The sequence below is a fragment of the Pelophylax lessonae genome (assembly GCF_965119305.1).
Source record: "Pelophylax lessonae genome assembly, chromosome: 3".
Classification (NCBI taxonomy): Eukaryota; Metazoa; Chordata; class Amphibia; order Anura; family Ranidae; genus Pelophylax; species Pelophylax lessonae.
Window position 1 is genome coordinate 464,051,011 of NC_138770.1, and position 288,358 is coordinate 464,339,368.

Sequence of the window (288,358 nt, forward strand, 5' to 3'; positions counted from 1 at the left end):
CAAGGAGGGCAGTGGTGAAGACTGGATGGAAGATGATGTGGAGGACGATGAGGTCCTCGACCCCACATGGAATGAAGGTCATGCAGGTGACCCGAGTGGTTTGGAGGAAGAGGCGGTGGTCGCACAGAGCCACCAGCACAGCAGAAGAGGGAGCAGGGTGCAAATGCGGAGCAGCCGTGCCCTAGACACTACGCCTGCTACTGCCCAATGCAGCAAGGGACCGAGCACACCAAAGCCAGCTCAAAGGAGTTCCCTAGCGTGCCAGTTCTTTAGACAATGTGATGATGACAGGACACGAGTGTTTTGCACGCTGTGCAATCAGAGCCTAAAGCAAGGCATAAACCTTCTCAACCTGAGTACAACCTGCATGACCAGGCATCTAAGTGCAAAGCACGAGCTGCAGTAGAGTAGACACCTCAAAAACCAAGAAAGGTCTCTGGCTCCTCCTGCTTCCTCTTCTGCTGCTGGGGCTGGGGATGACCCAGCGGTCATGGTGCATGTGGGCACTAATGACAAAGTAAAAGGTAGGTGGAGGATCCTAAAGAACGATTTCAGGGACTTCGGTAATAGATTGAGGAAAAGGACCTCCGAGGTGGTTTTCTCTGAAATACTGCCTGTACCTCGAGCCACACAAGAGAGGCTGAAGGAGATTAGGTAACTTAACAAGTGGCTGAGGAACTGGTGTAGGAAGGAGGGGTTTGAGTTCCTGGAGAACTGGGCTGACTTCTCAGTCAGTTACCGGCTCTTTAGTAAGGATGGGCTGCACCTTAATGGGGATGGTACAGCTCTTTTGGGGAGAAAGATGGCCACCAAGTTGGAGGGGCTTTTAAACTAGGAGACGGGGGGAGGGCTCAGAAGTAGAATCAGTCAGGAGGGAGCAAAGAACTGAAGGCAGTTGTAGGGTCAGCAGCGACAGTAGGTCCACAACATCAATTGTCAGGTCTGTGCGGGAGAACCTCAGACCAAACAGGAATAAACATAACCGCCAATCACGTTTAACTTCTGTAAAACTAAGAGGGGTATATGCTAATGCCAGGAGCCTAGCTAATAAAATGGATGAATTGGAAATGTTAGTACATGAGGATGACATAGACCTTGTGGGAATAACAGAGACTTGGTTCGACCCCTCACATGACTGGCTGGCCAATATCCAAGGGTATTCGGTGTACCGGAAGGACAGGGTAGGAAAAAGAGGGGGAGGGGTATGTCTCTATGTCAAGAACAATATGAAGGTGATAGAAAGGAGTGGCATTACGGATGGGATGAGCATGGATTTAGAATCTGTGTGGGTTGAACTCCATAGGGAAGGAGAAAAGGGAAAAGTAGTTGTGGGGGTTTGCTATAGGCCACCTAACCAAGGGGAGGAGGTAGAGCTGGAATTTTTAGCACTAATGGGTAAAGTGGCAAGATTGGGATCAGTCATCATATTGGGGGACTTCAATTATCCCGACATTGACTGGGATGAAGGGATTACACACTCACAGAAGGCCCGTCTATTCACAGAAACCTTACAGGACAACTACATGTCACAGTTGGTGGATTCCCCTACCAGAGAAAATGCAGTCCTGGATCTATTGATCACTAATGACCCTGACCTAATCTCGGAGGTAGGAGTCCAGGACAACCTGGGCTCTAGCGATCACAGGATGATCACATTTAGTATAAATAACAATATAACAAGGCAAGTGGGGAACATAAGAACCCTAAATTTCAGAAGGGCAAACTTTCCAAAATTGTACTCATTGATGGAAAGGGTAAACTGGGACCAAACCCTGGGATCATTGACCACAGAGGAAAAATGGGAATGCTTTAGGAACATATTAAGCAAATGCATCCTGCAGTGCATTCCTATGGGAAATACATTTAGAAGAAACAAAGCCAAACCTGGCTGGCTAAACCGTAGCGTTAAAAAACTTATTAGGGGAAAAAAATTGGCCTTCAGGAAATATAAATCAGAGGGCACAGTATCGGCTTTCGAGCAATACAAGGAGGCAAATAAGAAAAGCAAACAAGAAATCAGGATGGCTAAAATCAACTTTGAGAGACAAATAGCTGAGGATAGTAAAAAAAACCCAAAGAAATTCTTTAAATGTATCAACAGCAAAAAAACTAAGGCAGAGCATATTGCACACTGCACACATAATTAACGATGATGGGAGGATGGTTACAGAGGACACTGAAAAAGCAACCGTTGCTGACAGTATTAGGACAGGAGATGTACCAGGGGATTGGAGGAAGGCTAACGTGATTCCGATATTCAAAAAGGGCCAGAGGCATATCCCGGGAAATTATAGGCCTGTCAGTTTGACATCAATAATATGTAAACTTCTGGAGGGGATGATAAGGGACTATATCGTAGAGTTTGCTAAAGACAACATCATCAGCAGTAATCAGCACGGGTTTACAAATGGGCATTCTTGTCAAACCAATCTCTTAGCATTCTACGAGGAGGTGAGCTGTGAGCTAGATAGGGGCAGACCAGGGGATGTGGTGTACTTGGAATTCGCTAAGGCATTTGATACAGTTCCCCACAAGTGCTAAATTTATAAAATAAGGTCTGCAGGTATCGACAGCAGGGTTTGCTCTTGGATACGGAACTGGCTAAAAGGTCGTGTCCAAAGGGTGGTAATAAACAGCGCATACTCAGACTGGTCTGAGGTAGTAAGCGGGGCGCCCCAGGGCTCAGTCCTGGGACCAATCTTGCTCAATTTATTCATAAACAGCATTGAGGACGGGATCAGTAGTTCGTTATCAGTTTTTGCAGATGACACAAAATTGGCCAGGGCAATAACTGCACAGCATGAAGCAGATATCCTACAGAATGACCTGGACAAAATAACGGAGTGGGCAACGACATGGCAAATGAGGTTTAACGTGGAGAAGTGTAAGGTTTTGCACTTGGGGACTAAAAACATAAAAACACAATACACGTTAGGAGGGGAACCCTTGGGGCAATCAAAAATGGAGAAAGATCTGGGAGTCTTGGTTGATGATAGATTAGGCAACAGCATGCAATGTCAAGCGGCAGCTGCCAAAGCCAGCAGATTATTAGCATGCATAAAGAAAGGGATGTATTCCAGAGATAAGACTATAATCCTTCCACTTTATAAAACTCTGATCCGACCGCATCTGGAGTATTCTGTCCAGTTCTGGTCACCAGTCCTCAGGAGGGATGTGTTGGAGCTGGAGAGAGTCCAGAGAAGGGCAACTAAACTGATTAGGGGGTTGGAGGACCTTAACTATGAAGAGCGGCTGCAATCGCTCGATTTATTCTACCTGGAGAAGAGACGTCTGAGGGGGGACATGATAGCAATTTATAAATATCTTAATGGGGATCTCAGATTAGAAAAAAAGCTGTTCATTCAAAGGAATTGCATGAGGACTCGAGGACATACAATGCGATTAGAGGAGAAGCGTTTTAACCTCAGGCAATGAGGAGGATTCTTTACGGTTAGGACTACAAGTTTGTGGAATTGTCTAGCACAAGAGGTGGTTTCTGCGGGTAGTATGGTGGCTTTCAAAAGACTCTTAGCAGGGCCGGCCTTAAGTGTTCAGGCGCCCTGTGCGAGCTAATCTTGTGGCGCCCCCCCCCCCCACCGCGCGCGTGACCCCCCTCCCGCACATTTTCTTGCACTTTTTTGCACTTTATTTGACTTTTTTTATGATCACTAATAACTTAGCCCCCCTTACATTAGAGACACCTCACAGAGCCCCCCATACATCAAATACCCCCTTACATTAGAGGACCCCCCCCCAGAGCCCTCCCCTTACATCAGAGACTCCCCCCACAGAGCCCCCCTTACATCAGAGACCCCCCCACACAGAGCCCCCCTTACATCAGAGACCCCCACACAGAGCTCCCCTTACATCAGAGACCCCCCCACACAGAGCCCCCCTTACATCAGAGACCCCCACACTGAACCTCCAGGCCGCAGTTGCTGCTTACCTCCCGATGTGCAGCCTGATCATCTGCGAGCTGTGATGGCCGCACGGCGCCCCTGTTGCCCATGGCACCCTGTGCGGCCGCACAGCTCGCACACCCCAAAGGCCGGCCCTGACTCTTAGACTTACATCTCAAGGATCATGACCTTAAGGGCTATGTGAGATGATTACAGCCACACACACCTACACAGGTTGAACTGGATGGACTATTGTCTTTATTTAACCTCACCTACTATGTAACTATGTAACTATGTAATATGCTGCTGCAGTCTCGGCCTCTTCATCCACCTCTGTAGTGACAGTGGCACCTGCCACCCCGCAAACAGAGGATCTGCCAGCAACACCACTACCTGGGTCACCAACAACCATCTCCACAATGTCCCGTGGAAGCGTTCAGCTTTCTATCTCCCAAACACTGGAACAGAAGAGGAAGTACCCCCCTACCCACCCACAATCCCTGGCTGTGAATGCCAGCATTTCAAAATTCCTGGCCTTTGAAATGCTGTCATTCCGTCTGGTGGAGACGCAGAGTTTTAAAAGCCTTATGGCGGTGGCTGTCCCACAGTACATCGTGCCCAGCCGCCACTACTTTTCCAGGCAAGTCATCCCTTTTCTGCACAACCAAGTGGGTGACAAAATCAGGTGTGCACTGCGCAACACCATCTGTGGCAAGGTCCACCTAACTATGGATACCTGGACCAGTAAGCACGGTCAGGGATGTTATATCTCCCTAACAACACACTGGGTAAATGCAGTGGCGGCTGGGCCTGAGATGGATAGCAGTTTGGCGCATGTCCTTCCACCACCGAGGATTGCAGGGAGCTTCGGTTTGCCTCCTGTTCCTAACTCCTCCTACTCCGCTTCCTCATCCTCTACTGCCTCCTCATCTGGTCAGCGTAACACCTTCACCACCAACTTCAGCACAGCCAGGGATAATCGACAGCAGGCAGTTTTAAAACTTGCCTGTTTGGGGGAAAAACCCCACACCGCGCAGGAGTTGTGGAGGAGCATTGAATAGCAGACCGATGAGTGGTTCCTGCCAGTGAGCCTCAAGCCCGGCCAGGTGGTGTGCGATAACGGGCGAAATCTCATAGCAGCTCTGGGCCTAGCCGGTTTGACACACATCCCTTGCCTGCCGCATGTGCTGAATTTGGTGGTGCAGACGTTCATTAGAAATTACCCCAATATGTCAGAGCTGCTGCAGAAAGTGTGGGCCATCTGTGCGCACTTTCAGCGTTCTCACCCTGCTGCTGCTTGCCTGTCAGCGCTGCAGCGTAACCGGTCTTCACCTCCTCATATGTGACGTGCCCACAAGGTGTAACTCCACCTTGCACATGCTGGCCAGACTGTGCGAGCAGCAGCAGACCATAGTGGAGTTTCAGCTGCAGCACGCACGCGTGAGTCGCTCTGCGGAACAGCACCACTTCACCACCAATAAATGGACCTCCATGCGAGATCTGTGTGCCTTGATACGCTGTTTCGAGTACTCCACCACGACAGCTTTTCGTTGTCTCTGGGCAGCCTGGCACACATGAACGATTACATGCTGCAGTGTCTCCGCAACGACTGCCAATTTTCCCACATTGTAACGTTGGCAACCTCTTCCTCCTCCTCTGCCTTGGCCTTCCACTGTTCCCCCGCTGTCAGGTGGAAATGCCACCAGCAGCGGCTCTACCAGCGTGCGCTTGTACTCGCGTGGCCACCCAGTAATCAGCACGAGTTAGAATGTGGGCAACTCGGCGGTCGTTGTGGAGACACTGCAGCATGTAATCGCTCATGTGTGCCAGGCTGCCCAGAGGCAACGAAAGGCTGTCCTCTGTGGTAGGTGTATCGTCTGTGTCCTCTGTATCCCCCCAGCCATGCACCAGTGATGGCCATGAGCTGGCCTGGGTGCCACCCTGCTGTGAACATGGTTCCATCTCCTCCTCCATCTCCTCCTCCTCATCCTCCAGAACTGTGCCCCTGCTGGACAATTGTGTACCTGGCGTTTGTGTGTGCAGGAACCCACCCTCGGAGCCACTTGCGAATAACTGCCCTGAAAGCCTTGGAAATGTTACCTCTTCAACCTCCTCCTCCTCATCCTGTGCCACATCCTCTTCCATCATTGCCCGAATCGTTTTTTGAAGGAGGCATAGAAGTGGGATAGTTAAGCTGACAACGGCGTCATTGGCACTGGCCATGTTGGTGGAGTACTCAAAACAGCGCAACAAGGCACACAGGTCTTGCATGGAGGCCCAGTTATTGGTGGTGAAGTGGTGCTGTTCCGCAGAGCGACTCACGCGTGCGTGCTGCAGCTGAAACTCCACTATGGCCTGCTGCTGCTCGCACAGTCTTTCCAGCATGTGCAAGGTGGAGTTCCACCTTGTGGGCACGTCACATATGAGGCAGTGAGCGGGAAGGCCGAAGTTTCGCTGCAGCGCTGACAGGCGAGCAGCAGCAGGGTGAGAATGCCGAAAGTGCGCACAGACGGCCTGCACATTGTGCAGCAGCTCTGACATATCGGGGTAATTTTTAAGGAACCTCTGCACCACCAAGTTCAGCACATGCGCAGGGCAAGGGATGTGCGTCAAACCGGCTAGGCCCAGAGCTGCTATAAGATTTCGCCCGTTATCGCACACCACCAGGCCGGGCTTGAGGCTCGCTGGCAGCAACCACTCATTTGTCTGCTGTTCCATGCTCCTCCACAACTCCTGCGCTGTGTGTGGTTTTTCCCCCAAACAGGCAAGTTTTAAAACTGCCTGCTGTTGTTTACCCCTGGCTGTGCTGAAGTTGGTGGTGAAGGTGTTACGCTGACTGGATGAGGAGGCGATAGAGGATGAGGAAGCGCAGTAGGAGGAGTTAGGAACAGGAGGCAAACTGAAGCGCCCTGCAATCTTCGGTGGTGGAAGGACATGCGCCAAATTGCTATCCACCTCAGGCCCATCCGCCACTGCATTTATCCAGTGTGCTGTTAGGGAGATATAACGCCCCTGACCGTGCTTACTGGTCCACGTATCAGTAGTTAGGTGGATCTTGGCACAGATGGCGTTGCGCAGTGCACACCTGATTTTTTCCTCCACTTGGTTGTGCAGGGAAGGGATGGCTTGCCTGGAAAAGTAGTGGCGGCTGGGCACGATGTACTGTCGGACAGCCACCGACATAAGGCTTTTAAAACTGTGCGTCTCCACCAGACGGAATGACAGCATTTCAAAGGCCAAGAATTTTGAAATGCTGGCATTCAGGGCCAGGGATCGCAGGTGGGTAGGGGGGTACTTCCTCTTCCTCTGAAGTGTTTGGGAGATGGAAAGCTGAAAGCTTCCACGGACATTGTGGAGATGGTTGGTGACCCAGGTGGTGGTGTTGCTGACAGATCGTCTGTTTGCGGGGTGGCAGGTGCCAGTATCACTACAGAGGTGGATGAAGAGGCCGAGACTGCAGCAGAAGAGGAAGCAGGAGGAGCCAGAGACCTTTCTTGCTTTTGAAGGTGTCTACTCCACTGTAGCTCGTGCTTTGCACTTAGATGCCTGATTATGCAGGTTGTGCTCAGGTTGAGAAGGTTTATGCCTCGCTTCAGGCTCTGATTGCACAGGGTGCAAACCACTCTTGTCCTGTCATCGGCACATTTTCTGAAGAACTTCCACGCTAGAGAACTCCTTTGAGCTGGCTTTGGTGCGCTCGGCCCCTTGCTGCGTTGGGCAGTAGCAGGCGTAGTGTCTAGGGCACGGCCGCTCCGCTTCTGCACCCTGCTCCCTCTTCTGCTGGGCTGGTGGCTCTGTGCGACCACCGCCTCTTCCTCCAAACTACTCAGGTCACCTGCATGACCTTCATTCCATGTGGGGTCGAGGACCTCATCGTCCTCCACATCATCTTCCACCCAGTCTTCACCCCTGCCCTCCTTGTCGGTCTCCACAATTCTGAGTGCCACAGCAGTTGGCACCTGCGTTTCATCATCATCGGAGACGTGCTGCGATGGTCCTTCCATGTACTCATCTTGAGAAATAAGTGGTTGGGCATCGCTGCACTCAATCTCTTTCACTTCTGGGGCAGGGCTAGGTGGATGGCCCTGGGAAACCCTGCTGACAGAGTCATCAAAAAGAAGAAGAGACTGCTGCATGACTTGGGGCTCAGACTGCGTGCCTGATTTGCAAGGGGGTGAGGTGAAAGACGGTTGGACATCGGCTGCAGGTGCTAACTCTGACCTTTCTGCAGTAGACTGGGTGGGAGACAATGTGAAGGAACTGGAGGCGCTGTCAGCAGCAAACCAATCTACTATCGCCTCTACTTGTTCTGGCCTCAACACTTGTAGAGGCGCATGATGCCCTACCAAATACTGCTGCAGGTTCTGTGGCCTACTCACACTTGAGGAATGTTTCACTTGTGCGTGTAGCTGGCACAGATCGACCACGTCCTCTCCTTGCAACAGGAGCTCTACCAGCAGCACCACGACCCAGGCCACGGCCCCTATTTGACAGTCTCCTCATATATCTGTAATTTATGATCTTGCCCTAGAAAGGTGTTTATTTAATAGCGGAACAAAACAACAACAGTATCGCACGGGTGTATCTCACAGTCAAATATGCAAACTATGCCGCAATTTAATTTTTTTCACCCCAAAATGGTGTATATTGAATAGCGGAATAGAAAATTTTTTTTAAAACGGTGTATCTCACACATACAAACACAGACTAGGCCCCGATTACAATTTTTTGTACCCTAAAGGGAGGATGAGGATGAGGTAGAGGAGTAGGAGGAGTTCGGAACAGGAGGCAAACTGAAGCGCCCTGCAATCCTCGGCGGTGGAAGGAGATGCGCCAAACAAATTTAAAAGGTGTATCTCACACGTACCGATACAGACTATGCCGTAATTTAATTTTTTTACACTCCAAAAGGGTGTATATTAAATAGCAGAATAGAAAAAAAAGTATAAAATGGTGTATCTCATAGTACAAACACAGACTAGGCCTCGATTACAATTTTTTGTACCCTAAAGGGAGGATGAGGAAGAGGAGTAGGAGGAGTTCGGAACAGGAGGCAAACTGAAGCACCCTGCAATCCTCGGCGGTGGAAGGAGATGCGCCAAACAAATTTAAAAGGTGTATCTCCCACGTACCGATACAGACTCTGCCGTAATTTAATTTTTTACACTCCAAAAGGGTGTATATTGAATAGTGGAATAAGAAAAATTTTATAAAACAGTGTATCTCACACGTACAAACACAGACTAGGCCCGATTACAATTTTTTGTACCCTAAAGGCAGGATGAGGATGAGGAGCAGGAGGAGTTCAGAACAGGAGGCAAACTGAAGCACCCTGCAATCCTCGGCGGTGTAAGATGCGCCCAAAAAATTGGAAAGGTGTATCTCACACGTACCGATACAGACTATGCCGCAATTTAATTCTTTTTACCCCAAAGGGTGTAGATTGAATAGCGGAATAGAAAATATGATATCAAAAGGTGTATCTCACACGTACAGACCCAGACAAGGCCCCGATTACAATTTTTTGTACCCTAAAGGCAGGATGAGGAGTAGGAGAAGTTCGGAACAGGAGGCAAACTGAAGCACCCTGCAATCCTCGGCGGTGGAAGATGCGCCCCAAAAATTTGGAAGGTGTATCTCACACGTACCGATATAGACTATGCCGCAATTTAATTCTTTTTTACCCCAAAGGGTGTAGATTGAATAACAGAATAGAAAATGTGATATCAAAAGGTGTATCTATCTCACACGTACAGACCCAGACTAGGCCCCGATTACAATTTTTTGTACCCTAATGGCAGGATGAGGAGTAGGAGGAGTTCGGAACAGGAGGCAAACTGAAGCACCCTGCAATCCTCGGCGGTGGAAGATGTGCCCCAAAAATTTGGAAGGTGTATCTCACACGTATCGATACAGACTATGCCGCAATTTAATTCTTTTTACCCCAAAGGGTGTAGATTGAATAGCGGAATAGAAAATATGATATCAAAAGGTGTATCTATCTCACATGTACAGACCCAGACTAGGCCCCGATTACAATTTTTTGTACCCTAAAGGCAGGATGAGGAGTAGGAGGAGTTCGGAACAGGAGGCAAACTGAAGCACCCTGCAATCCTCGGCGGTGGAAGATGCGCCCCAAAAATTTGGAAGGTGTATCTCACACGTACCGATACAGACTATGCCACAATTTAATTCTTTTTACCCCAAAGGGTGTAGATTGAATAGCGGAATAGAAAATATGATATAAAATTGGTGATTTTTCAATAGCACATGTGAACACAGCAGTGTCTTATGTTTTATGTCACAGTCAGTTCTGCAGCAGGCTATGAAGGGAAAAAAAAAGAAAATTCCCCTTTAAGTTTGTAATTGTTAAATAGATTAGTACAGACTATGCCACAATTTAATTTTTTTTAACAAAAAAGGGTGTATATTGAATAGTGGAATAGAAAAAAGTGTATAAAATTGAAAATCACTCAATAGCACATGTGAACACAGCAGTGTCTTATGTCACGGTCAGCTCAGAGTCAGCAGCATCAGGCTATGAAGGGGGAAAAAAAAAATTCCCCTTTAACTTGTAGTAAAATATAGCTGATGAACGCTGCACACAACTGACTGATAAAAATTGATTTTTTTTCTCCCTCCTCCTCCTCCTCCTCCTCCTCAGTGGGCTCAAGTGAGGGCAAAAAGATTGTTCACTGCACCACCCCCCACACAGCAAAATCGATGTAGACTGTCCCTGCCTAATCTCTCCAGCCTGTCCCTAAAATGCTCAAAAAGATTGTTCACTGCACCACCCCCCACACAGCAAAATCGATGTAGACTGTCCCTGCCTAATCTCTCCAGCCTGTCCCTAAAATGCTCAAAAAGATCGTTCACTGCACCACCCCCCACACAGCAAAATCGATGTAGACTGTCCCTGCCTAATCTCTGCAGCCTGTCCCTAAAATGCTCAAATTACTTTCCCTGCCTACACTCCGACCTGTCTCTGCATTCTTTTCGGACACAATTTTTCACTGTCTGTCCCTAATCAGCAGCCAGCACATATGATGTGTGCTCTCTCCCTAATACTACAGCAGAATGACGCACCGCGCTGTGACTCGAACTTATAAAGACATGGGTCACATGCTTCAGATGGCCAATCACAGCTACTAATACATTAGTAGGCATGGCTGGGATGGCTTAAGGCACACCAGTTAAACGCTTGTTGATTGGCTGTTGAAAGCCCGCCATTAAAAGCGCGCCATTACATACAAAACAGGACATAAAATGACCGAACACGGATTTTAAACCCGAACATACAGTAAAGTTTTCGGGTCCGTGTTCGGGTAACAAAAATCCAATTATTCGGTACGAACCCAAATAATACAGTCCGTGTTCGCTCAACACTGATAATTAATACATATGACAAGATGATCTAAAAGTGGAATGCAGCTGCTACATTCTTTATATTTCTGATAGACTTTAAATGTGCTAAAATGCACTTTTATTGCAAAATGTGCAGTCCAGACATACAGTATGTACACCTTATCATTTACTAGTATTCATAAAGGTTCACAAATATTGATAGGAAGAGTGATCTATTGTTTCCTTAAATGATAATTAAGTCATAAATCCAAAGCACATTTTGAAATCTTACTTTATTGGGTTATTTTTAAATAATTAATCAGTTAATCAATAAACGTGTCAGCAAAAGAAGAAGTGGCGGTAGATTGTGTAACATATAAATATAACTCTCATACCTACTAGTACATAGACTTCTTCACAATGGGGACTTTAGATCAAATACTTATTATTGGACTTCTGTTTCAGTCAGGTAATTCAAACCTACAAAAACCTTTGGATCAAAATGTATCTGTAATATAAATATTTAGTAGCTTTTCTTTTTTGTTTATATTGTGTAGTGTTCTTCAACAACTGATCTCCTAATATCGCACAGTGTTGCGATTTATGATAGGGTTGCACTGTTATATATAACAACTCTACAAAAATGTTTAATTTATTTTAATTAATTTCCTTTTAATTTTAGCTGTTGAAATGGAATTTTAGTAATCTTTTCTCCTCAGTAAACTTGAATAGGAGTAAAAGATTAATCAGTCAACACTTATACATTTGCAATGCTTCTCATTTAAGTCTATGGGCTCTTTCACACGGCCGCTCCGCTTGTCCGCAAATCATCCTATTTTTTTGCGGATGATTTGCGGACATAATGTAAGTAAATGGCATTGCGGATGTCAGCGGAATTCCATCCGCTGACATCCAATTTTCTTCCTTTCAGTTCTGTTCCGTTTTTTGGAACAGAACAGAACCCTATTTTTCCTCCGTGTGAAAAACGGAAAGGAAGGAAAATCGGATGTCAGCGGTGTCATCCACTTACATCCGCAATGTCCATAGACTTACATTATGTCCGCATATCATCCGCAAACGGATGGGATGATATGCGGACACACGTAGCGGATGACACAAGTGTCATGCGCTCTGTGAAAAAAAAAAAAAAAAAGTCCCGCAGCGGATAAGATCAGCTGAGCGGCCGTGTGATAGAGCCCTATCACTTTGGAATAATCTTAAAGTGGTATATTTAAATAAAACACACTTCCCTTAGAGCAGCTGCTGTACCTCACTCAACATAGTATGCCATAAAGAGTATGAGTTCTCTACCTACAAGAGATGAAGCATTTGTAGGGGCATATAACAGCCCTGGTTAGGAACCTCTGTTGTAGAGCAAGGTCCTTTATCGATGAGGAGTTGGGTGTAGCTGCTTAACCACTTCTGGACCGGAAGATTTTCCCCTTTAATGACCAGGCCATATTTTGCGATTCGCCACTGCGTTACTTTAACGGACAATTGCGCGGTCGTGCTTCCCTGTACTTAAATAAAATGGATGTCCTTTTTTTCCCACAAATAGAGCTTTCTTTAGTGGTATTTGATCACCTGTGCGATTTTGTTTATTCTTTGCGCTATAAACAAAAAAAGAGCGACAATTCAGAAAAAAAAAAACAATATTTTTCACATTCTGTTATATCTCTCTCAAAACAATTAAAAATTTACAATTTTTTAACATTTTAGGACAATTTGTTTTCTGCTACATATTTTTGGTAAAACTAAAACCACAATAAGCGTATTTTGATTGGATTTACGAGTAATGGCGACAATCTAAGATTTTTAGTGGGACTGCGACATTGCGGCAGACAGATCGGACCCCTAACTGATATTTTTGACACTTTTGGGGTGACCAGTGACATTACTACAGTAATCAGTGCTAAAAATATGCACTGTTACTGTAATAAAGACACTGGCAGGGTTAACATTGTGGGTGATCAACGGGTTAAATGTGAGCCTAGGGGAGTGATTCTAACTGGGGAGGGGCGTGGCTTCTGAAATGACCATAGAGATCTGTGATCCTATATAGAAGTATCACAGGGGCTCTATGATCATTCCAGGGAGAAGAACGGTCAGCTGTTTACAACAGTCGACCGTCCTTCTCTCTCAGCAGGGAACGATCGCTTGTGTCAGGCGGCAGTCGGGATGCCTGACCCATGCATCGGCTTCCCCGCTGCTGACTGGGGGCGGGATTGCGCTTGCCCCCTAGCTCCCTGCTCGCGACCGACGTAGCCTTACGTCGGTTCACCTGGGGGAGCCACACTGCCACAGCAAATGCATGGCGGTGTGGTCGGCAGCCAGTTACAGTGGTAATAAACCACCATCCTTTTTTTTTTAAACCTGTTAGGTAAAGTTATATACTGTATGAATCACATACTAGCACATTATGTGAAACATACCTAAAATTAAGCCCTCCAGCGACACACTCTCTCTGCTGACAGGGCTTCCATCTTCATTCATCTTCCTTTTGGGTTTGCGCCCTCCAGGCCGTCTAATTGGCCATGCCGCGATTACGTCACTCCCGTGCATGCATGCAGGATCCGCTATTCACAGCACAGGACTCTGAGAGAACTGCCCGGGTGGCCATTTCATTCAGAGCACATGTGCCAGTGACATCACTGGCCCATTCACAAGTAAATATCTCCTGCACTTTTAGAAGATATTTACTGTACCTATAGATAAAACTTATTATAGGCTTACCTATAGGTAGATGTCAACCATGGGAGTTTACTCCCAGTTTAAATATGTATACTTTCTCTTAGAGGTGGTAAGCAGGCATTCTAAATTCGGATATATAAGCAAGAGATCAAAAAGTGGGGTTTTTATATTCACATTCATTGTATATTCACATTCAAAAGCACAACAATATTAAGCGGGCAGTTGAAAAAAGGTGTCACAATACAGGAATACATGCCTTGGTGCTTCGACAACATCATTAATTATGCTCCAATTTTCACTTTGTTTGAAGCAAAATGTAATTTTTTGACACGTGCCCATTTACGTTTCAAAGTTCACATTTACAAATCTAGGGAATTTACAGTTAAAAAGAAGATTGCACATGGTTAGGTCATCTGAACTGCAAAAAAAATTTACAGATCTGTGTATTTCCTTTTAGGAGGGACCAGTTCTACAACAGAAAGTTCATCTATACAAGGTACCATATCATATCATATACCATATCATATCATTTCCTAATGAAATTTGATCAGTCTTTATTCTTTTAGGTTTATGGTGCTGAAAATATTTCTTAGTTTTTGGTGTCTATAAAAAGAGAAGTACTAATTCCTTCTAAATTGATATGGTCTAGCCAGCGTGGTGTTTTTTCAGCCCTGCACCCGTGAATAAGTTTCAGTCACAGAATTTAATGACCTATCCTTGTCTTTTGCTGATTAACAAAGTGCAGGCCAAAATTAGGATGGGCAGTGTTAAAATATATAATACATTTCTGCTTATCTCAGACTTGATGTCAGAAATATCTTAATTCATTTGTTCTTTAAAAATGTGGATCACTAGCAACCCTTTTTAAAAAAAAAAAATATTGTGTCATTATTGATGTATTTAGTAGCAGGAATTGTAAAACTTTTGTTTAACCCATAACTCTTTTTTATTTATTTAGTTCTTAACTGTTCCACATTTCAAGGGAGTTTTACTTTTTTAGAAGCAAGTCCTTCAACCCCCTCAGTTGTCTCTTTTTTTGGTGTGATGTATAGGCTAGTGCTTCTAAACCTTTTTTATGTCATGACTAGAGTTGAGCGGACACCTGGATGTCCGTGTTCGGCCGAACTTGAAAAAAAAGTCCGAGTTCGGGTCCGTGTCCCGGACTTTTTCCGAACTTTACCCGGACACCGAACCCCATTGAAGTCAGGAGGCAGGAGACAGGAGGCAAACTATAGCGCCCTGCAATCCTCGGCGGTGTAAGATGCGCCCCAAAAATTGGAAAGGTGTATCTCACACGTACCAATACAGACTATCCCGCAATTTAATTATTTTTACCCCAAGGGTGTAGATTGAATAGCGGAATAGAAAATATGATATAAAATTGGTGATTTCAATAGCACATGTGAACACAGCAGTGTCTTATGTCAGTCAGCTCTGCTGCAGGCTATGAAGGGAAAAAAAAGAAAATTCCCCTTTAAGTATTGTAATTTTTAAATAGATTAGTACAGACTATGCCACAATTTAATTTTTTTTAACCCAAAAGGGTGTATATTGAATAGTGGAATAGAAAAAAAGTGTATAAAATTGAAAATCACTCAATAGCACATGTAAACACAGCAGTGTCTTATGTCAGTCAGCTCTGCTGCAGGCTATGAAGGGAAAAAAAAAAGAAAATTCCCCTTTAAGTTTGTAATTTTTAAATAGATTAGTACGGATTTTGCCACAATTTAATTTTTTTTACCCCAAAAGGGTGTATATTGAATAGTGGAATAGAAAAATGTGTATAAAATTGAAAATCACTCAATAGCACATGTGAACACAGCAGTGTCTTATCACAGTCAGCACTGAAGCAAAAACGCTGCACACAACTGACTGATAAAAATAGATTTTTTTTCTCCCTCCTCCTCAGCGGGCTTAACTGAGGGCAAAAAGATTGTGTTCACTGCACCACCCCCCACACAGCAAAATCAATGTAGAACACTGACCCTGCCTATTCTCCAGCCTGTCCCTAATATGATTGATAAGATCGTTCACTGGCACTGCACAACCCCCCACACAGCAAAATCAATGTAGAACACTGACCCTGTCTATTCTCCAGCCTCGCCCTAAAATGCTCTAATAACTCTCCCTGCCTGCACTCCGACCTGACCCTGCATTCTTTTCGGACAAAAGTTTTCACAGAATCACTGTCTTTCCCTAATCAGCAGCCAGCACGTATGATGTGTGCTCTGTCCCTAAACTACAGCAGAATGACGCAGCGCGCTGGGGCTCTCGAACTTATAAAAACATGGCCACATGCTTCAGATGGCCAATCACAGCTACTAATACATTAGTAGGCATGGCTGGGATGGCTTAAGGCACACCAGTTAAACGCTTGTTGATTGGCTTTTGAAAGCCCGCCATTAAAAGCGCGCCATTACATACAAAACAGGAAATAAAATGACCAAACACGGATTTTAAACCCGAACATACAGTAACATTTTCGGGTCCGTGTTCGGGTAACAAAAATCCAATTATTCGTTACGAACATGAATAATACAGTCTGTGTTCGCTCAACACTAGTCATGACTCTTTTATGCGAAATCTTCAGGAACCCCAGTTTTAAATGTAATAAATATAAACGTTACTTGTCAATAGGAAACCTGAGCCTGGGACAAGGCAAACAACCGCCTTGTTAAAATTAACATCACATCAGAAGCCCCCCCAACACATCAGAGTTTCCCTATCACATTTGATCCCCTTCACATCAGAGCACCCCAGTTTGCCACCCAAGACACCCTATCACATCAGAGGCCCAACTATATACATCAGAGCGCCCCCCCATATATGAGAGGCCCCATCTCATTAGAGCTCCCCCATCACCACAGAGTCCCCCCATCACAGAGTCCTCTCATCACATCAGAGCCCCCCATCAAAGAGCCCCCTATAATGGGGCCCCATTACAGGGTCCCCTCATCACCTAGCTCCCCCAAATCACAGTGTCTCATATCACAGAACAACCCAAATCACACAGCCCCCACTCTCACAGGCAGAGGAAGGCAGGTGGGGCAGATCTGGAGGAGGCAGACTTCTGTGCTTCTGATGCTGGAGTGCTGGGGGTGATGCTGCATGCTGCCTACCTTTGATCAGCGTCATGTGTTGCCATGGTGTGGGTAGGCTAGCTGCCAACACCATATGAAGAAATGATGCTGTGAATCCTATCCTAGAGTGTTATCAGTTGCTATGGTGCTGGGGGCCAGCTCATCCACACCATGGCACCCCATGACACTCATCAAGGGCAAACTGGGTACTGGTCTGGTAAACCCAAACAGTACCCCAGTTGAGAAACACTGGTATATCTTTATAAATAAATGCACTAAACCATTAATCAAAAGTGTATACTATACTAAACTTTCTACAAACATCTAAATGATTGCATTTGCTATTTTAAAATTTGTTAAAAATCTGTGGTGAAAAAAGTACTTGTGTGTTTAACCAATCATTTTTTCTGAATTCCATTTTTATGATTTGAATAACAGGGGGTGTCATCTCAGAAAGTTTACAGGTTAACTATGTGAACAAATGACTCCTTATTTCTCTCAACTGTATAAAAATATGGTGTGTTTAAAGTGATCCTAAATTTAACATGCTGAGTTGTTTCAAATGGACCAAAACAAGACTGCTCAATTGTCATTCAAAGTGCGACAGCAATGAAAGCTGAAAATTGGCCTGACCAGGAAGGTGAAAGAGTAAAAGTGTCAGATATTGAAGTGGTAAATAGCACTTTTGTTTGTTTTTTCCTTTTTTTTTAAACTTTACTGGTTTTCAAAATAGTTTTTCAAATACAAATTCAATTCCCCCTCATAATCCCCCCCTCTCCCTCCTCCCTTCATCTATTACTCATCTATCTCTTTCTCCTTATTGTGCGTTCTCCCCTTCACCTTCATTTACTAACTCTCTTCCCCCCTTATTCCACTAAAGTTTCTGCATATTTGCTAGTACTTTTAAATTCTGTCTATTTTTCCCATTTATTTGAGAAACTCTGTCTGATCTTCTTCTCTGTTGTCTAAATATTCCATATTAAATACATATTAAATTCTTTTAAACCAATCCCTAAGCATGGGACTTTTCGGTTCTAGCAATTTTTTGGGGGAAGCCCTCCTACATAGTGGATATTTCTGTGGTTGACATTTTTGTGCTTTTACAGGTGTTATAGACCATCTTGATAGACATTTATATTTAATTTCAAAGGTGTTTATGTCTGCCACAAAATCGTGAAAAGCTCCCAGTATTTTTTTCATTTGTTGTTCTTTTAATTGTGTTCCTATCTCTTTTTCCCATGTTTCTATGAATTGAGGCATTCTCAGGCCCACCATTTCAGTAGACCTTTTGTATATCTGAAATATACAATGCTTTATTTTTGTTTGTGGGTTACATAATTTTTCCACTAGATTCAAATCCCTCTCGGATCTAATGAGTTGTGGCAAAGACCCCACAAAGTACTTTAACTGAAAATACTTCTATTCATTCAGGCACATATCATATCCCCTTTGGATTTTAGTTTGTGATATGGCCTTATCTTTGTAATATCCTTTTAACTGTGTATTTTTTTATCCATTTACTAAATTACTAAACTTTTGCCTCATTACCGGGTGCAAAATAATTTGTGCCCTCTAGTGGTATCAGTGGTGAGTTATATTCCCATTTAGCTTGTCTATGAATCTTATCCCTACGTCTCTAGTTATTTCATGTGTGTATTCCTATATTTTGGTGGAACCCAGAAATTATTTTTTAACTGTGTTCCGCTTAATGTGATTTAAATCTTAACCCATCTTTTATCTGAGTTTTAGTCCATTCTATCACCTGTGAAATTATAACTGCAGTGTAATATCTTTTAATGTCTGATGCTGCTAATCCCCCGTGTGATTTATCTTTACTGAGTACCATATACTATATTCTTGGCTTCTTTCCCTGCCAAAGGAACTTTAATATCATTGTTTTTACTATTTTAAAATATGTTTGTGGAATAGCTATTGGTAGCATTTGAAATTTATATAAGATTTTAGGTAGTATTACCATCTTTACCATGTTTATTCGGCTTAGCCATGAGAGTGGCCATATTGATATTTTTCTGCTTATATCTCATTTAGCAAAGGGATATAATTAGCCTGATATAGGCTCCCTAAAGAAAGTGTTAGTTATATCCCTAGGTATTTTAATTCTGAATTCCCCCATGTAAATGGGAATTCATTCTGCAAAGCTAGTTCTTCTTTCTTACTTAACTCAATATTAAAGATTTCTGACTTTATAGGAAAAATCTTAAAGTTTGAGAGTTCACTTTTTTTTTTAGCTCTTTTATTACATTTGGAAGGGTTTTTCTGGGATTAGCTATATAAAACAGAACGTCATCGACATATGCTGCTACCTCATCTCCAACCTTTACTCCCCCAATGTCTGCACTGTTCCGTATGGTAGCTAAAAATGGTTCCAATGACAGGACAAACAAAAGGGGCAAAAGCGGGCACCCCTTTCTCGTCCCGTTATACATTCAGAAAAGGGGTGAAAAATCCCCATTGACCTTTACCGATGCTGTCAGATTCCTATAAAGTGCTCTTATACATTGGCCCCTCCTAAGGCCAATACCCAGGTCCTCTAGTGTTTCCAGCATAAATCGCCATTTCACCCTGTCAAATGCTTTTTCGGCATCAATTGACAGCAGTAGATCTGGAGTTTTAATACCTATTGATTTGTGTAATGTTCTTATCCCATTATCTTTCCCCTCCCTGCCAGGGATAAATCCAGTTTGGTTTGCATGGATCAATTCGGGCATCAGCTATTTTAATCTCGTTGCTAGGACTTTTGCATACAGTTTTGTATTGAATTTAATAACGCTATTGGCCTGTAGCTAGAGCACAGAGTTGTAACCTTTCCTTCTTTTGGTATTACTGTTACAAATGCTTGTAGTACATTTCCTTCTCCTATCCCATTCATATATGAACATAATTTTGGGACTAGTATTTCCTTAAACTTTTTATAGTAGTGGGTCATAACCCATCGGGTCCTTGGGTCTTCCCTATCGGTGTGTCTTTCAGTGCTGCCATTATCTCCTCCTGTGAATTTGGTTCCTCTAAGACTTGCAGTTTTTCTTTTCATATTTTAGGTAATTTTGCTTCCTTTATGTATTTTTGTATCTTTATTTTTCTTTTTTATTCTGCCTCTTGTGACCCCTTTTACCTCACTACGTAAAGAGCTCCATAGTAGCTAGGAAATACTTTATCTATTTCTGTTATTAAACGTACCGTTTCCCCTCTATTTTTTCTTTTTTTTTCTATATAGTTGATCGACTTTTTAATCTTTAATATTCTTGCTAGATGCTCCCTGGCTTATTTCCCCATTTATATCTTTCTTTAGCAACTCTATTGAAGACCTGTCTTGTCTCTTCTTTCGTTAATTCTTTTAATTTGTCCCTTTTTAATACTAGAGCATATTGTATCTCAACCTCTGCTCTTTTTTTATGTTTTTGTTCCAACTCAGGTATTTCTACTATTAATCTATTCATTTTAGTAGTTCTTTATTTTTTTTTCCTAGAGCTTATCGAGATCAATATTCCCCTAATATATGCCTTATGGGCCTCCCATATTGTGGCGTCTGATATGTCTGGGGTTTATTTATGCAAGAAATATTCCCTGACCGCACTTACTGGTCCAAGTATCCATAGTTAGGTGGACCTTGCCACAGATGGCGTTGCGCACTGCACTCCTTATTTTGTCACCCACTTGGTTGTGCATGGAAGGGATGGCTTGCCTGGAAAAGTAGTGGCGGCTGGGCACGACGTACCGTGGGACAGCCACCGCCATAAGGCTTTTAAAACTCTGCATCTCCACCAGACGGAATGACAGCATTTCAAAGGCCAGGAATTTGGAAATGCTGGCATTCAGGGCCAGGGATCGCGGGTGGGTAGGGGGGTACTTCCTCTTCCGCTCCAGTGTTTGGGAGATAGAAAGCTGAACGCTTCCACGGGACATTGTGGAGATGGTTGGTGACCTAGGTGGTGGTGTTGCTGGCTGATCCTCTGTTTGCGGGGTGGCAGGTGCCGGTCTCACTACTCCTTTGAGCTGGCTTTGGTGTGCTCGGTCCCTTGCTGCGTTGGGCAGTAGCAGGCATAGTGTCTAGGGCATGGCCACTCCGCTTTTGCACCCTGCTCCCTCTTCTGCTGTGCTGGTGGCTCTGTGCGACCACCGCCTCTTCCCCCAAAATACTCAGGTCACCTGCATGATGTTCATTCCATGTAGGGTCGAGGACCTCATCATCCTCCACATCATCTTCCACCCAGTCTTCACCCCTGCCCTCCTTGTCGGTCTCCACAATTCGGAATGCCGCAGCAGTTGGCACCTGTGTTTCGTCATCATCTGAGAAGTGTTGCGATGGTCCTCCCATGTACTCATCTTGAGACATAAGTGGCTGGGCATCAGTGCACTCAATCTCTTCCACTTCTGGGGCAGGACTAGGTGGATGGCCCTGGGAAACCATGCTAACAGAGTCATCAAAAAGAAGAGACTGCTGCATGACTTGGCTCTCAGACTGCTCGGCTGATTTGCAAGGGGGTGAGATGAAAGATTGATGGACATTGGGTGCAGATGCCAACTCTGACCTTTCAGCAGTAGACTGGGTGGGAGACAATGTGAAGGAACTGGAGGCACTGTCAGCAACCCAATCTACTATCGCCTGTACTTGTTCTGGCCTCAACATTTCTAGAGGCGCATTAGGCCCTGCCAAATACTGCTGCAGGATCTGTCGCCTACTCACACCTCAGGAAGGTGATTCACTTGTGCGTGCAGCTGGCACAGATCGACCATGTCCTCTCCTTGCAACAGGAGCTCCACCAGCAGCACCTCGACCCAGGCCACGTCCCTTATTTGACCTTCTCCTCATATTTCTCTAATTTAGGATCTTCCCCTAAATGGGTGTTTATTGAATAGCGGAATAGAACAAGAAAAGTATCCAAAGGGTGTATCTCACAGTAAAATATGCAGACTAGGCCGCAATTTAATTTTTTCCCCCCTAAATGGGTGTTTATTGAATAGCGGAATAGAACAACAGTATCCAACGGGTCTATCTCACACGTACAGATACAGACTAGGCCCCAATTTAATTTTTTTTCCCTAAATGGGTATTTTTTGAATAGCGGATTAGAACAACAGTGTCCAACGGGTGCATCTCACACGTACAGATACAGATTAGGCCGCAAATTTAATTTTTTCCCCTAAATGGGTGTTTATTGAATAGCGGAATACAACAACAGTATCCAAAGGGTGTATCTGACAGTAAAGTATGAATGAAAAAATTTTATTTTTCCCTTTAATTGGTGATTTTTGAAGAGCAGATTAGAACACAGCAGTGTCTAAAGGCTTTATCTCACAGTAACATATAAAAAGGAAAAAAAATATTTTCCCTTTAAATTGGTGATTTTTGAATAGCAGATTAGAACACAGCAGTGTCTAACTGCTTTATCTCACAGTAACATATAAAGGAAAAACTGAAAAAAAAAAATGGTGATTTTTGAATAGCAGATTAGAACAGCACTGTGTGTAAAGGCTGTATGTCACAGTAAGATATGAATGAAAAGCTGAAAAATAATTATTTTTCGCTTAAATTGGTGATTTTTGAATGGCAGATTAGAACACAGCAGTGTCTAACGACTTTATCTCACAGTAACATATAAAGGAAAAACTGAAATAAAAAATTTCCCTTTTAAATTGGTGATTTTTGAATAGCAGATTAGAACAGCAGTGTCTAAACGCTGTATGTCACAGTAAAATATGAAGGAAAAAAATTATTATTTTTTTTAAATCCAGATTAAGCAGACACATATGCACTGAGCTTGCATTAAATGTCCGCTGCACGCCGCCCACCTAACAAACTGATAAAAGTTTTTTTTTTTGCTCCCTCCTCCTCACTGGGCTCAGGTCAGGGCAAAAAGATCGTGCACTGCACCCCCATACAATAAAATTGGTGTAGATCTGATCAAAGAAGATTCTTCTGTTCCTGTGTCCTATTCTTTCCCTGAAAGCAATCTCTCCAGCCTGTCCTTACAATAATCTCCTATCTCTCCCTCAAATCAGCAGCAGGAACCTGTCCCTACAGTAGTTAGAGCAGAGTGACGTGCGGCGCTACGTGACTCCAGCTTATATAGAGGCTGGATCACATGCTGCACTGGCCAATCACAGCCATGCCATTAGTAGGCATGGCTGTGATGGCTTCTAAGGGCACACTAGTTAAACGCTTGTTGATTGGCTGCCCTGCAGCTGTTGAAACCGCGCCATTAAAGCCGCACCAACACAACCGAACAACGGACTGTATCCCGAATATATAGTAAAATGTTCGGGTCCTTGTCCAGGTACCGAAAACCCAAAAGTCCGGTACGATCCCGAACAATACTTAGAGCACAGATTTCTAGAAACAGTTGTTATCATAATATAATCCAACCTTGAATACATCCCGCTCACAGGGGAATGGAAGAAATAATCTCTCTCCCCAGTATGTTGGATCCTCCAAGCATCCATTAATTGACATTGAACAAGTTTTTTTCACCATCCTAAGTTGGTGAACTACTGTATACTGTGCTCGGGATGTGCTATCCAAGAATGGATCCATGCAGAAATGAATGTCTCCTGCCAGAATCAATTTGCCTTTTTTAAACTGTTTCAACTTCTCCAGAAATCCTTTCAGATAACCTTTTTAGTTCTTATTTGGACAGTAAACATTTGCCAGTGTGCATTCCATTTCCTGCAGTTGTCCTTTCAGAAAAATTTACCATCCTTCTGGATCGGCCAACCTATCCTCCAGGGAGAACCTTTCTGCTTTTGGCATACCAATTGCAACTCCCTTTGCTTTCTTAGTTGGTGAGTCCCCATAGTACCATACCGGATAGTATATTGTATATAGGTTCACATTTGTGTCTTCTGCTATATGTGTCTCCTGTAGGAATATTATACTAACAAAATATTGTTTAAATCTTTCTAGTACCTTATGTCTTTTGGTTGGCGTGTTTAATCCTCTTACATTATATTAGAAGAAATTTAGGGTCTTCATGTTGTCTCTCCCTTTCCTCCCTCCTTCTGTATTTTATCTCTTTTCCCCTCTCCCCTCTCCCGTTCTAAGACAGTTGCGGATGTTGGGAAAGCTTCTAGGGACCAAATTCAAAGGCTCAAACCCAGGATTAGAAGGGAGACAAGATCATCAAACGGTTTTAGAAGTTTTGCACAATATTTTCTTCTCATTTGCTTTGCCCCCCTTATCCCAATTCCTACCCCATTCCCCCCCTTACCCCTATTTCCCCACCCCATCCCTCCCTCCCCCCTTCACTAATGCTGTTGTTCCTGTGCATTTAAATTTTAGACCTTATCTTGGTCTTGAGTTGACCATTGTACCAGTCTACTCCTCTTCTTTGGGGGGTTGCTCTACCTGACGCCCTTCTGAGCCCTCCCCCCTTCGTACTTAGGGCGAGGGCTCCGAACTCGTCAGGTGCCCAGGGTTTCCTCCCCACATACTTGTTGACCTTTTTCTCTTCCCCAGTCTCTCCCCACCAGCACAGATTCACTTCTCCTTCAAAGTCCCCAGTATGTTCTTATTCTATTTTCTATTCAGAGTCACACTTGTTTTGGGGATCAATTGCATTGATCTTCTTCTATTTGCAATCTTTCTTTTTTTCATGCCATCTGGGAACATCTGGTATAGGCAGTTCAAGTTTTTCACAAAATGCTTGTATTTCTTCTGGAAATCTCAGTGTTACTGAGCGTCCATTTTTTCGGCCTATCCAAGCATGCAGGGTAGCCCCAATTATACTTGTTTTTGTACATATACTCCAGAAGGGGTTTCAGAAGCCTCTTTCTCCTTAATGTTTCATTTCATAGGTTTGCCAAGACCTGAAGATTTGTCTTTGCAAATTTTAGGGGTGTTGTGTCTTTCAAGCTTCTCCATATTTGTGCCTTTTCTTCGAAATTATGGAACCGGACTATTATGTCCCTTGATGTTTTGGCTAGTATTCCTTGCGGTATTCTCTCGATCCTTAATAGGTCTGATGGTGTTCTGCCTAATAAGGGATTTAATATTTTCTGGATAATTTCTGTTAAGTCTTCTCACTGCCTTGTTTCTGGTAGGCCTCTGCTTCTCAGATTTTTCCTTCTATTACGGTTCTCCGGATCTTCTAATTTGTATGGCATATTCTTTTGTAATCTTTTTGCCAATATCTGACCCAGGTCTCCATGTAACTTAGCCATTTAGTTTTTTATGGAGTTTTCTGGTTTAGCAAACATGTCTACCACTTCTGACTTTGTGGGCAATTTAGTGTTTAAACTTTGTTCTTCCGTGCCTCTGCCTTCGATATCACTTTTGATCTCTAGGTCTATTCTCGACTGGCTAAGGATACTTGTACCTGCCGATGTCTTGCTTTGTCCTGCCTTATCATCATAACCAGTCACCTGTCTTGCCTGGGCTCCCAGCTGTTTCTCCATTGTCAACCTGTCACTGCTCCCCACATGAGACATTTTTTTATTGTCCCCAGACTTGCGCTTATTTTAGGCGATTTTACAGCTCCACTTCCTTTACTTGTTTTTCTCCTCATTATTAATTTTTCCTTTTTACCTTCCTTTTATTTTTTTCATATCGTATGCTTTTTGGTCTGACCTGTGCCCTTTGAATGGGTTGCCCACAGTATTATTAGTCCTTGGGCTCTTTATGTCCTCTTCTGCAGCCAACACACCTTTCACTCTTTGTCTGATGTCTCTTGCTTTCATTTAATTACCTCTTGTAATTATTCCTTTATACAGGGCTAACAGGTCACTATAGTTCAATATTTGAGAATAGTCAAACAAGCAAAAAGGAAAAAATAGGACGAGGTGACTCACCACTTCTTGCAGGTGGATAACAGGTGACGTTTACTTTTGGCTGGCTATTACCACCTTTAGATCTACTTTGGTAGAGGTGTATCTTTAATTTTCCCCACTTGACTACTGCTTTGCTGGGCCACATTGGGGCCAGCTCTCCGTGCTCAGCCCCCTCCTGTTTGGTGTTCCGCCTAGCCAACCAATCCCCCACCACCAGTCTTACGGGTCCTCTTGACCTAGCTCCGCCGCTCTCCTCCTAGCTCCCCCGAGCATGCCGGACCAAGCCAGAAGTCTCCTCCTCCAAGTCGCTCCCGTGGGGATGTCTCATGTGTTCCCGCGGACCAACAGGAGCTTGCTACTCCACAGGTTCATCCGGTCAATCTCAGGCTGTGTGCTCGGGACCTCTACGCCTCCTCTGCACCTACGCCTCAGTAAGGCTTACGGTGCTGGGGTGTGAGAGGGATGGGATTGCTTCCTTCACTCCATGATCTGGGTCTTTTTTTTCTTTTACCTTTTTTGTTTAAAAAAAGGTGTATGGGCCACCCCCGTGCAAGTCATTCATGGTCATTGTTGATGGGGGAATCCCTCCCACAAAACCATTGTGTTCTCCCAGCAGGGGGACACGGTGAGCCTTCGCTGCCAGGAGAGCACAGTTATTACTGCTAGTGGCCATAATAGCCACTAGCAATAATCACATGTAAAATCTCACAGGCTGGTTGTGTCCAAATTGATTGATTGTACCACCATTGTACCACCGCTGCGTCACCAATTTTGAGTCACAGACAGTAAACTTCTAGATCCGGTGTTCTCCTGCTACAACCTTCATATCACAACAGTCCCTCCCGGGGTTCAAAATTGTATCGCTTAATACCCGAGGACTAAACCATCCTGCCAAAAGGGCCTCCTTGTGAAAAGAAGCCGCCAATTTACAAGCTGACATGCTATGTGTCCAAGAGATCCATTTCCATGCCCAACAGTCCCCTCAATGCTCTCATAAGGATTACCCAAATGTTTTTCTTGCATCCGCTCCCTGTAAGTAGGGAGTTCTTACTGCTCTCAAGAACACACTGGCTTTCTCACTCAAAAACATCACACTGGACCCATATGGCAGATATATCATACTCACCTGTGATAATAATGCCCAGCCTTACACCTTCACGTCAACGTATTCGCCCTGAACTCTCACCAACTCCGTTTCCTCCGCAAAACTCTCTGCAAAGTTTCCAAGATCCAACACGGTTCCCTTGTAATATGTGTAAACTTCAACACACTAGTAGACCCATAGCTGGACTCATCGAACCCACCCAAAAGGCCGGTGCCCACGCTGGGTCCTCTACAACATGCAGAAGACCTGTTTGATGTCTGGCAATGCCAGCATGGGGAGGAGAGAGACTTTACCTAGTTCTCTCCTAGACATTCCACCTATACTCGTATTAATTTGTTTCTGGTTGATAAGCTGTTGCTCCAGCAGATGTCCTCCTCCATTGCTGGCATCACATGGTCAGATCATGCTTCCATTTCCATATTTGTGCAGTGGAGGGATGCCTGCTCACCTGTATGCATATGGCGTTGCAACTCAAAAGTCATTTATGAACCTCCTCCAACACAGCTACTAACTCCACATCTCAGGGATTACTTTTACATTAATGCTTCCCCTTCTGGAGATCCTTTCTTAGTGTGGAATGCACACAAGGTGTATATGAGAGAAATTATCCACCAATGCTGTGCTCGATATAAAAGGCGCCACTCCCAAACGCTTGAATAATTTACTCTCAGAGATTCACAATCTAGAGGCACTGAATAAGGCTCACCCAGACTCCAAATGCTCCTCCATCCTCTCTAAACTGTTTAGACCTCAGAAGATTCTTATCTGAGCAGTTTGACAAGTCAGTGAAAGCCCTGAAGGTTAAGCACTATGCCAGTGGTAATAGAGCTGGTAGATTGTTGGCCCACAGACAAAGCCCAAAGAATTAAAACCAAAATCTCACACCTTATTAATCCTTGCAGGAACCACAAAATAATGAATCCCCAAGACATTGACCACTCTTTCATTGAGTACTTCAGCTCCCTTTACAATCTCAAAGATGAGCATTACATTCCTCAACCTACACTTCAAGGTATTGACAGCTTTCTAGCTCGGCTACGGTTCTATCCCTATCAAAGGATCACCTTTCGATACTTAAATGTTCCGTTTTCTGAAAACAAAATCATCAAAACAATAGATTCACTGCCACAAGGGAAATCCCCAGGCCCTGATGGACTCACAAACAATCATTACAAGCTGTTCAAAAACCAATTAGCACGCCACATGCTCAAAACATTCTGGCTAGCAGCTACACAGACTTCCCTACCTGGTAACTATACCTAAGCCTGGCAAGGAACCGACATCCCCTGCAAACTTTAGGCCCAAATCCTTACTCAATTCAGAAGTTAAAATATATGCAAAATAACTAGCTAGTCGCTTATTTGACATCCTCCCAGAAAAAATAAAACTTGATCAGATGAGATTAACTAAGGGAAGGCAGGCATCCAATGACACCATAAGGATCATTAACCTCCTACACCTCGCTCGGTCCGGTCGAGCGCCTTCTCTGCTACTCTCTTTGGATGCGGAGAAGGCATTCAACAGAATCCACTGGGGCTATATGGAAAAAGTGCTGGCAAAATGTGGCTTTCAAGGCCCTATTTTCACAGCTTTCCTTGCCCTCTATTCCTGCCCCCTCAGCTCAGGTGTATACCTCTAACCTTCTATCGAAACCCCTTCAATATTACAAATAGAACACGTCAGAGTTGCCCCCTCTCTCCCTTCATATTTAATCTACTCATTGAACCATTGGCTGAAGCTGTACGCTCAAACCCCCAGATCCAAGGTTTCCAAATAGGTCAGTCTACCCACACAATCAGCCTCTTTGCTGATGACATTATCCTTCTTCTCACTCATCCAGCCACATCCCTACCCCAAACTCACTAACTGCTTACGCAATTCAGCGCAATCTCCTACTACAAGGTGAATTGCTCAAAGTCTCTAATTTTAGATCTTAACATCCCTAAGGCGCATAAAATGTCCCTACAAGCCTTATTCTCATACACGTGGAGTTCTCAGGGTGTTCCGTACTTGGATATTACCCTCACTGCACACACGTCACAATTAGCATCCCAGAACTTTGATTTCCTTTGTAAAAAATGGTCCCAGCAACTTTCTCAGTTATCTAAATTTGAATTGTCTTGGTCTGGCCGTCTGGGATCTTTTAGGATGCTCTTCCTCCCCCAGATGCTCTACTTATTTAGAACACTAGCTGTCCCCTTCTCATCTAAGCAGTTACTTATACTAAACAAGATGTTCAAAAAATGTATTTAGCAATGTAAAAGGGCAAGGTGCTCTCTATCTCTCCTGATTAAGCATAGAAACGCAGGAGGAATGGGCCTGGTAGACGTGAAAGACTACTATTTAGCATAGCGTTTGGACCGGATCAAACATTGGAAAAATCGGGCTAAAAATGGCAGGCACACAGGACTTTCATGGTACTATTGGAACAGTAGACACAATAGATAATAATTCATCATTTATTAAATATAAATTTTAAAATGTGCACATCTTGACAACAACATACATTATCTCATAAATGAGTACATCCCTCAAATTTTTGTAAATATTTTATTATATCTTTTCATGTGACAACACTGAAGAAATTACACTTTGCTACAATGTAAAGTAGTGAGTGTACAGCTTGTATAACAGTGTAAATTTGCTCCCCTTTCAAAATAACTCAACACAGCCATTAATGTCTAAACCACTGGCAACAAAAGTGAGTACACCCCTAAGTGAAAATGTCCAAATTGGGCTTAATTAGCCATTTTCCCTCCCTGGTGTCATGTGACTGGGTAGTGCTACAAGGTCTCACGTGTGAATGGGGAGCAAGTGTGTTAAATTTGGTGTTATCGCTCTCACTCTCTCATACTGGTCACTGGGAGTTCAACATGGCACCTCATGGCAAAGAACTCTGAGGATCTGAAAAAAAAAAACTCTTCCTTTACACAAAGATGTCCTAGGCTATAATAAGATTGCCAAGACCCTGAAACTGAGCTGAAGCACGGTGGCAAAGACCATACAGCGGTTTAACAGGACAAGTTCCACTCAGAACAGGCCTTGCCATGGTCAACCACAGAAGTTAAATGCACATGCTCAGCGTCGTATCCGGAGGTTGTCTTTGGGAAATAGACATATGAGTGCTGCCAGCATTACAGTTGAAGGGATGGGGGGTTAGTCTGTCAGTGCTCAGACCAAATGCCACACACTGCATCAAATTGGTCTGCATGGCTGTCATCCCAGAAGGAAGCCTCTTCTAAAGACGATGCACAAGAAAGCCTGCAAACAGTTTGCTGAAGACAAGCAGACTAAGGACATGGATTACTGGAACCATGCCCCGTGGTCTGACAAAACCAAGATAAACTGTCTTGCCTACAGTCAAGCATGGTAATGGGAGTGTCATAGTCTGGGACTGCATGAGTGCTGCTGGCACTGGGGAGCTACAGTTCATTGAGGGAACCATGAATGCCAACACATACTGTGACATACTGAAGCAGAGCATGATCCCCTCCCTTCGGAGACTGGGACGCAGGGCAGTATTCCAACATGATAACTAGAGATGGCCTTGCAGTTCACCCGGCGGTCGGTTCGCGGCGAACTTTGCTCGTTCGCAGTTTGCCGATCTTGCGGACATATGGCATTGTTCGCGGCGGCCATATTAGTTTACATTGGGGAGAACTTTGACCCATGACACATCCATGAGGTGGAACAGGACAGCCAATTGAGACATTTCAGCACATGGACATACCCCCTACCTTATAAATAGACCTGAGCTGGTTGCCATTTTACATTCTGCTTTTTGTCAGTGTAGGGAGAGGTTTGCTGTGTGCAGCAGTGACAGATTGTCAGTGTCACACAGATCCCTCTGTTATATGTCCACAAAAGTCCTTTCAAGGACTGGTATTTGGTATAGGTGTACTATCTATATTGTCTCTTTTGTCAGTGTAGGGAGAGGTTTGCTGTGGGGAGCAGGGACAGATTGTCAGTGACACAGATCGCTCTGTTATAGGTCCACAAAAGTCCTTGTAAGGACTGGTATTTGGTATAGGTGTACTATCTATATTGTCTCTTTTGTCAGTGTAGGGATAGGTTTGCTGTGGGGAGCAGGAACAGATTGTCAGTGACACAGATCGCTCTGTTATAGGTAAAAAAGTTCTTTCAAGGACTGGTATTTGGTATAGGTGAACTATTCTTTTGAGTGCACTATATAGGGGTGTAATACACTTATAATATACTTTCTAATATAGAAAGCATATTATAGTGGATTTGTATTGTGCACTGTGCAGCATTGTGACTGGTGTGGTGAGCGTTTCTGCAGCGATACTACAACTACAAAGAGTGACAAAAGCACTTTTAAAAAAGTGGTGTGATAGACCAGTGGCCCCCCTAAAGGACAGATTGAAGCAGGGTGCTATCTAACAATATACTTTTATAATAGTGTAACTTGGGTACAGCAAAAAAGTTGCCTCTTTTGCTGCGTTAACTCTGCTACACACAGTGCCAAACTTACTGGCCAATTTTTTGTATAACTGGTGTGATAAACCAGTGCCCCCCCCCCATACCACAGATTGAAGCGGGTGTTATCTAACCGTATACTTTCATTACAGTGTATTTGTGTCCTGCAAAAATATTGCCTCTTTTGCTACGTTAACTCTGCTACACAGTGCCAAACTTACTAGCCAACTTTTTGTATAACTGGTGTGATAAACCAGTGGCCCCCCAAAACCACAGATTGAAGCAGGGTGTTATATACCTTCTTCCACATATACTGCGCTTCTCTAGAGACTTTTGTCACAGGGTAATTAAAAAAATGACAGGCAGAGGAAGAGGCAGGCCCTTACGCAGGGGTGGAAGGGGTAGGGCAGGAGCAGTAGTTTCCGAAGGTGCATTCGATTACGTCAAAGGACGCACCAGACTTGGTTGAGTGGCTCACTCAGCCTTCCTCTTCTGCACCCTCCTCATCCTCTCTATCTGCGCCCTCTTCACTCTCTGATGTGTGCACCCCAAAGACACCAACACCACCACCATATACCCTCCGCTTGAGTCACTGGAATTATTTTCCGAACCATCACAAGACATTCCTGGCATCGGATCAGGAAGAGGAGGTAGCAACAGCCGCCACCCAGCAGTCTGACGACAGTACCCAGACCAGCCAAAGGAGGTTGGTCCCCGCTGTTGCTGCCTACTCCGAGATCTCGAATGTTAGTGGTGGGAGAAGCTGGCAGAACTTACATTGCACAGGAGGGACAAAGCAGCAGACTGCTAATGTATCAGGAGCGAGCCATCAACCATGTACAGTCACATCTGGCGCTCATAGGATGCTGGCACATGGCTCCACAGTGTGGGCTTTTTTTAATGTGTCCACTGCTGACAATAGTGTTGCCATCTGCAGCCTTTGCAGTCAACGCATAAGTCGCGGTAAGCCCAACACTAACCTAGGGACAACCGCCTTAAGAAGGCACCTGGACTACCATCACCGAGCCCAGTGGGAGCAACGCCAACAGAACCCACAAAGCCACACTCCAGGCTCTCACCATCCAGCCTCCTCTCCTTCTCCTCTCTCCTCACACTTGTCCTCCACTCCACCTTCCATCACGTTGTTCTGGAAAAAGGCAGGCTTCCGTGGGCCAAATTTTGGAGCGTAAAAAAAATGATGACGCGGGATAACCCTCTTGCCCAACGGTTGATTGCTAGCTTGTCAGAACTGATAGCCCGCCAACTACTGCTATATCAACTGGTGGACTCCGAGGCCTTTCAGAAATTTGTTCCTGTTGGAACACCACAATGGAAGGTCCCAGGAAGGAAATATTTCTCGCAGAAGGGCATTCCAGAGCTATTTGGCCATGTTCAGCGGCAAGTGAATGTATCTCTGGCACACAGTGTCAGTGCCAAGATACATCTGACCACAGACACGTGGTTTAGCAAACACGGGCAGGGAAGGTATCTAACTTTTACTGCCCACTGGGTGAACCTTCTGATGGCTGTCAAGCATGTAACCCCTGGCACCCATGTAGATTTGGTTTTACCACCACGGATGGCATACAGGCCTGCCTCTTCTTCTCCTCCTCCTACTCCATCCTCCCTCTCCTCCTCGGCTGACTCCTCCTTTTCCGCTGCTACAGTCTGTTCCGCTGCGCCGCCCAAGATCCCCAGAACCTATCCCACATGCCAGGTGAGACGTTGCCATGCTGTGCTGCGTCTGTTGTGCCTGGAAGCCAAGAGCCACACTGGTCCTGCACTCCTTTCAGCTTTGCGGTAAAGTGGTGTGCTACAACGGTGCCAATCTGCTGAGCGCGCTGAAACAGGGCATAATAACACACTTGCCATGCATGGCACACGTCCTGAACTTGGTCGTGCAGCGATTCGTTGCCAAATACCCTGGGGTCCAGGACGTCTTGCGGCAGGCCAGAAAAATCTCGGGCCATTTCAGAAGATCTTAAACAGCCATGGCTCGCTTTGCTGACATTCAGCGGCGACACAACCTTCCCGTCAGACATCTTATTTGTGACTGCCCGACGCGATGGAACTCAATCTTGTATATGCTTGATAGGCTACTCCAGCAGAAACATGCAGTTAACGACTACCTGTACGAACTCTGCGGCAGGACAGGTTCTGGGGACCTTGGGTTTCTTTCACAGCGCCAGTGGCTGCTCCTGCACGACTTCTGCGGACATTTGATGAGATCACCAAACTGGTCAGTCGCGGCCAGGGCGCCATCAGTGACATCGTACCTTACGCCTTCTTTCTGGAGCGTGCATTGCGTCGTGTCATTGATCAAGCCTTCGAGGAGCAGGAGCAGGAAGATGAGGAAGTCGCAATGTTGGATGAATTCCCAGGGGGTGCTACTCCATCTGAGACAAGTCAACAACAGGAGTCTGATGAGGAGGAGCAAGAAGAGCATGCTTTAAACCTTTCTGGGTTCCCTGGTGTTGTCCGTGGATGGGGGGAGGAGAACGAGGAGGACATTATCCTGGATGACGAGCAGGAACCAGGCCACTACACCGCTTCCAGTTTAGTGCAAATGGGGGCCTTCATGCTCCAGTGTTTTAAGGGGGACCCCCTTATAAAAAGCATAAAGGGCAAGGGCAAGGACCTGTACTGGGTGGCAACGTACTTAGACCTCCGGTACAAACAAAAAATGTTACCACCATCACAGAGGGCGGTCAGAATGAAGCACTTTGCTTCGAGAAATGCTGCATTCTGCTTTTGCGTGGGCAAATTTCCACTCACAGAGAAACAGTTGCGGGTACCAAGCTAACAGCGCCTGCAAGAAGAAGGCATTTTGAAGATGTGTTGGTCACTTCTGATATGAGATCATTCTTTCAGCCGACCCATCGACAGCTGTACTCCGGATCCAGCATCAGGGAATGCCTACACGGGCAGTTGTCTGACTACATTGGGTTAACGGCCGATGTGGACGCTCTGAGGAGCGATGAACCCCTGGACTACTGGGTGGGCAGGCTTGACCTCTGGCCAGAGCTTGCACAATTTGCAATGGAACCATTGGCTTGCCCCCCATCCAGTGTCCTGTCCGAAAGGATGTTCAGTGCAGCAGGGGGGATCGTGACCGATAAGCCCACTCACCTAGCTCATGACAGTGTTGACTACCTCACATTTAAAAATATGAATGAGGCATGGATCTCAGAGGAATTCAACAAATGTGACCAGTAGACCATGTTTGATTAAAATTCCTCCTGCCAGGCCACAAATATCCGCCAGACCGCCATCCACCCACAGAAATTCCTGGTCCTTGGCTTCGCTAAATACAGCGGCATAAAAGGCATTTTATGACCATTCAATGCCTAATTTTTGGGGCTGACAATTATTTATCCTGTCAATGCATAATGTACCTCCAGCCACAGAATACAACGTTCTTAGCTGTCAGGTGAACGCTTGTGGGCTAATTTTTGGGGCCTGAAATGGCCGGACGACACTTACTTCTGTATCCTGTGAATGCCTAATGTACCTTCAGCCACAGAATACAACGTTCTTAGCTGTCAGATGAGCGCATGTGGGGTAATTTTTGGGGCCTGTAATGGCCGGACAACACTTATTTCTGTATCTTGTGAATGCCTAATGTACCTTCAGCCACAGAATACAATGTTCTTTGCTGTCAGGTAAACGCATTTGAGCTAATTTTCTGGGGCCTGGAATGGGCGAAACTTACTTCTGTATCCTGTGAATGCCTAATGTACCTTCAGCCACAGAATACAACGTTCTTTCCTGTCAGTTAAACTCATGTGGGCTAATTTGTGGGGCCTGGAATGGGTGACACTTACTTATGTATCCTGTGAATGCCTAATGTACCTTCAGCCACAGAATTCAACATTCTTTGCTGTCAGGTAAACGCATGTGGGCTAATTTTTGGGGCCTGGAATGGGCGACACTTACTTCTGGATCCTGTGAATGCCTAATGTACCTCCAGCCACAGAAAACCAAGTTCTTTGCTGTCAGGTGAACGCCTGTTGGCTAATTTTTGGGGCCTGTACTGGCCGACACTTACTTCTTTATCCTGTGAATGCCTAATTTTTCAGACTGGAATTGAAAATCAATGTGTCTGTAAACCTTCCGCCAAATTGTGGAACGGACCCATTTTACAGACGTGTGAATGGACCCTATATGCATTTGACATGTATTTACCGGCTGCTGTCAGTTCTGGCTGATTTAGAAAAAAAATAAAATAATAATAAAAGAAAAAATTATTTTTATGGAAACTTTTCAAATAGCAATACTTCTGTTATGACAGTGTCCATGTTGTGGGACTATTTGTGCACATCTAGTAAGTATTTTGTGGCTGCAAATTTGACCTGCAGGTTTTTAAAGTTCGCCTGCCATTAAAGTCAATGGGGCCTGCCGCAAACTTTTGAAAGTTTGCGGATAACGTTCGTGAACCGCCCCGGCCGATGTTCGTCCATCACTAATGATAACGACCCAAACAAGATAACCACTGCCTTGCTAAAGAAGCTGAGGGTAAAGGTGATGGACTGGCCAAGCATGTCTGCAGACCTAAACCCTATTGAGCATCTGTGGGGCATCCTCAAACAGAAGGTGGAGGAGCACCAGGTCTCCAACATCCACCAGCTTCGTGATGTCCTCATGGAGGAGCAGAAGAGGACTCCAGTGAAGCTCTGGTGAACTGCATGACCAAGAGGGTTAACACAGTGCTGGAAAATAATGGTGGCCACACAAAATATTGACACTTTGGGCCCAATTCGGACATTTTGACTTAGGGGTGTATTTACTTTTGTTGCCAGTGGTTTAGACATTGATGGCTGTGTGTTGAGTTATTTTAATGAGACAGCAAATTTACACTGTTATACAAGCTGTACACTCACTACTTTACATTGTAGCAAAGTGTAATTTCTTAAGTGTTGTCACATGAAAAGATATGATACAATATTTACAAAAATGTGAGGGGTGTACTCATTTTTGTGAGATACTGTACCTTAATAAAAGGAACAACAGACAAATTCCATCACAGAAGCCATCACAGCCATGCCTACTAATGGCATGGCTGTGACAGCCATGCCTACTAATGGCATGGCTGTGAATGGCCAGTGCAGCATGTGACCCAGAGTCTATATAAGCTGGAGTCACATAGCGCCACGCGTCACTCTGCTATAACTATACTAGGGAGAGGTTCCTGCTGCTTTTGCTGAGGGAGAGATAGGAGATTACTGTAGGGTCAGGCTGGAGATTGCTTTGAGGGAAAGCATAGATAGGAACAATCTTCTTTAACCAGACAGCGATCTACAATGATTTGATTGTGTGGGGGTGCAGTGCACAATCTTTTTGCCGGAGGGAGAGATAGGAGATTACTGTAGGATCAGGCTGGAGATTGCTTTGAAGGAAAGCATAGATAGGAACAATCTTCTATAATCAGACAGCGATCTACATTGATTGTATTGTGTGGGGGTGCAGTGCACGATCTTTATACCCTGACCTGAGCCCAGTGAGGAGGAGAAAGGAGAAAAAAAAAAACTTTTATCAGTCTGTTAGGTGGGCGGCGTGTGGTGCTGCACATTTAATGCAAGCTCAGTGCATATGTGTCTGCTTAATCTGCATTTAAAAAAGAAAAATAATTTTTTCCTTCATATTTAACTTTGACATACAGTCTTTAGACAGACACTGCTTTTCTAACCTGCTCTTCAAAAAGCACCAATGCAAGGGGAAATTCATTATTTTTCAGTATTTAGGGAAAAAAAAATATTTTCAGTTTTTCATTCAAATGGGGTTTTTTTTAAATTCAATAGCGGAATAGAACAACAACAGTATCCAACCTGTTAGGCGTGCGGTGTGTAGCAGCCATTTACTGCAAGCTGAGTGCATATGTGTCTGCTTAATCTGCATTTAAAAAAGAAAAAACTTTTTTTCCTTCATATTTTACTGTGACTTACAGTGTTTAGACAGACAACGCATTTCAAATCTGCTATTCAACAACCACCAATTAAGGGGACAATTATCAGATTTTCATTCATACGTTACAGTGCGATACACCCATTGCATACTGTTGTATTCCGCTTTGCAATAAAAACCCATTTAGGGGCAAAAAAAGTTAATTGCGGCCCTGTCTACATATGTTATAGTGACATACACCCATGCATACTGTTGTATTGCGCATTGCAATAAAAAAAACCATTTAGGGGCAAAAAAAGTTAATTGCAGCCCTTTCTGCATATGTTACAGTGACATACACCCATTGCATACTATTGTATTGCGCATTGCAATAAAAAAAAAAAACATTTAGGGGCAAAAAAAGTTAATTGCGGCCTTGTCTACATATGTTACAGTGACATACACCCATGCATACTGTTGTATTGCGCATTGCAATAAAAAAACCCATTTAGGGGCAAAAAAAGTTAATTGCAGCCCTTTCTGCATATGTTACAGTGACATACACCCATTGCATACTGTTGTATTGCGCATTGCAATAAAAAAAAAACATTTAGGGGCAAAAAAAGTTAATTGCGGCCCTGTCTACATATGTTACAGTGACATACACCCATGCATACTGTTGTATTGCGCATTGCAATAAAAAAAAACCATTTAGGGGCAAAAAAAGTTAATTGCAGCCCTGTCTGCATATGTTACAGTGACATACACCCATTGCATACTGTTGTATTGCACTTTGCAATTAAAACCCATTTCGGGGAAGATCCAAAATTCGATAAATATGAGGAGAAGGTCAAATAAGGGACGTGGCCTGGGTCGTGGTGTTGCTGGTGGAGCTCCTGTTGCAAGGAGAGGACGTGGTCGATCTGTGCCAGCTACACGCACAGGTGAAACACCTTACTTAGCTGCGAGTAGGCGACAGAACCTGCAACAGTATTTGGCAGGGCCTAATGTCCCTCTACAAATGTTGAGGCCAGAACAAGTACAGGCGATAGTAGATTGGGTTGCTGACAGTGCCTCCAGTTCCTTCACATTGTCTCCCACCCAGTCTTCTGCTGAAAGGTCAGAGTTGGCACCTGCAGCCGATGTCCATCAAACTTTCACCTCACCCCCTTGCAAATCAGCCAAGCAGTCTGAGCCCCAAGTCATGCAGCAGTCTCTTCTTTTTGATGACTCTGTTAGCATGGTTTCCCAGGGCCATCCACCTAGCCCTGCCCCAGAAGTGGAAGAGATTGAGTGCACCGATGCCCAACCACTTATGTCTCCAGATAAGTACATGGGAGGACCATCACAGCACGTCTCGGATGATGATGGAACGCAGGTGCCAACTGCTGCGGAATTCCAAATTGTGGAGACCGACAAGGAGGGCAGGGGTGAAGACTGGGTGGAAGACGATGTGGAGGACGATGAGGTCCTCGACCCCACTTGGAATTAACGTCATGCAGGTGACCTGAGTGGTTTGGAGGAAGAGGTGGTGGTCGCACAGAGCCACCAGCACAGCAGAAGAGGGAGCAGGGTGCAAAAGCGGAGCGGCCATGTCCTAGAACCTACGCCTGCTACTACCCAACGCAGCAAGGAACCGAGCACACCAAAGCCAGCTCACAGGAGTTCCCTAGCGTAGCAGTTCTTCAGACAATGTGATGATGACAGGTCACGAGTGGTTTGCACGCTGTGCAATCAGAGCCTGAAGCGAGGCATAAACCTTCTCAACCTGAGCACAACCTGCATGACCAGGCATCTAAGTGCAAAGCACGAGCTGCAGTGAAGTGCACACCTCAAAAACCAAGAAAGGTCTCTGGCTCCTCCTGCTTCCTCTTCTGCTGCTGCAGTCTCGTCCTCTTCATCCACCTCTGTACAATGTACCGTGTAAGCATTCAGCTTTCTATCTCCAATACACTGGAGCGGAAGAGGAAGTACCCCCTACCCACCCACGATCCCTGGCCTTGAATGCCAGCATTTCAAAATTCCTGGCCTTTTAAATGCTGTCATTCAGGCTGGTGGAGACGCAGAGTTTTAAAAGCCTTATGGCGGTGGCTGTCCCACAGTATGTCGTGCCCAGCCGCCACTACTTTTCCAGGCAAGCCATCCCTTCCCTGCACAACCAAGTGGGTGACAAAATCAGGTGTGCACTGCGCAACGCCATCTGTGGCAATGTCCACCTAACTACAGATACGTGGACCAGTAAGCACTGTCAGGGACGTTATATCTCCCTAACAGCAAACTGGGTAAATGCAGTAGCGGCTGGGCCTGAGGCGGATAGCAGTTTGGCGCATGTCCTTCCACCACCGAGGATTGCAGGGAGCTTCAGTTTGCCTCCTGTTCCTAACTCCTCCTACTCCGCTGCCTCATCCTCTACCGCCTCCTCTTCCGGTCAGCGTAACACCTTAACCACCAACTTCAGCACAGCCAGGGGTAAATGACAGCAGGCAGTTTTAAAACTTGCCTGTTTGGGGGAAAAAACCACACACTGCGCAGGAGTTGTGGAGGGGCATTGAACAGCAGACCGATGAGTGGTTGCTGCCAGTGATCCTCAAGCCCGGCCTGGTGGTGTGCAATAACGGGCGAATTCTCATAGCAGCTCTGGGCCTAGCCGGTTTGACACACATCCCTTGCCTGGCGCATGTGCTGAATTTGGTGGTGCAGAGGTTCTTTAGAAATTACCCCAATATGTAAGAGGTGCTGCAGAAAGTTTGGGCCGTATGTGCGCACTTTCCGCGTTTTCACCCTGCTGCTGCTCACCTGTCAGTGCTGCAGCGTAACTTCGGCCTTCCCGCTCACCGCCTCATATGTGACATGCCCACAAGGTGGAACTCCACCTTGCACATGCTGGCCAGACTGTGCGAGCAGCAGCAGGCCATAGTGGAGTTTCAGCTGCAGCACGCATGCGTGAGTTGCTCTGCGGAACAGCACCACTTCACCACCAATAACTGGGCCACCATGCGTGACCTGTGTGCCTTGTTGCGCTGTTTCGAGTACTCCACCAACATGGCCAGTGCCGATGACGCCGTTCTCAGCTTAACTATGCCACTTCTATGCCTTCTTGAAAAAACACTTTGGGCGATGATGGAATAGGATGTGGCACAGGATGAGGATGAGGAGGAGGAGGAGGATGAAGAGGTACCATTTCCAAGGCTTTCAGGGCAGTCATTCACAAGTGGCTCCGAGGGTGGGTTCCTGCACCCACAAACACCAGGGACACAATTGTCCAGCAGGGGCACAGTTCTGGAGAATGACGAGGATGAGGAGGAGGAGATGGAGGAGGATATGGAACCATGTTCACAGCAGGGTGGCACCCAGGCCAGCTCATGGCCATCACTGGTACGTGGCCGGGGGGATACGAAGGACACAGAGGATACACCTCCCACAGAGAGAACAGCTTTTCGTTGCCTCTGGGCAGCCTGGCACATAAGAGCGATTACATGCTGCAGTGTCTCCACAACGACCGCCGAGTTTCCCACATAGTAACTTGTAAAAATTAATGTGAAGGCACCTGGTTCTTAGAGGTTTGACAGTGCTATAACCTGCTGCCCTTTTAATTGTAAGGTACAATAACTGAGTTGGATAAAATTAGTAAAAAGTCGCTGGTGTACCTGGATGTTATTTTTTTTTTTTCCAACAAGTTTATTGAAGAGTAATGAGGTTAACAACATGTAATTATACTTTTCACATTGTATGTAGAAATAACAATCATATCTGATCCAATAACAGTACCTGGATGTTATTATTGGTAAAGTGCAATTCTATTGTGCAAATTGTAATATATAAATGCATAAAATACTAGCTCTTTTATCTAGTGTGATAAACAATGTATAAAATAGGTAAAAAGCAAACAGGCAGTTATCATATACAAAATCACTTAAAATGGTGAGGTGCTAGTAGTGACACAAAAGTGTGCTGTGCAATACACAAATAAATATGTTGTGATAAAAAAAAATATATATATATATATGTATATAGGTACAAAATAAACAACCGGTAATCAAATACAAAATCACTGAAGATTATAAGGTGCTAGTGACACAATGTGTGCTGTGCAAAGCAAGATTATAATTAAAGTGCTGAAGAGTGCAGTAACTTGCCAATCAAGTGCTTGATAATAGCTTATTATAAAAATTCAGGTATAATACATATAAATACAAGATTGGTGAAAAAATAAGTTAATTTTTGGCAAAAATTATATTAATATTCAGATAAGTGCTTATAAGGTGCTCCAATGGTGGACTATGATCCAAACGGTTCATGCAGAATAGTGGATAGTATTGCTTGGATATCAGGTGCTCCAGTGAATAAGGATGGTAATCGTTGCCTCTTACCAGATACAAGTAGGTCACACAGACTCCAAAAGCCTGTGATCCTTTTTCCCTTAGGTGGATCAGACCAGAGGCACACCTCCTCTCCACTTAGATATTTATATGGTTTTCAACAAAGTATTATGCTCCTTCTCCTCACTCCTCCATTAATTTACCTCATGTACTGTAGGTGTATATTAAACCCATATGCAGGGAGACAGATAAGAAGCCAAAAATAGTGTAATACTGTAACTTTATTTATAGGATCAATCTTAAAAAATGGCTGCTTACTATTAGTTGTGCCCACCTGGCACAGGGCAATACGCATTGGTTGCTATGGGTAGCAGGATTGGGCTGACAGGATCTGCAGTCTCCTTCCTGGTTTACCCCTGTAGTGTGCAGCGGTCCGGCGTGCGTCCCAGCATGCGTTCCATTGCAATCGGAGGTGACTCTTCCTCTCAACCACCGGGTTTAGCAGAGACCACAATGCAGTTCACTTATGCTAGCGTCATCAGGCGGTCTCTGTTACCCGGTTTAGCGGCTAAATAATATATATCGATCGTACATATGTATATGGGATTATTTTCCAGTAAAGCCGGTTTGTACAACTTCACTAATAAATAACTTCTGGGTTCCAACTTCCCATAACAACCAATGTGATTGTTGGCAAATTCTTAAAATAGATGGTTATTTATTAATGGTTGTTATGGGAAGTTGGAACCCAGAAGTTATTTATTAGTGAAGTTGTACAAAGCAGTTTTAATGGAAAATAATCCCATATACATATGTACGATCGATATATATTATTTAGGCGCTAAACCGGGTAACAGAGACCGCCTGATGACGCTAGCATAAGTGAACTGCATTGTGGTCTCTGCTAAACCCGGAAGTTGAGAGGAAGAGTCACCTCCGATTGCAATGGAACGCATGCTGGGACGCACGCCGGACCGCTGCACGCTACAGGGGTAAACCAGGAAGGAGACTGCAGATCCTGTCAGCCCAATCCTGCTACCCATAGCAACCAATGCGTATTGCCCTGTGCCAGGTGGGCACAACTAATAGTAAGCAGCCATTTTTTATGATTGATCCTATAAATAAAGTTACAGTATTACACTATTTTTGGCTTCTTATCTGTCTCCCTGCATATGGGCTTAATATACACCTACAGTACGTGAGGTAAATTAATGGAGGAGTGAGGAGAAGGAGCATAATACTTTGTTGAAAACCATATAAATATCCAAGTGGAGAGGAGGTGTGCCTCTGGTCTGATCCACCTAAGGGAAAAAGGATCACAGGCTTTTGGAGTCTGTGTGACCTACTTGTATCTGGTAAGAGGCAACGATTACCATCCTTATTCACTGGAGCACCTGATATCCAAGCAATACTATCCACTATTCTGCATGAACCGTTTGGATCATAGTCCACCATTGTTGTACAAAGCAGTTTTAATGGAAAATAATCCCCTATACATATGTACGATATATATATATATATATATATATATATATATATATATATACACAGAATCATTTTTTAAATAACTAGCAACATATAATCTTATATTTATATTTTTATCATAGCGATCAACAATGCACAGTTTAAAATAGGTTTTTTATTATAATATCTTTTTTTAAGAAATGGAATCAAAATTAAAATACATTTTAAATAGTGTCTTTTTACTCCCTGGTTCTAAAATATTGGCCCAGCTAAGTTCAAAGAGATGGCATATAATAAATAAAGAAACAATATTGCTGTGAGCCAATAGAATCAGAGAGAGCGATATATTTAGCCGCTATACCGGGTAACAGAGACCGCCTGATGACGCTAGCATAAGCAAAATGCATTGTGGTCTCTGCTAAACCCGGAAGTTGAGAGGAAGAGTCACCTCCGATTGCATTGGAACGCATGCTGGGATGCACGCCGGACTGCTGCACGCTACAGGGGTAAACCAGGAAGGAGACTTTCAGGAGACTGCAGATCCTGTCCCTCCGATCCTGCTACCCATTGCAACCAATGCGTATTGCCCTGTGCCAGGTGGGCACAACTAATAGTAAGCAGCCATTTTTTATGATTGATCCTATTTATAAATAAATTTACAGTATTATAGTTACACTATTTTCGGCTTCTTATCTGTCTCCCTGCATATGGGCTTAATATACACCTATGTGAGGTAAATTAATGGAAGAGTGCGGAGAAGGAGCATAATACTTTGGTGAAAACCATATAAATATCCAAGTGGAGAGGAAGTGTGCCTCTGGTCTGATCCACCTAAGGGAAAAAGGATCACAGGCTTTTGGGGTCTGTGTGACCTACTTGTATCTGGTAAGAGGCAACGATTACCATTCTTATTCACTGGAGCACCTGATATCCAAGCAATACTATCCACTATTCTGCATGAACTGTTTGGATCATAAACCACCATTGGAGCACCTTATAAGCACTTATCTGAATATTAATATAATTTTTGCCAAAAATTAACTTATTTTTTCACCAATCTTGTATTTATATGTATTATACCTGAATTTTTATAATAAGCTATTATCAAGCACTTGATTGGCAAGTTACTGCACTCTTCAGCACTTTAATTATAATCTTGCTTTGCACAGCACACATTGTGTCACTAGCACCTTATAATCTTCAGTGATTTTGTATTTGATTATCGGTTGTTTATTTTGTACCTACTGTATATATATATATATTTTTTATCACAACATATTTGTGTATTGCACAGCACACTTTTGTGTCACTACTAGCACTTCACCATTTTAAGTGATTTTGTATATGATAACTGGCTGTTTGCTTTTTACCTATTTTATACATTGTTTATCGCACTAGATAAAAGAGCTAGTATTTTATGCATTTACATTTAAATATTACAATTTGCACAATAGAATTGCACTTTACCAATAATAACAACATCCAGGTACACCAGCGCCTTTTTACTAATTTTATCCAACATAGTAACTTGTGCTGATTACTGGGTGGCCACCCTGCTTGATCCCCATTACAAGGACAACGTACCGTCCTTAATTCCCTTACTGGAGCGTGATCGGAAGATGCGTGAGTACAAGCGCACTCTGGTAAATGCGCTGCTGGTGGCATTCCCACCTGACAGTGGGGGCACAGTTGAAGCACAAGGCCAAGGCAGGGGAGGAGGGAGAGGTCGTCAACGCTGCCAGGGCACAGCCAGCACCTCAGAAGGCAGGGTTAGCATGGCCGAAATGTGGAAAAGCTTTATCAGCTCGCCACAACAAGCAGCAGCACCAGCAGCTGATATGGAACATCTTAGCAGGAGGCAGCATTTCACTAACATGGTGGAGCAGTATGTGTGCACACGCCTAGACGTACTGAATGACGGGTCTGCCCCCTTCAACTTCTGGGTCTCCAAGTTGGGCACATGGCCTGAGCTTGCCCTTTACGCCTTGGAGGTGCTGGCCTGCCCTGCAGCCAGTGTATTATCTGAACGTGTATTTAGCATGGCTGGAGGCGTTATCACAGACAAGCGCAGCTGCCTGTCCAGAGGCAATGTGGACAAGCTCACGTTCATTAAAATGAACCAGGCATGGATCCCACAGGACTTGTCCGTACCTTTTGCAGAATAGACATGTATACCAGCCTTACCCAGCCATTGCTGAATTTGATCTTTCTTACTCTTCTGGGGTGTACCCGAATTTAATTTTTTTTTTATTTAAAACCAAAACCAGTGTTGGCTACCTCGTCCTCCTCCACCACTGCTGCCGCCACTTCCACCTACACCACCGCCACCTCAACCTTCTACTCCATATGGGCCTCGTCCTCCTCCTACATCATTCAAGATTATTATTTATTTTTATGTTTTTTATGTTATTTTAAGTTATTTCCCTATCCATATTTGTTTGCAGAGCACTTGCCATGCTCTTAAGATGAGTTTGCCATTTGCAGCCCTCTAGCCCTTTCCATGTTTGTTTTAGAGGCATTTTAGTGCTCAAAAGTTCGGGTCTCCATTGACTTCAATGGGGTTCGGGAATCGGGGCAAAGTTCGGGTTAAGTCCGGCTCATGAACCAGGACTTTTTTTTCAAGTTCAGTCGAACCCGCCGAACTCGGACATCCAGGTGTTCGCTCAACTCTAAAAGCTACCTAAACTACTTTTACACTTCTAGCTCTCCACCCCTCCCGAAAGCAAGGGAATCTCGCTTATCTATATTTCTCTACAGGAGAAGATGACCTTGTCTAAATCAAAATCCTTCCAAAAATAGGAAGATAACTTGGGCTCCACCTTTTCTACCTTGCAGTGGAGTACTGCCTTTAGAGCAATTTTTAAAGCCACACATTGTGTGCAACACTGGGAGCTGACTCAAAAAATTCTCCTACAATGGTATTTTTCATCATTACTTCTAGCCCAGATCTCTTCTGCACATTCTCCCCTTTGTTGGAAAGGATGTGGCCAAATAGGAAACCTTATTCACATGCTTTGGTCTCGTAGGAACATCGTGAGCTTTTGGATAAAATTATTTCAAATAATATCTGAGATTACAGGCATAATAATATCTCCCACACCACACTTGCCGATCCTGGGTCTGGGCATTGATACTGTGCCTTGCCATATGTGCACTGTTGTAACACACATACTTGTCACTACTAGACTCATGATTGCCAAACACTGGAAATCTTAGGATGCCCCTAACCCATGAGAAGTAGTGGCAACTACTAAGCTTCACCATTCCTTTGAACATACCTTAGCTGCATGTAGGCAAACACATGCATGTGTATTTAAACTTTGGGGTGCACACCCTAATGCAATAGGCTACGCACACCTATGGGTGGTGTAGGTGGAAGCGGCGGTGGAGGAGGACAAGGTAGCCAACACTGCTTTTTTTCAGTCATTTTAAATGAGGGTACACCCCAAAAGAGTGAGAAAGAGCAAAAATAGAACAATGGCTGGGTAAGGTCGGTATCCATCTCTATTCTGCACAAGGTACGGAAAAGTCCTGTGGGATCCATGCCTGGTTCATTTTAATGAACGTGAGCTTGTCCACATTGTCTCTGGACAGGCGGCTGCGCTTGTCTGTGATAACGCCCCCAGCCGTGCTAAATATACGTTCAGAAAATACACTGGCTGCAGGGCACGCCAGCACCTCCAAGGTGTAAAGGGAAAGCTCAGGCCATGTGCCCAATTTGGAGACCCAGAAGTTGAAGGGGGCAGACCCGTCATTCACTACATGTAGGCGTGTGCACACATACTGCTCCACCATGTTGGTGAAATGCTGCCTCCTGCTAAGACGTCCCATATGAGCTGCTGGTGCTGCTGTTTGTTGTGGCGTGCTGACAAAGCTTTTCCACATTTCGGCCATGCTAACCCTGCCTTCTGAGGTGCTGGCGGTGCCCTGGTTGCGTTGGCGACCTCTTCCTCCTCCTCCTCCTCTGCCTTGTGCTTCCACTGTGGCCCCGCTGTCAGGTGGGAATGCCAGCAGCATCGCGTCTACCAGCATGCGCTTGTACTCGCACATCTTGCGATCGCACTCCAGTGAGTGAATTAAGGACAGTACGTTGTCCTTGTAACGGGGATCCAGCAGCGTGGCCACCCAGTAATCAGCACAAGTTAGAATGTGGGCAACTCGGCGGTCGTTGTGGAGACACTGCAGCATGTAATGTGTGCCAGGCTGCCCAGAGGCAACGAAAGGCTGTCCTCTGTGGGAGGTGTATCGTCTGTGTACTCTGTATCCCCCCAGCCACGCACCAGTGATGGCCATGAGCTGGCCTGGGTACCACCCTGCTGTGAACATGGTTCCATCTCCTCCTCCATCTCCTCCTCCAGAACTGTGCCCCTGCTGGACAATTGTGTCCCTGGCGTTTGTGGGTGCAGGAACCCACCCTCGGAGCCCCTTGCGAATGACTGCCCTGAAAGCCTTGGAAATGTTACCTCTTCATCCTCCTCCTCCTCATCCTGTGCCCCATCCTCTTCCATCATCGCCCGAATCGTTTTTTGAAGGAGGCATAGAAGTGGTATAGTTAAGCTGACAACAGCGTCATCGGCACTGGCCATGTTGGTGGAGTACTCAAAACAGCGCAACAAGGCACACAGGTCTCGCATGGAGGCCCAGTTATTGGTGGTGAAGTGGTGCTGTTCCGCAGAGCGACTCACGCGTGCGTGCTGCAGCTGAAATTCCACTATGGCCTGCTGCTGCTCGCACAGTCTTTCCAGCATGTGCAAGGTGGAGTTCCACCTTGTGGGCACGTCACATATGAGGCGGTGAGCGGGAAGGCTGAAGTTACGCTGCAGCGCTGACAGGCGAGCAGCAGCAGGGTGAGAACGCCGAAAGTGCGCACAGACGGCCCGCACTTTCTGCAGCAGCTCTGACGTATCGGGGTAATTTTTAAGGAACCTCTGCACCACCAAATTCAGCACATGCGCAGGGCAAGGGATGTGCGTCAAACCGGCTAGGCCCAGAGCTGCTTTGAGATTTCGCCTGTTATCGCACACCACCAGGCCGGGCTTGAGGCTCGCTGGAAGCAACCACTCATTTGTCTGCTGTTCCATGCTCCTCCACAACTCCTGCGCGGTGTGTGGTTTTTCCCCCAAACAGGCAGTGTGTGGTTTTTCCCCCAAACAGGCAAGTTTTAAAACTGCCTGCTGTCGTTTACCCCTGGCCGTGCTGAAGTTGGTGGTGAAGGTGTTACGCTGACCGGATGAGGAGGCGGTAGAGGCTGAGGAAGCGGAGTAGGAGGAGTTAGGAACAGGAGGCAAACTGAAGCACCCTGCAATCCTCGGTGGTGGAAGGACATGCGCCAAATTGCTATCCGCCTCAGGCCCATCCGCCACTGCATTTACCCAGTGTGCCGTTAGGGAGATATAACGCCCCTGACCGTGCTTACTGGTCCACGTATCGGTAGTTAGGTGGACCTTGGCACAGATGGCGTTGCGCAGTGCACATCTGATTTTTTCCCCCACTTGGTTGTGCAGGGAAGGGATGGCTTGCCTGGAAAAGTAGTGGCGGCTGGGCACGACGTACTGTGGGACAGCCACCGACATAAGGCTTTTAAAACTGTGCGTCTCCACCAGACGGAATGACAGCATTTCAAAGGCCAAGAATTTTGAAATGCTGGCATTCAGAGCCAGGGATCGCGGGTGGGTAGGGGGTACTTCCTCTTCCTCTGAAGTGTTTGGGAGATGGAAAGCTGAACGCTTCCACGGGATATTGTGGAGATGGTTGGTGACCCAGATGGTGGTGTTGCTGACAGATCGTCTGTTTGCGGGGTGGCAGGTGCCGGTATCACTACAGATGTGGATGAAGGTAGGCAGGTGGTGCAGTGCACACGATACAGAGGGCTTGGATAGCCCAGGACCTTGGGTCCATATAACTGGAATATATGTTTGTATAAGTCCTTGTTTCCTGCCTGGAATACTTTTTCAGTCTGAGGAGAGGTCAACGCGGTTGTCATATTTGACCCGTATCCTGAGGATATACCTCTTACCAAGTGCACAGAGGAAGGTGCTTGGCTCCCGGATTATAATTATTGCAATATAAATACTAGATTTATTGTATCTGGGAGTGAAGGTGCATATAAGGATGAATAAATCAGGAAGAGGACATCCACCTGCTGAGGGGTGACTCTACCCCAAGAGGCTACAGTGGAACTATCCCCAGAAGCCTTGACTTTGATGACTCAGTCGGGACCCAGTATATCGGACTCGGTGCAAGAAAAATATATCTTTGAGGTCTATTTTATATTTTGTATGGTTAATATGGAAGCAATACCTTCCGAACGGCATATGTATCGCTGCAGCCCTGTCGCTTAACACAGGTCACTGCTAAGAAGGAAACATTGGTCTGTTATGGTCTCTCAGGCCCTGAGGAAGCCTTGAGCGAAACGCGTCGGCTTGCTGGGGACCTACCGTGACCGAATCCAGCTTGAGACCCATCTTCCACCTTATACAGGCTTTGTTTTTTGGCTTAAATCCCTTTACGGGATATGTTTCTATACCAACAGTGACATTATAGGTTTTGATTTTATTTGTATGTTAGTTTGTTGCAATCATACATGCATGGTAGCCCATGCGTGTTTTTTATTCTTTATATATCAATAAAATGTATTTTTGGTTTTATAATCAGTTTTGTCTCTGATCCTTCTACTCCCACTGGCCCGCAAAGCCCCGCCTTTTCTATCCCAATGTTTTTTTCATTAGTCCTTAACAGGGGTAAGGGCCTATATTGCACGGCAATTTTGTGTATAGATGTGGATGGAGAGGCCGAGACTGCAGCAGAAGAGGAAGCAGGAGGAGCCAGAGACCTTTCTTGGTTTTGAAGGTGTCTACTCCACTGCAGCTCGTGCTTTGCACTTAGATGCCTGATCATGCAGGTTGTGCTCAGGTTGAGAAGGTTTATGCCTCGCTTCAGGCTCTGATTGCACAGGGTGCAAACCACTCGTGTCCTGTCATCAGCACATTTTCTGAAGAACTTCCACGCTAGAGAACTCCTTTGAGCTCGCTTTGGTGCGCTCGTTCCCTTGCTGCATTGGGCAGTAGCAGGCGTAGTGTCTAGGGCATGGCCGCTCCGCTTCTGCACCCTGCTCCCTCTTCTGCTGTGCTGGTGGCTCTGTGCGACCACCGCCTCTTCCTCCAAACTACTCAGGTCACCTGCATGACCTTCATTCCATGTGGGGTCGAGGACCTCATCATCCTCCACATCATCTTCCACCCAGTCTTCACCCCTGCCCCCCTTGTCGGTCTCCACAATTCTGAATGCCGCAGCAGTTGGCACCTGCGTTTCGTCATCATCGGAGACGTGCTGCAATGGTCCTTCCATGTACTCATCTTGAGAAATAAGTGGTTGGGCATCGCTGCACTCAATCTCTTCCACTTCTGGGGCAGGGCTAGGTGGATGGCCCTGGGAAACCCTGCTGACAGAGTCATCAAAAAGAAGAAGAGACTGCTGCATGACTTGGGGCTCAGACTGCTTGCCTGATTTGCAAGGGGGTGAGGTGAAAGACGGTTGGACATTGGCTGCAGGTGCCAACTCTGACCTTTCTGCAGTAGACTGGGTGGGAGACAATGTGAAGGAACTGGAGGCACTGTCAGCAACCCAATCTACTATCGCCTGTACTTCTTCTGGCCTCATCACTTCTAGAGGCGCATGATGCCCTACCAAATACCGCTGCAGGTTCTGTCGCCTACTCACACTTGAGGAAGGTGTTTCACTTGTGCGTGTAGCTGGCACAGATCGACCACGTCCTCTCCTTGCAACAGGAGCTCTACCAGCAGCACCACGACCGAGGCCAAGGCCCCTATTTGACGGTCTCCTCATATTTCTGTAATTTATGATCTTGCCCTAGAAAGGTGTTTATTGAATAGCGGAACAAAACAACAACAGTATCGCACGGGTGTATCTCACAGTCAAATATGCAAACTATGCCGCAATTTAAATTTTTTTACCCCAAAAGGGTGTATATTGAATAGCGGAATAGAAAATAGGATAAAAATCTCACACGTACAAACACAGACTAGGCCCCGATTACAATTTTTTGTACCCTAAAGGCAGGATGAGGAAGAGGAGTAGGAGGAGTTCGGAACAGGAGGCAAACTGAAGCGCCCTGCAATCCTTGGCGGTGGAAGGAGATGCGCCAAATAAATTTAAAAGGTGTATCTCACACGTACCAATACAGACTATGCCGTAATTTAATTTTTTACACTCCAAAAGGGTGTATATTGAATAGCGGAATAGGAAAAATTTTACAAAACGGTGGTGTATCTCACACGTACAAACACAGACTAGGCCCCGATTACAATTTTTTGTACCCTAAAGGCAGGATGAGGAAGAGGAGTAGGAGGAGTTTGGAACAGGAGGCAAACTGAAGCGCCCTGCAATCCTCGGCGGTGGAAGGAGATGCGCCAAACAAATTTAAAAAGGTGTATCTCACATGTACCGATACAGACTATGCCGTAATTTAATTTTTTACACTCAAACAGGGTGTATATTGAATAGGAACATTTTTATAAAAACGGTGTATCTCACACGTACAAACACAGACTAGGCCCCGATTACAATTTTTTGTACCCTAAAGGCAGGATGAGGAAGAGGAGTAGGAGGAGTTCGGAACAGGAGGCCAACTGAAGCGCCCTGCAATCCTCAGCGGTGGAAGGAGATGCGCCAAACAAATTTAAAAAGGTGTATCTCACATGTACCGATACAGACTATGCCGTAATTAAATTTTTTACAATCAAAGAGGGTGTATATTGAATAGCGGAATAGGAAAAATTTTACAAAACGGTGGTGTATCTCACACGTACAAACACAGACTAGGCCCCGATTACAATTTTTTGTACCCTAAAGGCAGGATGAGGAGTAGGAGGAGGTCCGAACAGGATTCAAAATGAAGCACCCTGCAATCCTCGGCGGTATAAGATGCGCCCCAAATATTGGAAAGGTGTATCTCACGCGTACCGATACAGACTATCCCGCAATTTAATTGTTTTTACCCCAAGGGTGTAGATTGAATAGCGGAATAGAAAATATGATATCAAAAGGTGTATGTATCTCACACGTACAGACCAGACTAGGCCCCGATTACTATTTTTTGTACCCCCAAAGGCAGGATGAGGAGTAGGAGGAGTTCGGAACAGGCAGGAGGCAGACTGAAGCACATTGCAATCCTCGGCGGTATGAGATGTGCCCCAAAAATTGGAAAGGTGTATCTCACACGTACCGATACAGACTATCCCGCAATTTAATTGTTTTTACCCCAAAGGTGTAGATTGAATAGCGGAATAGAAAATATGATATCAAAAGGTGTATGTATCTCACATGTACAGACCCAGACTAGGCCCAAATTACTATTTTTTGTACCCCCAAAGGCAGGATGAGGAGTAGGAGGAGTTCAGAACAGGCAGGAGGCACACTGAAACACCCTGCAATCCTCGGCGGTATGAAATGCGCCCCAAAAATTGGAAAGGTGTATCTCACACGTACCGATACAGACTATCCCGCAATTTAATTGTTTTTACCCCAAAGGTGTAGATTGAATAGCGGAATAGAAAATATGATATATAATATCCCTCAGCGGGCAAAAAGATTGTGTTCACACCACCCCACACACAGCAAAATCGATTGTAGAACACTGACCTTGCCTATCTCCAGCCTGGCCCTAAAATGATTGATAAGATCGGTCACTGCCGGCACTGCAAACCCCCCCACACAGAAAAATCGATTGTAGAACACTGACCCTGCCTATCTCCAGCCTCGCCCTAAAATGCCCTAATATCTCGCCCTGCCTGCACTCCGACCTGTCCCTGAATTCTTTTCGGACACAATATAATTTTTGACTGTCTGTCCCTAATCAGCAGCCAGCACGTATGATGTGTGCTCTGTCCCTGTACTACAGCAGAATGACGCAGCGGCGCTCGGTCTCGAACTTATAAAGACTTGGTCACATGCTTCAGATGGCCAATCACAGCTACTAATACATTTGTAGGCATGGCTGGGATTGCTTAAGGCACACCAGTTAAACGCTTGTTGATTGGCTGTTGAAAGCCCGGCATTAAAAGTGCGCCAATACATACAAACCCAGAAATAAAATGACCAAACACGGATTTTAAACCCGAACATACAGTAAAGTTTTCGGGTCCGTGTTCGGGTAACAAAAATCCAATTATTCGGTACGAACACGAATAATACAGTCCGTGTTCGCTCAACACTACTTTTTAACATTAACATTTAGTTTGACTTAAATAAAGCAGCATCAACTCAATTAATTTTATTACAAACTGACAAAAAAAATTATTTTTAGGTAGATTTGGCTGCGACGCCTGATTTTTATCCAGCATGGGCCTGCATTGAACAGTGGAGGTAGCAGCAACAACAGGTTTAAAAGCTACATGAAACTTTTCACAGTCAGTCTTTCACTGGTGCATGTGTACAAAGTCTAATGAGAATATCAAATCAACAGTCAGAGTCCAAAATGAATATTAGGAAGAGGTATAGGTGGCGCTGCCTATAAAATATGTGCAATACTTATGAAAAAAATCAGAAACAAGGGAAAAAAGTTATATAAGGGATAAATGAAATATCAAAATGTGTATGTGTGGTCCTATTGCACAAACTCCATTTGAAAACAATGATAAATTGCAAAGATGAAAAATGCTTATATACTATTATAGTGGTTAACACATTTATAAATTACACACTCTGTAATAATAAATACAGTGCTACAGAAAAGTGCTCTCCGTGCAGAAATGTGCAAAAAGTGCAATTTTCAAATAAGTTCATAAAACAATCGAATGAGTAAGAAATTCATAGAAAATGGTAAAGTGATATGGTGCAAAAAATATATTCTCCAAAAACAGGAGATGAATCCACTCATGCTCCCCCCTCAGCTCCACACTCAACAGAAGACTGAACCCCTGCAGGGGTCAGATGCACCAACAAATAGTATAATACAAATAGTATAATACAGGATCCTGTATCTTCTCCTCCATCTCACTGGGTCTGTTCAATGGGAATTCTCCTCACAATCATAATAACAAGCTGTTATGGTTGTTCCTGAGCGCAAAGTGAGTTAGAAGCGCTGCTTTGTGGTAGTGCTACTAGCCGTTGATGACCGTACCTCTTCTCTATAGATCAGAGGAAATGACCACAAGCTTCAAATCACAGATAATATTCAAAGGTAGGTAATTTGGCAAATCCAATCCAAATCCATTGACTCAAGACAGTCAATGACTCCATGCAATGGCTTGATTTATGGCACCATTGCTTGCCATTTCCTTTGCTGGCTTGTTGAACCAAGTCTTTAGATGTAATATCACACAGATGCAGAGTGCTGGGCTCAAATAGCCCACTGTTCGAGGCCAGCACTCTGCATCTATGGGATAATACTGTAAATAATACTGGTATCATGAATACCGGTTCTTTCAGATACTCCCGAACCAGCTAGGGACTTTGTGACTATAGCCCTTTTCACTTGGAACCCACTGGCTGGTACTGCTGGTGGGTACTGCTGTGGGTACTGCTGGCTCCTCTGAGACACCAAGGGAGTGCGGCGCTAGACAAAGCATGCACCTGCAGTAGAGAGCAGAGCCACTGCTTCTTGTATCTCTCCTGCGCCCTGTCACAGGTAGAATACATTTGGTATCACTCTGCCTGTAACAGAAGCCGACGCTATACAGGAAGCATTGACTCTGCTTCCTCTAGTGCCGGCTCTGTTATGTACACTAATGCTTGGGGATGGCGGGTCGGGAGCCCGCAATCTGGGCTTACCCACCCGCCATCCTAGAGCAGGATGTAGCCGTGATCCTGTTGGGGGGCACATGGGGGGGCACAGCATAATGTTGGGGGGCCATGGCCCCCTCTGCCCCCCCTAGTGATGCCACTGGTACCCACCAGCAGTACCAGCCAGCAGCAGTACCCACCAGCAGTACCAGCCTGAAGTACCCAACAGCAGTACCAGCTAGCAGTAACAGCCAGCAGTACCCACCAGCAGTACCCACCAGCAGTACCAGCCCTGGAGGACAGCCAGCAGCAGCCACCAGCTATACCCGCTTAGGGGACAGCAGCAGCCAGCGATACCTGCAGGAATCCTGAGGAAGAAGTAAAGATTGAGGTCAGTTGAGGTGCAGGTAAACTGCAGTGCATACATGTGAAAGCAACCTTGGGCTCCATTCACACAATCGGTCCAATTGGGTCCACCTGACTGGGCTATTACTGTGTAAACTGGCACCAATACTAGGGGCTATTACTGCATAAACTGGCACCAATACTAGGGGCTATTACTGAGTAAACTGGCACCAATACTAGGGGTTTTACTGTGGAAACTGGCACCAATAGTAGGGGCTATTACTGCATAAACTGGCACCAATACTAGGGGTTTTACTGTGGAAACTGGCACCAATACTAGGGGCTATTACTGCATAAACTGGCACCAATACTGGGGGCTTTTACTTCATAAACTGACGCCAATACTAGGGGCTATTACTGCATAAACTGGCACCAATATGAGGGGTTATTACTGCGTAAACTGTTTGCTGAAATTGCTTTAAACTATAAAGAAAAGCTTTTGAGAGTTTATCTTTTTCTCAGGTCTGAAGCAATACCTGAAGAAGAAAGGAAAACCCTTGAAACCTTGTCTTTTAAGTATTAGGTTAGCACAATAAAAAGGTATCATCGCATACGGCATTGCTCTCGTATTTTGCAACCATATTTATATATACTTTTTTTTTCAGTGGTATGATATGGTGGTGAAAAAATATGAGTGCCACCCCCAGTTTTGACTGTGGTATCTTATGTGCCCCCCCCCCCATACATTTTTCCTAGAGTCACCACTGATGAAAACTGCTGGCTGGTACTGCTGGTGGGTACTGCTGTCTGGTACTCCTAGCTGGTACTGCTGGTGAGTACTGCTGGTGGAAACTGCTGGTGGGTACTGCTGGTGGGTACTGCTGGCTGGTACTGCTGGTGAGTACTGCTGGCTGGTACTGCTGGCGAGTACTGCTGGCTAGTACTGCTGGCTTGTACTGCTGGCTTGTACTGCTGGTGGGTACTGCTGACTGGTACTGCTGGTAAGTACTCCTGGCTGGTACTGCTGGTGGGTACTGCTGGCTGGTACTGCTGGCGGGTACTGCTGGTGAGTACTGCTGGCTGGTACTGCTGGCTGGTATTGCTATCTGGTACTGCTGGTAGGGACTGCTGGCTGGTACTGCTGGCCGGTACTTCTGGCTAGTACTGCTGGCTGGTACTGCTGGTGGGCACTGCTGGCTCCTCTGAGACACCAACGGAATGCAGCGCTAGCTAAAACATGCTGTTGCAGTAGAGAGCCAATGCATTTTGGGGATCTAAGACCTCTCACTTCTTCAAAGCTACAAAGCAGACATACATAAATATGAATATCCTATATTGGTTCATAGAAAAAGCTAGAATGTATCAAATTCTAATAAAAAAAATATATAAGAAATTACAATATTTTATAGTATTATATCATTTAAATACAAATTTAATAGAAACATTCATAAAAGCGGATATAAACGTGTAAATATTCTGAGAAAACAAATTTCAGTTTTAAGCAACAGTAATGATAATAAAAAATTAGCTAATGTTGTAAATTTAACACTGGGCCGTGTGTTTCTAGTTGCTATTTTGAGAATTTTTCTACAATTATGTGAATTGTCTCCAGTGACATGGAAAATACAGTATAAAAAAGGAAACAAATTGGAAGGGATGTTTAATTGTTTTTTACATTTTACAGGGGTTTTCCCAGTTTGCAAACAAATCCATTCATTTATAAGCAAGTAATTTGTCAAGCAAGTTCATTGTTCAGTGTTCACACTGCTCACATTCATATGAACGTCTCTGTTTGTGTTCATGCCCATTTATGTTTAAATTAATTTAAAGTAAACAAAACCATTCATTTGAGGGAGTGTTTGCAGAGAGAGGGTGCAGGTTGAGAGATGTGGGGTGTACGGTGATAGAACAAGGGGTTGTGCAGGATGACAGGAAGAAGGGGGTAAAGGGTGACATCTAGGCAGTATGGAAGGAGCTGGATATGCTTTTCAAATGTTGAGTGAAGTACAGTGTGATAGAAAGAGAGATGAACATGAGGCACTGTAAGGCCTAGCAAGCACATCTCAGTGATCAGCACAGCTCGGCAAGACAAAACAAAACTCTGGCTAATGCAATATCCTCAATGAGAAAGTGAAAGTGTACTGTGAAAACAAAAGCTTTCTTGCTCCCTAAGTGGCTCAAGCTCTCTGCCGGGGGAAGCAAGAGCTGATTTTACACAGATCCTCCCTGTGAGTGAAAGGAAGAAGAGAAGCTGGCTGTAGCACTCAGCTACACAATGTTCCATCTGACTAAGCAGGGCTTTAAGCATGTTTCTAGGCAGTACTGTAGCCTCTTCCTAGTCATTTTGTGTTGGTGAAACTCTAGTTGATGTGTAGGCCAGTATATGTTCAGGTTTGGGAACAGCAAAGCTGACCATACACTGGTCCAGATTTGGCAGGTTCTACAGGGACCAGCCAAATTTTTATCAGTGTGTGGCAGTCCTTGCTGAAAAATTTGATAATTTGATCAACTTTTGCTGAACAGTCAAGATTGGAAACTTTTGTTGGCAGGTCCTACTGTCAAAATACAATGTCCAGTGGCAGCCACTATATCTGTACAGTTTATACAACACTTTATTTTTTAATACGCGTGTATACGATATAAGCAGGGATATTACCCTACCAGTGCCGTATAGTAAAAACTATGGTATTCCCAGAAGTAACCTATGGCTGTGAAAGTTGGACCATAAGGAAGGCTGAATGTTGAAGAATTTATGCTTTTAAATGATGGTGTTGGATAAGACTCTTGAAAGTCCCTTGAATGGCAAGAAGATCAAACCAGTCAATTCTGAAGGAAATCGACTCTGAATATTCACTGGAAGGACAGATCCTGAAGCTGAAACTCAAATACTTTGGCCACCTAATGCAAAGTGTGGACTTACATAGTTACATATAGTTACATAGTAGGTGAGGTTGAATAAAGACAATAGTCCATCCAGTTTAACCTGTGTAGGTGTGTGTGGCTGTAATAATCTCACATACCCCTGAATGTTCTGTTCCTTGAGATGTACGTCTAATTGTCTTTTGAAAGCCACCATACTACCCGCAGAAACCACATCTTGTGGTATAGAATTCCACAATCTTGTTGCCCTAACAGTAAAGAACTCCCCACGTTGCCTGAGGTTAAAAAGCTTCTCCTCTAATCGCATTGTGTGCACCCGAGTCCTCATGCAATCCCTTCGACTGAACAGCTTTTTTTCTAAGCTGAGATCCCCATTGAGATATTTAAAAATTGCTATCATGTCCCCCTCAGGCGTTTCTTCTCCAGGGAGAATAAATCAAGCGATTGGAGACGCTCTTCATAATCAATGTCATCCAGTCCCCTAATTAGTTTAGTTGCCCTTCTCTGTACTCTCTCCAGCTCCAACACATCCCTTCTGAGGACTGGCGACCAGAACTGGACAGAATACTCCAGATGCGGTCGGACCAGAGTTTTATAAAGTGGAAGGATTATAGTCTTATCTCTGTAAAACATCCCTTTCTTTATGCATGCTAATATTCTGCTAGCCTTGGTAGCCGCCGCTTGACATTGCAAGCTGTTGCCTAGTCTATCATCAACCAAGACTCCCAGATCCTTCTCCATTTTTGATTCCCCCAAGGGTTCCCCTCCTAACGTGTATTGTGCTTTAATGTTTCTAGTCCCCAAGTGCAAAACCTTACACTTCTCCACGTTAAACCTCATTTGCCAAGCCCTTGCCCACTCCGTTATTTTGTCCAGGTCATTCTGTAGGATATCTGCTTCATGCTGTGCTGTTATTGCCCTGCCTAATTTTGTGTCATCAGCAAAAACTGATATCGAACTACTGATCCCGTCCTCAATGCTGTTTATGAATAAATTGAACAAGGTTGGTCCTAGGACTGAGCCTTGGGGGACCCCGCTTACTACCTCAGACCAGTCTGAGTATGCGCTGTTTATTACCACCCTTTGGATACGCCCTTTTAGCCAGTTCCGTATCCAAGAGCAAACCCTGCTGTCGATACCTGCAGACCTTATTTTATAAATTAAGCACTTGTGGGGAACTGTATCAAACGCCTTAGCGAAATCTAGGTACACCACATCCACTGGTCTGCCCCTATCTAGCTCACAGCTCACCTCCTCGTAGAATGTTAAGAGATTGGTTTGACAAGAACGCCCATTTGTAAACCCATGCTGGTTACTACTGATGATGCTGTTGTCTTTAGCAAACTCTACGATATAGTCCCTTATCATCCCCTCCAGAAGTTTACATACTACTGATGTCAGACTGACTGGCCTATAATTTCCCGGTATATGTCTCTGACCCTTTTTGAATATCGGAATCACGTTTGCTTTCCTCCACTCCCCTGGTACATCTCCTGTCCTAATACTGTCCGCAAAGATCAGGAACAGTGGTCTGGATATAACCTTACTGAGTTCCTTGAGTACTCTCGGATGTACGCCATCCGGGCCTGGTGATTTGTTTGTGTTAAGTTTGTCCAGCCTTTCCCTGATTTCACCCTCTGTTAGCCATAGTGGCAAGTCCTGTGTATTACTACTAACCATACCGTCATGGTCAGTGTACCCCCCCGTTTCCTGTGTAAATACTGACGAGAAAAAAGCATTCAGCACGGTTGCTTTTTCAGTGTCCTCTGTAACCATCCTCCCATCATCGTTAATTATGTGTGCAATATGCTCTGCCCCAGTTTTTTTGCTGTTGAGATACTTAAAGAATTTCTTTGGGTTTTTTTTACTATCCTCCGCTATTTGTCTCTCAAAGTCTATTTTAGCCATCTTGATTTCGTGTTTACACTTCTTATTTGCCTCCTTGTATTGGTCGAAAGCCGATACTGTGCCCTCTGATTTATATTTCCTGAAGGCCAATTTTTTTTCCCCTAATAAGTTTTTTAACTCTACGGTTTAGCCAGCCAGGTTTGGCTTTGTCTCTTCTAAATTTATTTCCCATAGGAATGCACTGCAAGATGCCTTTGCTTAATATGTTCCTAAAGCATTCCCATTTTTCCTCTGTGGTCAGGGATCCCAGAGTCTAGTCCCAGTTTACCCTTTCCATCAATGAGTACAATTTTGGAAAGTCTGCCCTTCTGAAGTTAAGGGTTCTTATGTTCCCCACTTGCCTTGCTATATTGTTATTTACGCTAAATGTGATCATCCTGTGATCGCTAGAGCCCAGGTTGTCCTGGACTCCTACCTCCAAGATTAGGTCTGGGTCATTAGTGATCAATAGATCCAGGACTGCATTTTCTCTAGTAGGAGAATCCACCAACTGAGACATGTAGTTATCCTGTAAGGTTTCCATGAATAGACGGGCCTTCTGTGTGTGTGTAGTCCCCTCTTCCCAGTCAATGTCGGAATAATTGAAGTCCCCCAATATGATGACTGATCCTAGCTTTGCCACTTTACCCAAAAGTGCTAAAAATTCCAGCTCTACCTCCTCCCCTTGTTTAGGTGGCCTATAGCAAACCCCCACAATTACTTTTCCCTTTTCTCCTTCCCTATGGAGTTCAACCCATACGGATTCTAACTCCATACTCATCCCTTCCGTAATGTCACTCCTCTCAATCACCTTTACATTGTTCTTGACGTAGAGACATACCCCTCCCCCTCTTTTTCCTACCCTGTCCTTCCGGTACACCGAATACCCTTGGATATTGGCCAGCCAGTCATGTGAGGGGTCGAACCAAGTCTCCGCTATTCCCACAAGGTCTATGTCCTCCTCATGTACTAACATTTCCAACTCATCCATTTTATTAGCTAGGCTCCTGGCATTAGCATATACCCCTCTTAGTTTTACGGAAGTTAAACGTGATTGGTGGTTATGTTTATTCCTGTTTGGTCTGCGGTTCTCCCGCACAGACCTGCCAATTGACGTTGTGGACCTACTGTCGCTGCTGACCCTACAGCTGCCTTCAGTCCTTTGCTCCCTCCTGACTGATTCTACTTCTGAGCCCTCCCCCCGTCTCCTAGTTTAAAAGCCCCTCCAACTTGGGGGCCATCTTTCCTCCCCAAAAGAGCTGTACCGTCCCCATTAAGGTGCAGCCCATCCTTACTAAAGAGCCAGTAGCCGACTGAGAAGTCAGCCCAGTTCTCCAGGAACCCAAACCCCTCCTTCCTACTCCAGTTCCTCAGCCACTTGTTAAGTTCCCTAATCTCCTTCTGCCTCTCCTGTGTGGCTCGAGGTACAGGCAGTATTTCAGAGAAAACCACCTTGGAGGTCCTTTTCCTCAATCTATTACCTAAGTCCCTGAAATCGTTCTTTAGGATCCTCCACCTACCTTTTACTTTGTCATTAGTGCCCACATGCACCATGACCGCTGGGTCATCCCCAGCCCCGCACAATAATCTGTCTGCCAGATCTGCGATGTGCCGAACGCGGGCGCCCGGTAAACAACATACTGTTCGGTTCACGAGATCTTTTTTACAGATTGCCCTCTCTATTCTCTTGATAATTGAGTCCCCAACTACCACAACCTTTCTAACCTTTCCTGAGTTACGGCCCCCCTTCTTCCTGGAGCCGTCCCTCCCCTGGCAGCTGGGGGAGGGCGCATGCTCCAGCACTGCCACCCCTGAGTTGATATCCCCCTCAACCTGCAACTCGGCAAATATGTTAGGGTGTACCAACTCAGGACTGGCCTCCCTGACACTCCTCCCACTAACATTCCTAACAGTCACCCAGCTGCGTACCTCTGCTGCTTGCGTCTCCTCTATTCCTCCCTCCTCTATGCTGGCCCCTGCCAGCGCCTGATGGGTAATGTCCAAGCTCCTTTCCAGGTTGTAGATGCCACGCAGTCTTACCACTGTGTTCTCTAGATCCACAATGTGGGCTTCCAGAGCAACAAGTCGCTCACATCTTGCACAGCAGTATTCGCCCTCGATTGGTTCATCAAGAAACTCATACATGGCGCAAGAAGTGCACTGAGTGGCATCCCCAATCCTGTCGGACATTATTACCCACTACTCTATGGGGATAATGTTAACGACCTGCTCTTCCTTACCTACACTACCACTTACTCCCCTGGTACAAAACCTGGGGTACTCACCAGTCGCTAATATACTAACCAGTCACTAAGATACAACAGACGCAAAGATACTCACCAGTCGCAAGATACTCACTAGTCGCAAGATACTCACCAATCGCAAGATACTCCCAGTCACAAGATACTCACCAGTCGCAAGATACTCCCAGTCCCAAGATACTCACCAGTCGCAAGATATTCACCAGTCGCAAGATACTCACCAGTCGCAGAGATACTCACCAGTCGCAAGATACTCACCAGTCGCAAGATACTCACCAGTCGCAGATACTCACCAATCGCAGATACTCACCAGTCGCAGATACTCACCAGATACTCACCAGTCGCAAAGATACTCACCAGTCGCAAGATGCTCACCAGTCGCAAAGATACTCACCCGTCCAAAGATCTTCACCAGTAGGTCAGTCACAGAACACTGTCAGTAAGTCGCAGAGCACAGTCAGACAGTCGCAGAGCAGTCAGTCACAGCGCAGTCAGTTGTCAGTTGGTCGCAGAGCGGTCAGTCGGTCACAGAGCGGTCAGTTGGTCACAGAGCGTCAGTCGGTCGCAGAGCGGTCAGTCGATCACAGAGCGTCAGTCGGTCGCAGAGCGGTCAGTCGGTCGCAGAGCGGTCAGTCGGTCGCAGAGCAGTCAGTCGGTCGCAGAGCGGTCAGTCGGTCGCAGAGCAGTCGCAGAGTAGTTTTAAGCAGATAGCAGCCCCTTAGCAACCTGTATTGCTAGTAGTGTTGTGCTTTTAGTCCCCCCACCAGCCCCACCCCCCTACCAGCTGTTACCTTACATCCCCAGTCAGGTCCTGTCAGGTCCTTGTCCTTGCCGTCGCCGCTGCTATTGGTTCCCGAGCCCAGTCACACAGCTCTCTCTTCCCTGCCTTGCTTGCAGCTGCTGCTGCTGCCTCCCACACTGGGGACGGTCCCCTCCTCCTCTTCTCCTCCTCCCGGGAACACTCTCCTCAGTATCGTGCGGTGTCCGTCTGCCACCGCCGCTACCACCACTCTCTGCCCTCTCTGTCCCGGTCCCTGGGGTCCTCTGCACCTGCGCCCGGCTTCCGGTATCCTACACACGTCCCTGCTGCTGTCACTCCCTCCTTATTATTGGAAAAGATCCTGATGCTGGGTAACATGGAAGGAAAAAGGAGAAGAGGACAACAAGATTCATAGATAGTATCATCGACACAATGAACATGAAGTTAAGCAAGCTCCAGGAGGCAGTGGAGAATAGAAAAGGCTGGTGTGCTATGGTCACTAAGAGTCGGACACAGCTAAACTAAAACAATACAATATAAGGAGGGATGTGTACATACATTATGAACAATCTTATTATGTGTTAACAGCTTTAAAACCTAGTAGCTCTGTATACCTTGGTATATACCTTGGTATATACAATATGTACATGCAAGCAACCATTTTTGCTTGCTGTATATGCAGGTTCTGCTTCCTGCTTTTCAGTGCCACAAAATAGTTATTATTTACTTCTCCTTCTCACAATGCTTTTTTTTAAATTTCCTGCACATGATTGTGCATTAAACTGAACAAAAATTAGCTTAATTTACTAAGATAAGGGAACACGCATTTTATTGAGTTAACATTATCTACTCGTTTAGTAAATCATCCCCTGTGTCAACAGACCCAAAAAAATCAATGCACTTCATATTCGGCTGATATTTTATCTTGAAATGTAAGTAGAGAGATTATTTTTACAAAGCTACTAAAATACTGTACTGTATGTACGAGGAAACATGTAAATGTGAAAATTCTATAAATAATGACTTTAGGGTACACAGTAAGTACACTTATTTAGTATAGTAAATGTATAGTACACTTCAATAAATGTCCTAACCTAAAATATTTTGTATTGTTTAGAAATTAACCCTATCCGACTGGTGGGTGGCTTGGACAGATGTGCCGGACGTGTAGAAATATATAATGGAACAGAATGGGGAACAGTATGTGATGACATATGGAACATCAGTAATGCCCATGTTGTGTGTCGACAGCTGAAATGCGGGTCTGGTGTTGCTGCGCTAAGTTTTGCTTATTTTGGACCTGGTAATGGGAGTATTCTTCTTGATGATGTGCGGTGTATTGGAACGGAACAATATCTTTACCAATGCAATCATCTTGGATGGGGCTCCCATAACTGTGGACACAATGAAGATGCAAGTGTCATCTGCTCAGGTATGATTGTTGCTATTTTAACAGAACATATACAGGTTTTAGTACACAGCAAAATACATGCTTTAAAGTGTAATTCATTTTTTTAAATTACTGAGATATAGGTTACAAGCTGCACTGTAAAATTCATGCTCCCCTTACACTTGAATACACATCATAATTTGATGATTCATGACATTGGTCTTTCCCTGCTTTTTCCCTATATTCTGCTATTTCCATATATTCCCTATATTTCCCTTATATTCTTTCTACACTTTATATTTAAATGTCAGATTTAAAAACAAACCTGTTAACAAACATGATTGGCAAAAATGACCCTCTAAGTATGTATTTCATAAATCTGCACAAACAGGCCATTTTTTCTTGTACCTCTGCAAAGGCCCTACAGGAAATAAGAGAACAAGATCTTTTCAATTTAAGGTGTACAATTACATTTCCTTATCTAAAAACACACAGAAAGTGTAAGAGTTTGAATAAATGTTAAAAATTGTTATCACAGAAATATGGGAGCTGCTAACTTAATTTAAATGTAGTCTTCCTAATTCTAGTCTAACTTCCTAAAAAGCTTTTTGACATAAGAAATTCATGCAGTCATTCATTTTCTGCATTGACTTGCTGTGGGGTATATTTATAAATGATTTGATTGTCATTTCACTCTATTTTCACTTTTTTGATGAACATTCACCCCTGTGCCAGGCCAAATAAGCTGGAATTTGGACTCCACCAATAAAAATTACTTTCCTTGACTAATAGCAACATCATGTTTACTGTACCATTCACCCAATGCAAGAAAAAGCTGAATGTTACTTTCCCTAAACCTGTTTTTTTTTTTTTTTACTAAAAACAGATTGAGCTGTTGAATTATTTCATTTTCCACTGAAAGTGCACCGATTGTTCATCTATTTAGAGCTATTTTGACACATTTTGTAAAGTAATCAAAGCCAAAGTTAAAAATATATTTCAATAACATGCTAAAGTAAACACATTCATGACACGCATTGTTACATTATTTTTAATTGCTACACTCACTATGCTGTTTTCCGACATGTGCATGGCGAAAAAAATGTGTTTTGTTTAGATTCGTTAATCTAGTTATTTAGTTTAGTTAAATTCGGTTGATTTATTTAATTCGTATTCGGAATTTTGTTTGGGACTTTTATTAATTTTCTTTGAATTCACTGTTTTTTTTTCGATTCAAAACGTTTGAATGAATACATTTTGAATCTGTCGAATCAAAAACTTTAGATTTTTTTTATTATTCAAATGTGGCAAAGTGAACAAACAAAAAAAAAAAAATCTTCATCAAATGATTACAATGACTGTTTAAATCATTTTTGGCTTAACAAAAACAGCATTATGTAAAATGGTACTCTAATAACACACACAGTCTTTGATTTCAGAAATATGTTTACAGTTGGAATTCAACTGGAATTCGATTTAGAATTTGATTCAAACTTCAATTCAAATTTCATTCCCTTAATCAGAGCATTTTGGTAATTCGGGTATTTGGATATATTTGACTCTCCGAATAACGAAAAATTTGTCTGAAAATTTATTTGGAACGAAAAGAACTGCACATGCCTAGTTGTTTTTTTTTTTTCAGAAAAAAAAAATGGCTAGAAGTATTCTAGTGTTCATTTAATGCATGCCAATGTCAGGTCTATTGCATCCACTACCATGGACAATATTGCCTGTTAGTTGCCATAGAGTATCAACACAGATGAGGAAAGTGACAGCAAGAGACATATGAAATAAAGTACAAGTCAGGCTTACTTGCCCCAGGCAGTAAAAGCTTATTTTACTATATAAACCTTTTGTATATGCATCGTGGTAAAAATGTTTGCCCACTCGGAGAGAAATGCCACAGTTAGTTTAGTTTGGAAGGCAATTTTGAATTCAGGCAGAGCTCTTTTCTTTAGCAGTATCAATAAGGTATAAGCTCATGTGGCCAGACAATTATAAGCGCTTACAGTATAAGGGTCATTGAGCTAGCTGGTTTAGTTATGATTGAAGTTCCAAGTTAAAATAAATAATCTCATTTCCATAAAATCATAAGCAATCTAAGGCCATAGTACACCAGTGTGATATATGACAAAATACGTTTTATTCAAAGTATAAGCATTATTTTAATTTTAGTATCAGCATTATTCTTGCCCTGGCTGATCCACACATTTCACTGACTAACAATAATTTTTTGTTTATCCTTTCAGATTCTCAGAACGCCCTTTTAAATGGCACTACAGGTAATACTATTTTATTATTTCTTCAATAAAAAAAAAAAACCTGTCATTAATAAAGGCAGGACTGTGGTTGTTGCAGATGAGAAGAAGACAAGGCAGAACTTTTACTTCATACATTTATGGGGCCATTGTCAGTTAATTAGCAGGAAAAAATCAGCTATAATGTTTTCTTTAACCAGTTGATGACCTTGAGTGCATTCGTTTTATTCTAAATACCTCATCTACATACTTTGATACACTCTGATAGTCATTGTGGCAAACGAGCCTGACTCTGTGTCACAGGAGCCACTGCAGTGGTTCCTCTGTATTTGATGCCTACAAACAGTGTTTTCCCTAAAATGTGGCATGGGCAGTTATATGGGCATGGTGTTAATGGGACATACCTACAGTAGATAGCATTAAAGAGGATCGTGGAGGAAAAGCTACTCATGAGCACAAAAATACAAGTATGTAGAGCTATGTACTTTTGAGGCTGGCTGTACATACCATCTGCATCTCCCTGGGTGTGGAAAAATGTGGGCAGTTTTATGCTAGAGGTACTTTCTGTCTGCAAATGTCTATGTGCATGTACCCTAGAGCTGAACTCCAAGGAAAAGGGATTTACCTTTGCAGTGGGTCCCACTCCCACTGTAATAGTTAACTGTTTGTTTGGCCTAGGGTGATGATATGTAAGGTGATATACTTACCTTATTCCTTATCCCAGATCCTCCTCATTCTGTGACTGGACTCCTGAGAGCTCCAGTTGCAGCTCTTTGATCTTATCATGTACAATGCAAGATCAGCAATTGTATCCTGCACTGTTTAGGAGGACATTGGGGGCCTATCCACATTCCAAATGGTCAAACAATGGAGGAGAAAAACGTTCTGCTGAGAGATTAAAAAATAAGGCACGTATATCACCTTATTCATCATTCCTTGACAAAATGAGCAGTTAACCCTAAATGCAGTCTAAACAAGTCCTAATTTCAGTTACTACGTGATGGACAAGCTTACTAAATGTGTGTCTCCCGTGCATCCCTTCCTAGTCATTGTGCCCACAGTGGGAAAATGTCATCAATATAGTCAGTCTTGTCAATCCAGGAAGCATTAGACAGAATAGCTATGCCCCCTTGCAACATTTTTCATCCCACTGTAGGTACAGTCTACATGAGGGTGACACACCATCACAGGAAGCTGCATTAAGTGATTTCACTGGCAGGAACAAAAGGTTTTGGTGACACTTTGCAGGGGGACTAAGAGAAAACTGTAAACACTGATACACATATTTTACTAGGAGGCCATAGTTCTACTTTAAGAATTTTTTTGTGCTTTAATATCAGTGGGGTTGAATGTTTTTTATGCCCATACTTCGCTGCTGTCTAGCTTTTTTTTTTTTTGTGCTTAGAAAATTTGGTAAAGCACTGGTATGTACAGTCAGGTCCATAAATATTGGGACATCGACATAATACTACTCTTTTTGGCTCTATACACCACCACAATGGATTTGAAATGAAACAAACAAGATGTGCTTTAACTGCAGACTTTCAGCTTTAATTTAAATTTTTACATCCAAATCAGGTGAACGGTGTAGGAATTACGACAGTTTGTATATGTGAAATAATGTAAGTGAAGGCGCCTGGTTTTGTTTTTTGGAGTTAGATTAATACCTGCTGCCCCTTTAATTTTTGTGTGCAACACAAAATAAAACTGACAAAATAAACTAGAGGAGGCGCTGGTATTTATGGGTATGTTCTTGTATGGTAGATATGTGTTCCTAGATCCACTGTGTGCTTAAACTGTGTGGTATTAGTGTGGGAGAATATAAGTGACAACAAAGCTCATATGTTGCACTGTGGCCCAGACCTTGGGCAACCCACAATAATTCAATCAAAAAATAGTGGTGTTTATCCCTTAACAAAATTCTGTGCACTGGGTGACTGGGTATGTGATTTATATGGCTCAAGGCTGGCCAATGTATAGCTCTAATACTGTAGTAATTAAATTGCAATCACCAAACTATGAATGAAATCTATCTTAGCACTGTTAATGTGATTAATTAGTGCAAAATTAATTATAATAAAAGGTATCTCTACTCCGTGATATCGCAATGTGATGTGCAAAGAAAAAGTGACTAAGATTAGTGCCCAAAAAATCAATTTAAACATATATTGTGCAAAGTAGTGATTAATAGTCCATGTATTCTTGTTATACATAAAGCATAAAGCATATAAAAAAATAAATATTTCTCCAATTTCAGTGTCCCACCTCATCCTTGATTGTGATAATGTGGTAAACAATCCTGCTTACCAGATCGCATCAGGTCGCAAAGACCTATGGAGCCTTTGATCCGTGTTTAGGATGGATCAATCCTCCACCTGTCTTCTCCACACGAAACTCTCCTCAGGCTATCAGACTTTAGGGACCAGATAATGCCTCTGAGAAAAATTCCTTTCCCACACTTCTCCTTATCTCCCGATCCTATGGTGGTGGTCTCAGGCAGGTGTATGGATATAGAGATAATGGGAAGCCAGAATATAGTGTAATAACGTTTTTATTAAAGTAAAAAAAATCAAAAAGATAAAAGAATGGCCGCTTACATTTAAGTGTGCCCACCTGGCACACAGTGAAGGTGCTCTTTGCTAGTCAGGGTAGATGGTTCCTGAAGACGATCATTATCAAAATGCATTGTGGTCTACACACCCGGAAATACTGAGAACCAGCGACGTCACTTCTGTATATCGCTTGGAACGCACACCGACCGCTGCCACGTTACAAGGGCTGCACAGTTCTTATACTGATTAATGCAGAGGGATACAATATCCAAAGGAACATCTACCCTGACTAGCAAAGAGCGCCTCCAGGTGGGCAAACTTAAATGTAAGCGGCCATTCTTTTATCTTTTAGATTTTTTTACTTTAACAAAAACGTTATTACACTATATTCTGGCTTCCCATTATCTCTATATCCATACACCTGCCTGAGACAACCCCCATAGGATCGGGAGATAAGGAGAAGTGTGGGAAAGGAATTTTTCCCAGAGGCATTATCCAGTCCCTAAAGTCTGATAGCCTGAGGAGAGTTTCATGTGGAGGAGACAGGTGGAGGATTGATCCATCCTAAACACGGATCAAAGGCTCCATAGGTCTTTGCGACCTGGTGCGATCTATTAAGCAGGATTGTTTACCACATTATCACAATCAAGCACGAGGTGGAACACTGGAATTGGAGAAATATTTTTTATATGCTTTATGTATAACAAGAATACATGGACTATCAATCACTACTTTGCACAATATATTGTTTACATTTTTTGGGCACTAATCTTAGTCACTTTTTCTTTGCACATCACATTGCGATATCACTGAGTAGAGATACCTTTTATTATAATTTATTTTGCACTAATTAATCACATTACCAGTGATAATATAGATTTCATTCATAGTTTGGGTATGTGATTTATATGGCTCAAGGCTGGCCAATGTATAGCTCTAATACTGTAGTAATCAAATTGCAATCACCAGTCACCCAGTGCACAGAGTTTTGTTATGGGATACTCACCACTATTTTTTGATTGAATTATTGTGGGTTGCCCAAGGTCTGGGCCACAGTGCAACATATGAGCTTTGTTGTCACTTATATTCTCCCACACTAATACTACACAGTTTAAGCACACAGTGGTACTAGGAACACATATCTACCATACAAGAACATACCCATAAATGCCAGCGCCTCCTCTAGTTTATTTTAGGTCAGTTTGTATATGTGCCTCCCACTTTTTAAGGGACCAAAAGTAGTGGAACAATTGGCTGCTCAGCTGTTTCATGGCCAGGTGTGTGTTATCCCCTCATTAGCTCATTTACAAGGAGCAGATAAAAGGTCCAGAGTTCATTTCAAGTGTGCTGTTTGCATTTAGAATCTGTTGCTGTCAACTCTAAATATGAGATCCAAATAGCTGTCCCTATCAGGGAAGCAAGCCATCATTAGGCTGAAAAAACAAAATAAACCCATCAGAAAGATAGCAAAAACATTAGGTGTGGCCAAATCAACTGTTTGGAACATCCTTAAAAAGAAAGAATGCACCGGTGAGCTCAGCATCATCAAAAGACCCGGAAGACCACGCTAAACAACTGTGGTGGATGACCGAAGAATTCTTTCCCTGGTGAAGAAAACACCCTTCACAACAGTTGGCCAGATCAAGAACACTCTCCAGGAGGTAGGTGTATGTGTGTCAAAGTCAACATTCAAGAGAAGACTTCACCAAAGTGAATACAGAGGGTTCCCTACATGATGTGAACCATTGGTGAGCCTCAAAAACAGGAAGGCCAGATTAGAGTTTGCCAAACAACATCAAACAACATCTAAAAAAGCCTTCACAGTTCTGGAACAACATCCTATGGACAGATGAGACCAAGATCAACTTGTACCAGAGTGATGGGAAGAGAAGAGTATGGAGAAGGAAAGGAACTGCTCATGATCCAAAGCATACCACCTCATCAGTGAAGCATGGTGGTGGTAGTGTCATGGTGTGGACATGTATGGCTGCCAATGGAACTGGTTCTCTTGTATTTATTGATGATGTGACTGCTGACAAAAGCAGCAGGATGAATTCTGAAGTGTTTCAGGCAATAATATCTGCTCATATTCAGCCAAATGCTTCTGAACTCATTGGACGGTGCTTCACAGTGCAGATGGACAATGACCCAAAGCATACTGCAAAAGCAACCAAAGAGTTTATTAAGGGAAAGAAGTGAAATGTTATGCAATGGCCAAGTCAATCACCTGACCTGAATCCGATTGAGCATTTCACTTGCTGAAGCAAAAACTGAAGGGAAACTGCCCCAAGAACAAGCAGGAACTGAAGACAGTTGCAGTAGAGGCCTGGCAGACACCAGGGATGAAACCCAGCATCTGGTGATGTCTATCCATTCCAGACTTCAGGCTTTAATTGACTGCAAAGGATTTGCGACCAAGTATTAAAAAGTGAAAGTTTGATTTAGGATTGTTAATCTGTCCTTTTGGTCCCTTAAAAAAGTAAATCATTACTTTTGGTCCCTTAAAAAGTGGGAGGCACATATACAAACTGTTGTAATTCCTATATACAGTCATATTGCTGCGCTGATTTCATAAAACATAAATAATAACAAAAAAGGTGAAAAGCAGCCAACATAAATCTTGAATTAAGAGTAGATCAGATAAATAACAATGTGGCGCTAATCTGAACACTATTGTCATGAAGTGTCCATAAATATAGAGGAAAAACACAGTCCATAGGTGTCCAATCCAAACAAGGGTGTAGAGTCAAAAGCCCAGAGAACCACCACCAGAAAACAGTTCACACTGTCTCTTACCAGACGTAAATGACCCTCATTACCAAGGTCATAAACAGCATGTAAATCAAGGTACAGGTACGGTCCTCCTCTCCCCTCTCTTGTAATGGCACACGATTTTCTTTCCAATCATATATGGGCTCAAAAGATATAAAGCAAAACACTCCTCATAGTGTATACTGTTTGCATCATTTATTCAGCGCATATGATTAAAAATAACTTACAAAGTTGCAGGAAGAGTATGGCGTTGTGTGTATCGTCTCAAATGCAACTAGTGTATACACCAAAATTTGTTTCCATATCAGACTTAACCAATACTCAGAATGGAAGGTTACACCAGCAGAAGAAGCTAATCAAACCCTGGTGCAAGCACATGAAAATATCAGCCAAACTCCCTGTGAAGATGTCAACCAGACACAAACTGAGACTTCACCAATGCAAAATTAGCATTCAAAAAATTTACTAAAATTATTACCTCAGCAAATTAAAAGGTCAAAGTGTGCTTATGTTGTATAAAGCAGAAGTGGATCAACCAAGGCACCCTGTTCCATCACTAAACTTAAGTTTATAATTTGTCAAGCTGACAAATTAATCGCAGGACACAGGGTTGCACCCTCCTGTAAATAGCTCCAATGCACAGGGCTAGAGGTAAATCACTACAGTATTAAAAAAGGGAGACAGTCAAGATGGTGTAAATGCCAGGTGGACTAGTTTGCAAATAATGAACAGACCAATTTAAAAAAAAACACCTTAAAAATACAAATTAAAAGTCGGTGCATCAAAAATGCACAAGCTGTCTAACATAAAGCATCTCCAGAACAGGAGAAAATGCACATACAGCTTCAAGCATTAAACTGCTAGACTCCTCCATATGCATTTCAGTCAAAAAAAACATAATCAGGGACTGGAGTATTGATGCTATCACATTCAATAAATACAGAATATTAAAAAGTGGCTCTACAGTACCCTTTACTTTTCATAAATGCTAACCAGCATGTGACACAAATTATATATTAGTACAATTTAAATAATCATAAATGCAACAAAAAGTCCACTTAGATCCACTTTTATATGTCTACTTTTCCAGTGTCCAACAATATTTATTACATTTTCTAATTCCTCCAACAACGTGCCTGATTATTTTAAACCTCCCGCATAAATGGAGAAATGCCCACTCACCAGACCAGATTGAACCCCTATTGCTAGGCTAATCCGTAAGCACTTGAGTAGACTCCAACAGATGAATTTCCTCCTTCACTTATTTCAAGGGTCCAGTGTAAAAAGATGGCCCCTGATTCCTTCTCTCTTTTTGTCCTCATTAGGCCACTATTTACAGATATCCACCAAGAAAACCAAAAATACTCATATAGTATAGTATTTAATAAAATGTTTATGAAAAACAAAGTTAGATTGCACTTACCTTTACTGTGCCTTTAAATGACATCAATACAATCACCAGGTATTTGACCAGGAATAGCCGACGCCTCTCTGCTCCCACTAGAGGTGGCCTGCATTCTGAAAACAGGAAGTTACATCCCCAGATGTGACGCAATTGAGGCCCGATTTGACTACCAGGAAACCCCCTCCCACTTGTTTCATCAGAAATTAAGTCTTCATGAAGAAGACTGGTCACCATTTTGATGGAGCCTTTTTAAACCCAAAGCCAGGAATTTTTATTGATTTATAGTTAAAAATCTTTGCTTGATTGTGTTGGTGTCTCCATTGAACACATTATTTACATGTAAGCAACATATGCAATTGGTAAAATTATAAAATACTGACTATTGCATATGAAGAGCCTCCCCTCTACCTTCTGACTGCATATCTCTCTCTTACAATAAACCTAGCATTAATAGCATCTACTTCTGAATGTGACAGCCTGTTTACTCATTTCAATGCATCATACTTCCAACAGATGAATGTGTTTAAGCCTATTTGTCATATAAATGTAATATATGTTCAGCCTCTCTTGCTCTGGGGACTCCCTGTTGTGTTACACAATTTGAGCACTTTTGAAAATATTTTAAAACTTCTTTAAATACGGTAAATCAGTTCATGAATTATTTGCAAACGAGTCTAATCTAATATTTGCACCATCTTGAGTTTTTCCCTGTTACGATTCCATAGATATTACTGCTGCATCACTGAATTTGAGCTACTCATCAAAGGGAGTTTGAGGGGAAGCATTTTAGGGCATTTTTTCAAAATAAATGAGTGCATTAATTATTTGCAAACTACTCTATCTGGTATTTGCACCATCCTGTGTTTCTTCCTTTCCTGATACTGTGGACATTACTGCTGCACACTGCATTGGAACTACTTACCGGAGGGAGTGTGGTCCTATATTTTTTTCCCGGCAACTTGGGGCTGTGTTTTTGCCCAGTGTTCATGACAAAGTTATGTTGGTGCAGAAAAGGTTGAGGATCTGACTGTGCTCCCTATCAGGGGTCCCTCGATCACAAAACTGGCTGCAGAGAACTTTTAATAATTTTGCAGTTCAAACTATTTTCACGTCTATTTTAGCATTTTAGTATTCAGCTGCTCTCCTCAAGTCCTGCTTTGTAGATAGGAATAATGTGACCCTGTTATAAACAAAAATCAGAAACAGAAATACGTGCAAATGAAGAGACTGAAGACTTTCCTCTCATTAATCCACTGCCTAAACTTCACTTTATTCAAGAGAAATCCTCTTCTCAAGTCCATTGGATAACTGTTATTTCAAAGAGTTTTGATGGTCCTCCACAGTGCTCATTGGTACCTCTTAATGACTTGCACTTTTGCAGCCATTTTTATGACAAGGTCACTCTATGTTAAAATGCATACATACATACATACAAGGTATAGGAGACAATAACAAAAAAAAAAATAATAATAAAATAAACAACTATTTGTGTGATTGTTTGTAAGAATGCTACATCACCACAAAAGAAGTCCCTTCTGTTAAAAAAAAAGTGTTTGCTGTTATCCATTTTTTTAAAGGTCGCTTTTCTGTAGTGAGTATTATTGATATTGTCACGTATGGTACGTTAGAGCAGTTGGCACTTCTGAACTTCTAAAACGCCAGTGAGGATTCTTTGCTTACCTTCTTCTTGAAAGGCCGGGCTATTGATGTCTGCTAAAAATATTTCAGAGGATCAGCACACTTATGATGTTAGTTAAGAGACTTGTATACTGTGGGGGCTTTTGCTAAAAAAAAAAATTGTACAGAATATATAAAAATTATACAAAAATGCAAACCCACAAGACAGATTAAAGACAAGGTAATCTTTAAAATGTTGCATATTCAAATTTTTTAAGTTTGTTTCATGTACAGTATATCTGTGTCTACTTATTGAGATTCAGTAACAAATACGTATTTTGTTTACAGAACGTCCCGAATACCCAGATTTTACAACAGGTATTTTGTTGGATTGTGTTACTAGGTGTCTATCTCTCATCCTGTTTGATTAAATAATGATGACAATACATTTTAATAGGATATGTACCATAAAATCTACATTTTTTACCTATTGAAGAAGAAAATGTTTTATCTTTGTCTGTTAACTTTTTAGCTATAAAATACATGATCAGATATGTATTTAATTTACAGCAAATTCACAGCACCCACATTGGACAACGCGTATGTATTAATATTTGCATTTATTTTTTATTATTTGAAATTGATTAAATACAATGCCTATAGTTTTTTTTTTCCAAACAAATATTTTTTTTTTTTTTTTATATATCACAGAGCATTACACCAGTTGTGGAGGTCACATCATGCAGTTTTATGGGGTTATAACCAGTCCAAATTTCCCCAGTGATTATCCACCTAATAGTTTCTGCGTATGGGAAATTGAGACAGCAAGAGGGTATCGTGTGGAATTGACTTTTACACATTTTCAGTAAGTTCATAATATACTGTGAAATATGGAGAATGCTATTGCTAACCTCCTTCTAAAAATGCTGATTTCCTGTCTGTCCCTGCCTTTCTAATGCCCCATACACACGTGCAGATTATCTGCAGACTTACCAAAACCATATAATATGAGGTCAAACCTAAACACTTTCAATTTGTATGCAATCCGGCAGGCCCTTGCACTACATAGAAAAGGTAAGTCTGCAGATAATCTGCACGTGTGTATGGGGCATTAGTCACAGACCTGAAACATATATGCAGATTAGAAAAATATTGAAGTTAAAAATATATTTGAAATAAAATAAAAAAAATTGAAGGCATACTCAAGTCAGTGATTCAAAAGCAAACAAAAACCAATGGATCAGCACGACAGCCTGGCAACTAACATTTTCAGAATGAAAAGTCAGTAATGGTAGTCTACATATTAATTACCTATACCACAGTACTGTCTGAAAATCAAACCAAATATATTCAAAATGTTGTTTAGTGCAATAAATGTGTGAAAATATAAACAAACAGCCCCTTAGTATTTCAAAAGTCCATCAAAAACTTTATAAAATACTTCTTTGTGCAGATGAAAGTGCTCTTATGCTCCACAAGGTGCTCAGTGCCAATGCTGTGCTTCTACACACTAACCAGACCAAATAAACTGTATATATGTTAAGCACAGAAGTTATTGCAGGATTGGGGAACAACGCTCCCGAGTACTGAGTACCACAAGATTCAGCCCCCTGCCTCAGCTCACCTCTCACAATGGTCAATACACCCCTCCTGGATACTGGTGTGCCTGTTCTTGGGCTTGCCTTTCACCTCTTCCCAGCCCAGTCTGGTAGAAGATGATCCTGTTCTGGCTAGTAGAAAAACTTTTGCACAAGTTCTCTCCAGGCTGGTATCCCAAAAGATTGTGTTCAAGACTGGTGATTCAATTAGCTACACACCCCTACACAGTCTACATATTGTTTCAAGGCAGACCTACTTTCAGAGATGCATTTATTATTCAAGTTGATGAACTATTTTTTTATTTTTATATTTTGAAAAACATAACTTAAAAATGTATTTATACACAATTTGAATAAAATAAATAAATACCAAAGCCATCATAGTAGGCATAAGATAGACACACAGATAATCTAACTGATAAATTCGATTTTTGTTACAGATTGTTACAGATTTGTTGCACTGTGCAGACAATGATTATGCCTGTTAGGGATGAGCTTTGGGTGTGGGTTAACCAAATGTTCAAATCAAATTCAAGCTGTCTGCACTTTGCCAAATGGGCAAACTAAATGGTTAGATTTGCCTCATTCACCCATTCAAACATCCAACTGTTGGAGCAGGAAGGTGGCATTTCTACTGCCATCAAAGACAGCTTCCGGCTGCCTGCTGGTTTGTTTCAACTTGTAAACAAGTTGACGGGTATCCTGAGTGACATCATTGACTAAATAGGGTTAGAATCCTAGTTGGTTAATGACCTCAGCTAGCATCTCAGGCTGGTTTGTTAAAATTCAGCAGGCAGCTGTGAAACAGTCTTTTGTGCTGAAAGAGGATTTTTGTGGTGCAGGTCAAAGTGTTTTGTGTTCTCTAATTATTGACAATGGATCTCCATCACTTGATGACTTGATGATTAACTTTGGATCAGTGTTAATTTTGTCGAATAAAACGTTTTCGTCGACTAAATTAACACGATTTTAGTCGACTAAAATACGACTAAAACTAAAACAATTCAGATGACTAAAATACGACGAAAACTAAAATGGCATTTTAGTCAAAAGACTATAACTAAAACTAAATCGAAATTTGCTGCCAAAATTAACACTGGTGCATGCTCAAAGCTTAATACCATAAATAATAACATATTCGATTTTTCATTCCAGGACCAGCAGTAGTATATAATGAGTTTGGAAATTGTAGAGAAATGCTTAAATAATGCGTTACAAATTACAACTGAAAGACACCCATTAGATTATAGATGACTAAAATGTAGGACGTTTTAGCAGCAAATTTCAATTTAGTTTTAGTCTTAGTCTTAGGACTAAAATGGCATTTTAGTTTTAGTCCCATTTTAGTCTTCTGCAAGTGTTTTAGTTTTAGTCGTATTTAGTCGACTAAAATTCCAGTACATTTTAGTCGACTAAAACGTCCTACATTTTAGTCGAATAAAATGTACTGGAATTTTAGTCGACTAAATACGACTAAAACTAAAACACTTGCAGAAGACTAAAATGGGACTAAAACTAAAATGCCATTTTAGTCCTAAGACTAAGACTAAAACTAAATTGAAATTTGCTGCCAAAATTAACATGGCTTTGGATTGACATTGTGGGATATATTTTTCAAAAGATGTTTTCTAAGGTGTGGGTGTTGTTATTTCCTATTTTCCTTTTTTTAGTTACATAGTCTGGTTGAAAAAAGAAACAAGTCCATCCAGTTCAACCAATAGAAGGGAAAAAGAAAAAACATTTATACAATCCTAGTTACACAATCCTTTACCCACAATTGATCCAGAGGAAATAAAAAAAACCCCAGTAAAACATGATCCAATATTATCCAGCAGAGGAAATAAATGCCTTCCTTATCCCTCAAGATGTAATTGAATATTCCCTGAATCAACTTTATCTATGCAGGGGCGTAACTACAGGGGTTGCAGGGGTTGCAATTGCAACCAGGCCCTATGCTCCAGGGGGCCTGTGCAGCTACCCTGTACACCTGGATAGGAGGGGCGGCGGGGGCAGCATGTAGAGAAATCACTGTCCTCCTTTTTCCTCCTGTAGCTGCAGGAGGAAAATGGAGAAGATTTGTTCCTCTGTATGCTGTCCCCGCCACTCCTCCTATCCAGTTCACTTGTGTTCTGCTGTCTCTGTGTGCCCCTGTGTGCTCCCCTGGTCCCCCTCCCTACTGTGTTCCTCCCTCCCCCTCACTTTGCTCCCATCCCTCTCCTGCTGGCTGCTGCAGGGGATGTGTCCCAATAGAAAACCAGGAAAGGGGTCAGAAATATGTAATTTACCAGCTCCTTCCTTTTCTGAATGGACAGAGTCATAATCAGTGACACTGTAAAAAATAAAATAAAATAATAAAAAATAATACAATTAAAATGCCAAAAAAATAAAAACTGACCCCAGTGGGTGAACTTCCAGGATCACAAAGATCACACTTGTGACTGGGCCCTGGAATTTCACCACCGTGGGAGGCCCCAAGATGGCAGGAAGGGGGGCCACTGCAGAACTTGTGAAAGGGTCACGCTGTAGGACCATAATAAAGGGCCCCAAGATCAGTGGGAAGAGCCCCAGGCTTGAAGGGAAGGGCCCCGGCCTGGGGTCCAGGGGGCCCTTCATGGTTTCTTGCACTGGGGCCCTGAAGGTTCTAGTTATGCCTCTGTATCTATGGATATTAGTATCCAGTTACATTATGTGTATCTAGGAAAGAATCTGGGCCTTTTTTGTAAAACAATCTAATGAGCTAGCCTATTCCACATTTTCACAGCTCTTACTGGGAAGAAGCCTTTCCGTATTTGGAGATTAAACCTATTTTACCTTGCCCTCTATGATGACCTTAAAGTGAATAACTCAACACCAAGTTCACTATATGGACCACTTATGCATTTACTCATGTTGATCATATCCCCCCTAATATCCTCTTCTCAAGAGAGAATAAATTCAGTTCCTCTAATATTTCCTCATAGCTGAGCTCCTTCCTGCCTCTTATCAGTTTGGTTGCCCTTCTCTGCACTTTCTCCAGTTCCCCGATATCCTTTTTGTGAACTGGTGCTCAAAACTGAACTACATATTCCAGATGAGGCATAACTATTTATTTGTACAAATAAATTAGTAACAATTAATAAAACAAAGGATTTTGTTTGCTTTGGAAACCACAGCTTGGCATTGCATGCTATGATAAAGCCTGTGATCTACCAGAACATGCAGATCTTTCTCCACTATTGACTTTCCCAGCTGTTCTCCCCCTACTATGTAAGAGGCATGCATGTTTTTACCCCCAAGTGCTAAACTTTACATTTATCAACATTAAACCTAATTTGCCACATAGTTGCCCAATTAAAAAGTGCATTGAGGTCAGCTTGTAAAACATCCTAAGACTAAGGATGGTATTTCACTGCAAAGCTTGGTGTCATCTGCAAATACTGAAATAGTACTTTAAATCCCAGACTCTATATCATTTATAAATATATTAAAAAGTAAGGGTCTCAACACTGAAAGTGATACTAAAGCTTTGTTTTTATTTTTTAATAACAAACATGTTATACTTATCTGTTCTGTGCAGTGGTTTTGCACAAAGCAGCTCCGATCCTATTCTTTTCTGGTGCTACTGGCTCCTCCCCCTTGATCAGTGCCCTGGGGGCATCGCTGCATGCTCGCTCCCGAGCTGCTGGTCTATGCGTCCATAAGACATGTGGAGCTGCGATTGGGCCCCCCCCAGCTCAGTTCAGCCAAGGCTATTGTAAATATTGCTGGATCGGTGGGAGCCCAGGCAAGGATTAAGGTGTACTTTTAATAAACAGAGAAAAGCCGTGATCCTCAGGATCACGACTGATCTCTGGTGTGTAACGGTTTAGATAGTTGAGATGAGGAGCAGAGAACACGTTCTTCTCTTCTCATCACAGTACATGACCGTTCTGTCACAAACGGCCAGTTTAGAAAAGTGAGATCTGAAGATCTCACAGCCGTTTCTCTGAAATATCTCCATTTCAGATTCTCCAGCTCAGAGGTGGAGGATCAGGGGGAGAAGCTGTGTGATTAGAGGAAGAAGACTTCTTTCTTCCTATATATCAGCACCAGTGGGTTCAAAATGAATATTAAAAAAAATATATATATGTATATATTGTATGTACTGGTATATATATATATATATATATATATATATACACACATACACTGTATGCACTGGTATATATATATATATATATATATATATATATATATATATATATATATATATATATACACACACATACTGTATGCACTGGTGTGTGTATATATATACTGTATGTACTGGTATATATATATATATATATATATATATATATATATATACACAGTGGGTACGGAAAGTATTCATACCCCCTTAAATTTTTCACTCTTTGTTATATTGCAGCCATTTGCTAAAATCATTTAAGTTCATTCTTCTTCCTCATGAATGTACACACAGCTCCCCATATTGACGGAAAAAAACAGAATTGTTGACATTGTTGCAGATTTATTAAAAAAGAAAAACTGAAATATCACATGGTCCTAAGTATTCAGACACTTTGCTGTGACACTAATATATTTAACTCAGGTGCTTTCCATTTCTTCTGATCATCCTTGAGATGGTTCTACACCTTCATTTGAGTCCAGCTGTGTTTGATTATACTGATTGGACTTGATTAGGAAAGCCACACACCTGTCTATATAAGACCTTCCAGATCACAATGCATGTCAGAGCAAATGAGAATCATGAGGTCAAAGGAACTGCCTGAAGAGCTCAGAGACAGAATTGTGGCAAGGCACAGATCTGGCCAAGGTTACAAAAAGATTTCTGCTGCACTTAAGGTTCCTAAGAGCACAGTGGCCTCCATAATCCTCAAATGGAAGACGTTTGGGACGACCAGAACCCTTCCTAGAGCTGGCCGTCCGGCCAAACTGAGCTATCGGGGCAGAAGAGCCTTGGTGAGAGAGGTAAAGAAGAACCCAAAGATCACTGTGGCTGAGCTCCAGAGATGCAGTCAGGAGATGGGAGAAAGTTGTAGAAAGTCAACCATCACTGCAGCCCTCCACCAGTCGGGGCTTTATGGCAGAGTGGCCCGGCGGAAGCCTCTCCTCAGTGTAAGACACATGAAAGCCCGCATGGAGTTTGCTAAAAAACACCTGAAGGACTCCAAGATGGTGAGAAATAAGATTCTCTGGTCTGATGAGACCAAAATAGAACTTTTTGGCCTTAATTCTAAGTGGTATGTGTGGAGAAAACCAGGCACTGCTCATCACCTGTCCAATACAGTCCCAACAGTGAAGCATGGTGGTGGCAGCATCATGCTGTGGGGGTGTTTTTCAGCTGCAGGGACAGGACGACTGGTTGCAATCGAGGGAAAGATGAATGCGGCCAAGTACAGGGATATCCTGGACAAAAACCTTCTCTAGAGTGCTCTGGACCTCAGACTGGGCCGAAGGTTTACCTTCCAACAAGACAATGACCCTAAGCACACAGCTAAAATAACGAAGGAGTGGCTTCACAACAACTCCGTGACTATTCTTGAATGGCCCAGCCAGAGCCCTGACTTAAACCCAATTGAGCATCTCTGGAGAGACCTAAAAATGGCTGTCCACCAACGTTTACCATCCAACCTGAAAGAACTGGAGAGGATCTGCAAGGAGGAATGGCAGAGGATCCCCAAATCCAGGTGTGAAAGACTTGTTGCATCTTTCCCAAAAAGACTCCTGGCTGTATTAGATCAAAAGGGGGCTTCTACTAAATACTGAGCAAAGGGTCTGAATACTTAGGACCATGTGATATTTCAGTTTTTCTTTTTTAATAAATCTGCAACAATGTCAACAATTCTGTGTTTTTCTGTCAGTATGGGGTGCTATGTGTATATTCATGAGGAAGAAGAATGAACTTAAATGATTTTAGCAAATGGCTGCAATATAACAAAGAGTGAAAAATTTAAGGGGGTCTAAATACTTTCCGTACCCACTGTATATATATATATACTGTATGTACTGGTATGTGTATGTCAGACCGAATACATAATAAACAAGCAAAAAATTGGGGGAGCAAACCCTGAACATGTATATCTAAAGCTTTAGATATACATGTTCAGGGTTTGCTCCCCCAATTTTTTGCTTGTTTTTATTATATATATATATATACACTGTATGTATATATACTGTGCATGTGTGTGTGTATAGATATGTTTTCATGTGTCAGAACATGTCATTACGAGTTCTTTTAAACTTTGATTTCACTTTTTAAACTTAGCGGCGCTGTAATCTCACAATATCTCGTGAAATTACAAGCAGTCCACCCAGTTATACACAGATCTCGGCAGTTCTCAGAGAAAAAACTTCTCCCCTGATCACCCTGTGAGAAGTGAAGTTCTCTGCCTTCTAAACTGGGTGCCAGAGGAGATATTTTTTCTGTGAGAACTGCCGAGAAGTGAACTGAGAGAAAACTTCTCAATTTACTAAATGTACACCTAAGGGGGCTAGAGGGGTGGGAGCGGCACGTATAGAATGCATACATAGACTGCATGAAGGTAAAAAGCCCTCAGGCTTTAGAACCACCTGAACCTTGGAGTACACCAATAATATCCAAGTATGAATCATTACTCTCTGAATACAGTCATTTAGCCAGTTTTCTATCCATTTACAAACATTTTTTTCAAGCCTGTAGACTTTACCTTACACATTAGCCATGTGTGGGGAACTGTGTCAAACGCTTTTGCAAAAAGTATACCAAATCCACAGCCACTTATTTTTCTAAGGTTTGCTTACCTCGTCAAAAAAAAAAAAGAAATCAGATTTGTTTGACAGCTTCTGTCTTTCATAAATCCATGATGTCTATTGCTTAAAATATTTTCTTCTAGCGAGAACTTATCTATGTGGTCTTATATTAAAATCTCAAGTATCTTCCTGACTATAGAAGTTAAACTAACAGGTCTGTAGTTACTTGGTAAAGATTTTTTTCTTAAAAAACGTACCACATTGGCCTTACACCAACCCAGTGGTACTATGCCAGCCATTAAAGGATCCCTAAAAATTAGAAACAATGGCTTTAAAATTGCAGAGCTAAATTCTTTTTGAACCCATGGATGTATGTCATCTGGTCCAGGTGTTTTATTCAACTTTATGCTGTCTAAATATTTCTGGACCATATCAATTTTGAGCCATAATGGTTCATTTGGTGCTATGTCAATATCATCCCCATAATGGACTTGAGTTTCCCCATGCTCCTTTGTGTACACAAAGCTGAAGAAGGTATTTAACCACTTGCTGCCCGCCAGCTGCAGATTAACTGCGGCAGGCTGGCTTGGCTGCGTGAAACAACATAGTCGCACAAGTGGTGCTAGGGGGCAAGTGTGCGCCACCGGCGGCACGCTCCCGCCCCCACTAGGCAGCAAGGATGTCAAATCGACGGGACCAGCGGTTGCGATTGCCGCCGGACACCCGCGATCGCTTCCTGCTGAGAGAGAAGGACGGTCAGCCTCTGTAAAAACAGCTGACCCTTTTTTTTCTCTTAAACGATCACAGAGCGCCTGTGATCCTTCTATATAGGATCACAAGTCTCTGTGGTCATTTCACAAGCCCATCCATCATAAAGTTAGAAAACACTCCCCTAGGCTCACATAACCCTTTAATCACCTCTGTGTTAACCCCTTCCCTGCCAATGTCATTATTACAGTAACAGTGCATATTTTTAGCACTGATTACTGTAGTAATGTCACTGGTCCCCCCAAAAGTGTCAAAAAGGTCTGTTAGGGGTCTGATCTGTCCACCACAATGTCGAAGTCCCGCTAAAAATCGCAGACCACTACCATGATTAGTAAAAAATAAATAAATTAATAAATAAAAATGACATACATCTTTCCCCTAGTTTATAGTCACGATAACTTTTGCACAAACCAATCAAAATATGCTTATTGCGATTTTTGTTTTACAAAAAGTATGTAGCAGAATACAAATTGGCCTAAAAAGATAAAAAAATTTAGATTTTTTTCTTTTTTTTGTTTTTTGGGAATGTTATATAGCAGAATGTGAAAAATATTGTGGTTTTTTTTTTTTTTCAGAATTTGGGCTATTTTTTTGTTTATAACGCAAAAAATAAAAAATCGCAGAGGTCAGCAAATACCACTAAAAGAAAGCTCTATTTGTGGGGAAAAAAAGGACATCAATTTTATTTCAGTACAGTGTCGCACGACCGTGCAATTTTCCATTAAATTAACGCAGTGCCAAATCACAAAAAATGGCCTGGTCATTAGGGGGGCAAATCCTTCTAGTCCAGAACTGGTTATTACATTTGCCTTCTCTTTGTCCCCAGTCGCCCACTCTAGATTATTTTGTAAAGAGACTACCTGCTCAGACCTGACCTTTTTACTATTAATATATTTGAAGAATGTTTTGGAGTTTGTCCTACTTTCTTTTGCAATCTGCCGTTCATTTTGAATTTTTGTGGCCTTGATTTCCTTTCTACATTCTGTATTCTTTTATATTCTTTGTAACATTTAAATGAAAATAGTGTTCCTTTCCTTTTTATATATTTTTTAAAGCACTTTATTTTCTTATTATTTATAGCTTTTAACATTTTGGATGTGAGCCATATAGGTTTTATTTTTAGCTTTTTAAACTTCTTGCCCATGGGAATATATTTTGCAGTGTGTACACATGCAGTCTTTTTTTTTTTTTAAGAATTCCCCTTTCTGTTTGTGTCCATCGATGCCAATATTCCCTCCCAGTCTAAGTCTTGGAGAGCAGACCTTATCCTCTGAAAATTTGCTCTCTTAAAGTTAAGCGTTTTCATCTTTCAAGTGTGTGCTTGTTGCTTACTGCTTACATTAACCACTTAAGCCCCGGAGGATTTGGCTGCTAAAGGACCAGGGTTTTTTTTGCGATTTTTTACTGCGTGACTTTAACGGACAATTGCGCGGTCGTGCGACGCTGTACCTAAACGAATTTGACGTCCTTTTTTCCCACAAACAGAGCTTTCTTTTGGTGGTATTTGATCACCTGTGCGATTTTTTGATCACGCGCTATAAACAAAAAAAGAGCGTAAATTTTGCAAAAATAACAATATTTTTCATATTTTTTTTATATGAAATTCCCCAAAAAAAAATGTAAAAATCAAAATTTTTTAACATTTTTCGGCCAATTTGTTTTATGCTACCTATGTTTGGTAAAAAAAAAATCGCAAAAAGCGTATTTTTATTGGTTTGCGCAAAAGTTATCGCGTTTACTAACAAAGGGAAAGATTTTTGTCATTTTTGGTGTTTTTTTTTTAACGCGTAATGGCGGCGATCTGCGATTTTTTTTCTGTACTGCGACATTGCGGCGGACAGATCGGACCCTTGACTGACATTTTTGACACTTTTGGGGGTACCAGTGACATTACTACAGTAATCAGTGCTATACATATGCACTGTTACTGCAAAAATGACACTGGCAGGGAAGGGGTTAACTTTATTGGACAGGCAGGGGTTAAGTGTGTCCTAGGGGCGTGATTCTAACTGTGCAGGGACATTCCTATTGGTGTAAAAGCAAAGATCAACCGTTCTACATAGTAGAACGGACAGATCTTCACTTTTACACAGGGAGAACTGACAGGCAGCTTGTTTACACAAGCCGCTCTGTCTTTCTCCCTTCACAGGAGCGATCGTAGTGTGACTGGCGGACATCGAGTCCGCCGGTCACACGCACTGACTTGTCTGTGAACGAGCCGCGGCGGGCGCGCGCCTCAGCGGGCACGCGCCCGCCCGCAATAGGCTCGCAAGTCAGTGACAGGCGAGTGACGTACCGATACGTCACTCTGCCTGGCCGGGGCTGACCGCCGCAGTACATAGTCGTGCGGCGGTCGGCAACCGGTTAAATGAAACCATGTTATGGTAACTGCTACCGAGATGTTCTTTCGTATGAACATTAGTAATCAGCTTAGCATGGTTTGAGATTACCAGGCCCAGCAGAGCATCATTTCTACTTGAGGCCTCTATGAACTGTACCATACAATTGTCTGAAATTGTTAAAATCGCTCATTATTGATGGGGACAAGGGCCTCTTCTTGACAACCCTGGGCGGTGGTTGTGGGGGTCTGCGAGCAGGGGACTTATCGGAATCTGGATGCCCCCTGTAACAAGGGGGCCCCCAGATTCCAGCCCCCCCTCTATGTGAATGAGTATGGGACACATTGTACCCCTACCCATTCACCCAAAAAAGGCAGTGTAATGTAAATAATGACAAGAGATGGTTTTAAGAAATCCTTTATTAAAAGTCTTCCTCCGATCTTCTCCCTCCGGTCTTCTCCCTCAGGTCTTCTTTCCTCAAATCTTCTCCCTCTTGTCTTCTCAGCTGCCAACCTGGTCCTCTACCGACGATGTCTTCCGTGATAATGCTGGCTCCGCTCTTTGCGGCTTCTTATATAGCCATGGGGTGTGGCCACCCGCTGATATCACCCAGATACCCAGCCCCCTTGTGTTGTATGTACCTGGTGGGGTCCCCACACCATTTTTTCCCCATTTTGGCGTGGAGTTCCCTCTCAAGATCCTCAGAGCGCAAGTCACACCACAATTTGGATCATCATGATCGGACTTGGATGCGACTTCCATTCAAATCAATGGGCTCCCATAGGGAACCATTGATTTTCACATAAAAAAAAGAAAATGTATGACACGGCTTAACGCTGTATAAGCAAAGTTAAGCAACGTTTAGCAGCCTTCAGCAGCGTCAGACGTTTTTACAGCTGTAACGCCGATTCTCAGAGCGCACTGGCCCTGGGTTTTTTTTGCAGCTTGAAAACGCCTATGCCACTTACAGCTTAAAAATGTCTGTGTGTGCGTGAGGCCATAAAAATAACATGGAGGGGCATTTTTAAGCTGCAAAACGTCTGACGCTCCTGAAAGCAGCTACAAAAACGCCCTGTGTGCATGAGGCCTTAACGTGCATTATATTTGGCAGTCCATTGAAATAAAAGTGCAAAATGTTCTAAACATTGTACTTGTCACAAAATATTTGCTGCAACGCACTATTGGGAACACATTGACACAAGGAGAGAAAGATGTAAATCAGCCCTGAGTGTTTGAAAAAGTGGTGTTTCATAAAAAAAATGCTCATAAGAAAAGAGAATTCTCTCTATCTCTTAAAACCCTCTAATCAATAACTTTGAGGGCCAGTTTCTATATATGCTTTGCACATGACTGGTCTGGCGGTGATCACAGACATTGTGAGTACTGCAACAATGATTAGCGACACTGTGAGTGGGTTGCAGTGATTAGGGACATTTGAGTGGTGTGGTGCTGATCAGGGACACTAGGACTGGTGTAGTGGTGGACACCGTAGCTGAGGTGATGGTGATCACGCATATAGTAACTGGTGTGGAGGGGATCACGGACGCCATAACTGGTGTGGCAGTGATTAGGGATGCTGTAATCAGTGTGGCGGTGATCAAGGACACTGACTGGTGACAGTGAGTAAAAAAAAAAAATCTAATTTAACCACTTAAATACAGGGCAATTACACCCCCTTCCTGCACAGGCCAATTTTCAGCTTTTAGCGCTGTTGCAATTTGAATGACAATTGCGCGGTCATGCAACACTGTACCTAAACCAAATTTATGTCCTTTTTTATGCCACAAATAGAGCTTTCTTATGGTGATATTTGACCACCACTAGTTTTTTTTTTTTTTGCTACACAAATAAAAAGAGACCGAAAAGTTTGAAAAAAAAAAAGTTTGTGGTTTATGTTATACAATTTTGTAAATAGATACGCTTTTTTCCTGCACTGATGAGCACTGATGAGGCCGCACTGACAGGCACTGATGAGGAGACACTGATGGGGTGGCACTGATATGTGGCACTGATATGCATGCAGCACTGATGGGTAGCACTGATATGCAGCATTGGTGGGCACTGATAGGTGGCACTGATGGACACTGATAGGCGGCACTGGTGGGCAATAATGGGCACTGGTGGATGGCACTGATATATGGCAACCATGGGCAGCACTGATGGGGAGGGCACTGGCGGGCTCCCTGAGCGCTGATTGCCATCCCTGGTGGCCATGGTTGGCATCCCTGGTGGTCATGGTTGGGCATCCCTGGTGGCCATGGGTGGGCATCCCTGGTGGCATCCCCCCCACCTTCCCGCCGTCAATTCCCTATAGGGCAGGCGGGAAGTGGTTAAAAAAATATATTTTTTACATTTAAAAAAAAATATTTTTTAAATACTGTCATCCCATTACAGTGACAATGTACTACTTTGAGGGGTGATTGCTTTTACAGACAGGATTTCTGTAAAAGCAATATTTTTCACTCTTCCTGTAACCATTGAGAAACAACAACAAAGAAAGTGTTGTGAAACTTTTAGACAGGACAATTCGGTTTGTTGCAGGCTGGCTGGTAGATTGAGCTTCCATGTGCTCCTTGCTGTTAAGGCCAGTTATAGGTTGGGGCTATTGTCATTTGTTTGAACCATTGAGCTACTATTCAGATACTGGGATAGCTGCGATTGGCTACAACTATCACATAGTACATAACAGATGTGAATGGCCCTGTACTATGTGATCTCTCTGACCGATCACAGATCACAGACTGTAGTAAACAATCATGTCAGGAATTGACATATTGTTTAATACTTTCCGTGTGATCGCTGATTGGCTACAGCAATCACATAACACCAGGGTCACCAACAGTGGCCCGATACAGCGATCAGTGTTCAGCTGTATCTGGTGGACACAGCAGGCACAGATCCCATTGCTGTATCCCTCTGGCCATGTATATACTGTAACCAGGAGGGAAGCAGTTAATATTTTGTCACCCAATATGGCTGGTAACTAGGCAAGCACCAAATAGATTAACAAGGGTATAACGCAATTTAGCATAAAAAGTGATTAACAGTAAGAACTAGGTATAAGATGACATTTGACATCCAGATCAGAATAAACAGTAGCAAAGCCACCTCAAGTGCAGCAGTGAGTAGTAGTATAGTTTACCCACTTGCTGACTGCTCTATATCAGTTTTACTGCTTCAGGGCAGCAGCTGGGCGTCGGATCACGTATACATATGTGATCCTGTGCTCCTGCCTGCAGAGGAGGCATTCACACAGCCAGCGGGCCATTTCTGCTGTGATTGTTCACAGCAGAAGCCGATCTGCGGGTGCCGGGCACACAATGTCCACTGGCATCCGCAGATCACCAGGCAGAGAATGGAGCTCTGCCTATGTAAACAAGGCAGAGTTCTGTTCTGACAGGGGGAAGGGATGGATTCTGTGATTCTGCTAAGCAGGTACTGAAACCCATCTCTTTCCCTAGTAAAAGCAGCACACATAGTTAACGCAAACATTGGCTAGGCACAAAGTTAACCCATTCATCACTCTAGATGTTTTAACCCCTTTCCAGCCAGTGTCATTGGTACAGTGCAATGTACATTTTTAGCTCTGATCACTTTATTAGTGTCAAAAGTGACCACCTAAAGAAAGCTCTGACATACATTTTATTTGGGTACAGCGTTGCATGACTACACAATTGTCAGTTAAAGTGCCGCAGTGCTGTATCGCAAAAAGTTGCCATAAAGGGGAATAAATCTTCTGGAGGTCAAGCGGTTAATCTATCGAGTGCTGGAACTATACTGCCAGAGCAAATTTATGATGCTAGTCCTAGACCGACTTGGCATGCACTGTCCAAAAGAAAAGGAGGATGGTAGTGGAGGGGGAAGGGGAACAAAGGAGACTTGCAGAAAATTATTACAGCAAGGGTAGTCCTTTGAGATGCTCTTATGCTGGCAAACATTGGGCCCTTTAAGAGCCTTGGTGCACTTAACAACAGTCCCAGTTAACCTGCATGAAATATAGGTGCAGCATACAGTAGGTACGGTATAATCACAGCACAGGTGAAAGGTAGATGTGGTTGAGATGCGCTAAAGGTGTGAGGTTGTTGTAAGGTTTGTATAGCCGCAGTCTAAGTTTGGAATAAATGCAGTATAGAGTGCAGTATGGGTGCGGTATGGATTGGGTACACTTAGTGTCTTGCTCTCAGTGGCTTAGCCCCTCCTACCAGTATCAGGAATGGGAGAATAGCCCTCTCACTAGCCCCTGGGATACTGGGATGACCCCTCACTCTCTCCCTGAAAGCCTCCAGTGATCAGGGGAAGGAAGCAGAAGGGGGAGTATATGCTCCAGTCTCCATGCAGCAGCAGTGCAGGTGCTGAGATGTGGGTGTCCTCACTCCCAGTATCGGGTTCAGGTCTCCACTGGTATGGTCTTAGGCTAATAGGCCAATATCCAGACAGAGGTGCTCTCTACCTTCAGTGGTGCTAGGAAGAAGAACTTTCCTGGGAAATTTTATAGAAAATCATCTTGTTATTTCTTCCTACCACACAGTACCTATTGGGATCTGTAGTGTAACCATTATAGTGTAACCATTAAATGGCTGCTGTTTCAAACTACAACTCCCAGGATCCTCAGTGCTCTGCATAGATGTCTATTGGCTTGCTTGGCATTAGCTCTCACCCTGCTGGTCAGAGGAGGATAATGCAGCATACATTGATGTAGCCGGGAGCGCAATACGACAACCAGCCTGTGCCTATTCACCCCCAGTGCTTGACTCGGATCAGATTGCATCATACTCCTTAGCCAGTGATCAGAGCATCATGGGAATTGTAGTCCTCTGCGCAGCAGTCACTGTACTGCTGAATCATAGGCAGACTACATCTCCCAGCAATCCACCCTCTCCAGGGGAAAATTGTGGGATAGACTATAAAAGGAGTCTCCCAGCTGGCCCACGTCTCTTCTTCACAGAACGTATCTTGTGAACACCGGCCTCGCCGCTCTGCTGTGAGATTGCGGCCTATTACGGTGCCAGAGGCAACCGCTGTTCCTGCCCAGACAGACCCACTGTGTAACACCGCGCTGAAGATACCCTGCAACTTCCACCTGTGAGTGTGAGATAGAGCAACAGGGGACATCCCAGTCTGCTGAGTGTTCAATTCAACCTGGTTTTGGGGTGTTTTCCCAGGATTTGGCTGATTGACGCTCTTATACACCCTTTTGCTGTCTAGTTAATAAAAATACTGTTAAATTCAGTTTGCATTATGTCTGTGTTTTAGTTAAAAGGGGTATACACCATGTTAGAACCTAGAGTGTACAATGGGTTGGGAAGTTCCCAGGGTCAGAGCAGCACAGGAGGACAAGAAACATCTAGCGGCCCCCACAGGGGTGGCGCTACATTCATATCACAGTAAAAGGAGAGAGGCAAAGAAAGAGCAACGTTTCCTTCTCCATGTTGTTATAGCCAAGCACCTGGCTACACAAGTCTTTAGGTTTAGTTTGCTATGGTAGTCTTTTAATTGCTTCCCATACAGGTTAATTGTACACACTATATATACACTTTCCTTGTACCTGGAGGCATCATTCTAACACAGATGCCTTACACTGGCCTTTACACTGTACATTATCCCATTAAACTGGAGGGGAACCCATGAACTGAACACAGTCCAGAGACAAAAAAATATTTAATTTACTGCTGGTTTAAAACCAATGTATCATTTGAAGACTGAGGGAGTCAATCACTTGGAACTTTATTGATGTTGTCAGTTTAGCGTTTATTAGTGACATGCTGCACTGCTGCTATTTGTGGTCTGTATTCTCATTTAGCTTACCTTGTAAAAAGTTACTGTATCATGTTTTCCCTGTTTCTACTTTATTTTTCATTTTGTTTAGCATTGATTATTCATTTTGTTTAGCATTGATTATTCATTTTGTTTAGCATTGAATATTACATCATCTCATTATTACATATAGATTAAAAATATGTACACAGGCAAACAGCAGTGTTAGCGATTTTCTGGCTTCAGTATTATCTGTAAGATTTGAATAAAGGTAAGATTTTCAAAGCTCTAAGCAGCTAATTTCCTTATCTATAATTGTAAAAATGGTAGAGCCAGCAGCAATTCAGGTGCATCGACACCACGGATTGATTTTTGCATTACTTAACCAGAGGACACACCACTTCAACAGGCTGTCATTTTAACAACATTAGATGTTGCATATGGATTATACACTGCTCAAAAAAATTAAAGGAACACTTTGAAAACACGTAAGATCTCAATGGGAAAAATATCATGCAGAATATCTATACTGATATGAACTGGGTAATGTATTAGGAAGGAAAAGATGCCACATCCTTGATAGAAATGAAAATGATCAACCTACAAAGCACTAAATTTAAAAAGACACTCCGAAAATCAAAGTGGAAAAATAGAGCAGCAGGCTAGTCCATTTTGCTTAAATTTCATTGCAGCAAATGGTACTCAGCAGTTTGTATGGCCCCCACCTGCTTGTATACATGCCTGATGTTGGGGCATGCTCCTAATGCAATGATGGATAGTTTCCTCTCGCCACATGAGGCCAGGTATTGTCGTGCACCAGGAGGAACCCAGGACCCACTGCACCAGCATAGGGTCTGACAACAGGTCTGATGATTTCATCCCGATACCTAATGGCAGTCAGGGTGCCATTGTCTAGCCTGTGGAGGTCTGTGCGTCCCTCCATGGATATGCCTCCCCAGACCATCACTGACCCACCACCAAACCAGTCATGCTGAATGATGTTATAGGCAGCATAATGTTCTTCACAGCTTCTCCAGACTCTTTCACGTCTGTCCCATGTGTTTAGAGTGAACCTGCTCTCATCTGTGAAAAGCATAGGGCACCAGTGGCGACCTGCCAATTCTAGCGTTCAATGCCAAATGCCAGTCGAGCTCCACGATGCCAGACAGTGAGCACAGGGCCCACTAGAGAATGTTGGGCCCTCAGGCCACCCTCATGAAGTCTGTTTTTGATTGTTTGGTCAGAGACATTCACACCAGTGGCCTGCTGGAGGTCATTTTGTAGGGCTCTGGCAGTGCTCATCCTGTTCCTCCATGCACAAAGGAGCAGATACCAGTCCTGCTGATGGGTTAAGAACCTTCTACAGCCCTGTCCAGCTCTCCTAGAATAACTGCCTATCTCCTGGAATCTCCTCCATGCTGGGAGACACAGTAAACCTTCTGACAATGGCACGTGTTGATGTGCCACCCTGAAGGAGTTTGACTGCCTCTGCAACCTCTATTGGCTCATGCTACCAGTAGGGAAACTGACCTTAGCCAAATGCAAAACTAGTAAAAAACAGTCAGAAAAGATGAGTAGGGAAAACAAATGTCAGTGGCCTCCACCTTTAAAACCATTCCTGTTTTGGAGGTTGTCTCATAGTTGCTCATCTAGTGCACCTGTTGTTAATTTAATTAACACCAAAGCAGCTGAAACTGATTAACAACCCCCTCTGCTGCTTAACTGACCAGATCATTATCTCAGGCGTTTTAATGACCTGATGCTATACTCTGATCAAAAAGTGTTCCTCTAATTTTTTTTGAGCAGTGTATATGCTGCAATGACAAAGGGTATGAGGGCCCTAAAAGGACTTGAAAACCTTGGCAAATGCCTAGTTTACTCCTCCCCCTCATGCCAGCACTGATGGTAAAGGGCGAGTGTGTGGATATTTTTATCCAATTTTTAAGAGAACTAAACTTTGGAATGTCATTTTAAACCGGAAAATCTATGCACCAAATAGATTTATCTGGAATATTTTCACTCATGGTTCTGTTAGAATTAACACTTCCCTTTTATATTGTGTGTTGGAATACATTGTTCATGTATTTTGTACAATAACTACATCAGCCAGTTGATGGCAGTGTTTATAGGTTTGTAGCTGCTCTGTGGTAAACTCTATGTCTTTTCTCTATATAATAAAACTTATTTTTCCTGACTGCAGTTAAACAACAAAGCCCATGTGGACTGTGCACTTTTTGTCTGTTCTGTAGGGCTATATACAGAATTTCTAACATTGTGTTTTGTTGTTAGATTAGAAACATCATCAAACTGTGTCTATGACTGGGTCAAGATATATGATGGGCCTCCTCAAAACTCTACGCTTCTGGCAATGCTTTGTTATCCTCCAAACAACACTTCGTACAGTTACCGCTCATCATCTAATATCATCAGCATTGAATTTAAAAGTGATCATATTGTTCAAACGTCTGGATTCCGTGCTGACTTTTCATCAGTTGTGGCAGGTAAAAGAATAAATAATAACATTTTGTGGAACACTTAGCTATTTACTTACTACATTGTGCGTCATGTTTTAAGATTTATATTTGCCCTCTATTCATGCCAATTCATGTGTACCAGGGTGCCTGAGTTTGTCACTTTTATGGCCATTCATTTTAATAGGCTACCCTATGCATGAGAATTGCTCAAAAGAAGGGTAATTTTTTACTTTTTTTGTGGGCTATTTTTTTAAACATTGCATCTCACGACACTACATGCAATATTAGTGTAGCACTGCCCCCTAGAGGACTGCTGAGTATTACACCTTAAGGATTCCCCTGGGTTACCCATAGCAACTGGTTGCAGAAAAGTAGTACTTTAAGCTCCTGACTCAGTCAATGATCAGTCCAGGGGATGGTTTTTTGTAGTTTTATTTAGAACTGGGATAGGAGAAGGAATGAGTGATATACTTCAACTAGTAACTATTCATAGTATTGAGGACAACTGACTTGAGGATGCGGCAAGGCTGCTGCTTCACTTGCAACTTGGCACCCCTTTTCTCTCTCTCTCTGTGTAGCTGACACCCGTCCACTGACTCTACACTCCGGAGTGGTCCCCTTCCTGGGCAGACCCCGGGCAAGTTCCTCTGTACTCACGGACAATGTTTTTCCAGATTCACCGATGCCCCCAACTCCTCCAGTCAGCTTCTCTTGGACCTCCGGATTCAGCCACACACTCTGGTTCACCAGGCCAACCACCTGTGACCACCATCCACTGCTGCAGAAGAGGAGACCGCCATCACCCTCCTTCTGGGACCTGGCTTCCCACCTAAAGACCCTGAGCACATTTGTCCTTGGCTTTATATACCCTGCCCCATAATGCACCGAGGCAGACAGTCTGTGCCAATCCCTGGGGCAAAACAAAGCCTGTGTGTCACTGGTGGGGTTTCCCCCACTGTTCCCATTGGACACAGTGGGGACACTCCCTCAGCCCAGATAAATCACACACTGGACACATGGAGCAGGCCTGACTAACAAATCCTGCTCCCTGAAAATCAGGGAGCATATACATTTATCCTGTTGCTCTGCTGTTAAGCAGACAGAGCCAAAACTACTCTGCCTACTTAGCACCTATGTAGGAGGGTGCTACATCAGCATGTCTTGTGGTGAGATTCAGCACATGTGCATCGGCTGGTGCATTTGAGTTGCTATTAAGAATGAATGGCTGCCTAGTGGAATGGGAGAGACCAGGAACTACTGGCACTGCTGACGGGGGAGGAGGATGTTCACCCCTTCACTTTCACAGAAAGCTCTTTGACCAAATTATAACAATATGCTTATCATAGTTTACTTGCAATCATTTTTATTAATAGTTTCAAAACAAAACAGAAAATAAACTGTAGTACAAAGTGTGTTGAGATAACATTTCACAGAACACGAACAAATACTGTAGGTTTCATTATCAAAAAGGAAGTCATAGATGTAAAGTCATTTCGATCCGGTAAGGCTTGCGGCTTAACCACATTAGAGCTGTGTAAAGTAAGTACTCTGTTTCCATAAAAGCCAATCCCTGTGAAATTTGTGCCCACGGGATATCGAGTATGCATACGCTTTTTCAAGGGAGAACTGCATATTTACTAGATGAACCAGTTCCAAATGAGAGGGGGTGATAGACTGTTTCCAGTATCGTGCTATAAGGTTTCTAGCAGCTATCAGTATTAGGGATGATCGAACAGTTTGGGTCGACCATTGGTTTGACCCGAACATTGGTTGTTCGAAATTCGGCCGAATTCCAAACTTTTTGCAGTAAAAGTTCATAATTCGGTCACCCGAACCGCCCAGAATGCAATGGAACAGGAAGTGGGCTTTAAAAGCCTGTGATTGGCCAAGAAACGTCAGTAAAAGCCAATGAGGGGGCAGGAGTCTGCTAGGAACGTGATTGGAGTGAATACGGGGACCAAAGGCCAATCAGGAGTGAATACGCCCCCCCAGTATATAACATAGCCCCGCCTAACCTCCAGCACTGTAATACAGAGGCTTTGGAAGAGAGTGGAAGCATTTGTGTTTCTCCTGCTGTGTTAAACAACGTTTGCTGCATAGCCGATTGCTTGTAAAGCTCCATATCAGCAGAAGAGCAGTCAGCTTACAGAAAGATTGTCAGTGTAGTTAGAAATACAGCGATTGTGCTGTTTGAGTTAGAAAAAAAAAAATACATTTAGGGACAGTGTCAGAAATTATCTTCTGCTGTATGAAGCTGTTCTTTTAGTGTGAGGAAAGGGATATGCAGTGTAGTTAGGGTACTATATACCACTATAGTTAGATTCAATAATCTAGTTTTTGTAGGGATACTTTTAAGTGTCAGGGTTCCGTCTAGTGAGCACGTTGCACTGCTGATATATCTACAAAATACATTTCAGTAATACACACATCTGCTGTATTTTGCGACAACTTTGGGTCGCATAGCAGTGTGCGCTTTGCAGGTGAATTTCACCGCGCAGAGTTGCCAAAGCCTCAGTGACAAGTTAACGCCTGTTCTTGTTGTAAGCGTTAAGTCCACTGCAAAAGGCTTTGCTACTCTGCATCACACACATCTGCTGTATTTAGCGACAACTTTGGGTTGCATAGCAGTGTGCCTTTTGCAGGTGATTTTCACATCGCACAGTTGATAAAGCCTCAGTGACAACTATGTCAGGTAGACCAAGGAAAGGCATACGTGGCCCTGCTGCGGAAAGGGGCACAGCTTCTAGGGTGTCTAGAGGCAAGGGTGGACGTGGTGGTCAGTCCTCAGCCAGGCCACCATTTCAATTGTTCTCCCGCAGTGGCCAAGCTATACGTCCACAGTACGTACAGGAGGTGGTGGACTATATTACCAAACCCTCATCATCGTCATCATCAGCAACTACAGTGACCCAGGCGGAGAAATGTGGTCAGTCTTCTGCAGTTGGCAGAGCAAATAAAGATTAGTCCATGTCCACCTCAAGTCCTCCCTTAGACCCAACTTCAGACATGGCAGAGGAGTCAGCTGAGCTGTTTGACCATAGTCGGCCATCTACTCCTGCCTGATGCTCAGTCCTTTATGGAGCAAGCAAGAGGGGAGAGCAGACGGCTCACTCCATCTAAGGCCGCACCTGTTGTCTCCCGGGCCACGCCTGATGCTCAGTCCTTTATGGAGTCTGATGTTGGGTCTGAGGTTCAGGAGGAGGCAGAGCAAGCAAGAGGGGAGAGCAGACGGCCCACTCCATCTAAGGCCGCACCTGTTGTCTCCCGGGCCACTATACAAACCTCTTCTTGCTGGGCCTTTTTTGAGACATCTCATGCAGGTCGAACAGTTGCGATCTGCAAGATTTGTCATAAGGGAATAAATCGTGGCAAAAAGGTCAACCACTTGGGTACAAGCTGCCTAACCAGGCATTTGACAACCCACCACTTGGCCCGTTGGCAGGAGCATTTGAAGAACCCGCAAAAGGGCCAAAGATCGGTCAGTCGGCCTCCTAGTCCTCCTCATGCTCCACCTGCACATCAGTCTGTCCCTTCTATAGTCACTTGTCACCTGTTGGCAGCCTCCACTGACAGGGATAATGATATAGCACGCAGTGTCGCATCTACCTCCAGCACACCACCAGCTGTAACATCTAGATGGCAAATTTCGATTCCACACATGCTGGAACGAAAAAAAAAGTATACTCCCCGCCACCCACATGCCCAGCGTCTAAACAGTAGTTTGGCAAAACTACTGGCTCTGCAACTCTTACCATTTAACCTGGTAGAGTCTGCTACCTTCCGCAACTTTGCAAAATGTGCAGTTCCACAGTGGCAGGTGCCAAGTCAGCATTACTTTGCCCGTAAGGCCCTGCCATCCCTATACCAACATGTGGAAGGCAATGTAGTGTTGTCCCTGGCCAAGTCAGTCAGCCGTAAGATACACCTGACGGCTGACACTTGGTCAAGCAAACATGGGCAGGGACGGTACATTTTTCTTTCACTGCTCATTGGGTGACACTGCTTGCCAGCGGAAGGGATTGTGGCCAGGGCTCGGTGATGCAGCCAGTATTGCCCCCACACCTGCAAACAGCTGGTGGTGTCGCTGATCCGGGTAGATCAATCACTTCTACCCCCTCATTCTCCTCCTCCTCATCCTCCTCCATGCCCTCCTCTGCAGAATGGTCCTTTGAATATGATGAGGTACCACATAAGCGTTCAAAGGGCTATTCTATGTCTCAGGCCAAAAGGTGTCTGCAGACCATTTGACATTCATTAAAATGAATCAGTCGTGGATATCAAGCTTTGATGCACCTGATGCAGACCTTGTAGACTAGTCTATCGTTGCGATGTGGCAGCTGAGCCTCAGTTTAAGCCTGGACCAGGGTGCCACCCTCCTCTCATTCTGTTTACGTTCACAGAACCTCATTTTAGTTTCCACTAGAAACGATTAATTTTTTTTGGCCTTCTGCAACACCAGCTCTTTGGGCTTATGGTGGGGAGGCTCCGCCAACACCAAAAATACCATGTTTGCGCACCTGTTCCACAGGTGCACACCTTCATAATTTTTACGCCTTCTTCAAAACCAGCTCTTTGGGCTTACAGTGGGGAGGCTCCGCCAACACCAAAAATACCATGTTTGCGCACCTGTTCCACAGGTGTACACCTTCATAATTTTTACGCCTTCTTCAAAACCAAATCTTTGGGCTTATGGTAGGGAGGCTCTGCCTACACCAAAAATACCATGTTTGCGCACCTGTTCCACAGGTGCACACCTTCATAATTTTTACGCCCTTCTTCAAAACCAGCTCTTTGGGCTTACGGTGGGGAGGCTCCGCCAACACCAAAAACACAATGTTTGCTCACCTGATCCACAGGTACACATCTTCTTAATTTTTTCGCCTACTTCAACACCAGCTCTTTGGGCTTACAGTGGTATGGCTCCACCAACACCCAAACAACAATTTTTGCGCACCTGTTTCACAGATGCATATCATTGCAATTTTTTTCCTTACAAAGGCAATTATTGCCTTCATGGCCAGCCCTTTCATGTGGTGTCAAGGCATCGTCGGCACCACCAAAGGCCCAATTTTTAAGCATCCTTTACTTCTTTTCAAAGTCAAGAGACAACAGTATTTATCCAAAACATCTCTAATCTTGTTCACTGTGCACTACATTGTGGCCCCTACCCCTAACCCTAACCCTCAATGTATCCGTGCATATATGTCTGTTTCTTGTGAGAATTCAAGTTAAAGTGCACCAAACACCATTTTACATGAAATAAAGTGCATCTACATACATCTTTTGACTTCTTGAAAACATTTGGTAATTAAAACCCTCATTGTGAAAATACACCCTTTAATTATATCCACATTTAAAGAGACAGCACCTTTTTCCAAAAAAAACTCTAATCTTGTTCCCAGTGCACTGCATTATGTCACCATCATACACATTGGCAGTGCAGTTGATTAGGAGCAAAAGAAAGGCGCGGTTAAGCAAAAAAGTCATTTTTGAAGGTTTGGCATGCTATAATTCTGGTTCTGGACATGCTACAGAGCTGAAACTTCACAGGTACACTTTTAGACCCCCTAGGCACTAAAGCCGAAGAAATCTCTTTTTTTTTCAATAATTTTTTCAATAATTGGCTCTCTATCAAAAACTACAATTTTTAAGAACTTTTTTTTGCCTGATTCATAGTCTCTGTGGCATGACCCAGAACCCTAGGCACTTTTTAGGGGCATTTATTAGGTTTTAGGGCTGCAAAATTGTGTTTTTTGATTCCCGAAGATCGGGTCCCATTGATTTCAATGGGGTCCGGGAATCCAAACTGAACATTTTCGGGAAATTCGGGTGTTCTGGTCGAACCAAACTTTTTAAAAGTTCGATCATCCCTAAAGTATGTGAACACAGACTGTTCTCATATCAGGAGGTAAGATTTCCAAGCCCAAAGATAGAAGTGCTAGTATGGGGTTTGGTGTAAGCAAGATACCTGTGGTGCTTGAGAGTATCTTATCATAGTTTAAATACATACTGGTCTACACGTTTCACAGCTATAAGCTGATTTATTAGGACCAAGATGAGGTGTTGCTTAAAAAGTGGATTATTTTTTATCGGCAAACAGGTCAGTATGTCTCAAGGTAAATTCCGATATCCACTTCAGCTGTAACAATAAGTATTTTTTGAAAAAAATGTCTTAGACCCCCCCAAACATTATATATTTTTTGAGAAAAAAAATACACTTTTTTTTTTTATTGTAATGCAAAAAACACAATACAAAGCTAAATTTTTTTTTTTTTGTAAAATTTAAAAAATGATGCTATGCCGAGTAAATAGACACCAAATATGTCACACTTTCAAATTTCGCACACCTGTGCATCAGCTAAAAACAAAATAATTAACCATTATAAGGAAGCATAACCATTTTACTAACCATAAGCAATGCTTTTAAAGCCTTTACAGGTTGCCACTTTAGATTTACAGAGGTCTAGTGCTAGAATTACTGCCCATGTTCTCATGTTCATTCATGGTAAAACCTCACTTGTATGGGATGATCGCTGTCTGCGCTTGTGTGGAACCTACACATGTATGCCTTTGCCAATGAGCATGGGAGGACGTGGGCACTTTTATTTTTTATTTTTTTTAACTGTTGCTCTAAAAAAAATTTGTATGGCGCCAATGACACCCAGTTAAACCGGAATTGATGCCAGTTCATTGCTTTCGGGTTACTGCTATAGAGATCAAAGCCGATCCTGGCTTTGTTTGGGTGTCCAGCCATGGACGCCGCTTGGTTGCTTGGGTCTCCTGCTATGAGGAAAGAGCCCAAGCGAACTACGGAAGGCGGAGGGGGGGGGGGGACAGTCCTCTCCTACTGCTTGTAACAGCAATCAAGCGGCCGGCTCTAAAAAAACAGTACCGGCATCATCCCAGTACAACCACTTAAAGTCAAGTGATATACCGGTATTTCGTCTGGCGACAAGTGGATATACAATTATATCTGTAAAAAAATGACAACAGCAGTGTTAAATAAACATCACATAAAGATCTCTAACTATTCTGTTTATACTTTGTCAATCCTTTATTTAAAATAATTAAACATTAAGTTAAAACAGACATTGTCCAGCGATCAATAGAAAACTTGCTCCTGTTAGCTCATGCCACCTTCCCCCCCTTGGTTTGTGGGTAAAAATAGAGAATTGTTAGCAATCTAGTCATGTACAGTATATTTCACAAAAATGGCTGCTGACATTTTTTACAGATATACTCATATATGGGAATGTACATTAAATAGGGTTGAGTGAACCCGAACTGTAAAGTTCGGGTTCATACCGGACTTTAGGGTTTTTGGTACCCGGACCCGAAACCGAACATTTTGCTGTATGTTCGGTATCGAGTTCAGTGTTCGGCAATTTAATGCCGCGTTAAAAAAAGCTGCAGGGAGCGGACACATTCGCGGATTATTACAGCTCCCTCTGTAATCTTAATAGAGAAAGACACTAAACAACACTCAGATGTAGAAATTCTAAATTTCCTACGACACCTACACCTGCCACTTATTTCTCCTACCTCACTGTCATCCCTTAACAGCCCCATTACATCCCAAGAACTTCTCCAAACCTTGAAATCCCTCCCGTTAAACAAATCCCCTGGTGCAGACGGATTGACTAATGAATACTACCACTCTCTAAAAGACTTTTTAGTCCCTTACCTTCTTAAAATGTTCTCCGCCACCATAGACACCCAGCAATTCCCACTAGAAATGTTACAGGCCCACATAACTACCCTTCCCAAGCCGGGTAACGGAGGACGCTAGTCAAACAATTAGACATAATAATCTTAAAAGTGCAGCGCTAGAGGTGAATTGATAATTTTTAAAACTCTGAAAAACTTGTGAAAAGACAAATGAATGATCCACAAAGTATTATGAGGGTAGTGTCCAAGGTAAATGATAAATAAAGTCCCAAAAAAGATGGTGCAAGTACAAATAAATCAAAGTGCAAAATACTGTGAAGAATGCTCCTTCCAGTGACACCCAGGGAAAAGTGCAAGATGGGGACACCTCTGTGTACAAGTATTATAAGCAGCTTACCAGAGCTCCATGGCTACTCAAATGAATGAGAAAGCCTCTCCCAGCAAGAAGATATATATCAATGTATTCGGTGGATGTCAAAAAAGTCGATGACACTTCATAATCTCTCTTGATTTCTCCGCTATGAACGATAAATATATGGAGGGAAATGAGGACAGAGGACCATAGTGTAATCCCGTAAAGCATATATATCATATTTATTAAAAGAACTACTCACAATATGAAGGCATAAGCAGGCATATAAAATAGATCGCTGTAGATCCGGTCGCGGCGTCCCGCGTGTATCCAAAACAGCATGGAACAGTAAAAAACAAGCTGGCTCCGTAAGGGGGCGTGTGGACGTTACGTCTGGAGTCGCCAACGTTTCGTCATCAAAAGACGTCGTCTGGGCGTGACTCCAGACGTAAATCACACGCCTTTGTACCCCCATACATGGAGTGAGTGACAGGTGCATCCGCCTAATTGAGGCGGGGATGGAGCATAATATATTTATCACAAGAGATGGAGGGAATTAATCTTCCAAAACCTTATTAAACCATTAAAAATATTAATATTAAAAAAGTATTGGTAATGGTTTAATAAGGTTTTGGAAGATTAATTCCCTCCATCTCTTGTGATAAATATATTATGCTCCATCCCTGCCTCAATTAGGATTATAATTGGTGGAGATGCTTGTCACTCACCCATTCCCTTACATTAGAGCCCGCAATGGTTCGTTCCTATTGCGGTGTGATTGAGGGAGGCGGAGTATGGGGCATTCCAGTATCTTCTCATTGATCATGTGACAACACAGTTTCCGCTTTTGTGCCTGATAGCCAGTGATTTACGTCTGGAGTCACACCCAGGCGACGTCTTGATGACGAAACGTTGGCGACTCCAGACGTAACGTCCACACGCCCCCTTACGGAGCTGGCTTGTTTTTTACTGTTCCATGCTGTTTTGGATACACGCGGGACGCCGTGACCGGATCTACAGCGGTCTATTTTATATGCCTGCTTATGCCTTCATATTGTGAGTAGTTCTTTTAATAAATATGATATATATGCTTTACGGGATTACACTATGGTCCTCTGTCTTCATTTCCCTCCATATATTTATCGTTCATAACTGAGTAATCAAGAGAGATTAAGAAGTGTCATCCACTTTTTTGACATCCACCGAATACATTGATATATATCTTCTTGCTGGGAGAGGCTTTCTCATTAATTTGAGTAGCCATGGAGCTCTGGTAAGCTGCTTATAATACTTGTACACGGAGGTGTCCCCATCTTGCACTTTTCCCTGGGTGTCACTGGAAGGAGCATTCTTCACAGTATTTTGCACTTTGATTTATTTGTACTTGCACCATCTTTTTTGGGACTTTATTTATCATTTGCCTTGGACACTACCCTCATATTACTTTGTGGATCATTCATTTGTCTTTTCACAAGTTTTTCAGAGTTTTAAAAATTATCAATTCACCTATAGCGCTGCACTTTTAAGATTATTATGTTTATGGATCACTGTTAGTTGATTTTGTGCTAGCTGCTTTTACATTTATTTTGTATCAATTATTTTTTAATTTTTATCACTTTTTTAGTGCAGAAATATCCCTATAGAAAACAATTATACATGCTATCGCTAGACACTGATAGTATTCCCGTTGAAAACCCTGTAAATCTTACTACCGTGCATTTCTCTCATCAAACTCACATCGGCAGGCATTCACTCGACAGACCAATTATTCCATCAAGGCTTCCTAAAGAGCTTTACTGCACTTCAAGCTGAATCCAATCTACGTAGGATAACTATATATACCTACAATAGTATCTCTAGTTTCCTCTCCAAATGACCCCCTCCCCACTTCCGTGTGGCGATTCCTCACTTCCCCATGTCCCGCTACTAAAGGTATCTCTTTTTTTACAACCTCCTTCACCACAAGCTAACATTCCACAAAGCCAAGCATATGCTCAACTGGGAGGAAGAATTTCAGAGATCTTTTTCAGACATCCAATGGAAAATGGCTATACGCAGCACGTATCAGCCGTCCAGATGTGTGGCCCACTGGGAACAATCCCAAAAAATTCTCACAAGGTGGTACCTAATGCCCTATCGCCTCTCTAAATTTTATAAAACGCACAGCCCGCTCTGCTGGCGTGGATGTTGTCAATTAGGTAACATCTTTCACATCTTTTGGTCCTGCAAAAGCCATACCAGTTTCTGGAGGAAGGTGTTTGAAATTCTCTCAACTACCACTGGCTTATTGCTAGTGCCAAACCCAGCGCTGGCCCTCCTCTCCCTGGGCATTGATGACATTCCTCCTAATATGAGAACGGTATACACCCATATTCTAATAGCAGCCAAGACTGTCATTGCGAGACATTGGAAGCAGCCTGCCCCACCCCCCCCCCCCCCCACACTCGGAAGTAATTCACCTGGTCAACACACAATTCTCCCTTGAAAAGGCATACTCTTATTCTGTCTCTCAAAGTGCTAAATTCTTCAGTCGCTGGCAGCCATGGATCAGTAGTAAATATGACACCTCACCCTTTTGACGTGTCACTCTCATCACCTAATGTACTGTACTAATATCTGACCGCATATCTCTCCTGATACTTACCTGATTCTACTCCCTTCTGCTAGTATGCTGATCTGTTTGATGTGGCCTAATGGTATTCACTCAAATTTCACAACAAGTTCCAACCCTGTGTACTTACAAGTTTCTTTGGTCATTATGCTTTTATTGACATTTGTATGCATATTCTATGTCCCAGTTGTTATTTCATTTCTATTTTTATGCATTGTTACAAATTTTCTTGAAAATTCAATAAAAATCATTGAAACAAAAAAAGCTGCAGGGCAGCCAATCAATAAGTGTTTAACTCATGTGCCCTTGGAAGCCATCACAGCCATGCCTACTAATGGCATGGCTGCGATTGGCGAGTGCAGCATGTGACCCAGCCTCTATATATGCTGGAGTCACGTAGCGCCGCACGTCTCTCTCTTCTATCTAGGAAAGGCTACGGCTGCTGCTTTGAGGGAGAGAATTAGAGTTGGGCGGACACCTGGATGCTTTATTCTTTAATTAGAACTCAGTCAGCTTGCGATCTACATAGATTTGGTTGTGTGGGTGCAGTGCACAATCTTTTTACCCTGCCCTGAGCCCAGTGACAGAGAAAAATTACTTTTATCCGTCTGTTAGTTAGGTGGGCGGCGGGGGGCATTTTATGCAAGCCCAGTGCACCAGCACTGCATATGTGCTTTTGTGAAATTTTTGACACCCTTTTTTGGCAATACCCTCAAACTGGGGCCTCTGCACCATTATTCAGTGTGCATTTTAAGCTTTATAGCTATAGTTTTCTGGGTTTTTAAAAACACCCTTTTTGGGCTAAAATCCACAATTTTATAGCCCTTGCTGCATCTGTACATGTAGAATTCAAGCGTTATATACTGCTGACATATTGTGCTAGTATAAAAAAACCTTTTTTGGGCAATATACACAATTTTACAGCCCTTGCTAGGTGCATCTGTGATAAAAACAAGCTTGAAATACTTCAAGAATTTTCAGGCTTTGAAAAAATACCCATTTCTGGCAATACCCTCCCATCTGGGGCCTCTGCTGCATTATTCAATGTGCATTGTAAGCTATATAGCAATAATTTTCTGGGTTTTTAAAAACACCCTTTTTGGGCTAAAATCCACAATTTTATAGCCCTTGCTGCATCTGTCATTGTGAGATACACACTTTAGATACCGTTGTTCTATTCTGCTATTCAAAAAACACCCATTTAGGGCAAGATCCTAAATTTGAGAAATATGAGGAGAACGTGAAATAAGGGACATGGCCCTGGTCGTTGTCCTGCTGGTGGAGCTCCTGTTGCAAGGGGAGGACGTGGTCAATCTGTGCCACATACACGCACAAGTGAAACGCCTTCCTCAGGTACGAGTAGGCGACAGATTCTGCAGCAGTATTTGGTCGGGCCTAATGCGGCTCTACGAATGTTGAGGCCAGAATAAATACAGGCGATAGTAGATTGGGTTGCTGACAGTGCCTCCAGTTCCTTCACATTGTCTCCCACCCAGTCTCCTGCTGAAAGATCAGAGTTGGCACCTGCAGCCGATGTTCATCAATCTTTCACCTCACCCCCTTGCAAATCAGCCAAGCAGTCTGAACCCCAAGTCATGCAACAGTCTCTTCTGCTTTTTAATGACTCTGTTAGCAGGGTTTCCCAGGGCCATCCACCTAGCCCTGCCCCAGAAGTGGAAGAGATTGAGTGCACCGATGCCCAACCACTTATGTTTCAAGATGAGTACATGGGAGGACCATCGCAGCACGTCTCGGATAACGAAACACAGGTGCCAACTGCTGCACTCTGCAAATCAGAGCCTGAAGCAAGGCATAAACGTTTTCAACCTGAGCAAAACCTGCATGACCAGGCATCTAAGTGCAAAGCACAAGCTGCAGTGGAGTAGACACCTCAAAAACCAAGGCAGTCTTGGCCTCTTCATCCACCTCTGTAGTGACAGTGGCACCTGCCTCCCCACAGAGGATCTGCCAGCAACACCACCACCTAGGTCACCAACCATCTCCACAATGTCCCATGGAAGCATTCAGCTCTCTATCTCCCAAACACTGGAGCGGAAGAGGAAGTACCCCCCTACCCACCCACGATCCCTGGCCCTGAATGCCAGCATTTCAAAATTCCTGGCCTTTGAAATGCTGTCATTCTGTCTGGTGGAGACACAGAGTTTTAAAAGTCTTATGGCGGTGGCTGTCCCACAGTACGTTATGCCCAGCAGCCACTACGTTTCCAGATGAGCCATCACTTCCTTGCACAACCAAGTGGGGGACAAAATCAGGTGTGCACTGCGCAATTCCATCTGTGGCAAGGTCCACCTAACTACGGATACGTAGACCAGTAAGCACGGTCAGGGACGTTATATCTCCCTTACAGCACACTCGGTAAATGCAGTGGTGGCTGGGCCTGAGGCGGATAGCAGTTTGGCGCATGTCCTTCCACCACCGAGGATTGCAGGGTGCTTCAGCTTGCCTCCTGTTGCTAACTCCTCCTACTCCCACCTCCTCATCTGGTCAGCGTAACACCTTCACCACCAACTTCAGCACAGCCAGGGGGAAACGACAGCAGGCAGTTTTAAAACTTGCCTGTTTGGGGGAAAAACCCCACACTGCGCAGGAGTTGTGGAGTGCTTTGGAACAACAGACCGATGAGTGGTTGGTGTCAGTGAGCCTCATGCCCGGCCTAGTGATGGGCGAAATCTCGTAAAAGCTCTGGGCCTAGCCGGTTTGATGCACATCCCTTGCCTGGTGCATGTGCTGAATTTGGTGGTGCAGAAGTTCCTTAAAAATTAACCCAATATGTCAGAGCTGCTGCAGAAAGTGCGGGCCATCTGTGCGCACTTTCGGCGTTCTCACCCTGCTGCTGCTCGTCTGTCAGCGCTGCAGCGTAACTTCGGCCTTCCCGCTCACCGCCTCATACTTGACGTGCCCACAAGGTGGAACTCCACCTTGCACATGCTGGCCAGACTGTGCGAGCAGCAGCAGGCCATAGTGGAGTTTCAGCTGCAGCACGCACGCGTGAGTCGCTCTGCAGAACAGCACCACTTCACCACCAATAACTGGGCCTCCATGCGAGACCTGTGTGCCTTGTTGCACTGTTTCGAGTACTCCACCAACATGGCCAGTGCCGATGAGGCCATTCTCAGCGTTACTATCCCACTTCTATGCCTCCTTGAAAAAATGATTCGGGCGATGATGGAAGAGGATGTGGCACAGGAGGAGGAGGAGGAAGAGGGATCATTTCCAAGGCTTTCAGGGCAATCATTCACAAGTGGCTCCGAGGGTGGGTTCCTGCACCCACAAATGCCAGGTACACAATTGTCCAGCAAGGGCACAGTTCTGGAGGATGCCGAGGTGGAGGATGAGGAGGAGGAGGAGGAACCATGTTCACAGCAGGGTGGCACCCAGACCATCTCATGGCCATCACTGGTGCGTGGCTGAGGGGATACAGAGGACACAGACGATACACCTCCCACAGAGGACAGCTTTTCATTGCCTCTGGGCAGCCTGGCACACATGAGCGATTACATGCTGCAGTGTATCCGCAATGACCGCCGAGTTTCCCACATTATAACTTTTGCTTATTACTGGGTGGCCACACTGCTGGATCCCCATTACAAGGACAATGTACCGTCCTTAATTCCCTCACTGGGAATATTGATCACAAGCGCACGTGTAGACGCGCTGCTGGTGGCATTCCCATCTGACAGTGGGGGCACAGTGAAAGCACAAGGCGAAGGCAGAGGAAGAGGTAGCCAACGCAGCCGGGGCACCGCCAGCACCTCAGAAGGCAGGGTTGGCATGGCCGAAATGTGGAAAAGCTTTGTCAACACGCCATAACAACCAGCACCACCAGCTGCTATGAAATGTCTTAGCAGGAAGCAGCATTTCACCAACATGGTGGAGCAGTATGTGTGCACACGCCAAGATGTACTGAATGATGGGTCTGCCCCTTTCAACTTCTGGGTCTCCAAATTGGGAACATGAGCTTGCCCTTTACGCTTTTGGGGGTGCTGGCCTGCCCTGCAGTCAGTGTATTATCTTAAAGTGTATTTAGCACGGCAGGGGGCATTATCACAGACAAGTGCAGCCGCCTGCCCAGAGCCAATGTGGGCAAGCTCACGTTCATTAAAATGAACCAGGCATGGATCCCACAGAACTTGTCCATACCTTGTGCAGAATAGACATGTATACCGGCCTTACCCAGCCATTGTTGTATTTTTGTTCTCACTCTTTTGGGGTGTACCCTAATTTAAAAATAAAATTAAATTAAATTAAAAACAAAAACCAGTGTTGGCTACCTCGTCCTCCTCCACCGCCGCTTCCACCTACACCGCCACCTCAACCTCCAACTCCATATGGACCTCGTACTCCTAGATCAAGATTATTATTTTTTATTTTTTTATATTTATGTTATTTTAAGTTATTTCCCTATCCACATTTGTTTGCAAAGCACTTGCCATGCTCTTAACAACATTTTGCTGCCATTTGCAGCCCTCTAGCCCTTTCCATGACTTTTTTAGAGCCATTTTAGTGCTCAAAAGTTCGGGTCCCCATTGACTTCAATGGGGTTCGGGTTCGGGGTCCCGAACTCAAACTTTTTTTTTCGAAGTTCGGCCGAACCCGAACATCCAGGTGTCCGCTAAACTCTAACCTTAAAGAATATGTAAATCCTCACCTTGTAAAATAACCCATTCAGTTTAAAATAGAAACGAAAGGCACAACATTTGTGTATAGATATAAAAAACATTATAAATACCTTTTTCCCCCTTTTTTTATAAGTGATCACATACCTTCTGTTATCAGCTACATAAGGAACTCAGAGAGCTAGGGGAGGAGAAACAGCAGCACACTGGTCTAGCCAGTGAATGGCTATGTGAGGGGAGGGGGGTGTGTCAGCACAAACCTGATCATCGGATTAGCTCACAACAAGCACAGCCAGACAAACTGTGCTCTAATGCCTGGTGTTTTCATTTTGTAATAGGAAAGCAGGAGGACTGGCAGGATTACCAGGTATTTCACACAAAGGAAGCAATACAAAAAGGACATAGATGTACATGTGCAACGTGCCAGAACCTCAGGGGCGACACGTGAGGTGCATGGTGGGCTGATGAGAGACAGCACTAATACAGTTCATCGGTTTACTCACGGTTAGCAGAAAGCCTTCCTGGGACGGTCGCATGGTGAAGAGGAAGACAGCACGAAATCCTCCGGGGCACACTCTGGGACAGGGAAAACACCAGCCAAGATGGTGGTTGAGGTGCCCTTGATGACAGTGGTGTTTAGGGTGCTTGTGGCGGCTAGGTCCCTTGATGGTATTTGTCATGACGCCAGTACCGTTAATGGTGGTACCACCGGTTGTAGTAGCAATGTTGAAGAATGAGGTAGACAGTGGTAGGATACAACTCACAACTTTTACTGTGACTGGTTTTGGTTGCAGTAAAAACATCCTGATAGAATACAGGTAAATAGAGGAATTCCGTTGATCCACTGTTAATAGGTTTTGGTAGTCCTTGGCTGTGGGTCAGTATAATTCTTACTGGTAAGTGACTCAGTTTCTGGTCCCTTTTGAATCCAGTGACATTCGGTGAGGTTGCCGGTGGCTAAGAAATCCTTCACCTTTATTCTCAAAGGTCTTTGATGCCGGGTTGGTGGCTATTACCCTTTGGTTTGAGCACTTTCAATTTGTCCCTTCTTTGGACTGAACTTCACTCCTCCACCTTGTGCTTACTCTGCACATGGACCAACTTTACTGTGCAGCAGAAACAGAATATGATCCACTTAGCCTTGAGCTCTTCGATCTGCGCCAAGACCCAGGAGACGAATTTTTAAGCTTCTGACGCATTGGTATTACACCCCGGAGCGTCTCCATCGTTTCTTTCCTGAGGCATCAGATAGGTGTTGGAGATGCAAAGGTGAGAGGGGTACGTTGTTGTATATTTTCTGGTCTTGCCCATTGCTGTTAACCTTTTGGGGGGCGGTTCGGAGAATACTGGCAATGTTCACATAATGGACGACCCCGGATGACCCGGCTTTCTTCTTGCTTCAAGTTCAAGTGGTAGACGCTTCACTCGGGGACTTTAAGAAATCCCTGCTCTGTCCCCTATTGATTGCTGCCCGGGCGTGCATACCACTCCTGTGGAAACAGACGACCCCCCGCAGATTGCCCACTGGCTCCAAAGGTTGAGGACATTAACAGGATGGAGAACCTGATCGCGACTTCCCGACATAAGGGGGACAAGCATGTGGAAAAATGGAGAATCTGGGATCTCTTTATCACTTCCGGAGAGGGGGCACGCCTGAGTTCGGAGTGATTCTACGAGCCGACAGCCATGTCCAGGTTAGCCCGTGGTCTGCTGGCAGGGTGACCTGTGGTGTGGGGATACAGGCCCCCCCCATCCCCTTCCCTGCCTTCTCCCCCCCCCCTTTCCCCCTTCCCTCTTTCACCCTTTTCTTTCCTCCTTCCGTCTATACTCCTTCCTGTTCATTGCCTGGAGTCTTTTCATTTTCTCTCGTCTGCTTTCTTTTTCTTCTATGTCTTTTTATGTGGTCTCAGTGGTAGACCTTCTGTCTGCTTATAAGAAAAAGCTGCATGCCAGAGAGGGTCTTTTTATGGCACTTAAGGGGTGTGTTGATCTACCTTGTCCCCTACCGGGGGGGGGATCTCCCTCGGTCTTGTTTTTTTGGTTGGGTTGATGAGATGCTTTGTTATTGCTGTTGTTGTTCTTTGATGTGATGATGCAATATCCCTATTAATGTCTTTGGCATTGCCTGTGTCTGGCTGTATTCAATAAACTTTATATTTTAAAAAAAAGGACCAACTGAACACAACAACTCCCCACAGATAGGAGCTGGGTTAGATATCCCAGAGTGGTGATATCCCCATGTAGTGGTGGGATGTATTAAGCACACTTGACCAGCCTATGAACAGGAATGCAACAGGTGTAGCAATGCAATATGACATGCAATACAGCAATGACAAAGAAGTAATTCATTTGCAGTTCCCACGTGTCCTGAGTGGGACACTGCACATGGTGGGTCCAACTGACACATATCAGAAATGTGAAATATTGGGGTAACATATTTTTTATATTAATCAAGGAACAATAATCCACTCGTTAAAGGCTAAGTTCACCTTTTGTAACATGTTACAGGACATGTTACACCAGCATTTAGGGTATAACATGTAACGTGTTACGGTCCCCCTCACCACCTGATCCGCTCACCCATAGCAAAAGGCAGGGGATCCTCTCCCCACACCTGCTGTCACAATTTAAAAACAGCGCGGCTGTGCAGGGTTCGGCCCACACAACCATGTCATTCATCCACAGGGATCCCTGAATGAACTACAAGTCCTGTCTGCCACTACAGTATATGCCCTGTAGTTCTAAATGAAGTGTGAGAGACTTGTAAGTACTCTCGTAGTTCACTGACACTTTCTACAGATTTCCAACAGAAAGCCGATACCTCTGCATGGGCAGAAAGCGGTAGGTAGTGTCTTCAGGAGCCTAACATTGCACCTGCAATCTGCTGATCTATGCAAAACTCTGCAGGCTCCAGAAGAAAAAAAATGCATATTTCTTTTAACTTGCAAAAATATGTACATTTATCATTATTTTTTTAAGGGGAACTTCAACAATTCATCTTGGTCCTGATGAAGCAGCTTATAGCCGTAAAATGCATAGACCCGAGTGTTGTGTGGATATATATTATGTATCTCAGCTACCATAAGAATCCTGTTGTTAGCTTGAGTACTGTGTGTTCAATCCCATATAACTCTATAAGACCCAATATTTCTTTCATATCACTTACATGGGTTTTATTCTTATTTACCAATATTATATATTGTATTTTATATTTGCTTGCATGGTGCCTTTTAAATCCCACAATTTGTTTGTTCCTCTACATACAGCAGTGTAATAAAAAAAAAAACGATTTTAACTCAAAGTATTCACATATGAGCAAAACTGGTATAACAATTTTGTGATAGGCAGTTGAAAGAAATTATATATTTTTTGTTAGCAATATTAAATCGATTTTTGAGTATTTACTGATGTTAAAGTATGACACCTCCAGATGTAACTATTTTTTTCTTTCTTAATATATGCAGGTTACACAACAGCATCTCCAGGTAATAATAATTCAAATATACATAACCAAAATGCATAAATTAGTAATTTTAGACATTAATGCCTATATATGGTTTTTAGACTCCTCTCTAGGTTAGTTTTTTTAAGAACGTAAATGATAGTTTAAAAATGTTTTTTCTTCACTAAAATCCATACTTTAAAATGTGAAATTCACTGTGGATTTTTGTTCCCCAAAGCAGGTCATGTCAATAGTATTTTGTTGTATGAGACAAACTACTAGAAATATATTTTAAAGCCTAATCTAAACTTAGTTTTGCACAGAAGGGTTGAGATTGCTATCAATCTATTATTTGGGTTTGTGTACCTTTTGGAGAGATTTATCACCTCCGTTTTTCATTGTTACATCATGTCCATCTAGAAAAAAAAATAGAAAATCTCTATATACACAATTCCATACCCACAGTTGATGCAGAAGAAAGCATCATCCGATTTGTTCCAGCTCCAATTTGTTCCAATTTTCTCTGGTGACTGTTATAACCAAGACAGAAAGGGAAAGGAAATCCAAAATGTTACATCACTGGAACAGCAGATACATGGAAATCAACCTGTGGGAAACCTGTTTTGGTGACAGCTAAGGGATTTTCCCTCACTTGGTAGATTTACTCTCCTCTTGCTCTGTCTTTGAGACACGAAAGTGAAATCTCAACGGAACACAGACCATAAAATAAATGATCTAGTGTCAGGTTGCGTTGAACGTATATACTGTTTTCAGACAAAATGTATTATGCTGTCTCTTTAAATTATAAATTCAACAGATTTACATTGCCAGACTCTTTCATATGTTCTGCAGTGGGCCCCCTTCCTGCCATCTTGCCCCCCCCCATGGTGGTGGAAAGCAGGTGATATGTCACCAGCACACCAGGCAACTCCATATAAGGGTCCAATGTAGTGGCCGAACTACTAGGGTTGCAATGGTTGCACTTGCAACCATGCCCTGGTGTTCCACCACTGTGGGGTTTCCCAATTTCCTCTTGCTGTCCTGCCCCTGCTATTGACAGGGTTGGTCCAGCACTTCTGTCTTCATGGCAGCGTATTAGGATCCAGTGCTGGTTACATTATGGGGCTGATGGACAAATGAGCGAGAGGGCGACACTACTGGTTGTAGACAGCTGAGCTCTCCGCCAGTCGCCTAGCAGCAATGACACTGCATAGCCTTCTCTGTTGACTTACCGATTGGGAATGGGATTTGGGCGATGCTCCCGATTGGATCGAATAAGTGGACATAAACACAGTATTTAATAGAATCAAAAGTACAATTACATAAATATCAGCCATTTGCTCAGCAACCATGTGGGCTCCATGCCAGTATGGTGTGCGGGTTCTAAGCAATAAAACCACTATCATATTTATTATTAGATCCGATTGGGAGCATCGCCCGGATCACATCCAGACCACCATATCAACAGAGAAGGCTATACAGTGTCACAATTGCTAGGTGACTGGCGGAGAGCTCAGCTGTCTACAACCAGTAGTGCTGCCCCCCCCCCACACCCTGTGTATGCACCCATCAGCCCCATAATGTAACCAGTACTGGGTCCTAATGTGCTGCAGCCGCTGCCAAGGAGACAGACAGGGTCAGGACAGCAAGAGGAGGCTGGAAAACCCCCTGGTGGCGGAACGCTAGGACTTGGGTCGCGACCCTGGTAGTTACATCACTGTCTCAGCTGTCTCTCCACCTTGAATGTGTAGATGGGTGAATATTTTTTTGTTGAGTCCCGGTTCACACTGATGCGGTGAGGGAACTGCAGCAATTCCTGTCCGGTTCCTGCAATGCATTAGACTTGCAGGCAGTTCCCACTGCGCTCTGCAAACCTCTGTGGGTGTCAGTATTAATGATCAAAGTTAATGATACCCCCAAATTGGTTTACAGAACACAGTGAAAACTGTGGAATCCAATGGAATAGGATCACATGGATCTGAACACCCTTGCGATCCGATTACAGGGGGAAAAAAAAAAAAGGGTCCTGCACCTTTTTGAAGGGGATCCAGTGCGAATTGAGCCATACTCAATAGCTCAATTTGCACCACACTGAATTTGCATGTAATTTGTATAGAAATCTGGTGCGATTCCTGTACAAATGACATGCAATACAGTACACAGCATTAGTGTAAAGCCAGCCTGAAAAATAAATATATGGGCTGCCTAAGTGCTAACTGGAAGTGAAGTTCTTGGAAGAACAGAGGGGGGGGGGACAAGGGAGGGAGATAGGGACAGTTCAGCAATCACAGTATACTCCACAGCTCAGTGTCCACGTACCCCAGGACTAAAGCTGTTATCTGAGGCTCAGACAGCAGCATCATTCATATTTCCCGCCCGCACATCTCCTGTCAGATACAGCTGCCTGGATAGGAGGGTGGGCTAGCCAGGCATTTCTACTGAGGCAGGAGGAGGAGCAGATTGTTTTCTCCTCCCTCTCCCGTCTGTGAGGAGAGGGGGCGAGTGTGCTGGCTGAGCTGTGCGAGTGTTATCTAGACACTTGGTTTAGCTGCAGCCACCAGTCCCCGCCTGTTGTCCGAATCAGGCTGTTTTTTTTAACTGTGCAGTTTGCAACAATACCTGGGGCCCCTGCACAGTGGCGGAACTCCAGGGCCCAGTCGCAAGTGCGACTCCTGCAATCCTGGTAGTTCCGCCACTGGGTCATGCAGTGAAGTAGCTACTCTGGAGCCTCAGATGATGTCCCTTGAGACAAAATATCTGGCGCTTTATGTATTTCTGTTGAATTGATGATTTAACCACTTGCCCACTGGGCACTTTTCCCCCCTTCCTGCAAAGGCCAATTTTCAGCTTTCAGCACGGTCACACTTTGAATGACATATGCGTGATCATGCAACACTGTACCCATATGACATTTTTATCATTTTTTTCCCACACAAATAGAGCTTTCTTTTGGTGGTATTTATTCACTACTTGTTTTTTTTTTTTTTTTGATAAACAAATGAAAAAAAAAACCTGCATTCTGTGATTAGCTGATGACGCTGCACTGATGGGCACTGATAGACTGCACTGATGGGCACTAATGAGGTGGCACTCATGGGCACTGATAGATGGCACTGATTAAGTGGCACTGGTGGGCACTGGTAGGTGGCACTGTTGGGCACTGATATGCAGCACTGATGGGCAGCATTGATGGACACTGATAGGCACTAGTAGGCAACACTGATGAGGAGGCACTGATGGGCATTGACTGGCAGCACTGGTTGGCACTGTTGGGACTGCACTGATATTCAAGACATTGATAATAAGTGCCCTGATTATCAGCACCGATGTTCCTTAAACACAAGCTGGTTATCGGCTCTCTTTTTCTCTCCTCACGCTGTCACTCTGGACACAGTTTATCACATAGTAAAGGGCCACTGTGATTGGTCCTTTACCCTGATCTGTTATCATCTGAGTTCGAAGGACTACAAGTTTTGTAATAGAATACAAAAGTATAAAGTAAAACAGAACAGAATAGCTTTGAATAAAAATTATTGAAAATAAGAGAATAGAAAAGATTAGAATAGAATAGAATAGAAAATAAAATAAAATAAAACAATAGAATAGAAAATAAAATAGAACACAATGGAAAAGAAAATAATAGAATAGTACAACAGAACACACTAGAATAGAAAAAAGAATAGAATAAAATAAAATAGAAATTAAAGGAATAGAATATATACTAGATCAGAATAGAATCAAAAATAATAGACTAGAATAGAAAAAAAACAAAAGAACAAAATGGAAAGAAAAAAGAATACTTTGAACTGTCTACTTTCCAAAAGGGGGTAATTTGGGTGATATTTGTACTGTCCTGGCAGTAACTACATCAGAAAGATTTTCAGACATATGTACCGTAGTTTGTGGACTCTATCATTTTTTTACAGATTAAAGCGGAGTTTCGGCCACAAAAACATTTTTTCAATGAACATACCCCCGGGACAGTCAGGGCTAGCACATTCCACAATGGCTAGCCTCTGATCTGTCCCGGTTCGCACTTACCTGTAAGAAGAAATACTCACTCATAAAATTTCTTCTACATCGTTGCCATCTCTGTTGTGGGCAGCTGAAGCCAGTGCCATCCTCTTCTGCGTCCTCCTCCGTGTCTTCTTCTCCCTGAATGCGCCTGCACCGGCCCCTCTCATCACTTCTGGTGCGGTGCCGCATTCCTACACAGCTTCTGGGCATGCCCAGAAGCTGTTTAGCAGGGAATGCGGTGTCGCACCGGAAGCGACGAGCGGGACCGGTGCCGTCTCATTGATTCCTGGGAGCGATGACGTTCAGCTCCCAGGAATCATTGCAAACCGGAAGTGACGGCGCGGGCCGCGGCCACAGAGGGAGGAAGTGGAAAATAGGTGAGTATTTCTTTCTACAATTACAAGGTAAGTAAAAAGAAAAAAATAATCCTAACTATCCAATTCCTTTTCAGGTGAAGAAGAGCAAGCGGATGGCCACAAAATCGATTATGTCAATTTTGTGGCCGGAACTCCGCTTTAAAGAAAATACACTGATTTAAGTTGTTTTCACCCAAAAAATGTAGCAGTATACGTATTTGCCTAAATTTATGAAAAAAGATTATTTATTTGCAAATTGTTATAACAGAAACGAAGAAAACCCCCTTTTTTTTTTTTTTTTTGTTCTTTTTTCATTTATTTAGCAAAAAAATGTAATAAAAAAAACTGCTGTGTTTAAATGCCTCTATCTGTGTGATTTTTTTTTTTACAAATTTCATATGAGTACAGTGTTGCATGACTGCGCAATTGTTATTCAAAGTGTAAAAGTGCTGACCTGGGCAGGAAGAAAAAGTGGTCTCTGAAGTGTTTAAATAGAGAAATATAGACTATTTTTTACCAAGACAGCCAGTGAAGGGGTAAGGTAAACAGTTGAGCTGTGGTTTTCTTGCCATCTGACCACCCACCTAAACTCTAAAATACAGGGGGGCTGTTCACATTCTGCACCAAATTTAATGTGGCATGTTGTGTTTACAGGCGATTTCTGTTAAACTTGGCAAATTCAAGTCAATGAGGCTGTACTGCAACTGCAAGCTAAACACTTTGCTTGCAGTTGCAGTGTATTTGTCTCACTGTAAATTGCTGTTCAGAGAAGAAAAAAGAAAACAGGCTAGGCCCCCTCTTGAAAGCCTGACAGTGGCTGCTTAGCCACATTCTGAAAAGCAATCCTCTGCGGATCCATTTTCAAAGCATGGGTTTGTGTAAACGTAATGGTTTAGTGGTGAATTGGCGCAAGAAGAGGTCTCAAAAAAGTCTGGTCCTGGGGACCCGGGGGAGGAGGGGAAGGGGGAAGGGAAACACCAGGGGTAGGGGGACCCCAAACAGTTCAGGGGGTAGCTGTCCACTGTAGCGGCTGCCGGCGGAAGAGACAGAAGAGATCTCTGGGGGGAGACAAGAGGGAAGACAGCGCAGCGCCTTCTAAGTGCAGCAAGACATTTATTGTAGTATGTGCAGCAGTATTACACTCACATTTAGTCGGTGAATAAGATGCAGTTAGTCAAGTAATGTTGATCATCAAGATGAAGAAACGACAGAAAAAGGAGAAGAAATCAATAGGCAAAGGTATTTTTAATCTAAGTGACATACAATTTGATGAGGAGGAGTTGAAAATACTAGATCTGGGGCTCAAATATGCCCCAGGGAAGAATCTAGACAAATTTGAGGCCTACATAGACCTCAATAAATATGTTAGAAAGCTAAACATCAAAAAACATTTCACATTAAAACAAAAGCAAACACAAAGATCTACGCACAGTGAATATAAACACACGACTTTGAAAAATCGCTCCACGTTTAACCCCAAAAATCCTCACAATGAGAATTTGGAGGTCTTTAAACGGATGGTGGAAGCAGATATTAGAGCATTAAAAATTCAGAACAGAAAAGAAAAAAACACATGGGAAACCATCAAAAAACTGGAAAAAAGAAAAGGAGTGGTAATAAGGCCAGCGGACAAAGGAGGAGGACTGGTGATTCTAAACAAAAAGGACTATGAGGAGGAAATGGAGAATCTTCTTAATACAAAAGACACCTACATTAAGCTGAAGGGAAATCCAAAACAAGCATTTGAGAAAACTCTACATGAATACGTGAAGAAGGGGAACGAGATGGGGATTTTAAACAAGAAGGAAGCCAAGTACATTTGCCTAGAGAAACCAAAGACCCCAGTCATATACTACATTCCAAAGATACACAAAAATGACAAGAAGCCACCAGGCCGCCCCATTGTAAGCGGAATTAATTCTGTACATTCAAGGTTAGGGGAATACCTTGACCAATTCCTGCAGCCTCTAGTGCCAGTGGGTAAATCCTACCTAAGGGACAGCAAGCAATTGCTCGCCGAGATCAAAGATTTGGAAATAGAGGAGAGTGACATCTTGGTGACAATAGATGTCAACTCCCTCTACACAAACATCAAGCAACAAGATGGCCTACAAGCAGTGGATTGGGCCCTTCACACCCACACGAATATGAAGGAAGCACAGATTGGATTCATATTAGAAGGATTAAAAACAGCAATGGAATCCAATTATTTTTGGTATAAGGGAAGTTATTTTGTACAGAAGAAAGGCGTAGCCATGGGGGCTAAGTATGCCCCCAGTGTGGCAAACGTTTTCATGCAAAAGTGGGAGGAGGAGCAGGTGTTCAGTATACCCAGGAATGAGTTGAAATACTACCGTCGATACATTGACGATATCATTATCGTTTGGAAGGGAAACGAGGATTCCTTACAAGAATTCTTCGACGAAATCAACACTAATATATATGGGATCACTTTTTCAGGAAATTTTCATCATGAACATATTGCGTTTCTGGACTTAGAACTAACCAAAAAAGATGGCAGACTCACCAGCAAAACATATTTTAAGAAAACCGACAGGAACGGGTACATTCCTAAAAATAGCTGCCACCATCCCAAGTGGTTAGGCAACATCCCCAAAGGGCAACTGATGAGGATTAGGAGAAATTGCAGTGACCCAACGGATTTTGAGACGCAAGCTGAGATATTAATTGATAGGTTTGTTGAGAAAGGATACAAACGCAGTGAACTCATCAATATCAAGAAGATAGTGGAAAAGATGGATAGGGAAGATCTGATAAAAGATACGCCAAATAGAGCAAATGAAAATAAGAACACCGAGTTTGCTTTCTTAACAGGATACAACACCCAACATAAGGCCCTAGAGAAAATTATAAGGAAACATTGGCCTATATTGAAAGCAGACACTACTTTAAGAGACATCCTCCCCACAAAACCCACTTTCATCTATAGAAAAGCACCGAACCTGAGAAATCGGTTAGTGCACAATGTCATTGACCCTCCAAAGAAAATACATCTTCCAACCAGTCTGAAAGGTTTCTTTAGATGCGGAAAATGCTTACCGTGTAGAACATCAAGGGAAAAGAAAAGAAAAACAACATCTTTTACGGCACAAAGTACAGGAAAAGTCTATGAGATTAAAGATACCATAACGTGCACAAGCACGCATGTAACCTACGTGGTGGAATGTCCATGTAGGTTACAATATGTAGGCCGCACCACCAGACCCCTTTTCGTCCGCATAAGGGAACATGTTAAAAATATCCGTAAGGGGTTTGATAAACACAGCTTGTCACGACATTTCAAAACTCACCATTCAAAGAACCCCACGGGAATGGTTTTTTATGCCATAGACAAAATAAAGAATAACTGGAGAGGAAGTAACAAGAGAATAGATGTATCTAAAAACGAAACGAAGTGGATATATCTGATGCAGACCCTTCAGCCTAAAGGCCTAAACATCGATATTGACTTAAACTGTTTCATCACCGATTTCTAAGGAAACCTCCCCGACCCACCTTCCTTAAGATACAGTTTTAATGGCCTTTTTTGAGAGTTTTTAATAATTTTTAGGAGCCTCCTTTGACCTTTTTAGATCTCCTTAATATATATAATTTTTGAATGTTTGAGAAATATTTTTAGCATCAACATACTCCTGTTTCATTGTCGGATTTTTTGATTGATTTTTTAATTTTGCAATTTTAGATGCGGTTTTAATGCATTTTATGCAGGTTTTAACGCATCTAATTTCATCATCTTCCAAGATTTTTTTATGAAGAAAACCCCTTTTTTATGAAGTGAACCTTTTTTATGAAGTGAACCTTTTTTATCATATAGAATATTTATACCTTTAACTTCTCGCTGAAAATTCCTCATTTCAAGAAAGTTTCTTCCTCATGGGAATAACCAACTGCAAGTATCCTATTACCTTCAGTTTCACCAATCTATTACGTTATCCTGTTTTTATCCTATTGGGTATCATCTTTCAGTCTTTTAATATTTTTTCGCCTGGAACTGCATTATTATTATTTTTTCCATAAATTATGGGTTTTAACCCAGAAAATACAAAGTCACAAGCAACATGGACTTATATCTATGATTGGACTTGTATGGAGAATTTCTTCTTATAAAGTTTTTATATATATATAATTTTAGTAATAAAAAAAAAAAATTTTTTTGTACGATTTTTATCTCACCGATATTATTGCTACATGTATGGGCACTTTTTATAATTTTTTTATAGTCTATTAATCGCACAGTCACTTGGGCCCACTATTAAATATTAAATATGAAAAAGTCAACATCATCACTGAATCACTTTTTACTATTGATTCACATAACTTATGATTTTTATCGGCAGCACTGATTATCGGCTCACCCCGATCAAATCAGACACATCACTGGTTCGCACAATTATAGCACAAAATATATATGTATTATATTACAAGGTTTTAATATGTGGAGTCGTATTTTAAGTTTTAAATAAAATGTATGTTTATATATGCGGCACACGTAACAAATAGGGAGTTCACATGATGAATTAAGCTGTTTAGGCTGCGGTATGGGTGCACCAAGATGGCCGCCGTGTCCGGCCTCAAAATCAGTACACTAAGATGGCGCCGACCCAGCCTATAAAAAGACCGGGAGTAGTGATAGATGGCACGCTCCAGATGACGTCGTATGACGAAACGCGTAGGGCGTGGTTTGCGTACGTCAGTACGTCACTTCCGGGAACGGTGGTTTGAGCTGGTGGAACGCGGAAGCGACCCGGCGAACACCTCAAGCTGATAGTGAACTCCCTAAATGTGAGTGGATGCTACGTTGTTTTACCCTAACAAGGATATACTACGCAATGGAGGCTTGTTTTCTGTTCTAGTGACCAGGGAGTGCTGAGCCACCATCCTAAGAGTGCGGTAAGCAACGGTGCAATTTGTGGTACACCCACTGGCGCCAAACTTTGTTTAGCAATCACACACGTGGTTATCAATAGCACTCAGCACTTTATATGTATACATGTGTTTATATGGTACACTGAGCACAGCCCATGCGAATATATAAAAGGTTTACAGCACGCAGCACTTTGGTTTAAGCACTATATGCACTTTTATATGTTTATATGAATTACACAGTGTATGCAATTGCACAAACACAATATTTATGTGGTAGCGCCGGTCCCAACATCACTTGCACCTTTTACCATTTTACTACCTCAGTGGTAGGTTGGGGGCAGCTTACACCACCATTTTTTAGTCCAAAAAGTACTGAAAACTCCATAGCGCTGGTATTTAAACCCTTTTTTGATCATCAAGAGCTTCACTGGAGCGGGTCCTGGTGGTGGAGGCAGTGGATCCCGGTGAGAGCGGCAGGGGGTGTTCCTCCGTGTGTACAGGGACGGCCTCGGTGGTGTTCCCGGGCTCCCCGTCAACTGGTGGAATGCTGGCACTCGTGAGTCCTGGGGTCCTGACATCACTCCTGGCGGTGATGCGGGATGCTACGGCGACGCGTTATCGGAGCACGGCCTGAAGAAGAAGCGCATGCTACGATAACGCGTCGCCGTAGCATCCCGCATCACCGCCAGGAGTGACGTCAGGACCCCAGGACCCACGAGTGCCAGCATTCCACCAGTTGACGGGGAGCCCGCGGACACCACCGAGGCTGTCCCTGTACACACGGAGGAACCCCCCCTGCCGCTCTCACCAGGATCCACTGCCTCCACCACCAGGACCCGCTCCAGTGAAGCTCCTGATGATCAACATTACTTGACTAACTGCATCTTATTCACCGACTAAATGTGAGTGTTATACTGCTGCACATTCTACAATAAATGTCTTGCTGCACTTAGAAGGCGCTGCACTGTCTTCCCTCTTGTGTAAACGTAGCCTAATTGTCACAAGCTAATAAATATGTAAGAAAATGCATGTCAAATGCAAAAATCATATAAAGATCTTTAAGGTACACAGCATTATTAATTTAAAATATCACTGAAAATACGTGATACACAGCAGTAAATGTAAACCTAAAATATCTTGTCTTGTTTAGAAATGTACCCTATTCGACTGGTGGGCGGCGTGGACAGATGTGCTGGACGTGTGGAAATATATAATGGAACAGAGTGGGGAACAGTATGTGATGACATATGGGACATCAGTAATGCTCATGTTGTATGTCGACAGTTGAAATGTGGGTCTGGTGTTGCAGCTCTAGGTTCTGCTCATTTTGGACCGGGTATTGGGAGTATTCTTCTTGATGATGTGCGGTGTATTGGAACGGAACAATATCTTTACCAATGCAATCATCGTGGATGGGGCTCCCATAACTGTGGACACAATGAAGATGCAAGTGTCATCTGCTCAGGTATATGATTGTCACTTCTAAAAACATGCTTAAATGTGAGGTAAATGTGAGTTAAATGTGAGACCCACAACATTTTGAAAACAGTAAAAATCTGTCAGGTAAAAAAAAAACTCTAATACCAAACATGACTGGCAAAAATGGTCCTCTGACTATGTAAGTCACAAGTCTGCACAAACAGGACATTTGTTGTATCTCATCAAGACCATAAATGAGAGCACAGTGCCTTTATATTGCAAGATACACAATTGGAAAAAAAACTGAATTGTAGACTCAGCACCACAAACCTTGAAAAGAAAAGAGGGAAGGTGTAAATAAATTTAAAATAGAAAATAATAAGAACCCAAGATATTCTTTTTTTTTTTTTTTGATGGTCTTGAATGACAATATACAGTATTTATACAAAATACAAATTTAAAATGAACTTTGCCAGGTATTTTACAGGCATCCCCCTATGTGAACAAAAATAGTCTAAAACATAACTACCTTGAGTCCATATGCATCAGCAACAGGATATAATCAGCACTTTCTGTATACAGTGAAGGTATATGCAGATCATCCCCTGACCATCTTTATGCAGTGGATCAGTGTAATTATGCACATCTAAGTACTTCACATCGGTCATACAAAGAAAAAAATGATCGGTATATAAGATATCCCACTTGAACAAGCAATGCGGCGCCTTCTGTATTCAGTGGCGGATATATGTAAATAATCTCATGACTATTGGCTTGGATCAGTGTAATCATGCACATCTAACTACTTTACATTGGGTTATACCAGAAAGAAGTCCTCAGTATATATGATAGCCCACTTCAAAATGTATTAAAGGCACCTCCAGCATTAAAAATAATTGATGTGTTAGTACTGCATCTGAGTAGCATTATTTCCACAATGTGTTTTAATAGGCACCAAAAAAGTCACACCATTCTAGCAGTTATACAAGTTAATCAATGATCCATGTCCCAACTGTGGATAACTATTTAAAGCTGAAATGGGGCATATGCATGGCATAAGGTAATCAGCATTTATAAGTAGTCTCCACCAGCCATTGGGACAGAGATATAAAAAAGTAGAAGGATGTACTTATCAGTCCATAAAGTCATGGGTCTGCAACCATAGTTTTTAATATCTTAATCCATCCAGTGGTAAATCTGTATTAAAAAGGCAAAAAGGAGGGAGTAAGCCAGAGAGGAAAGGCCGTCTGATCAATTTTGCCAGAACACCGGCTGCATTATAGGCAATGGAGGCTCAAACTTTCCTTGGGCAAGGGTGAAGAATAAATACAGACATATGGCTAACAATGGCACCGGTGGATGCTGTCTGATGTCATGTATATCAGGATGTAACATACGTCAGGATGCACATACAGTATGATGCAAACATGCATCATGGCACATATATGCACCATGACGTAAATATACAGTGGTGTGCAGACACTAAATAAGCACCAGCTACCAGCGTAGCAATGTATCTAGCTCCTTAAAATTGTAACAGTTCCATTATTTAATCAAAACATAAATACACAATATTACAAGAGTAAATCATTGTTAATTGCCTATAGCCTTTAGTCATCCATATTTTTTTTTTGTTATATAACTCAGAACAATGAATTTATACAAAAATCTACAAAAAAATATATTCTCTCTCTCTCCCCATACATAGTTTGTGAGGTTGAAAAAAGACATCAGTCCATCCAGTTCAACCTATGATGTGTGTGTGTGTGTGTGTTTGCTGTTAACCGTACATTGTATGCCCCTGTATGTTTTGGTCTTTAAGGTGCCCATCTAATAGTTTTTTGAAACTATCAATGCTCCCTGCTGATACGACTGCTTGTGGAAGAGAATTCCACATCCTTACTGCTCTGACAGTGAAGAACCCCTTACGTATTTTAAGGTTAAACCATTTTTCCTCTAGTTTTAGTGAGTGGCCACATGTCTTATTATATTCCCTTTCTCTAAAAAGTTTGTTCCTTATGCTAGGGTCATCACCAGTACAGTATTTGTACATTGATATCATATCCCTCCTCAAGCGTCTCTTCTCCAGAGAGAATAAGTTCAGTGCTTGTAGTCTTTCCTCATAGCTGATGTCCTCCATTCCCCTAATTATTTTTTGTCCTTCTCTGGACTCTCTCCAGTTCCAGCACATCCTTCCTGAGGACCGGTGCCCCGAACTGGACAGCATACTCCAGATGTGGCCGGACCAGAGTCTTGTACAGTGGGAGAATAATCTCTTTATTTCTGGAGTGAATCCCCTTTTTTATACATGCCAGTATTCTGTTGGCTTTGCTTGCAGCGCCCACGCTCGCCTGTTATTACTCATCATATAATAATGAGAAATAAAACTGTCTTCATTCAAACAATACATTGTAAAACAACCCATTCAGTTTAAAATACATATGAAAGGCAAAATGTTTGTGTATACATATAAAAAAAAAGATAAATACCTTATTTTTAATTTATGAGTATTTTTTTATAATCTCCGTTCTCAGCTGCATAGGGGGATTGAAGAATTGGGGTAAAGAAACAGCAGTACACTACTGATCTTCCCAGTGAACGGTTGGGGAGGGGGGAAGCACAAGTTTGATGATAGTTAGACAGGCAGGTTGAGCTCTCAGCACAGTTATAAAACTGACCATGCTGGAAAAGATGAGATCCCAAGCCTAGCGCAGTCAGTTAGAAATAGGAGAGCAGGGGAACTGCACACACATACATCAATGTAGAGAGAACAAGAAACTTTTTAGCACAATTACCAGGATAAAACAGATAAATATCAGGAACATGAAATGTTGGGGTAACATTCTGTAAGAGGTCAGGAAGGGACTAAAGCTCAGGATATTGTTAAGGCCTGGTAGATTAATGGCTTCTAATTCCCAGATCCATCTAGATTCCTTTTGCAAGACCGTCTGATCAAAAGACTTCCACTGGAAGTATTGGGAATAACCTCCAATAGTCAGCATTTAAAAAAAATCAGGTTTTGTTGTATGTTAGGCAAAAGTGTTTGCAACTGAAGATTTCAAATGATAGGTCCCAATTGCATAAATGTGGTCCTGCAGTCTGACCCCTCAAGGACAATCCCCAACTAGCCCATAAAATTCATGATCAGATTCTCACTGACCTCTCCTTTTGTTACCCTCGCTGTGGACACTCTGATAATTTTTTCAATATGCTGCCTGTTATGGGTTGCAAATCTCCCTTAAAGGCGGTTGCCTGTGGTGCTCGGGCTGGGCTACTCTATTCTTTTGATGCCGCAGTATAAAGTACTGTTTACTGACTAGTAAGGTGGGGAGCTGGTGGTATACCTGTTTGTTTATATTAATTTTAGCGTTTTCAGTGGACATGCTAGCTTCTTTAGTCCTCTGTCAGTGGTAGGACTATTCTGGGAGTGGCATCCTCTGTTAGGCTTGAACAGACTACCTTTCTATTGGCTGTCTTGCATAGGAAGGAGGAAGGGAGATGGATGGCTTCTTGGTTGTGGTGAATGCGGCAGCCTCCATCTGGGGGCAGTCCTTTATAGGCTGCTTCCTTTGGCTGTCTGTTTCCTGTTATGGATTGAATCAGACACATCAGACGCAGTTTGTTTTGTTCCTTTCTGTGTCCTTGTGGCTCCAGTGTGCTCCCTGTAAGTGTTCGGTTGCTTTTCCTTCAATGGTTTTCTGCTGTGTTTTGCTTGAACTGTCTCTGAAACTTTCTGGTCTGTATTTCTTGCCTCCTTAGTAGCTTCCCTTTGCTGCCAGAAAGGAGTATTGAAGCAAGATTTTGAAAGGTGCCTTATTCTTTCTATTTTTTAGGCAGTATGTTTCATTGGTATATGAATCAGTTTATGTGGACTTGCTTATGTATGCAATTCAATACTTGTATACTATATATATATATATATATATATATATATTGTAAGGGATTAGCTCGGTGGCGGGTGTGGATGACCCCTTTGGGGGTGCGTTTTCACAGAGAGATAGCCGAGCAGAGGTTGAAAACAAGACTGATTTATTCATGCAATTTACTTCACACAATTGCAAGCGTCAAAACAGCCAAAATAAAATAAAAGACAAAATAAATCCTTGCCTCTGTGGGCGGCTACCTTCTCACGCTGGAACCTACCTAAGAAGTCTTTCCAACCTACTGTTGGGCCGACACTGCTGATCCTACAGCAGACACTCAAATGTCCATTTGTTTGCTTTTCACACAGCACAAACATTGTCCATTGAACATGTCCCTTTGTTTCTTTCACATCAACACATGTTCATTTATAACAGGATCCTTTACTCTTCACACTCTTCACATGGAACACTTTGTCTTCTCACCTTTGAGACGTCTTCACTCGTGGTTACCCTCCTTAGCTTCACATCGCTGTAGGGGGTCTTCTCCCATGCTCACCAGCTTGTCGGGAGGCACACATCCGACTGTCCCCCTCTCCCAGCCCACACGGCGACAGGCGGCAGCAGTCCTTCTCCCATGCCCACACGGCGTCGGGAGGTACACGTATGTCTGTCCTCCTCTCCCAGCCTACACGGCGACAGGAGGCAGCACTCAATAGATTTTCTCTGGACAAATTATAGAGGCCTTGATCTCCTCATTCTGAACAGCTGAATGGTTTTCAACTTCCTGCTGGCTCTTTTTGCAGCCAACACCCTATAGTATCAGTGAACTTTTCAAAGCAGGTGGGAATGTGTCTCCTCTCAGTGACTACATTCCCAGATTTACCTGACTTCCTGTCACATACCCCCCCCTCTTGTTTCAACCCTAGGGTTGGGACACATATTTCCAGGCACGCATGTGTCAGGCACTGCTGACTCACTGATAAGCCTCCTATTATCCTCAAGCTTCCGGATGAAACTGTTTCTGTCATCTTCACTGACAGATTTCTCATAAATGCCACACAGTTTGTCTCTCATCTCATATACACATTCTTCAACTGCATTTTTGGCATAATTTTGCTCCTTCTCGTTTCTGTCATCTTCATTGACAGCTTTCTCATAAATGTCAGACAGCTTGTCCCTCATAACCGTCTGTCCAATCCACCATGGAGGACCGTGATCCATAGGCAACTCAATTGGGCTAGTCTTAATGTCTTCAACATTCTTAAGACGCCTCTCTCTGCAATCCATAAATGTTTTCCACAAAACTTTGAGAACCTTTGCTTCACTAAGCTTTGTTCCAAGTAGGGACTCTTGACATCCCTCTGTGACTTGAGTTGCCTCTCCATACAGCTGTACACAATCATTGACTTTTTGTTGTAAAAGGGAATGATCTTCCTTCTTGAGCTTTGCTTTCTCTAAGATGCTGTGCAGAGGATTTTCCAATTGAGACAACAGGCTGTCACACATTTCTTCAAAGTGACCCCTGTTCCTTTTCCCAGAGATATCAATATCATTCAAACATTTCATATTCATAGGCAGATCTGAAGCATTTGCACTCATCAACTTCTTAAACTTTTCGCCCTCCTGAGCGAGTCGCAGTAAAGGCCTACTATTTGATTTGATATTCAGTTTATATTTCTTGCCAAACTCTTCACAGAAGTAGCCAACCAGAACATCATCAACTTTCCTTCCACCAACATAGGGGTTAAAGGCAACAACACAGTTGAACCCAGCGATCTGGGTGGTATCCATTATAGACCTCCTCTCTGCATCAGTGAAGAAGCATGGAACTGCAACACATTCTTTTACAGGTTTCTTCAATGCACTTTCTGCTGAACTATTTGACCGCTCAAGGTCACCTAGTTCTTTTTCTCTATCTGAATTCCACATGGAATGCATCTCAAGATCACGATCAAACTTCTGCCACCCGTCTTTCACCAGTTCCATTTTGGAAACACTCCCTGAAAGGCACTTATTCATTTGCTTCACGTTTTCACCAACAGCCTTAGTTTTCTCCACTAGGTGGCGTTTGCTTTTTTCTCCCAGATTTATATCACTTGCTTTAGTTTTCTCCGCTTTAGTTTTCTCCACTAGGTTTTCAGCCTGAACTGAGAAATCATCACATTTCTTACACAACTCTTTTGTTTGCTGAAGCTCTAATGATACATTTTCCAATGCTTGAAGTTTTTGAAGGAACGGTTTATTCCAAAGGGGTGATTCAAGCCACGTGTCATCACATTTCTGAGGCTCACTCAGGACAGACCCCAAAACACTGATCCTTTTAAAAACTGCATCAGGCACACTATCCCCTCTTTGGGACAGATCCTCTGTTGCCTGGAATTCCTCTTCCAGTTCCTGCAACGGAATCTTCATCTCTTCTACTAGCTGTTCTAAGGCTCGCTTAGACTTTTCTAGCTCCTGAACTCTTTTCACAACATCATCCTTGGAGCGGACCAAATCTTCCATTTCTGTACACAGCTGTTGGTTAACTCTTTCTAGTTCAGCCTTACACTCTAGAGCTTCCTCCAAAGAGCGAGCCAAGAACAGGGCTTTGCTCTCGTTATCACGCACCTCCGTTTCTTCACGTGCGCGTTCTTCTGCATATTTTGCAGACACAGTCTTCTCTTCACCAAGCATCTGATCAAACTTCTTTTTCACATCTTCAACACACTGTAATGAACCAACGCTTTCTTCCATGCGTTTTTTCATATCCGCTATCTGAGCTTGCAATGTTGCGACTTGCTCTGATAGGTTTTTCTTTTCTTCCGCCTCCTCTTTTAATTGTTCCAGGAAGCCATTTTTCTCATCTTCCATTTGTTTGAGCTTTGTGCTAAAACTCAGCCTTTGACACCTCTCTTCCTGTAAGAGTTCCTGCGTGTCTTGCAGCTGCGATTCCAAGATAGAAAAATCTTCCGCAATTTCTCTAGATTTGCTGTCTGCTTGAGAAAGCTGATTTGTGACACTGTCCAACTCAACCTGCAATCGGGTTGCCTTCTCTGACAGCTTAGCACACACTCGGTCACCTTCTGACACCTTGACTTGCGATTCCAGAAGCTGTGCCTCTACTTTTTTTCTCTTGTGTTCAGAATCTCCTTTTCCCTGCATAAGAGCCTTCACCTCATTGGCTAGTTTCTGGGAATGAGACTGTAATTCTGCCACACAGGCTTCTTTCTCCTTTAACTGCTGCTGGAAACGTTGGGCTTCACCTTTCCAACTTTCACAGTCTGCACGTAATTCATCTACCACATTGCTCAAAGTGGTGAGCTCATACACAGTACTCAGTAATTTAGCCTCTCTTTCACTTTTCTCGTTGTCGCTGAGAGACAATGTCGTTTTCAGAGCGACATTCTGTTCCTGCGACTCCTGCAGGTCTATTTTTGTAACTTCCAAACACTGAAGACTTTTTTCCAGCTGATTACGCAACTCCAACATTTCACACATACTTTGCTTCTGCAAAGTCTGAATTTCAATTTCCTTTTCCATGAGGATGGTATCTTTCTCCTTTATAGTGTCTTGACATTTTTGCAACTCGACCAAAAGAAGAGCAGTGGATTCTTCCCACTGTAACACATGAGACTTGAGTAGTTCATTCATTTCCTGCAAGTTTCTATGCTCCATTTTAAGCAATTCCAAGGCTTGTTCCTTTTCTTCCATTTTCCGTTGCAAGGCATCCAACTCAGCCCTGCACACATACTCGGTTTCCTCCAAACCGATGGTCTCCATTGGCTGCTGGCGTCTCTGTTTCCAGCCTGCCATGCTCTCTTGATGAGCCTTTTGTTGAGCTGCAAAGCTCCGCTGAAAATCCGCATTTGCCTGCTGTTGAGCTGCATTTGCCTGCTGTTGAGCTGTATTTGATATAATCAGTTGTTTCAACATCTCCTCCATTTTGAGCTTACTTTTCATCTGAGCACACTGCGTCTCCATAGCAGTTTCATCAGTGTTGCTAGGGACAACAACCTTCCTCTTTAGTAGACTCTCTTTAGGCATGGATGGGGCTGGTTCAGACGGTAACATCCCCTCCATCCATAGAATCCGGTCTCTCATTTCATCTATCTTTGCATTCTTCAGGCGTTTTGAACGCCCCATCTTCAATAACTCCACAAACAAATTTTTCACAGTCCAGCAAAAAATTTTCAGACCACTGTCTCTTTAACACATGTAGTTTTTCTCTCTCTCTTGCAAGATCTCTTTTCCTGCGCACACAGTTTGTGCAGTCACTTGCACCAGACACAACAAAGTTCACCAAATAATTTTGAGACCGCTGTCTCTTTAAAACACTTTTTTTTTTCTGTCAGGATCTTCTCTCCTGCACACATAGATTGTGCAATCTCATGCACCAGATAAAGTTCATCAAACATTTGCACTTCCTTGCAGGGATCTCTGCTTATGCCCACTGCATACCTCCACCATATGTAAGGGATTAGCTCGGTGGCGGGTGTGGATGACCCCTTTGGGGGTGCGTTTTCACAGAGAGATAGCCGAGCAGAGGTTGAAAACAAGACTGATTTATTCATGCAATTTACTTCACACAATTGCAAGCGTCAAAACAGCCAAAATAAAATAAAAGACAAAATAAATCCTTGCCTCTGTGGGCGGCTACCTTCTCACGCTGGAACCTACCTAAGAAGTCTTTCCAACCTACTGTTGGGCCGACACTGCTGATCCTACAGCAGACACTCAAATGTCCATTTGTTTGCTTTTCACACAGCACAAACATTGTCCATTGAACATGTCCCTTTGTTTCTTTCACATCAACACATGTTCATTTATAACAGGATCCTTTACTCTTCACACTCTTCACATGGAACACTTTGTCTTCTCACCTTTGAGACGTCTTCACTCGTGGTTACCCTCCTTAGCTTCACATCGCTGTAGGGGGTCTTCTCCCATGCTCACCAGCTTGTCGGGAGGCACACATCCGACTGTCCCCCTCTCTCAGCCCACACGGCGACAGGCGGCAGCAGTCCTTCTCCCATGCCCACACGGCGTCGGGAGGTACACGTATGTCTGTCCTCCTCTCCCAGCCTACACGGCGACAGGAGGCAGCACTCAATAGATTTTCTCTGGACAAATTATAGAGGCCTTGATCTCCTCATTCTGAACAGCTGAATGGTTTTCAACTTCCTGCTGGCTCTTTTTGCAGCCAACACCCTATAGTATCAGTGAACTTTTCAAAGCAGGTGGGAATGTGTCTCCTCTCAGTGACTACATTCCCAGATTTACCTGACTTCCTGTCACAATATATATACACACATTTTTTTTTTTTTTTACATAAAGAGAGCTTCCTGTCTTTGACAGAAGTAAGAGCACAGGATAGAATAAAGATTCGTCTTTGGAGGCTTTGAATATGCCCTCTCCAGTTGTCCACACAAGCCAGCATGAAGCTCCACAGTCAAAGATCCACTGCAAACTAAGTATTCTTGCAAATGCAAGTTGGCTCATCTCCATAAGAGATTTTCAGATTCCTCATCATGTTACCCGTGTAAAATCGCACCCACATGGAAATATGTGATGGGCTTTTGCGGCTCTGGTGTAGTCAAAAAAATTAGTTTGTGGTTCCAGCTTTAAAGTAGCATTTTGGGACAGAGGCACAGGAAGCAGAGGTCTACATCAAGGAGGCCATGGCTAATGGTATACGGAAGCTTTCTGGAAAGAGCCCAGAAAAGCCTTCCCATTGGCAAGACGATTCTTCCTCTTCCTCTTTGCCGCCAAAGTCCCAACAACACTTTAGTGATGACTTGCATTCATTTGATTCGGATTCTCCACTAGGGACACAATATTTTGTTGATATATTACAGCAGTTAAACTAACTACAGAATAGGAGAAGGGACCCTCCCTGCTTGGTAAGTAAAGAAGGTATTATCCAGATATGAAGAAGCAGCTTTGAAGGTGTCCTCTAAATTTTTAAATATGTAAAACGATTGAGGAAGAACGGTCCGGAAGCTAAAAACCCATGACAGAGCAGAGCAGTGAAGCTGTATCCATTTAAGTCAAAAGTTTCAGATCCCTGGGATACACTTGCTGACACATATTTACAGACACCTACACACCAAATCACATTACCATTGAAAGATTCATCCTATGGATTGGAAGATTGATAAAGAACATAAATGATCTTTACTCTGGCAGCTGCAGCTTGAAGGCTGATAGTTGCTTCAACCTCTGTGGTGAATGTTATGAAGGTTTGGTTAGCACAGTTTGATTCAGACATGAAGAGAGAAGTAGAAAGGAAGGAAGGTTCATCATCTCTGCAGTTTTTACACATGGCTGCAGATTTCATTGCAGAGGAGGCAGTCGAACAAATAAGGATGACAGCTCATCCGATGGCACATTCCATAATAGCTCAACATGGTCAGCCAATAAGGATTAAAAACAAGGGCTATGTTCTATTCCTTTTACAGGAAAAATGCTTTTTTAGAACATTTAAAAAAAATGTTATTCACTAGGTATCAGGGAGAAATTCTGGCCTGTTGCCACAAGATAGGAGATGACAGCATCAGCCCTTTCATCCAAAAAGAAAATCAAATGATACCTTCAAGGAAGTGAGGTCATACAGGTTTGGATGAGAATACTACATTCAGCCATGGAAAAATTCCCAGATGTCCTTATTTAAGTGGTCCAAGTTGGGCCAAGATGCCAAAACTACAGAAAATAATTTCTGAAAGCTTTTCCATCCATACTACTACTGCAGGGACAAAATTGGCTAGCTTAGTAGAAGTCTGGATGGAGGCTATTTCGGACAAAATGATTCTTGACATCTTCTTCAAAGACCTCCACAAACCTTCTTTGTAAAGACCGTAATTCCCACATCATGAGAAAAGTTCAACTGTTTGCAGAAATGTGTTCAAGAGCTATGGGCAGCAGAAGCCATTAAGCCAGATTTGATTCAGGAATCAAATCTGTATTCAGGCCAGTTCTGTATCTAAACTTCCTGAACTCATTTATGAAGGTCCCCCATTCGGAACTGAGTCACTTCAAACTATCATTTCTTTGTTGGGATCAAGCAATTGGATGGCGTCAGTGAATTTAGTGGATGCTGACCTGCATTTTCCAGTAGATACAGCACATCAGCATTTTTTGCACAGTGGCAGATGTTCATTTTAAGTTTGTTTGTCTGGCGTGTTGCCTGTAGTCTTCACATGTTTAAGAACCAAGGGAGTCCAGATTTTTCATGATTTTGATGATATCCTAATCTTGTGGTGCTCAGAGCAGACAGTGAAGAGTCATGTCTCTTGAATTTGCAAGACCTTCAGTTATTTCGGCTGGGTCATAAAGGTTGAAAAGAGTCAGTTTTATTCAACTCAAACCCTGGAATACCTTGGGGCTCTCTTCACTACCAAACTGGTGCATTTATTTCTTATGCAGTGAAAGATCCTAGAGAATCAAAGATCGATGATGAAGATGGTAATGGAGAGAACAATTATTTTTTGGAGTTTCAAGTCAAAGGTCATTTTTTTGGAGTTTCAAGTAAAACGTCATTGAAGTCATTGCCCCCCCCCCCCCTCCAACTGCTTGTAAACTGTTAGCAATCTTGAGGGCTCTGTAATTGTTCCAGTCCTTTCTGCAGGGTCGGGTGGCAAAGACAACAGTGGCATATGTACAGTAGTTCGCCAGGGAGAAACCAAGTGTCTTCTGCTCCTGCGGATAACTTCACAGATTTTCTGTGGGCAGAGTCTACTGTAACATCCAACAGCCTCATATTTCCCAGGTTCTCAAAACATGGTAACTGATGGTCTGAGAAGGGAGTGGTCTTTCATTCCTAAATATCTTCAAGTGATCATCAGGAGATGAAGTGTACCAGAGGTGGATTTAATAGGGTCGCAGCGAGTGAATGCTTAAATCCCTCTTTACTTTTCTTGTTACCCAAACCCTCAGGCTCTGGGTCTAGTTACCCTGTTGAAACATTGGAGCTTTCGCTTTGTGTATTTTTTTTGCCAATATCTCTAATTCACTGGGTATTACTCAAGATTCAGCAGGAAGGAAGTCAGACAATAGCAATTATTTTGTTCTGGCCAGGCTATGATTCCTATAACTTTGAAGAATGAAGTCCGAACCACCAAGCCCTCTTCCCTGCAGCCAGAACCTTCTAGTACAAAACACAGAAGTTCATCCATTCATCCCCAGGCTGAACCTGATGGTCTGGAGTTTAAGAGGGGGCAATTAAAATACCTGGCAATATCCAATCATATTTTTGAAACCTTATTGCTTTTCCAGAAGCAGTCTACAAACTCTACCTACCACCACATTTGGAAAGTTGTTTCAGAGTATGCTACAGAAGCAAGATGGAATGCAAGGTTACCCTTGGTCTGGTACTTGTTGGATTTTCTACAAAAAGGATTAGACATTGGCATATGATTCTCTAAAATTCCAAGCTTCTGCCTTGTCAGCCTGACTCATAATAAAAAAATGGGAACTTGACACTTTGATAGTATAACTTCTAAAGGCAGTTATGAGGATTCAGCCACCAGTCAAGGCATCACAATCTGGTCCATTTGATCTGAAATCTTCCAGTTCATTGTATTATCTTATACTATAGACATTTCTTCTCCCAGCTATTGCCTCTGCCAGGACAGTCTTAGAAATATGTGCTTGCCAGTGAAGGAGCCTACATGATTCTGTCATTCTCATGCCAATGCCCTCTTTTCTTCCTAAACTCTTTTCCTCGTTTCACTTACATTTGAAGTCTGACCTAATTAAATTGCATTTTCACCTGAAGAGTCAGGAAATTGGTGTAAAAACCTTGATTTAGTCTTTTCTCTCTCTCTCTCTCAACTTATTTAGAAGATACTAAAGCACTAAGAAAGGTAGACAACGCCTTTGTATTTTCATCAGGTCCAAGAAGAGGACTGGCAATTCCTTGTCCTACATCATGAAGACAATTCAAAGTGCATACGTCTTTGGGTCTTCCTCCTAAAGAAATGTGGCCACACTCCACTACAAAGTATCAGTGTATGGCGGCAAGTTGGAGCATGATTAACACCTTCATGCAGCATTACAGTGTAAATGTTTTCTTGGGCACTTTGGAAAAATTAGGTTCAGCAGTTATTTTTTTTTCGACTGTTCTTCATTAAAGATAGAAGAGGGGGAAGGGTAGGACTTTAAATGAGGTGCAAAAAAGGAGGAGGATTGGGACTTTGTATGAGAGGCAGCTCCCGTGGGAGACACTTGCGGCCATGCCTCTACCCCTAGTACCAGTCACTGCGAGAGTAGCAATGTAAGTTTAGGGAATGTGGGGGTTTGTCTCCCTTTCTCTCCCCCTCCCAGTTTCTATTAACCATCATCATTGCCATTTTCTTATATGCATATATTTTTTATAGACACAGATCATTCCTCTACTCCTGATGAAGTGGCAAACTTAGTCCACGAAACGCGTTGAGTCTACGGATGTTATGATTTGATTTAATTATCTTCTACCTCTTGTCATTTTGCCATGCTGGTTTCTATGAACCTGGATTGGGGGTTATCTATCAACTTTTTTCATTTTAGTTTTTATACAATTCACACATCATGTTTGTATTTTTACATATCATGTTTGTATTTCTGCAGGTATCAATAAATGTGGTATTATTGTCTTGCCAACCTTGTCATGTCATATCTATCATACAAAGTCCCAATCCTCCTTTTATTTCATTAAAGATATGTACAGCATATTTGGCGTCAGTCTCGCTATTTTTCCCTCCCTTTTGAGTATTACTTGTTACGTCCTGTAATAGATTAATGCGAGTAGGTCAAGGAATATTGAAAACCCTTTTCATACCTAATGTAAACTTTTCATGGATTTTTTTCTGTCAGCCTGGGATATATAAATAATTTTTTTTTAACCACACCCTCAAAACCACACACCCATTTGTAGCCACATCCACAAAATCACACCCCCATTTTTAACACACCTTAAAACAAGTGGTCACAGACTTTTGAAACAAGATTGAAGGTAAAAGACAAAATCCTTTAAGTAATATGAATAGAGAAATCAAGTTGTGTGTGTGTCCAAATTGCAGTACCAGTGGGAGAGTTAAAACGGTATGGTTAAAAAAAAGCCTGAACCTACTCTACTTTAGGTCAAGACTGCATAAAGTACAGAGTGGTATTTTTAGGCAATATTAAAATATTTCTGATGTTTTCTACTGACGTTAAGGTATGGCACCTCCAGATTTAACTATTTTTTTCTTTCTTTCATATATGCAGGTTATACAACAGCACTTCCAGGTAATAATTAAAATTAACATAAATTACATTGCATAATTTGGAATTGTAGACTTTAATGCCAATATATATGGTTTTATGAATTTGTTTGCAATACAGTATTAGGTTAATTTATATACTGTGAGTGGATATAGGCTCAGATATCTATTTTGTTTTGCATTTACATTTTTATATACTTGCTCTTTATATTAAAACTTTACAAGAAGACCTCAAGAAAATCGAGAGGTGGGCAGCTAAATTACAAATGAAGCTCAAACTAGAGCAATGTAAAGTAATGCACTTAGAAGCTAAAAATGAGAATGCAAGTTACAGGCAAGAGGGAGAACCCCTGGGGGAATCGAGCAAAGAAAAGGATCTGGGGGGTTCTTGTGGATCACAGACTTAGCAATAGCATGCATTGCCAAGCTGCAGTAAGAAAGGCCAGGAGAACATGCATTAAAAATTGTATTTATTCAAGAGATAAAGCTACAATTTTACCTCTATACAAAACTCTACTTTGTCCATATCTTCAGTATGCAGTCCAGTTCTGTTCCTCTATTCATATCCTCAGGAAGGTTGTGCTTGAACGAGAGTCCAGAGAAGCCAACAAAGCTAAAAAGGGGCTGGAGGACCTCAGTTGTGAGGACAACTAAAAACAATAAACGTATTCTCCCTGGAGTAAAGATGCTTAAGAGGGGATATGGTCACAATATACAAATTTTTAAATGATTACTATAGCGTTGAGAGGAAACTAAGCGCAGGTCTCTAAAGAAGACATGTGGCCACACAGAGAAATTGGAGGAAAAGCGGTTCAGTCTTGAACTGTGTTGAGGATTCTTTGCTCTTAGAGTGGTACGGGTGTGGGACTTCCTTCCACAGTTGGCGGTGTCAGCGAAGAGTGTAGATATATTCAAAAAGTTTCTAGATGTGTTTCTTAGTAAACACTATGTACAGGGATGTTAAAAATGGAAGTGTTTTACACACACACACACTCAGGTTGAACTGTAAGGGCTGGTGGCTATATTCAACTTACCAACTATATATATTATTTTTATGGTGTCTTTTGGATTAATGGGGTTGTTTCTGGATTTAGAGTCCCACAATATGTTGGTTGCTCTACATACGGTAGTGTAAAAAAAAACAAAAAAAAAAAAAACAAAATTAAATCCACAGTGATTCGATGTTCTATGACTCTAAAACACAACATCTTCAAAGGGGACAAATCCTTCTTCTAAAAACTGCATCTAAGGCCTGAAAAGTATACAAATATGAGCAAAAACTGGTGTAACTCTGAACATATCATACTAAAAATTGTTCAATTTTATGATAGGCAGTTGAAAAGAAATTATTGTATTTATTTTTAATAATATTAAATAGATTTCTCCTTTTATTTACTGATGTTAAGGTATGACACCTCCAGATGAAACAGTTTTTTTTCTTTCTTAATATATGCAGGTTACACAACGACACTTTCAACACCTCCAGGTAATAATAATTCATATATACATACTGTAAATGGCATGCATGAATTAGTAATTTTAGATGTTAATGCCAATATATACAGTATATGGTTTTCCACGAAAGGTAAGGACAGTTTTCTTGTCATTAAAATCCATAGTTTAAAATTTGAAATTCACTGTGGATTTCTGTGCCCCAAAGCAGGTTATGTCAATAGCAGTGTTTTGTTGCATGAGACTAACTACTATAATGATATTTTAAAGCATATTTAAGCTTAGTTTTGCACAGAAGGGTTGGTATATTTTTTATATTGGTGTCTGTGTACTCACTGGAGGGATTAGCCGCCTATTTTCATAGTTATGTAGTTCATCTAGCTCAAACAATTGGAGAAAAAATAAATAAATAGAAAACCACTATATACACAATCGTATACTTACAGTTGATCTGAAGGAAGGCAAAAAAAAAAACTATGAAGCTTTGAAAAAAATAAAAATATTTTCTAACACAACCAATCCCCCCCCCCCCCCATAAAATAAATACATAAATTGTTACAGCTGTCACCGAAACAGCCGATAAAGGGAAAGCATATCAGCAAAAACCCTTTATATCAGACTTGTCCAACCTGCAGCCCTAGGGCCGCATGTGGCCCTAGGGCTGTGAGGACAACTACAAACATTAAACTTATTCTCCCTGGAGTAAATATGCTTAAGAGGGGGTATGGTTACAATATACAAATTTTTAAATGATTACTATAGCGTTGAGAGGAAACTAAGTGCAGGTCTCTAAAGAAGACATTTGGCCACACAGTGAAATTGGAGGAAAAGCGGTTCAGTCTTGAACTGTGTTGAGGGTTCTTTGCTCTTAGAGTGGTACGGGTGTGGGACTTCCTTCCACAGTTGGCGGTGTCAGCGAAGAGTGTAGATATATTCAAAAATTTTCTAGATGTGTTTCTTAGTAAACACTATGTACAGGGATGTTAAAAATGGAAGTGTTTTACACACACATACTCAGGTTGAACTGTAAGGGCTGGTGGCTTAATTCAACTTACCAACTATATATATTATTTTTATGGTGTCTTTTGGATTAATGGGGTTGTTTCTGGATTTGGAGTCCCACAATATGTTGGTTGCTCTACATACAGTAGTGTAAAAAAACAAAACAAAATAAAATCCACAGTGATTCGATGTTCTATGACTCTACAGCACAACATCTTCAAAGGGGACAAATCCTTCTTATAAAAACTGCATCTAAGGCCTGAAAAGTATACAAATATGAGCAAAAACTGGTGTAACTCTCAACATATCCTAGTAACAATTGTTCAATTTTATGATAGGCAGTTGAAAGACAGTATTGCATTGATTTTTAATAATATTAAATAGATTTCTCTTTTTATTTACTGATGTTAAGGTATGACACCTCCAGATTAAACTGTTTTTTTCCCCTTTCTTAATATATGCAGGTTACACAACGACACCTTCAACACCTCCAGGTAATAATAATTCATATATACATACTGTAAATGGCATGCATAAATTAGTAATTTTAGATGTTAATGCCAATATATACAGTATATGGTTTTCCACGAAACTTAAGGACAGTTTTCTTGTCATTAAAATCCATAGTTTAAAATTTGAAATTCACTGAGGCTTAGTTTTGCACAGAAGGGTTGGTATAATTTTTATATTGGTGTCTGTGTACTCACTGGAGGGATTCGCCACCTATTTCATAGTTATGTAGTCCATCTAGCTCAAGCAATTGGAGAAAAAATAAATAAATAGAAAACCACTATATACACAATCGTATACTTACAGTTGATCTGAAGGAAGGCAAAAAAAAAAAAAAACTATGAAGCTTTGAAAAAAGTAAATATTTTCTAACACAACCAATCCCCCCCCAAATAAAATAAATACATAAATTGTTACAGCTGTCACCGAAACAGCAGATAAAGGGAAAGCATATCAGCAAAAACCCTTTATATCAGGCTTGTCCAACCTGCAGCCCTAGGGCTGCATGTGGCCCAGAACCGCAGGCAATGCGGCCCACTGCCCCCTGACAATTTTTTTTTTTTTTTTGCTGGGGAGGAATGAAGTCAGGTCGGGACATGGCCACAGCAGCTTCCAACTGTAGGCAGAGGCTGCCTTGGAGGGAAGGGGGGGGGGGGGGTGAGCATGTGCAGTGTTTCTGACTCCTGCCACCATGACCACTTCAAGTCACTGAAGTGGTCATGGTGGTTAGAGTGTTCCTTTATTATCTCTCAGAAGAAGTAAACCTCTGTATACGGATTCCATTTCATTTGATCATCCTCTAGTTGTGTTAAATTAGCGCAGGGGGCGCGGCGGCATTTTATTACTTGTATACCTTAACTATAGTATATATTTTATATATCCGGCCCGAGAAAATTTCTCTACACTCATTGTGGCCCAGAGAAGCCAAAAGGTTGGACACCCATGCTTTATATGCTTACCATGTTTAGGTGTCGCAATGTGTAAATCTCCACAGTGTGTACAATGTCCACTTTTAGAGTTAAATTCTTTGCAATTGTCTCTTTAGACCATACACAAGGAGATGCAGGTAACCTCAAACGAGAAAACAATGTCAGTGGGGAAGTGCCCAGACTAGAAAAATGAATCACTTAATTTAGATGTAGAAATTAAAACTAAAAGAACGCAATCCTTCATCAGCCTCAAACATGATCCACTCATACCCTTGCCAGAGCTGCAGCGTGACACAAAATGTCTCCTCTCTCTCGCAGTGCTATGTCAACAGACTGGGGAAAGGAACCGAAACTAAAAATATACATACTGTATATACACAGTACTGTGCAAACGTTTTAGGCAAGTGTGAAAAATTGCTGTAAAAAATGCTGTAAATTAGGAATGCTTTCAGAAATAGAAATGTCCATGGTTTATTTTTATCAAATAATAAAAAAAGTAAATAAACAGAGGAGAAATCCAAATCAATATTTGGTGCGATTACCCTTGCCTTCAAAACAGCATCAATTCTACTAGGCAGGTAGGTTGTTCCAAACATCTTTGAGAACTGACCACAGATCTCTTATGGATTTAGGCTGGCTCAAATCCTTCTATCACATCATGTAATCATAGACAGATTCAATGATATTTGAATGAGGGCTCTGTGGGGGTCAAACCATGTTTTCCAGGACTCCTTGTTCTTCTTCACCCTGAAGATAGTTCTAATGACATTGGCTGTATGCTTGGGGTCATTGTCTTGCTGCAGAATAAATTTAGGGCCAATCACATGCCTCCTTGATGGTATGGTATAATAATTATCTGCCTGTATTTCTCAGCATTAAGCACACCATGCACTATCTTCAGAGTAAAGAACAAGGAGTCCTTGAAGTGATAGTTTGACTCCCATAAGACCCTGGTCTCAACGTCATCAAGTCTGTCTGGGATTACATGAAGAAACCGAAGGATTTGAGGCAGCCTACATCCACAGAGGATCTGTGCTTGGTTCTCCAAGATGTTTGGAGCAACCTACCTGCTGAGTTCATTCAAAAACTGTGTGCAGGTATACGTAGAAGAATTGATGCTGTTTTGAAGGCAAGGTGTGGTCACATCTAATATTGATTTGATTTGGACTTCTGTTCTGTTCATTTATTTTTTTTTTACTAATATTGTTAATTGATAAAAATAAAGTATTAGCACTTCTATTTCTGAAGGCATTCTTAATTTACAGCACTTTATCACACATGTCTAACACTTGGCTCGCAGTTGCAGTTCATTAGCCTCAGTGTACATTGCTGTCCAGAAAAATGAAACAGGTTGGGTCACCTCCTGAATGCCGGACAGCAGCTGCTAAGCCACACCCCAGAAGTGACCCACAAATCATATAAAGATCTTCAAGGTACACAGTAATAATAATTTAAAATACTGTATGTGCTCACTGAAAACACATGATACGTTGCAATATATGTAAACCTAAAATATCTTGTCTTGTTTAGAAATATACCCTATTCGACTGGTTGGTGGCTTGGACAGATGTGCCGGACGTGTGGAAATATATAATGGAATAGAGTGGGGAACAGTATGTGATGACATATGGAACATCGATAATGCTCATGTTGTATGTCGACAGTTGAAATGTGGGTCTGGCGTTGCAGCTCTAATTAATTCTCATTTTGGACCTGGTAATGGGAGCATTCATCTTGATGATGTGCGTTGTGTTGGAAATGAGCAATACCTTTACCAATGTAATCATCTTGGATGGGGCTCCCATAACTGTAGACACCATGAAGACGCAAGTGTCATCTGCTCAGGTATATGATTGTTGTTCCTATAACACCACATGTGCAGCATATAAAGCAGTGTCTTTTTATTGCAAGATGTACAGTAAAATTGCATTTCTCTATGTAAAACACATGGAAAGTGCAAGAGTTTGAATATAGCTGAACGTGAATGATGACTAGGAATGGAGGTTCAGATTTGGGTCAAGCATAGGTTCAAGACATTCATGGGAAATGCTGAAGTAATGCGGCCATTTGCAACCAACTACCAATAATGCACATCCTGGCCTTTGAACTTAGCTCAGGTGACTTAGAATGGGGAATTTTATTCGTGCCAGCCCCTTCACTATAAAGGGATAAAAGTCAAGGCTTTCAGCAACTGTTTGCGAGTGTGTTTGAGTAGATAGGGAAAGCTGACAATGTATATATAGAGAGTAAGCTGCTGTTCCTTAGTGCTGTAATGTGCAACAGAAATGTGAATTTGAACCCTCCCCTCCTTCCACTGTGCATTGACCTTAGAGTGCTTTCTATAAATACATGTGTGTGTCTGTCAGCAACAACTTCTTAAGTTGCACCCTTTTTAACTTATTTGTTATTGCTTTTTTTTATTAATATGATTTTATATATATATATATATATATACACACACACACATACAGTTGCAAGAAAAAGTATGTGAACCCTTTGGAATGATAATGGATTTCTGCCCAAATTGGTCCTAAAATGTGATCTGATCATCATCTAAGTCACAACAATAGACAATCACAGTCTGCTTAAACTAATAACACACAAAGAATGAAATGTTGCCATGTTTTTATTGAACACACCATGTAAACATTGACCGTGCAGGTGGAAAAAGTATGTTAACTCTTGGATTTAATAACTGGTTGAACCTCCATTGGCAGCAATAACTTCAACCAAACGTTTCCTGTAGTTGCTGATCAGACATGCACAACGGTCAGGAGTAATTCTTGACCATTCCTCTTTACAGAACTGTTTCAGTTCAGCAATATTCTTGGGATGTCTGGTGTTAATCACTTTCTTGAGGTCATGCCACAGCATCTCAATCGGGGTGAGGTCAGGACTCTGACTGGGCCACTTCAGAAGGCGTATTTTCTTCTGTTTAGGCCATTCTGTTGATTTACTTCTATGCTTTGGGTCATTGTCCTGTTGCAACACCCATCTTCTGTTGAGCTTCAGCTGGTAGACAGATGGCCTTAAGTTTTCCTGCTAAATGTCTTGATAAACTTGGGAATTCATTTTTCCTTCGATGATAGCAATCCGTCCAGGCCCTGACACAGCAAAGCAACCCCAAACCATGATGCCCCCACCACCATACTTCACAGTTGGGATAAGGTTTTGATGTTGGTGTGCTGTGCCTCTTTTTTGCCACACATAGTGTTGTGTGTTTCTTCCAAACAACTCAACTTTGGTTTCATCTGTCCACAGAATATTTTGCCAGTACTGCTGTGGAACATCCAGGTGCTCTTGTGCAAACTGTAAACGTGCAGCAATGTTTTGTTTGGACAGCAGTGGCTTCCTCTGTGGTATCCTCCCATGAAATCCATTCTTGTTTAGTGTTTTACGTATTGTAGATTCGCTAACAGGGATGTTAGCATTTGCCAGTGACTTTTGTAAGTCTTTAGCCGACACTCTAGGATTCTTCTTCACCTCATTGAGCAGTCTGCGCTGTGCTCTTGCAGTCATCTTTACAGGACGGCCACTCCTAGGGAGAGTAGCAGCAGTACTGAACTTTCTCCATTTATAAACAATTTGTCTTACCGTGGACTGATGAACAGCAAGGCTTTTGGAGATCTTTTTATAACCCTTTCCAGCTTTATGCAAGTCAACAATTCTTAATCGTAGGTCTTCTGAGAGCTCTTTTGTGTGAGGCATTATTCACATCAGGCAATGCTTCTTGTGAAAAGCAAACCCAGAACTGGTGTGTGTTTTTTTATAGGGCAGGGCAGCTGTAACCAACACCTCCAATCTCATCTCATTGATTGGACTCCAGTTGGCTGACATCTCACTCAAATTAGCTCTTGGAGATGTCATTAGTCTAGGGGTTCACATTCTTTTTCCACCTGCACTGTGAATGTTTACATGGTGTGTTCAATAAAAACATGGCAACATTTCATTATTTGGGTGTTATTAGTTTAAGCAGACTGTGATTGTCTATTATTGTGACTTGGATGATGATCAGATCCCATTTTATGACCAATTTGTGCAGAAAAGGGTTCACATACTTTTTCTTGCAGTATATATATATATATATATATATATATATTTATATTTATTTATTACACAGAGAGGTCAGGACTGTAACTTGATTCTTCAGATGCAGAGCAGGCAGGGGAGATCACCCAGACTCCAGTATATAGAAAAACAGAAAAAATCCAATCTGCAGCAGCTTGTTTAATTCATTAAGAGAGTAAAAACTCAATACGGAGACATCAAAATAACAAAAATAACAATGTTTTGGATCTATTACGATCCTTCATAAGGTAGGGCAAGCATGAAAATCAGGTTGTGATCGCATTCATTATATAGAAATTTTTCTCATCAACTGGAAATTAGCATGACCTAAGTAGCGCCACACCCGCAGGAGCTGCTTAAGTAAAACGGGTTCCGCACTCAGCCTCTCAACCCTAAGAACAATCTCCGACCCTCTGGCACACCTGGCAATAGTGTAAGTGCAAAGATCAATGAAAACACACACGTTATGATAAAACACAGAAATGTGAAGAACAATCACTGATATTAAGAGCAATAAAACTTGATGTATTATATCAGGCTGCTTCTAGGGGATTCCACAACCATAACTTACCCCAGAAGCAGAGGCAAGCACTTAAACAACAATGAACCACAATATAATAACCCTGCACAAGCTTGGCTACCTTTACCTAAATTGGCGCTAGGAGTCCAGGCAGCAGGAGAGCAGAAGAATGACTTTCTTCTATGTCAGACTTCTCTCTTCAATCCCCTGACACCACAGGCCCAACTGCAAACACTACTGTAACTAATTCAGTGCTTAGTGGCTTAACTCCCAAGTCAGACTATCGCGCATACACACTACATATGCAGAGCCCTGAGTATGTGTGTGTGTGCGTGCCCGTATGGCACCAGTAACTTCAGTCCCTTGGAAGAAGGATGAGGCCTTGTATCTTCAGCTAGCCACTTTAGTTGGTGCACTTAGAACTCCTGCTTGGCAAAGTGGAACTGTGGTATACTGACAGTATCCTGATAGCAAGGCAGACACTGTGACTGCTTAACAGGGCTTCAAAAGGACGCAGGTTCTGACAAGTGAGGGCAAAGTGAAGTAACTCTGTCTGTGTGCAGTGTCCTTTTTTCCTGCAGATGGGCAAGTGTCCTCTCCCCAATCCTGCGGTCAAGGCCCAAATGAACGTCCGGGAACAGGCAGGCTCTTCTGGTAACCCAACTGGTCACCTTGCACTGGAATGCTTCACAGCCGTCAGTGCAGGTGCACCTGGATATACATCTGGGATCCCCCTCTCTCAGGCTGGATGTCCCCAACTGGCCGTGGATGCCTAAAACAATACGGTGGACTGACTGGGGAGGCAACACCTCTCCCCTGGGTCCAGTCTCTTCTCCTGCCTCGTGGTGACTGAATTCTCCTCAGCAGACAAAATGGTGTCCTTCATTCCTTTCTTGCCAGAGAATGTTGGTGTGTGTAGTCCTGTCCCCAGTGGTTAGAATGGAGCCACCTGTGTTGGGAACTACATGTCCCAGAGTTCTTTGCAGTTCTTTAGTCCTCCCTGGATTGGCTAGCTCATTCTGCAAATGAGAAACAGGGGAGGGTAATAAGTGTCTGGGAATTCCTCTCACTCACTGCAGAGTGAGAGGAGGAGAGGGAGGGGGGAAATTCCCACGCAGCTGCTGGCAGGCACTGTCCCTTTAGTGAGAACCTCTGTCAGCTTGGCATGGCTGGGGGTGATGTGCAGCACCCATCACACCTAAATAATCTTCACTCAAAGCAAAATAGAAAATGAATATTATGGCTAGTATTCAGAAGATACACAATTTAACAGTGTTTCTGGCTATCCATATAAACACCTGAAAAAAAATCTCCTATGTGTTGGGGGGGGTTGTTCCCAGATCGATACAATGACCCATATATGGTGGGAATGCCCCAAGATAGTGGAATATTGGCAAAAGATTTGGCAGCTAATGAAAGATATAGTAGGAGTTGAGATCAAAGACAATCCATGGGAGTGTTTATTCCACAATGTAAAATAATCAATTAAACAATATAGAAAGACATTGATCCCCAGTCTGCTAGTGGCAGCTAAAGGAGCAACACCAAAGAAATGGCAGGAACCTGAGGCCCCAACAATCAAAGAGTGGTTTAGGAGAGAGGAATTCATACAAGAAATAGAATACTTAAGTCATAAAGATAAAGAGGGATTAGATAGACATGAAAAGATCTGGGGGACTTGAAGAGAGTTAAAAAAATATAGAAGTTATATTGAGGAAATGATGGAAGGCTGAGGAGAAGTAATTAGGTAAAGGCAACAAAGACTAATGGCAACAGGGGTGGGATATGGGGGTTGGGGAGATGGTGAGGGTGAGAGGGGATTGATTGAAATGGTGTTTGCATATTCTATAAATTTTTTCTTTTTCTATTAGTTTACAAGGAGAGATGATGTACATCTATGAAGATGTAGTTGTTTGAAAAAAATAAAAAAATTAAAATGACATAATTTAACAAAATGAAATTAGAAACATAATTTACCTGAAACTAAACACATTTTTTTCCATTCTGCTCGTCTAAGCCTAGGTTCACACTAGATGCTGTGCTAATTCACAGATAATTCACTGCGGATTCCGCACCGCATCTAAATCACAACCTGTTCATACGAATCAATTGTGTTTGTTAAGTTAGGGCTCTTTCACACGGGCGGTCCGATCAGATCTGCCTGTCAGTTTTTTAGGCGGATCTGATCGGATCCTCCATGCAGCTCTATGGGGCAGCAGGTGTCAGCGGAGGTCACCTCCGCTGACACCCGCTGCCATCCGCATCCAATCCTGTGCTGAAATCTGGACGGATGGAAACCCTATTTTTCCATCCGTTCAGTAATCGGAGCGGAGCAGATCTGATGAGAGCGGACAAGCGGTCCGCTCTCCTCCGATCCCCCATAGAGGGCAGCGGGTGCTGAGACACCTCCCTCTCCGCTCTGCAAGCGGAGACGGAGCTGTCATCCGCCCGGCTCAGTGGGGATCGCGGATCGATCCCCGCTGAGCAACACGGATCCGACTGCGGAGGCGGACCGTGTGAAAGAAGCCTTAATGACACCCCGCAATCGGTTTGCAAAGCACAGCCAGATTTACAGAATCAGATTGCACAAAAAAGGGTCCTGCACCAGTTTGGTGCAAATGCGGTGTGATTAAAGCCATCCAAATCCATGGCTCAAGTTGCACCCCAGAGAAACAGCATGTAATTTGCACAGGAATGAGCTGCGATTCCTGTGCGAATTACACGCAGTGTCTGCACCGCAGCAGTGTGAACCCGGACCAAATGTGATCATCTTGATATCCCACCAGCCCATTTAACATTTTAATCTGTGTGCCCAGAGGTGCCTGTGGTCTATTAGGACCCTAGGAACACTCCTGGCTGCAATCTGTATAGTGTAACACAGGATCCAGAAAACCTTACAAATTTTGCAGTTGGGGTCCAGCTGTGGTAAAATTGCATGATACTTTACCAGTGCCAGAGCATCAGAATACGCTGCAAACCTAAAGCTGGAACACAGGAATTGATATACTTTTATTTCATTTGAAATAATACACTTCCTTCCTCTTATACTGCAGCCTAGCCAAGGTGCTTACATACTTGCAAAGCCACTGTACAATATTTATACACACACACATATATACATTTATTTATTTCTTTTTTTTGCATTGATACATGTCCCCCATGGCAGTATCCAGTTCCCTATGCAATTTTTTTTTTTTGACAAATCGCTTTCCTATTAGCCCTAAAAATGGCCAGAATTCATTATAAAGAGTCATCACAATCTGGTAAGTCAACCCAAACTGGTGGAAATTTGCCAGGATTCAACAAGTAAAAATGACATTCCATGACATACAGCAAAATCCATTCAACATACCTTAACTAAAATTTACCTGGTTTAGCTTTTGAAATAAAATATTTTCACCTACAAAAATGCACTAATTGTTTTGTAAAGAAAGCTGTGTTTCTATACAGATTCAGCATTTCCAAAGTTATCTTTTTAACTATACACAAAAAATACCAGCAGCCTTTCAAAATAACTAAACTAAAAACTAAGTTTGAGTGGAGAGAAAGGGAAAACTACTGCTCCTCCCTCCTCGGATCTGCTAACTCTTGATGGATGTACAACATCTTCAGGCATCATTGAAACCTGGAAGTAAAAATTAGTTAAAAATAGAGTCTTAAAATAATTTATAATAGTATTTTATGTTTATTTAACTGCTTTTTTACCTGCATGTATGCTGAACTAGTTAGGACTGCGAGGTAGCCCTAAAAAAGGAATTTACCATGGAGGAGGCAACAACCTACTTGCCACTCAGTGGAGCCCAGTGCATCCAAGTACTAGTGCTTTTGGGAATCCCTTTCAAAGCATCCCCAATGCTGAAGGGTAGGGATTAGCTGATGATCGTCCTTAAAATCTGTACCAGACCCAATGGGATCACGCATTTTTTCTTTTCTTGAGACTTAAAGGGTCTGGTATGCATTTTGAGGCGGACTATATGCATTTTTTTTTTATTCTTGCTGTAGGATGTGCTACAACAAAATGGAATTTACAAAGAAAAACAAATGATAAAGTTTAAAAAAACAGCAAATTACATTCTTTGCTAGCTTCTTAAAAAAAAAAAAAAAAATTAAGAAACAGTACACAAAGCCCTCCAAAAGGCCGCTTAATATACATACACCCAATTTTTGCATTATTTTTAATTGCTAATTTATTTATATTATTTTGTTCTTTCCAGATCAATGATGGCTAAAAGTCATAGTGTTCATTTAACACACGACAATGTAATGTCCATTGCCAGCCATCACAATAGACAATATTTTCTGCTAGTGGCTGTATAGTATCAACACAGATCATGAAGGTGACAGTTAAGACCCATACACACGGGCCAAATATATGCCAAAATCAGCCATTACAGTAGAAACCGGCTGACTTTCGGCCCATGTGTACAGCTGCTTGGCTGACAGAAGCCAATCTCAGGACCGACTTTTTTTGAACAAGCATCCTGGAAAACCAGCAACCAATCGGCATCTGATCAGCACATGCAGCCAATTGCTGTGAGCGATGACCGGTGTGTTTTGGCAGGGGGGGGGGTGTTCTCTGTCAGAACACAATAGCACAGGTGGGGAGATTGCTGTACTAACAATCCATAGTTAGTACGGCAACCTCTCCGTTTTTTTTTTTTTGTTTAGCCCGCTGGGTTGACCAAAAAAATAAAAATAAATGAACATGTGCACCAGGGTTTACTTTTCCCAGGGAAGGAGAGGGGTCTATCAAACTTTTCAGAGATATACTTTAAACAAACTATTACATATTACAAGTTTGATCATTTTTTTGTCTCCAAAGTGTATTCATAGATATGCTAAATGTTCTCAGGAAATGTTCTCAGGAAATTGGGATCAGGTATCAGCAAATGTTAGAATTGTTTATATTATTTAAATATGATCATCCCCTCTTCTCCATAGAAAGAGGAACAACACATTTCTGTATATGCATTATGGGAAAATATTTGGGAGGAATGCCACAGCTGGTTTGGAGATCATTTTGAATTCAGACGGACAATTTTCAGCCAGTAACAAGGCCATATCAGCTTTTGGCCACACAACCTTTGAGAGCAGGTCTTTTGTATTCAATTAGGATATGAGGGGGGATAATAGTAAAAATATTACAGAGGTAGATGACTTAGTCATCATTTTCATTCTAAGTTGCAAAGCATGATCTTTTTTGCTTAAAATCAGTGGTAATCTGGAGCCGCCATTCACAGAAGAAGTATTGGGCAAAATAAGCTTTATCCAAAGTGTATAATATTTTATTATATAGTACAGGACATACAGCACTGCTTGCTGCTACCTTCAGGTGATTGGACATGCCAGCTGCGTGTATCCCTATAACCCTACTTCACTCTGTTAGACCTCAGTTTTCGCAGTGCCCTTAGGTAAAGGACCTCTTCTCCCCTACAAAAAAATCCTTCTATACCTTATTAGTTTATTATTTGATTTAGATTATTCAATCAACTCCTCACTGTCTTCTACTAAAGCAATAGAAGCAGTGTATCCTGATTGCTCCAATCTCAGTAAAACCTTGGGAGCCATACCCAGACCCCACACTATGGGGATGACCTGTAATATTGCAAAGTTAACCACAGGATGAAATACAAGTCCCTGGTTATTGTCCATCCCTATGGAACCCAGACCCTGAAGAACACTCCGGGGATATGCCCATGATGATGCATGAAACGTGGACCCTGAAAAGGGACCAGGGACATGTACAGGTAAGATGGGATCTCCCTGTTATTGGACTGATACTGTAGCCTCCCAAAAAGTATGAGACCAAATATCTCTATTACTTGCCTTACACTTATTATTTATCCTGAAATGTATTTGTTTTTACATTAAAACTATCTGAAAACCAGCAATGTCTTTGAAAAATGATTCACTTACATGCTGTAAAAGTTTTCAAGCATGGCGGTAAAATTCCTTTAGAGTGTAGTCTCAGGTTAATGACTAGGTATTACATCACACCACCTATAACATAACTTTTACCACCACTTCTGCCTAGAACCCTTACAAAAAATTAGGCACTTCCTCCTTCCCTTTTGCAGAACTACAGGATAGTCAGCATTTGTGTTGCTGTGTACTTCTTCACAGACACGATTACCCAATTTTTGCACCCTACTTCATGAGTATCCCACAGGGAAATACCCTCACTTATAGCAATGGCAGAGACCAGGTGCAAGGGAACCATGCCAGATAAATATACACTCTGCCGAAAGCCTGCAAGAAACTCAAACCACTCAGAGTGACAATGCTTCCGGAGCAGTATTCTATTTTAACACTGGTCTCTGCATCCAGTTTTAGGAATATCTCAGGTACGCAACAAGTGGCCTACCTGACCAAGGAAAACTTTCTGCAACTATGTCAGACTTTCCTGGACAACTTATGGCTTTGATACAGGCACCACTGTTCATAGCTATAAAGCGCCAGGCTCCTTCTCCACCCCCTGAACTGAAATGCTTGCTCTAATAGACACAGACATGGAGGGGAATGAAGCAGACACCATGGCTGTGTTAGATTTCGCTCCACGTGGGAGGATGCCTGCTTGGTAAGGCACTTTTGCATAGAATCCTCAAATTCAATGATTGCCTTTATGAGATAAAAAGGGGTGAATCCAGAAAAGTTTTGCCAGTGTCCAATCACCTGAAGGCAGCATCCTATAACCCAGGGTCTATGAATATATCACCTGTGCTCTGTACTTCACTCTAAGATATGGAAATTTAAAGTACAAACAAACATTTTTTCATGTTAATATCAGCATTTTTCTTGTATTGTCATATTTACACATTTCACTAACTAATCATATGTTCATTATTTTAGATTCTCAAAATGCACTTGTAAATGGTTCCACAGGTAATATGATTGCATTAATTTATTCACTAAACAAATCTGTAAAAGTAAAGCAGGACTGTGGCCCTTGCAGGGAAGAAGGAGACAAGGCAGAATGTTTTTTCTGATATTCCTGATGTCATTGCCAAGTAATAAGCAAGAGAAAAGTAAACAGGAGCAAGCGATGTCACACTAAGAAGAGATAGGTAGTAAGTTAGATATAGTGGCGGTATTTTGGTGCATTACTTTAGCTGGTCACTGTGACTAAACATTATTACTGGGCAGTGGGGGGATCAGAACCTCCACATGGGTCTACCAAATTATTGGGGGTCAATACATTTAAGCTAGCGGAGTTCTAAGAAATACATTTATTATTTAAAGCTTGAATAGGCTACTGAGTTCTCACAGGTCTGTGTATGGCTTCACAGGTTTGTATGTTACCCTGGGAAAGAAATTTTCTTTAACGCTCAACTTTTGTGAAAAAAAAAAAAAACCTGATTCAATTATGTGCTCAAATATTTATTGTGCACTATTTTTGAATGCGACTAGAGTAATGCTGGCCATACACTAGATGAAAAATCGTTCCAAAATCTGACATTTGGTCCATTCGTTCATTTTTCATCCAGTTAATGGGCACAAATAGAAAATCAGCTGAAAAATCGAAGGAACAGTATGGAGAATTTTGCTGAATGAAGAATAAATTGAAAGGTCTGCAGGTGTACGTTTTTTAAATACAATCAGTGATCACTGCTCTCACTAAACACACTGGCATCCACATACACATTATATCCTGGGTTCTGTAAAGCATCATACAGTATACAATCTGATTGCACAATCTCCTTTAGATATACCATCAACCAGGGCTTTTTTCAGCAGGAACGTGGGGGGAACGCTGTTTCAGCACCTCCTGTGCTGAATGTAATGGAAAGGGGTTCTGGGGTGTGCTGGAGAGTCTATTGATGCTGACTTCTGGAGTATTTATTGTTTCTGAAGTGTATCTATTTTTTCATGGCAGAGGCAGAGATTATTGTTGCTGAGGGGGGCTTATGTTGCTGAAAGGGATCTACTGTTGAGAGAAGGCCTATAGTTGCTGGTGGTTGGGCTTATGTTGCTAGGGGGGTAAATTGTTGATAGAAGGGACCTACTGTTGAGGGAGTGGTCTATTGTTGCTGGCTGTTGAAGTCTATTGATGTTGGGAAATCTGTTGTTGCTAAAGGGGGTCTATTGTTGTTGGAGTGCATTGTTTCTGGGGGGTCTATTGTTGCTGGGGGAATCTATTGTTGCTGGGAAGGGTCTATTGCTGCTGGGTATCTACTGTACTGCTTTTCTTGTTAACAAATATTGCTTATCACAACAAATTATACTTTGGTTCTGTAGTCTCTAAAAGGGGTGGTACAGGGAGGTGGGTAGGGGGTGGAACCAAAGGATGTTGCTCTGCATAGAGGCCGCCATCTCTCACAGGAGAATACAGACGTCCACTTTTTGGAATACTCCATGTATTGGATTAATACTCCTACCTTACTCTGTTGACCTCTAGCCATGCAAAATATTCACTGACAACAGATAATCTATCCTGGTCTATACACTCATATAAGGATCCCCTTGGACCGATTTTGGATCACTGTGGCGCTCACGGGCACATTGTCTGACAGCCACCCTTTACTTTTCTTCCTTTCCCAGTGAACTATGTATATGGGAGACTTGGCATTCCTCTTTTGGTATATTACCATTTTAATTAACAGCCCATTCTTTTCCATATGAGGACTCCCTCTGGCACAATTAGTGTTTTGAACTCTGGTTGAACCCCGAAGAAGGGTATTATACCCGAAACGCGTAGGGTCCTGTCCGGTTCTCTCCACCAGCTGTACCTAGGAGTCTTCTGTGCTAAAAATGGTCTGTTTTTGCATGCAATTTTAATTCTGATGTATATTCAGTCATTTTTTGTTTGGAATATGCATTTCTGTATAATTAGTATTTTGTTCTTTTCTGTGTACAAATAAAAATTGATTTTTTAAATACTACAGTGTATACTCTTTTCAGTGGTTTAGTGGCATTCACAGTCCCAAACAATTGGGGGTACCCTCTCTATACCTGTGTATTTAGTGGGAACAGTGATTTATTTAAAAACGTGCACTTGCAGAGGCGGGAGGCAGTGATCTTCTGAAGTAGGAGGGCAGATGATGCAGGGTGTGTGTTAATGAGGTCAGCTGGAGAAATCCTTCCTGTATCATGTCATAAGGTCTGTCCAGGAAATAACGGAGAATGTAAGGGCTGTGTAGGATAAATAGAAAGCTTTTTTATTTCTGCAAAAGAAGTACATTAATGGTATATTGGTACATAGGAGAGCTGGAATTTAGGGAAAAAAAGGTGCACCTAGCCTTCAAAACATCATGTATATTTGATATTCACATTGTTTTATGTTTGTCTATGTAAGAAAGTATTTCATGATGTTCATTAAAAATTATGTATTTTCTTACAGAACACCCAACATACGCAGGTTTGCCAACAGGTACATACATTTATTTGCATGTTTGTCTTATTTGGTATTCAGTTATTTTATGTCTGTCTCTCCATCTATCGATTAATATTCATAATAAGAATGATAAATGTATAGTTAATGTATTTTCCTAATAGATTATGCAGCATAAAATATTTATACATTTTTTATTTAAGAAAACGTTTTATCTCAGCTATTCCATCTAACAATTTGACAATGAAATATGTACTTAATTTACAGTGAATACAACATCTCCATCATGGACTACACGTATGTAGTAATTTTTTTATTTTTCGTTTATTTGGAATTTATAGAATACAATGCCTTTTGTTATCTTATTTTGTATATCACAGGGAATTACACCAGCTGTGGAGGTCGCATCACACAGTTTTCTGGGGTCATAACCAGCCCAAATTTCCCCAACAATTATTCATCTAATAGTTTATGCACATGGGAAATTGAGACAGCAAGAGGGTATCGTGTGGAATTGACTTTTACACATTTTCAGTAAGTTCATAAAAAAAAGTAGAGGAAACCTATACTGTAATAAGATACTGTATAATTGCTAGATATTTTTTAAAATGCTGATTTTATTCTGTCTAGATTTTAAAGACATTGAAGTCAAAATGCCTAATCTGTTTACATGCTGTAGGTCAGTAAGTGAGAAATTATTGGACCAAATACTCAAGATCAGACCAAACAACTATCATTTTCACAAGTCTGTCTACATAATTATTTATTCCTTACATGGTATCAGAGCAAGAGATTTGTTTATTTTTTAAAAGAAAAAGTATGGGACTACAAAAAAACAAACACATATACTAACCTATGTGGATGCAGCATCAGTGTGCTGAGAACTGAGTGATCACATGACCGCTGACCGGTCAGTTCTTGGTCTTCAATGAGCAGAGTGCAATGACTGTCAGTCACCGGCTTTCTGCTCCTCCCCTCCAGTGTTTACTGAAGTGCAGGGGATAGAAACAGCTGGTTCATGCTCTCAGCGGTGTGATGAGAGACTGAGCCAGCTGCCATTCAGGCATCTGGATGGATCTCAACATTATTGTCAGGATCCCTGCAGAGCCTGGACCAGCTCGGTGATGTCAGCCAACAACGGCCTTTAGTTCTGTCAGCAGAATCTGGGTCACAGTCACTTAGTTCTGCATCATTGTGACATGAGAAGTGTGGCCAAAAGAGCTTTGACCATACTTCTCCTTTAACCATACTTCCCCTTTCAATAACTATAGATATGAACCATTAAAACTCAAGGTAATAAAGTGCATGTGCTCAGCAGTGATACATATATGCATGAATCAGATAAATAAATAGATCCCAAAATTCTGACTTCCTGAAGAGGCACATACTGCGAAATGCATTATGGTCTAAGCCTGAACTATTGACCCGTAAACGCCCCCTACCGGTGGTGGAGCGCAGTGCGGCACGCACGCTATCGCCTCCATTGACTCCTGGACATCTCTGAAGTTATACCTGCCGGAAGACAGGATCAGCGGCGGTCTGTAATATCTAACAGCCTTTTTTTTGGTGCTAGGAAAGCACCTGAATATGTAAACACCCCATTTTTTTATTATTAGATTTTCATGTATTAAACGTTATTACACTATCCTGGGCTTCCTGTCTCCTATATCCCTCCATTGAGACTGCTGTTTAGGGATCATATACCAGTTTCTGGAGCACTATTTGCAGAGAGATAAGTGGTGTATGTTTTCCCCCGGAGCCATATGAATGCCATACCCAATATTTATGGAAAGTGGTTGATGGAGGAGGATTGAAAGTCATTCATTTACTATTCAAAGCCTGCAGGGTATGTGAGACCCACTTCTTTCTGGAGAGCACATACATATTGTTCACCATCTGCTCACTGGATCACCGGATCACTGATTGAGTACACTGGATGAATATAGCTCACCTACAATATATTTTTGTCCACCTCTACAATCACTATATGGACTTTGGTTCATGAGAGCACCTTTTAGCACTTTAATAATATCACATTTGATTTATTCACATTTGTTACTATTGAGTCATAACATTTTGACTATTAGTGTCACACATTTACACTTTAATTTAAGTTGATATTATATACTATTAGATGCGATTTGTTGCGTGATTTGTACACATTTGCACCTGCATTTTGGGATATATTTATTTATCTGATTCATGCATATATGTATCACTGCTGAGCACATGCACTTTATTACCTTGAGTTTTAATGGTTCATATCTATAGTTATTGCAAGTGTTTTTTCAATTATTCACATATCAGCTATTTTAGTATTTATATCAGCGCCCTTACACCTGTCACTCTTACACCTATTTATCAGTTTTACACTTTTAAAACCCTAGGGCAGCAGATATATTTTTTTTGTTTTTTTTTGGACCAAGTGCCTTCATTTTGGTTTTATTTTATCATACTTCTCCTTTAAGTAAATATAATATGGACAGTTTTTTACTTGTTAAAGAAAAAGAAAAGCCATCCCACACACTCACAAAGACTGCAGAAGCTACACTGGCAATCATGCGTTTAAACCTAATAAAGAATTTGAACTGGATATTTGACAAGTTAAAGTATATGTAAAGAAAAACCTTAATTTGACAGTTCTGGATTGAGTGATGAGGGTTTCTTTTTTATTCCTGTTTGTATCCCCACCGGGGAGATTCTCTGTTCTATTGCCCACCTTGCCACTACAACAAGAGGTACAGATCGTCCAATGGAAAATAAATGCTCATATGTCTGGCAATATTGGCCGGTTCAATAAAAGACATTCGGCCCGTGTGTATGGCAGCTGGTCCGATCAAAGCCAGCTTCTGTTGAAATTCCATGCTGGAGAACCAGCAGCTGACCGACTCCTGATCAGCGCTCTCAGCCATTGGCTGACCGGGGCCCTGTCAGCTTAGCGGAGGAGATTGCTGTACTAACATCGGATTGTTAGTACAGATTCTCCAGCTGGAGCTGTACAAGGTGTGTACTAGGCTTTTGATAAGAATTTATTTTACATAAGGGTAGTTTCATCTCCTTCCTGTTGAACCTCCAGGACAGAAATTGAAGTGAAACCTCCCAGTGGGACACAGGTTGTAAAACCCAACTTGATAAAGGATTGAACCCTTTCCTAATCTATCCAAAACAAGAAAAAGGTTTAGCTAGTCATACACTTAAATAAAATGTAAGTTTTCATAGTGACAGGTTTATAAACTTAGACAACAATATTTCTTTGCCAAATTTCAAATAATTTTGTCATTTAGTCTTGCCTAGTTGCCTGACTCAAGTGTATAAAGGATTGACATGGGAAATCATGCTGTGGATCTAAATTATAACACAGATAAAAACCGAATAAAAAGAAAAAGTCACACTGAGGAACGGTGCTTTCCCAGCTACTAAAAATAATATAATAAGGCAGATGTAGGGTGGCATAAAATATTTGCAGCATTTTTAGAGAAAACAATGTTGGGACTGTGCTTTTAAATTTAAAAATCTATCCACTAAATAGATTTAATATATTTATTGTTAGGACCTCTAAATCTGGTTGGAACTGATAATTCATTAAAAAAATAAATAAATAAATAAAAAAAACAGTAAAATAGCAAGTTTGACCTGCTTTATACTGGTCTCTTTATATTTATAGCAGCCTTTCGTTTTAGTTTGTTCTTTGTCTTACGTTTGTATGGGCCAGCATTCACTTCTATTCTGTGTTTTATTATTAGATTAGAAGCATCGAATAACTGTATATTTGACTGGGTGAAGGTGTATGATGGACATCGCCAAAATGCTACACTTTTAGCAACGCTTTGTTATCCTTCAAACTATACTTACTACAGATACTCCTCATCATCTAATTTCATCAGCATTGAATTTAGAAGTGATAGTTCTGTTGAAATGTCTGGATTTCGTGCTGTTTTTTCATCATTTCCAGCAGGTAACAGATTAAATATTATTAATATTTTGTGAAACAATTCGTTAACTAAAGGCTTCCAAGTGAAATAACAGCTGTGTTCTTACCTGAAAATGTAGAAAACAAATTGAGTTTTTGGTGTCAGAATGTTACGGAAACCATACCTTTTCTAAATGTGTAATACAAATGCAACTTAAAACTGATCCACTATAAAAATGAATGGAAGGACATTGTGAACATACATTTCATAATCTCAAAAGTAAACTTTACAAAAACAAAAATTCCCTGTACTGTGTATATGTATGTATGTGTAGATTATATATATATATATATATATATATATATATATATATATATATATATACACATATATATATATATATATATATATGTACTTATTTTTCCTGCAGTATTAGGTTCATTTATATACTGTGAGTAGATATAGGCTCAGATATCTATTTTGTTTTGCATTCACATTTTTATATACCGATACTTGCTCTTTATATAAAAACTTTACAAGAAGACCTCAAGAAAATCGAGAGGTGGGCAGCTAAATCGTAAATGAAGCTCAATCTAGAGCAATGTAAAGTAATGCACTTAGAAGCTAAAAATGTGAAAGCAAATTACATGCAAGAGGGAGAACCCCTGGGGGAATCGAGCAAAGAAAAGGATCTGGGGGTTCTTGTGGATCACAGACTTAGCAATAGCATGCGTTGCCAAGCTGCAGTAAGCAAGGCCAGGAGAACATGCATTAAAAATAGTATTTATTCAAGAGATAAAACTACAATTTTACCTCTATACAAAACTCTCCTTTGTCCATATCTTCAGTATGCAGTCCAGTTCTGTTCCTCTATTCATGTCCTCAGGAAGGTTGTGCTTGAGCTAGAGAGAGTCCAGAGAAGCCAACAAAGCTAAAAAGGGGCTGGAGGACCTCAGTTGTGAGGACAACTACAAACATTAAACTTATTCTCCCTGGAGTAAAGATGCTTAAGAGGGGATATGGTCACAATATACAAATTTTTAAATGATTACTATAGCGTTGAGAGGAAACTTAGTGCAGGTCTCTAAAGAAGACATGTGGCCACACAGTGAAATTGGAGGAAAAGCGGTTCAGTCTTGAACTGTGTTGAGGGTTCTTTGCTCTTAGAGTGGTACGGGTGTGGGACTCCCTTCCACAGTTGGCGGTGTCAGCGGAGAGTGTAGATATATTCAAAAAGTTTCTAGATGTGTTTCTTAGTAAAACACTATGTACAGGGATGTTAAAAATGGAAGTGTTTTACACACACTCAGATTGAACTGTAAGGGCTGGTGGCTTTATTCAACTTACCAACTATATATATTATTTTTATGGTGTCTTTTGGATTAATGGGGTTGTTTCTGGATTTAGAGTCCCACAATATGTTGGTTGCTCTACATACAGTAGTGTAAAAAAACAAAAAAAAAAAAATTTAAATCCACAGTGATTCGATGTTCTATGACTCTAAAGCACAACATCTTCAAAGGGGACAAATCCTTCTTATAAAAACTGCATCTAAGGCCTGAAAAGTATACAAATATGAGCAAAAACTGGTGTAACTCTGAACATATACTAGTAACAATTGTTCAATTTTATGATAGGCAGTTGAAAGACAGTATTGTATTTATTTTTAATAATATTAAATAGATTTCTCTTTTTATTTACTGATGTTAAGGTATGACACCTCCAGATGAAATTTTTTTTCCCTTTCTTAATATATGCAGGTTACACAACGACACCTTCAACACCTCCAGGTAATAATAATTCATATATACATACTGTAAATGGCATGCATGAATTAGTAATTTTAGATGTTAATGCCAATATATACAGTATATGGTTTTCCACGAAAGTTAAGGACAGTTTTCTTGTCATTAAAATCCATAGTTTAAAATTTGAAATTCACTGTGGATTTCTGTGCCCCGAAGCAGCTTATGTCAATAGCAGTGTTTTGTTGCATGAGACTAACTACTAGAATGATATTTTAAAGCATATTTAAGCTTAGTTTTGCACAGAAGGGTTGGTATAATTTTTATATTGGTGTCTGTGTGCTCGCTGGAGGGATTCGCCACCTATTTTCATAGTTATGTAGTCCATCTAGCTCAAGCAATTGGAGAAAAAAATAAATAAATAGAAAAATCACTATATACACAATTGTATACTTACAGTTGATCTAAAGGAAGGCAAAAAAAAATAAAACCACAACTATGAAGCTTTGAAAAAAAATAAATATTTTCTAACCCAACCCCCCCCCCCCCCACAATTCAGTGATTTTCTCTGGTGACTATTGTAACCAAGACAGCTCTCACCAGAACAGCAGATAAAAGGGAAAGCATATCAGCAAAAAACCTTTATATGCTTACCATGTTTAGGTGTCTCAATGTATAAATCTCCACAGTGTGTACAATGTCCACTTTCAGAGTTAAAATCTTTGCAATTGTCTCTTTAGACCATACACAAGGGGATGCAGGTAACCTCAAACGAGAAAACAATGTCAGTGGGGAAGTGCCCAGACTAGAAAAATGAATCACTTAATTTAGATGTAGAAATTAAAACTAAAAGAACGCAATCCTTCATCAGCCTCAAACATGATCCACTGATACCCTTGCCAGAGCTGCAGCGTGTGACACAAAACGTCTCCTCTCTCTCGCAGTGCTATGTCAACAGACTAGGGAAAGGAACCAAAACTAAAAATATACATACTGTATATACACAGTACTGTGCAAACGTTTTAGGCAAGTGTGAAAAATTGCTGTAAAAAAATGCTGTAAATTAGGAATGCTTTCAGAAATAGAAATGTCCATGGTTTATTTTTTTAATAAAAAAAAGTAAATAAACAGAGGAGAAATCCAAATCTAATCAATATTGGTGTGACTACCCTTGCCTTCAAAACAGCATCAATTCTACTGGGCAGGTAGGTTGTTCCAAACATCTTTGAGAACTGACCGCAGATCTCTTATGGATTAAAGCCCCGTACACACGCACAGATTGTTGGCCGTAAATTGTTGGCCAATGTCCGATCTGCCGATTGTAGGCTTGTTAGTATGATGCTTCTGACAACCAACTGCGAATTTTCGGCTGAAATAAATCTGGTGTGCATGCTATAAAATTTTTGTTGGCCAACAAAGAATGGCCGATTGTTCCTCAGTCAGTACAGATTTCGGCAGACAAAAATCAGATGAGCAAGACTCAGAGAAGAAAAATCACACGGAAAGTAAACCATCACATGGCATCACTTCTGAAGTTGGTGTTTGTTGGCCAACAAAAGTCCAGTGCAAGTCTAGAGCACATTTCAACCAACAAACAACACCGGACAAAAGACGGCCGATCGGTTGGCCAACAATCTGTGCATGTGTACGGGGCTTTAGGCTGGCTCAAATCCTTCTGTCTCTTCATGTAATCATAGACAGACTCAATGATATTTGAATGAGGGCTCTGTGGGGGTCAAATCATCACTTCCAGGACTCTTTGTTATCTTAAAGCCCCGCACACACGTACCGATCGTCGGCCGAACGATCAGCCCGTCTTTTGTCCAGGGCTGTCCTGTCCGCTGAAAAGTGCAAAAGACTGCACACGACTTTTGTCGGCCAACAACAGCCGACTGCAGAAGTGATGTCATGTGATGGTTGACTTTCCGTGTTTTTTTTTCTTTTCTGAACATGCCCAGTCTTGCAAATCTGCTGTCTGTCGGCCGAAATCTGTACTGACTGGCGAACAATCGGCCATTCTGGTGTTGGCCTACAAAAATTTTAATGCCTGCACGACAGATTCTGTTCGGCCGAAAATGCGCTGTCGGCTGTCAGAAGCATCATACTAACAAGCCTACAATCGGCTGATCGGTCGGCGGCCGAATATTTGCGGCCGACAATCGGTACGTGTGTACGGGGCTTTACTCTGAAGATAGTTCTAATGACATTGGCTGTATGCTTGGGGTCATTGTCTTGCTGCAGAATAAGTTTAGGGCCAATCACATGCCTCCTTGATGGTATGGTATGATAATTATCTGCCTGTATTTCTCAGCATTAAAGCACACCATGCACTATCTTCAGAGTAAAGAACAAGGAGTCCTTGAAGTGATAGTTTGACTCCCATAGGGCCCTGGTCTCAACGTCATCAAGTCTGTCTGGGATTACATGAAGAAACAGAAGGATTTGAGGCAGCCCACATCCACAGAGGATCTGTGCTTGGTTCTCCAAGATGTTTGGAGCAACCTACCTGCTGAGTTCCTTCAAAAACTGTGTGCAGGTATACGTAGAAGAATTGATGCTGTTTTGAAGGCAAGGTGTGGTCACATCTAATATTGTTTTGATTTGGACTTCTGTTCATTTATTTTTTTTTTACTCATTTTGTTAATTGATAAAAATAAACTATTAGCACTTCTATTTCTGAAAGCATTCTTAATTTACAGCACTTTATCACACATGTCTAACACTTGGCTCGCAGTTGCAGTTCATTAGCCTCAGTGTACATTGCTGTCCAGAAAAATAAAACAGGCTGGGTCACCTCCTGAATGCCTGACAGCAGCTGCTTAGCCACACCCCAGAAGTGATCCACAAATCATATAAAGATCTTCAAGGTACACAGTAATAATAATTTAAAATACTGTATGTGCTCACTGAAAACACGTGATACACGTTGCAATATATGTAAACCTAAAATATCTTGTCTTGTTTAGAAATGTACCCTATTCGACTGGTTGGTGGCTTGGACAGATGTGCTGGACGTGTGGAAATATATAATGGAATAGAGTGGGGAACAGTATGTGATGACATATGGAACATCGATAATGCTCATGTTGTATGTCGACAGTTGAAATGTGGGTCTGGCGTTGCAGCTCTAATTAATGCTCATTTTGGACCGGGTAATGGGAGTATTCATCTTGATGATGTGCGTTGTGTTGGAAATGAGCAATACCTTTACCAATGTAATCATCGTGGATGGGGCTCCCATAACTGTGGACACTATGAAGATGCAAGTGTCATCTGCTCAGGTATATGATTGTTGCTCCTATAACACCACATGTACAGCATATAAAGCAGTGTCTTTTTATTGCAAGATGTACAGTAAAATTGCATTTCTCTATGTAAAATACATGGAAAGTGCAAGAGTTTGAACATAGCTGAACGTGAATGATGACTAGGAATGAGGTTCAGATTTGACTTATTTGTTATTGCTTTTTTTTATTAATATGATTATATTATATATATATATATATATATATATATATATATATATATATATATATATATATATATATATATATATATTTATTACACAGACAGGTCAGGACTGTAACTTGATTCTTCAGATGCAGAGCAGGCAGTGGAGATCACCCAGACTCCAGTATAAAGAAAACCAGAAAAAATCCAATCTGCAGCACCTTGTTTATTTATTAAGAGAGTAAAAACTCATCACGGAGACATCAAAATAACAAAAATAACAATGTTTTGAATCTATTAAGATCATCAGGTAGGGCAAGCATGAAAATCAGGTTCTGATCACATTCATTATATAGCAACTTTTCTCATCAACTGGAAATTAGCATCACCTATGTAGCGCCACCCCCGCAGGAGCTGCTTAAGTAAAACGGGTTCCGCACTCAGCCTCTCAACCCTAAGAACAATCTCCGACCCTCTGGCACACCTGGCAATAGTGTAAGTAGAAAGACCAATGAAAACACGCACGTTATGATAAAACACAGAAATGTCTTTACTATAAAGTGTAAAAATAACAGACAGCAACAGTGTATTCTTGAATGAATTTGCTGAAGAACAATCACTGATATTAAAAGTAATAAAACTTGATGTATTATATCAGGCTGCTTCTAGGGGATTCCACAACAATAAATTACCCCCAGAAGCAGAGGCAAGCACTTAAACAACAATGAACCACAATATAATAACCCTGCACAAGCTTGGTTTCCTCTACCTAAATTGGCGCTATGAGTCCAGGCAGCAGGAGAGCAGAAGAATGACTTTCTTCTATGTCAGACTTCTCTCTTCTATCCCCTGACACCACAGGCCCAACTGCAAACACTGTAACTAATTCAGTGCTTAGTGGCTTAACTCCCAAGTCAGACTACCGTGCACACACACTACATATGCAGAGCCCTGAGTATGTGTGTGCGCGTGCCCGTATGGCACCAGTAACTTCAGTCCCTTGGAAGAAGGTTGAGGCCTTGTATCTTCAGATAGCCACTTTAGTTGGTGCACTTAGAACTCCTGCTTGGCAAAGTGTAACTGTGGTATGCTGACAGTATCCTGATAGCAAGGCAGACACTGTGACTGCTTAACAGGGCTTCAAAAGGACCCAGGTTCTGGCAAGTGAGGACAAAGTGAAGTAACTCTGTCTGTGTGCAGTGTCCTTGTTTCCTGCAGATGGGCAAGCCATTGGCGCTCTCACCAATCCTGCGGTCAAGGCCCAAATGAACGTCCTGGAATAGGCAGGCTCTTCTGGTAACCCGACTAGTCACCTTGCACTGGAATGCTTCACAGCCGTCGGTGCAGGTACGCCAGGATATGCATCTGGGATCCCCCTCTCTCAGGCTGGATGTCCGCAACTGGCCGTGGATGCCTAAAACAAGGCGGTGGACTGACCCGGGTGGCAACACCTCTCCCCTGGGTCCAGTCTCTTCTCCTGCCTCTTGGTAACTGAATTCTCCTCAGCAGACAAAATGGGTGTCCTTCATTCCTTTCTTGCCAGAGAATGCTGGTGTGTGTAGTCCTGTCCCCAGTGGTTAGAATGGAGCCACCTGTGTTGGGAACTACATGTCCCAGAGTTCTTTGCAGTTCTTCAGTCCTCCCTGGATTGGCTAGCTTTCTGCAAATGAGAAACAGGGGAGGGTACTGAGTGTCTGGGAATTCCTCTCACTCACTGCAGAGTGAGAGGAGGAGAGGGAGGGGGGAAATTCCCACGCAGCTGCTGGTAGGCACTCTGTATCTTCAGTGAGAACCTCGGTCAGCTTGGCATGGCCGGGAGTGATGTGCAGCACCCGCCACACCTAAACAATTTTCACTCAAAAGCAAAATAGAAATGAATATTAAAGCTAGTATTCAGAAGATACACAATTTAACAGTGTTTCTGGCTATCCATATAAACACCGAAAAAAAATCCCCTTTGTGTTGGGGGGGGGGTTGTTCCCAGAGCGATACAATGACCCATATATGGTGGGAATGCCCAAAGATAGTGGAATATTGGCAAAAGATTTGGCAGCTAATGAAAGATATAGTAGGAGTTGAGATCAAAGACGATCCATGGGTGTGTTTATTCCATAATGTAAAAGAATCAATTAAACAATATAGAAAGACATTGATCCCCCAGTCTGCTAGTGGCAGCTAAAGGAGCAACACCAAAGAAATGGCAGGAACCTGAGGCCCCAACAATCAAAGAGTGGTTTAGGAGAGAGGAATTCATACAAGAAATTGAATACTTAAGTCATAAAGATAAAGAGGGATTAGATAGACATGAAAAAATCTGGGGGACTTGGAGAGAGTTAAAAAAAAAATAGAAGTTATATTGAGGAAATGATGGAAGGCTGAGGAGAAGTAATTAGGTAAAGGCAACAAAGACTAATGGCAACAGGGGTGGGATATGGGGGGGGGGGGGGGGAGAGAGATGGTGAGCATGAGAGGGGATTGATTGAAATGGTGTTTGCATCTTCTATAATTTTCTCTTTTTCTATTAGTATACAAGGAGAGATGATGTACATCTATGAAGATGATGTAGTTGCTAGAAATAAATAAATAAAAAAATTAAAATGACATAATTTAACAAAATTAAATTAGAAACATAATTTACCTGAAACTAAACAAATTTTTTTCATTCTGCTCGTCTAAGCCTAGGTTCACACTAGATGCTGTGCGAATTCACAGCGAATTCCGCATCGCATCTAAATCGCAAACCTGTTCATGCGAATTGATTGTGTTTGTTAAGTTAATGACACCCCGCAATCAGTTTGCAAAAAACACAGCCAAATTTACAGAATCAGATTGCATAGGTGTAAACACCCATGCGATCCAATTCTGGTGCGGACAAAAAAGGGTCCTGCACCAGTTTGGTGCAAATGCAGTGTGATTAAAGCCATCCAAATCCATGGCTCCAGTTGCACCCCAGAGACACAGCATGTAATTTGCACAGGAATGAGCTGCGATTCCTGTGCGAATTACACGCAGTGTCTGCACCGCAGCAGTGAATCAAGGCCAAATGTGATCATCTTGATATCCTACCAGCCCATTTAACATTTTAATCTGTGTGCCCAGAGGTGCCTGTGGTCTATTAGGACCCTAGGCACACCCTGACTGCTATCCTCATAGTGTAACACAGGATCCAGAAAACCTTACAAATTTTGCAGTTGGGGTCCAGCTGTGGAAAAATTGCATGGTACTGTATTTTCTGGCGTATGAGACTACTTTTGAACCTCAAAAAAATCCCCCAAACATGGGGGGTCGTCTTATACGCCGAGTATAATATCTCCAAGGTAACCTAAGTATAAGGATTACTGGTAGATGTAATCTCTCAAAACGCTGGCTGTGTGGGAATCCTGTACTGGTATACCCAGGATTCCCGCACAGCCAGCGTCTTGAGATTACATCTACTGGTAATACTTAGGGTATCTTGGAGATATTATGAGACATTACATGTATTACAGTACTAGGGTACCTTGGAGATCTATGAGAAATAGGTGGTATTGCCTTGCTTCGGAAGGGGGGTAGTCTTATATGGCGAGTATAACCCAAAACCTATGTTTTAACTTGAAAATTAGGGGGGTCGTCTTATACGCCCAGTCGTCTTATACGCTGGAAAATACGGTACTTTACCAGTGCCAGAGCATCAGAATACGCTGCAAACCTAAAGCTGGAACACAGGAATTGATATACTTTTATTTCATTTGAAATAATACACTTCCTTCCTCTTATACTGCAGCCTAGCCAAGATGCTTACATACTTGCAAGCCACTGTACAATATTTCTACACATTGTATATATATATATACGCACACACACATTTTTTTTTTTTTGCATTGATACATGTCCCCCATGGCAGTATCCAGTTCCCTTTGCACTTTTTTTTTTTTACAATCGCTTTCCTATTAGCCCTAAAAATGGCCAGAATTCATTATCAAGAGTCATCACAATCTGGTAAGTCAACCCAAACTGGTGGAAATTCGCCAGGATTCAACAAGTAAAAATGACATACAGCAAAATCAGTTTAACATACCTTAACTAAAATTTACCTGGTTTAGCTTTTGAAATAAAATATTTTCCACTACAAAAATGCACTAATTGTTTTGTAAAGGAAGCTGTTTTTTTTTTCTTTTCATGAGACTTAAAGGGTCTGATATGTATTTTGAGGCGGACTATATGCATTTTTTTTATTCTTGCTGTAGGATGTGCTACAACAAAATTGGAATTTACAAAGAAAAACAAATACGTTTAAAAAACCAGCATATGACATTCTTTGCTAGCTTCTTAAAAAAAAAAAAATAAAGAAACAGTACACAAAGCCCTCCAAAGGCCCCTTAATATACATAGCAGATACAGAGCCACAGATAGCCATACTTTATTTAAATAATAGAAAAACACTTTCAAGACATTAATTCTTGCATTATTTTTAATTGCTAATTTATTTATATTATTTTGTTCTTTCCAGATCAATGATGGCTAAAAGTCACAGTGTTCATTTAATACACGACAATGTAATGTCCATTGCCAGACCTCACAATAGACAATATTTTCTGCTAGTGGCTGTATAGTATCAACACAGATCATGAAGGTGACAGTTAAGACCCATACACACGGGCCAAATATATGCCAAAATCAGCCATTACAGTAGAAACCGGCTGACTTTCGGCCCATGTGTACAGCTGCTTGTCTGACAGAAGCCAATCTCAGGACCGACTTTTTAGAACAAGCATCCTGGAAAACCAGCAACCAATTGGCATCTGATCAGCACATGCAGCCAATTGCTGTGAGCGATGACCGGTGTGTTTTGGCGGGAGGGGGGGGCATTCTCTGTCAGAACACAATAGCACAGGTGGGGAGATTGCTGTACTAACAATCCATAGTTAGTACGGCAACCTCTCAGTTTTTTTTTTTTTTTTTGTTTAGCCCGCTGGGTTGAACGAAAAAAAAAAAAATTAACATGTGCACCAGGCTTTACTTTTACCAGGGAAGGAGAGGCATCTATCGAACTTTTCAGAGATATATTTTAAACAAACTATTACATATGAAGTTTGATGATTTTTTTGTCTCCAAAGTGTATTTATAGATATGCTAAATGTTCTCAGGAAATGTAGGTTTAGTTTGAAATATACAGCTAGTGTTGGGATCAGGTATCAGCAAATGTTAAAATTGCTTATTTCTTTGAGATATGATCATCCCCTCTTCTCCATAGAAAGGGGGACAACACATTTCTGTATATGCATTATGGGAAAATATTTCAGAGAGAAATGCCACAGCTGGTTTGGAGATAATTTTGAATTCAGACGGATATTTTTCTGCCAGTATCAAGGCCATGTCAGCTTTTGGCCACACACCCTTGAAAGCAGGTCTTTTGCATTAAATTAGGGTATGAGGTTGGATAATAGTAAAAATATTACAAAGCTAGCTGACTTCATCATTTTCATTCTAGGTTGCAAAGCATGATCTTTTTTGCTTAGAAATCAGTGGTAATCTGGAGCCACCTTTCACAGAAGAAGTATTGGGCAAAATAAGCTTTATCCAAAGTGTATAATATTTTATTATATCGTGCAGGACATACAGCACTGCTTGCTGCTACCTTCAGGTGATTGGACATGCCAGCTGCGTGTATCCCTATCACCCTACTTCACTCTGTTAGACCTCAGTTTTTTCAGTGTCCTTAGGTGATGGACCTCTTCTCCCCTACAAAGAAATCCTTCTATGCCTTATTAGTTATTATTTTATTTTAGATTAATCGATCAACTCCTCACTGTCTTTTACTAAAGCAATAGAAGCAGTGTATACTGATTGCTGCCATCTCAGTAAAACCTTGGGAGCCATACCCACCAGACCAGGAATACCCTCACTTATAGCAATGGCAGAGACCAGGTGCAAGGGAACCATGCCAGATAAATATACACTCTGCCGAAAGCCTGCAAGAAACTCAAACCACTCAGAGTGACAATGCTTCTGGAGCAGTATTCTATTTTAACACTGGTCTCTGCATCCAGTTCTAGGCATATCTCAGGTACGCAAGAAGTGGCCTACCTGACCAAGGAAAACTTTCTGCAACTATGTCAGACTTTCCTGGACAACTTATGGCTTTGATACAGGCACCACTGTTCATAGCTCAAAAGCGCCAGGCTCCTTCTCCACCCCCTCTGTCCCCACTGGAGTTGGAAACTGAAATGCTTGCTCTAATAGACACAGACATGGAGGGGAATGAAGCAGACACCATGGCTGTGTTAGATTTCTCTCCACAAGGGAGGATGCCTGCTTGGTAAGGCACTTTTGCATAGAATCCTCAAAGATAATGATTGCCTTTATGAGATAAAAAGGGGCGAATCCAGAAAAGTTTTGCCAGTGTCCAATCACCTGAAGGCAGCATCCTATAACCCAGGGTCTATGAATATACCACCTGTGTCTTGTAATTCGCTCCAAGATATGGAACTTCGAAGTATGTAAAAAAAAAAAAAAAAAATGTCATGTTAGTATCAGCATTTTTCTTGTATTGTCATATTCACCCATTTCACTAACTAATCATATGTTTATTATTTTAGATTCTCAAAATGCCCTTGTAAATGGTTCCACAGGTAATATGATTGCATTTATTCATTAACTATACAAATCTGTAAAAGTAAAGCAGGACTGTGGCCCTTGCAGGAAAGAAGGAGACAAGGCAGAACGTTTTTTTTTTTCTGATATTCCAGATGTCATTGCCAAGTAATAAGCAAGAGAAAAGTGAGCAGGAGCAAGCGATGTCACACTAAGAAGAGATAGGTAGTAAGTTAGATATAGTGGCGGTATTTTGGTGCATTACTTCAGCTGGTCACTGTGACTAAACATTATTACTGGGCAGTGGGGGGATCAGAACCTCCACATGGGTCTACCAAATTATTGGGGGGTCAATACATTTAAGCTAGCGGAGTTCTAAGAAATACATTCATTATTTGAAGCTTCTATAGGCTACTGAGTTCTCACAGGTCTGTATGATACCCTGGGAAGAAATTTTCTTTAATGCTGAACTTTTGTGTAACAAAAAAAGATTCAATTATGTGCTCAAATATTTATTTTGCTCTATTTTTGAATGCAACTAGAGTATTGCTGGCCCTACACTAGCCGAAAAATCGTTTCAAAATCTGTCACTTGGTCCGTTCATTTGTTTTTTCGTCCAATTAATAGGCACAAATAGTAAATCAGGTTTAACTTTTCAGAGTTGAAAAAAAAAATGAAGAAACAGTTTGGAAAATTCTGCTGAATGAACAATAAATTGAAAGGTAAACGTGTTCTCGCCCGAACTTTTGCACTAGGTATATGTGACAAAATGAAAGAAAAACTGATTCATTTATGTCCATTGAATGATTTATCAATCAAAATTCGGTCATTACATGATGGCACGACCAAGTGTTCGTTTTTCGAAAATTAGTTTAAACGATTTTTCATATAGTCTATGGCCAGCATAAGTACCTGAATATGTTGATGAATATGAATGCTCAGAATATAAAGGAGGGCCAGCACAAGCAGCCAATCAGGACCTGCGGCATGCACATATGTAAAAGTGAACACATTAACAGGAGGAGAAAGAACAGAGAAAAAGGAGATGGTGTAATCTACTGTATGTGGTGCTGCCGCTTCTTCATTTCTAGTCAGCAAACTGTGGCTATATTTTGGCTCAGTGTTTATATCTAAGCTGTGCTGCAGAAGTAAAGGTTGATGATCTGGCTGTGTTCCCTGGGAAGGGATCAAGAAAACTGGCTGCACAAAATTGCAAGTCATTTGGCAGATAAAACAATTTTCAAATATGTATTTCAGATTTGTATTTAGTTGTTTGCCTCCACGTCCTGCTTCATGGCTATAGTTAAAGTGACACTGTCATTAGAAATAAATAGAAACAGCTATACCTGTAAAAGGAGAGACTGAATACTTATCTTTTCCACCGCTCATGCAGCTAATAATCTGCTTCATTCAAGAGAAACTCAATGTGATAGTCGGCTCAATTACCAACAAACCTGTCAATTTTCCTGATTCCCCAAATACTTACTGGTATTCTACTGACCCCTATTTTTTCAGTTATAGGGATTTTAGATTTATTTGTATGGCATGAAAGGGTCATTTTAAACGTTAAAATGCATACAACAGTTACCAGGGAATGACTAAAATAACTTTTTGTAAACACCATAAAAGAGCCAGAATGCCTCTAATTTCTAGATAACCACATAAGGAATTAGTCACATTAACACACACGCTGCACCATCTACCCTCCTACTCCAGGAGATCACTACCTCCCACCTCTGCAGGTGCACGTTTTTTAAATGCAATCATTGACACTGCTCTCACTAAACACACTGGCATCCACATACACATTATATCCTGGGTTCTGTAAAGCTCACCATACAGTATACAATCTGATTGCACAATCTCCTGTAGATATACCATCAACCAGGGCTTTTTTCAGCAGGAACGTGGGGGAACGCTGTTCCGGCACCTCCCGTGCTGAATGTAATGGAAAGGGGTTCTGGGGTGTGCTGGAGAGTCTATTGATGCTGACTTCTGGGGGATTTATTGTTTCTGAAGTGTATCTATTTTTGCATGGCAGAGGCAGAGATTATTGTTGCTGAGGGGGACTTATGTTGCTGGTGGGGCCAGTTGTTGCTGAAAGGGATCTACTGTTGAGAGAAGGCCTATAGTTGCTGGTGGTTGGGCTTATGTTGCTAGGGGTCAATTGTTGATAGAAGGGACCTACTGTTGAGGGAGTGGTCTATTGTTGCTGGCTGTTGAAGTCTATTGATGCTGGGAAATCTGTTGTTGCTAAAGGGGGTCTATTGTTGTTGGAGTCAATTTTTTCTGGGGGGTCTATTGTTGCTGGGGGAATCTATTGCTGCTGGGAAGGGTCTATTGCTGCTGGGTATCTACTGTACTGCTTTTCTTGTTATTAACAAATATTACTTATCACCACAAAATTATACTTCTGTAGTCTCTAAAAGGGGTGGTACAGGGAGGTGGGTAGGGGGTGGAACCAAAGGATGTTGCTCAGAGGTGGGTAAGAAGTGACTCAGAAGGGGGAGTTCCTGCACCTATTCTCTTAGAAAAAAAAAGCCCTTCCATCAACTATGTAATGCAAGGGACTGCCTCATTGGTTACAGAGAGATTGGATAGATGGTATGTCCTCCTATTATATAGTTGTAGTAAATCTAAAGGAGATCATACAGAGATTGTACAATCTGATTGTATAATGTATGGCCACCTTTATATATCTAAAATTAACTACTTGCACTTTTGGTGCCATTAATTGTTAACGGCATACCAACCACAGAAGCAAATGCATTTTGCCACGTTAAAAGAGAGTAACAAGCGCAGCAAAATGCACAGTAAAAAACCTGCAGCCCACAGCATGCCAAAGTTTCCCATGAGCTATTTTGCCACGTGTAGTGCAGTCTATTGGAATCAACAGGCTGCCCTATTCGTGTCACAGGAGAAGCAAGCCAAAACCATGCACTCTCACTACGCTAGATGTGAATGGGGCCTGAAGGTGAAATTGGAGAAGAACACTGAGGCTCCATTAACATCTGTGCATTTTTGTATGCATGGCAAACTGCACAGAAAAAGCATGCTTTGTTGTGTGTTTCAGAATCACACTGCAAACAGACCGAAAAGCTCAGTAAAAAAAACATACCACATTCCGCTCTATAAAAGAGTTCCTGGTGCTTCTTTGGGGCAATTGTTGAATAGGATGCCCTATGTGTGATGAGCGAAAATGCTCTAAAACGCCCCGAAAAAGGTGCATGCAGGAGTGTGAGTTTCCGCTATGCAGAGATGTGAATGGGGCTTGACAGCTAAAGCCCCGTACACACGATCAGATTATCGAACGATCTGTTGTCCGTTTTTTGTTGCATGCTAGTCTGATGTGGAAAGTGAAGAGGTTATTTTCAAACGAATTTTCCCGTACAACAGAATTCTACTTCAGAAGTGATGTCATGTGTTGGATTGTTTTGTATGTGTTCTTTTGTCTCTGAGCATGCCTAGTCTTGCTCTTAAGATTTTTTTCTGTCAAAATCTGTACTAATGAGACAAAAATCGGACGTTGTATTACGGACAACAAAAATTATATAGCCTGCACATCAGGGTTTTGTCAGCCGAAAAGTTGGATTTGGCTGTCGAAAGCACCATACTAACAATCCAAAAATCAGCACGTCGGACGAATTTTCCGCACAGATTTTTTTATCGTGTGTACGGGCCTTAAGTGTTTCTATTCACTCCCTCCTTTGTACTTGTACAAGGCTGGCCATACCCATTGCAGTCTGATTGTATAATCTCTGTACAATTCCCTATATATTTATTAGAACTATGTAATAGGAGGACCCACCTATCTATCCATTCAATCTGTATCCAATCAGACAGGCCCTTACACTACATAGTTGATGGTTGATCTAAAAGGGATTGTACAATCAGATTGCATAGTGTATGGTGGGCTTTACAAAACTCAGGACCCACATTAACTGTTTTCAATACTAAAGCTCCACCCACATAGACTGTTATCTGATCACTCAGCTCCTGCATACTCTGCCAAATAAACGATCATTGCAAGATGAAAGTAAGGCTGGCCATATATTATAAAAATTGTATGTTCAATTTTCCTTTAGATTTACCAAAACCTTATATGAGGTCAAACCTAAACACGTTCCATTTTGAATGCAATCAGGCAGGCCCCTGCACTACATAGGTGAGGGTAAATGTAAAGGAAATAACTAAAAATATTATATAATGTATGGCCAGCTTGGGGTAAAAAGAAAATTGATTCCTGTATATTAAGTGGGAACAGTGATTTATTTAAAAACGTGCACCTGCAGAGGTGGGAGGCAGTGATCTCCTGAAGTAGGAGGGCAGATGATGCAGTTTGTGTGTCAGCTGGAGAAATCCTTACTGTGTCATGTCATAAGGTCGGTCAAGGGAAAAATGGAGAAGGTAAGGGCTGTGTAGGATAAAAAGAAAGCTTTTTTATTTCTGCAAAAGAAGTACATTCATGGTATATTGGTACATAGGAGAGCTGGAATTTAAGGGAAAAAAAGGTGAACCTAGCCTTCAAAACATCATGTATATTTGATATTCACATTGTTTTATGTTTGTCTATGTAAGAAAGTATTTCATGATGTTCATTAAAAATATGTATTTTCTTACAGAACATCCAACATACCCAGGTTTGCCAGCAGGTACATACATTTATTTGCATGTTTGTCTTATTTGGTATTCAGTTATTTTATGTCTGTCTCTCCATCTATCGATTAATATTCATAATAAGAATGATAAATGTATAGTTAATGTATTTTCCTAATAGATTATGCAGTATAAAATATTAATACATTTTTTATTTAAGAACACGTTTTATCTCAGCCATTCCATCTAACAATTTGACAATGAAATATGTACTTAATTTACAGTGAATACAACATCTCCATCATGGACTACACGTATGTAGTAATTTTTGAATTTTTTTATTTTTCGTTTATTGGGATTTATAGAATACAATGCCTTTTGGTATCTTATTTTGTATATCACAGGGAATTACACCAGCTGTGGAGGTCGCATCACACAGTTTTCTGGGGTCATAACCAGCCCAAATTTCCCCAACAATTATTCATCTAATAGTTTATGCATATGGGAAATTGAGACAGCAAGAGGGTATCGTGTGGAATTGACTTTTACACATTTTCAGTAAGTTCATAATAAAAGTAGAGGAAACTTATACTGTATAATTATTAGATATTTTTGAAAATGCTGATTTTATTCTGTCCAGATTTTAAAGACATTGAAGTCAAAATGCCTAATCTGTTTACATGCTTTAGGTCAGTAAGTGAGAAATTATTGGACCAAATAATCAAGATCAGACCAAACCACTATCATTTTCACAAGTCGGTCTACATAATTATTTATTCCTTACATGGTTTCAGAGCAAGAGATTTGTTTATTTTTTAAAAGAGAAGTATGGGACTACAAAAAACAAACCCATATACTAACCAATGTGGATGCAGCATCAGTGTGCTGAGAACTGATCACATGACCGCTGACCGGTCAGTTCTTGGTCTTCAATGAGCAGAGTGCAATGACTGTCAGTCACTGGCTTTCTGCTCCTCCCCTCCAGTGTTTACTGAAGTGCAGGGCTGTGCAGGGGGTAGGAACAGCTGGTTCATGCTCTCAGCAGTGTGATGAGAGGCTGATTTAGCTGCCATTCAAGCATCTGGATGGATCTCAACATTATTGTCAGGATCCCTGCAGAGCCTGGACCAGCTCTGTGTTGTCAGCCAACAGCGGCCTTTAGTTCTGTCAGCAGAATCTGGGTCACAGAAGTGCACTTAGTTCTGCATCCATGTGACATGAGAAGTGTGGCCAAAAGAGCTTTGACCATACTTCTCCTTTGACCATACTTCTCCTTTAAGTAAATATAATAGGAACCGTTTTTTAAAAAAAAGAAAAAGCCATCCCACACACTCACAAAGACTGCAGAACCTACACTGGCAATCATGCGTTTAAACCTAATAAAGAATCTGAACTGGATATTTGACAAGTTAAAGTATATGTAAAGGAAAACCTTAATTTGACAGTTTTGGATTGAGTGATGAGGGTTACTTTTTTATTCCTGTTTGTATCCCCACCGGGGAGATTCTCTGTTCTATTTCCCACCTTGCCACTACAACAAGAGGTACAGATCGTCCAATGGGAATAAATGCTCAGATGTCTGTCAATATTGGCCGGTTCAATAAAAGACATTCGGCCCGTGTGTATGGCAGCTGGTCCGACCAAAGCCAGCCGATTGGCCGGCTCCTGTTGAGCGTCCATGCTGGAGAACCAGCAGCCAACTGGCTCCTGATCAGCACTCTCAGTAATTGGCTGACCGGAGTGTCCCGGGGGGGGGGGGGGGGTCCCTGTCAGCTTAGCAGAGGAAATTGCTGTACTAGCATCGGATTGTTAGTACAGAGGCTCCAACCGGAGCTGTACAAGGTGTGTAGTAGTCTTTTGATGAGAATTTATTTTACTTAAGGGTAGTTTCATCTCCTTCCTGTTGAACCTCCAGGACAGAAATTGAAGTGAAACCTCCCAGTGGGACACAAATTGTAAAACCCAACTTGATAAAGGATTGAACCCTTTCCTAATCTATCCAAAACAAGAAAAAGGTTTGGCTAGTCATAAGCTTAAAATAAAATGTAAGTTTTCATAGTGACCTGTTTATAAACTTGGACAACAACATTTCTTTGCCAAATTTCAAATAATGTTGTCATTTAGCCTTGCCTAGTTGCCTGACTCAAGTGTATAAAGGATTGACATGGGAAATCATGCTGTGGATCTAAATTATAACACAGATAAAAACCGAATAAAAAAGAAAAAGTCACACTGAGGAACGGTGCTTTCCCAGCTACTAAAAATAATATAATAAGGCAGATGTAGGGTGGCATAAAATATTGGCAGCATTTTTAGAGAAAACAATGTTGGACTGTGCTTTTAAATTTAAAAATCTATCCACTAAATAGATTTATCTAGATTGTTATGACCTCTAGATCTGGTTGGAACTGATAATTCATGAAAAACATTAATAAATAAATAAAACAGTAAAAATAGCAAGTTTGACCTGCTTTATACTGGTCTCTTTATATCTATAGCAGCCTTTCGTTTTAGTTTGTTCTTTGTCTTCTATATGTATGGGTCAGCCTTCACTTCTATTCTGTGTTTTATTATTAGATTAGAAGCATCGAATAACTGTATATTTGACTGGGTGAAGGTGTATGATGGACATCGCCAAAATGCTACACTTTTAGCAACGCTTTGTTATCCTTCAAACTATACTTACTACAGATACTCCTCATCATCTAATGTCATCATCATTGAATTTAAAAGTGATAGTTCTGTTGAAATGTCTGGATTTCGTGCTGTCTTTTCATCATTTCCAGCAGGTAACAGATTAAATATTATTAATATTTTGTGAAACAATTAGTTAACTAAAGACTTCCAAGTGAAATAACAGCTGTGTTCTTACCTGAAAATGTAGAAAACAAATTGAGTTTTTGGTGTCAGAATGTTTAGAAACCATTCCCTTTCTAAATGTGTAATACAAATGCAACTTAAAACTGATCCACTATAAAAATGAATGGAAGGACATTGTGAACATACATTTCATAATCTCAAAAGTAACTTTATAAAAACAAAAATTCCCTATACTGTGTATATATATGTGTGGGTGTGTGTGTGTATGTGTGTATATATATATGTACTTATTTTTTTCTGCAAAAATATTGTACTCATAGTGTATTGTAGTTAATATTTTGTTTGCACAGACATTTTTGCTCCAAAAACGTATGCTATGCTGGTAGAAGAAACCTACTACCACAAAAAGTACCAGGCCTTTTAGCTCTGTTTTAAAGTGTATGCCAAGTTAAAATGTTTTTTTAGTTGTGGATAGAATAATAAAGAATTAGAAATATTTTCTGTTTTTATTTGCTCTGGCTCCATAACAGAGACTCTCCCTCACTTGCTGCCCCTTTGACAATGGTTTTACTAGACAGGAAGGTCAAGTCTACAACATAAAAGGGGACAACAAATAATAAATAAATAAAATAATTATTTTTTATTTTAGTAATTAATTAATTTAGTTTTTATTCCTATCTGTGTTGATGTTGGTAAATTTTCCTCACTTTCAGTTTGGTTAAACCATTGTCAGCAGGACAGAAAGTGAAGGAAAATCTATAACAAGGGTTCCAAACTACCTTCATTCTATCCCAAAGAAGAAAAACTGTTTTGGCTGGAAATATACTTTAAATAATCTATTTTTGCTATGGACCAGCAGTTCAGGATTCAAGTAATGATTTGCATGGCTTGGTTAACTGAGAGAAAAAAAAAATTGATCTTGCTTGTTGCTCTTTTTTTTCTTTTCCTATCTTTCTTTTTTTCCTTTTTGCTTTTTTCTTTTTTGTTCACAGCTGTTTACCTGATTTTATTCATGCATGTCTCTGTTACAGTTGAAGCTGTAGAGCTGTATGTGGTAATAACAGTCATATTCACTTTTTTTTATTTACTTAAGAAACATAAATTCCATGTGTCTTGAGAAATGATGAACTCTCCTCGCATTCTTTTGATCTTGTAAAATCAATAAAAACATTGAAAAAAGAATTGAAAAAAAAAAAAAACCTTGTTTGATTACAAGGATTAGAGTAAAGCCTCGTACACACGCACCGATTGTTGGCCGTAAATCTTCGACCAACGTCCGATCGGCCGATTGTCGGCTTGTTAGTATGATGCTTCCGACAACCGACTGCGACTTTTCGGCCGAACAAAATCTGGTGTGCATGCTATAAAATTTTTGTTGTTCATCAGTCAGTACAGATTTCGGCAGACAAAAGTCAGATGAGCAAGACTGGGCATGCTCAGAGAAGAAAAAACACACGGAAAGTAAACCAGAACATGACATCACTTCTCCAGTTGGTTGTTGTAGGCCGACAAAATTTGTGTGCAGTCTAGAGCACATTTCAACCAACACAACAATACTGGACAAAAGACGGCCGATCGGTCGGCCAACAATCGGTGCGTGTGTACGAGGCATAAGGGTTCTAGCCCTTGCTCACTCTATACCAAAATGTTTTGTCTGGGGTTGGACTTTAAACGATAATGATTTTTCATTACTGAATAATTACCAGCAGAATTAAGGTTAGAATAAAATATTTTCTTTGTATATATAACACGTTACTAACTTCATGTAATTTTGTCATAGCAAATCATAGTTGTGTTCGCCAGTTCTTAAAGTGGACCTTTCAGTAATGGCTCATTTATATTTTAAGAGGGAGTTTGACAGACAGTGAGGAAGTGATATTGTTTCCTCACCGCCTCGTGTAACCTCTAAAAACCAAAATTTGTTTTTGGCGCAATCCCATTATGTTGAATGGGTAGTGCTTGGAGGGTGTTGGTGCCCACTAAACACCCTTCATGTCTGTGTTAAGAGGATGAAACTTTCCCAACAATTAAGTTATTTAAAGTGCTTCGTAGAGAACTTCAGTCCATCATGAAAGAGTATATCTCTGTTGATAAAAAAAATATATATATATTAAACCCACTGTTCAATATTCTTAAATAAAACATGAAAACTTCAAAGAGGTGAATACTTTTTAAAGATGTCATATCTGACACCTGTGTTTACATATGCACCAAAATTGGTTTTAACTCTGAATTGTGCTAACTAACTAAGAGGGAAATTGCATTACTTTAAATATTATTACCTGGATAGATTTCTGATTATTTACTGATTTTAAGGTATGACATTTCCGGATGTAACATTTTTTTTTTTTTTATCTTTTTTTAATGTATGCAGGTTATACAACGCAGACTCCAGGTAATAATAGTCATTTACATATGTACATCTAAATTTGTAAAATAGAAAATACTAGATATTAATACATTTATATTACATATATAAGTTAAGTGCACAGATCCAGTGCCTGAAACCTTTATACAGTGCAGATCTGCTTAATACATCATATCCTGTGAATAAAACAATAGGAAAGGTTCATTGAAAAGTCACTTGCAGTAACATGCTATTTTTACCACATATATGTCCACCACAGTGCATTGTATTTCGGTGCCATTCAATTTGAACTTACGTCACTAACATACCACAATAGACCTCCATTTCAGGGTAGCACAAAACACAAGTGTAAGCAATCTGTGAATTGTGGTACACTGAAATAAATTGTGCAGGTGTCAAAATGAATAGGCTACCTGCACTGCAAATATGTAAATCTAGCATAAGACTTTCCTCCTTGACAACATGCTATTAATAATGAGCAAATCGGTCTACCTAAATGAAAATTTTGACAGTTTGACAGAGTGAGCCTTTTGTAATCCATTGCTTCTGCTGTGATCACAGCTAATTTCTGCTGGTGTTACTGCTACCTAAAAAAGTTATTTTTTAAAGTTTACACTACCATTTTGCTGTAAACCCAATGAACATCTCCAACAACCCCAAAATGTAATTGTTTAGGAAACTCTTGCAACAGTTTTGGTCAAAGGGCATCTCAATCATAAATTGTTTGCACAAATTCAACCTGCAAGGGATGGTGCATTTGGAAAAAGCTTTTGCTGTCCAAAAAGAACATTAGAGCAAGATTACAGTTTGCCATTGAACATACAGGTAGAGATCAGACCTTCTGAAACAATGGGGCTGATTTATTAAAGGCAAATCCACTCTGCACTACAAGTGCACTGCAATTGCACTTTGTAAGTGCACTTGGAAGTGCAGTCGCTGTAGATCTGAAGGGAAGATCTAAAATGAGGGGAAGCTCTGCTGATTTCTATCATCCAATCATGGGCAAGCAAAAATGCTGTTTTTTTCCTTGCATGTCCCCCTCAGATCTTTAGTAAATAAACCCCGATCTGCTGAAGACCAATCAATCCACATAACAGTAGACATGAAAACAGTATTTCTGGAGAAGAACCTCAAAACACCTCTGAAACATGGTGGGGAAAATGTCCTGGTTTGGGTTGCTTTGCTGTTTCAGGGCCTGGGTAGCTGACAGACATTGGGGATGATTTATTAAAGGCAAATACACTGCTCACTTTGTATTAACACACACACGTTTGTTTTTTAACAATGTTTGTTTAGAGCCGGTTCACACTGAGGCGATCCGACTTTGGGGGGCGACCTGTGAAGTCGCGTGCACCACTGTGCACCGCGACTTCGGCGCGACTTGCAGAGACTTCACATAATGGAAGTCTATGCAAGTCGCTCCCAGGTCGCCCCAAAGTAGTACAGGACCCTTTTTCTAAGTCGGAGCGACTTGTGTCGCTCCTATTAGAATGGGTCCTGTACTACTCAATGGACCGCGACCTACCGCGACTTGTCAGGCTGACAAGTCGCCTGGCAAGTCGCACTAGTCTGAATGGGCTCTTTAAGTGAAAGTGTCAGGATATAAGTCATTTATGACCTCTCCTTTGATCTCTTCTTTTGAGATTATTAGTTGCCTTGCTGTCTTGCAGTGCTTTGGTTTCTATGCCTCCAGAGTCACTGATTTGGAACAGACATTGACATAAAGAATTTTGATCATCACAAATGGACAAACAATTTCCCAGCACATGTAGCAGTCACTCTGCAAAACAACCAAATTGTTGAAAACAGAGAGTTTTGTTTGGACACATGTCCGAATATACATGCGCCAAGGGGACCTGTATATACTACAGTCCAAACTATAAATTTCCAGACCCTCCATAGTAGGAGCACATATAAGAATGAATAGATTAAGGGCAGGTATGCCTGGTGGGTGCCCACCCCTCCTTAAAGGCACAGGGATGCACATGACGCCCAATAAGAGCACAATGGCAACGAAGGCATCCAGTGCCTCCCTGCACCCAATTCATGCAACAGTACAAAAACATGGCAATCACCCCAGCCTATACCTGGCCTTTGCAGCAAGGTGCACATGGAAGGGCACTGCACATCACAAAGATTTCCCAGTGCACTTGCCAGCCAGCCTGAAAAAAATCCAAATTGACCCTGTCTAACAGTAAGCTTTAAAAGCAGAGGGTTATGTTTGCACACTTTAAGGAGGGGTGGGCTCCCTCCAAGCATACCTGACACTTTCTTTACAGCATTCTTGCTTCAGATGTGTGATTTAAAAGAATAGCATTTTCAGAATTAGACAGTCCACAAAATGGCAGTCCACATACTTCTCTCCTTTAAATGCTTGACAAAAGATTCCCAGGCAGTGTGGGCTGGATAAGTGTAATAAATTGCTTGCAGTGAAGTGGAGGGACACACGGAATGTTTTCGTTCTCTCCTCCATTCGCGCAGATACGACAGTCCAAATTGCAACAGCGACTGGTGTTGTTGAGAAGCCCCTCTGTGTCCACAAATACAACATTAACCACTTTAAGACCGGAGAATTTTGCTGCTCAATGACCAGGCCACTTTTTTCAACTTGGCACTGCATGACTTTAACTGACAATTGCGCGGTCATGCAATGCTGTACCCAAACTAAATTTACGTCCTTTTTTTTCACAAACAGAGCTTTCTTTTGGTGGTATGTGATTACCTCTGCGCTTTTTATTTTTTGTGATATTAATAAAAAAAGAGAGAAAATGTTGCGATAAATTGACATTTTCTACATTGACAGTTAAAAAATATTACATTTTTGTCATATATTTAGGCCAAAATGTATTTAGCTACATGTCTGTGACAAAAAAATTCTCAATGAGTGTATTTTTATACACTTTAAGACCGGAAGATTTTACCCCCTTCCTGAACAGGCCATATTTTGTGATTCGGCACTGCATTATTTTAACGGACAATTGCGCAGTCATGCGACGCTGTACCCAAAAGAAATTCACGTCCTTTTTTTCCCTACAAATGGAGCTTTCTTTTGGTGGTATTTGATCACCTGTACGATTTTTAATTTTTGAAAAAAAGAGTGACAATTTTGAAAAAAAAACAATGCTTTTCACATTTTGATATATAACATTCCCCCCAAAAAATGTAAAAATCTAAATTTTTTAACATTTTAGGGCAATTTGTTTTCTGCTACATATTTTTGTTAAAAAAAATCACAATAAGCGTATTTTGATTGGTTTGCGCAAAAGTTATCGCGTTTACTAACTACGAGAAAGATTTGTCATTTTTGTGTTTTTTTTTTTTCTAGTAATGCCGGCGATCTATTGTATTGTATAATATTGTAATGTTTTAATTGTTACTGTGTTTTACTGTTAATCATAGTTTGCTTTCCAGGTACGCCCATCAGCTGCAGCACTGATTTGTTTATTCTGAAAGCAACAGCATTTGCTCTCAGCATATACGTAAATCAATGATTGCAGTACTGTAGTAGGTGATTTTACCACCACAGTTAAAAAAAGAACATGTTTGGCGAAGCACAGGGGATGGAGTGGACACAGAGAGCGGATATTCCCTATGCTGTACCATATATTTTCTAACACTTTTCTTGGCAAAGATTTCTTCATCCACATCGATTGATGCGAATGAAGGAATCTGCTATATTCTTTTTTTTCCAGCTATCCCATAGCCTAAAGGAAAGAAAACAACATTGCATGTATGCCCATCATTAGAAGTGAGTGGATGATGGGGGGTCTAATGGTGGGCATTCCACACACTTTCTGGCAGAGATTTCTTCATCCACATCGATCAATGTGAATGGAGGAATCTTTTAAGTTCTCTTTTTTCTTTCAGCCCACAGGCTGCATGGAAAAAAAAAGAACCTTACATTATATGCCCAACAAGAACCAGCAACGTAATGGTAAATAGCTGGACTTTGAGTGACCATACCAGGATGATGCCTGCATATCTAGGCATCATCTTGGTATAATTTTTTAAAGCCAGCGGTCAGCTTTCATGTAAAGGCAATGCTAGTAGTGGCTCATTAGGCGCTAAACTGCTTTTATAAGCAGTGGGAGGGGACCCCCCCCCCTTGCTGCCTTCACAGTTTTCTCAGGGTCTCCTGTCCCACCGGGTAACCCAAGACTGCAGCTGGTGATTCCATCAGCTGACCATAGAGCTGATTGGAGACAAGAATGGCTTCAATCACCTCTATGACCTAAGATACCTGGAAGCTATGAGCATTTAATGACTTTGGTTTCGCCAGATATAAACAGCGCTATTGGGAAAGCATCTTATCACACCAATCTTGGTGTGGTCAGATGCTTTAAGGGCAGAGGAGGGATCTAGAGTCTAATAGATGCAATTTTCTTTAAAAAAAGAGTACCTGTCACTACTTATTGCTATTATAGGGGATATTTAAATAAAAAACCTTAAAAAAAATGAAAGAGAAGGTGTCAAAATAAAATAAAAATGCAAAATAAATAATAGTAAAAAAAAAAAAATTCAAGCACCCTTTTCCCCCGTTTTTGCGCACAAAGGTGAACGCAAGCATCAGTCTGATGTCATATGTAAACAGCAACTGCACCATGCATGTGAGGTATTGATGCAAACATCAGATCGAGGGCAGTAATACTTGCAGTAGACCTACTCTATAAATCTAAAATGGTAACCTGTAAATGCTTTTGAATATGTACATAGTTTGTTGCCACTGCACGGGCGTGCGCAATTTTAAAGCATTGTATGTTTGTTATCTACGTATTTGGCATAAGATCATCTTTTATATTTTACCAAAGTAGTGTAGTACAGTAGTATAGTATAGTAGTGTATTTGTGCATTAAATTTAAAAAGTGTTTTTTTTTTCCCCCACAAAATTGTGTTTGGAAAATCCTCTGCTCAAATACCGTGTGACAAAAAAAATTGCAGCACCCACCATTTTATTCTGTAGGGCCTCTGCTTTTAAAAAATATATGAGAGATGTTCGGATCTGATGGTTAGAGTGGGTATTGCCAACATCCCTGAAGTCATAGAACTGAAGAAAAATCCCCTAGGATATGGGACTTTTAAGGCAATAACCAATCCTTGAGTAATTGACGTAAAACATAAAAGTCCTTTTATTAATGTTATACAAAATATGAAAAACTGTACAATTTGAAAAAAGAAAATGAAGCAATAAAATATATGTGGCCATAAATTACATCACTAGAACGTGGAGTGGCTGAGAATTCCAATGAATGACTGACCCGTTTCGGACTTTGGCCTTTTTTCAGAGGTCAAATGGAGGTATAGCTCAGACTAAAGGTACAAAAAGATACAAATCTTTAATATATAGCTATAGATGTATAGTATAAAATGTTATACACGGAGTATTCATACATATAACAAAATATACAGAGTATCTGCTGCATTTAGGTATGTACCAATATAATACTTTGTGATGTGATAAAATCTGATAATATATACGTACCACTTATGCCAATCCATGGGATGTCTATAGCCACTATTTTAAAAACAGACCAAAGGAGTTATGCATCCAAAAGGACTGCTATAACCTTGACAAGGCCAAATAGTATGGCTCAATCAAAAGAAAAAGAAGAAGAATTGCCACAACTAAATGGGGAGAAAGATAGCAAGCCGTCATTTCATGGCAACGATAGCTGCCCTCTACCAATGGTTCCCACGAGGATCCCTGTGATCGGCCCCAAATGGGGCGTCTGAAAGGGGGGGGGGAGTAAGATATGAAAAAATAAATATAGTACTCAAGGCAAAAATTAGCTGTGATGAAAATGATTTGAATATATTGTATTGAAATACATACTATGTAGCATATGTAAGCATGTCACAGTCTTGATAGCATGTAAGCCTTGAGGTATAACTGGGGTGGCTACTTTTATGATCCTCCAAAGAGAGATATAGTTGTAGAATTCCATAGCCCAAATGGCTTAATTTGATCATGCTGAGGGAAAATAGGGGTAAAAGGTCGTTGAGCCAGGCAGTCGATAAGGTAAGTATAAAGATGTGCAATAGAGACTCATAGAGCCAAACGGCCATGGATGTTAAAAGACATATGAATGAAAGAGTGATGGAATAACGAAAACTGTGGTAGTATATATAGAGATGAAGCCATATCGATCCCATAACAGAGTCTATAACCACCAAGTGAGAGATATAAAAGATTACAGAGCAGGAAATGTGACAACCATGCTCTGCCCAAGTGTACAACCCACAAAGTAGGTGATCCCAAGATGCCCCAAGGGAAAGGAGAAAGTGAAGAGGTGATCGATGACCAGAAGAAACAGAATAGATATTGCCTGGGTCAATTACCTGCATGTGTTGTTGGATGGATTCCTATGGCGGTACGCATCCGAGTGTCAGGTGTCCGCCATATAAAGACGCTAGCGCATGCTCAGATGGCGGGACCAAGCCACTCCCACGCATGGTGTGGACCAATCAGGGTCCCCTGTGTCCGGAGCGCTGCCCACAGGGGAAGTGTGCGCCACAACGTGTGCTCCAGGCACGCCGACGCACAACATCATCGGTCACCAGTGTGCGTCGTGAGGCGCCTCCTAAGACCGAGGAGGGGCGAACAAACCGCCCCTTTGTACGCCAGGGGGAATAGACAAAAGGCAGGGGGGAGGATCACCTCACCAGAGTGACGTAAAGTTGTGCAGCAGGTACTTTGTTTACAGAGTACAGACACAGAGGAGAAAATATAGTAACAACAGAGTAGACATAGCTCTCTACACGTCCAGCGCGGCTCACGTCCGGACACGTCCACCTTTATTAAAGATTTGTCTGCGAGCCAGATGCAGCCATCAAAAGAGCCATGTCTGGCTTGCAAGCCATAGGTTCCCTACCCCTGCCTTAAGTAATTAATATATCATTCACATTCGATCCACACAGGCCTAAATGGCCAGGATAATGGTTGTAAGAAAACAACCAGGATACTATGTCATCTTCTAATTAATAACCTTAGATTAATTTATACATGCCTGAACCTTACAATGCTAATCCTGATGTTTGGAAGTTTAAAAATCCCCTACAGATATGTATCCCCTTGTGAATAAATAGGGGGTACGTAATACCCTTTGCTACTCGTTCACAGAAAAAAAAAACATATATGAAAACAAACACTAATAAGAAAGTCCTTTATTAAAAAAAATAAATAAGTAAAACCTAAGCAATGTTGTATGACGTAAATTCACTGTCAATCAGCGATATACAGTAGATCCACATCAATCACAATGGGTATTGCGTGATGATGTTGACCCGCCACCATGATGACCCACAGACTGATGATGCTGTTGTGCCGCTACACCCAAGCAAATGACAAATCCCCACCTGCTAGTGCTAAGGCATAAAATGCCAGATCCCTGGCTGCTGTTTTTAAACAATGTCACCTTTAACCACTTCAAGTCCCGACCAATTCTGACATTTCTCTCTTAGGCTTTTACCCATATCCTTTTACATCCACTGCTCCACAGAGGAGAATGGAGGCTCTGATCAGGTCTGTCTGAAAAACTGACCGGCTCAATAAATCTGCTCGTGTGCAAGGGTCCTTACATGTAAAATATCTGTTTTTGCTAGATATACCCCCAAACATTATAAGGATTTTTTAAGCAGAGGCCCTAGGGAATAAAATGGTGGGTGCAAATTAAAAAAAAAAAAAATGTAATGAATTTTAATGCACAAAAAATATAATGTACTACCCAATTGTTTAATTGTTTGGTAAAATGTAAAAAATGATGTTATGCTGAGTAAATAGATTCCAAAAATGCCACACATTAAAATTGCATGTGCTGTGGAATGGCGTCAAATTTTGGTACCTAAAAAATCTCCATGGGCAATGCTTTAAAAGCCTTTACAGGTTACCCGTTTAGAGTTACAATGGAGTTCTGAAACAAAATATTTCCCCTTGCGCTGACATTCGCGGTGATACCTCACATGTGTGGTGCGATCACCATTTATATATAAGTGTTTGCATTTGCGTGTAGGGATGATCGAACGGTTCAGGTCCACCATCGGTTCGTCCCGAACATTGGGTGTTCGAGGTTCAGCCGAATTTAGAACTTTTTGCCCAAAAAGTTCGGAATTCGGCAACCAGAACCGACCAAAATGCAATGCTTCAGGAAATGGGCTTTAAAAGACCGTGATTGGACCAGAACCATTAGCAAAAGCCAATTGAGGGGGCAGGAGAATGCTAGGAATGTGATTGGAGTGACTAGGGGGTCCCTAGACCAATCATTAGTGAATACGCCCCCCAGTATATAAGATCGCCCCCACCAAATTCCTAGCATTCTTGTACGGGACATGGAAGAGAGTGAAATGCTGTTCTGTTCTAATGTGTTACAAAGTGTCATTTAGCTATTTTTAGTGTGAGGAAAGGGATATATAGTGTAGTTAGAGTGCTCCTTTACACTTAAGTTAGCTTCAAAAATTTAGTTTCTGTAGGGAAAGTGTTAAGTGTAAGGGGACCGTAGTGTAGTGTAGGGTTAACTGACAGTGACTGCTATTGAAGGGTGACAAAACCCTTCCATAGCAGGGTGACCGCTATAGAGAAATGATCATTTCTCTGAGTTGCTTCGGGACAGGAATATGGCTTCTCACCAGCCAAGCATTTTTCATGCTGCAGGGGCTGCCACTGCCAGTGCTTTTTTGAGGACATGTTTGATGTCAGACATGACATCTGAACATGTGTATAGGGGGTATATATATACACATATATGTCTGTATATATACCCCTAGACATATATAGGTGTGATAGTAGCAGAAATATATGCTTGCGCTAATGAAATCATTTACAGTAATATACTACTATCACACCTATATATGGCTAGGTGTCTATATACATATAATTATGTGTGTATATATACCACTATACACAAGTTCAGATGTTTTGCCTGCCTCAAAAGAACCCAAAAAAATGCCAAAAAAACGCTAGCGTCAAAAAAAAAAAAATGCCCAGGTGTGTTTTTGCTGGCATTTTTTGGGGGTTTTGGAGGCAGGCAAAACATCTGAACTTGTGCACAGTACCACTATACACAAGTTCAGATGTATTTCCTGACTGCAAAGAATCCAAAAAAATGCCTGCTATTAAACCGGCAAGGTGTGAAAACCGAGAAGAGAAGTCAACCCCCTGAGCTGAAAGTGTTCTAATACAAACAATCCTTTTTTTTTATGGTTCTGGACATGCTACAGAGCTGAAACTTCACAGGTACACCTTTTAGACCCCCCCAGATACGAAATCACAGAAAAAAAGTTCTTAAAAATTGTCATTTTTGATAAAAAAAGCCAATTATTGAAAAAAAAAAAGATTTTTTGATTTTTACTTTGGATTTCAGATCTGGGGGGTCTAAAAAGTGTACATGTGAAGTTTCAGCTATTACTGTAAATGATTTCATTAGCGCAAGCATATATTTCTGCTACTATCACACCTATATATGTCTAGGTGTGTATATAAATATATGTATGTGTGTATATACACCACTATACACAAGTTCAGATGTTTTGCCTGCCTCAAAAGAACCCCAGAAAATGCCCAAAAAAACGCTAGCGTCAAAAAAAAATGCCCAGGTGTGTTTTTGCTGGCATTTTTTGGGGGTTTTTGGAGGCAGGCAAAACATCAGAACTTGTGCACAGTACCACTATACACAAGTTCAGATGTTTTTCCTGACTGCAAAGAACCCAAAAAAATGCCTGCTATTAAACCGGCAAGGTGTGAAAACTCCTGTGCTGAAAGTGTTCTAATACAAACGATCTTTTTTTTTTTATGGTTCTGGACATGCTACAGAGCTGAAACTTCACATGTACACTTTTTAGACCCCCCAGATACGAAATCCAAAGTAAAAATCAAAAAATCTTTTTTTTTTTTCAATAATTGGCTTTTTTATCAAAAATGAAAATTTTTAAGAACTTTTTTTGTGTGATTAATAGTTAATGGGGCATGACCCAGAACCCTAGGGACTTTTTAGGGGCATTTATTGGGTTTTAGGGATTAAAAATTGTGTTTTTTGATTACCGAAGTTCGGGTCCCATTGATTTTAATGGGGTTCTGAAATCCGGGCTGAACTTTCGGGAAGTTCGGATGTTCTGGCCGAACCGAACTTTTCAAAAGTTCGATCATCCCTATTTGCGTGTAAGCACAGGGGAATGGGGGTGCTTTACATTTTATTGTTTATTTTATTTAAATATTGACACCTCCCTTCTGCCACCTGTAAAAGTAACCCAGTGGCTTTTTAACCACTAGGATTACTTTTACATTGAAGGGAATTCCTGTCAAAAAAATGATATCTCGATCACTGCTGCAGCGATGGCTGAGATATCAGGCTTCTAATCCGGCAAGTGATTAAAAGACTATATTACACTACATTCACAGCTTCACGTGCAGGCTTGGAGCATCCTCAAACATGTTATTGATACGATTTGTGTATTTTTAATGTTGCCCTTTAAGTCATGTTAAAAGACCCTCTGCCTGCTGAACAGCATTTATCAACATTTTTTTTTTCATTGATAAGTGTACTCCATGGAAGTACCCAGGTACCCATGCCCTTTCTTTAATAAAAATGTGTACATTAGCCCTAAATGGCGGAAAATATAACAAGATTCAACTATTCCAGACCTCAATAGGGTTCATCGCTATGTTCAGTATTTGCAAGATTCCCGACAAGTCGGGCCCATCGCTATTTAGAATGTGCTTTTTTCATATGTCAGAGAGAGATTCTGTGGAACCATTCTCTAAATGTTCTGATGTTGTGAAAATATAGTCCACTCCTTATTATGTGACATAGGCCTAGCAATGTCCAGTTATTGCCCTGAAGTGTTTACTTGTTGCCCTTTAATACAATAGAATGTTTTGTTTTGTCCGCATGTCCTCTGATCACATTGAATAAAATGTAATGATGCTTATATTACATGAAATGCAAAAGAATCCTGGCTGTATCAAAGTATATCCTGTTTTTTTAATGTATTGTTTATTTTTTCATATATTATGGTTCGCTCCAACTCCATAGACCACTGGTTTACAACAGGTGAGTAAGTCACAGCATTTGAGTATTTTGTGATATGCCAGTCTGAACAGAAATGTACAAACAGTCACTTACTTTTGTATTTTCAGCGCCAAATTACACATGTGGAGGGGTTCTAACTTATCCATCAGGAGCATTTTCTAGCCCCCTTTATCCAGGACTTTACCCTAATAATGCATTTTGCATATGGGAAATCAGAGTCTTGCCTGGGAACACAGTGGATCTCTCTTTTCTCTACATGGAGTAAGTATTTAACCACTTCAATACCGGGCACTTTCACCCCCTTCCTGCCCAGGCCAATTTTCAGCTTTTAACGCTGTCACGCTTTGAATGATAATTGCGCGGTCATGCAACGCTATACCCAAACAACATTTTTATCATTTTTTTCCCTACAAATAGAGCTGTCATTTGGTGGTTTTTGATCACCTCTGGGTTTTTACTTTTTTGCTAAACAATTTAAAAAAAATGAAAATTTTGAAAAAAAAAAAAAGCTTTTCTTTGTTTTATGTTAAAAATTTTGTACATAAGTAAGTTTTCTCCTGCACTGACGAGCACTAATGAGGCTGCACTGAGGGACACTGATGAGGCGGCACTGATACGCAGCACTGATGGGCACTGATAGGTGGCACCGATATACAGATATGCAACACAGGCATTACTAATGGGCACTGATTGGCATCTGATTGGCATCCCTGGTGGCCACGGGTTGGCATCTCTAGTGGCATGGGTTGGCATCCCTGGTGGGCTCTAGCGGGCATCCCTGGTGGGCTCTAACGGGCATCCCTGATGGGTCTGCACAGATAATCAATGCGCTGATTATCAGTGCAGATCCCCCCTGTCAGGAGAGCCCCCAATCGGCTCTCCTCTACTCGTGTCTGGTCAGCACGAATGGAGGAAAGCCAATAAACGGCACGTCCTGGTTACGATGTGAGCAGCTGTGATTGGTCACACCTGATCACATGGTAAATAGTGACACACCGCACCACCGGTCGCCGCTCTGCGCGCCCCCCACAGGAGTGCACGAGCGGCTTATCCTGCTGGATGTCATATGATGCCCAGTCAGGATAACTTAACCACTTTGCGGCCGTCATTTTGCTACATGGCGGGTGGAAAGTGGTAAAATCTGTCTCTATATTATGCTATAACCAACAAAAATCATAGCCCACGGGACTTTTGACGAGACACAACCCACAGATTAAAAGCACAAAAATTTATTAGTTGAAACAAATGACATCAGATACATTTTAAAACCATATCATGATAAATAATTGCCAAACTGATCCAACAGTAGAAAATACAAAGATAGGACACGTGTAAATGTTGAAACATTCCAACAATTCTAAACAGTCTGTGCTGTTTTTTTCTATGTGTTTCGTGAAATACATAGCTTGCTTCCTCAGGAGAAGCAAAGATGAGAATAATTAATATAGTTGTCTGAACTTTCACACATAACCAATAGATAATGGATAGTGAGGTAAACCTGGTGAATTGTCCAAATGGCCCAAAATGTCACACCAGACGAGGACAGCCCCGATCCTCAAATTATCTCCCCAGGAGTTGAGGAGGGGAGGAAGTAAAGCCAAAAGCAGGCAACTAATGCCCCCTCCTTCCTGGGAATAAATGACATGTAGCTTGTGTAACCCATGATCACAAGATTCCAGGTTCTAGGATCTTAAATAGACAGCCCCCTGGTCTGTGGGGCTTCCTGGGGGCACCAGTTACCTGCTTTTCACACATATGCTAAATGTACTTTTTTATACAAAAATGAGTTTAATACCCAAAACATTATATTTCTCTTACGTCCTCCGACAGTCGCCGCCTCCTCTAAGTCATCACTATTGGGTATTGACTTCCGCTCCACAGGAGTAGCTAGGCATAAGACTTAGTCAAAAGAACAAAAGCATTTAGCATGGACACACCCATGGGGGCTGTCCCACTGGTCAATACCCCCCTGCAGTGATCCCTCCCAACTCACTCAGTTTGTTTCTGCCTAGCGTCAGGAGTAGTTAGGCTTTCGCTGTGCTGGGGCTACAGTCTCAGCCTTTCTAATCTTTTTTCTTTGATTTTCTTTTGAAAATGTCAGTTTTTTCTTTGATTTACTAGCTGTTTATTTTGTCAGCTTAGTTTTTAGTCGGATCTTCGGACGAAGACATATTCTTGCGGAGCTGGGATTCGGACTGACCGCCCTGGTTCTCCTGGGCAGAGGGTCAGAGGGACTCCCGGCCCGCCATTGAGCGTTCAGCCATGTGTTCGTCCTGGCATTATGAATGACCCATCCCTGCTCGCAGCAGGGATGCAGCCTGTGAGGTGGCTACCTCACTGGACACATCTGCGGTGCTGCAGTGTCCTTGCTAACGGCATTCCCTGTCAGATGAGGACAGCGGCTTTCCATTCATAGAGGCACCCCACGCCATCCAGTACAGGTAAGTACTTTCTATGTGGGGCCTCTGTCTGGGGTGGCAGTCCTGTGTTGCTGTGTATAACCCATGTCTGTGCCTGAGTGGGGCTCCCTGATGCGATCCCTGCGGGGGTCTCCTTGTACATGCGCTGCGGTGCCGTGTGGTTTTGGGGGCCCCTTCCCCTGTGTCACTGCTGTGTTTTGGGGGTGCGGACTGTGTGTGTGGCGGCCGCAGCGGGTAAAAACCGCGCGGTCCGCCACTTTAAGTAAGGGCAAGCATGTCTGGCTTCACTGTGGGCTTAATTGCATGCTGTTTTGGCACCATCCGGCACCATCTTGTGTGTGGCAGAATGATTGTTCCGAGCACATGTTCGGCGGCCATCTTGCCGAAGCCTTCCATTCACTTCTATGGGCAGCCATTTTCCCTGAGTCTTGCAGCTTATAGTTCAGCCTCTGATGATCTCACTTCCTTTTCCTCTGAAGCAGCGATCGATGTGGTAACACTCTGTGAGGGCTCTGCAGACTGTCTCTTCCATAGCTTTTTGTTTATGTCCTTCCTGGCTCAGTTTTGTCTCATTTTGGGGGTCTTTGTTCACTGTGCATATAGCGGTGGGCTGCGCATTCCGCAGCGATCTTAAAGGGGCAGTACCTCTTCTTGTACTTTTTTACTGTAACTTGGGCAATGGAATCTCAGGACAGCAAATTCCCTCCAGCCCTGGTGGGGGACCCCAGTCCTGCTGTACCCCCTGTTATACCTGATTTGGTCGCCGTAGTGGCATCTTTAGTGTCCAAAATGGAGGTGCTGATGGCTGAACCTGCTGCTGGGAAAAGGCCTAGATTATCTTTCTCCTCTGATTCAGATGGTGATGTGGCTGCTGTGGCGGGCATGCCCTTTTCAGGGTCTCGCTCATTCCTGGACCCTCCGGGGTCTGAGGGGGAGGTGGAGGGGCTTGATTATTCTCCCCCGGGGTCGCCTGAAGAATGCGCAACTATGGATGAGTTGATCTCTTCTGTGAAAGAGACACTACATTTGGAGGATGAGCCCACTCCTCCGGGCATTTTGTCATCGTTTGGTACACATAGGACCCGCAAGTCGGCGCAGGTTTTTCCCTGCCCCGCTGAATTTCATTACACTGTGAATGAACTGTGGCGCACTTTAAAACGGCCGTTCGCGGGAACCTAGCCGGTTTAAACTGCTTTATCCCATTGCGCCGGCTACGGAAACGCGCTGGTGTGTGCCCCCAAAGGTGGATCACACTGTGGCCGTCTTAAACAAGGCTACTCTGATTCCCACTGAGGACACCCCAGTGTTCCAGGATTCCACGGACAGGAGGTTGGAGTCTCTTGCCCGCCATTCCTACACGGTGGCGGGTTCCTTGCTCAAACCTATTTTCGCGTCCGTCCTGGTGGGTCAGGTGGTGGCGGATTGGACTAAGATGCTTAGACGCAACCTCGCATCTGATTCTGCCCCACCTGCCACGCTGGTTATGGTGGATCAAATTCACCAAGGAGTCATGTATTTGTGCGATGCAGCCTTGAATGAGGCCCCTCTGGCTGCACGCCTGTCGAGCGGTGCTTAACCGTCGACTGATCTGGCTGAAGAGCTGGTCGGCTGACCAGACATCAAGGAAGACAGTTGCTGATTTTCCTTATGCAGGTTCTCGCCTTTTTGGCGAGGCGTTGGTTACCTTGGTTAAAGGCGTCACGGGGGGCAAGATCACGAAGCTGCCCCAGAACCCGAAAAACAAGTCCTTTCATGGCAAGCGGGGGTTCCGCCTTCTCGACCCAATGAAGGGTCCTTTCGTGCCTTTAGGAATCAAACCAAGGGCAAGCCCTTCAAGGGCCAAGGTAGCCAGAAGAAGCCCTGGGCGGGCAAGCAAAAGTCCGGCAATGCCGGTGCGGCGGGTCAATCCGCCTCTGCCTGAAGGGGCGCCCTCACCCATTTCAGGGGTGGGAGGACGTTTGGCGCAGTTTCCTCCAACCTTGGCTGCTCCGCATTCCGGACAGGTGGGTTCAGGAAATCATTCGATCAGGATACAAGATCGAATTCCTTTCCTGGCCGGCGGACAGATTTTTTCCCTCAAATCTTCATTTAACCCCAGGGCGCCTGCAGGACCTGCATCAAGCGGTGCAGGACCTCCTTGCTCAGGGGGTGATTGTCCGGTGCCTCATCGGGACAGTTTTCGGGGGTTTTATTCCAATCTGTTCACTGTGCCCAGAAAGGAGGGCAAGGTGCATCCTATTCTGGACCTGAAAGCGATGAACTACTTTGTGCGTGTTCGGAAGTTCCGTATGGAATCTCTCCGCTCGGTGGTGACCTCCCTGAGCCCGGGGGAATTCCTGGCCTCTATAGACCTGAAGGATGCGTACCTACACATCTCCATTTTCGAGGGTCACCAGAGGTACCTTCGTTTTGCTATCGCTGAGGACCACTATCAGTTTGTGGCGTTACCTTTCGGTCTCGCTTCGGCTCCAAGGGTCTTTACCAAAGTGCTGGTGCCTGTTCTGGGCCTGCTAAGGGCACAGGGCATTGCGGTCTTGGGGTATCTGGACGATCTCCTCTTAAGATCGAGTGCCAGCCAGAACCTACTGCGTGATCTGTCCACCACGATACAGACGCTCCAGGAGTTCGGATGGACCATCAACATACAGAAGTCGTCCTTGTCTCCTTCGGTTCATCTTCCCTATCTGGGAATGATCCTGGACTCTGCTCAGGCAAAGGTGCTCTTGCCGGAGGACAAGCTCCGGACCTTACAGGACGAGATCAAGTCCCTCAGGGACCAATCATCCTCGTCACTCAGGACCTGCATGCGGTCCCTAGGGTTAATGGTATCGGCCTTTGAGGCGATACCCTTCGCTCAGTTTCACACGCGGTCTCTTCAAGCGGAGATCCTGGCCAGGTGGGACAGGCTACCTCAGTCCTTGGATCTGAGTGTCTCTTTGAGTCGCCGGACCAGAATGGATCTTCTGTGGTGGCTCCAGTCATCGGCTGTGTCAGACGGTAAATCATTCCGTCCGTTACTGTGGACATTGATTACCACGGATGCCAGCCTGTCGGGCTGGGGTGGAGTCCTGGGCAACCTGTCTGCCCAGGGCACTTGGTCGGAGGAGGAATCCTCCCTTCCGATCAACATTTTGTAATAAAGAGCGATCAAGCTCTGTCTCTACCAGTGGTCGGACCAACTTCGGGGCCGTCCTGTTCGGGTAGACGGACAATGCTACCGCGGTGGCTTACATAAGGCACCAGGAGTGCCCGGGCGGCCCGGGAGGTGACCGAAATTCTGTCTTGGGCCGAGACTCCTGTCCTGTCGATTTCAGCAGTTCACATTCCGGGTATAGAGAATTGTCAGGCCGACTATCTGAGCCGCCAGACCCTGGACCAGGGGGGAATGGTTCCTGCACCCGGAGGTCTTCCAAATGCTGTGTGCAAAGTGGGGATCCCCAGACGTGGATCTGTTCGCGTCCCGGCTAAACCACAAGGTGGAAAGGTTCGTGGCAAGAACGCGCGATCCTCTGGCAGACGCCTCGGATGCGTTGGTGGCCCCTTGGCATCAGTATCGTCTGATGTATGCCTCTCCTCCGATTCAGTTGTTGTCCAGGTTCCTTTGCAGGTTAGCCTCGGAGCCGCACTCGGTGATTCTGGTAGCGCCGGACTGGCCGCGCCGGTCCTGGTACGCCGCCGTGGTTCTCTTGGCAGTGGCGCCTCCTTGGCGGCTGCCACTGCGGGAAGATCTACTGTCTCAGGGACCGATCTTCCATCCTGCTTTACAGTCACTGGCTGTAGCGGCCTGGCTGTTGAGACCCAGGTCCTGAGAGACAGGGGTCTCTCTTCAGAGGTAATTCCTACTCTAATCAAGGCTAGGAAATCCTCTTCTGGTAAAATCTATTGCCGTACCTGGAAAGCTTATTTCGCCTGGTGTGAGTCCAGGGGGTTCTCCCCTCGCTCGTACTCGGTGTCGAGAGTATTAGCTTTTCTCCAGACTGGTGTGGACCAGCGCTTGGCGCTGGCCATGATAAAGGGCCAGGTATCTGCACTGGCTATTCTTTTCCAACGCCCTGTGGCGTCTCATTCCTTGATTTGCACCTTTATTCAAGGTGTGCGACATTTGGGCCGAAGGGAGCCTTTACCTCCATGGGACTTGAACTTAGTTCTGTCTGCGTTACAGCGTTCTCCCTTTGAAAATATCCGGGAGATATCGTTACCTCTGCTGTCTAAGAAAGTTTAGCGGCGATCACTTCGGCTCGCAGGGTGTCGGAGCTGGCGGCGTCGTCTTGCCACTCTCCTTACTTGGTGATTCACAAGGATAAGGTGGTCATGCAAGCTCATTCCTCTTTTCTCCCTAAGGTGGTCTCTGAGTTCCACCTTTATGAGGACATTGTTTTGCCTTCGCTCTGTGCGAAGCCGAAGCATCCTAAGGAGGTTGCATTGCATTCCTTGGATGTTGTCTGGGCGATCAGGGTTCACCTGTCGTCCACTGAATCCTTTTGGAAATCGGATTCCCTCTTTGTCCTTTCTGAGGGACCTCGGAAGGGTATGGCTGCGTCTGCAGCAACCATTGCCAAATGGATCAGACAGACCATTGAACAGGCCTATGCTTTGTAGGAACGGGTTCCACCCTTCCCTGTTAGGGCGCACTCTACCAGATCTTTGAGTACGTCCTGGGCTTACTGGCACCGAGCCTCGGTGGCCCAGGTGTGCAAGGCTGCGACTTGGTTGTCGGTGCACACTTTTTCCAAATTCTATAAGGTAGATGTTCTGGGATCAGCTGATGCCTCCTTTGGCCACAAAGTTCTCAGTGCGGCAGGGCCATAGGTGACCCTTGTTTTTTTGCGGGTCCCTGGCTGTTAGGGTTGTTTATACCCTGGGTTATTTACTTTCCTGGGCTGTTGCTCCTGTTGAGCCTTTTCTGTTACCCAGAAGGTTCTCTTACTGTGCGTGTAAGGTTCCTTTCTCTGATGTGGGTACTGCGTTGCCTTTTCTGCGGTTGCGTCTCCCACCCCTCATGTCTACACTGCTTTGGGACATCCCAATAGTGATGACTTAGAGGTGGCGGCGACTGTCGGAGGACGTAAGAGAAAACTGAATTTTTGTAAAATCTTACCTGTAAAATTCCTTTCTCTGAGTCCTCCGACAGTCGCCGCCCCCGCCCTCTTTTGGTTTTTTTTTCTTGTACACCTACTGCTATTCTACCAAACTGAGTTGGGAGGGATCACTGCAAGGGGGTATTGACCAGTGGGACAGCCCCCATGGGTGTGTATATGCTAAATGCTTTTGTTCTTTTGACTTTTGAGTCTTATGCCTAGCTACTCCTGCGAAGCGGAAGTCAATACCCAATAGTGATGACTTAGAGGTGGTGGCGACTGTCAGAGGACTCAGAGAAAGGAATTTTACTGGTAAGATTTTACAAAAATTCTGGTATTAGTTACATACCACCCCCGGCTGACGGTAGAAGCTGCTAAACACCCCAGCCTCTGCCAGTTCTCCTGGCGACATGATGAGACCCAGGGCCTGGTAAGGGAGGGCTGCCTGTATCCCCTGCTTCCAATTCACCCTGCAAAAATTAAAGTGGAACTTTACTCTTTCAATCAACATTGACTATTTGTAATCCTTATGCTGCTAGCATTAGTAAATACATAGGAAATTATGTCATATTTACTTGTTTTTAACTTTTTTTTTTACATTTCCTCAGTTACTTCCTGGTTTTTGACCTAGGCAAAAAGGGGTTATACATCCCAGGAGTCTTGAGGAGGGGAGGAAGGGTTTTCTTAATTAAGTACACCCTCCTGCCTGCATGTTTGAGCTAAGGACAGATGGATTCCAGGAAGTAAATGCTTCATGAATCATCTGCCACAAATGCTAAGGGTGCTTTTCAAACTGATTTCTCAGCAAAACAAAACAAGGAGACATGGATGGATGGATGAATTTACTTTAAAATTAAAAATGATTTGCAGTGTAGTTTCACTTTAAGGTGTATTTATAGTCAAAACTTTTTTGCTTTAGCTTAGTACCATGAGGAAAGATTAGAACCCTTCTGAAGTGTTACTGCTGTTCAGGGCCCTGTTGGAAAGATTTTCCCTTAATTACTTACAAAACAGAAAGTTACATAGTTACATAGTTACATAGTTACATAGTAGGTGAGGTTGAATAAAGACAATAGTCCATCTAGTTCCACCTGTGTAGGTGTGTGTGGCTGTAATCATCTCACATACCCCTGAATGTTCTGATCCTTGAGATGTAAGTCTAAGAGTCTTTTGAAAGCCACCATACTACCCGCAGAAACCACATCTTGTGGTAGAGAATTCCACAATCTTGTAGCCCTAACAGTAAAGAACCCCCCACGTTGCCTGAGGTTAAAACGCTTCTCCTCTAATCGCATTGTATGCCCTCGAGTCCTCATGCAATCCCTTCGAATGAACAGCTTTTTTTCTAAGCTGGGATCCCCATTAAGATATTTATAAATTGCTATCATGTCCCCCCTCAGACGTCTCTTCTCCAGGGAGAATAAATCGAGCGATTGTAGAAGCTCTTCATAGTCAAGGTCCTCCAATCCCCTAATTAGTTTAGTTGCCCTTCTCTGGACTCTCTCCAGCTCCAACACATCCCTCCTGAGGACTGGCGACCAGAACTGGACGGAATACTCCAGATGCAGTCGGACCAGAGTTTTATAAAGTGGAAGGATTATAGTCTTATCTCTGGAATGCATCCCTTTCTTTATGCATGCTAATGTTCTGCTGGCTTTGGCATCTGCCGCTTGAAATTGCATGCTGTTGCCTAATCTATCATCAACCAAGACTCCCAGATCCTTCTCCATTTTTAATTCCCCCAAGGGTTCCCCTCCTAACGTGTATTTTATGTGTTTTTATGTTTTTAGTCCCCAAGTGCAAAACCTTACACTTCTCCACGTTAAACCTCATTTGCCATGTCGTTGCCCACTCTGTAATTTTGTCCAGGTCATTCTGTAGGATATTTGCTTCATGTTGTGAAGTTATTGCCCTGGCCAATTTTGTATCATCTGCAAAAACTGATATCGAACTACTGATCCCAACCTCAATGTTGTTTATGAATAAATTGAACAAGGTTGGTCCCAAGACTGAGCCTTGGGGGACCCCGCTTACCACCTCAGACCAGTCTGAGTATGCGCTGTTTATTACTACCCTTTGGACACGCCTTTTAAGCCAGTTCCGTATCCAAGAGCAAACCCTGCTATCGATACCTGCAGACCTTATTTTATAAATTAAGCGCTTGTGGGGAACTGTATCAAACGCCTTAGCGAAATCCAAGTACACCACATCCACTGGTCTCCCCCTATCAAGCTCACAGCTCACCTCCTCGTAGAATGTTAAGAGATTGGTTTGACAAGAACGCCCATTTGTAAACCCGTGCTGATTACTGCTGATGATGTTGTTGTCTTTAGCAAACTCTACGATATAGTCCCTTATCATCCCCTCCAGAAGTTTACATACTACTGATGTCAAACTGACAGGCCTATAATTTCCCGGGATATGCCTCTGGCCCTTTTTGAATAATGGAATCACGTTAGCTTTCTTCCAATCCCCTGGTACATCTCCTGTCCTAATACTGTCAGCAAAGATCAGGAACAGTGGTCTCGATATAACTTTACTGAGTTCCTTGAGTACTCTCGGATGTACGCCATCCGGGCCTGGTGATTTGTTTGTGTTAAGTTTATCCAGCCTTTCCCTAATTTCACCCTCTGTTAGCCATAGTGGCAAGTCCTGTGTATTACTACTAGCCATACAGTCATGGTCCATGTACCCCTCCGTTTCCTGTGTAAAGACTGACGAGAAAAAAGCATTCAGCACAGTTGCTTTTTCAGTGTCCTCTGTAACCATCCTCCCATCATTGTTAATTATGTGTGCAATATGTTCTGCCTTAGTTTTTTTGCTGTTGATATATTTAAAGAATTTCTTTGGGTTTTTTTTACTATCCTCTGCTATTTGTCTCTCAAAGATGATTTTAGCCATCTTGATTTCTTGTTTACTTTTCTTATTTGCCTCCTTGTATTGCTCGAAAGCCGATACTGTGCCCTCTGATTTATACTTCTTGAAGGCCAATTTTTTTCCCCTAATAAGTTTTTTGACGCTACGGTTTAGCCAGCCAGGTTTGGCTTTGTCTCTTCTAAATTTATTTCCCATAGGAATGCCCTGCAAGATGCCTTTGCTTAATATGTTCCTAAAGCATTCCCATTTTTCCTCTGTGGTCAGGGATCCCAGGGTTTGGTCCCAGTTTACCCTTTCCATCAATGAGTACAATTTTGGAAAGTTTGCCCTTCTGAAGTTTAGGGTTCTTATATTCCCCACTTGCCTTGTTATATTGTTATTTACACTAAATGTGATCATCCTGTGATCGCTAGAGCCCAGGTTTCCTGGACTCCTACCTCCGAGATTAGGTCTGGGTCATTAGTGAGCAATAGATTGAAACATTTCAACAGCGACAGCAAGAAAAAGGCTTCTTGTAAATTAAGTTGGGGAGTCCTGTGAGTTTTTATTTATCTGTTTCCCTGTTGCAGATTTTTCTTCACTTTCCTGTGTAATAAAAATTTGCCCAAGAATAGAAAGTTAGAAGAAATGCCCCAGATAGTAGTGAAACCTGAAGGGGGTTCTAACCCTTCTTCATACTATTGATACCGAATAACTTTTCTTGATTCAATAGAAAATACTAGTTGGGAAAATGTGCTTATTTCTTCATTCAAGTGCCTTTTATTTAAATACATTTTGTCAAATGTGTCAAAATGTGGAATAGTGTAGAAAGGAGACAAACTTTTTGAGGCATACTTTTGTTCTCTATGCTAATGTATACCAAAAGTACATTTATACTGAAAAATATTGTGTAGATATATATTGTCTATTAATATGAATAGTTATATATTATAATAATTATTATTTTGATATAAAGTACATTAATAATAATATATGACATATGACAAAAAAATGCATGATTGTAAATCTTTGTTGAAAAGTACAGTGTTAGCTCTATACATTCCTAATAACATTGTAACCTGACTGAGTGTAAAAGGTCTCTTATTTTCTATGTGAAATGGAAATTAAGCTTTATTTTATACTTTTATCGCAGCCTGGAATACACAAGTTCTTGCTCCTATGATTCTGTGACAATATATGATGGCTTGCCATTAAACTCCCCACCACTAGGAAAAATCTGTTTATCTGTGAACACCACTTTTAAGTCTTCCTCTAATGTGATGGGTGTTGTTTTCCAAACTGATGGTTCTGTGCAGAGAAGTGGATTCCAAGCATTTTACTCTTCATCATCTAAAAATACCAGCAAACCAGGTACAGTGATATTGCATATAATGTGTAGGACCACAGTTTCCCTGCTTCATTAACTTTAAATGGTAACATTTTATCGAAGTGATTTAACCACTTCTGGACCGGAAGGATTTTCCCACTTAATGACCAGGCCACTTTTTTCAATTTGGCACTGCGTGAATTTAACTGACAATTGCGCGGTCATGCAATGCTGTACCCAAACAAAATTGACATCCTTTTTTTCCCACCAATAGAGATTTCTTTTGGTGGTATTTGATCACCTCTGTGCTTTTTATTTTTTGCGATATTAATAAAATAAGAGCGAAAATTTTGAGAAAAAATTACATTTTCTAATTTTTCTTATAAAAATATTCAATATACTCAATTTTTTAAATATTTAGGCCAAATTTATTTAGCTACATGTCTTTGACAAAAAAAATCTCTAAGCGTATTTTTATTGGAATGCGCAAAAGTTATAGCGTCTACAAACTATGGTGTATATATTGGAATTTCCGCAGCTTTTACTTTCTGTCTGCCTATCTCATTTCTTGAAGTGCTAAAATGGCAGGACAGTACACCCCCCCCCCCCCCAAAATTACCCCTTTTTGGAAAGTAGACATCCTAAGGAATTATCTCTGTACTCAGGAGAAGCAGCAGAATGTATTTTGGGGTGTCATTTCACATATACAAATTCAAAAAAAATTGTCATATTCCTGAAACTTAGGGCAAAATATGCCTTTCAGCAAATAGCTTTGGGTGTGTCTACTTTCCAAAAAGGGGTCATTTGGGGGGTGTTTGAACTGTCCCAGCATTTTATGCTCAAATCTTCCTCTTCTAACCACTTGAAGACCAAGCCTTTTCTGTGACTTTTTGTTTACATGAAAAAATATATATTTTTTTTACTAGAAAATTACTTTGCACCCCCAAACATTTTATATTGTTTAGCAGAGGCCCTACAGAACAAAATAGTGGGTGTTGTAATTTTTTTTGTCACACGGTATTTGCGCACAGATTTTCCAAACGCAATTCTTGCGAAAAAAAACATTTTTTTTCAAATTTATTGCACAAATACACTATATACTTCCTAATTGTTTGATTTCATTTTTTTCCTAATTGTTTGAAATTGATTTAAAAGATGATCTTATGCCGAGTACATAGATACCAAACATGACATGCTTAAAAATTGCGCACGCCCATGCAGCAGCCACAAACTACGTACATTTTTAAAAGTCTTTACATGTTACCACTTTAGACTTGCAGAGGAGGTCTACTGCAATATTTACTGCCCTCAACATGGCATTCGCAGTGATACCTCACATGCATGCTGCAATTGCTGTTTATATATGACACTAGACCGATGCTTGCGTGCTCCTTTGCGCACAAGCACGGGGGGACAGGGGTGCTTGAATCTTTTTATTTTTTTTTTATTTTGTTTTTATATGTACCTTCCCTTTCATTTTTTTTTTTTTATCATTTTTATTGTTATCACAATGAATTTTAATATCCCCTATGATAGCAATCTGTAGTGACAGGTACTTTTTTTTTTAAAATAATTGGGGTCTATTAGACTCTAGATCTCTCTTCTGCCCTTAAAGCATCTGACCACACCAAGATTGGTGTGATAAGATGCTTTCCCAATTTTCCAATGGTGCTGTTTATTTCTGGTGAAACCGAAGTTATGAAATGCTCGTAGCTTCCGGTATCTAAGGCCATAGAGATGATTGGAGCCATTCTCGTCTCCAGTTGAGTCTATGGTCATATAATGGAATCACCAACTGCACTCTCGGGTTACCCAGTGGGACAGGAGAGCCCGAGAAAAACCGTGGAAGGTGGTGGAAGGGGGGAGTCCCCTCCCACTGCTTGTAAAAGCAGTCTAGCAGCTAATTATCCACTAGGATCACTTTTACATGTAAGCCGACTGCTGGCTGTAAAAACGATATCTATCTAAATCTGCAGGCATCATCCTGGTATAACTACTCAAAGTCCAGCGACGTACCAGTACATTGCTGGTCCTTGTTCGGCATATATTGTAGGTTTTTTTTTTTCTCATGCAGCCTGTGGGCTGAACGAAAAAAGAGAACCTATCAGATTCCTCCATCCACATTGATCGATGTGGATGAAGAAATCTCTGCCAGAAAATGTGTGGTATACCCATCATTAGGCCGCCCATCATCCACCCACTTCTAATGATGGGCATACATGATGAAAGCCATGTATGCCTTTTTTTGCAAACTGGGGTGGTGAAATCACCTCCTACAGCACTGCCATCGTAGATTTCCATATATGCTGTGCGCAAACGCTGTTGCTGTCAGAATATATAAATCAGTGTGGCAGCTGATGGGCTTTTTTTTTTTTACACTTTTTTTTTCTGTAACTGTAAAACGTTCCAGGTTAGGGTCTCTCAAAATGAAATCGCCATTGAACATCTTTCGAGACCCTGTGTAAGTGTGCCCTAGACTGTGCCGTACCCTATACTAATAATCCACTAGTTTGTTGTAGTGACAGAAACAGTCCTCGATGCAGAGACCAGGTTGGCCCGGACAGGAGGGACAATAATAAAGGGTGTCATGCCTAAATCCGCATTTCCTACAGACACAACATTTTCTTTGGCTCTCATGCAGCTGGCTCACTGAATCTGGTAAAGGCAAATTGGGGCACAGCACCTCCTGGAATTGTAGGAAGGATCCACTTCGTCCTGACGCTTTGTATAGCACATAAGCGTTCAGCAGAGCCAATTGAAATAAATAAACACACTTTTTTGTACCAGCGTCTGGCCTTACGGGCAATAAAGTACGGCGCCATCATCTGGTCGTTGAGGTCCACCCCTCCCATATTAAGGTTGTAGTCGTGGACACAGAGGGGCTTTTCCAAAATACCAGTTGCCGTAGAAATTTGGACTGCCATGTTTGCGTGAATGGAGGACAGAACTAAAACATTCCGTGTATCCCTCCACTTCACTGCAAGCAATCTGTTTGTTTTCAAGCAGGCTCTCTCCCTCTGTCTAAGTCGGGTATCTACAAGTTTTTGGGGGAAGCCCTGGTAATTGGGTCGCACGGTGCCACATGCGCCAATTTTAAATTCAAGCAGGTGACTAAAAAGTGGCACACTTGTGTAAAAGTTGTCCACGTATAAATAGTACCCCTTTCCGAATAAGGGTGACACCAAGTCCAAAACAACCTTGCCGCTGCTCCCTATGTAGTCTGGGGGTCTCCACAGTGCTATCTTTGCCCTTGTAAACACGGAAACTACATGTATAGCCTGTGGCCCTGTCACAGAGCTTATACATCTTGACTCCGAATCTGGCACGCTTGCTGGGGATAAACTGCTTAAAAGCAAGGTGGCCAGAAAACGTAATCAGGGACTCCTCAATGCAGACAACTTGTTGGGGGATAAACAAGGCTGCACATCTTTGATTGAAATGGTTTACAAGGGGCTGAATTTTGTGGAGCCGGTCATATCCAGGGTCACCCCGCGGATGACAGAGTTCATTGCCTCTGAAATGCATGAACCACAGGATTTTCTTATATCTCGTCCTGGCCATGGAAGCAGAGAACACGCGCATATGGGGAATTGGGTCAGTGGACTAATATCACCACAACTCACTCTTTTTACATAGTTACATAGTAGGTGAGGTTGAATAAAGACCATAGTCCATCCAGTTCAACCTGTGTAGGTGTGTGTGGCCGTAATCATCTCTCATACCCCTGAATGTTTTTCTTCTTGAGATGTATGTCGAAGAGTCTTTTGAAAGCCACCATACTTCCTGCAGAAACCACCTCTTGTGGTAGAGAATTCCACAATCTTGTAGCCCTAACAGTAAAGAACCCCCCCACGTTGCCTGAGGTTAAAACACTTGTCCTCCAATCGCATTGTATGCCCCCGAGTCCTCATGCAATCCTTTCGACTGAATAGCTTTTTTTCTATGCTGAGATCACCATTGAGATATTTATAAATTGCTATCATGTCCCCTCTCAGGCGTCTCTTCTCCAGGGAGAATAAATCAAGCGATTGCAGACGCTCTTCATAATTAAGGTCCTCCAATCCCCTAATTAGTTTAGTTGCCCTTCTCTGGACTCTCTCCAGCTCCAACACATCCCTCCTGAGGACTGGTGACTAGAACTGGACAGAGTACTCCAGATGTGGTCGGACCAGAGTTTTATAAAGTGGAAGGATTATAGTCTTATCTCTGGAATACATCCCTTTTTTTATGCATGCTAATATTCTGCTGGCTTTGGCAGCTGCCGCTTGACATTGCATGCTATTGCCTAGTCTATCCTCTACCAAGACTCCCAGATCTTTCTCCATTTTTGATTCCCCCAAAGGTTCCCTAAAGTAAAGTGTATTGTGCTTTTATGTTTTTAGTCCCCACGTGCAAAACCTTACACTTCTCCACATTAACCACTTAAGCCCCGGAAGATTTTACCCCCATTCCGACCAGGGGGTATTTTGCGATTCGGCACTGCGTGACTTTAACGGACAATTGCGCGGTCGTGCGACGCTGTACCTAAACGAATTTGGCGTCCTTTTTTTCCCACAAACAGAGCTTTCTTTTGGTGGTATTTGATCACCTGTGCGATTTTTTGATCACGCGCTATAAACAAAAAAAGAGCGTCAATTTTGCAAAAATAGCAATATTTTTCACATTTTTTTATATGAAATTCCCCAAAAAAAAAATTTAAAAATCAAAATTTTTTTACTTTTTCGGCCAATTTGTTTTATGCTACCTATGTTTGGTAAAAAAAATCGCAAAAAGCGTATTTTGATTGGTTTGCGCAAAAGTTATCGCGTTTACTAACAAAGGGAAAGATTTCTGTCATTTTTGTTGTTTTTTTTTTTTAACGTGTAATGGCGGCGATCTGCGATTTTTTTTGCGGTACTGCGACATTGGGGCGGACAGATCGGACCCTTGACTGACATTTTTGACACTTTTGGGGTTACCAGTGAAATTTCTACAGTAATCAGTGCTATATATATGCACTGTTACTGTAAAAATACACTGGTAGTGAAAGGGTTAACTTTATTTGGGAGGGAGGGGATGTGTGTATCCCTAGGGGCGTGATTTCTACTGTGATTGGCTGGGGCTTGAGCTGTATGGACACTGATCAACGGATCTACATACTAGATCCGAGTGATCAGTATCCTAACAGCAAGGAGAATGACAGGTGGCTTGTTTACACAAGCTGCCTGACATTCTCCCTCTCCCCCGCCGATCGCCGAGTGACCGGCGGACATCGGGTCCGCCGGGCACACGCGCGGGGGGGTCCGTGACCACGCGGGAGCGCGCCTCCGGGGGCGCGCGCTCGCTCCCTAGACCCTCACAAGCTAGTGACGTAGCCCTACGTCACTTTGCTTGTGAGGGGCTGACTGCCGACGTAGATCGGCGTTAGGCAGTCGGCAAGTGGTTAAACCTCAATTGCCATGTCGTTGCCCACTCTGTTATTTTGTCCAGGTCATTCTGTAGGATATCTGTTTCATGCTGTGCAGTTATTGCCCTGCCCAATTTTGTGTCATCTGCAAAAACTGATATCGAACTACTGATCCCGTCCTCAATGCTGTTTATGAATACATTGAAAAAGGTTGGTCCCAGAACTGAGCCTTGGGGGACCCCACTTACCACCTCAGACCAGTCTGAGTATGCGCTATTTATTACCACCCTTTGGACAAGCCTGTAGCTGGCTACGCCAATTATATTACCCGAAAGATATGAGAGTTAATTTATCTCAGACAATATTTGGGTTAAAAATGAGAGTTCTATGACTTTGAATGAAAACTTTAACACAGCAATTATTTATTGGTATATAGTTTGAAAAGCCTACTTAATACAACAATCTAACTATTGTACATACTACAAAATGTAAAATATTCCTAGTTTAAGTGAACAAATACAATGCATAGAGTATATACTCATATACAAACACACTATGACCGACACAAAGAGAATATACAATGTAACCCTTAATCCTTCATAATTACCCTTAGTGCTTCTTCTTGCTCTCCCATGCCAAACAGGAAGTCACTCTCTCTCACCTTTTCTAATATAGACCCATCTCCCATAGCCTTGTATAGGGCTCTTCTCATTGGTTCAGCTATCATGCCCTATTCCTCCCTGTGGGCGTATCTCCTCCAGGATTGGACACTTTCCTCCTCCCATAATTAGGCCTCTTTATAACCACTCCTCTCTGTTGGGGGGGGGGAATTTACTCCTACCTGTGGTGCATTGGCTCCAGAAAGTCTGGCTCCCAGAGATGTAGTTACAGGATGATACTATCAGTATGTGTTTACATGTAAATAGCAGTTGCCCCCTGGTAGCTCAGGCATGCATTTTAAATGGACTTGTTAAACAGGTTCCTAGAACTGACTGCCGACTGAAAGTCACACAGCTTCATATAATTGACAATCATATCTAAACTAAATGTAAAATCAAAACTCAATATCTCGTACATATATATATTTACATTAATACTACAATTGCTGATGGAGATTTATACATAACTCCTCCTCATCACAACACGGTAAGGGAGATTCCACCTAACTCATAAGGCAACACGCCCTTTTAGCCAGTTCCGTATCCAAGAGCAAACCCTGCGGTCGATGCCTGCAGACCTTATTTTATAAATTAAGCGCTTGTGGGGAACTGTATCAAACGCCTTAGCGAAAACCAGGTACATCACATCCACTGGTCTCCCCCCATCTAGCTCACAGCTCACCTCCTCATAGAATATTAAGAGATTGGTTTGAGAAGAACTCCCATTGTAAACCCGTGTTGATTACTGCTGATGATGTTGTTGTCTTTAGCAAACTCTACGATATAGTCCCATACCATCCCCTCCAGAAGTTTACATACTATCGATGTCAGACTGACAGGTCTATAATTTCCCGGGACATGCCTCTGCCCTTTTGTGAATATCGGTACCATGTTTGCCTACCTCCAATCCCCTGGTACATTTCCTGTCATAATACTGTCAGCAAAGATCAGGAACAGTGGTCTAGATATACTCTTACTAAGTTCTTTGAGTACACTCGGATGTACGCCATCCGGGCCTGGTGATTTATTTCTGTTAATTTTATCCAGCCTTTTCCTGATTTCACCCTGTTAGCCATAGCGGCAAGTCCCATCATCGTTAATTATGTGTGCAACATGCTCTGCCCTAGTTTTTCTGCTGTTGATATATTTAAAGAATTTCTTTGGGTTCTTTTTACTATCCTCCGCTATTTGTCTCTCAAATGTCTAATAATGCCCATGTTGAGGGATAGGCCCAGAAAGGTCTTAAACTCGGAAAACAGTTATAGGTTTCCATCTGAATTCTCTGACAAGGGACAAATTTGGGTTTGCGGCAATGAATTGATTAACATATAAATTGCTTTGGTCCACAATAGATCTGTACAGATCTTCCGTGAAAAACAGCTCGTAAAAATCAAGGGAAGTAAAATTGGCTATTTCCACCTGCATTTCAGGTTGGCCAGTGAATGGGGGAAGTACGGGCGCTGCAGAATCTGTGGGCTGCCAATCAGGATTTAGGGAGGACACTATGGGCTTTACAGGCCTGTCTTTGAATTCTCAGTGGCTGCAGGACACTACTTGTGCTAGCCACTGCACCAGCTTGAACTGCACTTATGGGACTCACCACGTCACCAAGTGATACTGCAGTGCTGGTTTGTCTATTACCAGGATGTACTAGGCTGGTGGTGCTTGCCAGTTCACCAGAAAGTTGAGGGGTACTAGTACGGACACTCTGCTCCATACAAGAACCCTGCGATTGTTGCACCTCAGCAATTCCAGAATGGGGTTGGGTATGCCTGACCTTAGCAGGGACCACTCCATCATCAGAGCTATCTGTCAGAGCTCCGCTGCACTCTACAGGTTCGTATACTGATCCTGATTCTGCCAGTGAGGATTCCCCATCACTCTCATCTGTCATGGTCAGTATCCTGCAGGCCTCTTCACTAGTTTATCACCGTTTGGACATTTTGGCCAATAAATTTACAGGTACCTAGTGTGATTTAGAGGTAAAAAAGTACCTGGTTGTCGAGGACTGTTTAAATCATTACAAAAAAAAAAACTGCTAGTGCTAGCAGAGATCAGGCCTGACTCTGCCAACACTGCGGTTTTGTGTGTTGTGTTTTTGGAAGTGACAGTAATCTATTGATTACTGCACTTGCTTGGGTGGGGTGGACTGGGCGGAGGGGCTAAACGCAGGTACTGGCAAGTGCCGTGGCTGATCCTGGTAATGCTGTGTTTTGGGAACTCTAAAATATTGGGGACACTAGTATAGTTCTGATCAGATCAAAGATATTGATCCGTTCAGACCCTATACTAGTAATGGAGGAGTTTAGTGTGTGTATGTGTGTCACTGGCAATCAAAGGGTTAAATTCTATTTCTAAATATGCGGTGGGGATCTGACGCTGTCCTAGATTGATGCTAACTAGTGTCACCTGTGACACTAATATAGTGATCAGAAAAAAATATCTGTACACTATAAAAGTGACACTGTGACAGGGCAATGAAGGGGTTAACTGGGGGTGATCAAGGAGTTAAATCTTTATTTTGGGGGGTGGCGGGTACCCTAAACCTATTTGGGACAGAAACTAATGGTCGCTAACGCTAAATGTAACAAGGCACACTATTACAGTAATCAGCAAAACGGCTATATACTGTATATAGTCTGCACTGTGACAGGGAGTGAAAGGGTTAAATGGGGGGGTGATCAGGGAGTTAAATGTGCCTATCTGAGGTGGTGTTTGTGTAGTGCTTGGTGTACTCATGGTTAGATGCTCTCTCCTCTCAAGCTGAAACCGAAAAATGCTCCACGAGGGGAGAGAGCAGCATTTTTTTTTTGGTAATCACAGGCACAGGACGGTCTGCCATTTGTCAGAAGCGATTGCCGGGACCAGGCAAAAATCATTGGCCTGGACCTGATGACTGATCGGTTCTGTACCGAATCAGACCATCGCGGGGACGAAGGGGGGGGTTCCCACTTCCCACCCCCCTTGAGCCATGCTCGCGACCGATGTAGCCCTACGTCGGTTTGCACAGAAGGGGCTGCCTGCCACAGTATATCTGCGGCGGACGGTCCAGGACCGGTTAAAGAATACAAGTGTGAAAATATTCACAAACTTATTCCAGCATTCTGTCTCTACCCATCTTTCTGAAATCCATCATACCTAGATGCTAAATGGGTGCCACAATGCAGGCCTAGAATGGTTTTGGGAATGTGGCAATGTAAACTGGAGAACAGAATGAGGAAAAGAGGGGTTAAAGCTTCACTGTATAGTAACACCCCCACATTTGCATGTTAATTTAGTCATACTGGGGACGATGATTGAAAATTCTGTAACAGGAAAAGAATAAGAAGCATTGCTTCACTCTCAAGCTCGTACTGGATATATGAATGCTCACTGGCTGTGATGTGCTTGAATTTTCCCATCACACACTTTTCATACATCATATACTCATATCCAATGTGAGCAAAATATGTCATTTTTACCTAATGTAAATACAATTAGAAATATAGAATTCAAAGAGGTTTTGTGTAAAGAATTTTCATCAGAAAATACAGATTTTTACTTACATTGAACAGCTAAAACAACCATGCAAACATCAGATATAGCAACTCAAAATCATTTTTAATAAAGTGGAACTAAACTTTTTGGGCCCCAAGGAGTTTTTACAAGAAAGTGCATTTAGCATATTTCCACATTAAGGCTCACTTACCTTACAAAGTGCCTGTGCACAGTGATGTGCTGCCCATGCTCCCCCTTGTCACTCCTTTTGCTGACACTTCCATTCTCTCCTTGGTCCGACGTTTTCAGTCATCTTAATTGGCCAAAGATAAAATAAGTGCTGTGCATGTGCAGGTTACTTTCAAACAACCAGCACTTATAAATGCTGTTGCATTTTCCTCTAGGTTATTGAGGCTGTTTCGGAAAAATTGAGAAGTCAAATTTAGCACCCTATTTTTCTGCACTGTGTTTACCCAGCTTTATTTATGGTATTTATTTATTACTCCATGTTCTTTCAGTTAATTGTGGTGGAATCCTAACATATCCATGGGGAGTAATTGAAAGCCCATCTTATCCATATTCACGCAGCCCTGCTGATTGTGTTTGGCATATTCAAAGCGTAAACAGTGTTATTGACATCTACTTCAATGATGTTGCGTAAGTTCAAGAAAAAATTCAGAGTTTCAAAATTATTCTTTCTTTCAATTCTATTCTTTCATTATAGTGCACTGTCTTAGTCTACAAAATGTATTTACAGCTTTAAAGGCTTTCCACAAAGTTGTAACAACTCGGAGGTTATATTTTTATTAGATAGAAAAAGTTCAATTATATTAGAAGGAAAGTTTGAAACTCATCCTAGGGGGACAGGAGCTTCCTTAAATTGTAACTCCACTTTTGCTGAAGAATAAAGCAATGATGTTCTGGTAATTTATATATATTGCAAGAGTTTTAGCAAATGTAATTTCAAAGTCTTACCTACTCTATTAAAAATGAACACATGGATTCCACCTAGTTCCTGCAGTCAGTTCCTTCTTTCTGATTACCTAGCGGAAAGGTCTACCTGTTTAAAAACACGTCATCTATTATATAGTTATAGCAAAAAAAATCTGATGGTAACATGAGCAAAAATAATTTATTTTCTGAGAGAGTTGTGCCCTCAGTAAACAGAGTACAAAACACTCCTTTTGACAATATGGGTATGATGACTACAAGGAAGTAATAGATTTTCCAGCAAAGCTAACTGCAGATTGAAAACAATGCAGTAAAGTAGCATTTATAGCAGTTATGTGTGCTCTATATTTTTTTAAATAAAAATGTAATGGCTTTTACTTTTCCATCATTTGGATGGATACCATCAGCATCTAATTTATGCCCCATGCATTCCAGGCTTTTTTTTTTTTTTTTTAATCTGTATGTTGTATGTAAAAGACCCTTATTCATAGGTTGCTGCTCCCTGCTATAAGCACCTTTGTATTTACCATTTATTATCTTTACACATTCCCAGGCTTGAAAACTCTGCCTACTGTTCATCTGGCTCTGTTTCTGTGTATGATGGGACACCTGCTGGCTCGCCATTATTGGGAAAGTTTTGTGGAACAGGGACACACAGATTCAGATCCTCATCTAACAGTCTAAGCGTTGTGTTCACCAGCAAAGGAAGCAACAGCAATTATGTCCGGGGTTTTCATGCTAACTACGGCTCTATAAAACAAAATAATCAGAGTGGTAATAATACAGTGTGTTGTAAACTAATGTTCTATAGTAAAACAGTTCAGTGATCATTCAATAAGGACTGTATTTTCAGTGGAGAGGTGCCTTGGAAATGCTAATAACTCATCTCAGTGTTATGTTTCTACTGCACAGTTGGCACAGTCCTACAACAAGCCTTTCTCCTGCCAATCACCCTCAAGATACCAATGTGGATTGGTTAAGGCTAACTTAATACTTGCCAAGCACATGGCTGCTGTCTTAGAATATGAAATAGAAGTGCAAGATTTTTTAAATGTAGAAACAGAAAGTGGCTACAAGGCAGTCAAAAAATAATAATTCCCTAACCTTACCTTATCCTCTCCACTTAAAATATTTTCATGACTTTTGTTTTTCTCAGGACAGTTTCACAAACACAAATATGTGTTTTTGTGGTCCACTGACCACTGTTTCTCAACTTAAGCAATGTTAAAATAATCAGATCCATTTCATGTGTGATTTACTATCTGCTGAGATTCTAAACTGCTATTATGAACGTATTTCAACAGAGGTATCCCCAGGGGTACATGTGCCAGTGGATGAGATCACATAGGTTAGCCTACCCACTGGATTCTTACATAATTTGGGGATTCTAGTTGTAAGGTCCTACCATATTTACTGTCCTTGCCCACAGCCCAATACAAGGACAAGCAAAAGCATGTAATTTATCCCGCTTTGATTAAAATGTAAAATAATTTCTCTAGTGACAAACGAATGTGATCAGAACTGAGAACTCACATGCACAGGTTTAGTCACAGTATTACATGTAAAGATTAGAGAGGCTGACTTTTAGTTTAACTTTTTATCCTGCACCCAAAATTGATGTATGATTCTTGGAAAGTTTTGGAACATGATACCCATTTTTTACTTTTATTTTTAATCTGAAATGGAGGCTTTGCTAGGAGAAAGCTATGGTTTTATATGTGTATGCATGTGTCTGTGTCTTTTTCTAAATTGTGTTTTGGATGCTTAATGTACAGCTTTCATTTTTTAACATCTATCTTTTATAGTGATTCTTTATTGTTCATCAAGCCTCATGGAAGCACAGGTCTCAGTGCAGTACCTGCAGTCTTTAGGATATTCCACAAATGAAATATTTTTGAATGATGCACAATGCCGTCCCTATAGATCTGGAAATTGGCTAATCTTTTCCATTCCATATAATCAGTGTGGCACAGTCAAACAGGTATGCTAGATTTTTAGGATTTTTTTTTTTTTTCAAACAATTTTTATTGAGAAAGTAGAATGCAATACAGAAATGTATAATAACAGTAGATGTACATCTGTCTTACAATTAGCAACAATCCACACCAAGGGAAAGTATATACAATTAAGGACAGGGCAAGTGATAATTGAACGTCTAACAACAGGTTCAAAGAAAGATCATGTAACAGATCAAGATTCGGGCATAATATCATTCCCGTGCATCCCACCGGGTCAGGGGTATGGGCATTCTGTAAGTGCAACATTCATGGCAGTGTCTAGATGCGGAGCAGAGGCATAGGGCATGTACAGTCCTGAGGGTGCCAGGGAGAGGAGGGGCGGTCAAATATGAGTAAGTCCTGGGGTGAGTCCTTGTCCTGGATAGTAAAATCCACCCTGGGGTGGGGAGAGTTGCCTTTAGATCATTGTAGCAGACTAATGGTATGCAATTGACGTTGCATAATCTGTAGGTGTTCACTACTCGTACCAGCCAAGTAGCAACCCATGAAGACAGGGAGGGGTCGAGAAGAGAAGGGGGAAGAGGAGGAAAAAGAAAGGGGGGGATGTTTAAGGGAGGGAATGGGGGAAGGTATGTTAGATTTAACCTGCATAACAAAATTAACTGACAAGTATCTATCTAAAATGAAGGCATTAGTCATTATGTCATTATTTAAAAGTAAATACAGAATTTTGCACATAGCTTAGTCAGTCCAATCATGGGTAATGACAAAGATAGGATGCCATTGCTGACCTTCTTCAGAGAATGCTACCCCTGGGGGAAAACATGCTATAAATAAAAGTAAAAGAAAAGCCACAATTTGCTAAAGCATAAGCATGTCAGCCTGACACTTAGCATGGCAGTCAATAATATTTCTCATGAGAGGCACCTCTCCCCTCTATGCTGTTGTTGACTTAAAGACCATGTAAACTATTTGTAAAATGTTAATATCTACCTTGTTCATTAGAATGTTAAGTTAGAAGAGTCTTACCATAAATTTGGAGAGTAAAGCAGTCCTGGGCTTTGCTGAGTTTAGGCCTCTAGTTCTAAATCACAGGGAGCGTTCTAAAGAAGGTAGGACTATATAAAAAAAAAAATAATAATAATATGACAAAACACATAATGGAAAATAATAAAAATAATAAAATAAATCATGAAAATAAATAAAATATGTTATGGTTTATGCAAAAGCACAAAATTCTGGTCAGTGGCTTAAAGGGAGGGTTTCTGAATACAGTGAAATAAGAGAAATGCACATTTTTAACTCAAGATTATGAACTAAAGAAATATTATGTAAAATCCTCTAGGCCCTTTAGATTTTGACCTTTAGACTTGAAATGTTTATTTTTTTTGTCTTTGAAGGTTTACAGGGTCAGAATCTTCGTTTCAGTGTTTTAAGTTTGGATTTGCATGGAGAGGCTTTAAGACCTTTCAGAAAATTTTGTTCCTCACTTCTAAACTGAGCTCTCTAAACTTGGTGCAAATATATATATATATATATAATTGATAAATTGAGTGCAGGTCTACTTTGAAAATAACCCTGTATGCCCTAAAAGTATAGAAGAACACCAGATACCCAGACTCGCTCAATGGCAGCTGAAGACCTCAAGTGCATGTACAAAATTACACCGTAAATATGCAACTGTTTAGATCAGTTTATAACAAGCAAAAGTAAAGGTACACATGGGCAGAGGCAGCAACAGAGCAATACAAAAATTCTTCAGCACACTTAAAATTTTTACAAAGCAGAGAATGTATTCAGCTGAAATCATGACTTTTTACTAACTATATTGTTGCATTTACCTTAGCAAAACGTCATGTGATGGGAATTACAAATCATTATAGCAGTACATTTTTCTACAGTAAAATATCTGTATTTTGCTACATGAAAATTGCAATCCATGTGTAAAAAAAATATATCTTAATTTCAATGGAGTACATTAACATTGTTGCACAACACAGTGGGAAATGGCTGTTCTTGAATTTTCTTTTAACTATTTGGCCATTTGATAAATGCCTGCAGAAATATTGTCGTGCAGGGCAATTGTTTGTCTTAATTTTATTTCTACGGCTTCCAGGGAATAGTATTAACACACATAGAAAGGTGTAATAAGAGATGCAAAAAAAAAAAAAAAGATGAAAAAGAAATATTGGGTAACAAATGTACAGTATACAGAAGAAACAGAGATGTGTACATAAACACAGACAGTCAAGCAAAACTATCTATACTCTGTTTTAAAGCTGAATTGAACTTATGGTTTAATCTAGCTTCATACATTCCATGTGAATCAAAACAAAAGATATGCAAAATCAAAACCTTACAGCCTGAGTAGAAAAGCTTGTCCCAAGCCAGCATGATGCAGAGTGGGACCCTTGCTCTATATGAGCAAACTGCTGTGTCACAACAAGAGCTCTTCAATCAGCAAAGTTTATGCTTCTAGCTGTTTGAAGATTTCTGGTTGTGGCACAGCAGTTTGCTCATATAGAGCAAGGGTCCCACTCTGTATCATGCTTGCATGGGACAGGCTTTTCTACTCAGGCTGTAAGATTTTGATTTTGCATATCTTTGGTTTTGATTCATATGGAATGTCTGAAGCTAGATTAAACCTAAGTTCAATTCAGCTTTAAAAAAGAGTATAGATAGTTTTGCTTGACTGTCTGTGTTTATGTACACATCTCTGTTTCTTCTGTATACATTTGTTACCCAATTTTTCTTTTTCATCTTTTTTTTTTTAATCTTTTATTACACCTTGCTATGGTACTAGAACCTATGGTTTTCTATGGTATGGAACCGTAGAAATTAACCACTTTACCACCGGAGGATTTTCCTGCTGTACGTCCAGGCCACATTTTGCGATTCGGCACTGTGCGACTTTAACTGACAATTGCGCGGTCATGCAACGCCGTACCCAAACGAAATTTATGTCCTTTTTTTCCCACAAACAGAGCTTTCTTTTGGTTGCATTTGATCACCTCTATGCTTTTCATTTTTTGCGATATTAATAAAAAAATGCGACAATTTTGAAAAAATAACAATATTTTTCTACTTTGACAGTTAAAAAATATCCAATATATTCAATTTTTGTCATATATTTAGGCCAAAATGTATTTAGCTACATGTCTTTGACAAAAAAATTCTCAATGAGCGTATTTTTAACCGCTTTAAGACCAGAAGATTTTACCCCATTCCTGACCAGGCCATATTTTGCGATTCGGCACTGCATTACTTTAACGGACAATTGCACGGTCGTGCGATGCTGTACCCAAATTAAATTTATGTATTTTTTCCCCCACAAATAGAGCTTTCTTTTGGTGGTATTTGATTACCTGTGCGATTTTTACTTTTTGCGCTATATACAAAAAAAGAGCGACAATTTTGAAAAAAAAACAATATTTTTCACATTTTTTTTATATGAAATTCCCCCTCCAAAAAATGTAAAAATCAAAATGTTTTAACATTTTAGGCCAATTTGTTTTCTGCTATATATGTTTGGTAAAAAAAAATCGCAATAAGCTTATTTTGATTGGTTTGCACAAAAGTTATCGCAGCTACTAACTACGGGAAATTTATGTTATTTTACTGACATTTTTGACACTTTTGGGGGTACCAGTGACATTACTACAGTAATCAGTGCTATAAATATGCACTGTTACTGTAAAAATGACACTGGCAGGGAAGGGGTTAACTTTTATTGGTGATCAAGGGGTTGAACACCTTTTGAACACCTTTTATTTGGATGCACCTGGAATGTGTTTAGCTGATTTAAACTGCAGGTTAAAATAGACTCTAAAGCCTCGTATACACGCAACGATTGTTGGCCGTGAATTTTCGGCCAACGTCCGATCGGCCGATTGTCGGCTTGTTAGTATGATGCTTCCGACAACCGACTGCGACTTTTCGGCCGAACAAAATCTGGTGTGCATGCTATAAAATTTTTGTTGGCCGTCAACAGAACGGCCGATTGTTCGTCAGTCAGTACAGATTTCGGCAGACAAAAATCAGATGAGCAAGACTGGGCATGCTCAGAGAAGAAAAAACACACGGAAAGTAAACCAGCACACGACATCACTTCTGAAGTTGGTTGTTGTTGGCCGAAAAAATTTGTGTGCAGTCTAGAGCACATTTCAACCAACACAACACTGGACAAAAGTCGGCCGATCGGTCGGCCAACAATTGTTGCGTGTGTACGAGGCTTAAGTGGTTGATTTACTAAAGGCAAACCAAACAGGATGTTCGTTTTGCAAGGGAATTTTTACTTAGCTTAGTAAGTGTGGTAAAATTCACTTTGCAAACTACATCATAAATTAATCGTTGTGTAGATGACAAAGGGCCTAAAGGATAAGTGCATTATTAACAATATTTTAATCTTGGGTTGATTATGAAAAGCTGAGTTATCCACTAATGTCATCCTCTTGAGCTCTGACCCTTAAACTGAGTAGGACATTTTCCTCTCCTCACTGCTCTTCCATTGAATACAGGATTTCTCATAGAGAATACTTTTATCCAATCAGACTGTGAAAAATGATCTCAGCTTTCCCATTTTGAATCCAAACATCAGATATATGGAGTAAAATACTGCTCTGTCTGCAATATCAAAGGCTACATTTGCCACACAGCTGACATTTAACTATTGGTAATCTCCTGGAAGAGATTTGTTTATACAATCATTTACCACAATTTGTAAATTATTTTGTATGATAAAGAAACGTGTTGCTTTGATCCATAAAAGATAATGATTAATAAACATATTAAATCATTTGAAGTCTACAATGTATACTTTTCAGAAGATTGTTTGAAGCCTGTTTTGTTTTTTCAGGGTGAGAGAGACACGATTTGCTATTCGAATACATTGCGTGGCCACCGTTCTGATCAAATTATTGAACGTAGAAACACATTCAACTTGAATGTCCGTTGCCAGATGTTCCAAAACACCATGGTGAACATTATGTATCATGCAGACAGTGTTGCAAATCAAACATTGACACAATATGGCCTGTACCATCCTTCACTGAACTTCTACAATTCACCAAACTTTACCTATCCAGTGTATGCTTATCCATATTATGTGGAATTAAACCAAAACTTATATCTCCAGGCTACACTGCATTCATCTGACAACAATCTTACTTTATTTGTGGACACATGTGTGGCTTCTCCTGATCCCAATGATTTTGTGACAAAGACTTATGATTTAATACGTAATGGGTAATGCTCTTTTATTTTTCTCTAAAAATTGCATAGTTTGTGTAGGATCCTAACATTGTTAGGCAAAATGTCAACCATTATTTTTATTTTTTTTGTAAAGCAACTCATTTTTTTCCTTTAAAATTAGTATAATAATTTGTGTAAAGCAATAAATTGTACATTCATCAAACATTCACTGCAAGTGAATATTTCATGGGCATGTGTGCTACATGACAGCGATTCATTAGCCAGAAGTAAATGTTTGATGAAGGTCACATTTAGCGCCGGGTTCACACTACCATGACGCTACTTCCAGGGGCGACCTCCGAGGTCGCGGTGCGAGCAGCACGCCGCGACCTCGGAGCGGCCGCCACGGACTTCATAACATTGAAGTCTATGGCGGTCGCCTCCTGGTCGCCCCAAAGAAGCTCCGGACCCTTTTTCTAGGTCGGAGCGACTTGTGTCGCTCCTATTAGAACGGGTCCACAGCTCCCCTATGGGAGGCGACCTGCGGCAACCTGTGAGGCGACCAGGTTGCCTCACAGGTCGCCCTAGTGTGAACCGAGGCTCACTGTTTTATAGTATTGCCTGATTCATGTTGTAATATACAGTATACATTCTATTTATTTCAAAGCAAGAAACACTGGAAAAGCAATACTACTAATAATATTAATTAAAGTAAACAAATATATGGAATTTAAACTGATATTTTAGGGATTGTTGAATTGAATTCATAAAAATTATGCTTAAAGTGGAGCCAGTCAGGAATGGGTAGTTGTAAGAATCAGAATTTTATCCACTTGAGTACCCAGGATGTTTTCTTACTAAATTCCCTTGAGTTCCAGAGCTTTTTTTTTTTTTTCGCTTTTTTTTTTTTGTTTTAGCAGTTCTGCGCATTATGCCTAGTAGGGTTTTAACCACTTTACCACCGGAGCATTTTGCTGTCTTACGTCTGGGCCACTTTTTGTGATTCGGCGCTGTGCGACTTTAACTGACAGTTGCGCGGTCGTGCGACGACCTACCCAAACGAAATTTACGTCATTTTTTTCCCACAAACAGAGCTTTCTTTTGGTGGTATTTGATCAACTGTGCGATTTTTACTTTTTGCGCTATAAACAAAAAAAGAGTGTTTATTTTGAAAAAATAACAATATTTTTAACATTTTTTTATATGAAATTCCCCCCAAAAAAGATGTAAAAACCAAGTTTTTTTTTAATTTTTGGCCAATTTGTCTTCTGCTACCCATGTTTGGTAAAAAAAATCACAATAAGCGTATTTTGATTGGTTTGCGCAAAAGTTATTGCGTTTACTAACAAAGGGAAAGATTTCTGTCATTTTTGGTGTTTTTTTTTTTTACGCGTAATGGCGGTGAGCTGCGATTTTTTTTTTGCGGGACTGCGACATTGCGGTGGACAGATCGGACCCTTGACTGACATTTTTGACACTTTTGGGGATACCAGTGACATTACTGCAGTAATCAGTGCTATATATATGCACTGTTACTGTAAAAATGACACTGGCAGGGAAGGGGTTAATTTTATTGGAGAGGGAGGGGTTAATGTATGCCTGGTGCTTACTGACGTGTGTGGGGGGAGGTGACTGAGTGACACAAGAACAGATCCAGGGTTCAGCTACGCTGAACCCTGCAATCTGACCCTGCCTGTCACTTAGGAGATCCGCCCGCTTGTGTTTACACAAGCAGGCGGATCTCCACACTAGATCCCGACGATCGGGGAAGAGCGACGGCGATCGCTGCTGCTCCTCCCCTGGCCCGACTCCCGCTGTGACTGAGAAAGGGGAGTGTCTGACGACGTAGTACTACGTCGTCAGATGATAATGAGCCACTCTGCCGCAGTAATATTACTGTGGGCAGAGGTAAAGTGGTTAATCTTGTTGAAAATTTGAACACATATATTTTTAATTCTAGGTTTTTCTCTGGGAAAAAAATAGTAAAAAAAAAAATAAATATATAAATTGATATTCCTGTAATTTTTCCCAGAGAAACATTTACATAATTGCACCCTATCATATATTTATCACTAAATTTATTTGTGTAATTAACATTATATCACATTTGTGTGACTTTTATGTAATATAGTGAAATGTTAAAGCTTAAGATAAACATATACATTTTACTTTAAGAGAGTTTTATCCCCAGTTTAACATTACAGTACACTGCAATGCAAGCAGGGGACAAAAACAGTTTGTGAAAATTGTTAGGGTATTGTTAAAATAAGATTAACGTGGGTTGTGGGTATAAATTAGCACAATGGTGACTTTTTTTAAGTTTGTGATTGCCAATATATGTGCACTTACATAATTAAATGCACATACATTTAATACTTGTGCAGGGTATGCAAATGTCATCCAGATCCTCTGACATCATTGTTGTGACAAAGGCATTCTTTTTGGGATTGAAAATCTGTCCTCCTATGCAGTTGTGCAGCAGCAGATACTATAAAAGTCATGTACTATTGTAAGGGAGACTGGACTGGAGCTGCAATTTTTATAATGACATGCTTCGCCCCTAATAAAGTTTGCCTTTACATAACTAGAATCATTCAGGTAAATTTGTAAAATGTTGTATGACCAGCAGATTAGGGGAAATATTAATAATAATAATAATAATATTTTTCCAGTCTGTCGACATTACAAATCTGAATATTTACCTAATGTTATAAGCCATTATATGCACTAAACATCCACTTGGCACATAAACGTTTTTGGCTCTAGCCTCCTTCAGTGCCAAGTCAGTTTCACTGCTGCTTTTTACAGGGTGGGTAACCTAATCATGTCCTTTTCCAAAAAAAAAAAAAAATAAATAAACATTTTCCTTCATATACTATATCTTACTCATACACTTGTACTGAGTATTAGGCCCAAGCTGCCTAGCAACCCAGTGCAACATGTAATAATCCTCACTAAAGCTATGGGTGTAACAGACATTAATGAACAAGCAACATATACTAATTACTGGCACAAAAACCTTTGTTTAAATGTATTCGTCAATAGCCACAAATTATATAAATCTAAAATTACTGTTGCAAAGCCGGATATTACCTCATAAATGTGACAGTAACATCAGCACTGGGCTGCACATACCTTATGCTCAGAGAAGATCTTTGGGAGGTACCTAGCAGGTTCACCCACCACAGGCTACCTGTAGCATTAGAATTTTTGCATAGATCTGGAAAAAATACACAACGCACATCAAGATTCAGGTATATATAATTGGGCCTCTTGTATTTAGACAATATTTGCCTATCCTGGAGTTCAGCTTTAATCTTACTTTACTTGTGAATTCAAATGCATTTCATTTTTTGACTACAGTTATTACAAAATAAGCCATTAGCTGCAAACAACCAGAATATTTAATTTTACAAATAAAAATCCATGGAAAGAAAAAATGTCACAGTAGAGTTATTTATATATACTTAGATATAGACTTAATTTTAGGGGGTTTTTGGATTTCGTTCAGAAATTAAGTTTGGATTAAAGGTTTTAAAATAGCGCAACTGTTACATTATGTTAAGCGTTAAAATGATGAAAAGCCCAAGATTTGTTTTACGTTTTGAAAAGAATATGTTAGGTGAGAACCTTTGTCTATCTGTGTGTGCCCATGGGAATGTGATTCACCATTTTTATTAGTCCTGGTGTCCATTTTCATTGTAATAACAACTATCTAAAAGGCGATATCGCCTCATTATGATGAGAGATTATTTTTTCTAATGCTACAGATAAAAATAAAAAAACAGCAGTTTTAACCATTTCCAACCATAACTGGATAAGGGTTAGGAGTAATTTAAGTGTTATTTAGTGTTAATTTAGGGGTCAACAGCTGGGAAGGCATAGGAGTTGTTAAGACAATTACACATTTGTGGCACTATTGGATGGATGGATCTCCCATTTAGGTATAATGCTTTAGAGACAATAAGGGATGTACTTAAAAGTCAAAAATGTAACTAAAATGTACTTTTAGTTATATGTGTTTGAATGGAATTGGGATTGGCCCTTGAATTTTTATAATAAAAATAAAAAAAATATTTTTAAAACCTACTTTTATTAGTTTTCATTAAAAAAAAAAAAATGGTAAAAAAAATTACAGTTGTGTTTCTTTTATGTTTCAGGTGCATCAAAGATTCCACCTTTTTGACCTACCCAACATATTACCCAAATCAGATTCGATTTGGATTCAGCGCTTTTCGGTTTGTACAGAATTTCCCAAGAGTCTACTTAGAGTGTAAATTAACTGTTTGCAACAAAAACAGCTATAATTCTCGCTGTTACCAAGGATGTATAAGGAGACGTAAAAGGGATGCATCTTCTAATGAGAAACTTACTGTTATGGTTGGGCCAATTGAACTAAAAAAAAATTAAACCTTTTAAATGTGTGTACTACCAGACACCACTAATTACCATTGAAATATTCTTCTAAGTATATCTGTAAATATATTAAACAATGTATCACTCATTTGAAATTATATTTTCAATGATAGGGTTTCTATGATGAGGTCAAATTCAATATAAGGGGATTCAATTTATTTTTATGCTACAAGGTTTTGAATTAAAGTGACTTAATATATTAGTAACCTCAATGGATTGCAATTGTAAGCATTCAAAACATGTACGTTTTCCTTACCCAACATGTTTTAAAAGGTTGTGTGTTTTAAAATAAGGAAGGCCAATAAATAATACCTTTTATTTACTTTAACCTCAGGCATTTTTCTTTTATTGATGCCTAATGACACAAACTCAGCATTTTAAAGCTGATTTCCAGGTATGGTTTATATTTCATAGTTACATCATCCCAGCTTGGACCAATATAAGTATGCATGATCTATACCCATGGGACTGCAGTGGAAGTAAGGAATTACTTTAGAAATCAACATTACTGCAGTGATTGCAGCCTTCTAGGTCCCTTGCTGATTGGCTGCCCTGATGCATAGTAGCCAAAGAAGTTCACACGGTTGGCATGGCCGTCATTCAGTGAATACCTTGCATTTTTCTCAATGAATGCAAACTGTTCTCCATTTGGATTAGGTAAGGAAGTGGGGTGGTGATGTCCTTCGTGTGTTTACTGTGCAGCCAGTCATCATGGCACCTGGAAGACAGCTGAAATCCCTGCAGTAGTGGTGACTACTAATTCTCTGCTTCTGCAGCAATTTCATGGGTATGAATATGCATGCTTACAAAGTTCCAAGCCTGACTAATGTATCTGTGCAAAACAAACTATTTCTGGAATTCAAACTGAAATATTGTCAGTATATAGCCAGACAGTTAAATTAACGTATATGATTGAATTCCTCCCTATTGTCCTCTTCTCTTGTGTTCACCTTTCTAGAAAATATCATATTAAAACTTGATTAATTTACAACTTTATATTGAATGTAAAAAAAAAAAAAAAAACGTATTAACCAATAATAAATGAAGAAAAAACATGTTTATATTTTCTTTCTAATGTAATTTTGATGATAATCAATTGTAAAATCTGCATTTAAAATACATTTACTTTACAAAAATATTTCTACACTCGTCTGTCTTTTTTGTCTGGACCATAAGTACAAATGAATTATTGGCAGATGTACCTGATTTTTAAAGACAGCCTGCGGTTTTAACAAATATAAATCTTTCCTGTGTTTCCTGCAGGTCTTTCATTGAAGTATTAAAAACAACTTTACAGGTCTGCATTAATAAAATGCTGACATGCCACAACATACAGCAGAAGTATAATTAAATATTGCACTTTTATAATAAAAAAAAAAAAAAACAGTCCTCTAGGTTAAATTAAGTGACTGTGGCCAGAAAAAAAAATGTCATCAGTGCTCAACAGACAGGTGAACACATTTCCCATTTCTATTGATCGCTCAGTTTATTTTATGTCACATCAGAAATTAAGGGTCAGCAGAATAGCTAATCTGTGAGACTCTATAGGATTTTCATTCTAGGAGATCCCAAAGAGAGAGGCAATAGGGTCTGGGCTGTTTGAGCGTAATATCTATTTACACTGAATGGATACAGATTGTGAAGCAGCAGCACTATAACACACCACACCAAGACCTTAAAGCCAAAGGCAATGGAATTTACATGTTTCATCATGAGTTTCATCATGAGTTGCGTCCTGGTTGCAAATACTGACCTTGAGTGATTCCTGAACAAAGATACTGGCCTACTGAAGAGAGAAAGAAATTTGAACATATTGGGGTTGAAATGTTAGGACTGTTGTCTTTATTCTGTCTTACCGACTATGTACAAAAGGCAAACAGACTGTTCAATTTGCAGGGGAAGTTGCACTTTGCAAAGGAAATTTTCCCCAGAGCTTAGTGAATGAGGTGAAGCTCTCCTGACTTTCCTCATCCAATCTTATGCAAACAAAAATTCAGTTTTTTATTTTCCTTGCATATGACTGTGTTTCCTTTTCAAAGTAAAATTGCACCACATTTACTAAGCTCAGGGGATAATTCCCTTGCAAGTTAATAGCCTACTTGACTTCAGTAAATCAATTGCATCATGGGGAAGAACTTGTGAGGTAACAAATACTGTATCTGTTATACTCCCACATTATTTAGCATGCATTCGGTGAAAAGAAAAAAACATTTTAATGCTAGATTTGCAATACACCTTTGTTAAAATGTCTGTTTTGCCACAGCTTCAAAAGTCGTATATGGGTTAGGGTTTATGTAAACTATGAAAATATCAATATCTATGAAGTCATCCAAGGGCTACAAAGCTCCCTTCATAAATATTTAATAAATACATGTGCCTCTGTTAGGGAAATTCCAGAGAATGTAACAAAAATATAATAGATAAATAAATAACTGTTCATATACGAAAATAAACAGACATTTTATTACAGAAAATAATTAAAATAAATCACCAAACAATAATAAAAGTGAAAAAAAAAAAAAAAAAGATTGCAAACAATATTAGAAAAAAAAAAAAAGAAAAAAAATAAGGCTAGGGGAAAAAAAAGAAAAAAAAAAAAAAACCCTATTTAAAACATTTAAAAACAGACTAGTTTTTTACTTAGGCACTGCAGACCAATAAATTAGTGTATCCATAGACAAAAGACTAATGTCTTTGAACTGTAATATTGTATATCACATAGCTCAAAATCATAAATAGCTGAACATTCATTCGTATATGTATTAATCAGGTTGATGTTAAATGGGCTGGTTTTACATTAAACAGCATAATCATCTCCCGCAGTATAAAAATGTATCATAACACAGCATTTCTCCCCTAGGATTATATAGTATGCAGGCCGGTATTTTAAAGATTGTAAAGTGCATCATTCCACATAAAAGACTTATTGGGAAGTAGTGTCCCAAGAGATAATACTTTACTTCTGCAGTCCACAAGTAAAATGTTGTTTAAGTATATAAGTATTATCATATCCAGTTTGGCTAAGTTCTTTGCATACAGAAATGTCCAAAGGCAACACTTCAAAATGATTCACAATTAAGCAAATCCCAGATCAACAGAATATTCTGTAAATCTGCAAATAATAGTGGCTCTAGATCTATTGCAACTGGCAGGTCTGGCAAGTACTGTTCATACCAGTACCCACCTTACTTACTTACATTATTTTACTTTCACTTTTAATGATAACAGTAAACAGGAAAAATAGGGAAGGTAAATCTTCTTAACTGGGGCACAGACAGCAATAGGAACATAATAGATTTTCTAACCCCTCTCCACTCTATCCAAAACAAAATAACGTTTTGCCTTTAGTTATACTTTAGATCCTTTCTTATAACATATAAGTGGCCACCAAGACATTAAGCAACATGCAATACTACAGTATGTCAGTAGTAAAGCAAGATCAAAGCAACCCCTTGATATTGTTTGTGCCACTGCTGTTTAGGCAAGATATCCACCATTGAATTAAAAAAGGCATCAGAATAAAACCACAAATCATGAAGTACAATGCACATTGGTCCAACCAAAGGTGCTTCTTGTAAGATCCAGATAATGCCCAGGGGAAGGTGTCATCAAATGCCACCTTACACATGTCCCAGTCTTGGGGCTTCCTTCCTCAGAGGGGGCATGGTGAATGGTATGACCTGTAGAGCTTGCATACTGGAAGAAGACAGACACCTTGAAAACAAGGGCCTGAAGCTCAAACAGAAAACCATATTTGATCATAAAAATGATATCTTATCCCCTGTGTTTAGCCAATAGAGAAAAAACATACTGTATATCCACAGCTGCTTTTGATACAATAACACCCCTGTTCTTTTTTTTTTTTTTAACACCTGGTTTCCTGAACAGGTAAAATATCATAAGATGACCCATTTGACCAGAGTGGTCAACTGGTGTACGCAATGTGATATGAAATCTTAGATCACACTAGAATAAGCAGGCCGTTCGTGGCTCCCAGATAGATCAATCCCTGTATACATTAAATTGCACCCACTTACTATATAGGGGCCACAGTACAGATCTCCAGGATTATCTTCCATTCTACCTCTCATTCTCTCTATCCTTATTCTATGTTTCCTATATTAGTCTCAGTAGACTTTAAACATTGCTTGGATGATCCCCAATTTAGTACCCTTATGGTAACCTTTCAGTTGTTACACTTCTGCTTCAATCACCACCCTATGAATAACCGAGAACTGGAGCATATATTCTGAAATACTATAGAATTTTTTCTTCATGCCCAGTTGGGGCCTATCTGTGCACTCTGCACAATGAATATAAAGAGGTGAGATAACTGTCTTCATTTGAGCAAACCCGTCTCGACAGAATGACTGTGAGGCATACCCTGTTGCAGCTTTATGAGTCGTTAGTGGAGGCAGGAGACCCACAAGATCTCCCATTAATACAGCATTGGGAAACAGATCTAAAACTACATTATGTCAATCTCAAAAGGATCCAATAATCATTTTTGTGCATAAAGCCTCTATAGCATGCAAGTAGCAGGATGGTACATGACCCCTGTAGTCCTTCACCACATGTTCCCACAGGTCACAAATGCTTGCATTGTTTTCGAAGCAGGAGCCACATTATTACATATTTTCTGGGACTGCCCAAAGCTCCAGGAATTTTGGGATATGGTCAAAAGTACAGCACAAAAAACTTTTGCAAGTGGATCTCTTGAAAGAAATCCTGCAGTATACTCATTAAATGGCAATCCCATGTCTAAAAATAAATATAAACTCTCCATGCTTAAAGGGTATCTCCACTTACATGAGGGAAAAAAATAGCATATAAAGAAAATATAATATAGCGTATACAATTGTGGCACAAGTCATATTGTAATTGAATGTTATTAAAAATTACCTTTCCTTTTCAATCTGCAGCCACTGTAATTTTCTGAAAATGCAATGCAACATGGCTACCTGGAGTTGTTCTGTACAAATAATGTGTACTAAACACACCCCAGAAACATAATTTCCTGCTTGTGTGATTGACTCACTGATTTTCCCAGAAGTTTGCACGAAAATGTAATTTGCATCCCTTGGAACAAAAATGTAATTTTTTTTTGAGATACTCCCAAAGTTTGTTATAATCCTTGTAATGTACATTGATTAACCCAGAGGGGAATGCTTTTTTCCCAAAAAAAAGTGGAGTTACACTTTAAACACCTTTTGAAATGCAGCCAAAGTCTCCTTCCTAGCGATGTGGAGGCAAACATTTTCCCCTAAGAAAATGCTCTGGTTTGCCAAAATTGAAGAATTAAAAAAAAATGGAAAACCTAACTAGGGCAATGAAAGATCAAGAAGAAAGTACTGGCAGATTTGGATGTCATGCTTTTTCTATAAGGGCCAGAAACCCTTGGCTTCCCATTGAAGGCTGGGCTATGCTTTACCTACTCTGTGATATGATACTGTGGCTCAGTGAAGCAGAGGGAGACAGACAAACCCCATTTTTGTTTTACCAATAGCCAACCCTCTTACTACCCCTTTTTTTTTTCTATTTTAATTTTCTACTTCTTTCCTGTCCTTTTCTCTTCCCCTCTGGTTTGTAGCTTCTACAATAAATATTACAAAATTACCCGAAAGCAGTGGTCCCAGGTTGGCTTTTAGCAGTCGAAGTCTGTGGAAAGGATACAGGATTCATATTTTTGAGAAACATACTATTTTAGGCATTGCAAACCCTAGTGGCTTACTGCCTGTCAACACAATTGGCACTTTGTGATACTTTGTATGTGTTTATTTTGTACTGCCACTTTTCCTTTATAAAGGATTTATAAAAACATAAACAAACTCACAAACTCATGCTGTAGTATAGTGAAAAAACTATCAGCGCAAGACTAAGTGAAATTCAAATGTGTATAAAATGTGCTAGAATAAATCAATATATAAATCCGGCTGCATACACAAATTGTGTCCACACCTCACAACAAAAACATAAAAATCAAAAAACGTGCTGCGCCAGAAGTGCACAAAAATAATTAGTGATTACATGAATCAACAAGTGTTATCAACAAAATATGGTGTCCATCATATGTGCTCTGATGAAACATAAATGTTCATATAAAGTGCTCCAAAGTAATGATTAGTATATCCAGGTGATGACAGGACAGCCTCAATCCCTTGTGAATCAAGCAGGAACCACCAGTGTGTGAACTCCCTCCACCAGTAAGATTGGCCTCTCACCTTGATACCAGACCCAAACGGGCCAGCATGAGCATATCAGGGGATAAACAGACTATCACAGGTAACCTCTCCAGCCTTCACCTCCGGGGGTCGCCAGGACATAAAATAAAGATAAAGCAAAGATCTAGTGCTCTCTGAATGTAAAAAATTGAGCTTTTATTGAGCATAAAGGGGTAACTCACATTTGTTGGGCACTCAGCTGTGCCTGCTATTATGGCATTCAGTGTTGGAGAGTAGCACCCGAGCGATCGGCGTCAGGCACGCAGGCTCCGCCTCCCTATACGCGTTACGCCTGGAGCGTGGGCTCCGTTTGGCTTCTTCGGTAGGGGTGAAGTTTGCGTGTCCAGCCTCGCCTATTTACCAATGCTGCTAACGGTGGATTGGCCAGCGGTCACATGTCCTCCTCACTCTGAGCTATGCACAGGACACCGGAACCAAAAGATACACTTCCTGTGATCTTCGGTGTCACTAGCTATTATATAGAGGGGGCAATTTAAAACATATATAGATCTACTAAATCACTACCAGAGACCGCGTGACTGCGCCGCCATCCCCCGGGTGTTTCTCCTAAAATCATCGCATAAAAACATCTTTATTACATAAAATTGCATCATAAAATCGCATTAAATCAAATTATTGCCATAATGTTAAAAACTCACAAAATATATTATTGTTAAAAGTGGAATACCTCTAATATATTGCTAATTCTATAAAATGACACAAAAATATAAAAAATATATAAAAAATATTAAAAAAAAAAAATATATGTATATAAAAATTAAAAATCTGTATAAAAACTATGACAAAATGTCTATATATTAAAATGATGAATATTGAGTGAATCTACAGATATTTCAGGGAGGGGGGGGCTATCTATCACTAATGAAGCAGTTGAGGTCAAAATCCTTATTTAACCCCCTGGGTGCCAGTACTTCTGTCTCATACACCCAGAAGGACTCTCTTCTGCTTAATTGTCGAATGTAGTTTCCCCCCCTCCAATGTGGCTGGACATGTTCAATTCCCCAAAACTTTAGAGAATGAGGGTTTCTATCATGGACTTCTCTAAAGTGCTTGGAGACGCTGTGTGACACCTCACCCTTTTTTATATTTTTGATGTGTTCTCCTATTCTTACGTTCAGGGGTCGTGATGTGCGACCCACATATTGGAGTCCACAGCCACACTCCATCATGTAGACCACCCCAATGGTGGTACATGTAATTAAATCTTTAATATGGTATTCGTTGCCTGTGCTGTTAGATTTAAACGATTTTCTTTTCTTTATGTTTTTCCTCGTTTGTCGACAGACACCGCATTTCCCACATGCAAAAAATCCGGATAGAAACTGGAAAACAGTATTTTTCATACGCTTAGGGGGATCTACCACTCCCGGTGCTAACCTATCTTTCAACACAGGTGCTCGCCTGTATATGAAACCAGGTTTCTCCGGAAGGTGGGGTCCCAAAACTTTATCTTGTTTGAGGACACTCCAGTGTTTTTTAATGATGCGTTCAACTTGCTTGTGTTGAGCATTAAAATCAAGCACAAGCTTAAAATTATTGTTCACCTCCCTTGGTGGTGTCCTCTTGTTTTCCAAAAGTTCAGTTCTATTTAATAATGCTACTTGTTGTAAATCAGAATTCACTTTCTCCATGTTGTATCCCTTTGCCTGAAATTGTTCCACTAGTACTTTGGACTGTGTAATAAAGTCATTGTCATTTGAGCAATTTCTTTTAATCCTGATAAGTTGTCCCCTCGGGATGTTAAATAGCCAATTTTTATGGTGACAACTATCCATAGGTAAATAGGAGTTGCGGTCGGTAGGTTTAAAAAAATTTTTTGTATGTAAACGACCATCTTTTATAAAAATCTCCAAATCTAGGAAATTCAATTTCTCCTTGCTCTCAGTCCATGTAAGTGCGATATTCTTGTTATTAAAATTCATTCTGGTTTTAAAAAAATTAAAAGATAAAATGTCCCCTTCCCAGATAATAATCAAATCATGAATGAATCTTTTATAGAAGATTAATTCTGGGGGTCTATTCACTAAAATCTCCTCCTCCTCCCATTGGGCCATAAATAAATTAGCTACGCTGGGGGCAAATCTTGCCCCCATAGCTACGCCTTTGGTTTGTAAAAAATATTCTCCTGCATACCAAAAATAATTGTGATTGAGGCAAAATTCCAAACTTTCTAAAAGAAATTCTACATGTTCCCCATCTAAATCTGATTCATCTAAGGCCCATGCCGCTGCCTCCATTGCAGCCTCATGGCCGATGATAGTGTAAAGAGAACCTACATCCGCCGTAGCAAGGATGCAGTTCTCTGATATGGGTAAATCCTGTAGCAATTGTATCACATTTTTGGTATCTTTGATATATGCTTGTGTTCGGGTAACCAATGGTTGTAAATAAAAATCGATGTATTGGCCCAATCTTGAACTGAGGGAGTCAATGCCATTTGTAATGGGCCTCCCCGGAGGTTTCTCTACACATTTGTGAACTTTAGGGAGGAAATAAATAATAGGGGTTCTACAGGCAATGGGATTCAAATAAAGTGCTTCTTTCTTATTTAAAATAGCATTAGTCAATCCATTTTTGATAAGTTTCTCCAATTCTTTCTTGTAATCATTCACCGGATTGAACTCCTATTTACCTATGGATAGTTGTCACCATAAAAATTGGCTATTTAACATCCCGAGGGGACAACTTATCAGGATTAAAAGAAATTGCTCAAATGACAATGACTTTATTACACAGTCCAAAGTACTAGTGGAACGATTTCAGGCAAAGGGATACAACATGGAGAAAGTGAATTCTGATTTACAACAAGTAGCATTATTAAATAGAACTGAACTTTTGGAAAACAAGAGGACACCACCAAGGGAGGTGAACAATAATTTTAAGCTTGTGCTTGATTTTAATGCTCAACACAAGCAAGTTGAACGCATCATTAAAAAACACTGGAGTGTCCTCAAACAAGATAAAGTTTTGGGACCCCACCTTCCGGAGAAACCTGGTTTCATATACAGGCGAGCACCTGTGTTGAAAGATAGGTTAGCACCGGGAGTGGTAGATCCCCCTAAGCGTATGAAAAATACTGTTTTCCAGTTTCTATCCGGATTTTTTGCATGTGGGAAATGCGGTGTCTGTCGACAAACGAGGAAAAACATAAAGAAAAGAAAATCGTTTAAATCTAACAGCACAGGCAACGAATACCATATTAAAGATTTAATTACATGTACCACCATTGGGGTGGTCTACATGATGGAGTGTGGCTGTGGACTCCAATATGTGGGTCGCACATCACGACCCCTGAACGTAAGAATAGGAGAACACATCAAAAATATAAAAAAGGGTGAGGTGTCACACAGCGTCTCCAAGCACTTTAGAGAAGTCTATGATAGAAACCCTCATTCTCTAAAGTTTTGGGGAATTGAACATGTCCAGCCACATTGGAGGGGGGGGAAACTACATTCGACAATTAAGCAGAAGAGAGTCCTTCTGGGTGTATGAGACGAAAGTACTGGCACCCAGGGGGTTAAATAAGGATTTTGACCTCAACTGCTTCATTAGTGATAGATAGCCCCCCCCTCCCTGAAATATCTGTAGATTCACTAAATATTCATCATTTTAATATATAGACTTTTTGTAATAGTTTTTATACAGATTTTTAATTTTTATATACATATATTTTTTTTTTTTTTAATATTTTTTATATATTTTTTATATTTTTGTGTCATTTTATAGAATTAGCAATATATTAGAGGTATTCCACTTTTAACAATAATATATTTTGTGAGTTTTTAACATTATGGCAATAATTTGATTTAATGCGATTTTATGATGCGATTTTATGTAATAAAGATGTTTTTATGCGATGATTTTAGGAGAAACACCCGGGGGATGGCGGCGCAGTCACGCGGTCTCTGGTAGTGATTTAGTAGATCTATATATGTTTTAAATTGCCCCCTCGATATAATAGCTAGTGACACCGAAGATCACAGGAAGTGTATCTTTTGGTTCCGGTGTCCTGTGCATAGCTCAGAGTGAGGAGGACATGTGACCGCTGGCCAATCCACCGTTAGCAGCATTGGTAAATAGGCGAGGCTGGACACGCAAACTTCACCCCTACCGAAGAAGCCAAACGGAGCCCACGCTCCAGGCGTAACGCGTATAGGGAGGCGGAGCCTGCGTGCCTGACGCCGATCGCTCGGGTGCTACTCTCCAACACTGAATGCCATAATAGCAGGCACAGCTGAGTGCCCAACAAATGTGAGTTACCCCTTTATGCTCAATAAAAGCTCATTATTTACATTCAGAGAGCACTAGATCTTTGCTTTATCTTTATTTTATGTCCTGGCGACCCCCCGAGGTGAAGGCTGGAGAGGTTACCTGTGATAGTCTGTTTATCCCCTGATATGCTCATGCTGGCCCGTTTGGGTCTGGTATCAAGGTGAGAGGCCAATCTTACTGGTGGAGGGAGTTCACACACTGGTGGTTCCTGCTTGATTCACAAGGGATTGAGGCTGTCCTGTCATCACCTGGATATACTAATCATTACTTTGGAGCACTTTATATGAACATTTATGTTTCATCAGAGCACATATGATGGACACCATATTTTGTTGATAACACTTGTTGATTCATGTAATCACTAATTATTTTTGTGCACTTCTGGCGCAGCACGTTTTTTGATTTTTATGTTTTTGTTGTGAGGTGTGGACACAATTTGTGTATGCAGCCGGATTTATATATTGATTTATTCTAGCACATTTTATACACATTTGAATTTCACTTAGTCTTGCGCTGATAGTTTTTTCACTATATTCATTTAGCCTTTCACCTACCTATCAGCAGCAGCTATGGAGATATTCGATTATTTTGAAAACAGAGAGATAAAAATTGATGACATATTCTCAGGGGACAAAAATAGAGGTAAATATGAGGATCTGTCACAGAGCTTTAGAAAGCTAGGTTTCCTTATGGAAAAGAAAACCAGAGCCTTGTGGGATATTGTATCTTTTGAACAATATATAGCCCACCAACTCACCCCCAGACGCCTTAGGTGGGATGTTCCCCCTAATGATGGACTGGATGATGAGGATGCACTCAATGAATGGTTTATCTTTTTCAATGCTAAAGGTCAGGAGTTGATGAACCTTTTGCTTAAACGGAAACGGCAAAAATTGGCAACAACAGAACTCAATATAGCTGAGCTTAAAAAGAAACTAGAGCCCCTAAAGGAGTCTCCAGAGTTCAACCAATTAGCGAGTGAGCTCAAGAAAAAATTAGAAAAAACTGATAAAGAGACTCAAGAAAAAAAGAGGAGAAAGTTCATCCGCGATATGAACGACTATAGGAGTAACGAGGTTTTTAAATGGCAAAAAGATTTGCAGACCAACTCTGCTGCACCATCTAGAGATAGTACACCTGAAAGAGTCAATATGACACCCCCGGTGTGGAGTAGACCACCACCGGCCCCAATAAGGAATGAACCAAATATAACCCCTGCACCCCCCTACCACCCCCCGCAGAGAGGGAATGGAAGAGGGAGAAGAGCAGGTAGAGGTGGCCCTAGAGGAAGGGGTAGAGGACAATGGAAGAATAATGATGGATCCTACCAACCAGTACAGGGGAACCAATCTTATCAACCAGTACAGGGGAACTGGTACCACCAAGAACCAAGGGGTACCCAAAATCAGTGGAGAGAAAGGAAGGATTCATCGTTGTATGAGTCCCCTCGCCCCTCCACATCATATGATATCCCCACCACCAATAGATTCTCTCCATTGTATCAGCCAGCGGCAACCAATCCCCCAGATGTTTTTTTAGGGAAACCCAGTGCCCTGTGGGGGTACAAGGGACCAACTGGAAAACTATCTGGGGGAAAAAGAAAAGAAAAAGAGGACGAAGAGCAGGCCGACGCTTCCAAAAAAAGCAAGAGCCAATAGGTGCGGGTGTATTTAACATCAGTGGAATACCCCTTAGTAAAGAAGAGATGAAAGTCTTGGATAAAGGGTTGAAATTTGCCCCGGTGAAGAACCTAAGCAAATTCGACACCTATGTGAATCTACAGAAATATATGAGAATGCTAACTCAAAAAAAGTATTTTCTGGCCAAACCGGACAACCGACCCAATGTGAGTGAGAGAACACATCACTCCACTTTGAAAAACAAATCAGTGTTTAACCCGCCAAACAAAGATAACAAATATATGGAAGTGTTCAAAAATCTGGTAGCTCATGATGTTAAACACTTGAAAGTCAGAAAAATGCAAGATCCACAGTGGATCCAAAACGGCATAGCCAGCCTAGAGAAAAACAAAAAAGTGGTGATACGACCAGCTGACAAAGGCGGGGGTATCATTGTCATGAGCACAGAATACTATGATAATGAGATGAGGAGACAACTCTCAGATCAGAACACGTATTCTCGATTACGACACAATCCGGTGAATGATTACAAGAAAGAATTGGAGAAACTTATCAAAAATGGATTGACTAATGCTATTTTAAATAAGAAAGAAGCACTTTATTTGAATCCCATTGCCTGTAGAACCCCTATTATTTATTTCCTCCCTAAAGTTCACAAATGTGTAGAGAAACCTCCGGGGAGGCCCATTATAAATGGCATTGACTCCCTCAGTTCAAGATTGGGCCAATACATCGATTTTTATTTACAACCATTGGTTATTCGAACACAAGCATATATCAAAGATACCAAAAATGTGATACAATTGCTACAGGATTTACCCATATCAGAGAACTGCATCCTTGCTACGGCGGATGTAGGTTCTCTTTACACTATCATCGGCCATGAGGCTGCAATGGAGGCAGCGGCATGGGCCTTAGATGAATCAGATTTAGATGGGGAACATGTAGAATTTCTTTTAGAAAGTTTGGAATTTTGCCTCAATCACAATTATTTTTGGTATGCGGGAGAATATTTTTTACAAACCAAAGGCATAGCTATGGGGGCAAGATTTGCCCCCAGCGTAGCTAATTTATTTATGGCCCAATGGGAGGATGAGGAGATTTTAGTGAATAGACCCCCAGAATTAATCTTCTATAAAAGATTCATTGATGATTTGATTATTATCTGGGAAGGGGACATTTTATCTTTTAATTTTTTTAAAACCAGAATGAATTTTAATAACAAGAATATCGCACTTACATGGACTGAGAGCAAGGAGAAATTGAATTTCCTAGATTTGGAGATTTTTATAAAAGATGGTCGTTTACATACAAAAAAATTTTTTAAACCTACCGACCGCAACTCCTATTTACCTATTTAACATCCCGAGGGGACAACTTATCAGGATTAAAAGAAATTGCTCAAATGACAATGACTTTATTACACAGTCCAAAGTACTAGTGGAACAATTTCAGGCAAAGGGATACAACATGGAGAAAGTGAATTCTGATTTACAACAAGTAGCATTATTAAATAGAACTGAACTTTTGGAAAACAAGAGGACACCACCAAGGGAGGTGAACAATAATTTTAAGCTTGTGCTTGATTTTAATGCTCAACACAAGCAAGTTGAACGCATCATTAAAAAACACTGGAGTGTCCTCAAACAAGATAAAGTTTTGGGACCCCACCTTCCGGAGAAACCTGGTTTCATATACAGGCGAGCACCTGTGTTGAAAGATAGGTTAGCACCGGGAGTGGTAGATCCCCCTAAGCGTATGAAAAATACTGTTTTCCAGTTTCTATCCGGATTTTTTGCATGTGGGAAATGCGGTGTCTGTCGACAAAAGAGGAAAAACATAAAGAAAAGAAAATCGTTTAAATCTAACAGCACAGGCAACGAATACCATATTAAAGATTTAATTACATGTACCACCATTGGGGTGGTCTACATGATGGAGTGTGGCTGTGGACTCCAATATGTGGGTCGCACATCACGACCCCTGAACGTAAGAATAGGAGAACACATCAAAAATATAAAAAAGGGTGAGGTGTCACACAGCGTCTCCAAGCACTTTAGAGAAGTCCATGATAGAAACCCTCATTCTCTAAAGTTTTGGGGAATTGAACATGTCCAGCCACATTGGAGGGGGGGAAACTACATTCGACAATTAAGCAGAAGAGAGTCCTTCTGGGTGTATGAGACGAAAGTACTGGCACCCAGGGGGTTAAATAAGGATTTTGACCTCAACTGCTTCATTAGTGATAGATAGCCCCCCCTCCCTGAAATATCTGTAGATTCACTCAATATTCATCATTTTAATATATAGACATTTTGTCATAGTTTTTATACAGATTTTTAATTTTTATATACATATATATTTTTTTTTTTTTTTTAATATTTTTTATATATTTTTTATATTTTTGTGTCATTTTATAGAATTAGCAATATATTAGAGGTATTCCACTTTTAACAATAATATATTTTGTGAGTTTTTAACATTATGGCAATAATTTGATTTAATGCGATTTTATGATGCAATTTTATGTAATAAAGATGTTTTTATGCGATGATTTTAGGAGAAACACCCGGGGGATGGCGGCGCAGTCACGCGGTCTCTGGTAGTGATTTAGTAGATCTATATATGTTTTAAATTGCCCCCTCTATATAATAGCTAGTGACACCGAAGATCACAGGAAGTGTATCTTTTGGTTCCGGTGTCCTGTGCATAGCTCAGAGTGAGGAGGACATGTGACCGCTGACCAATCCACCGTTAGCAGCATTGGTAAATAGGCGAGGCTGGACACGCAAACTTCACCCCTACCGAAGAAGCCAAACGGAGCCCACGCTCCAGGCGTAACGCGTATAGGGAGGCGGAGCCTGTGTGCCTGACGCCGATCGCTCGGGTGCTACTCTCCAACACTGAATGCCATAATAGCAGGCACAGCTGAGTGCCCAACAAATGTGAGTTACCCCTTTATGCTCAATAAAAGCTCAATTTTTTACATTCAGAGAGCACTAGATCTTTGCTTTATCTTTATTTTATGTCCTGGCGACCCCCGGAGGTGAAGGCTGGAGAGGTTACCTGTGATAGTCTGTTTATCCCCTGATATGCTCATGCTGGCCCGTTTGGGTCTGGTATCAAGGTGAGAGGCCAATCTTACTGGTGGAGGGAGTTCACACACTGGTGGTTCCTGCTTGATTCACAAGGGATTGAGGCTGTCCTGTCATCACCTGGATATACTAATCATTACTTTGGAGCACTTTATATGAACATTTATGTTTCATCAGAGCACATATGATGGACACCATATTTTGTTGATAACACTTGTTGATTCATGTAATCACTAATTATTTTTGTGCACTTCTGACGCAGCACGTTTTTTGATTTTCATGCTGTAGTATATTTTAACATCCAAACACGGTAAAATAGAATAGACAAATCTCCTTTAGAGCCCATTCACACTAGCACGACTTGTTAGGCGACTTGTGTAGCCCCAGAACGCTTGACATAACAAAAGCAATGTTAATCAATCAGTGCTGTCTTAATTGGCACTACTGAAGTCGCTCTGACTTCAGAAAAGGGTCCTGTACTACTTTGAGGCGACCTGTGATCCGACTGTCCCATATACTTCAATGGGAGTCGCCTCCTTATCTTAATTGACACGACTTGTTATCAGACTTTCCAGGAAGAAGAAAGAGATTAGCCAGGCATTCCCCACAGACAAAGTCGCCTGTCTCTTCAAAGTAGTGAACAAGTCTCTTCCAAGTCTCTTCCAAGTCTCTAAACAAGTCTCTTCAAGTCACCGGGCGACTTTCTGGTCGTGGTAGTGTGAACCGGCCTTCAAAATTGTGAAGCAATTTGTTTATATATTTTGTTACAAGATCTGGGTAAAACAAAAAGAAGTATGTGATCATAAATATAAAAAAAATATTCAACAAAATCTTTTTTTGAGAAGAACATCCCAATAATATGTAAAAAAAAAAAAATAGACAACAAAAAATATTCAATAAAGAGTATATTAAAAACAAAAAAAACCCTACATCCAAGTAGTTGAGGGGAAAAAAACTTACAAGCAGCTCCTTGGGCAAATTTGGTGGGACTTATATGTGCTTCATGATTTCATGTTTCATTCTGATAGTTCCATGATGGATATCTTGCCTGAAAAGCAGTGACACAAACGATCAAGGGGAGTGTAAAGCCCAACAAGATGGCAGCATCCATCCTAGATACTGTATTTATATACAGATACACATGTACAGTAAGAAGGGCTGGGGCTCATCTTCACACAGATCCCACGTGCAGTCAGGCACCGGCCCCAAAGTGCAGCTTGCAGAGCATCACAGCTGTGAAGACAAACCTCTTCCATTGGCCAGTGTATGGATGGTGGCCTGAGCCCTAAACCTCCTATCTTCCTAGCCCTTGTGCAGTTAGCACCCTCTTCCCCAGGAATACTTACACAACCAGTCCACATGTCAGCGTCCAGGCCCAGACAGTCAAGTTTGCACCAATAGCATATTTATCCCCAGAACAAATATTTAAACATCAAAGGGTATGTAAGCTTAATGTCCCAAGCAGGTAATTTTTGCTGAAAAGAACAGTATCATGCCTTCCATGTATGAGGCCACAAGTCTCATGACACCAGAGATAAGGGTGTCCTAACGAACTCTAAAAAGTGATATGGAGATAGAGAAGAGAAAAGGTATTGAACAGAAAGGAGGCATGTAAAGAGAGAGAAAATGAAAACAGGAGACACATCAAAAACCCAGTATTCTGAAATATTCATTGATATGGTATCCATGAATCCCAGATTTTTTCCAATAAATGTATTTTATTATTTAAAATGGTTTCTGTTTTTTTTTTTTTTTTGTTCACCACAATCCATGATAATTTAGCTTTGATCACTTCAAAGAAAATAGAGGAACAATTACCACAACCTGACGATCACTATACTAGATGCCAAACATAATTAGATCAGTTTTTAAAATATGTTCTGGTGTCTCCTTTGTGGGTTGGCCAAGACAGGCCTGCCAGGGAGATTTTTTTAGATCGATCTGTTACTGGGTAGATAAAGTTGAATCTATATTCTGTTGACCTTTGGGCATGCCTACGGGTATAGTATATAGACCTTTCATGTCCACACCCTCTAAAACAATTGGAGGAAGCACCTGAGACATGCAAAAATGTTCTGGTGGGTAGCATTAGCCAGCATAGTAACACTTTGTAATTTGCTTCTATAATGGAAGCATTTTATAAAGGGCTTTGAAGCTAGAAGAGCCATTCAGTAACCTCTAGGTCCTCAGTCAAATCTCCTTCCCATCTGGACATGTAAGGTAATGCATTAGAATTTTAGATAAGCAGTCCATATATTGCAGAAAGGTGTCCTGCCATGAGTTTTACACAGATACCCTATTGCCGCCATTGTTGATAGATCATATTGCCGTCCCAGAGTTTTTAGAAAATGGGTTACCTGAGCATAATGATAAGCCTATTCAGTCGAAATATGACATTTTTTTACAGGGTTTGTCTTGTCAGGATACATTGGGCAGAAGAGTAATTAGTTATATGCAAAAGACCTTTGTTAGACCACCAGTTGAAATGTTGTTGCGTGAGACTAGGGGTGGAAGCCGAACTGCTAAGAATGAGAGCAAACGGGCTGTAGAGATTTAAATTTATAGGTAGTTTCCAAGAAAAACCATAGACTAAAAGCAAACAAAAAGGATGTACAAGTATAGGGGCTGCAAGTCCCTGCCTATAATGGGCCTTTGCTACAAAATCTACAACAGGGTGACATAGCTGGGTTTTGCAAGCAAGTGTGTGCTGGAGGAAGAAGAGGAGCTGTATATAGAGACAGTATATACCAGGAGTTGTCCCTGAAGTTTATTTGAAGTCAAGTGGGCATCCCATAATCTCCCATCACTATCCAAGTTATTACCCCCAATAAAACAAAAACAAAAGAAAACAAAGTCACGGACTGTTCTCTGACTCTGGAGTGACTGTGGAAATTTGGTGTGCCCGGCTGTGCAGGGTGGAGGGTCCCAGTATACTTGAGACTCCTTAGGGGTGCGCTACATAATGAATTGTACAGGGTCAAAATTATGTCTCTCACTATACCTCTTTTAATACAAGAAATAATGTTCCTACCTTTAGAAACTGTAGCTTGGCATTGCATGCCATTAATACGTTTATGATCTGCCAGAACATCCAGATCCTTCTCAACCATTAACTCTCCCAGCTGTTCTCCCCAAAGAATGAATGATGCAAGCATGTTTTTAGCCCCCAAGTGCATTACTTTACGTTTTTCAACATTGAACCTCATTTGTCACATAGTTGTCCAATTAAATAGTGCATTGAGATTGGCTTGTAAGTTGGAGACATCCTGTAAGGACTTTATTCCACTGCATAGCTTCGTGTCACCTGCAAACACCAAAACCGTACTTTTAATTCCAGACTCAATATCATTATAAATATATTAAAAGTAAGGATCACAATACTAAACCTTAGTACACTCCTAACAACCCTACTATACTCTGAATATAAAGTCTTTTAACCAGTTTGTATCCATCTACAGCATTTCCTAAGCGTATAGACTATAGCTAAAACATTAGCTGGGCATGGGAAACTGTGTCAAATGCTTTTAAATAATCCAATTATACTACAGCACTGTGCAAACATTTTAGGCAGATGTGATGAAATTCTGTAAAGTAAAATTATTTCAAAAATATATTTTTAATTGTTATTCTTTATCAATTAAAAAAAAAAAAACAAAGTGAGCAAACAGAAGAAAAATCTGAATCAAATCAATATTTGATGTGACCACCATTTGGCATCAAGCCAAAATCCATTCTACCAGGTACACTTGACTCGAGCACAGTTTTTGAAGGAACTTGGCAGGTAGGTTGTTCCTGGAGACCTAACCACAGTTCTTTTTTGGATGTAGGCTAATCGTATTCTCATATCCTTCTGACTTTTCCTGTAATCCCAAACAGACTTGATTATGCTAGTATTTATTAAATGGTTTACATAATTCATTGCACATTCTTTGAACATTACTATGGTTTATCATAGATGTATTGAGATTTGGTCTGCTCACTTCTATCACATCTAATCTAATATATATACATATTGGGTATAGAAAAAATCACCCCCCTTTAAATGATCACAATTTTGTTGCTTTGCCGCCTGAAATATTATGTCAGAAACAAAATTAAAAAAATAATAAACAGAGAGTTGGACCCCCCCCCCCCTTATGTCAGTATTTTGTTAAACCGCCTTTCTTTATTTACAGCCTTTTGTCTGTTGGGATGTCTCTACTAATGTTGCTCATCTAGACTTTGCAATATTTGCCCACTCTTCTTTGCAGAACTGCTCAAGTTCAGTTCAATTTGATCGTGACTGCAGTCTTCAAGTCATTCTACAGATTTTCAAAGGGATTTAGGTCTGGGCTTTGACTAGGCCATGCAAGGACATTAACTCTTTTCCCCTTCAACCACTGTGTGGTCATTTTTGCTGTGTGCTTTCTGTGTGCTTTGGGTCATTGTTATGTTGAAAGTTAATTGTTCTTCCTATTGACAACTTTCTGGCAGAGGGTAGCAGATTTTCCTCAAGAATTGGATAGTATTTTTACTCATCCATTGTTCCCTCTATCCTAACAATGCTCCAGGTCCTGCTGCAGAGAAACACCCCCATAACAGGATATTACCACCTCCATGCTTTACTGTAGGAATGGTGTTATTTGAATGATGAGCTATATTGGATTTCCGCCAGACATACAGTAGTTTGGTGTTGAGGCCAAATAATTCAACGTTGGTCTCATCTGACCATAACACCTTTTTCCATGTGGCCTCAGAGACTTAATGTGCATTTAAGGTGGTCAGATAAGACTAAAATTAAATTATTTTGGAGTTTGCTGTTTTGTTGGGATTCACCATTGCTGTGTACAGGGTCCCACAATGCCATCTGTATCTGTATAATCAGGAAGCCAGCTGTCTCTTCTAGATTCTTGAAACCTGTCTAAGTGCCATCTACAAGTTTAAGGGAGAGACAGCAGGCCCCCTTCATGATGTGATATGGTGCATGAACAGTGGGATATCCCACAGCCGTAGAGGCTGTGGAACTTAAATGTCATTCTTGCTTAGGTGAGAACCTAAGAAGTAGGGAAAGACTTCCCTGAAAAACATAAAAATAAAACAATACAAAATCATAGAAAAGGGGTTTGAGATTTTTAGAGGATAGAGAAAGGGATGAGATGGCAGAAGAGTGAATGTTGGCTTTAAGTGTGAATCTCCTGTGCTGTAAGTTTTTAATGTCACTAATTGTCTATGTTTAATATCACTAATTGATATGAAACCAAGTGTTTCATATCACTAATTAAAGATATGCTTTCCTAAACATAATCAAACATTTAACCAAAAATGTAAGTTTGTACTCCATTAGCACTGGCTTTATATTCATGCGCTGCGGTAACATGCAGCTGCAATGCATAGTAACATATAATAGCAATAAAATGGCACCCTAATGCATTTACATTGCAGCACATCAATTTGTGAGTTTCAAAGTATTTAAAGAAAACACATATCTGGAATGAATGTATGTTTGCATGCGTGCAGTAGTGAATGTGCAGTGAATATCAAAATTCAGCAGAGCAGCGTGAAAAAAAGAGAGCATTTTACCTTTAAATGAAGTCATCCATGAAATATTTTTCTGTGAAACCTGACTACCAATATTCTCATTGCTTTTATTCCTTTGCAGTTTGACATTTTTATGGGTCTCCTCCTCAGGGCCCCAGGTCAGTTATGCCAGCAATTGCTGCTATGCAATTATCTCTGCATAGCAGCGGGGTTTTGTTACCTGCAGCTCTGCAGCAACGTCCACATGTATATTTGCAGAGTTAAAGTAAGCCATCTTAGGCTTGGGTTTCAGTTCTAAGATTTAACATGACACAGCCAAGAGTAAGCCCCAAGACTTCCCTTCACTCTGCTAGGTGCCGTTCCGACATACCTTCACTCCTACACTTACCACTAGATGTGTTTTGTGGACTACCCAGCAAAAAAAGCATGGGGAGGGAAAATAGGGGAATGGGGTGAGTGTGCCCACTCCCAGCTAGAATCTGAGCCGAGCTGTGTGCATTCATTGAAACACACAGTGCCCCGGCTCTCTCCCTCTTCACAGCAATTTGACAAACAGCTGTACCTACCCTTAGTACCCTCCTCTACAACCCAAAAGTTTGGGGAAGAGGCACAGATTATTCTGGAGCCATTGGTGAACATGGATCCTAGGTATGTGTTTGAGGATGGGGAGCATGGATAAGTACTGGGTCCATTTTTATTTTAAAGGGGTTGTAAAGTTAGAAGGTTTTTTATTTTAATGCATTTTAGCCCCCTCTCTATACAGCGATGTCCACAAGGGCCTCAGCCATCCGGGACTCTCTCTCCTTTTTAGGCTGAGACACAGCAGTGGCATCATTGGCTCCCGATGCTGTCAATCAAACTCAGTTAGCCAATCTGGAGAGAGAGGGGGGTGGGGCCGATTGGCAGCTCCGTGTCTGAATGGACACACGGAGCTGCAGTTCGGCTTGGGTGCCCCCATAGTAAGCTGCTTGCCGTGGGGGCACTCAACAGGAGGGAGGAGCCAGGAGCACTGAAGAGGGACCTGAGGAGAGGAGAATCTGGGCTGCCCTGTGCAAAACCAACTGCACAGAACAGGTAAGTATAATATGTTTGTTATTTTATTAGAGAAAAAAACAAGACTTTACAATCGCTTTAATGCAGAGAATGTATTAAGGTAAAAAAAAAAAAAAATGGCATTTAATACTACTTTAAAAATAGTAATCATTTTAACATAACAGTCATATATTTGAGAATGAAGAACTTAAAAATATGTATTCAATTAAATATATATTTTTCCAAATGTTAAAATATTTACTTACTTGACACTTCAAATGTGTTTTTGTTCAAAATGTCTTTTCAGAAGTGTTAGAAATGCTTAAGGTACTAGTATGAGGAAAGATAGCAAAATAGTGGTTGATAAATTCAATTTATTAAAATGGCAAAGTGCACAATGGCCTTTCCATAGACAGATTATCCTGCTCATAGGCTTTGCTATATTAGGAAGGATAAAAACATAAGCAGAGAAGAAAGGAAAATGCACAAGCGTGGAAAGAATCAATGCTGCCCTTTGTGATGCCTGACATTTGAGGGACTTGTTATCAAGCAATGCTGCATAGTTATCTAAATTCATCTTTCCAGCTGCCATTCTTAGCACCGATAGGAGGGAGAACTTACTGATAGGCCGTCAGATAAAGCTGCCACATCATTTTGAAAGTTTGCATTCTGCTGTAGCCCTGATGGCTTCTAGCGGTCCACCTTTATATTTAAACTCATTAGAAGTCAACATTTTTTAACCTTGAGAACCTGCAAACATTTTGCAATAAATGTGTATAAAATATATACGCACACATATATATTTTCAGTATATGTATCATACATACACACAATTTCACACACTAACGTAAATACTAGTAAATGTATTGAAATTAAGAATGGTCTATTATGAAGGTTGTATGTAGCTCTGCATGTTGTTAATAATGCGATTAGATATCTGTACAGTTAACGGTTAATTAACAGATGGTTTCTGTAAAATACCCCTTCTAGGACTAATAGCTTGCATTTACAGCCACCCTTCTACACTTCTTAACTAACAAGAAGGCACCCTAGATGCACAGTTCCCACCCCATATTTTATATTTAAAGAGATATTGTCATACAAATAAAGGCCTAATTACCCTTTGTAAAATTCATGTATAATACTTACACTCTGTGTCCCATTTGAATCAGATCTTAACTCACTTGCAGAGTAAGAGGTGCTTCTACTAGATGTATAGCATCAAGCCCTTGCATCACTGCCTGGTCCCCCTGGTATTCCTGCCTGACCCCCCCCACCCCTACACACACAGACATGCTCCAGCTGCTACATAATTGTCCCTCCAGCTTCTCACCAGTGAATTTGCAGAATTTGACCCTGCAAAAGACAAAAGATTCATTAAAAAGGGTCTCTAATTGGCAAATATTATATATATATTTGACAAAGCTATGTGTAATTAAGAGTTGTCTGGGCAAAATGATTTATTTTTTCTGTGCTCATCCAGTCCTGAAAGAGAATTTCACTCCCCTTCAACCCCCACAAATACATACTCACATGCCAAGTGATCCAGCAGTGTTCTGTAGGGATCCACAAGTCGCTGCTGCACACCAGGTGCTGCGTCACCATCTTCTGTTATTTTCATGGGTATCAGGAGGTTAGCTGTCTCTTCTGGATTCTTACAATTGGTCCCCTGATTCATATTCAGAATACTTTACTAATCCCAAAGGGAAATTATTAAAATAAATTTACATTTAACAAAGACAACACAGGATCACAATACCGAATGGAACAAGACACAATGACACAATAAAATTACCAATAACAGCAATTAGTACCAAATAAAACTAAATTAAAACTATACTCTAATAAAGCATCCATGCTATTAAAATACAACATAGAACAAATAACACAGACTGAAAAATAACAGAAAATTAAACAAAAATCAAAATGCAAATAATACACCACTTTCTCTAGCATTATTAAAAATCTTAGTTAACCTAATACCAACATACTATAAAAAAACTACATAAAAATCCAGATAGTAAACCATAAACCCTCACATTAAGCACTCACAGAGAATAATTATATAATTTGATGGCCACAGGCAAAAATTAGTTCCTGTGCCGCTCTGTGGTGCATCGTGATTGTAACAATCTGTCACTAATGGCACTCCACATATTGACCAGCGTATTTAGGAGTGGTCAATACATACCTTGAAGAACATTCTCCTCTCCAACATGGTTGTTAAAGACTCCAATACAACCACCTTACTGGCCTTGCGAATCAGTTTGTTAAATCTGTTGGTGTCGGCCACCCTAAGCCTGCTTTTCCAGCATGCCAACACATAAAGGAGAGCAATGGCTACAACAGACTCATAAAACAGCTTCAGCATTGTCCATCAGATGTTAAAAGACCTTAGTCTTCTTAAATATTTAGGGCAGCTCTAGCTCTTCCTATAGAGCACCTCAGTGTTCTTTTTCTTGTCCAGCTTATTATCTATGTGGTCTGCCAGATACTTGTAATCCTCTACTACATTCACACAAGTGTCACCAGTGCCTTCCTCCTCAAATCCACAACCAGATCCTTTGTCTTTGTCATATTTAGATACAGATGATTATCCTCACACCATGTGACAAAGTTCTCCACCATTGCCCCATACTTAGTCTCTTTCCCATAAGTGATACATCTCAATACTGCAGAGACATCAGAAAATGTATGAAGATGCCAAGACTCTGTCTGGTAACTAAAATCAGTGGTATACACAGTAAAAAGAAAGGGAGAAAGACCAGCCCCCTGTGGAACCCCAATAATGCTGATCACCCTATCCAACAGACAGTCTTGCAAATGCACATACTGCGGTGTTCCTGTCAGGTAGTCTACAATCCATCACTCAAGGGAAACATCAACCCATATCACTGCTAGCTTCTCGCCCAAAAGATCTGACCTGATAGTATCAAAAGCACTAAAGAAGTAAAAAAAAAAACATGACCCTCACCATGCTTGCAGGCTCACCCAGGTGTGCATACATGCAATTTAGCATAATGTCGATAGCGTTGTCCTCAACTCCCAGTGTCGGCTGCAAAACAAACTGCAAAGGGTCTAAATATTTACTAACCATGAGCAGTAACTAATGTAAAACAAGTCTCTCCAAGGTCTTCATAATGTGGGAGTTTAAAGCCATTGGTCTGTAATCCTTGGAACCACAAGGATGCTGTATCTTCAGCACAGGGAAAAGGCAGGACATCTTACACAACACAGGGCCCTTTTATAGACTCAGGCTCAGGCTAAAGACCCATTGAAGGACACCCCCTATTTGGCCTTGCACATGCCCTGAGCACCATGGGGATAATGTCATCAGGGCCTACTGATTTCACTGCCTTGAGTCTCCTCTACTCACCTTATAAGCTATAGAAGACATTTATGCACTTTCCCATGAGGGAGGAGTAGAGTTGTTCTAAAAAAAGAACAACTGGTGAAAGTATCCAATAGGGGGGAATCAGGACGCACACTAAAGGAGGAAGGATATCTAGTATGAGGAGTGATAGGTACTTGCCTGATGATGCACAATGGGATAGGGATGGGTATCCCAAGAGATTGCGGGTAGTAACACATCATTCTTGCCGAGGCAAGATCATAGAAAATAATTCCCCCAAAAAAGTGATTAAAAAATAAAAAAGCAATTTTCTATTCTGAGAAAGCAGGCGGTAGGGATAAGAGATGATAGAAAGTGGCCATAGAGTGTGAAGGCCCTCTCTTAATTTTGTAGGTATTTAAATGGAAGTCCTTTGATGACGAAACGCGTAAGTATGTGAGCACGCGGTCACCACGGTAACGTCTGACGTCATGCCACAGAACTCTGCCGGCTAGGTACCGAGCAGCAGAGTCGGAGAGTGGAGTCAGCTGGAGAGTCAGGTTGCCGTTTAATTATATTATGCCCTTTGTTGTTGTACTAAATGTGAGTGGTATATGTAGGGGGGCAGGGGACCATTTTTATTAACAATAAATTTATGCGAGTTGCGCTATGAGTCCTTTCTCAAGTTCCAAAATCAAGAAAAAAAAAAGAAAAACATAGGGGGTATCTATCCCTAAAGAAGTACCGGAAAATCCACAAAGGGATCAAAAAGGGGAAACTGGACTATGCGATACCCAATATGTGCAGAGGAAAAAGAAAGATACTGAAAAAACTGAAAAAAATATATAAATAATAACAAATGTATTAAAAATTATAAACTTTATTTGTCCAAAAAGCCTCAAAAGGCACCTAATTAATTTTCTCATCCCCATGGGCAGTTCATAATGTAAATCACACCTTGTGTGGAGCAATTGGCAAAATGGTGGGGTTTATGTTTACGGTTATTTGGTAAGATGTGGGATTCAGCATTTCTCACATAATGGCACCATTCACAAGAATTACAGGAATAGGTGCCACGAACAGATGTAGAAACCATAGAAGATGCAGAAAAAGTGCTAGATACTAGTTTGTCCCTAATAGAGGGAGCTCTTCTAAAAGTAACAATTGGTGTGGAAGAAATAATCTTAGCAATTTTCAAATCAGGCTGGAGCAAATGCCTGTACTTGGAGATCTATTTCTTTACTAACTCATGCTGGGCATTAAATGTAGTGATAATTCTGAGGGGTTGTTAAATTGAGGGAATTCTAAGTTGAGCAGCAGCCAATTTAAACTTATTGTCATCACTACAAATGGGGCGAAGGCGCAAATATTGAGAATAGGGAATGGATTGAAGAAGGGGCTTGGGATTAAAACTATTGACTCAGAGAATGGTGTTTCCTGCAGAAGGCTTGCGATATAGATCACTAACTAACATCCCATCTGTGGTAGTCTCAATAGACACATCCAAAAAGGTAACCTTATGGGGATCAGAAGTCATAGTGAAGGTGAGGTTGTAACTGTTAGAGTTCATGGATTCAAGACAAAGATGTAATACATCAGTAGGACCATCCCAAAACAAGAAGAAATCATCTATGTAACAAAGCCATAACAAGATGTGCTTAGAGAACATAGACGAATCTTAAGAAAGTAAAAAATTACGTTAAAACTCTCCCAGGTACAGATTGGCATAGGATGGGGCTAAACAGGTCCCCATCGCTATGACCTGCACCTGGAGGAAGTTGGAACAGTCAAAAGAAAAAACATTATGATGGAGGATGTAACTAAGGATATCAAAAACGAATTGGAATAGTTCCTTAGAGTGAGCTGCGCTTTGTGAAAAAACATTTTTTATGGCTCAAAGTCCGTTGGGATGGGAGATGGAAGAATACATAGCCTCCACATCTATGGTGACCAAAAGGGCAACATGAGGAACGTGGAGGTTCTCAATGGCAGAAAGAAAGTGGGCTGTATCTTTGATGTAAGATGGAAGGCTAACAACAAAGGGTCTGAGGAACAAATCAATCCATTTGCTGGCGTTTTCTGAAATGCTAGAATTACCAGAAATAATAGGTCTACCAGGGGGATCAAAAAGGGATTTGTGAATTTTGGGTGGGAATTTTGAGGAAACCATTGTGAATAAATTCAAATGTTTGTGATGTGATGAGACCCTTTTGGAGCCCCTCTTGAATAAGGCTGTAAAAAATACTGTTAAAGACCTCAATATTGGATATTATATTGTTGAGAATTCTCAAACACATATTTCTGTAATGGTCCTTGTTTATGACTACAGTGTTACCTCCTTTATCTGCCGGTTTAATTATAAGGGATTATTTTAAGAAAGGCTCTCAAGTGTCAAACGTAAGTGAGGGGGGAAATTGGAAGGGGAAGGAGAGAAGGGGAAGTGCAGGGATTCAATGGCCTTGGTAGTGCATTTCAAAAAAGCTGCTATGTGTGGGTTAGAATAAACTGAAGGAAACTTTTGTGATTTCTTTTTGAGTGTCTGTACAACATGGGGACTCTCTTGATTATTGGCCAGATCCAGTAATGCATCAAGATCAATACAATCAATTAGATCACGTGGATCTCCTTCTTCATACAAAAGGGTAAGATCACGTAAAGCTCTTGTAAAGCGTTCTTGAGTGGTGAGACGTTCAGTCCGATCCTCCGCAGATCATTCTGCTTTAACGTATGGTAATTGTACAATGATTTTACGAGCGAAAAGTTGAAGATCTTTGATAATGGAAAATGTATTTAAATCTATAGAAGGACAAAAACGAAGGCCTGAGGACAGAACCTCGATTTCATCTTTGGATAATTGACAAGAAGATAAATTGATAACTTTCAATTCATCTTGTTCAGTTGAGGGAGTGTCATATAAGTGTCAATCTTTTTGTACCCTTTGTGGGGCTTGTGAGGATCTAATGAGTGAGAAAGAGCTAGAGTGGAAGCATGATAGGAGCTAAAGCACAAATTTTAGGGGTAGCGCCTAACTCTAATGGACATGTGACCATACTATCAGTGGTGGATACTTGAGAAAGTGTTTCAAGGGGCCCATCCCTAGGGTTACCTGTCACCACCCGTGAAGAAGAATACAAATTATTGGGTTACACGGTGCGCCTTTTAAAGTCTGCATCATCTAAAGGATCAGAATTCTGTAGATTCCTTTTATGTGAAGGTTGATCACTAGAATTAGGTCGATGTGCCTGTGAAGGTTAAGACAAATCAGACATGTAAATAGAGGATTGAGGCCTAGAATTGGATTGTCTAGAGTAAGTCCTATTAGTTATTCTCGACTCCTGTGTAATCCAATTATATGCCTTGCTGTTGGCAAAGGCTCTTCTATCACGCTCAAGCTTCCTATCCTTTTTGATCAGAATCTGTTTATTGAAGGTTTCTAGGTTCTACTTGAGTCTGGATTAATACTCAGCATATTTAATGTGAGTTTGCAAAGGGGTCAGAGATGATAAAATTTGTTGAATCTCACCATGTAACTGACTTTTTTCCAGTGCAGTACCTAAACTAGAGAACAAAAAGGATAAGTCAGTTCCAAAATAAAGAAAAAAAAAGAAAAACATGGGGGTATCATCCCTAAAGAAGTACTGGAAAATCCACAAAGGGAACAAAAAGGGGAAACGGGACTATGTGATTCCCAATATGTGCAGAGGAAAAAGAAAAATACTGAAAAAACTGAAAAAAAAAAATAATACCAAATGTATAAAAAATTATAAACTTTATTTGTACAAAAAGCCAGTGAAGGTGAATAAAACCAATACAGACACAAGGCTGAATTTAAATGCATGGGGTGGACCCCAGTTTACACAATGCAATTGAGATATGTGAATAAAGAGACCCCAATGCGTTCCAACATAAAGTCTTCTTCTGGGGGTAGAAATGTCCACTTATCGAGTATCTCTAAAACATAAATAAGAGAAAAAACTATACAAACATCCAGGATAATATAACATGTTAAAAACACACCATATATCACCCCAGCAAGCATTACTTACATTTAGCCAATCAAACATACAGGAATATGTAAGCATACAAGAGATAGAAGAAAAACCAGCTGTGTGTCGAAGGCTCGAGGATGGCATCTCACAAACAATGGCCGAAGTCCCAGGATAACGTACAAGGGATCATATGACAAACAGGAGACCAAGGCTGGAGGTTGGGGGCACATCTCTGTAATATACAGAAAGAGCTGCAGCAGCAGCTCTGACATTTACCAAGGAAAAAGTGTTTAAAGAAGTTGGCAATGACATGGGATTTGCTGGCTGAGAAAAAAAAAACCACAGCAAGCACACGGAAGCCACGATCACAGAAACAGCGCTCTGAATGGATGCCAAACTCAGTATGCTGTCCATTCAGAGAGCAGTGTGTATGCACCGATGATGATCACAATTACCTATCACATTACCAGATAGGTAATTTTCCTTGAATCTACATAAAAAGTGGAGTAGGAGGATCCGAGGCTGCAACCATCCCAAAATATACATGTGAATAGAATAATACCCTCTAGATGTGGGGACTTTTTTCACAGCAAAATGTCCAAAAAACGTTTGTTTTGAAACTTAAAAAAATGAATTTCTTGAAGACAGTATAAAAGGTAAAACACATACAAAAGTACAAAACAACTGAATGATATATTCACAGTGAATGAAAATACTAGACAGATGACAGAACCTATGACATGTGATAGGAATGAAGGATCAATGGATCGAAGAATTGGTTGGCCGATCAATTGAAGGATTGGCCGAAGGAAGGATCGGTTGGTTGATCACAGAAAGAATAAGTTTGTCGATCGCAGGAAGGAACAAAGTAAGGAAGGATCAGTCGATCAAAGTAAGGAATTAAATATTGAAATAAATATATAGTGTTGCGCAAATAAAAAATTATTAAATTAATTCATTTTGTGCTTAAATAACTAAAAATCCAAAATATTCATATGTGACATAATATTAAAGTGCCAATAGTGCTAATAAAGTAGTAAAATATAATATATAATATAATATTCATAGAAAGCGAAAATATATAGATATAAAAGTCCAGTGTCCAAAGTGCAAAAACCCAATAAATAAAGTCCAAAATGTAATCCTAAAGTGATCTGTGCTCCCAGAGAGAAGTGACAAGAGTGTCACAGTGGACAGCCAGCCGTGCACCCCCTTGTGAATGGGTGCTCACCTCAAATCCTTAAAAGAGCGCATGGATTGTTATCCCAAAAAGATCATCCATCCATATCCTTCAGGGCTCCTCTCATTCACAGGAGTTGCAGCATCAATCAATGCAGTATATATGCAAACAAAGAGACTTGCAATAGTGTATGAAATCCTTTAAACAATCAGCTTTTATTAAGTAAATGTGGATAAATCTCACTCATATTTGTAGGTGCAATACATGCACTTGGACAATAGCATCAAGTGAATGGTGGAAATCGTGGTGGTATAGTGGGAGAGACTGCACAGCGCCGCCGGTCTCCACAGCGTGCGCCGATAGTTGACAGCCTCACCTAGACAATAGTGTATCGCTCCGTCCGCCCTTGTCCCTCCCCTACACGACGACACAGGGATCACGTGTCTTCCTCAGGGGGATAAGGAATTAAATATTTATATAAGGAAGGAAGGATCAGTTGGTCAGTCGCAGAAGGGATTAGTCAGTTCATCGCAGAAAGGATCGATCGGTCGATCATAGGAAGGATCAAAGTAAAGAAGGATCAGTCAATCGATCGCAGGAAGCACCAGTTGATCGAAAAAAGGATTGATGAAAGGTAGGATCGAACAGTCTCATGAAGGATCGGTCAGTTGATCGTAGGAAGGATCTGTTGGTCGATCACAGGATAGATCAGTCAATCGCAGGAAGGATCAAAGTAAGGAAGCATCAGTGGATCAATTGATGAAAGGAATGGTTGAAGGAAGGATCGGTTGGTCAATCGTAGGAAGGAGTGGTCCATCGGGGGGGTATCGATTTTTGATTGTCACAGTGTTCGAGCCTCGGTAGTCAATGCAGGGTTTTTAACCACTTAAGCCCCGGAGGATTTGGCTGCTCAAAGGCCAGGGCCTATTTTGCGATTCGGCACTGCATGACTTTAACGGACAATTGCGCGGTCGTGCGATGCTGTACCCAAATTAATTTGACGTCCTTTTTTCCCACAAACAGAGATTTCTTTTGATGGTATTTGATCACCTGTGCGGTTTTTACTTTTTGCGCTACAAACAAAAAAATAGCGACAATTTTGAAAAAATAACAATATTTTTCACATTTTTTTATATGAAATTCCCCCCCCCCCCAAAAAAAAAGTAAAAATCTAAAATTTTTAACATTTTAGGCCAATTTGTTTTCTGCTACATATTTTTGGTGAAAACAATCGCAATAAGCGTATTTTGATTGGTTTGCTCAAAAGTTATTGCGTTTACTAACTACGGGAAATATTTATGTCATTTTTATTGTTTTTTTTTTTTAACTAGTAATGGCGGCGATCTGAAAATTTTTTTTTGCGGGACTGTGACATTGCGGCGGACAGATCAGACCCTTTACTGAAGTTTTGGACACTTTTGGGGGTACCAGTGACATTACTACAGTAATCAGTGCTATACATATGCACTGTTATGGTAAAAATGACACTGGCAGGGAAGGGGTTAACTATATTGGTGATCAGTGGGCTAAATGTATCCCTAGGGGCATGATTCTAACTGTGGGGGGGCATGGCTTGTGATGTAACCACAGAGACATACGATCGTACATAGCAGGATCGTATAGTCTCTGCAGTTACACCAGGGAGAATGACAGACGGCTGTGTTTAAATCAGCCGTCTGCCTTTCTTCCTCTCCAGCGGGAGATCGCGAGTGACCAGCGGACATCGGAGCCGCCGTTCACTCGTGCGGGGATGTCAGGGAACGAGCGGGGACGGGAGCTCGCCCCCTAGAGGCTTGTTGGCGAGCGACGTACCGGTACGTCGCTTTGCCCAGGAGGGGCTGACCGCCGCAGTATATAGTCGTGCGACAGTCGGCAAGTGGTTAAGTACCATCTTTCTTGGCAACAAAAAAGAACCCCGCTGCGGCAGGCAAAGAGGATTTCCAGATGAATACTTTTTCTAGATTTTCAGCAACATACTTCGATATGGCCTGGATCTCTGGGATGGACAGAGGGTAGGTACGACCCCTGGGCAGAGTTGCTCTGAAAACAAGGTCAATAGCACTGTCAAAGGACCTGTGAGGAGCTGATTATTTGCAGAACACATCCCGGAAATCGCTATATGCAGCGGGAAAAGCAGAAGATACTGATGTGGTGGCAACAGGAAGTCTCTGCTTCGGGGCAACCTTGAGTAGGCAGGATGAGAAAGAAGAGGGACCTCAAGCCAGGATCTGCCCAGAAGTCCAGTCAATCTGTGACTAATGCAGCTGTAACCATTGAAGGCCCATTATGATAGGGGTTGAGGCCTTAGGTAGGATAAGGAAGGATATCCACTCCTGGTGGAGTACCCCTACCGACATCCTAACAGGGTGGGTTTGGAAGCAGATAGGGCCCCCTGGAAGAACAGTGCCATTAATCAGCGAGACCACCAGCGGAGTGGTGAGGGGTGAAAGGGAACATTTTCTGGAAGATGTAGTTCCTCAGTCTATAAAATTGCCAGCGGCTCAGGAAGCCAGATATGCCGAGACCGAATGAGAGGAACCGCCAACAAGGAGGAACACCGAAAGTAGGAGGCGAGAAGGTGAAGGTGATATTTCTGGGTCCAATACTCCACCTTCCAGTGAGCAAGTGTCACAAAAATTACCTTTATCCCCACAATAGAAACACGGGCCCATAGTTCTGCGCCTAGCACGTTCCTCGGAAGATAGCCTGGTCTGGCCCAGTTGCATAGGTTCCTCAGCTGGCAGGGGATACTGTATAGGTTGAAGAGAGAGGACAGCAGGCTGACTAAGGGCCAAGGAGTGCTGGCGTCTTGTTTCTAGGGCCCTCTCCTAAAAGCGAATATTAATCTGGTTACACAAGGAGATGACATCATCCAGATGAACGGGGATAGTTCTTGCTGCTAATTTATCCTTCACTCTGTCAGTGAGGCCATGTAAAAAAGTTGCAACTAAGGCCTCATTATTCCAGCTCAGCTCAGCTCAGCTCCGCAGTTAGTATACCAAAATGAAGAGCATACTGTCCCACTGAAGCAGACTCTTGGTGGAGACCTAAAAGGGTGCTGACCACTGAAGAGACACAACCCGATAAGAGTTTCAAGAAGTTAGACAGGCTAGAAACCAATTGATCATTCTTCTCCCACAGAGGGGCAGCCCGGGCTAAAGCCTCGCTGGACAGGAGGGAAATAATATAGGCTACCTTTGCCTGATCAGATGGGAAGTTTTGGGACTGGAGTTCAAAATGAATGGTGCACTGGCTAAGGAACCTCCTGCAGGCGTTGGAGTACCCAGAGTAACAGGACAGAGCTGGAAAATGCAAAGAATTTGCGGCTGTGACTGTGACCGGAATAGGAACGGCAGCAGATTGTGATTGAGGTTGTTGAACCGGGGGTCCTAGAGAGGCTTGAAGCTGTTCAAAGGGGGGGAGACTAAATCCTGAAGGAATCGCAACACCTGGGTCTGATTAGATTCCTGGGTCTTGAGTCTGTGGACTATGCCCTGCAGCTGATCATCAGGGGGTAGAGAGGCACATCAGCCGGGTCCATGGCCCGAGAAAACTGTCAGCGTCACCTGTGGGACCAAGTCACAGGTAGCGCACCACAGGAGTTGTGAACTCAACGACTTACTGCTGAGGGTCGATGGCTCAGAGAAGCAGCCACACAGGGTCACAGCCATGGTCCCGGACAGGAACCTAGAGCATAAGATTCCCCAGGGTGTAGAGTCTAAGAACCAGCAGGTTTTCACCAGAGCCTCTGATGATGAGGATGGACTTGACTGCACCTGACTCCAGGTCACGGCCCCTAGGGTCTCCCAGCTCACGCTCACGGCTGGCTCTGGTGGATGGAGAGGAAGCAGCAGTACAGGGCCACATGGGATAGTCAGGAGGACAATCCAAAGCTCGGGGCAACAAGCAGACAGGGATGGTCAGAAAGACGAGCCGAAGGTCGGGCAACAAGCAGACAGGGATGGTCAGGGGAACAAGCCAAAGTTAGTAAACAGAGATCAGAACTAGAGCATACGGCTTGAAACACTCAGGAAAGCCTTCACACAATTGTTGCTTAGGAAAAGCTGGCTTGCAGTGAGTGGGTTAATATAGTGTTTCCTGTTAGAGGCTGGGGTAGAGCCATGCAGGGAGAAGATTACTTAACCACTTCCATACAGGGAAGTTACACCCCCTTCCTGCCCAGACCAATTTTCAGCTTTCAGCGCTCTCACACTTTGAATGATAATTACTCAGTCATGCAACGCTGTACCCAATCAAATTTTGGATCATTTTTTTTCACACAAATAGAGCTTTCTTTTGGTAGTATTTAATCACCACTGGGTTTTTTATTTTTTACGATATAAGTGAAAAAATTTAAAGTGAAAATTTTGAAAAAAAAAACATTTTGTTTAAGTTTCTATTGTAAAATTTTACAAATAAGTATTTTTTTTTTTTCAGAAATTTGGGCCAAAATTTATTCTGCTACATATCTTTGGTAAAAGATAACCCAAATTAGTGGATATTATTTAGTCTGTGTGAAAGTTATAGAGTCTACAAGCTATGGTGCCAATCATTGAAAATTGATCACACCTAATCACAGCTGATGTACCGATGGCCAATCTTATTTCTTGAGGCCCTGAAATGCCAGGACAGTACAAATACCCCCCAAATGACCCCTTTTTGGAAAGTAGAATTCCAGGGTATATAGTAAGAGGTATGGTGAGTTTTGTGAAGTTGTAATTTTTTTCCCACAATTCTTGGGAAAATGAAGAAAAATATATATATATATATTTTTTACACAAAATTGTCAAAATAACAAGTTATTTCTCTCACACAGTATATGCATATTTGCAATTACACCCCAAAACATATTCTGCTACTCCTTCTGAGTATGGCAATACCACATGTGTGAGACTTTTACACAGCCTGGCCACATATAGAGGCCGAACATGCAAGGAGCACCGTCAGGTGTTCTAGGAGCATAATTACACATATAATTTCTTAACGATCTATAACAATTTTGAAGGCCCCGGAGCACCAGAACAATGGAATTACCCATAAAAATGACCCCATTTTGGAAAGCAAACATCCCAACCTATATTCTATGAGGCATAATGAGTCTTTTGAACATGTAATTTTTTCCACATGTTTTGGAAAATGTGGAAAGAAAATGAAAATTTTTTTTTTTTTTTTACACAAAGTTGTCAATTTATAAGATATTTCTAACACATAGTAAATAAAGGAATATAACTGCGCTAAAGGTGAGTAAATAAATAAATAAAGCCACAACTTCAAGTGTGACCACACCCCTACTAATGTATATATAAAAAAGTCAGGCTGATTGAAAAAATTGAACTAAATAAATGTCCAAAAAATGTCCAAAAAATGTCCAAATAAAGTCCAACTAATCTCAATGTGAATGGTATATCAAGTGAAGAAATGGTTTCAATTCAGATTCCCCTTAGGAGATATGCTTACAAGAGCATGTAATGTCAGATGCCCAGAATCCAAATCAGCAATCTTGGTGATGTTGGTCTAAATCCGTTGATGGACCTCCAGGGATTGGTATGTATGGATTCATGGAAAAAAACGCCATAGCATAAAATCCCACAAACAAATGATGATGTGATAATATTAATTTACCACTGGTGATTTACGGTTATTAAGTAATTTTGTGTGAAGAAATAGAATCCGCCACCAACAATAATGCTGCTTACCAGAAAATAAATTAGTGTTAGGGAATATTGGTAAAGGGAAACCAAGGCCAGGAAAGAGGTGTTACCATAGGAGGTAAACACCAGGTATAATCCACCACTGATAGGTCAGTCCCTTACCATATTAAAGTGTTAACACTCCTATATGGATAGATGAACCTCCACCACAGCAATCAGATATAACGATACCCCTGTAACGCTCCTGCGTTTTTATAGTAAGTTGGATTTGCAGCTGCAGAATCTCCACTCAGTAGTCATGTAGAGATGTGTTGAATTACCAGATCCAACTCTCCAGACTCATCACTGAGGACCCGCCTGCTTCAGCATACAGATATACACACACTCAATAAGATGTTCCTGGAGTGATAGGATGTATATGACAGTATAGAGGTGATGTGCTGAAGGGACAGGGGTGAGCAGTGATAGCAATGATAAGCACTTGATAGTAATGTTCAGGAGAGTAGTAGACGGTAATAGGTAGGATGCAGATAGGTTAGTAATCATGTATGGTAATAGGTGGTAAGGACAGCAGATGATATACAGGAGAGACTAACCCAGTGCAAGGATAGATGGTAGTAGACTCAAGAGCTAGCAATCTATGTAACAGTGCAGATGATAGAATTATTAATGCATGGATAGTAACAGTCCTTAATGTGCAGAAGTAGATAGTGTAAGTTTGTTATGGAGGAATCCCCTATGGGGTACTTATCGCTAGTAAGGTTAGTAAGTAGAGGGGTCCGGTAGTGAGGGAGTAATCCGGTAGCGAGATGCGGGATCAGTATCGAGGTTCCGGTCTGTTTCCAGGTAAAGAGAATAGCTGGAGGCTCCGGCAGCATAAGACAAGGCTTGTAAGCATGCGGTTTGAACGAACAACCTGAGAGAGAAAGCCGGCGATTGAAATAGCCGCTCAGAGCGGCGCTCAGTGATGATGTCATACGGCTTAAAGGTATATGCGTTCCACCTAACTAAAAAGGTGGGACGCAATATGAAAAGGAAAATGGGCAATAAGGGTACCAAAGGTACCAGAATCTTACAACCCCCAGGCCTTTTACCAGACCGAGTTAATAATGGGCGTTGATATCAAAAGATGGGTAGACAGTGAAATCCCCACAGGAACACAAATAAACAAACTCCAAACTTGATTGGACCAGGGAGTAGATGGTAAGTCACCCGGGATCCGAATCAGCAGTCTCAGTAGTATTGATATGTGAACCTCCAAAAATGTGGGATGTATGGGATCATAGAAAAAAACAAGAGAACGCCATAGCGTAAAATCCTACAAACAGACTATGATATAATAATAATCATAGATCACCAGTGATGTTGAATGAGTAATTATGTGTATAGAAGAGATCAAATCCGCCACCAACAATAATGCTGCTTACCAGAAGTAAATAGATAATGGCGAATATTGGTAGAGAAAAAGAGCCAAGCCAGGGGAGACAATCAGGATAGTACCATATGGAAATGACACAAGATGTGATCCACCACTAATAGGTCAGTCCCTTACCAGGCAACCTATTAGACACTCATAAAGGATAAATAAATAAAGGTCAGCCTAAGCAGATAGGTATGACGATACTTCTAGCCTCTTACCAGACAAACATTAATATGAGCCTTGATGTCAGGGATTAGGCACAAGTACCAGACTCCAAACTTGGACCAGGAGGTTAGTGGTAGATCGTCACCAAAACTCAATAATGGGCCCCAGGTAAAAAAAAGAAGAAGAAATGGCCACCATAGTGTAAAATCGTAGCTTAAAATTTATTATAAAAACGGTAATAAACTCATAATAATAAACAGATGAAAATAGTCGTATGGAAAAAGCCGCCGGCCGGACGGCTCTACACATCCGCACTCGTCTGACTCGTCTGGAACTCTTAAGTAACTGGGACCTAGCCATCAACCTCACCTCTGTTAAGGTCTGTTGGAGAAAGGTTTCATTGTACCCCTTATCCAAGAATCTTTTTGTCAAGATCTGAGCCTGGGCCTCTAAATCCTGAGGGTCCAAGCAATTACGCTGGATACAAAGATATTGCCCTTTGGGGATAGCCTGCAACCATGGAACATAATTACAGCTATCGACAGGAATATAGGAATTCCTGTCGGTTTGCTTAAAGAAAGAAAATGTAATAAATTGGCCATCTCTAATAGATATGGCCAAGTCCAAGAAATTGACAGTAGTTTGGCTGCATTCATAGTTGAGATGTATGCCTCTATTATTGGAGTTTAACTCCTCCAAGAATGCGGTCAACTCATGGTGCGTGCTATCCCACAGGAGGAGGACGTCATTTATATATCTAGCCCAAAGCAGAATCTGCAGTCTGCGATAGGCATAGATGACGTCCTCCTTCCATTGGGCCATAAAAAGGTTGGTCAATGATGGCGCGTATTTAGCACCTATGGCCACACCAGTGACTTGGCAAAAAAAATTGCCCATTATACCAGAAGTAGTTGTGTTGTGTTGCATATTCCAGCAATTCCATGATGAAGCATATTTGGGCTCTATGCAAATTTGAATCTTGAACCAAAAACATATTAACCGCATTCAGGCCAACCTCATGAGGAATTATTGTATATAACGAGGAAACATTTGCTGTAACTAACCAGAGATGATCCGTTGGAATTAGACCAGACAGAAGATTGATGGCGTGTCTGGTGTCCTTAATAAACGAAGGTGTGGCCTGAACTAGGGGCTGCAGATAAGAGTCTATGTACTTCCCCACCCGGGACGTCACGGAGTCAATGCCACTGACTATAGGACGTTCCCGGGGGGGAAGTGAGACTCTTATGTAGTTTGGGAGGATAATAAATTACCGGAGTACAAGGACATTTGGGGATCATAAATGCCCTCTCCTTTTTGTTAAGGATATTGGATCTGTAACCCTTCTCAACAATATCCTCCAAAGTCCTCTTATAGGGGACCTTAGGGTCCTTGGTTAGCAGAACATAAGTGTCTTTATCTCCCAAGATTCATTGCATCTCTAACTCATAATCCACCCTATCTCTAACTCATAATCCACCCTATCTAGTACAGCGATGCCACCCCCTTGTCCTCCAGCCTGATGACTAGATCCTTGTTAGCACACAAAGAATCAAGTCCCTTTTGCAGATCAGCAGACAGGGAAGTCTTATGCACCTGGATTTTATCCAAATCCCTCAATAGGACATCTCTAAACACCCTCAAAGAAGGAGTCAGAGTGCCTGGCGGATTGAATAGGGACGCATTAGACAGACCAGAGTGGTGAAACTCTGTACTGACCACACGGTTGTCCTTGATTGGGTTGCTCAAAATATACCTTTTAACATTAATCTTTCTTACAAATTTATGTATATCCATATACGTCTGGGAGGGGCATATTTTAGACCTTTATCCAAAATAAGTTTTTCAGAGGCTGTTAATATCGTCTTGCTTAAATTGAAAATACCTGCGCCTGCTAACTTTTTGCTTTTTTTGTATTGAGTACGCTTGCCTCCTCTATTTCCTCTGGAGGGTCGGTGGGACGTTTGACTCCCTGTATGGCCCTGGGAAAACCTCAATGGGGGTAGTTGAGGTTGCTTGGAGGTTGTGAATTCAGACTGTCAGGTACAATTTCTCTAGGGCGCTGGGGTACAGAATCTTTTTGCAGAAGCTGGAAATTCTGTTTTTGAATTGATTGAGATCTACTGGGAACCTCACTATCCCTAAGTGGATAGAACTTATTTTGTACGTGAACCCATACATTCCAATCCCTGGAGGTCCATCAACGGATTTAGACCAACATCACCAAGATTGCTGATTTGGATTCTGGGCCTTTGACATTACATGCTCTGGTAAGCATATCTCCTAAGGGGAATCTGGATTATTTCTAACACATACATAGCAAAAATGATACCCCAAAATACATTCTGCTACTCCTCCTGAGTATAGCAATACCACATATGTAAGACGTTGTCACAGCATAGCCACATACAGAGACCCAACATGCAAGGAGCACCGTCAGGTGTTCTAGGAGCATAAATTACACATATAATTTCATTACAACCAATCACACTTTTGAAGGCCCTGGAGCATCAGGACAATGGAAACAGGTACTATGATGGGCTGCAGACAGGTACTCAGGTACACTGATCAGCTTCCTAAAGGTACTCGGGTAATCTGATGGGCTTCAGAGAGGTACTTGGGTATTCTGATGGGCCAGAGACAGGTACTCGGGTAATCTGATGGGCTGCAGATAGGTACTCAGGCACTCTGGGCTGGAGACAGGTACTGGGGTACTCTGGGCTGGAGACAAGTACTCGGGTACTCTGGGCTGGAGACAGGTACTCTAATGGGCTACAGAGAGGTACTCGGGTAATATGATGGGCTGCAAAGAGGTATTCGGGTACTCTGATGGGCTGGAGACAGGTACCCGGATAGTTTGATTGGCAGGAGACAGGTACTCAGGTACTCTAATGGGCTTCATATAGGTACTCTGAAGGGCTGGAGACAGGTACTCGGGTACTCTGATGACAGGTACTCGGGTAGTCTGATGGGCTGGTGACAGGTACTTGGGTAAGCTGATAAAATGTTCTTGGGTACTCTGATGGGCTGCAGAGAGGAACTTGGGTACTCTGATGGGCTGGAGACAGGTACTCAGGCACACTGAGCTAGAGACAGGTACTCGGGAACTCTGGGCTGGAGACAGGTACTCGGGTACTATGATGGGCTGCAGAGAGATATTCGGGTACTCTGATGGGCTGGAGACAAGTACTTGGGTAAGCTGATAACATGTTCTCGGGTACTCTGATTGGCTGCAGAGAGGTACTTGTGTACTCTGATGGGCTGGAGACAGGTACTCGGGCACTCTTAGCTGGAGAAAGGTACTCGGGTACTCTGGGCTGGAGACAGGTAATCGTGTACTCTGATGACAGGTACTCGGGTACTCCGATGACAGGTACTCGGGTACTCTAATGACAGGTAATCAGGAACTCTGATGACAGGTACTCGGGTACTCTGAGGACAGGTATTTAGAGTACCTGTCCTCAGGGTACCCGAGTACCTGTCATCAGAGTACCCAAGTACCTGTCATCGGAGTACCCGAATACCTGTCACCAGCCCATGAGAGTACCCGAGTACTTGTCACCAGCCCATTAGAGTACCTGAGTACCTGTCATTAGAGTACCTGATGGGCTGGTGACAGGTACTCGGGTACTCTGATGAGCTGGTGACAGGTACTTTGATGGGCTTATGACAGGTATTTTGATGGGCTAGTGACAGGTCCTCTTTATTGGGGGGGCAATCCGTGTGTTCTGGTGTGGACTGTAATCGGTAACTGGCTGTTACCGCAATCTCCTCCTCAAACCGGATCGGTGTGTGAGGAGGAGAACACGGTAACAGCTAGTTACCGTGGTTTCTGTTGACATTCTGTGACCGACTGTGATTGGACACAGCCGGTCACGTGGTAAAGAGCCAATTTCATTGGGTCTTTGCCCTGATCGGGAATGGACTGTTGGACTGAGTATGTTTCTTGGCACCCTCTAATTTGACTAGCACAGGAAATAGCTTAATTATTGCCCTATTTTTTTTTCTCTATTTGCAAAGAATATATATATATATATATGCAATTTTCCTTGGTAAATATAGTATAAATATACCCTTATGTAAGCAGCTTTAGTAGGCTGCAGTTTAAAGGATAAGTTTGCGCATTACACAGTAGGGAAGCCGATCCACAGGGCCAGCGGCTGCGATTGCCGCCAAGAACACGCAATCACTCACAATGGAGAGAGAATGGCGGTCTGCTGTTGTTCTCTATTTAGGATCCCAAGTCTCTGTGTTGATTCCACAAGTGCATCCCCCATACAGTTAGAAAACACCCCCTAGGCTCACACTTAACCCCTTGATCGCTCTTTTTTTTTTATTTATAGCGCACAAAATAAAAATCACACAGGTGATCAAATACCACCAAAAGAAAGCTCTATTTGTGGGGAAAAAAAAGGACATCAATTTTATTTCGGTACAGCATTGCACAATCACGCAATTGTCCCTTAAAATAACGCAGTGCCGAATCGCAAAAAAATGGCCTGGTCATTAAGGGGGTAAAACATTCCTGTCCAGAAGTGGTTATTTTTGTTGCAGAGGCCTGGAAAGCAGATCGCTGGTGCCATGGTGTTCTCCTGCAGATCTGTCAGTATATCCGTTTACTCGTTCCTCTATACATTGTAATAGGAAGACTCAATGAACTACCAAAGCACTGTGGTAGTTCATTGAAAACTACAAGCCGAAAGCCGCAAAGGCTGCTGGACCTTGTAGTTTTCCTTTCACAGGACACTGTGAATAAATTACGTGGCTTGGTGGGCGGAGCCCAGCTTGGCCACATTTTTTTAAATTGTGAGAGCACGCGGGGAGGGAGAATATCCCCGCTAGCTGTCAGATCAAGGAGCGGGGGTGCAGGAGGGGTCCGTTCGCAACATGTTGAACCCTAAATATGGGTGTAACATGTAACATGTTACGAACGGTAAACTTATGCTTTAGGAGGGTGACCCTAGGCAGGTTTTATTTGAGCAATCAAAATTAGAGTGTAGAGTAGTTAGCAAATAGTTGGTATGAGGTCAAAGAAAAAACTAGCACAAATTCATATATAACCCAAGCCCGGCTAGGATAAAAAATGTTATCCTTTAGGCGGACATATGAAAAAAATTTAGGAGCAAGGTGCCAGTGCAAATTTGTAGATATCACATCCAAAATTAATAATAATAAAGTGTAAAAAAATAATTAATATATGTGTTATTGTAAAAATATACCAGCTGCCTTCGCACAGTCGAGTAAAGTACAAAAATTATGTATTGTAAAGATAGACCCGCATGCTGGAAATGTTATGCAAAGTGCAAATCAGTGAAAGAAAATTTATATGTATTAAAGGACTATAAATGAAAAAATATATAGTTGCCTCACACAGCCAGGTAAAGTGCAAAAATTATATATTGTGAAAATAACCCGCACACAAGATATAGTTACACAAAATTGGTCCTATCTTAAGGACAGTGGAGAATTGATAAAAATATTAGAAGAACAAGAATTCAATAAAGATTGTTTTCTAGCCACTGTTTATGTTAATGCATTGTATACGAGTATCAACCAAGCAGATGCAATGAAAGCAGTGTAATGGGCTTTAAAGAATAAATTAGATTTAAAGAAGAAACAAAGAGATTTTATTCTAGAATTACTCGAATTCGCCATGAAGAACAATTATTTTTGGTACAGGAAACAATACTGCCAACAATGCAAGGGGGTGGCTATGGGAGCCAAATATGTCCCTAGTTTGGCCAATCTGGTAATGGCCAAATGGAAAGCAGAAGAAATACAAGGAAAATGGCCCAAAATGGCACTATACAAACGATACATTTATGATATCGTGATTGTATGGGATGGCACCCAAAGCAACCTGGATTACTTCCTTGGCGATCTCAAGTTTGAGTTTCACGGGAGAATGCAATAAGGAGGAAATACATTTCTTAGATTTGGTTCTTTTTAAAACAGATGGTAGCATAGGGACAAGAAAGTTTTTTAAAAATACAGATCGGAATAGCTACATACCCACTAGAAGTTGCCACCATAAAAGGTGGATTTACAATACACCTGGTAGTCAATTCACACGTATTAGACGCAACTGCTTATTTGATTGTGACTACCTCACACAGACAGATCTACTTATTGAGAGATTCCTAGAAAAGGGATATGAAAAAGATTTTTTGGAAAAAGAGAGGAATAGGATCTTTTTCAACAGTAGAGATGTTAAAGAGAAAAAAATGTAAGAACAACACAGATATGAGCTGCAATTTTATTACTGACTACAATCAGCAATCTAAGAAAGTAGAAAATGTGATAAAAAAAATATTGGCCTATCTTGTTACAAGAGCAAACTCTGAAAACTATCCTTCCTAAGAGACCAAGATTTAGATATCGAAAAAACACGTCAATTTGCAGAAAGATAGTCCATACAGTGTTGGATTCCCTCGATCCATTCAGATGTTTCCGGATCTGAAGGGCTTTTTCAGATGCAATAATTGCAAAGCCTGCAGATCGACAAAAAAAGATAAAAGAAAAATAAAGATGTTCACAGCCATTAACACCAATAAAGAACATGAGATAAATTCCTTAATTACATGTGATTCTACTCATGTAGTTTATGTGCTGGAATGTCCGTGCCACCTACAGTACGTGAGTAGGACTGCTAGGAAATTGAAGGTCAGAATTGCAGAACATTGTAACAACATTTAAAATGGGTTTGACAAACAAAGTGTTTCGAGACACTTCAAACACAGACACAATAGAGATCCTAGTCTACTCTCATTCTATGGTATAGACAAAGTAAAAGAAAATTGGAGAGGAATGGATAAAACTAAAGAGGTATCACGCAAAGAGACAGAGTGGCTATATAGGATGGACACTTTGCATCCACAAGGACTCAGTATTGATATCGACTTAAATTGCTTCCTTACTAATTATTACATTTTTGAAATTGTAATGATCTAATATTAATAGATTCCGGTCGGGGTGTATGGTGGTTATCACAATGGGATTATAGACCCATATCAGCCTACAACCACTATACATTGAATATTTATGATTTTAATACTCTTCATATTCCATATTACTTTTTTGAGAACATTTTAGCGTTTTGAATATAATTTTTTTCTATAGAATTTTATACATTTTTTTATGAGACATTTAATGAATATTTTTTTATATATACAATCAAGGTTTAACAATCATAACTATTGTGCGCACACATCCGAGCGGGGAGGCACATATATATATATATATATATATATATATATATATATATGTTGGGTACACCTATTTTTTGTACAACTTCTTTGGTATTATATATGACTAATATAAGTTTGTAAGATCAGGAGGTTTGTTGTTTGAGATGCACTGGTTCTATTATGAGCAGTTCACGGTATGAGGGGACATTTCTGAACATCTCTATGTCCAATTAATGTTCATAGATTTTACATGATATGTGATTATATCAGATGATGGTTTATTAGCAGTTCTTGATTTGTAACCACTGAATTCTTTGAGATGTGTCTGTACCTTTAAGACATGCGGCATGTCTACAAATTACCATAATATTGTTATATTATTTTATTACTTTATATATCTGTTTGATGGCAGATTCATCGGATTTGCGATCATATCAGATATCAGTGTTACTGCTGCATGCTTTGGAAAACATGGTTTCTCTAAGACATGCGGCATGTTTAAAAACAATCAAATTTAATTAGGGATTTATTCATCTGTTTTACAAAGCAGATTGTGAGTCCATTTAATTGTTTTTCCATTATTCTGCATATGCTGATAGTAATGACTAAGTGAGGTAATGAAGTGAGGTTTCATTCCCTGATAGGGAAAGGGAGCGGCTTTCCCCTACGTAAGATGGTGCGGTGTCCTTCCGCACCCTGCCGCTCCGTGAAGATGTCAGTGTGACGAAACTAGTAGGGCGGGACTTAGGACACTGAAGGGAAACACCGCAGTCAGTACAGGCACGCTCGTATCTGGGTTGGAGACAGCCGTAGGGTTGCTGCACTGTGTATATGCTGTATATCCTAGTGTTGGGTAGACACTATTTTATGTGAGTGTAACCAGTTCTTTTTAATAAACTTATTTCTTACGGAGTTATGCTATGTGGGTTTTGTCTCTCTCCTTCCCCTCCACATAATCTCCTTATCCCCGGGGTTATTATCTTGGATGAACGGGATCATTGGGTGGATGGAACAAGGGTGTTGAATTACACCATCAAGTTGGAGATTGGTTTTGAAAGCGAGATTGCTGGTTTTACCAGCTGGTTGTTCTGGTGAGTCCATTAAGAGGACAAGGTTCTGCACGGATGGTGGTATCTCCATGCGTGGACACTGAAAGCACTTTATTGTCTATATTGGCACGGCTGCTGCACGTTTTGCACATTTCATCACCTGGGAGGAATTATTATGCATTATATGGACTGATTTTTGGACTAATTATTTGATGATATTTCATTCAGTCTAATCTCAGGTGTTGTGTCTCTGAGTTGATGTTTGTTAAAATCTCTTACTTGCCATAATATTCATGATACATCTCACATTAAGGTCACATCAGCATTAATACTTTACATTTTTTATGCTTATTAATATAGCATATTGCACATTTTATGTTTTTCTGCACTTTACACTTTACACAAAAACATATACGGTTGACATGCATTTTTTTCAGGACTACTTTGCATTCCCAGTCAGGACCAACTCAGAGGATAGTCAGTGCCAGGGAGACAAAGGTGTTAACACACACTGGATAGTTATTAAAACTATAAAAAGTGGTGTGACATCATATAAATGGCGACTACAAAGAAAAGAAAAGTTGATGCAGAGTGTCGAGTTCTCCAAGAGAAATGGACAAATGATTATTTTTTTGTTGAAGTCAAAGGCCAACCCGCATGCCTAATTTGTGGCACTGCATTAGCAGTAATGAAAAAAGCTAATTTGGAGCGTCATTACAGCTCAAAACATGCTAAACTCATCTAATTGGGAGGCCAATTGCGCCTGGATAAAATCAATGCTCTTCAGCGGAATTTGGAATAACAACAAGCCACTTTCACTAGACCTTGTTATGACAGAGACAATGTTATTCAGAAGAGTTATGTAGTGACTGAGCTAATCGCAAAGAAGCTCAGGCCTCATGTAGAGGAAGATTTTGTGAAAGAGTGCATGGTTGCTGCTGAGTTGTTAGCACCAGACAAAGTAAAATTGTTTCAGAGTGTTAGTTTGTCTCGGAGAACCATCTCAGAATGGATTACTGACTTAGCACAAGATATTGAAAAAACATTGAAGGATTCTACAGGAGATTTCCAATTTTTCTCCCTGGCTTGTGACGAGACAACGAACATAACAAATACTGCTCAACTGGCTGTTTTTGTTTGTGGGATAACTGCAGAGTTTGACATACGGGAGGAACTGCTTTCACTGGAAGCTATGCATGACACTACAAGAGGTGAGGACTTGTTTTATCAATGAAAAAACTTGAGCTAACATTTGAAGAGTTAGGTGGCCTTACTACAGATGGAGCCCCAGCCATGGTTGGCTCACAAAAAGGGTTAGTTGCATTTGTCAAAAAATAACTGAATCGTCTCAATCTTGATCCAAATGATTTAATTATATGCCACTGCATCATACACCAAGAAAGTCTCTGTGCACAGTCATTGCGATTCAACAATGTGATGTCAACTGTAGTGTCATGCATACATTTTGGGGGCTTAACAGCCGCCAGTTTAAGGAGTTACTGAGTGATCTTGACTCTGAGTATAGTGATCTTGTTTATCACTGTGAAGTGCGGTGGCTGAGTCGCGGGAACATGCTCAGGAGGTTTTACGAACTGCTGAATGAAGTCAAGCAGTTCATGGTGATGAAAAGAAAACCTGCATGGAACTCACTGATAGCATGTGGCTGTGTGATCTAGCATTCATGGTGGACATTACCAGTACTTCTCAGAGCTGAACTTTAAGCTGCAGGGCCCCAACCAGCTTCTCAGCTCACTGCTTTCAAACGTTAAATAATTTGAAGGTAAATTAAGGTTGTTGAAAGTGCAACCCGAGAAGAATAACACGGTGCATTTCTCCACTCTGGAAGGACAAAAGCCTTCTACGACACAAGAATATGCTGGTGAATGTGTAAAACTAATTGAGGCATTTAATGAAAGATTCAAGGATGTGAAAAGTAAACAAATGGAATTGAACATCTTTGCTACACCTTTCAATGTGAAACCAGCTGATGTGCCTGATAACCTACAACACAAAATAATTCAGCTGCAAAGCAATGATGTGCTGAAAGCTAGGTACAACAACCTCCCACTGCTTCAGTTCTACAAACATTACATAAGTAATGATGAATTCCCAACTTTGAGAAGACATGCATTAAAATATGCATCTGTGTTTGAAACAACTTACTGCTGCAAGCAGTTCTATTCAAAACTTACCAGCGCAAAGAGTCGAATGCGCTCCAGACTGACCGATGCAAAACTGGAAAACCAGTTGTGAGTAGCAACATCATCAATATCAACTAACATCACACACTTACCAAAGAGAAGCAGTTCCAGCCATCACATTAGGTGTCAGTTATTTAAATGTTTGACCAAATATAACAGGCTAATTTTTAAGTTGATAATTTTGTATGGCCCCCGAATAATGTTACAAAAGTCCAAATGACCCTTGGCAGAAAAAAGGTTCCCCACCCCTGTTTTATAGATTAATTCCTCCTGAACTATTCTCCTGATGAAGCGGATCCTTGCGAAACATGTTGAGTGAATTGGAGGTGGATCAGTGGTCCCTCTTTGTGGGAAACCACACCACTATTATTTAATCTAAGACTAGAAGAATTTGTTTGTCCTAAGTGTATTGGTCTAATCTTTCTGTGTGGGCCCTATTGCCCCCAGTTGACTAATATGCTATCTTATATGTTATGTGTATTTACCCCTTCCCTGGGTGGTTATGTGTTTTTAATATTTGTATAAACCAATACCTACCGCTCCGGGAAGACGTTGAATGACAAAACTAGTAGGGCGGGGCTAGGACACCGAAGAGACACCGCACAGACATACTCCACGCTTGTGGCTCGGATCTGCACAGCCGGAGTGGAGGATTTTTTTAAGGCTAAGATTCCTAGTGTCAGGTTGACACAGATTAATGTGTTTTATTTTATATAAATGTGGGAGCCTGTGGGATATTGAAGGTAAATAGTACCAGCATCCCTGGTGGCATAAATTATGAATAAGGGAATACCCAAGACCAACCTCCCAGATGGTCAATAGGGGGGGAAGGGGGAAGGGGGGAGGGGAAAGAAAGGATATTGAATGGGACTTTTTTAAGGTACCGTAATCATGAATAATACACAATAGTAAAATCCGAATTTTTATTCAAAGACAAGGTTTAAAACCAAATAACAACATGTATGAACACAAACAGTGTTTACATATAATCTGAACAGTGTTTATAGACACAATATGAGTTTTGGCAATCCTGTGATGGATTCTCAAACTTCTGAATGTGTAAACCTCAACATGTTTCGTGGTTTGACCACTTCTTCAGGAGGATACTATACACATTTATGCTTTAATCTAATGGTTACAATTAGACAATTAGTAATCACATAATATGAGTATAAAATAATGTGCACACAGAAGGGATATGGGAGGGGCCATCTTACCCAGTGTTCAGAGCCAAGATGGATCACAAACTTGCGGACACGGCCACCAAATTTCTCTCATCGGTGGACATGGGAGACACTCTATTAGAATCGATTATAAAGGATATATTTTTTATATAATTTGGTATGATATTGAGGAAGTATAACACCACATCCCATGGTAATGGAAGAGGTAAGGAGGGCCCCCAATTAGTGACCTAGGCATGCGGAGGGGATGTGTGGTCAGAAACACATCCCCAGAGACCATGTGGCTAGAGAAAAGGGAGAAAAAAAGAAAGAAAGGAGAGAGGGAAGGGGGGGAGGAAAAAGGGCAAAAGAAAAAGGAGGGTGAAAAGGGGGGGGGGGAAATGAGGTGAAGGGGAAAAGAAGAAAAGAAAGGCTATCAACCACCAAGGAAAAAAAAGAGAGAAGAGAAAAAGCATCATGGTGTCAAATAAGGTCCATAGTTAAAAGCACCTAGGAAAAGAGAAACATACCACAAACAGCCGTAGTGAGCCATGAATTAAATCAAATCCAACAATCCTCCACCTGGATGGAATCCAAAACGAGAGATTGGACCAGAGCAGGCAAAGCTGATAGTGGTATATGCCACTCAGTAGCAGGAACTCAAGGAAGATTCTCAGGTAGTATCTACTGAGATGTCCTGAAACAGTGGGAGCATGACAAGTAGATGATCTAAACCAGATACAAGAAAACAAATAGCAACGCCTCATAAGTTCGTATATCTATCGGCCCATTAGGATAGATAGTGGTGTATTGCCTATATGGAAGGTTGCAAGAAATTCCAGCTTACCCGCTGTGGTCCTAATCCTCGTGTGTCCGGGTGGAGGTGAGGAGTAATAGCGTCCGCCGCCATTTCCGGCGGCGGGCGCTATTTGAGTGTCCGCCTAGTGGTCTACGTCAGTATCGCCGTATTAGAACAGCGATAGAGACTCAGCGTCAGATGACACCGTCAACCTTAGGGGTCACATGTCCATCAGCTGAGAAACGGCCCTGCCCACACAGGAGGATCCAGCAGAGCCCCCAACAGGATAAGAGGAGCACAGTAAACAATGTGGTTAAAGATATGCAGAAAATAATGCCCAAATAGTAAACATTGAATATATGACATCACAAGTAGTATTTATGCATATAACATGCACATATTAAAGTGCAAAGAGGTTGCCACGGCACTACCTATAGGTGACAAAGTGTCAACTAGACCAATATGTACTTCAAAGTGATAAAGTTCAGAATCAGTGCATTATGATAAATAAAATAAGTGCACAAAATAAATATTATCCCACTTGGGAAAAATAAATCCAGCTGTGTACAATTACCAGCGTGCAAAGTGCTCATGTACAAATAAATAAATCAATAAGAGTGAGAAAAAGGAGGTGATAATTTATTCCAAAAATTAAATACAGTGCGAAATATATTAATACATCAGTGTTTACTGAAAGTAAAATCTTGTAAAATGGTGTTAAGAAAATAAGATAAGGGAATTCTTATAAGGTGCAAATAAATAAGAAGTGACAAGAATTTCCCAATGTGTTATAGAGAAGGTTGCATCCACCTGTGTGGCCACTAGGTGTCGCAACTTATATACAACCTGTTTTCAGTAGTTGTAATGGAACGAATCATGCGAGGTTCCCGGGGTTCCTTCACTCAGGCGAGCAGGCAAATGCCAGTAGATTCCATAGAAAAAAAGAGAAGGGGGACCCCATTGATGCAGTATACAAAATAGCAAGTAATTGCGAGCATAAAAACTCACGGTGTAGGCTGTTCGTGATCAGCTAGGTCTCACCGGGAAGCTTCCGCGTTCCACGGTCGGATGCCCAAGAGCCGAAAGTGACATATGACGCAATAGACTCCGCCCTACGCGTTTCATCGGGGGACGTCTGCTGGAGCGGCGTCACCATAGCGTACTCCCGCCTGTTAAATAGCCTGCCCGTATCATAGCAACCAAACGGCCTCTACCGCCGCCATATTGGTGCTCACTCATGCTGCCGGTCAGAGGCCATCTTACTCCTCTCTGCAATGCCGGCTGCTGCATAGAAGGGCGGCTAACATGTCATCATTTCAGAGCAGCCTCACCGATTTGAAAAGTAATAAAAATTAAGAAAAAAAAAAGTAGTATTTATGCATATAACATGCACATATATATCATAGAGCATTAAAAATGACAATCAAAATTATAACAATACTAGAAATGCTAGGAAAAGGGGGAAAAAGGGCCAAACAATGGCCACCCTTTAAGATTGATGATTAAGTATTCTATGAAGAAGGGAGGGGAGGGGGAGAAAGGGGGGGGAACAAAAGGAAAAGGGAAGGAAGAAGGAAAAAGAAGAATAAATAATACGGGGAAGGGAATACAAGGAACAAGAAGAATAGGATGATACCAACTAAAATGGTATGTGCATAAGTAAGGAAGAAATTCTTTTAAAGTATAAATGAGGTGTCACAAAAAAGGTTTGTAGCTATCGACCTCATTAATTCCTGGTGGAATTATTGCGTTTAGCCTTTCTATCCAGCGGGTTTCACATTGTAATAATTCCCTATCCCAGTTGCCACCCCTGGGGTTTTCCAGGATTACATCTAGGGCAAGGAACTTGACCACCTCAGGTTTGAATCTGTGACATAGTCCAATATGTCTGCTTACTGCTGTAAGTTTACCACTGTTTGAACAGTATAGATGTTCCCCTATTCGTTGACGTAGTTTCCGTCTGGTTTTGCCTATATAATATGCATTGCATTCGCAGATCATCAAGTATCTAACCCCTTTGGTTTCACATGTAGTGTGGACACATGGTGAGAAGAGGTTTCCATCCGGTAAACGATATGTGGTGCCCGCCAATATCCATGGGCAACGTGGACACCCCCCACACGGGAAAGTACCACGGAGGCCAATGGTTTGGCGGTCACCCACATCGTAATGACTGTGTACTAGGCGGTCGCGTAGAGAGGTAGCTCTACGGAACACAAGCTCAGGGTATCTCTTACATATTTGTTTAGCACATGATGCTCAGTGAGAATTCCTCCAACAGCTGTTCTGTGCCTGTCCATGCCAGAAACAGATCATTGATGAATCTGTGCCAGAAGGGCACAAATTGTAGATAAGGTTTGAAGTTTTCCTCAGAAAAGACCATCCTCTCCCACCCCCCCAGGTAGATGTTGGCATAGGAGGGTGCACATGTGGTCCCCACGGCCACGCCCTGTACCTGCAAATACATGTCGTTCATGAAGGTAAAATAGTTCCTGGTAAGGATAAACCGTAAAAGCTTTGAAATGAAACCGTTAAGCGCCCAAGTGGAGCGTTCCTGCTCCATAAGGAAAGTCTCTACCGTCTCGATGCCCCGCTCATGGGGGATGCTGGAGTACAAAGCCTCCACATCTATAGCCACGTGCAGGGCATCGGGAGGGAGTTGGACATCCTCAATCTGTTTTAGTAAATCAGTAATATCTTTAATGTATGAAGGCAGGGCGTGGACATGGGGAGCAAGATGTGCATCCACAAACCAACTAGCATTGTCAGTTAGGGACCCAATGCCAGAGACAATGGGTCTACCTGGGGGGGAGGAGAGATTCTTGTTTGTCTTTGGGAAGGTGTAGAAGGTAGGAATGCGTGGAAATTTAGTGTATAGAAAGTCATATGTGTCCTTGTCAATGACACCCTGCCACCATGCCTCCGCAATCAGGCCATAGAACTCTCCAACATAGCCTTGAATGGTGGCCATAGAGATAGGGTGGAACCAGGTGTCATTGCCAAGGACATCATAGCACATTTGTTGATATTGCCCATGGGTCTTGAGGACAATATTGCCCCCTTTGTCTGAGGGTTTTATGATCAGGTTTTTGTTGGCAAGTAGTCTTCTTAAAGCCTGATTTTGAGCTGAAGTTAGGTTAGAAGGGATTGGATCCCACGTTTTTTTTTTCAAATCCCGTATTGTGTTTTGTAGGAAGGACTAAATGATGGGAAAGGTCATTAGGTCAGGGAATTTTGTAGAACGGTGTTTAAATTTGACTGCAGGTACAGTAACAGTTGATTTCTGATCATCAGAAACCTGTATTGAGGGGTTATGGGGATCAGTCTCCTGACTAGGAGGCAGGTCACCAGTTTCTCCCTCTTCAAATAAGAGAATTAAATCTCTAAGAGCTCGATATTCAGCAATGGAGAAGTGCTTGGTGCGTTCAACTAATTCACTCTCCAGTGCTAGATCGCGTTGACTTTTGTCAAAAACAAATTTGAATGTTAAGTTCCTGGCAAACATGTATAAATCTTTAATAGTGTCAGTGACATCGATAGTGTCTGAAGGACAAAAACCCAATCCTAACTGTAGGACTGAGATTTCATCAGGGCTAAGTGAAAATGGGGTAAGATTGATGATATTTAAATTGGTGGAGGTGTCTGTGTGTGAGGGGATAGTGAATTTGGAGGTTTGAGAACAAAAGTATCCAGGTTGCTCTGGAGTTTCTTGTTCTCCAGTGAAGGGATCACTAGAAAACCGTTATCATTGGATGGGAGTGTGATATTGGGTAAGGTGTGCATGGTGTTGAGAACTTGGGGAATGATGTTGTGTAAGATAGTGGGTGTCGTGATGTTCGTTGCTGCAGATGAACTAGGAGTGCCACTAGAACCTAGTGGTTTAGATATGGAAGGTGGTTTGGATTTCTTACCTGTTTTGATGTTTGTCTTACCTTTCTTATTATCAGTCGGTGGAGTATTACCACCGTGTCGAGATCGTTTACGAGTTGATCCCCGGTTTAATGATACAACAGATCCAGGGTTGGTCTGTTGGGAAGAGGCACAGATGAATCAATTTGGTTATTTTGCTGTGTCAAGTGGGTATCATGAGTTCTAGAAGTCCTCTTCTACCTACTAATCTCCGCGACCATTTATAGGCGAAACCCTCCGAAAACGCTAATTTGTCTTTTACAAATTTACCATGTTTATTAGAAATAATTTCTTTATTTACTGTTTCCAATCGCTCCCTTATTTCTTTCCACTTAGTGGCAAAGGACGGGAGTTCAATGAGGTGTTTATATTGATCACTAAGTTTATTGATGTCTTTATCTAAATTGGTCAAGTCCTCAGTATATTGAGCAATCAAAAGGTTCATAAGATCCAGACTGCACTGGGTTAGACGTTTCTCCCAGGCTTGTTTTAGCGTGGGGGTGGGTTCTTTAATGGTGGGGAAAATTTGGACCCTTAGTCCAATAGCACAGATCTCTTCAGCATTGCATTGTTTAAAGTATTCCAAGTGCCAATGCAAATGTGACTTTCTTTTAAGCAAACCGTACATTTTATCAAAGAATAACTTAAGGTCGTCATCTAATTGATGGCCTGATAGGCAAGTAGTTTGTATACTAGACATGAAGCCAGCCCGAGCCATACCTAGTACATCCATTATGAAACAAGGAAAGAAGGGAAAAAGGGAGAGGGGAAGGAAAAGGGAAGGAGAAGGGGTAGGTCGGGGAGGAAAAAGGAAGAGAGGGGGGAAAGGGACAGTGGAATGGAACACTCAAAATGCAATGAATAAATAGATTGTCACTGGTAATAGTAAAAAATGATCAATATTTGTTTAAAAAAAGCAAAAAAATGGCTAAATTAACAAAAAGGGGCGTAATACAGCTTAAAGGGGACACCGCCGGTTCCCAATAGGAATCAGATGAGGTCCCCGCGCTGTAAGTAGAGGTGTGTTATCCACCGATTGAATAAATAAATGTGGGAGCCTGTGGTATATTGAAGGTAAATAGTACCAGCATCCCTGGTGGCATAAATTATGAATAAGGGAATATCCAAGACTAACCTCCCAGATGGTCAATAGGGGGGAAGGGGGGAGGGGGGGAGGGTAAAGAAAGGATATTGAATGGGACTTTCAAGGTTCCGTAATCATGAATAATAGACAATAGTAAAATCAGAATTTTTATTCAAAAACAAGGTTTAAAACCAAATAACAACATGTATGAACACAAACAGTGTTTACATATAATCTGAACAGTGTTTATAGACACAATATGAGTTTTGGCAATCATGTAATGGATTCTCAAACTTCTGAATGTGTAAACCTCGACATGTTTCGTGGTTTGACCACTTCTTCAGGAGGATACTATACACATTTATGCTTTAATCTAATGGTAACAATTAGACAATTGGATACTTGTCTTTATCTTTCCTCCGGTAAGCGTTTAGCGTGCCCTTAGCATACAGCACTGATTGTGGAAGAAGTCACAATATTTGGTGAAGGATTTCTCTCTTGCACTCGGCACCCAGTTTTGGACTTTCAATTTTTCTTTATCTTTATGGACATTATTTATTATTAGATTGTTTCACTGCCATGATTTACTCAATTGGACATTATGGTATAACCTGAAGCACAGTTTATTGTTATCACAATTTTTTAGCTTGATTTTAGTATCATTGTGTCAATTTAGCACGGCTCTTCTTTTGCATTTATTCTTTGGTGTTTCCCACCACAGCTGCAGCTTTTCACATTTATTTTGTTACCATTTATATTGGTTTATTCACTTTTCACGTTTGTGCTTAGCGTGGTTATTTTTTATACACATAGTAATGGAGGTGTTTGTTTGTATGTGTGTGTGTGTGTGTGTATGTGTGTTAGTGTAATTGACTCTAAGTGACGCTAAATAACGGTGGTGTGGTGGGACCCGGACGCTAACTAGCCTAACTAGCATCACCCGTGACACTAATACAGTGATCGGTAATCACTGCATATAGTGAACACTGTGACAGGGCAGTGAAGGGGTTAACTGGGGGAGAAAAGGGAGAAAAAAAGAAAGAAAGGAGAGAGGGGGGGGGGGGAAAGGGCAATAGAAAAAGGAGGAAGAAAAGGGAGGGGGGAAGGGGAATGAGGTGAAGGGGAAAAGAAGAAAAGAAAAGCCATCAACCACCAAGGTAAAAAAAGAGAGAAGAGAAAAAGCATCATGGTGTCAAATAAGGTCCATAGTTAAAAGCACCTAGGAAAAGAGAAACATACCACAAACGGCCGTAGTGAGCCATGATTTAAATCAAATCCAACAATCCTCCACCTGGGTGGAATCCAAAACGAGAGATTGGACCAGAGCAGGCAAAGCTGATAGTGGTATATGCCACTCAATAGCAGGAACTCAAGGAAGATTCTCAGGTAGTATATATTGAGATGTCCTGAAACAGTGGGAGCATGACAAGTAGATGATCTAAACCAGATACAAGAAAACAAATAGCAACGCCTCCTAAGTTCGTATATCTATCGGCCCATTAGGATAGATAGTGGTGTATCACCTATATGGAAGGTTGCAAGAAATTCCAGCTTACCCGCTGTGGTCCTAATCCTCGTGTGACCGGGTGGAGGTGAGGAGTAATAGCGTCCGCCGCCATGTGCGCTATTTGAGTGTCCGCCTAGTGGTCTACATCACCGCGCTCCGGTAGGGCGCGTGACGTCAGGCCACTCTGACCGCCAAGGCCGCGCATGCACGAATTCTTGCGCATGCGCGGTGTCGCCGTATTAGAACAGCGATAGAGACTCAGCGTTAGATGACGCCGTCAACCTTAGGGGTCACATGTCCGCCAGCTGAGAAATGGCCCTGCCCACACAGGAGGATCCAGCAGAGCCCCCAACAGGATAAGAGGAGCACAGTAAACAATGAGGTTAAAGATATGCAGAAAATAATGCCCAAATAGTAAACATTGAATATATGACATCACAAGTAGTATTTATGCATATAACATGCACATATATCCTAGAGCATGAAAAATGACAATCAAAAATATAACAATACTAGAAATGCTAGGAAAAGGGGGAAAAAGGGCCAAACAATGGCCACCCTTTACGTACACATTATACATTATACATTAAGTATTCTATTAAGAAGGGAAGGGAGGGGAGGGGGGGAAAGGGGGGGGACAAAAGGAAAAGGGAAGGAAGAAGGAAAAAGAAGAATAAATAATACGGGGAAGGGAATACAAGGAACAAGAAGAATAGGAGGATACCAACTAAAATGGTATGTGCATAAGTGAGGAAGAAATTATTTTAAAGTATAAATGAGGTGTCACAAAAAAGGTTTGTAGCTATTGACCTCATTAATTCCTGGTGGAATTACCGCGTTTAGCCTTTCTATCCAGCGGGTTTAACATTGTAATAAGTCCCTATCCCAGTTGCCACCCCTGGGGTTTTCCGGGATTACATCTAGGTGTAACGCTCCTGCGTTTTCTGAAACAAGATGGATTTGCAGCTGCAGAAAAACTCCACTCAGCAGTCATGTAGAGATACGTTGAAATACCAATTCCAACTCCCAAGACTCATCACTGTGGTCTGTCTGATTCAGCATACAAATATACACACTCAATAAGATGTTCCTGGGGTGATAGATGTATATAGCAGTATAGTGGTGATGAGCTGAAGAGACAGGTATGAACAGTGACAATAGGTGAACAGCACTTGAGAGAAATGTTCATGAGAGTATAGATGGTAACAGGTAGGATGCAGATAGGTTAGCAATCATGTATGGTAGTAGGTGGTAGGACAGCAGATGACATACAGGAGAGACCAACCCAGTGCAAGGATAGATGTTAGTAGGCTCAAGAGCTAGCAATCTAAACAACAGTGCAGATGATAGTTACAGTCCTTAATATGCAGAGCTAGATAGTGTAAGCTTAGTAGGAAGGTTATGGAGGATTCCCCTGCGGGGTACTTATCACTAATAGCAAGCAGTAGTAGAGAGGTTCGGTATGAGCGAGTGATCCGGTAGCGGGATACAGGGATCAGCAGCGAGGTTCCGACAGCGAGGTACGCTTGTAAGCATATGAGCTTCAAGGCAGGTTGAACGAACATGTGAGTGAGAACGCCGGCGGTTGAAATAGCCGCTCTGCGGCGCTCAGTGATGACAGCATCGGTCTTAAAGGTGTATGCGCATCTACCAGAAGAGAATGGTGGGACGCATACACTGAATTGGAAAGTGGAATAAGGGTACCAGAGGTACCAGAACATTACAGTACCCCCCCCTTAAGGCCGGCTCCGGAAGCCCTCTAGAACTGGTTTTTCCGGGTATTTCGCGTGAAAATTGTGAATCAGCCTAGGGGCATGTATATCAGAGGTATCCAGCCAGGTGTCGTCTTGGGGCCCATAGTTCTTCCATCGTACTAGATATTGGAGTCTTCTTCTGTGGATACGAGAATCCAGAATCTCCTTTATCTCATATTCTTCTCCGCCTTCAACTTGTACAGGAGGTGGAGGTGGGATGGTAGGCCTTATTCCTTGGTCAGGAACATGGGACTTCAGTAGCGACACATGGAAGATGGGATGTATCTTGAGGTCTGTTGGTAATGTGAGCTGTACTGCAGCTTTTCCAATAAGTTTCCTGATTGGGAAGGGTCCCAAGAATAGAGGCCCAAGCTTTTTGCTAGGGATCTTTAATCTTAAGTTTTTTGTTGATAGCCAAACGAGGTCCCCAATAGCATACTGAGGAGAAGGTCTTCTACGAAGGTCATAGTACTTTTTTTGTTGACTATGAGCGTGTGAGATGGTAGTATTAAGTAAACCCAGAGAGTCTTTTATTTGGGTAAGATAGTCTGAGGCTACTGGGTTACTTGATGGAAGGATGCGTGGTGGAAGAATAGTGGGATGAAACCCATAGTTCAAGTAGAACGGACTCTGTTTGGTCGTACTGTGGGTTGCGTTGTTGTAGGCAAATTCTGCCAGAGGGAGGAGATCCACCCAATCATCCTGTAGGTATGATGTATAGCAACGTAAATATTGCTCGATGCACTGGTTGACTCTTTCAGTCTGTCCGTTGGTCTGAGGATGGTAGGGAGAAGTGAGCTTTCGCTCAATTCGTAGTATGTGGCATAGTTCTTGCCAAAACTTGGAGATGAATTGTGATCCACGGTCAGACAAAAGAGTTTTTGGAATACCATGTAACTTAAAGACATGTTTCATCAGTAGTTCCGCTGTTTGTTTGGACGAAGGTAGTCTGCGAATAGCAACGAAATGTGCCATCTTTGTCAGATGGTCCACTGACACTAAAATGGTATTAAATCCTTTGGAAGGTGGTAGTTCTACTATAAAGACCAAGGACACAACTTCCCATGGAGTCTGGGGTATTGGTAGACTGCATAGTAGACCGGATGGTTTTGTAGTGTCAATTTTGGACCTGGCACAGACGTTGCATGAAGAGACAAATTTTTGTATAGATGTCTTCATATCAGGCCACCAAAACTGCCTGGTAAGCAAATTAAGGGTCTTTGTCATACCCATATGTCCTGCCATAGGCACATCATGTGACAATTCCAAGATCTTGGTGCGCATAGTAGGGGGTATGTAGAGTTTGTCGTTGTAGTAGAGGAAGCCTTCTGCATCAGCACTTAGTTGTGGTGGAGGTGAATCCAAACCTATACTGTGCAGAATCTCTTCCTTCAAGGAACGGACAACCCCAATAATACGCTTGTAGGGTATTACAGGAACGGAAGGGATTTCGGAGCAATTATCTTCAGTTAATTGTGATAGCGCATCCGCTTTTTTATTCTTGTTTGCAGGTGTGTAGGTCACTAGGAAGTTAAATCTTAGGAAGAATAGTGACCATCGTACCTGCCGGTGGGAGAGGGTTTTGTTAGTCTGAAGATATTGAAGATTTTTATGATCTGTATATATGATTATTGGTAATCGGGTGCCTTCAAGTAGATGTCGCCAATTCTCCAGAGCCAGTTTTATAGCAAGCAGTTCCTTTTCACCCACTGGGTAATTCACCTCTGGGCTGCTTAGAGATTTAGAGAAGAAGGCGACTGGATGGAGTGGTGAAGTATTCGTTGGTCGCTGGGAGAGTACTGCTCCTACTGCCATATTTGACGCATCTACTTCCAGAATGTATTGGAGGGATGGGTCTGGATGGCGTAGTATGGGAGCAGAGGTAAAGCTTGTTTTTAACAAGAGAAAAGCTTCATTTGCTTCATCTGACCATTTAAATGGTTTCTTAATACTTGTGAGTTGTGTGAGAGGTCTCACAATGGCAGAGAAGTTCTTGATGAACTTTCTATAGAAGTTTGAAAATCCAAGGAATCGCTGTAGTGCTTTGCGGGTGGTTGGTATAGGCCAATCCTGAATGCAGGATATCTTACTCATATCCATCTTGATTCCTGTTTTGGATATGATGTATCCTAGGAATAATACTTCTTCTTTATGAAATAAGCATTTTTTTAGTTTCACGTATAGATTGTGTGTGAGTAATCTGGATAACACAAGTCTTACATGTTTTATATGTTCAGACAAGGATCGTGAATAAATAAGTATATCGTCCAGATATACCACAACACAGACATCAAGTAAGTCTCTAAGGATATCGTTTATGAATCGTTGGAAGGCTGCGGGAGCGTTACATAGCCCAAATGGCATTACAAGATATTCAAACAATCCGTATCTGGTTCTGAATGCTGTCTTCCACTCATCTCCATCACGGATTCGGATTAGATTGTATGCCCCTTTCAGGTCCAATTTTGAAAAGTAGGTAGCTCCACGCACTTGTTCAATGAGTTCAGGGATAAGCGGCAAAGGATAACGATCTTTTACTGTAATGGCGTTCAATTGCCTATAGTCGATAATAGGCCTGAGACTTGAGTCTTTATTGCGGACAAAAAAAAGTCCTGCAGCTGTGGAAGAAGTGGAAGGTCTAATAAAACCTTTTGTCAAATTCTCATCCAAGTATTCCTTGAGATGGGAAAGTTCATCCTGCGAAAGAGGATAAACATGACCAAAAGGCAATTTAGAAGTTAGAAAAAACTTCGGACAGATCCTGATAGCATAGTGGTGCAATCTCATTTGACACCACAGACAGGATCTTTCCATAAGACGGGAGCTTACATGTACTCTCGCAATAGTAAGAGAGGAAGGTTAGGGTCCGTTTCTTCCAATCTATGGTTGGTTGATGTGTGTGTAACCAGGGAAGTCCCAAAACAATGGGAAAGTGGGGCGAAGACAATAGGTCGAAGGTAGTGGTCTCCGTATGAGACTCGTTAGTGGTGACTAGGAGTGCTTGTGTCTGATTAGTGATTGGGCCAGAAGATAACGGAATACCGTTAATAAGACTCACAGAGACAGGCTTAGGTTTTGAAATAATAGGTACTTTATTTAAAGTAGCAAAACGTATATCGATATCATTTCCGCAAGATCCTGTGTCGATCATGGCCTTAGTGGTAATCCTAGTCTGGTCCCACTGCAATGTCAAACGAACAAAAAGATAAGGGTTAGTAAATGAAGTTGTCAATCCCCCTAGGAGGACATGTGAACACTCACCCTCTTTTTTGCGGACAAGGGGACAGACGCTTATCATGTGATCCAGGGATGCGCAGTACAAGCAAAGATTACTGGATCATCTCCTGGCTCTTTCAGTAGTTGATAAAGGTGGGCGTATGGTTCCTACCTCCATAGGAGTAGGGTCAACGGCCGAAATCCGAGAAGGACTGGACAATGGCATTTCCATTTTTTCAGCCTTTCTTTCTCGCAGCCTCCTGTCTATGTTGATACTGAGTTGTATCAAAGCATCCAGGGTGTCCGGTAAATCCGCTCGGCTTCTGATAGGCCGAGTCTAAATTGAGTTCTCAGAGATGTATCATTCCACCCTGAATCAAGGGTCCATCTTTTGAACTCTGCTACAAAGTCTTCTACAGGTCTCCTACCTTGTTTCAAGGACCTCAATTGAATATCGGCAGTACTCTGCCTATTGGGGTCATCATATAGACTAGCGAGTTCCGCTAGGAATAAAGCATAGGAGTTGAGAAGCTGATCATTTTTCTCAAAGAGAGAGTCTTCCCAGGCCCGTGGATCACCCGTTAGGTATGAAATAATAGTACAGACTTTGATATGATCAGTAAGGTAGGTACGAGGTTTTAGCAAGAAAAGTAACTGACAGGCGTTTTTGAATTCACAAAATTTTTTGCGATCACCTGTAAACACTAGAGGAGGATTTATTTTGGGTTCAGGGGGCTGAGCAGCGGCAAGTTGTGATAGATGAGTTACCTGCTGCTTCAGAGCCTGATTGTCTTCTTTTAATTCAGTAAGAGTGTGTATTAACGCAGTCACTTGTTGTTTTAATTGTGTCACTTAAGTGGGTAAATCTGCTGAATCCATTTTAGGGTTCGTTCAATCTGTAACGCTCCTGCGTTTTCTGAAACAAGATGGATTTGCAGCTGCAGAAAAACTCCACTCAG

General features: G+C 41.7%; 1 protein-coding gene across 1 annotated transcript; it reads left to right on the plus strand.

Moving 5' to 3' along the window:
- Nucleotides 1-11,663: 11,663 nt before the first annotated feature.
- On the plus strand, nt 11,664-225,990 carry LOC309551829 (scavenger receptor cysteine-rich domain-containing protein DMBT1-like; the record flags this gene model as incomplete). Its single annotated transcript, XM_082252526.1, has 24 exons — nt 11,664-11,712; nt 14,392-14,430; nt 63,996-64,310; nt 66,518-66,550; nt 75,221-75,250; nt 75,443-75,472; nt 75,584-75,737; nt 94,332-94,543; nt 113,249-113,269; nt 123,637-123,951; nt 153,319-153,351; nt 155,807-155,836; nt 156,065-156,094; nt 156,178-156,331; nt 159,541-159,752; nt 181,267-181,287; nt 192,282-192,299; nt 192,386-192,539; nt 203,786-204,003; nt 214,000-214,138; nt 214,986-215,206; nt 216,238-216,413; nt 221,246-221,634; nt 225,741-225,990. 24 exons carry the CDS (start codon nt 11,664-11,666, stop codon nt 225,988-225,990), a joined length of 3,243 nt encoding a protein of 1,080 aa, XP_082108652.1.
- Nucleotides 225,991-288,358: the final 62,368 nt, after the last annotated feature.